The 272,160-nt window shown below is 40.4% G+C and overlaps 4 protein-coding genes and 1 pseudogene across 18 annotated transcripts in view; 1 reads left to right on the forward strand and 4 right to left on the reverse strand.

The window, feature by feature from the left end:
• The window catches only part of LOC149287249 (clathrin interactor 1-like), a 12,780-nt gene extending 9,918 nt beyond the window's left edge, over positions 1-2,862 (reverse strand). The window contains exons 1-2 of the mRNA XM_089493078.1: positions 2,765-2,862; positions 316-412 (exon numbers count right to left, since the gene is read on the reverse strand). Of these exons, the coding sequence (XP_089349204.1) occupies positions 316-412; positions 2,765-2,856 (189 nt within the window). The 5' untranslated portion in view covers positions 2,857-2,862. The remainder of the gene's footprint in view (positions 1-315; positions 413-2,764) is intronic.
• A 61,575-nt stretch (positions 2,863-64,437) lies between these two features.
• Positions 64,438-226,372, reverse strand: LOC149287250 (transcription factor COE1-like). 15 transcript variants are annotated; one of them, XM_089493107.1, is made up of 16 exons: positions 226,239-226,372; positions 223,836-223,992; positions 222,991-223,054; positions 221,451-221,506; positions 210,750-210,823; positions 206,456-206,524; positions 102,851-102,932; positions 98,900-99,014; positions 91,365-91,501; positions 88,865-88,991; positions 79,383-79,471; positions 69,408-69,473; positions 68,729-68,906; positions 68,331-68,510; positions 67,915-68,109; positions 64,438-64,469 (listed from the first exon to the last, which is right to left on the reverse strand). In XM_089493107.1, the coding sequence occupies exons 1-16, from the start codon at positions 226,370-226,372 to the stop codon at positions 64,438-64,440; spliced, it is 1,755 nt and encodes a 584-aa protein (XP_089349233.1). The 15 variants fall into 15 exon arrangements, with proteins under 15 accessions (XP_089349233.1, XP_089349238.1, XP_089349234.1 ...); XM_089493112.1 differs by having other exon boundaries at positions 67,915-68,004; positions 91,365-91,497; positions 98,899-99,014; XM_089493108.1 differs by having other exon boundaries at positions 91,365-91,497; positions 98,899-99,014.
• Positions 188,721-190,760, reverse strand: LOC149287251 (uncharacterized; annotated as a pseudogene).
• Positions 226,373-241,256: 14,884 nt separating the features above from the next.
• On the reverse strand, positions 241,257-250,808 carry LOC149287252 (RING finger protein 145-like). The gene is made up of 10 exons (XM_089492989.1): positions 250,625-250,808; positions 248,954-249,062; positions 248,237-248,328; positions 247,668-247,903; positions 247,326-247,501; positions 244,738-244,878; positions 243,609-243,791; positions 243,377-243,524; positions 242,397-242,753; positions 241,257-241,856 (listed from the first exon to the last, which is right to left on the reverse strand). The coding sequence occupies exons 1-10, from the start codon at positions 250,806-250,808 to the stop codon at positions 241,257-241,259; spliced, it is 2,226 nt and encodes a 741-aa protein (XP_089349115.1).
• Positions 250,809-258,116: 7,308 nt separating this feature from the next.
• On the forward strand, positions 258,117-266,686 carry LOC149287253 (ubiquitin-like domain-containing CTD phosphatase 1). The gene is made up of 10 exons (XM_089493076.1): positions 258,117-258,270; positions 262,167-262,258; positions 263,208-263,293; positions 264,210-264,325; positions 264,605-264,703; positions 265,004-265,041; positions 265,448-265,546; positions 265,766-265,882; positions 266,281-266,408; positions 266,659-266,686. The coding sequence occupies exons 1-10, from the start codon at positions 258,117-258,119 to the stop codon at positions 266,684-266,686; spliced, it is 957 nt and encodes a 318-aa protein (XP_089349202.1).
• The last annotated feature ends 5,474 nt before the right edge of the window (positions 266,687-272,160 follow it).

Raw genomic sequence — 272,160 nt, forward strand, 5'->3', positions numbered from 1 at the left:
GTGCCGTATAGACTGATGTACATTCAATGAAATAGATAGATGCCCCATAACTCACTCACCATTGGTGCAGGAGGACATGTAAAATGACATCATCGTTCCCATTTTACACGCCACACAATGCTGTACTGAGCGTTGGGCAGACGTGAACATGGCGAGGGGGGTTATTCACTTTGTAGGAGTTTAACCTCGACAACCTTGCTTTTATTCATGAAGAGCCAACCCAGGGAAGCCTCTTCTCCAATAGATTTGGAGACGCACACTGCCCGCTGGTCACATGATCGCGCACCGATACTTTATACACGTCTTCATTCTTACCTTATAAACCCGGCGCCAGTTCTTTTTGTTGTCTTTCAGCATCCTCTGCCACAGCATGTTCATGAGCTCCGGGAACTGCTCGTACATGAATGTCGCCCTGGAAGACACAGTGGTTACTTGGACAAGCTTCCGACATTCACAATTCAACCACTAGATGGCAGAAGAGGGCTGCGTTCGGAGCGTTGGGAATGAACCAATGAAATTTGAGATTGGCTCCAACCCAGTATGTTCGATACCAGATCACCCAACTTTACCAGGACCGGGACTATGTCATAAAGCGACGGTCCTGTAGCGTAAGAAGCTCACAGTGTCGCCGGACCCCCCCAAATAAGAATGACTTGACACAAAAATAAAAAAACATTGCCATTATAAAGAAAAAAAATAAATAAAAAGTAAAATTTGGATACTAAAATAATCAGTTCAAGGGGGAAGTTGCAAAGCAGAATAAAATTAATTCCATCAAGCTGCAAATAAACCTGACCAGATCGGTCATTTTATCGTTTCCATTCAAGATTGAATAAGACAAAAACCAACAACCATAAAAAGTTATTTTTTAGCTTGCAGGGCAACAACCTATCAGTGCTTGCTTTTGTGTCACATGACAATTAAATGTTCCCATTAAAAAAAAAAAAAAAAAATGCACGTGGCAAATTTTACTAGATCAGGGTTTGGACATTCAAAAGTACCAATAATGATGCGTCACATGCTGCATTTAATTATAAAAGGCGTTGAGATCTGCAGAAGAAGTGGAACGGCAGCTTTAACGGTCATCTGAGCGCCTGCTGAAGGGTCCGCATTAACGGAACGAAGCAAATATTACAAAATTAATCAATTCAAATGAAAGCGCTACTTCTCGGAGAGGAGGGTCAGGTAAAGTGTTTGTCTTTCAGCAACATAAAAATGAAGACGCTACAACACTTTGCTCCGGTGTCAGGCTTTCACGTGTCATTAGACAGAACAATCGTGAACCGCTTCTTTTTATGTTTAATTCATTCAATTAGTTTCTTCCCTGCCGCTGCTGCCGGTGCGTTCTGCGCTGAACGTTATACATACACCGGCAATTCCGTGCCTGGAGGAGTCTATTAAACGTTAACGCTCATTAACGGGGAGACGGTGACGCGACGATGAAATATCAGATAGGTGTCCAGCTTTGAATACCAGGGTGTAAACCCGGCTCCCCCAATTACGCGGACCCCGCGAGAAACCGGAACCTCCTTAAAGGAACAGCCATATATACTGTAGTAAGTTTGCGGGGGGGGGGGGGGGGGGCGCGTCTTTTAAGCAAGCTAATCGGATTGAGCAGGGGCACACCATGAAGCCCACCCATCAAAAATTCAAAACAGCTGATGGAAATACTTCTATATCCCAACCTTAAGCCGGTACCCAATGGAGACGATGCCGGAATTCAACGCAGAAATAGTGTCTGCTACATAAACGAGACCCAAAGTCACGCAACCCATTAGAAGACATCAAGGTGTAAACCCTACAAAAAGGTTTCTTTCCATGGAGAACAGCGGCATTAGTAAAAGAACGACAATTGGGTCTGGACCTTAAAGTTCGAAGACTTCTCCAAGTCATCACCGAATTACATCAGATAAAGACGTATCGCAAGGACCCCATTAGGGACCATAATTTGGGAAATGATAGTTCAGCTTTGCTTGGTCGCTTATTCTTGGTCAAGATGTTTCATTTAAATGCCAAAAGTATGTGAAAAATGCAGAAAAAAATTCAAATATGGAAAATAAATGAGCAGAAATTGAGTCACCGATTGGCTGATATACAGGAAGAGGAGGAGCAAGCAAGAGTTACCACTAAACATGGCTGTTGGCAAGAGGGCAACTCCAGTCCTTGAATCCAGATTGGATACCCCAGCTTGAGCACAGTCATCTTAATTACAAACACTAATTAAATTAATTGGACATGGATATATGGGATTCCTGGCCTGTTTGTAGCCCTCGACGTGTGTGTGTGTGTGTGTGTGTGTGTGTGTGTGTATGTATATGTGTATGTGTGTGTATATATATATATATATATATATATATATATATATATATATATATATATATATATATAAATCTTCCCCCATTTGGAATCGCTGAGCTCCAGGCCAAACCCATCCCGAGATACTTTTACTCCTAAAACTAGAAGTAGAGAAGGTTTACTGATGAAACCTCAAACCTTTAGAAATGTTTCCTTAGGGCGCCACGGGGGGAAAAATCAAATAAAGCGTATAAATTTAATCAAACAGAAATAGAGGAGCCTACAAGGATGTTCTTACATAGAGTTATTAAAAGAAATCCACTTTAATCAAATTAAAATCCTGGATACGCGCCGCTGCATGATGGACGGGGAGGAAGAACACAACTTTCTCCAGCTAGCCTCTCAGCACAGAAAGTTCCAGCTGGAAAAGCATCGTCTCCCTCCTCCCGGGAAATCAGCGATTACTTACTTGGCTATCTCTCCCATGAGCTGCCCGGAAGGTCCCCAGGGGTCATCGTTGGTCGCCTCCCGAACCTTAGACTCTATCTCTGAATAATTCATCACCACGTTGGTGCTGCAAAAGAGAGGAAAGAAAACACAGGTGATTAGCATTGGCCCCCGAGACGCACGTAGGGACTTCGTAATGACACCACCGGGCTCCTTAATGAGGTGCCTTCTACAGAGTGGGGACGGGCCATGCTTACTACACGGCGATACCCTAAGGACACCTTACAATGCATTAAAGTTATCACGGAGGAGGTATCTCTACTGCCTTAGGATCCGGAATACAAATGAGGTCAGGAGGAACATCACCCTTGGAATAAAACCAGCAACGTGGTCCAAATGAAGCAACGGTGCTCACCCGACGGACTTAACGCGGGGGCTGCATGAAACGCTGGCACAAAGTGGACGAGATCCCAGCAGGTACCGGCGTTACGCTCCTACGACACTCCGGGGATAGAAATTTAAAGGGGAACTGCGCTCTTTGCAACTTTTAGCATAACTTAGTTTTAGAATCCACCTATAAGCTTGCATGTTCTGAACAAGAGCAGCCAATGAATGACAAGAATCGTCAGACCACAGAGGAAGAGGGCAGCTGCCGTTTATTGGGCAAGTTTTTTTCCTTTTCCGTTCTGAAGAACTGAATTTTTCTTCTTTAGTACAGCTGTAGGAGACACTCTCCTTTTAGTGTATAGGATAGATAATTTCCTCCTCCTTTTGTCTGCCCACACACATTAAACTGCCCGCCAGTACTGGTACCAGGGGGCCTACTGTGAACCCCATACGCAATGGAAGCGCATTCGCAGCACTGATTGGCTGCTTCAGTGTAAAAACTAGATCATAGAGGGAGGTGGTGAGCTGCAGCTCTGCAGTTGCTCCTAGAGGTACTTTTTTTTTTTTTTTTTACAAAGAGGTTAAGAAATGCAAGCACCGTAACATGCATTCTTCATTGGTGGTGATACATGGGTGAACATATAGCCCCTTTAACAATAATCATACAGATCCTCTGAAAAGGGAGTTAACATGGCGTTTCCCGTGGTATATATTTTTTAGGGATGCACCAATGTATCGGTGGCCGAAATACATCGGGCGAAAAAGGGCATCATCGCCAAAATGCCGATCACAGCAATCACACTCCTATCATGCCCAGGCAACCAGTACATGATAGATCCTGGGCATGACAGGAGTGTGATTGCTGTTAAACAATCACACACACACACACATATATAATATTAATGTTATTGAATTTCTTTGTCCAATTTTGATGTGTTACTTTTAATAAAAGTCTGTGTTTTGGGGTTTATTTATTTATTCTTTGTGTGTGTGGGGGGGTTATTTTCGGTTTCGGCTAAGTGAATCCTACATTTTTCAGTTTCGGCCCAGAATTTTCATTTCGGTGCATCCCTATTTTTAGTATATGTATGAAGCCAATTATAAACTGTAAACATTATACACATAAATAGTGTTTCTAACACACAGCTTATGTTATGTAGAAACCATTACATGTGTAAATATACTTTTACATGTCTATCGCCTTGAAGCCAAGCAATAAATAAAGAAGATACACACAGGTCCTGTGTCTTCCTTTCCCATGTTGGGTTTAGGGCCCTTTCTGTGCCATACACAGGGCTATGACCTCAGCTCACGGAAGGAATTTCTGTCCAGATGTGTGGAGCTAGAGGAGGAGGAAGCTGAAGCCGGTTAGCATAAAAACCTCCTGTGATCGATATGGACTCCATATTGGAGGATACAGTTGTAAGCTTTGGGGATAGATGGGGTTAGTTGGGTCGCCCTGCAGGGAAGCTACATTGGGCTTTTGGTGGTGTTGGGGGGGGGCTGTGATGGCAGATCTTTGGCAGGTCTTCAATTCTCATGGAATTCAGTCTGTAGGACAGGAAATAAATCATAGTGTTTTAGCAGAACGCTGGGACCCCGAACATATGGATTCTGACCCCATTTTAGGAGCACGTTCTACCCCCTCGCTGTGAGACTCGTATAACAGCAGAGGGTCTGCAGTGTCTATGCAGTGATCCGGGGCAGAGAGATGCCTTGTGGGAATCCTCCGACTGTTAAGATGATAAATTATTTCCAGTACAATGGGCGTCATTACAACGGTCCTCATCCGTACAGCGCATTAAGTCTCCTACTAATCAGGACATAAACCACCGGCATCATCCCCAGCTTCCTGTCCAGTGATCTAAAACGATGCCTAATAAGAAACAAGTGTAAAGGAGTTACACGACGGCCATAAAATATACATTATATCCGCGTACATAATACTGAAATACGCCCAACAAAGGGAATAACCGTTTCTGTATCCAATGCATGCCTTCCATAGGCAGGTTAACGCAAAACTAGATTAAAAAGCGATGGACTGGGGATGTCAGGGCGGCCCTGGCACCATGAAAGAAATTCCCTGTCCCAAAGAGCTTACAGTCCGTGTTTATATGTGATTTTGGAAGTACCCTGTAAGCCATATCTAGCGCTTATATGCTCAGTAATTACCGATATTTATATTTTAGATAATATATTATAATTTTCGGGTTTTTTAAGTGACAACATGTCATTTTTTGCGGAGCTAGTACCTTTCACGAAGGAAAGTATTTGATATCCATGTCATGGGGCAGATAACTGGCATCTACGAAAGGATTACAGAGAAAAAAAAGAGGGGCATGAGCTGATTTTAACTAGAAGGGTTAAACGTTGAATCGAGTCCCAACATCTCCCATTCCAAAAAGCTCAAGGTGAATAACAGCACAAATTTGTGATTTGGGAGACGGTGAGGGATTAATCCACTGAGATGGAGCCCACGGGCTTCAAGAGTCTTCAGTATTCTATCCGTTGCCTTTTAAAATGCATCGCTGACTTATTTTGATGAGGTGCCATACAGCTAAAGGACACTAGGGGGCTCTACTGAGCTTAACATGTCTGCACAACATAATTATATAGTTTATATAGCGCCATCAGATTCCACAGCGCTGTACAAAGGGTAGACAGGACATAATTAGTATATCATAAAAAGACACCATCTCTACTCAAGGAGTTTACCATATAGAACGATTATAACGTATACAACAAGCGCAAATGTCGCAAAACCTGCAGTCAACTTACCAAAATACCAAAAACTCCTCAACGCGGTGCAGTAATTCTTCAAATAATAAATGTATTATTATCCGCAGGCTGTTTGTATATTGCTGGGTGCCAAACAATCACAAAAGCACAATTCAGACCCATTGTATCCTAAACTCCTCCTGATATAAGGCCTGCAAGTGCTGGGGTGAGGGTGGGGGTGTAGAAAAGGGTTAATTATGTCAGAATGTTTGAATTTACGGACTGTACGAAGCGCTGCATAAATTGCTGCGCTATATAAATAAAATTATATATATAAACCCTTTCTGTGCCTTTGGGGTGAGCAATACACTGCACAGCATGGGAAGGGTTAATGCACAAATGACTATTGGCAGTATTTTCCCAGATCTCTTTGTCTCCCCCTTCTGGTAGAATAGAATATAGCGTATTCTTCGTGGCACCATATTATTACTTATTTTATATAGCGCCATCACATTCTATAGCGCTGTACAATGGGAGTGGGAGGGGCAAATTCAACAGTGGGAGGGGCAAAAACACAAATGGGTGGGGTTTCAACAACCCCCTCCCCAGTGAACATTTAAAGTCTGCCTTACGAAGCTGGCCCTGTATGCACCCCAAATTTCTATGACGTATCCCCCTCCTAAACCATTAAAGCAATCGCTTACTGTCCTTACTAAAAAATAATGCATATTAAAGAACTCATTAAGCTGCATTAAGCCGATTAGACCCCCACCCACAGTGCTGGAGCCCCCTGCGTGGAAAAGAGCTAGGGCATGGGGGGGAGGGGCAAATGCATATTTGCATGGGATGCCATGAAAAATGTAACCCCTTTAAGGACAATGGGCGGTCCCTAAACCCATTGAAAACAGTGCATTTTGAGCCCGTGCATGTATGGGCTTTGTCATTAAGGGGTTAAAGGCACCAGGTAGCTATTGCATACATTAAAGTGCATACGACACCTGGAGTGGCCCTTTAATTTAGGTCTGCAGAGCTTACACACAGAACGGGACATTTGACGCCATTTATAACAGCGGCAAGCGTTTTTTTGTTTTTTTTTTTACGAAGAACGTCCAAATTCCAGCACATTTCCAAAATCAGATTAAACGTTTTATTGCTTTAAACGGAACAGTAAAAGGCGGCGCCCGCGTTTACATTCGCCGCACATAAAAACGGCGCTCTGGCCTGCCAAATGTGCCACTGAAATAATAATTGTGCATCGTTACTGTACACCCCGCGGTGTCGAGCGCTGGCCCATTATAAGCAACGCTAAGCACCGATAACGCCAGTAATACACAAATCCCTCCTGTGAACCAAAACCCAAGCGCTTGGCTTTATTAAAAAACAAATAAGCGCTCCATTAGCGAGCGACCTGCTATAATAAGCAGAGCAAACATCGGCCTCGAGTGCCAGATCTGCTTTGAATGGCAATTCAACAAAAAGAAAAATAATAATAGAGGAAAGAGAGAAAGAGCGGCCCGGCTTTCTTCCTTTTACGCGGTGACCCTGCATTGTTCTCAGATTAAACAGGACCGCAATTATATATTATATAGAGTCCCAATCTACTAGACAAGCACCCCGTCTCCTGTGGGGACAAATAGAATGCCTCAGTCTTAATCACTCCAGCTAATGAAAGTCTATGGAGGAACGGACTTCATTAGGCATTGCCATAAAGCATCAGCTCAGTGTGGTGTCTGAATCAGTAAATTTATTGATCTGTGGTATGATTTGATGCCACCGGAAGTTTGCCAGGGCTCACGTGAAGGCTGGCCGTGCATCATGGGAGTTGTAGTTGGACAGCTTGGTAGCCTGCAGGCTGTGATTTGTTTTTAGGTCAGATCTGGGGGGTTAAAGGAAGACTAACAGGAGAAACCAGCACAAATCGAGAAGCGTTTTTTTTTTTTTTATACGTCAGCAGGCGTGACGTGGAAAACCGGTTTGTCGGCTGCGTCGTGACCCATATCAAGTTTCGGATGTTCCTGCCCGCTTTTCTTTTCAGCAACTTTCACGTGAGTCGGCAAAAAAATGGCAGATCATTATCAACTAAACCGGATAAGATAAAATATACCGCACAAGAAAAAAAAAACCACGCCTTTTAAGCATCTTTTTTTTTTGCGTTTATTGTATCTAAGTGGGATATTATTATTATTATTTTTATTTTTCTATTAGCAGTACACATTGAAGTTCTGCTGCACAGAAAAGCCAAATTTCTAGCTTGGCTTAGAACAGGTTAACACCGCGATACCGATTCTTCTAAGGTCCTAGTAATGCATCATATCGCCCCAAATAGAATTGGCCCGTTATTTTCTCTTAACCCCTTCATGTACAAAGATGTACGGGCTCACAACGCGTTGTTTTTAATGGGTTTAAGGACAAGCCATTGTCCTTAAGGGGTTAAATCTGGATGCACTTGGAGATAAAAATGTGGCTGACGGCAAACTTGGTTCTGATTGGCTGCTGAAGAGCTTTAAGACGAATTAACGTTCTCAGAAAGGAAGAGTCATTGATCTTCCATTACAGAGAATACCCAGTTCGTATAATACAAACACAGACTCTGTCGGCAGATCAGACCCGTTCGGCCCGTCGAGTCGCCCGTTCTTCCTTATTGTAAAGACTCGGACCTTGTGCCATATGCCGATCCCTTCCTGTATTAGCCTCTACCACTTCTGCTGGAAGTACCAGCCAGAAGTCTGAGGGTTTGTTGGTCACACGCAACGATCCTCTGCAGACCTCCGTAAGCAGGTTCTTATAATAATTTGCACGCTTGCAGACTTCCTCGATACTTCTCCGGCTAGATTCTTCGTCGTCAAGGCTGGACAAACCCTTAGGGGCCGGGATGTTGTGTTTCGTATCATTTTCTTGGATATTTAAAGCTGGACTGTCAACTTTTTGGCCCTAGCGCGATCTGATGATCGAAGACACAAACTGCGGCTCTGGGACGAGATCCGTCAACGTCAGGTCGCGGTGACCCAACCATCTGATGTGCTTTCTGCTGGCTCCTGCAACCTACGATGACGCGTTCCTGGACGCAATGTCCCCCCCCCCCCCCAGGAATTCTTCACACATCGGTAAACCTGTCGGTCCTTAAAAACTTTTGCCACAATCTAGCGTCACTTAGAAAAACTAATAACCCCCTAACAAACTACGGGTGCTTTTGTGGCCGATCCCCTTTGGGGTAAAAAAAAAAAATTGCGTTCATCGCGCTTGATGATGACAGTTCATGGTAATATCAGTCACTCGCCGTTACATAAATCAGTCCGGCCCTTCATCCGCGGCATTTATTGCAGGCGCTCGTCACGATATCGTGAGATCTGGATAAACATTCACACAGAGGAGAACCTGGCCGTGAACTCGTTTAACTCCAAGGACTCCGTTAAGAAGAAACGCACGTGACGTGGGAGCCCACAGAGGGTGCGTCCGACCTGCGGAGGATAAAGTTCACGCCATCGAGTATAACGCAAGACGCGCTCGGCTTACAGGAAATCTGAAGCTATTTCATCACTTATCTGGTTTCTGCCTCAGACAATGGAGGAGAAAACAAAGAGAGAAAATGTTTTTTTTGGAATGACACCCGCATTAAAGGCGTCGCTTACACTAAAGCATGGATAACCAACATGTAGCTCCGGGGCGGCTACTGGACTACAACTCTCATGATCCTGGATAGGAATGCAGTCCCACAATCTTTGGGCTCCATTCACTAAGTGGATTGTCAGGAGAGCTTGCAAGAAAGCTGTAGTTTCACGCTTCTCTAACAAGAAGAGCTGAGCTCTGGAGAAGGCTCACAGATTTAACTATACAGCTTACAGGGCCAGCCAAGCTCTTCCTGCCCCAGGAGCTCACTTGGGTTGGACCTTCAGAACGCAAAGTGAAGTGAGAGAGTTGGAACCACAACTCTCCTGCAAGCTCTCCCTTTAACGAATAGACGCATTTGCCCTTCAAAAGGGCAGTTAGTTTGTGACCGTCACGGGGGAAGACCTTACCATATCCCAATCACCGACGATCACCCCAGTCCTTGGATGGGCTTCAAACCCAACTTGTTTCAGGGATGATACAAAATGCATTGCTCACCGATTAAAAACGTTCATTTTATTATTAAACAAAATTAATCGTAAATTAAAACATACCCTGTGTACCATTACCTTGTTATGTACGCTACCGAAACTTTTTTACTAAAAAAAATAAATAGAAATCATGCAAATCACCATAAACGATGGTAAAAGATCCCACTTTATCTTTGCTCTTTCCTCTAGAAGGGAAGGAGTGCGGGAAAACCTTTCCTGTTTAGTTTTTCAACAGATCACACGCAGGCAGAGGTCAAAACGTCCGGAAAAGTATTAACCTCCGTGAGACGGCTCGAGAAGGCAAAGAACACAATTGCAACAGACTGCGCTCTTTATAGATTTCGGGTAAGAGTTCGGTATACACCCCAGACCCCTTTGTTCTATTCACTCACTACCTATCCTCTTCTGGGTAAGAAAGCTTATTCTAACAGAATGGGCCGGAAGCCCATATATAAGCCGAATGGAGACTAATGAGCCCCGTCCCACGCTTACTTCCCACCCCACCAAACAGGAATACACAAAAGACCCAGTCACAGCGGACACATAGATTTCATTTCATGTTCTGAATACCAGTTTGGGTAAAAAGCTTGTATTTGGTCATTGTGGATTCACACGTCGGCACTGAAAAGTATACAGAACAGGCGATTCTGTGTTTATTTCATTCTCCGCGTACCGGGGGGACGTCGTCTCTTTTATGAATGTAGCAGTAAGCACCGGAATATCCAGCGGAGGGGGGGGGGTGGCATCTCGGACTAAGCGTAAAACGTTGAGACACTACTTTGTACTCTCTTACACAAGCAAGGAGTAACGGCGCTGGATGTTGTCTATGGTCAGGCTGCATTTAAAGGGAATCTGTCCCCGTACCTTCATTCTCCAAGGTATTCAGATTTCTAGTCTCCATCTCTGACATCGCGTCTGACCCCAACATAGACAGAGCTAGGTCAAGTTATGCAAATCTCGCTCGATTTCCCGTGATCCCTTGGTTGGAATCCTGCAACAGACTCTCTGGACTCACCCTGCATTGGGTCACTCCAACCATCAATGAACTTCAATAAATGTTTTTCTGAATCCATACATCCAGCACAGATGTGAAGAACAAAAAAAAAGGGAACAAGGTGCTCCGAGTGGTTTAGGGCCACAGGGAAACCAGGTCACCAATCTTCTTCCTTGACCAAAGTCAAAGGAGAGCAGGATCTTCTAGGGTCTCATCCAAAGAGGAGAACCACTGAAGTCTTGAAGGCGGGATGGTGGCCAAAAGACGTAACCCCCACCGAACCAAAAGCCGAGTCCTCAGGGAACCAACTTTGCTGAACTTTAATGCATATGATAGCTGAGAGGTCCCTTACGGGGGGGGGGGGGGGAAGAGACTCCGCAGAACCACCAACGGCATTCGTCCCTTTTGCCCGACTTTGTATTACTTAAAAGGGCCACTTCTGCTCTACGATGTACTTTAATGCATGTAATGACCTCAGGATCACCTCCTTATGCATTTGCCCTCTTCCCCTGCCCCCCGCACCTTGGCTCGATGGAGCGTTTGGCTCCCCTTTGAAAGCTCTTCCTAAGTACATAACATCTTGTTGAGATATTTTTGCAAGGCACACATTTATTGACACTTCCTCTGCAGTCATTTGAGATAAACGCCAGCACTTTGGCCGTTAATCTGCTTTGCCTCTGAAAGCCTGGACGTCTGGAAGGTTGCCTCTCACCAATAGACCTGTGCCTGATTTTTGCCTGCGCGTGGAGCTTACAATCTAAGTAGTAGTAGAGAACCGGCTGACATACAGATACAGGGTAGAAGTAAGATTCAACTGCTTTCTAATTCGCATCTAGAAGAAAATGAATGACGTATCAATCGTTTTTGTGAAAGTCCTTCCCTTATATGTGAATCCAGCTTCTTCGGATGAAATTGATCCTTCTGTGGCTAGTGGGCTCACATTCCGGGCTATTGTGGACTTGGCAGCCAATAGGAACTCTTGCTTTTGGAAAACGGGGAAGAATAATTATGCAGAGATGACTGCCCACATTGTATACACGTAAGGTGGGCTTAATGCCAATCCATAGACGCAGTGAGACGTTCCCTACGGCCGTTAATTGCAGAGGTAAGATCGCCACCGTTCTGTTGACGAACTCTTAAGAAAATGACCCTATTAACATTCTTGCACCCGCAGCATAAAGCCGATTATAGAAAACTTTTCCTAATTCTCTTATTATCCCAGAACCCAACAAAGTAAATGCTCCGCTGTGTTTATTGCAAACCTTACATGCATTTGGCAACCCAAAACCCTCGGCAAATATCATGCCTGCCGGTACCATCTATCACAATGGCTTTTAATTCAGTTTCGTAGCCTGTATACTATGTGTTTTGTTGTTGCTTGGCAACCAGTCGCTCTTGCAGCGTATGAATGTAAAAACAATTTTTTTTTTTTTTTTTTTAAAGCTTAAAGTTTAGCTCGCTCGTTACCTTTAACCTTTACGCCTCCGTCATGTGAATTAAAGATTAAGGAATAGGCAAATACTTCCAAGAACAAAAAAAAAAGCGAACACCTGACCTCTTCTTCCTGATTGGCTACATGTTAGAATCCCATCTTATAAAATTGATTAGTTCTGGGCACAGATGACAGTTCCTTGAAGGAAAACAGTCTCTTGCAAATTTTGTCCATTAAGAAAACGTGAAATGGGTCAGAAATCCAGCGCAGACGGGGTTAATGTTGTAAATGACTATTGTAGCTGGAAACACCTGATTTTTAATGAGATCTCTTCATAGGCGTACAGAGGCCCTTTATCACTCTTAAGCGTGAGAAGGATGGTGTTATAAGACAGCAGGAAGTGAAGAGAGCAACAGACAAATATTTCCCCCTATCCTGCAGGAAAACAGAAGTGCACATTTTAAGTTCCGCCCCATCTTTTTGCAAGAAGACAATAGAGACATTCTGAGCTCCTACAAAAGAGCGACATCAGGGGAGGAAAGAGGGGGCTTCTTCCTGAACAGGGCCAGTTGCCTAAAGAACAATTCTTCATTTGACATCAGATGATAACAGCGAAACAGCCCATGGTGTAAAGATCTCACCCATCAGCGAAATATTCCAAACGCTGATATAATAAAGGGACTAAGTGCTGACAGAAGGGACCACGTGGATGCAACAGAAAGCGACTTCTACAAAATAAAACCGATTAAAGTGCTCTTGGCCGAGGGCAAATAAGCCCTTCCAGTAATTCCAGCCAGGTTTTATTGGGGAAGGCGCATTAGCCGTTATCAGGTCGGCACGTCAGATGTCTCCGCGTGGTTGGCTCGTAAACAAGAAAGTAATTAGATAAAGTAAAATATGTGTCCACGTATGTTGAACATGAACATTTTCCCGAGGTGGGAACATTCATTCTAATCTCAGCATGTAAACAAAGCCATGGATTCCCTGTCCTGTAAAGTAAATCTGATGCAACAGCGTATAAAACAATGTATAGAAACCTCAAGATAGATATGTATGGTTTCATTGCTGCATCGTGAATTTAATCCTGTGGAATATTCCACCTGTCAATGGAACCGAGAACGGTGGCTTTAATGTTAGAAAATATAGGTTTGATCTGAACGTCAGATTTATTCTGTCTCGGTAATCCCATCCCACGCAGCGCGACTTAACGCCACCCAACAGCAAAAGCCTCCGTGGATCCTCCAAATCCTCTTGTTAGGTTAACCTCAAGTCAATGTTGCCATGCGGCCAAGATACCATACGGACTTTAATGCATACGGTAGCCCAATAAGTTGTAAGCTCACAAAAGTCTTCTCCGTCCGTCCCTGTACGGTTTAACACGTGTTAACATTTTGTTACACAATCGTTACACAATCTGTTGGCGCTACATATTAATCAATGTAAAGTAATGAGTGTCGCCTTCAAATTAACTCAGTCCACCAACTTGGCATGGAGGAGGTCCATTCAACCCAACACATCTCCTGCTTGCTAGTGTGCCCATGCTCTTTGCCGATCTCCAGCTGACGCTCGCACAAGAGTTCCCGTGGTCTGAGACCCCCGCACACATGAGCAAGAGGGGATCCCGTTGGTTTCAACGGACGAGCAAAAAAACACACAGCACATGGTGTGCATACAAAGTACTTTAGTATACATTCTTCGGTGGTGGGGCTGCATAGGGTCAGTGGAGGGTCTCATCAACTCAACCTGAAGAAGGGACACCAACGTCACCAAGTGAGCTCCAAATACCATCCTCTCAGCCATTACATGTATAATATTTCACTTTGCTTTCAAGCAGTCCTATTGCCTTTATATCCTCCTTATACAGTAAGCTTTGAGACATAATACCCGGGATTTTAGGAAAATTACAGTGAATCAGAATATTTTCAGGCCAAAGGCAATTCACGCACCTGAGAAAGCCGTAAGAGAATACAACACATAAAAGTAAGGATTGCGCCAAGCAACCCTACCCAGTAAACACACTCTATTTTACAGCAAGGTATTCAATAAAACCATAAAAGCACCAATATACAACAGAAAAAAAATAAAAGCGTAACCCAACAATTAAGACACAAAGGCAACAGATGCACATTCTGAAGAAAAAAAAAATAATATATATATTTACAGTAATAAAGAAGAGTTTGTCAGTCTAGATGCCTTACAACAATATTCTGTTTACACGCGTAAACAGACACGGATTATTCTAAGCGCCGAGTAAATTGTTAACACTATATAAAAGATAATAATATTGATTATTATCAATAATCAATATTATTAATAATAACAATAAATAATTTGGCACTTAGATTGCTTGGAAGCGACAGGTAAAAAGTTCCTTTGGCCAACAACTAAAAGTCCAAAGACAGTGCTGTAAACAAACGCGATGTTAACTTTTTGTCATACTTGACACCTTTTAACCCGAGAATACTTCATTTCTACACATCAATTACAAATATATATATTTTTTTCCATATTTTCTGAAGCAGTTCATAACGTGGGGAAGCCGACAATCACCGGCCCATCAATGCAAGCAGATTCTGCTGCCTTTATATAGTTTATGCAAGCAACTCAAATATTACATTAAAATTAAAAAAAATAAAAATTGGTTGGCAGGCAGAGGAAAGAGAAGGCAAATCTATTTTGTTAAGAAACAAGAGCCTGAAAATTTTAATTTAAAAGTTAAAGACCCTGTCACATTTTATTTATTATATATATATATATTTTTTTATATTTATTTATTTTTTTTACACAATATCGAGAAATTACACAAATAAAAGAATTACAACTTAATTTAGCAAGGAAAGTCTGGATTTAAATAGGCACTAATACATTTTATAATTTAATGGGGTTTTTTTTAATTATTTATAATTTCAGGGCCTAATGGGTTAAAGTAACCAGATATAGTGAGCTGGGCACATGGCAGTATATAGTGTATACTAAATGGTTTAACCCATTAATGGAAGCACCCATCAGCTTGGTTGGAAGTTAATGCCATGTTTATTGTGGCCTCGCAACAAGACAAAGGACCCCCCAAAAAAAACAAAATAGAATGGGATGGGAGCTTTAAATAAATAATAATAAAAACTGCTGGGAGTTGAAGGCAAGTAACACACCAAGCTGAGGATGATGGGAGTTGTATTCAAAGAGTTGGTTGGTCACAGTAACCCTGCCATGAAGCAGGAAGTAAATCACTGTTGGTCCTGAGGTGTAAGGTAGGTCTCTTGGCTAAGAGTGTCACCTGACAGGCCCAGCTGAGTGCCGGTACCCGTCATCACGGGGCCCTCGGAGCCCCTTTACCCCCCTCCATTAGACTCACGCTTTATCCACCAGCTCCCGGACTTTCCACATGTTGAGCATTTTCGCTCCCGATCCGTCACTGCAGCCCCGGGGACTCGCACACTCTCTCTTTTCTCTCACCGGAGACCTGCCGATGTCACACTGCGCAACCTCTGTACCCCGATCCAACGTCACTGCCGACTATGTCATTCCTGCGCATGCGCTGTGCGCCGCATCCTCCCGCTGAGCATCCGCACTGCGCGTGCGCCGACTGAATGCCAACCAAGCGACGCATGCGCTACCGCACAGACCACGGCTTCCAGCCACTTGGCGCATGCGTTGAGAGCTGCGATCGACACTCCACGCATGCACCAGTGCTCCGACTTTCGAATGACGTAACGCGCAGGTAACTAGAGAGTCGCGTCATGGTAACTGGGTGCGTCACTGATTATAGTCCCACTCCCACTTCCGGTATTAGCACATAGGTGCTCAGGAATGTTCCTCGTGTCTATTTTTGCCCTTGACTGGAGGGTAATTAACTGCTTTACAGACACGGACGTAAATAACTATATAAGTAATGTAATGCTACACCTTAAGATTTGTATGAACATTTTTTGTTTAATGCTTAATGTTGTCACGTGGTTTGGGATTAGTATGTTAAACCCATGATATATGCCATTAAATGGACCCAGGGAGGCCACAAGGAGCAGTGTTGCAATCTTCTAATGATTCTTCCTATAAAAAAACAATAAAAGTAATTATCTCCCAAACAGGAAACCATATCAGGGACAATAATATTATTGATTTATATAGCGCCATCATATTCTGCAGCGATGTACAGCAGGCAAGCAGCACATAACAATTTGGATTTGCAGAAACAAAAGGTGACAATGGAAAAGAATTACTTGATGGCCGTCATTTTATAAAGAAAAACAGGAAAATAACCCTAGAATAACTGTGATTGTAGCAGGAAAAATAGTAAACATAACATCTGAAGAACTTACCCCCCTATCCAAGCATTCTTGCCACTGATTGGCTGCTTGAAGTAGCTTAGTGGCAGGAAAGCGCTTCCATTGAAATCAATTGAAGCACTTTCCATGCATGTACATAGGGGGCTGAGCCGGTGCTGGAGGTGAGTATATCACATGTATAGAGATATGTTCGGCCCGAAAGCATCTCCTGCATGAAAGATAACTGGGGAAGGGACCTCTCGGCTTTTACATGCATTAAAGTACATGTGATGGCCGGAGTGACCCTTTCAAAGAAGCTCAGATTGTATTATCTGCACATCAGACGTGATCGTAGTGAACCATGGCATACGTTTACACATATTAGGGCACAAGCAAGTGCTCTTATTACCCGATCACATGCTTGCGGCATCTTTATAAACTGCCTCGTGATATTTGGAATATTTGTTACCTACCTAATCCAGCCCTTTTATATTCAAAAGATGCTCCATATGCAAATTCAGTAATCACCAGTTTTTCTTCCCCGACAGGTAATTTGCAAACAATGGTGAATTACCACACTTCCAAAAACGAATACGCAATGTAGACAACATCTTCCATTTTAATTCAGTTTTAACCCCGATACCAGATTAACATAAATGGTGGTTCACAGCCAGTCAAGAATAACGGCCCATTAACTGGGAGTCGGTCTCTACCCAAGGAAACATGAAACCTATTTACTGTCCCTCGCCAGGGTGCCGGGTGGAGTACAGCGGTAAGGAAAATGTACAATGTGCGTCAGAAATGTGTTATTATTATGTTGAAAACACACTCGGCTCTTCACTTTGTCTTCATCCAGAGGGAAGGTCATAACAGGGCACCTTCGAGGAGAAGGAGAGGGGCTTCAGAGGCACGGTGGGTCCAAAACCATCCATCTACCTTACCTGTCCAGCCACCTCATGATGTATTAAAGCAAAATGTCAACATATGATGTCATATCACAGAGCTCTGCTTCCAGGAGGTCATGCCGGAGCTGCGATTGGGTTTTCAGGCAGTAAATATTTTATGGAGACATTTCCGCGCTCATCAATCTGTACAGAAAATATTGTGGTTTTGCCGCTCCTGTTTTCTACCTTCTACTTATTAGAATGTAAATTGAATAACATTAAAACTTTCTTTTTTTCGTATCGTACAAGTGCCGCCTCATTTATTTCATAACTTTTCTAGTGAGGCTTGATCTCCTACCACCATCCCTCGGTTATTATCTGCCTCTCTTAATATTCCATTGTTCAAACATTTGTTCTGGGTATGATGGAATATATAGGATCAGCAAGAGCGAGGTGGTTGTGTATTGCCACATGCAAGATTAAAGGGACACTTAACCCTTGTGACATTTAAAGGACTCACAAGGCACCCGTTTCCATGGGAGACGAAAGAGGACAAAGAATTCCTACAGAGTCATCCATCATCGGAAAGAGAGCCCCCCAAACGCTGCAGCCTAACGGTCATTAATCTTCACAAGTTAAGAGATCACTATAGAAAAAAATCCTTGAAAACCTAATTTTACCAGTTTCCACATTAATTTACTACATTAAGAAGTTACCAGCCCCCTCTTACAGCTGCTTCCTTGACTTGGAAGAGGAAAAAATAAATGATTGCCCACCAATATCCATATTGTTGAAGGTATTCTTTGATTGCTGATTAGGATTTTCTCTCATTTAACTCCTCCCCAGCTGCCTCTGCTGAAAGCAGGGAGCATACCTCAGTATGCTTCTGGCACATGCTCAGTAGAACTCACATTCTAGTAGACTTGAGCATTCGTCTTCGGGCGAACATGAAAACGAGCACGAAGAGGCCGTTTTTTTGTTCGTTCCGAAGGAACGTAGAACAGAATACAGTGCCGGCAAACCGTAGGCGAAGACGAAGACTCACAATCACGAAGAATCGAAGATTCTTCGTGATCGTCTTCGTTTTTGCCGCGCAACCGCCAAAATTTCAAACAGGAGTGAGCTGATCCTCGTCTGTCCAATCAGCTCACTCTTGTGACGTAACGCTAAGGGTCTCGTCCAATGCCTGTGCTGCTGTTTTTTGAATTCTGAAGGCGCCTTTATAAGACCAGAGCTTGCCTGAGAGATCCATTCATTTTTCGCTGTGACTGCTTTGGCAACACTGCTGTGCTGCATCCGAGCGTTACAGAGAGAGATTGTTCTGTTCTGTGTGAGACTGGTAAGCCTTAGCCTGCCATTTCTCACTGTGTACTTCATCCTCACTTCAGTGCTACTTAATTAATATATTTAATAATAATAATTTGATTAATTTAATTTTTTTTAAATTAATTTGTCATCAACTTTAGTGTAAGTGCTGTTGAGTTGACAGTGCACCCAGTGCCTCAGTGGCACTGGGGTGCCCTTGCCCTGGGCTGGCACTAGTGCCTATTGCCTGTCCTGCTTAAATAAATTAAATAGAATTTATAAATTACAATTTAATAGAATCTATAATTTAATAGTTCATTATAATATTATATATATATATATATTTGTCAGTCATATATATATATATACTATAGTATACTAGTGTAGAGTGTACTGTAGACATTCATCTACTAGTGTCTAATTTAAAATCAGTAATATTAATTAATATAATTAATAATTGAATTCATTATAAAATTATATATATATTTGTCAGTTATAGTTAGTAATAGTATACTAGTGTAGAGTGTACTGTAGACATTCAGAACATCTACTAGTGTCTAATCTAAAATCAGTAATATCAATAATTCTCTAATTCTTTCTTATCTTAATAGTTAATTAAATTAGCTATAAATAAAAGTAATAATATTAATTAATTACTACTAGCGTATAGTTCAGCTAATCTTATTAGTACTGGTGCTGCAGCTCTATAGTTTGTGCTTTGTTTTAGCAACAGTAAGAGACCAAGTCAATTTTTCTTAATTAATCTTTCATTTTATTTCATTTGTTTTGCTCACCTCAGTCCATCAGTGAAGTGAACTTGTTGGGCTAGTGAGTGCAGCCGCATAAGTGCTGTGTTTTTTTTTGATCAGCAAGCAGTGACGTTAACTGTTTTGCAAAGATTTTCTCATTTATTTTACATTTTATTTCAATTTTATTAAAAGTACCCTTAGTGTTTTGCTCACCTCAGTCCATCAGTGAAGTGAACTTGTTGGGCTAGTGAGTGCAGCAAGCAGTGAAGATAACCGTTTTGCTGTGACATTTTATTTTATTTCTAATTCTTTTCAAGAAAAATTGACTGTGACGAGCTGTACTAAGCAAAGCTTCAAGCTACTAGCTGTAGTACTAAAATAATTCTAATCTTCTTTAATCTTAATCTATAATATATTATAAATAATAATATTCTAATTCATAATCTATAATATAAGTAATTCTAATTCTAAATTCTAATTCATAATCTATATTCTTCTATCTATAATACATAATATATAAGTAAATTAGTTCTAATCTATTAATATTATATAACTTAATATTAATTAATAAATCATATACTGAATCTGATTTAACCTCACTTTAGCTTAGTGGGTTTGAGAGCGTCTGCCTAGAGGTAGACTTATAGTAAGGAAATATAGCTTTAGGCTAGCATAGTGGTAGGCTAAGCTCTTAGGCCCGTGTAAATTCAAATTAAAAATAAAATACTGCTAGTTATTAAATAGTTAATCTTGAGTTAATAATTTCAATAACTTTAGGATTTTGGCAGATTGCACACAGCACAGTGCAGTAGTGCATAGTTTTACTTTTTAAGCAGTAGCACTGAAGAGAACTTCCTCTAATTTTTTTGTCTTTAATTCGTTTTTCCTTTTTTTTATTTTTATTTTTTTATTTTTTTTTTATAGTTTTTTAAACACTACACTACACTACACTACACTACACTACACACACAACACAAAATTTGAAATGGATCCTCCTTTTGGGACTAAGGAGGGACAAGCTCCATCTACCACCACCACCACCACCACCAGCACCACCACCAGCACCACCACCAGCACCACCACCAGCTCTAAGATGCAGCCTTTGCGTCAGTCTAGTCGGCCAAGTAGGCCAAGCTCTCGCTTATCATTTGGGGAAGCATTGCTTGAAGGATCATCAAGTAAAGGAAAGGCACCAAAAGCAGGCAGTAGTAGTGCGGCTAGGCCCACAAGCTCTATGGTTTTTTACGGAAAGCCTAAAGCACCAGAAGCACGTTCAAAGTTAAAGGGTAGCACAAGTAGTACCAGCCCAGTGACTAAAAAGAAGTGCCTTTTGCCCCAAGCAGCATCTTCCCCATCCACCAGCAGCATGCAAGGTACCAAGCAGAGCCAAATTAGCAGCAAGACTCAGAGGGGTCCCAAACCAAAGCGATCTCATTCCTTTGTAGGGAAAACCACCACCACCACCACCCCCGCCTCTACCACCACTAGTGCTGCGCCTACTGTTCCCACTGGTACCGCCACGCCATGTCCTCCTAGTACCTCTAGCAAGCCACCAAGTCCTTACAAAATTTTTGTAAAGACAGTTAGAGAGAGGGCTACACATAGTGGAACTCCACCTAGCGAGGTAGCAGAGGAGCCTGAGACTGAGAGGCCAAGTGCAGAGTCTATTCTTCCTGCTCGCACTACTACTAGTCACGAGTCTCACGACGATATCAGTCTTAGCTCCAGCCTAGCAGGAATTCCATTCGATCTGGCTAATGAAGAGCTAGACTATGAGCCAGAGGAAGTAGAGGAGATGAGTGGTCAGGAATCAGATTCCTCAGGGAGCAGTGTCCAAATGACTAGTGCACAATTTTCCCCTGAGCCTCCACCTTCTCCGCTACGATCATCACCATCACCACCACCAGCAGCAGCAGCAAAACCTAGCAAATCTAAAGCAATTAGCAGTCCCACTATGGCCAGTACTGTTACCACCAGTCCCACCACCACTAGTTCTGCCTCTGTTCATCCACCCCGAGCAGTAAGAGCAGCACCCAAGGCACACTCCAAGGCTATGCGCGCCCCAATTTGGGAGCACTTTGAAAATGTTGAAGAAGGGCGCTATGGAAAGTGCAAACATTGTGGGAAGCTAATAAGCAGAGGGAAAGTGTCTGGCCATTTTACCAGTGCTAGCATGAAGCATCACCTCAGCACTCAACACAACGCTGTGCTATTGGGGAAAGATGCAGAGGTAAAACTTAGTGCAGGCAGCATAGCTGGTGGCCGTGGAAAAACCCCAACAGCTTCTTCTTCTGAGCCAATAGCAGCAGCAGCAGCAGCAGCAGCAACTAGTGCTGGCAGCCAGAGACCAAGGCAGGTTGGAGCACTGCATGCCCAGCCCACCCTGGAAGAATTTGGGGCATTCCACTCCAAGAGAACGATGCCCAAACAGCAGGCCAATAAAGTAACGCGACTTATTGGTCAGTTCATTGCTGTTGGAGGGGCATCCTTCTCCATGATTGAAGGGGAGCCTTTCAAACAATTGATGGCGGCTGTGGCTCCACAATACACAGTTCCGTCACGTTCCACTTTCAGCAGGAACATTGTCCCCTCGCTGTATCGGTCCTGTGTTGCAGCAGTGAAAGAGGAGCTTTCCAAGGCTGCTGGTCAGTGTGTTCATTTCACTACAGATTTGTGGAGTGCACCTAGCGCCCAGCATGCCTTTCTTTCTTTGACAGCACACTGGTGGCAGCCCGGTGTGTCTAAGGAAGTTGCTGCAGCAGGCTACCGATCATTCCTTCTCCATGCAGAAGTGATGGATGAAAAGCACACTTCCCAAAATATTCTGCATGCGATTAGGAAAATGTTTAGCCTTTGGGTGGGAGCAGAGGCGGGCACCAATGTTGAAGTTGGTTTTGTGGTAACTGACGGAGGTGCCAATATGGTGAAAGCGCTGCGAGATGGTCATATTGTTGGTGTGCGCTGTGCAGCCCACATCATCCATCTTGTAGTGAAGGCAGCAATGTCAGAAGGAACTAATGTGGCAGCAGTAGTTCTGTCCCGCTGCAGAAAGATCGCTGGGCACTTTCACCATAGTGTTAAGGCTAGCCAACTTTTGAGGGAAGAGCAAGAGAGGTCAGGTCTTCCCGTACACTGCCTACGTCAGGATGTCAGTACACGGTGGAACTCCACGTTAGACATGCTAGAGAGGATTTTGGAGCAGCAGAGGGCAATCCATAATCTTGCCTCAGAGCACAATATTGGGATTACCTCTCCATTGAATAGGGAGGATTGGACAGTGATCGCCCAGCTAGTGGCAGTCCTTAAACCATTCAGGGATGCCACAGAAAATTTAAGCTCAAACACTGCCAGTCTGGCCCAGGTAATCCCAGTGTTCTCCCATCTAGGCAGCAAGATGGATGTGTTCCTTGGAAACCGTGAGGCTGTTCAAGGTGGCACTCTACATCCTGACGTAGCAGCCATAGTCAGGAAGCTGAAGGATCTGCTAAAAGTACACCTTCGCAAGCGAATGGAAGAGAGTCCCGAAATGATGCTAGCGTGCCTTTGTGATCCAAGAATTAAGGGAAAGCTAGCTTTGAAATTCAATGTTCTCAGTAGCTACCGGGAGCAATTGGTCAACAAGGTGCGTGACTGGCAGCGTAAAATGGGAATGCTGTCCGAGGAGGGTGAGGTGCAGGAGGAGGAAGAGATGATGTGGTCTGCTACCCCTAGCAGCAGCATCAGCAGCAGTGCCACAAGCAGCACAACACAGCTGAGTGGAGCAGCTGCGTTTTGGGAAGAGGCACTTGGCAGTATAGTTGGACCATCTGACAGAGCTAGCAGCAGAAAGGAGAGTAGTGCTGCTGAAATGGTCAAACTTTACCTCTGTGAAGTTCCTTCTGCTCCTAATGTTGATCCTCTTAGCTACTGGGATGAAAAGAAGAGTGTGTGGCCTGCACTCTCATGGGTTGCGCAGCAGCTTCTATCATGTCTGCCAACCACTGTTCAAAGTGAGCGCGTGTTTTCTATGACTGGAAACATACTGAGTCCACAGCGCTCACGCATGGCACCTCATCTGATGGAGCAGATTGCCTTTCTTAAATTCAATCTGCCCAAATTGGGTTACCCAGCTCTTAGCTTGGAAAGTTAAATTTTTTCTCTCTAATGTTTAAGGTAGTTTCTCCCCCTGGTTGCACTTGCTGCGGTGTGGCAATGCCTGCTACCTCCGCTGGTGTAGCCAATTTACGCTAGGGCCTAGTGTCTGAGCTCTGTAAGTCCGCTCCCAAACGCCTAGGACTGACAGTCTTTGGATGCTTTGCCCTGGGGTGAAACAGGTGAGTGGGTCGTCAATTGCCCACTCATTCACCTTTTTCCGTTTCCAACGCTGCTGCTGGTGGTGGTGCCAGTATCTTTTGCCAGTTCGCTTCCTGGCTGAAATCATGCCTCAGATGTCCCTAATGGAAAGGGTAGTTTCTCCCCCCTGGTTGCACTTGCTGCGGTGTGGCAACGCCTGCTACCTCCGCCGGTGTAGCTAGCTTATGCTAGGGCCTTGTGTCTGAGTTCTGTAGGTCTGCTCCCAAACGCCAAGGACTGACAGTGCTTGGATGCTTTGCCCTGGGGTGAAACAGGTGAGCGGGTCGTCAATTGCCCACTCATTCGCCTTTCCCAATTCTGCTGCTGCTGGTGGTGGTGCCAGTGTCTCTCTTCAATGCCAGTTCGCTTCCTGGCTAGTGTCATGCCTCGAATGTCCCTGATGGTAAGGGTAGTTTCTCCCCCCTGGTTGCACTTGCTGCGGTGTGGCAACGCCTGCTACCTCCGCCGGTGTAGCCAGCTTACGCTAGGGCCTTGTGTCTGAGTTCTGTAGGTCTGCTCCCAAACGCCAAGGACTGACAGTGCTTGGATGCTTTGCCCTGGGGTGAAACAGGTGAGCGGGTCGTCAATTGCCCACTCATTCGCCTTTTCCAATGCTGCTGCTGCTGGTGGTGGTGCCAGTGTCTCTTCTCTGCCAGTTCGCTTCCTGGCTAGTGTCATGCCTCAAATGTCCCTTATGGTAAGGGCAGTTTCTCCCCCCTGGTTGCACTTGCTGCGGTGTGGCAACGCCTGCTACCTCCGCCAATGTAGCCAGCTTACGCTAGGGCCTTGTGTCTGAGCTCTGGAAGTCCGCTCCCAAACGCCAAGGACTGACAGTGTTTGGATGATTTGCTCTGGGGTGAAACAGGTGAGTGGGTCGCCAATTGCCCACTCATTCGCCTTTCCCAATTCTGCTGCTGCTGCTGCTGGTGGTGGTGCCAGTGTCTCTTCGATGCCAGTTCGCTTCCTGGCTAGTGTCATGAATCAAATGTCCCTAATGGTAAGGGCAGTTTCTCCCCCCTGGCTGCCTCTGTCTGCGGTGTGGCAACGCCTGCTACCTCCACCGGAGTGGCCAGCTTACGCTAGGGCCTAGTGTCTGAGCTCTGGAAGTCTGCTGCCAAACGTCTAAGACTGACAGTGTTTGGGTGCTTTGCCCTGGGGTGAAACAGGTGAGTGGGTCGCCAATTGCCCACTCATTCGCCTTTCCCATTTTTCAATGCTGCTGCTGGTGGTGGTGGTGGTGCCAGCATCTCTTCTCTGCCAGTTCGCTTCCTGGCTAGAGTCATGCCCAAAATGTCCCTAGTGGTAAGGGCAGTTTCTCCCCTCTGGCTGCGTCTGTTTGCGGTGTGGCAACGCCTGCTACCTCCGCCGGAGTGGCCAGCTTACGCTAGGGCCTTGTGTCTGAGCTCTGGAAGTCTGCTGCCAAACGTCTAAGACTGACAGTGTTTGGGTGCTTTGCCCTGGGGTGAAACAGGTGAGTGGGTCGCCAATTGCCCACTCATTCGCCTTTTCAATGCTGCTGCTGGTGGTGGTGCCAGCATCTCTTCTCTGCCAGTTCGCTTCCTGGCTAGAGTCATGCCCAAAATGTCCCTAATGGTAAGGGCAGTTTCTCCCCCCTGGCTGCCTCTGTTTGCGGTGTGGCAACGCCTGCTACCTCCGCCGGAGTGGCCAGCTTACGCTAGGGCCTTGTGTCTGAGCTCTGGAAGTCTGCTGCCAAACGTCTAAGACTGACAGTGTTTGGGTGCTTTGCCCTGGGGTGAAACAGGTGAGTGGGTCGCCAATTGCCCACTCATTCGCCTTTTCAATGCTGCTGCTGGTGGTGGTGCCAGCATCTCTTCTCTGCCAGTTCGCTTCCTGGCTAGTGTCATGCCTCAAATGTCCCTAATTGTAAGGGCAGTTTCTCCCCCCTGGCTGCCTCTGTCTGCGGTGTGGCAACGCCTGCTACCTCCGCCGGAGTGGCCAGCTTACGCTAGGGCCTTGTGTCTGAGCTCTGGAAGTCTGCTGCCAAACGTCTAAGACTGACAGTGTTTGGGTGCTTTGCCCTGGGGTGAAACAGGTGAGCGGGTCGCCAATTGCCCTCTCATTCGCCTTTCCAATTTTTCAATGCTGCTGGTGGTGGTGGTGGTGGTGGTGGTGCCAGCATCTCTTCTCTGCCAGTTCGCTTCCTGGCTAGAGTCATGCCCAAAATGTCCCTAATTGTAAGGGCAGTTTCTCCCCCCTGGCTGCCTCTGTCTGCGGTGTGGCAACGCCTGCTACCTCCGCCGGAGTGGCCAGCTTACGCTAGGGCCTTGTGTCTGAGCTCTGGAAGTCTGCTGCCAAACGTCTAAGACTGACAGTGTTTGGGTGCTTTGCCCTGGGGTGAAACAGGTGAGTGGGTCGCCAATTGCCCACTCATTCGCCTTTTCAATGCTGCTGCTGGTGGTGGTGCCAGCATCTCTTCTCTGCCAGTTCGCTTCCTGGCTAGAGTCATGCCCAAAATGTCCCTAATGGTAAGGGCAGTTTCTCCCCCCTGGCTGCCTCTGTTTGCGGTGTGGCAACGCCTGCTACCTCCGCCGGAGTGGCCAGCTTACGCTAGGGCCTTGTGTCTGAGCTCTGGAAGTCTGCTGCCAAACGTCTAAGACTGACAGTGTTTGGGTGCTTTGCCCTGGGGTGAAACAGGTGAGCGGGTCGCCAATTGCCCACTCATTTGCCTTTCCCATTTCCTTTTCCATTTCATTATTTTCCTTCTGATACACAACCAACCAAACATAACACACACAATAACACATATAACACATATAACACACAGTGACATCACACATAACACACATACACACACACTTACAATGCACAAAACACAAGGACCTTTTCCTTGTTATTTGCCCTGGCCTTCACTCACTAATAGCATTACATTAACACTATAACTCACACTTCACCCTATAACATTTTTCCATCCACATACCTGCCAACAGACCCAACTTTTTCAGGGACAGTCCTGCTTTTTTCCAGTCCTGTCCCATCTAATTTAGCTAAACTAGGTATGCAAAATGCAAATACACATAGGTAGTTATAGCTCGGTAGGTAACGCTACTATAAACATTTAATAAATATAATCAAGTACTAAATAATAAATCTAACTTTAAAATACATTTAAATAAACCCCTATTTTTAAAAAAAAAAAAACATTAAAATTAAATTATTATTATTTAGACATAATCCATCTTTAACCAAACCAGTGCACTGCTACTAATCTTAAACATAACCGTACATTAACCCTAAGCTATTTTTTAGTTCTTGTCCAACATTTTTCCATCAGCATACCTGCCAACACACCCAAGATTTTGGTGGACAGTCCTGCTATTTTCCAGTCCTGTCCAATAAGTAAGTTGGGTTGTTGCAAAGTATGCCATTGTAAATAGGTAGCAAATGTTAGGCATGTAAAGTGGTCCAAAATCAATTTAAAAATGTAAAATATTCCCTATTCTTTTATTAAACATCTATGGACAGTACACCTCGGTATGTGTGTGCAACTCTATTGGTCGTTTCGGCAGGGGGCTCGCCTGCCATCAACGAATGAAGTGCATTCTGCAGTTCTGCAATTCACTCGTTGATGCCAGACCAGCCCCCTGCCGAAACGACCAATAGAGCTGCACACACGTACCTTCACGGCAGCTGCTGCTGCTGTGATGTGTTATTAACCCCGTATTAACCCCTGCTAGGCAACCAGGAGGAAAACGAAGATTAAACGAGCACGAAGAATGTCCGCGAATATTCGCCCGAAGAGAAGACAGGAACGGGCGAATATTCGCGGAATACGAAGATTTTTTTTTCCCCGAAGACGAGCACGAAGACGAACACGAAGAGCCCCCTGGTGCCCAAGTCTACATTCTAGCCAATTAAAATCAATGTGAGAAGCATAATTGAATCAAAACGGATGTTTTGTTGACATGGACGTGATTGGCTGCTGCTTCAATGACTTAAATAGGATTACCTCTGATCATACGCAAGATGCATACATACTAATGTTGTTTCAGTCGACGCAGCCAGGGGAGGACAAAAGTCTCAAAGTCTTCAACAACTAAACAGCATGTTCCAATTTGTATATCGCAAAAATAACTTGATTATTTTAGACTAGACTTTTTCCTTTACAGTTGTCATTTAACTATTTAACTATATATATATATTATATTATATATATATATATATATATATATATATATAAAATCTATTGTATATCATCCAATCTGGGATCATCATTGGTTGCTGTGCACAATGCGCCATCTACTGGTAGAATGATGAAAGCGCATTCAAGTCTAAGCATTAGAAACATACAGGAGCAATTACATCCACCCAAAGTCATCTCATTTACACAAATCATGTAATACACATCATATAATTAAAGTGAATTTATAAGGGTTAATTATCATGTGCAAAATTTCTTTAGAAGTCTATAGTAAATGTGTATTCCTTGCTGTGATCACTTGCATTCTGTTGTTACTAGGCATAGTAAGATGGGTTTTTGCCCTGTGCCGACCCATAGATGATGCCGAATCATCAGAAGGCGGTAGGTTTTGTTTGGCAATGTGAATGATACATATATATCCAGATATACATGATACAATTATACATACACATTGCCTACAATAAACACATGATCACGAATGTGGAGAGCTGGCAAGGGAGCAAGTTCCCTGCTTCACCTCGATTTTAAACATTATGGCCCCATGGGAGGTTTTTTTTCTCATTTCTTTTTTTCATGCCCCACTAGAGTATGCATCAATATTTAACTCGGCTTCCGGTAGCATTCCCACTATGACTGGATCCTTTCTGTGCTTCCGTGGAGAGGACAGGGAAGCGTAAACTGAGCCTGTTGGGGTTATCTGTGTGGTTCTTGCATTTAGTATTTTTTCACATTGGGGGGTTGTTTGCCTTACCCTGCCCCCCCAGCTGAAAGCTGCATGCTGGTACTTGCCAAAGTGGTGGCAAAGATGGCGGAGCTGGCTATATATATAATTGTGTAATAAATTGGGATTTTTTTATTTTTTTATAAAATACCAAACTAGCCTCGGTGTTTCCAGAATTCTGAAACTCCACTCTTAAAAAAACCACAGCATTATTCAGACCCGAAAACTATGGAAACGCCTAGAAAGTTAAACGGCAAGTAGGTCAGAGTCCCTATTTTCTCTTCCATTCCTTTTCTCGGGGTCAGCCGCTGAAGCAGGGAAACGTGACCCAGATTTTGACAATGCTTCCCACACCCGGTACTTATAATGGGAGTCAGAACACCTGAATTCATCTGACAGCAGGAGATCCACTCTTGTCTAAAAGCTTCTATATTGTGGGTTTGTCATGTAAAGGAAAGTATTGTCATAGACCTCTTCCGATCAGATGGTCCGGGGAAAATCTAATAGACGGCTTTTTCATCTAAACATGTCTAGTGCTGACACGAGGCTACCCTTAGCGAGGACGACGATCAGACAGCAGAGTTGAAAGAACGGCACATTTCTGATCAAATTCATTGTGACAAGGCACAGCACTTAAGTTGTCAAACATGCTTCCTACTCTCTTGGGACGAAAAGGTCAATTTAAAGGACAGAAAGGGGTACTAAGGTGCTGAGCTGGATGCATGTGATAAAAGCCATCTCCCAGAATCCTTCAGTTTTGAGTTTCTTACAGACATGATTACAGAGGAACAGATTTGTTAGAGTGGGAAAAGTTATCCGTCAAAGCCAAAGTTGGATGTGAAGATGTTCCTAGTCCTACTTAACTTTTGGGACATAATGGAGAGGATTTGAAATAAGCAGCTGAAGTAACTGTAAAAAAAAAAAAAGTACAATTAAGTAATTTTATAGGGAGAAGGCTAACCTGAAGCCAAGACCATGCCAAGAACCAAGTAAGGGGTTGAGGTTTTTACAGCAGGTAGAAGAAGATGCCAATTGAATGGGTCTTGCGCCATCACCATACCTGGTGGAGAACCTGGGGAAGAGTTGAGCTGGGCTAGCATAATGGTGAATGGGTTAAAAACGGTGGATGGAGAGTAGACGGGTAGTGGCTGTAATCTGCCCGGGAGAGGGCATGACCAAATGCCGGCCCCCTGACTGAACATTGAAGACCCTAACTCGCAGGTCCAGGGAAGGAGTGCTTCTGGAGATTCAAGGTCAAACGTGGAAGCTTCCCAGGCTGTTGGGTTTCATACATGGATGCCACGATCCCTAAACTTAATGCTACCCCTCTCCTGCGATGTGCTCTGTACCCTCAGTGCCCCCATACATAGCCTTGCATGTCGTCTTCCTTAATCTGAGCCTTCCGAGGCCTCTTCCCTCCTACAGAGGTTCATGGTGCTTCGTTTCTATCTCAAAGGGCTTCCTATGACGCTTCCCATCTTCACAATAATACAATTTTAAATCATTTAAAGGTTGAGTTGCATTAATCCTTCCTGTGATTTGAGGTTCATGTGATGCAATATTCATAAATAATTAAATATGATGTTAAATAATGACTTCATTCATATACAAATTACATAATATGTTGGTAACTTTGTCTTTCTCGGGGAGAAAAGTGCTTCTACTTATACTGCCTGGCGAATAATCTTGCCGTTGTTGGTCCATCATTTTCATAGTAGGCATATATTATTAAAAATATAATTATGTTTGGATTAAGTTTTGAGTATTATATTTGTATAATATATAACACAGAATAAATAAATCACAGTTACAGATGGTTTTGATTGGCAGGTTGTAAAAAGCCAATGGCAGTGGAATGTTAGCTATGCTCGTCTACCATCGGTTACACAAAGTTCTCATTTAGAAAGGTGACGTGCTGATGTAGACTCCGCTGTGGATCATAGGATCAGAATTGTAACTTCTTTCATTATTTTCATGCCGTTCTGTGCTGGAGATGAATAAGGAGTGGAAGAATTTCCAGAAACGCAAACCATTGAGACATATGAATATAATTTGGATTTTAGTGCTACGGGCAGGTCCTGTGACCTAATCGTAAGCGGTCGTTAAAAAATGAGGAACAGAACGAGGAAGAAGGAGAGGGAATATGAAACGAGATACGGCTACTTATATTACCACATTTCTGAATGTTAAAATAATAATATCCAGATGTTAAAAGCGGTCACTGTATGTCTTGGGTTGTTTCCTGAGATCATCAGACAATGTTGGATTTCTTGGGACAAATTTTATTATGAAGAGTATATTAGCCATCAAACTTTATCTTTGTAAATTATTAGTATTTGTATATCATTTTTTTGTTACAATTTCTACACAATTACCAAAGGACTACTAAAGACAGTGTTGTATTAATGAGGGCCGCTCAGGAAAGTGTCCCCTGGCCACCATCTTTAGACCTACTGACCTGAAGAGGACTACTTTCCTAGGTCTTCTTCTAGAGTCCAGTATATGACACCATAGCCTGACGCCCTACATTACGTCCCATAGAAGCAATACAGCGGAGGTCTGCACTGACCACAATGATAAAACAGGGCCGGTCTTAATGGAGATCTTTGATCTTCACAACTGGTCCATTGAGCCCTGTGGCACACTAGTGAGGACAATCAATAGGGCTATCTGCCTCTACTGAAGGGACCCAAGGGCTTCTGTCTCTCGAATCTGCCTAGTCAGCCCAGGTCAGAATACGCTACTGATTAGAAGACCCAGTTTGGTAGGCCCAATACCATATGTTTTCAAGACTCGCTCGCAAACTTGCATTACAGATTTTTTTTAAGGCATTTGATATGTTTATGTGAAATTGATACTGAGCAGAACATGAGGTTTAAATAGACAATCATGGTCAATCTCCCTTAAAATTTTCATAGCGAGGAACAAACAATACGATATTTTGTGTATATATTTTTTATACATTTTTTTATACATGCCAATATCTTATTGGCCTTCGCAGCCGCTTTGCCTAAATCCGCCTGCATCAAGGAACATCAAGGTTACAAGGTATTACCCTAGTTAATTTTGTATCATCACCAAACGCTCAACACAACGTGGGAGACCATTATTAAACAAATTAAAATTGTACATTAATACATTTACAGGCACCCGGGTTATCCTGAGCAGTTTTATAGTTACCGGAGAGCGTACTTACATTCCTTCACAGACAGGGGTCGCTATAATACATTGTATAGAGTCTGGCCTATTCCTCCTGCAAAGGTCCTTCACACAGATCCTACTGCCTGATATGGGACCATTGCACTACATTTTAATGAATATCTTCAATATTTTTTCTTTTTTTTTAGAAATCCATTAATGTTTATATTGCATAGTTTACCCCTCCAGCACCCAAAGCGTTGAGGAACCAAAATTTTGGAGAACTATAGCAGGATAGGATGTATATGTTTACAGGGCGGTGTATATGTTTACAGGGGCGATCATTAAAACTGTCTGGGGTCCCTACCACTGCTGCTGAAATAATCACCCTAAACATGCCACGGGGGAGCTATCTCAGGTGGTCTCAAACAAAACGTCCACGTGTGTCTTCTTGGTCACCAGTGACCTAGAGCCTTAGTCAAAGAACAAGCTGAAGAAGCATGAGTGGGGAGTAACCAGCAGATGAGTTTGTTAACCCACCCATAGGGACCCTCTAGCCGGCCAGACAGGCATCTGAGTGTTTAGATCAGGGTACATGGTTGCCATCAAGATTGATGGTCAACCTACATGGTCATCCTTATGGAACCAACCACAAAAAATATGGCTGGAAAATCTTTTTGAGACATGCAGCGGTTAACATGAGCCTGGTTAACTTGTATGTTTCATATTCCCAAGCCATGATAACTTGAACAGGACATATCATGTATAGATCATATAACCTAAGGCCAGCTCAACGGTTCTAATGAGATTAGGCCAAGGTACTGTGACCTCTCATTTGCTCGGTGGCCAGCATTGAGTCCGCGCACATAGCTGGATCAATGTTGTGTCAGAGAATATTGTATCGCTGACACACGTGTATTAACGAGGCAGTTAAACAAAAGGCCGCACCTCCGTTTTGATGACAGATTTTCCTCTCTGGGAAATAAGGACCTTGAACACATTCTTCACCGAGAGCCAAGAAAAACATCTTTAAAAAAAGAATTCCCCCCCCCCCCCCCAGCTTTGGGATCACCCCCTACCAAACAGAACAGGAGGAGGGCTATGAAAACAATTTAAAGCTGAATGAGTGGCTGTTTTGCAAAAATCCGCAGCAACATTCTATTATATTAACCATTCGCGCACTCAAATAAATCGTAGGTCTCTCCGTTGAACCTTGAATCCCCCCCTTGTTCCGCAGCGCTGACAGCAGTCACTTGTATAGTACGAGTTAAGAGTTATAAAACAGAACAGAAATAACTACTTGGCTAATGGCAATGTAATGAGAAACAAATGTTGGATAAAAAGAAATGAAAAAAAAAAAAAAAGAACAAAACTGTGACAGAAAGCAGAGAGTACGAGGAGGGAGAATGAGAGAGTGTGCAGAGGGTGCGTGAGAGAATGAACTGAGATACAGCACAGCCTGATCCTGAGTTTGGACACCCAAAGGTCTCCCTGACCCCATACAACTTTTTAAAAGCCCAAAACATATTTCAAAATCAGGGAATCGCTGGCAACTTCAATCTTCTTTTGGGGGGGGGTAGAGGGGTAGGTAAAATGCCCTTTCAAACTGATTCATAATCTCCTGCCCCAGGAACACATTTGGTTCACTGAAATCCCAGGGAGTGTGGCTCAGGCTTGTCCAACACGCACGGACACTCTATGCGGGGAAGGACATGGGGGGTTGATAAAAAAGTGACTCTGGGGCTGTATTCACCTTTGGGGCTGCCCTAGGCCTGACCCAGGGTAGTGCCCCATCTGCCCCCTTGGCGACTGCCATCATCACTACAGGGTGCTGGAATATGACGTCATACACCAGCGCTCTGTGTCTTAAAGGTGCAGTCTATGGCGCCGGCACATTGATCTGGATATTTGGGCCCTTCCAAAAATAATAGTACATTACTAAATGTATTAACTTGCATTTTTTTAATCCCTCTTATTGCCTAAATATTTGCATCAATTCCCCCCACCCCCGTTTCCTCATTCTCCCTCAACCCCCCCTGATAGATTGTAAGCTCTCAAGAACAGGGTCCTCTTTTCGCATGTCTTAGCGTGTGACAGTCTTATTGTCAATTGCATATGTTGTCATTTTTAATGTTATTGTTCATTTTCACTCTCCCGTATTGTAATAACGCTACTTAATCTGATGGCGCATTATAAATAAAATGTAATGAAATCAGCCGTTTTTGTTAAATGGAATCTTGTGTTATTTTCCCAGCATCTTTTATATGCTCATCAACCTGTAATATTTTTTTGTAAAATGATAAAAGAAGATGCCGTAAACCCGGGGAAATGTATATAGATTGTAAGTTAACAAGTTTAAAACTATCAATAATATTGTTATAAGTTAGATATTCTCCCAGAATAAACTGATTTTGCTACCCTTGAACCATCCAGGAAAAAGAAGGTCCAGTGAAAGCAACTAATTAAAAGGACACTATCATAAAAAAAGGATGTTTGGACCTGTCAGAAAGTCTGATGTGTGGAGACACTGAATTAATGGCTTTTGAGGACCTAGGTGGGGACCTCTTGTCTAGCCAGGTTAGTCCCGACAACCATTTATTGTGACTGGCACTCCGTTAGCATGTGCGGTGCCTGATCGGGCCACTAGGTATGGGAAAGGGGCAGAGACCGGGCCTGCCAATTACAGGAGCCTGAAGGTTCCCAGGTATGGTGACTTTGTCTACTACCATACCTGGGAACCTTCAGGCTCCTGTACTTGGCAGGCCCGGTTTGACTCAGAGTCTCCAGGTGAATCCCTTCTTCCACGGGTCAGTTTCTTCTGTCTTCGGGAAGGGGAATTTTTTTCCACTCATGCCCACTATCTACTTACTGTCTACCCATTAGCCTCCCACTCCCTCTACTAAAGGCTGGAGCTAGCCCTGCCTCTATATGCCACTAGCCAGACCGCTTCATGTAGCCACTTCACCAGTTGAAAAGATCTGGGTAGTCAACCCCTGGCAAGGTCCCATGTATGCAGAGCACAATGCTCTAAAGCAAGGTCAAACTGGGGATGACAAGATGGTCCTGGCACTTTAAGGCCAATGGCTGCCTAATGACGGTGGCTGGACTTGATGGTCTTATGCTCACATAGTGTGTGGCCATGCGCACTGGAGTGGCAGATCGGATGTGTATGGAGCAATGTCAGGCAGCAGCCCACCGGCCACGTAGCCAGCCTGACCTGCTTTAAAGGTCCCATCACCATGGTGGGTCTGGGGGAGCATCAGCGCATGAGGTCGCTTTGGTTCAGCAGATGCAAAAAGAGCAAATAAACCACTTGGCACAGGGGGACATCGGCAAAGTAGCATCTAAAGGACACTTTCGAATGTAGAAAATTAAGACGTAATATTAAAAAAAATATTGATTTGCAATTATTCTGAAAAATATGGATAGTAATCTTACAAAAATCCCACATATAATAAATCACGTGTATTGGCAACAGTAGCAGAGCTAAGTGCAAACACATTAACATCAATCATAAAAAAACACTAACAACGGTATGACAATAATAGCGGTGAGTATATAAAAAAGCCGATTTCGCAGAAAAGTAATAAAAGTGATATGCTCGATGCAGCCCATTGTGTTTAATTGGAGAGCTATTCAGTTTATCATTCATTGAAGGTATAATAACCATTCAATATATCTGGTGGGTGTTCTAGAATGGAGACATCACTTGATATATGCAACGGAGAATTAACGTGGACGGTGGAGTCCAATCATCAAGCTAAGTGCACGAGCTTTTGATGTAAGAAATTGAAACTTAGGAGCAATTTGACTTACATTCCAGGGTAATTGTTACTTTTCAGAATGGCGTGGAGACCCTGATGGGGTCTGCTAATAGAAACGTCCTTCAAATTTACTGGAGAACCTAAAATGTTAGACAATTCCTGGTGAAGCACAGGGCTTCTACCCATTTCCGTGGGTATACAACTAATTTAGGGGTCTGTCCACCAAAGGAAACGGTGGCTTTGATTCTTTGACTCCGTTATTCAGTATGAAGGGCCAACACTGGCAGGTTCCTCAAGCTAGAAGGACTGAGCTAGCCTTGTATAATGCATAATTTAATGGATGAGGAGACTTTGGAGAAATCTCACTGATTTGCCTATACATGATACAGGGCAAGCCAAACTCTTACTGCCTATGAAACGTACTGGGGTTGGACCTTCATGATGTATAGTGAAGTTCTCCTGTCAACGCTCCCTTTAGTGAATAGACCCCTAAACCAGTAATAAATGTATTTGATGGTGGTTTCCGTTAGCAGAACTCCATTGGGTAACAAAACAATTACCCTGGACTGTAAATCAAGTATAAATTACCTGCATTAAAATGACTAAAATAGTGAATAGACCCCTCTGTCTCCCGATTCCGCGTTTCAACCTCATGCCGGAAATCAGTGAGACTTTCCACACGAACGTCGGAAAGACAGCAGAAGTCAAACATCAAAATTAGCAAAATAATAACGATTTTAACAAAACGCTTTCCTGAATCACCACCGCTTTTTCTGCACAGCTTGACCTTTCTTTCTCTCTCCCTCTCTCTTGTTTTATTTTCCTGTCCCAATTAGAGCATTTTTGAGGTTTTTCTGTGTACTTGGCAGGCAGATCCTTCACATGAGCCACAAATTAATTTCTGGTACTGTAAGAAAATCTCTCAAAGACCCCCCCCCCCCCCCCACCACCAAAAAAAAACAAAAAACCCAACATGACTCACAAAAAATTCTTCCTTCTCTTATTGAGCGCTGGAACCCACTGTGGGAAAGCGACGTTACAGAAAAATGCATTTTTTTTAAGGACATTTTCCAAAATACTTTTGTATCTTCCAGTGACAAAACTTGGAACTTTTTTAGGTTTTTCTTTTTTTTTTTTCCGTATGGTATGGAAAAGTGTAATGATCCAGATGTTCCACATTTACCACGGTGACCACATCCAGTGTTACTCGATGGTATTCATGAATGGTTATACTGGGACCAGCCCAGTGGCTTTGCAAATAAATAAAATGCCATTAAATATTTAATGGAATTAAAAAAAAAAAAAAAAATACGAACCGGCATTACAAATATTTTATTTAATACAGTGTGATATTTAGTCCTAAAAATAAGGAAAAAAAAATATATATAGTATTTATTTTGGTTAAACCAGTCGCCCCAGTTATCCCAGTAACCATAACCATTAAAAAAAAAGTTAAATTTTTTTTTCTGTGTTAGGCGAATAGAAGGCATCGGCTTCAACTAAAGACTCCATAGACTGTGGTGAAAGTATGAGGTTATGTCGCCCAGCACCCCACCGGGCATTTGCCCCGTGTGCCAGATGACCGGTGTGGGTCTAGATACGCGGTGGGCTGGTGGCCAGTAGGGCTGATTACAAGCCGATGCTGGGTCCTGCCTGAATACATACGGCCACACTCTATAAAAACATAGCATGAGACCACACATATGCAGCCGACGACCCAAAAATATATGTTTTATGACCAAGGAATTGGGTCTTCGGAACCTCCAGGATCTTTACACATCACCGGTTGTCTGGCCTTCACCTGTATCTATAATAACCTCTCGCGGTGCAGCTGAGCCATGTGGCTTCATCCGAGTCCTGCTACTAAATGGCCTCATGGGCCCGACGCGTTTTTTTTTTTATTTCCTAAACTGGAGAAAATTGGCATGTTCCCAGCGGTATCGGACTTTTTTTTTGTGTCCCTGCAGGCATCTGGCAGGCATTTCAGATCTCCATTGCTTGTTTTTTTTGCATCAATCCCTCCTAGTCCTCCCCATGTATATATAGCAGTAAGGAAGGGAAGCGTGCGGGACGTGTTCTCATGAATTAATCAGGCCCCGCTCGGGGGATGCATTATTGAAGATATCTGGTTAGTTCTTCATGGAGTGATATGAGGAATATAGGGCACGATGCTTTATTTATCAGGCAGAATAATGATTTCTGTTTGTTGTTTCAATTCTTGCCCCGCGCCAGGAGGAGAAGAAGACGTGGAAGGGGGTTGTTTGGAGAATGAAATCAGTGCAGAGGGATGTAGGTACAATACAGATCTCCTGCTTTTTACACGTTCTTATCAGAGTTACGGGAAGCCGGTCTCGTTTTAACCTTTTCATGTCTGTAACCCAAAACTGCACACGGGATAAATATTTGATGATTATCCCGGGGACGTAGTTATTGGGTTATTACTGATCTAATATTCCAAGTTTTGATCTAAGCACTGAACTGAAGTATCGAGCCTTCAGGGAAAAACGTATGTATATACTTATTTATTTATGTGTTTTGAGAGCTTTGGGGCATATATTTGTGTGTGTGGGTGTGTGAGAGTCTGTGTGTGTGTATGAGTGTGTATATGTGTGAGTGCGTGTTGATGGAAACATTTCACTACAAGGTATTTAACAAAGTATAGGAGGGAAGTTTATTTCAAAGGAGAAGAAATGTTAGAACAAGAGGCCATAATCGAAAACTAGAGGGTCAGTGGACTTTACGGAGTTGATGGTAGTGAATAGACGGCCTCCCAGCAGAAGTGGTAGAGGGTAATACAGCGAGGGAATTTAAACATGGATGGGATAGGCATATGGCTCCTGAATCTAAGACGTGATCAACGGCTGATGTGAACTTCTCATTAACTATTCTCAGTTCTACAAATGAACTCAGCAGAACCCCAAGGCAGCCGGACGGCACTGAGGTATGAAGAAGCCGACCGAGCCTCACATGACTTCCTATCAAACCGATGAAAAACCTGAATCCCCTTTGAGATGAATGGGAAGTCCGAGTTGCACAGAATTTTAATTAGCTAACTCTGGAGATTGAGGTCTAATGAATGTACCCCTAGAAGATGGGTATAGCCTACAATGGAACACAATGCCCCCCAAAGGAAGCGAGAGGCACTGCACCGAGAAATGCTATCCAAGCAGAGAAAAGTTAATTAGAAAACAGATCCCCATTGTGTTACTTTCTATAAACCAGTTGTAGTTTAATGCAAAAGACTTTATATTATCTTAATGACAGACTTTATAGAAGACCGTTGCAATAGTTTAGAGTACAGCACCGACTAGATGATCAATTACTGCCCTATAAGTACCGATTCCGACATATATTGTAATGACTACCATTATTAATACACATGAAAAGCGCCCAGTTGTGAGTTACATTATCCAGCATTTGAAAAGTATTTAAAGCCCATCAGATATTACAATAGATTCCCATCTAAATTGCAAGTGGAAAACACAGCTGGAAAACATTACATGATTATTATTGCAGCCACATAGCATTTCACACGCTCTCCCGCTAGCAGCCGGGTAACAGATCTCATTCCTTGTTTGCATTCTTTAACATTTCAAATGGATTTCTTGCTATTACCGTAATGGATGCAGAAGGGAAGAGTGCGGTATAACTGACACAATGGTACACAGGGCATTCAAATACGTGTGGTGCATTCCTTAATCTGTATATTCTATTTGGCACTGTCTGTCTGTACATTCTATATGGCACTATCCATACATTCTATTTGGCACTGTCTGTCTGTACATTCTATATGGCACTATCCATACATTCCTTTTGGCATTGTCTATCTGTACATTCTATATGGCACTATCCATACATTCTATTTGGCACTGTCTGTCTGTACATTCTATATGGCACTATCCATACATTCTATTTGGCACTGTCTGTCTGTACATTCTATATGGCACTATCCATACATTCTATGTGGCACTGTCTGTCTGTACATTCTATATGGCACTATCTGTACATTCTATGTGGCACTGTCTATCTGTACATTCTATATGGCACTATCCATACATTCTATGTGGCACTGTCTGTACATTCTATGTGGCACTGTCTATCTGTACATTCTATATGGCACTATCCATACATTCTATTTGGCACTGTCTCTCTGTACATTCTATATGGCACTATCCATACATTCTATTTGGCACTGTCTGTCTGTACATTCTATATGGCACTATCCATACATTCCTTTTGGCATTGTCTATCTGTACATTCTATATGGCACTATCCATACATTCTATTTGGCACTGTCTGTCTGTACATTCTATATGGCACTATCCATACATTCTATTTGGCACTGTCTGTCTGTACATTCTGTTTGGCACTATCCATACATTCTATTTGGCACTGTCTGTCTGTACATTCTATATGACACTATCTGTACGTTCTATTTGACATTGTCTGTCTGTACATTCTGTTTGGCACACTGTCTGTCCCTACATTATGTTTGAAGCCCTGTCTGTCTGTACATTCTGCTTGGCGCACTTTCTATCTGTTCATTCTGTTTGGTGCACGTTCACTCTATATGTTCTGTTTGGCGCACTGTCTATCTGTACATTCTGTTTGGCACAATCGGTACATTCTGTTTTGAGCACTGTCATTTAGGTATAATCAATTAAGTTATTAAAACAGTTTGTGTCCTTGAAATATCCTTCAGTACTAGTATGAGTATATAGTATAGTATGAGTACTATACTCATGGGCTTCAACAAGACAATAGCAAAGCTTGCCTGGTGGCTAATTCAGGTTTAGAGGTTCTGTTTGACTTATCCATCAGTTCGAATGGCTACTCGAAGGCCAGATGTTTTCGTTTGGCTTTACTTTATTCCAACTATCCTGCAAGGCCATATAAAACCATGTTTTGCCCCTGAGTCTCAGGGTCTTACAAGGGCAGATTCACAGGGTCACATTGCCTGGTGGTGACTTCTTTATATTCTTCTCAGATGTAATGGTATCTGAGCAACCTAAATGATGCTTTTCCACTGGTATGTCACACCTGAAATCTCTGCTTGAATACAGGTGACTTCAGTCGGATTATCTTTACTTCCTGACAAGTCATAGTTTCCATAAGGATCCTTATTAGAACCGTTTGGTTGCCATGCTCAATGGACATTTCATCCCTCCTGACTGTCCTATTTTAAGCCACATAGTCCTAATTGTCAGGCGCTTTCCTTCCAAGATGCCCCGCTGTCTGTCTTTTGCGGGCAGTGAATTCAACCGAGGTCGACGCTTGAAGCTGAGCCCCGCTCTTGACGCTAGAAGCTGAGTCCCGCTATATGACATCATAAGGTAGCCGGACGGGTAAGATGCACCTACCTCTATCCGCACCCCCATCCTACATCAAGTTTCCATTATTGGGCACCTGAAATGTTGGACGGAATGACATCGTAGTCACTGATCTTCAGTCGACGACTAACGTGAGAGGTCAGAAGAAGGTTGAAAGGAAGCTAAAACAATTGCCAATCTCTGGCAGAGAAACAGTTACATCGAGTGTATCCTTCCGCGTTACAGACCCGCATCCTCAGAATATTGATTTTCATAAATTCTACACAAAGTACATTTTCATATCCCTCTTCATTTAAGTTTCTCCCTCTGCCCGTCAGTATTTATTTCCTCGCGCGGCGGCTTGGATACAAGCGCTCGAGCTTTAATTAGAGAGACGCAAACTGCAGCGAGCAGGAGGGAGCTTTAAGACAACGCAATCATGCCAACAATTTAATTATTTATCAGAGTAAATAAAATTAAATATTTTTCTAGCGGGATGTGAAGTAATTACACCGCCACGTTCATCAAAACCTTTTTCCCCATCAAAATAAAAGCCGTAATGTTACTTAATAATTTATATGACAAATATGCAGAATCAAGGAGGTATGCGTTGGAAAAGCTGAAGGTAGGAGACATGTATGACTTCAGTTCTCCTTTCTGCAAAACCCTGTCAGTAGCAATATACATTTTTAATATAAGCTGTTTTACATTACGTTTACAGCCTACGGGAGTTTTAACATCTGTATAAAAGTTTGGAGAAATTCCGCTCGGTGAGGATGGATAAAAAAAATGTGATGTTTTTCTATCACACAGTTTTGCTCCTTTTCTAGTAACTCTCGTGAGAACGTCGGCAGCGGAAAAGTAGTTCACAAAACGTAAATTTGAATATCTTGGCTGGGCCTGACTTAAGGGTGCCCCCCACCACTTACGGCCACTATCGTGGTCCTCTCTGCTGAGTGCTGGGATATGACGGTTTATCCCTGCGCCCTGCACTTTAAAGACATGCGGCACCGAGTAACATCATTATGGAGGCTGTGTTCGCATGGCAATAGACTTGTGCATTCGGATTCGTACCAATTGCAGTTTTAACAAATTTTTACAAATTTCTTATAAATCTAAGAAAACCTGGAGGCAGAACAAAAAAGGAAGCAAAGAGCTCAGAATTTTCCTTTGAATTTTATTGGTTGTTTCACTATCACTCCCACTCTCACACTCTCATTCATGTTCTCTCACACAGTCATTCACTCTCTTTCACACTCTCTCTGAATGTCTCCTTACCTACTACGCAGTGTCCCTGTGCCACGCAGCTCCAATTCTTATGTTGCATCTTCTTTTTCTTCTGTCATCTTTTTTTGTCCGCTGCTCCAAAACTTCTTCGTTCTTCGTCTCCGTGTCAACGGCACAAAATGACAGAGCTTCCATGCAAATTCTCTCCTCTGATTGGAGGCACAGGAAAAGGGTGTGCCTGGAGGCTCCGCCCCTTTACATAAGTTCACCAAAAGGTTACTTCAGCAAAAGTCTACTAGGTACTGTGCTCCATAATGTTATGTGGCATTTCCTCCACCTCAACTTGTATGGATACAAAGGGTGGCCCTGTCTACTGACACATACACCACACCCACTTTTTTACCACACCCACTTTTTTCCAAACCCGCTTTTACCACACCCACTTTCAATAATGTGGGGTTCTTCTGTAAAATCTACTTTCTTACACCACTGGGAGGCATAAGCAATCTTTGTATCTGGGGAGCATTAAATGGAACTTCCCGACCTTTATTTTTATTTAATTTTTGTTTAATTTTGATTGAAAATTGTATTGATGTTTTTAAAGATTTTTTTTAAGTTCAGTTCAATTAGAGGAGCAATTGAAGTGAAGTATGCATTTGAAAAATTTGCCCTACCACATCATTAGGGCAACACCGCACCCATACAATATTCACGTAAAGGACTTTAGTGACTACTTGTTTTGTTACTTGAAGCTCAAGCTGCGTGCTTCCCGTGGAAAAAGCGTGGGGCGAGGTCCTGTGCCAAACTCTTTGCGTAAGAGCCACAATTGGCCACTGGGCTCCCATTCTTCCCCTTCGGTACCTCCAACTCCAGGAGGGAGGTTCAACGCTATTCTTTGTCTCCTCGGCCAAGTAGCTGGACAGCAAGGCAACATCTTCCCACATTCTCCACATTATCCCCACCAAATAAAGCCAAGCCCTAGGCGATATCCTAAGCCACACAGGATAATGAAAATTTTGTGGAGAACATGTATGGGTTCCCATGCCTCGTTTGCAATCAGTAGACATTCACTTGTCCCCCTATCCTCCTGGATTGGGACCATCTTGTCCATGCAGCTAAATGGAGAATTTCCACCATTATTTCTCATGAACGCTATCTGCACATATTAACCGCCATGCATCATGAGTAACACTATACAAAGTAGTAATTTATTTGCTTCGCAAAAGCCAAGCCATAATCCAAGACATTCATTCCATTGGACTTTCGTCCCCTTCCCCCCCATTACAAACCCTCTTTTTAACAACCCAATTTGTCAAGAGCCAGCTGAAGTCATTAATGTTGTACCTGGTTTATACAAAGAGTGCCTAATGATGAATGGGCCTAGAAAGGGAGAAGGAAAGGTTGAATGATGCCATGCGGGGAACTACACATAGCCCCAGGAAATGTTAATCCTATTTACTATCCCGAACACCTGTTCAGCAGAAGGGTAAACTGGGATTTCCCTATTAGTATACTTTAACCCTTCGTTTCCAGTGCGTCATGAAACTTAATTACACGCTAGAACCCCCACCACAAGCCAGGATCCTTTTAAAGGGACAGTATATAATGGTCAGTGACGTATCTACCCCGGGCAGCTCCCTCAGACTGGCCAACTGACACAGTGGGCAAATGTTGCGTAGATCGCTGGCTAACAGGACTACAGACTCACCTGGTGTTGCCATATGCTGCCGCCTCTGGACATACCTGGCTGTACGTTGCATGTGTATAGAAGGGTATAACCAGCTGGTAGGGCCACTTATGTAATTTGGTGGTCACTGGCCTTAGCACCAGTCCATGCCCCAGACCCCATCCTCCATGTCCACCATCCATGACATCATTGCTCTGTGGCTTAAAGGAGAGAGATCTCTTTTGTAACTAGCGCATTGACCAGCGGCACACATATCCACTCTTTTTTGTGGCAGATGGGCAGCCACCCCCCTGGACCTGCCACCCTAGACCTTCTTGACCTAGTAATGATAATGGTACAAATAGATTCAGCAGTCAGTGGAACAGTGTCTTTAATCTGTCACTACTGTAAGTCGTATTATTATAACGAGCCAATTTTCAAAGCAGAAAAAAATGAAAAAAATTAAATTTCCCTTCAATGTTTCAATTGGCTCAGAAAGCTAATTTATACAACTAAGACTAAATTGTTAAACACAAGATGGTTTGAGAAGCATTTTAATATTCCTACGGCAGTACAACACTTTTACAAGATAGTTGAACAGGACGGCTCGGTCCTTTAAATGTAGAAATAATGGTTTTACACAACTCACTGCCTTATTAAGCTAATGTTACCTAACAAGGAGCAAGTGATCGTCGTTCTCCTGACTACTTAATCTTAATGATTTGTTTCACTGTTGCGAAAGAGGGATGGATTTTTTTTTTAATACAGAACGAACCAATTTATACGAGTCTCCAAAGATGAGTGGATTGTGTTGCAAGGCTTGTTAAATTGGTAAGATGGTAGGCAGAAGTATGAAGGAGAAACCCTTTACGCTAATTAGGTATTTTTTTTATCTCTTCAGACGCCCACCCTAGGTGGGTTCTGCATAAAGAAACCAAAGCTGGCACCCTTACAATTTAATTTGATTTCTTTGTGTCAATTATAAATGTGGGAATTATGGAATATTGTTGTACAACTTGTGGAGAACGCACTTCTTAAAACCCCAGCGTGGTGGACCCTTCTTGGCTTCACCTTCTTCCACGTCATCATTCGACCCACCGGTATATGCCACTATTATTCTTAATAAAATGTATGATGTCAATATTTAATGGTACGTTATAACAAAATTTTAGAATTACCAAGTAAGCTCAATTTACTAAAAACCCAAAGTCATTAGGGTATTATTTACCTTTGGCACTGGTCTAGGACCGACCCTGGGCAGCCTCACCAGCTTCCACCTCCGTGGCTGCCATCTTTGTTGTGGAGTGCCAGGATATGATGTCACATATTTGGCACAGACTCCATAGTGTAAATGAGCCAGTTGGGGAGGTCGTAGAGTAGCAGCACACTGGGGGGGCCTGATCATCCAATAGGGCGATCTGCCAGTGCGGCATGGGGACTGCGCCACCCCTGGACCTGCCACCCTAGGCAACCTAGACTATGATACATCACTTTTTATCGTATTTTGGGGCACCTGGTGTAAATTTGGTCCTCAACCAAAGTTAATTAGCCGATTTGGCCACTATATCGTCATCTGACGTACACGTTGATACCTTTTGCCGGTTGACTCCCTTAACCGGTAGTCGATACCGATACTTCTCTTAAAAGCCCAATAACAACAGATGTAATGTTGTCTCGTGAGGGATTTTTAAGTTGTCCTGACCCAAGTACTCACAAACCGAGAAGAGGGAATATGAGCGGCTTAAGAAGGGAGAGTGGAAAAATCTAATAAGAAGTATTGAGCGAGGGGCTAATTTTATTATCTGGGATTTGCTTGGGAATAAAAAAAATAAATAAATCTACAGGATCCGCATTAGCAAAGAAACTACAAGGTTAGCGAAGTCGTACGGATTACTGGGATTAAGGGAAATCCAGGCTGCACGATGAAGTTCTGCATTAACCCTTTGTGTATAAGTCTTTTGAATGACCTAGACCTGGCTAAATGGTTCTTATCTGGCCACTCAACATAATTTATTTTACAAAACACGTGAACGAGACCCAATTAATTTACTTTTTTTTTAGGTCAACCTATTTCCTTTCTTTAATATCAAATATAACCCAAGTTTATTCATTAAGAATTCCTTTTGTTCGGGTGGGGAGAGGGTAATTATTGTGTGTGTGTGTGGGGGGGGGGGGGTTGCAGTGATCATGTATTTATAATGTTCGGAGCTGTCCTTCCAACTCCGGATATTTAACCTTGAAATACATTTCATTGTGAAAACCACGGTTTTCTCATTAACCTGGGAAAAGTAATTTAAAAAAGTTTTAAGGATAGAATTCCATATTTTGTATAATAACTGCTGTTCTGTTTTAAAGAAGATATCGAATGCCTCATTTTCAGTATTCTCTCACTTTCAATTATGGTATCGTATTTTTTAAGGGTGACATCACACTCCTCAAATTTCCTTCATCATCGATACATGATATTATACGTGTACACATACAGCAAAGTGCACGGGCCAAGAGCGCTTCCCACAGCTTCATTAACCATACGACTAAAGAACCGCCAGAACATTGACGATCAGACAGTTACTTCCCAACGACACAGAGAACGAGGGCTTACTGGGGTGCCATCAGCCACCATCAGGGGGTACAGCCAATATGAGCATATGGGGCCCTTAGGGCCCTGCTTCAGGTCACAAGTCCACTCATCAGCCCCCGTAGTTTTCTTCCTGAGACTAGGCCCCCACAACCTGTTACACGGGACTGGACCCTAGAAGCCCAAAACCCCTCTCTGGGCCCTTGCAGGCTTTGGGGCCCAGTTGGCCCATTTCTGGACTATGGAGCCTAATAGAGTTGGATGAGGTCTTTAGATCTGTACTGGGTTTTTTTATTTTTTTATGACGCCCATGCTGTCAGGAACAGCCCTCCCTGACCTTAATCCAGGACATACTTCTCCACATCTACCCCCAGAGAATCGAGACGCAGAGGGCAGAGCTTGGGAGGTAGAGTGTCACTCAAATTGGCAGCTCTACTGTGCATGTGCACAATTCTGGGCATGCTCAGTATGCATTCTCCAATGGAATCGAGACCACGGGATTGCGGTACCAAATCCCGCTTTCCCACCAAGCTCTACCACTCTCCCGAAAAGCAGGACATAGGTAGAGCTTTGGTGGCAGCTGGCAAAATCGGGACAGATGGGAGGCATGCTCAAGATGCGCTGACCATAGGGAACTAATTTACCAAAGCTGAGACACAAAAACATGGAGGACATAAGAGGAGAAAATGGAAGAACACAAATATACATATATATATATATATATATATACATACATACACCCCTTTGTAACAATGTATCAGTCATGCCCCCATTTCCCATAGGCCATCGGGCAGGTGGATACCTTTATTGTTACGGTTTTTATATTCAGATTTTTTCCATGGAAGATTATTTCTTCACCTTAAATAAAAAGCTGCTAGTCCGCCCCCCCCTGAACTCAAATCACTCCATGTTAATCAAGGCTGATAGGAGTCTCTCTCACGCTCTCACACTGAAAGAACCCGCGAGAGGCAGGTCACCATTTTCCATTGTAATAACCCAATTAGCGGCAGCGCGTGTTTGTTTTACGAATCTCTAAGCTCCAATAAAGCCTTAGGTACCCGAGCTGACGGAGTAATGAGGGCGAGGTGTAGGAATTAAAGGCCCGTCTCACCGGCTCTTTAAACTTCAGTCCTTTAACATCTGAAACGCTCTGTTCTTGAGCTTCTGGGACGTAGCCCAATTAACATCTCAGCATTTTCGTAGAAACAACTTAATTGCATAGCGCCTGCTTCATTTTCAGAGACTCGTTTCAAGGCTCTGCTCCTTGCTTCTCCTTGGGGAACTTGCACACACGCTTCAGAGACGCGCGTACAGCAGCGAGCGTGTACGCTGATGCAGGGTGTCTCATGAAACATACAACACCCGCGGCCTAATTAGTCCGGAGAAGAGTAAACATAAACCGAGATCTGTTTATATTGTAAAAAAAGAAATCAAGTTTTCTGCAAGATTTTGAATTTATTGTACTTTTTTATATTTTAAATCCATGCATGGATATACTCTGACACGCATACATAAACATACCTGTACATTCCCCATCTTTACAAAATATAAAATTCCACCCCATTAAATTTTATTAAATTTCATAAAAATTCCGTTCTATAAAACTCCATTCCATTCTGTAAAATTCTATTTCATTAAAGTAAATAAAATGTCATTTTGTAAAATTCCATTAAATTCCATAAAAACTCCATTCCATTCCATTGCATCCCATAAATTCCATTCCATTAAAAATATGTCGAAGTAGAAAGTTGGGAAAGACGGCCAGCTTTACCCAGATCCATCAGTGTAAGGGTGACTCATTCTGGCACCCATTGCCCAAGCCTTGCACCACCATGTATGGATCAAAAACAGACAAACTATGTTCTACTGTTTGTTATTTTAGTTTGAAAATTTAGATTTTAGCCTCTTAAGTCTCCATTGAGGGCCATTGAGGGCCAGACAGGAGATGACTAAGTGGCCCAGTACCAGTATCTGTAATTATGCGACCCAACCAGCCTACTGGGCTCCAGGCCAATGTGCCGGAAGGCCAGTCCAGGTCCGGCTCCAACAAATCCAAACCCTACCCTAAAAGTCGCCCATACTGAAGCCCTTCTTCCTTCCAAAACTAAGATGTAAATTTTCCTTGATAAACAAGTACGTGTTAAAAAAAATAACACGGGTTGCCAATGTATCTCTTTGTAGGCGCCTGTGACATCATCTTGGAGAGATAATTAATCACGGCCAGTCATTACTGCCTGATTAATCCGGTGACTGCCCCTTTCCCAAACACAGCACCTGATTTAGTGACTGCATCCGTTTGATTTATGTCTTCCTCGTTTCCAATCAATATTTATGATTAATGGCTGACTTTTCCGTTCCTCTTGTTTTGCCGCTGTATTTTACATATATAGAAAAAAATTCTTTAATTAACTAATGAGGGGAAATGCTTTCTTTCTTTTGGGCAACCTGAGAGGAAGGCAAATCTAAAGCGTCTTAGCGGGTAGGGAAAGGCCTATCAAGGAACCCATAGGTGCAATTCATCAAAGCGTCTCATCTGCAAATCTGGGGCAAAAAGTCATCAACGAAATGCATATGTAATTAAGCTAATGAGACTTTTTTTCTTTGATATCTAGGGCAGCTTTTTTTTTTTTTGTTGCACTAGTTTCTCTGAGCTTGTATATCTAGTTTCCTTTAATAAACAACCTAAAAATGCACATTATATTACATAGAATATGGAAACATAGACTTAGAACTAATATATGTAGCTTTAAGGCAGTGTGCCGACGGATGTATCCAGCTGGCGGCAGCACCCAATCTGCCGCCGGAGCCTACAGCCTAAGAATTATCGTCTCAGGAATACACTGATGTCTTCTGCTTGAGCAATTTCTCAGCCTTTAGCTGGAGTCAATTAATTTACTAAAATTACAATCCATACTTTTTGGGTTTTTTCCGTCGGCAATATTTTGGAGATATTTTAAAATCCTAATCCAGGGAAGATGGAATAGGTGGCTAAATGTGGCACGACTAGAATAATCTAATCAGTGTCCTCTCCTAAAGTTCTCTCATTTCTCCTCCCCCGATCCTTTACAAAGGCTGCCCGAACCAATCAGCAGCAATCAGCAACTTAACAGGAGGGAGATACCCCGAGGAGGAGGGTACGTACGACAAGACCACTTTAATGTCATTGTATTGTCTTGATTGGCCAATAGACCTTATATCTCCCAGCATGCTTCGCTGTACCTCCTGTTATATAGGGCTTTTAACCCCATCCAGCTTGCTGAGTTCTTTTTGGGGACTAAAGTGTTATTTCACAGAATTATCGTCAGGCAGCTGTCAAAGCATCGGGAGCCCTGTCGCTAAATGAAGTTGGTTAATCAATATCAGCTTGTGAATTCACAGCTTGCAAGCTGTCTCTTTAAATCAATGTAATCAGACCAATTAATAGAAAGCAGGTAGAACGTTATGGTACACGGAATGAAACCACTCTCGGAATTAACACATTATCTGCCGTGAAAGACCGAAGAGCGGGAGAGCCTTAGGATTGGTCAAAATGACCGATTCAGATAATTGATTCCCGTGTATTTGCATGGAGATGTCTTACAGGTCTCCTCGTCCTAATTGCGCTTTGAGTATCCGTGGGTTAACGGATCAATGTGGCGCCGTTCTCACCGTTATCGGCTGTGCTGTTTGTGCAGGAGCCGGGCGGGCTATGCTGCAGTGCCGTGTGAAGATATGTGCCAAGGAGGTGAATAAGAAACAGGACCAAAACATGGCACTTAAAATACCCCCAGCGCTGTATACAGTAATATAACCCCCAGTGCTGTATACAGTAATATAACCCCCAGTGCTATATACAGTAATATAACCCCCAGCACTGTATACAGTAATATAACCCCCAGCGCTGTATACAGTAATATAACCCCCGGCGCTGTATACAGTAATATAACCCCCAGCGCTGTATACAGTAATATAACCCCCAGTGCTGTATATAGTAATATAACCCCCAGCACTGTATACAGTAATAACTAGACTTGTGCGTTTTCGTTGTTCAGCCTGAATACTAAACATACAAATATGGCGGCGGCAAAACGTATACGAAGATGAAGACACACAACACAAAGAATCTTCGTCTTCGTTTACTAATCTCCCTGGTCCCTTCCCCATCTACCTTATCTATGCAGCATCGCAGGGGTTAACGGGAGCGGGAATACGTAGGTTCACCGCAAGGAGTTAATGGGCCGTGCGAGCGACTCTATTGGTTGCCGGAAGGAGCCTCCTCTGGCATCAACCAATTGGATTGATCCCAGAAGAGGCCCCTGCAGGCGACCAATAGAGTCGCTCGCACGGCCCTTTCGCTCCTGATGGCGGAACTTGGCCTCCCTTGGCCCCCTTTGTGACATACCTGGTTTGCAGAAGTGCGTTTGATGCCATATCCGTCTTAATTATTTACGCAATTATGCATGAAAAATAGAATAAAGTTACAATTTATAAAAAAAATTACCAAATATTACATATATATTCTTTACACCCATAGGACGGTAACGAAAGCATATAAAATTATGGTGATAGTCTTAAAATTCAGGGTATGTAGCAGAATATGTTATCTATAATAACCCCGCGGCTCCCTGGCTGCTAATTTATTTTCATTTTTTTTTCTATAAAGACAGCAATCCTATTTTTTCTGGAGCTTTTTTTTTCCTACTACGAGCCTCTGTGGTCATTTCTAGCTCATTAGACATTAATTTGATAATATTACGGATGCTACTGCCTCATTATATATTCCTGATTACGTTTTCTTGGTTGGTTCCAGTGATTACATATTCATGTGAGGAATGTCTACCTCATTACACATGCCATTCTAACATTGCAACATTCGAGCTTGTACTTAAAGGCATACTCCAGCCAGGGCCGGACTGGCGATAACGAGGCGGCACTGTCACTTTAGGGCCAGCGGCCTCCTGATAGCCCCGCAAACTTTGCATCTTAATAGAAGAAAAAAGAAAAGGCCTGAATATAAGATGGTTCTATTTGAAAAAAAATTATTATCTTACACTCGCAATCCCTCTCTCATTCACTTACACTCTCAATATCTCCCTAGCTCCTCTGCCTCTTTTCCTCTTGCCTCTTCTTGTTTTCTTGCTTCTGTCTTCTTTCTTCACCTGCTTCTCGCCAAGTCTTCTATCTTTTTCCTCTTCTCCGTGAACCAGGGACACAAGTGGCCGACGGAGAAGGTAGGAAGACATTGAAAGAGTGAGTGAATGAGAGTGTGCGAGAGCATGATAAAGTGTGAGAAAGCGTGAATGACAAGCTCCTATCGTCAGTCGGCTGTCCGTCGGTGCTGCAGATCTGAGGTCTGAATAAAAGATGATTTTGATTAAAACGTCTTTATAATTTTCAATATAGTCATTATAATAATATCTTTTATAATCTTAAAATACATGTTGGATGAAAAACAGTTTTGATCCTTATAACAACTTTACTAAAGGTCGGCAACATGACTCCCAGGCTGCACGTGCAGAAAACAGACCACATCAAAGATTGGCTAAGCTTTTTAGGAGTTGTTGAGTAACATCTCTCCTCCAGGATGGAATAACTTGAATCTATTATCTGTTCTTATACTCTGTGTTTTTTCCCTCGTTGACTATGGCAGCAAATCAATGTGTCGCCTGATGTATGCCTAAAGGTGCCCATGAAGTCATCTTTCCATGTACTGGGAGTTTAAATCTATATTAAATAATATATTAAGAACCTTTTTTTATATCACCCTACACGTCACATATTTTTTTATATATATAATTTTGCCCGAAAAATTAAAATCTTAAACACTGTCAGACAACTGTGAGGTCAAGCTTGGCTCGGTAACTTTTTTTTTTAAATTATTTCTTTCAAACAAATGTGTTCCTCTACTTGAACTTGCTATGTCCTTCTAAAACAGATCGTCCTCATTAAATGTCCTATTTAAAACTGATTAAATACGTAATTATAAGACTTTGATTCTGCAATTATCATTTTTTCCCGTGCAGCTGTAGGAGGGCTCAGTTGTATCGCAATCATTTTTAATAATAACTCTGCCCTACGCAGATGATAGTAAAAAAGGGACACTATACAAACATAGAATTTTATGGCAGATAAACATAGGATTTGATCCTTTCCACCCATCTGGTCTGCCCATTTTTCCTGCCATAAAGAGCTTAATCGGTCGTTGGTCTCGTCTTAGCTTCAGGAGTCATACGCCTACCCCACGCATGCTTAAAATGTCTTACTGTAAAACATCTACCATTTCTGCTGGGAGGCCGTTCCATTTATCTACCACCCTCTCAGTAAATTAAAAGGGGTGACTTAGGTAAAAGACCATTGCCAACCACTTCCCATCAGTGATCAGTCTATAACAACGAAAACATAAGAAATAAATAAAAATAAAAGTAGGTAGGGCTCGTTAGAAAGTAGGTGGAGTCACCACGAAGCCCCTCCCCCTGGTTTTCCGCCATGTCGCTTAAAAATTTATTTTGCCCACTAATATTTCTTCAGATACACTGCCCTTATTAATTGGGCATAAAATCCTGCAAAAATGAATGCACGTTTTTGATAGGAGGTCACTATGGGGGTGGGGGGAACAATGTCTGCCCTGAAGAGCTAGCAATTAGTTTTCGGCACAGTGTGACATCATTCGCCTGTCTTCCCTGCATCTCTTAACCCCTTAATGACAAAGCCCGTACATGTATGGGCTCAAAATGCATTGTTTTCAATGGGTTTAGGGACCGCCCATTGTCCTTAAGGGTTTAATCTCACACAAAGCTAAAATAAAAAATTTTCAGAATTCTGAACTCTGACCCCCGAGTTCTGCCCCTAGGGCAGCTATTTAGAAAGTTTGCCCCAGCTTTAATCTCAGTTAGGGTGACCAGGAACCGTCCAACGGCAGGTCCAGTTCAATCAAGGCTGTAGTACAATAACTCCAGTTGTAATCCGCCATAGCCTATGGAATATTTTTTCTTGGACCCCCCCCCATAGAAATTCCCGACCTGCTAACATTATAATTATAAGCTTTAAGACAATAATTGGCATTCAACAGCTCAGACAGAAAATAATATTTTTTTTTCTGCTAGTAATTTATTTCTCCATAATATTAACTTTATTACCAGAGCTCGGAAATATATAGCAAGATAGAGAATGGGTATATAACCGCTTATTAATGGCACACCCATAATATAATATTGCTACACGGTTTCAATCAGTCTCCATTATCGGAGTAATTATGTTACTATAATTTCTGCATAAACCCAAGGAGTGTATTATGCGAACGTTACAATAATGTTACATTGGTGTAAAAACCGTATATAAGGGGGGGAAAAAAACATTAATTTCCCTTGTGTAGCAATTTACCGCAATAACAATTAAATACTATCATATTTATATATATATCATTCAACAGCACGAGTGTCTCAGCAATAAACTGCAAAAATATACTTTATGTGCAAAAATGTTGCTCGTTGCAGCTTTCGGCTTTAATGTTATACATTCGGCAATAAATACATATGCATTCATTTCTAATAAAAACAGATTATTTGTGAATATTTGCACTACACTTTTTTTTTATTATAGATTAGCCATTCATTTTTCATTTTTTTTTGTTTTTACTTGAGAATAAAAAAACTATATTTTTCTGTAAATTTGTTTTTATTATGAATCCATCTCAATACTAAAGATTAGCAAAAAGCTGAGAAATTTGACAATATTTCTGGGGTGATATAAGTGCAACCGACTTAATACTTGCAAATTGAGAATAAATAGTAGATATTTTTTGCGTAGAACTTAAATATTCTATGCATTTTGTTATTATCCACTTTCAATAGAATAGTATTGATTGACTAAAATGTTCAGAATATTAGGAAATATATATCATATTAGATTTATTTATCTCTCAAATCTCTCAAATCTGATTGACATCAGTTTTTTTTTTTCCTGAATGTATATGTTTTAATGAATGTCTTAAGATAATAAATTCAAGTATAGAAAATATAAAAATTACTAAAATTGTATCAGAGCACCAAGAGCCCAGTGTTGTGCTCAAGGTTGGCTCCAGCCGACCATGGCTCACCCAGCTGTACCAAGGAAAGACCAAGAGGGTCTTCAACCACAACCCTTGGCAGCTATCCTTCAAATGAACAGGGCTGCCAGCCTGGCTTGACTGGTTATCAGTCAAGCCAGGCTGACAGCCCTGCCTTGGAACAGGTAGAGACCTGCGCAGACCAAGGAAGGCGTTTTCCCATGGAAGGCGTTAGCCCACACAGTCCCCCACCTCCACTCAGGTACAGTTGGGCTAGAGAGGTTAGCCCACTGGGTCCTGACCATATCTGGGGGCTTTCAGGATTTGATCTTAAGTCACAAGGGTTTTTACCCCAATCTCAGGGTCTTGGGGTAAATTGGTACATTTTCAGGGTCACACAGTCATCGGCTGACTCCATATTCTGCTCTTGTTTAATAAAAACTGGCTGTCCCAATTGGTGCTCTTCTCATAACACATCTGAAATGCCTGCTTGATATCAGGTGGCTTCATTGAGACTACTTTTTCTTCCTGACAGGTTATGGTTTTTCATAACAATCATTCAAACTATCTTTTTGCCACCATTAGAGAGTCACAACAATACATATGATTATTATAGGGTTAATATTTAAAGAGTTGCATTGTGGGTTTAGCCAATTTGGTGGGGTTGGCTTTCTGCCATCTCTTGTTCCTTGTGGAAAAAATCCGTCCAGATCCAGTAGGGTCACGTGGTATGACTGCGTCTCTTCCCAGTGCCGCTTCATAACTTAATGGTTCCCGACATCTACTGAAGCAATGAGTAACTTGATTGGTCAGCGTGTATGGAACCCTTCCTGGTCCCTGTTGTGGGGCTTTAGCTGGTCTCCGCGTTGCTCCGTACATCTGCTAGCGTTGTCTGCCTCTGTCATCTGCTCATTAGTTTCGTATTTCCCGCTGTCTGTTTTCATATTTGGTCAGTTACAGAAATCAGCCAATTCCAGAAAAAATTTCAACCTCTCTCATGAAAAATATAAATTACATAGTTCCATGAAATTTTACATTATAAAGTCAAAACAACATTTATGAAGCGGCATTAAAGCAAATACATTAATATTACCTTTCCTTGCGCTTAGCATAACGGGTGTCCTTTTCTATTAGATGGCATTGCCTGCTTACTTGTTATTTATTCTTCAAATGTTATGTAATAAATAAGGAGGAAAAAACAGTTTATGGAAAGAGCACAGCTTTTTGGGGTATTGGGGAAGAGCATGCGATGTGGATGAATCGTAGTCATACCTGGGATCAATGTAGTAAAGATATTCTGTATCAAGTCACCTGTACTCAAGCAAGGATTAGCAGTGAGAAAATCAAAAGCCAATCAGAACGTTCAGATATCACTACATCAGAGTAGAATATGGTGTCAGCTCCATACTATGTGACCTTGAGAATCTGCTTATGAATACAATGACATCATATGTTTCATCTCCCTATAACGCACCTCCCAGTAATTTAAGAACTGATTGGGCTTGCTCTTGCTTTGTCTACTTATCCCCACACCCTACGTAGGCTACCGAACCTTTCTTTATGATTATCCCAAATTTTTATTTTCATTGCAAGTTTTATTCTCTCATGTCAAACTTTTTTTGGTACAGAAATTTCAAGGGGTGGGGTATGGAAGAATTATGGTGAAAAAAATCATTTGAGATTGGCGGAATGGTCTTAAATTAATGTGTCGTCATTTAAGATCAACTTAAACTCCCACTATCCACTGCCTGCATGGGATAATGGCTACAGTTGGGTCAAGAAAGGTCGCAGATCTCAGCAATAAGGCTTGATTGCGGAACTTGGAGGCTATTACAAGAATTTCGACTAAAGTACTTGGTTTCCCAATTTCAAATATACTCTGGCATTGTCAATTGTGGGATCCAGCGCAGACACATTTTTTCACATAGAAATGATTGAACAAGACCCATATGTTCGACTCTGCAGTTTAATGATGTGCATATGTGTCCTTATCTAAAGGAACGCAGGAAATGCCTTCTGCAGACCCCAATAGGCATTTCCCACCATCCATCAGCATGCAGGTTCAATGGATCTCATGGAACACCCACAGCTGGATTTAATACCCACAACAAGGTTGCGTTAAGGCCTAGGCTGGTCTTTTTATCGTGGGCCCCTACTGTCTTCTCCTATCTACACATTAGAGAATATTAAGTAAAAGTATAAACCAACTATAAAAAAACAGTTTTGGCAGTGGAGGGTGTCATGGACCATGGCTGGCCATGAGAAGATGACCAGTTATGGCCCCACCAGGGAACCTCTAGGTTCCTCCTCCCCGGATCCCTCTCTCTACGGGTAACCTAATGACCTAATGGTAGGGAGGGCCGACATCATCAATAGGCAAGGCTGATGACATGGCTTGTCAGTTGATATCAGTGGGAAGGAGTCTCCAGGTGGAACTTGGAGAGTTCCCAGGTATGGTTGTGGCTTATGAAATAAAGCTGTACTGAACTTCAATATTCCATGATAAACTGAGGGTCGCAGTTACTAAAACACTGGGTAGGGGTAGGACAGCAAAATAATACCCTTGTACTGTTCCCCCCTATGCATACCTCTCAACGGTCCTTCTTCAGTACCCAAATCCCTATGACCCTTTTTCCTCTCCATATGTCCCTCTTTTCTAGGAGCTCAGAATGTTTGCTGGGTATCGCAGGGTTCTACAGCCCTGAAAGCCACAATAATGTGTATAGAAACAGCAGGAAATGGGTTTATAAATTAAAACTGTGAAGTTTTCCGTTGAGAATTTGTGAACATAAAGCTTTTTGCTATCTTCTGACTATAGGGTCACCACTCACTCAAGATATTCCTTGGGTGTTTATACAGACTCATAAACATGTCTATAAGTTTCTAGAGAAGGATTGGAAGATAGACATTTTTATAACAAGCCTCTTATTTTCCCATCCGATCAAAATAGCTGGGAAAATAGTGAGAGATAATTCCTTGTGTCTTTCCGTTTAGAAATACGGTATAATGGTCATTCTCAGAAAGTCTGGTTTTAATTAAATGTCTATGTATTGGAGACTTTTGTGCAGTAGTTTTTTTCATCTTTATACATTTTTATGATTTTCCATATCCACAAAAAAATGCCTCTTCATATCAACAATAATAATGATAGTGAGAAAGAAGAGAGATGGTAGAAAGGGGAGAGATGGTGAGAAAAGGGAAAGATAATGATAAAACTGCATGTGTGTATATGGGCAGGCATTTGTAAGGGCAGTGTATATATGTGGATTTTGAAAATTTCCCGGTATCCTGGTACACCAGTCCGGCCCTGCTAACTTTAAATTTTCTTTTTGGGCTGGTTTCAAAATGTGTGTGTTTTAGCTTGGAAGAAATTTTGGTTAGCATGCGTTTGTAAATGTGTGTTAGTGAGTATACTGTAGGTGTAAATGTGTGTTAGTGTGTAGGTTTGTACAAATGTGAGTGTGTACATGTAAATGTGTGCCTAGTGCCTATATGAGTTCCCTGGGGGAAGGCAAGGGGCATTTGGGGCCACTTTGCTTTACCTGCCCCTCGGACCAGAAGGTGCCAGCCCTCCCTGCTTCAATCTCACCTAATAAAAAATGTACGTTGTTACTGAATGTAATTAAATAATGAAATCTACAAGTTTTGTTGTTTTGGTTGGCTCCTCTAGGCTTGCCATGAACAAGTTGTAATGAGTGGTCCACATATCCACCTCATGCACTGATTCTTTGGGGGTCCTAACAACTCTACCCATGATTAGATTTTCTGAAAGAGTGAAATAACTTAAGAACTATCTTCAAAGGGAGCCAAAGAGTTGTTTCCAATAATAGGAAAAAAACCCATATATTTTTGATGTGAAAATCAGCTCTGGTTTCCCATAGCTCCACGGCCCACCAGATGAAGACACCGGCAGATAAAAGGCCAACTCCTTTGACAACATCACACTCTCCATATCTCTAAATGATAAATTAATTATTCACAGGGTCAGGCTTGTGGAAGCTTAAAGCTGCTGTAGGGAAAAAGATTCAGTGAACTTCAGATATTAGTTCTCAAAGCCCTTTAAATCCACTTGTTTTCACAACTTACGCCTTTCTGGTTGTTTTTTTTTGGCATCTTAGAGGCCCCGGGAGATAAAAAGAAAATCCTGAGTTTTGATATAACGGTATCAGGATTTAATAAATGACGGGGGGATTTTTTCTTACTAACTGCTGCAGGTTCTGGCCATCTGTGTTATAAAGGAAATGGATTTCTATTATTCTGGAATATAAAGATATACCATTAAAACAATGCAACATTAATCATTTGTATATATATATATATATATAAAGTTTGTGAAGTATGATGTCATGGAGTCTAGCTCTAAAACCTTTTATTTATCAGCAGAACATACACGAAAACTGTGTGAATATATATATATATATATATATGTATATATTAAAAAATAGTAAACAACTAAAATATTGTTTGTCTTAAATCCAACCTAACCGCCATGGAACGCCGTGGACAACGTATCCCACCCCCTATTCCCACATTTACTGCCATTTTAACTAAAGCAATTGGATTAGAAGCACAGTATAGGATGTCAGGGTCATGTTAATACAAAATAAGTGTCCCCATTTGGGAAGGACAGTCCCTTTCTTAGAGCCTGATGTCCCTTTTTCTAGGAGCTCGGATTGTTTTCTGGGTGTGAGGGTACCGCAGGGTTCTACAGCCCTAAAAAGTCACCATAATGTGTATCGAGACAGCAGGGAACGATTTTTTCTAAACAATCAATTGCATAAATTGCTTCCAATAAGTCAAATAAAAAGTTGTGGTAAAGCTCCACCCCAGCCACGCTCCCCCCCTAAAACAAATGTTTATCTTCGGTTAAATTCTATTGGAGTTTCAATACATTGTGTTTATTTAGTGGTTATGGTACATATAGCCGTACCTGGGATCTCGGGGTGAAGATCTGCTTCCTTTGGTCTCCGGGTCAGTTTCCGCTTTCCCCAGGCAGAGGAACGTTGTTTGGCCACACCCACTTCCTGCCCACTTCCCCTCCTGCACCCCGCCCATTTAAGGCTGTCGGGCGAGTCCTGCCGGTCTCTGTGACCAGTGCTGCCTCACACTAAACCACTACCCCAGAGAAGGGAGAGCTCCGAGTAACGTACCCTGGGAAGTGTCTCACGTCTGTATATAGAGCTTGGTGAAGATGATAAGTGTGTGGTTCGGCTTTGACATAAAACCAAATTACTATTTCAGAAATTTATATAGGAAAATAAAGGAACGATACGAAAGGACACAGACAGGAAGTAACTTTAATTAAATATCGTGAAAGTCAAAAAGTTTTTTTACAGCTTGAAATCTTAGCAAAAAAATTAGAAGAAATCTCTATTAGTTCATCAGAACTGTACAATGCTCCCATTTCAAAGGGCGACATCCATACCTGGAATCAACTGCAAACATTGCGGTTTGTTGCTTTTATTTTCGACATACATGAAGAACGAGGACCCTGAACTCCTAACAATTCAAGTTCAGAGTCTTAGTCATTTTTTTGTTTGTTTTTTTTAGAAGCCCCAATAAAAAAAAACAAAAAAAAACTGCAGCAAGACTGGCCTGAAAACCCGCAATCTGAAAACAGTTGTACGATACGAATATTTGGAAGGATCAGCAATCAAATGTGTGAAAGCCGGCCAGGGTGTGAAACGCGTTGCTCACCAACCAACGCGTTTCTCTTGCTCCTGAGTTTTCTTTGTTATGCCATACAGCAGCCGATCTAACGGATTATTTCCAGTAAAGGAAACCTAAAAGGATTCTGTGTGTTCTTTGTGCCAGGCGGCTGTTCTGTCTATAGGTCTGCCCGCTGCTAGAACATGGCTCTGCCAAACTATTTCAAACATCTGCCGACAGACGAAGCGGGATTTAGATTACACAGTCCCATAGTTAAAAGTACACTGTGACTTCTGGTAACTCGGAAGCTGAAGCTTCCACTTAAGCCCACATTCGGGGTAATGTTCCCTCCTAGGTGAACAACCCTGGAAGGAGACAGCAAAGAGGCTTGTGAAAAATATATCGTGTATATTAATGTTTCGACAAAACCTAGAAAATGGGGAAAAAAAACATGGATGGCTGGAAGTCCTAATTACGGAAACGCTTTCCACTTGGACCAACAAGGTGAGCAAATTAAATTAAACTATGGACGACACTTAATTGCCTATTCTCACTTTATTTAGTTTAATAACCTTGGATACAGGTATTAAGCTCTGGGTACATTAATGATTCTCTGTTATCTATAGTAGTCACTGGCAACAAAGTAACTCAACCATGAGCTGGTACAGAGAGGTGTTTCATGTAGAATATATTTCTTTTTTTTAAAGAATAAAACCGGTGAAACTTGACGGTTCAATTAGCTTCTGGGAATTTGCCATCCAAAATATGGCTTTTAATGTGCCCACCATGCTGTTGACCAGTTGGTAGGAGGAAAGCTGTTTCAAAAAAGGTCAATTATCAGTAAACTACAACATTTTCCATGTGATTTAATGTTTTTTTTTTGTAGAGAGCCTTTAGATACGTTGTCTAGGTCAAATTAACGAGGCACGGGTGAAAATGATTCATGGTGATCGGTGGAGACAGCTATGTCTCCTCAAACATCTAGACTTAGATATCTTCGATTTGTCTCTCTAACACAAAATGATATCATGGCTTTAGATCTTGTGTGGAATGCAAGATTGTATTCTGCATCCAGGAAACAAAGCTGGGCAGTGATGCCATTTTCTGGGAGTGACATCACAGGAGAGTAGAAGTGAGGTCACTACTTCTGGACAAAATGATTAGAGCTTTCAACATGGATCACTTCCACTCAACCATTGTGCACCCTACACAAGTGAGGCAATATTTAAAGGCTATATACATCCTAACATATTTAAAAGTTACACAACTGGAGCATATTTCAACTTTTAGGTTTGCATTCTATATGCCATCCTTCCATACTGCCTGATGCATCAGTTCCCCCGTCATGTATCCAGAAACTACAAAAAAAAGTGTTACATTGTTTTTAAAATACAAAAAAACTGTTCTCTTGTGCTTTTTCAATTCTTTAGTTTTGTGTGATGTTGGCGAGGGTCAGAGGGTACGCTATACAAGTTAAATGGACATGGTTTGCATTGTTAAGGCATTCAATCTGCTGGTTTCTAGTCATGTATACGACACGGGTAATGTTCGAGCAGACTGCAGAACCAAAGTATCTTCACTGTTCTATAAAACCCCCCTATATTCTATGAACATGCAAATGAAGAGAAAACCCCCATTCAGCCCATTGGTTCAAATTACCTCATTAAGGTACATTCTGTTTTACATAGACGATCATTAATATCCTCATTATTTCCAATCACGTTATTGGCGCTGTTTTTCGGTAATTAGTCTAGACTACCGCAGAGAAGACATCTTTTTTTGGCCAAGGTGAGCTCATAAAAACTTATATTTATTGGTTATTGTGAAAAATGGCAGCTGTATCATAGTCTGACAAAGAATATTAGAATATCCAGTTAAAGTCAAGTTGCCCAATGTTAGAATGTCCAGAAATTAGGCTATCTATGACCTTACATGTCCACATTAGGTCATTAGGTGTGATATCGATTCATCGGTGAACCTCACATTTTAATCATATGATAGAAATATGTTTTTTATTCTTGGTCACCCAAGGTAGTTGATGTTAGTGTCTGGACACCATGACATCAGGAGCTTTCATATTTTGCCTGGACACCTCAAACTTCAACAGGGGTATTATCTTTCAAGCCAACTTTTTGGGGGACTGTACAGATGACAATCTATCGGCCACTCCGCTAACGAGACAGACTGCTTAAAAGGTCTACTTGGCATTGTCCTGATGATGGGACATTAGTAAATCCTCATATAACTTAAACAATGGACTGTCTGAAGGTAACTTCTTTGACAGTTGACACCTCTTGACAATTGCCCTACAATGTCCTAGGCCTGATGTGACTGAAATGCTCAGGTCCTGCACAAGTTATGAGGCAGAGGATTATCATACAAATCATCTAAACAGCCCATTGCTCAAAAATTGGGCAAAAAGATATTTTTTTGTGGCAAAAGAAGGATTGGAATGCACTCGGTGAAACATTATTATTCTTTTCTTAGTGTCTACATATGATAGGGACATTTGGTTACCGAGATGTTGTAAGGATTTTCTGATCTGTAAAACAGAATGCACCCAAAACTGCAACATTATCAGTACAAATAAATGCATTCACACATTCTTCCATCAATAGAAAGTCATAGGAAAACGAGAAATGGTTTAAATAATAAGATGGGGGGAAAAAAAGACAATTAATTCCGGATGGAGATAAAGAAATGGAAATTTTGTTTCAACGTAAAGCAAAGTCAAATAAAAAAAAAACATAACTTGTCAACATAAACTAAAGAAAATACAAAAAAAGAAAAAAAAAAGAAAAAAAGAAAAAATAAATCGGCACTTTTCACATTGTTAACATACACAATAACATTAATTGGGCAGAAGGCTGTACAAATTCCAGAGATAAATACATTATTTATATGGTTATTTTACAAAATTCCCATTTTTTTGTTTTTTTTTTGGTTTTTTTTTGTTAAAACAAGACATTAGCATTTACTTCCCTTTCTATCAGGTTGAGTGAGGCAGCATCTTATTTTTTTTTTACATTTGTTGTATATTGGCAGGAACAAAAAGACATGTTTTTTTTGTCTGTATAAATACAAATACAAAAACTTTGGCAAAAAAAAAAAAGAAAACTCTTAATAATCTACATTATTTATAACGAGGTACAAACCACAATAACAAAAAGGCAAGGATATCTGGAAAAATAAATCCCCCCCCCTTAACTCTTTTCTTTACTCAAGGGACACATCATGTTTAATATATCTCTAGAAGAGAAAAATAAATTAAACCATAGAAATAAAAAAAACCTATGTCTCTTTTCCATTGTCCAAATTTTAGAATTTGTGCTTTATTTACCAAAGCTCAGTAGCTGTGACTGCAATGGTCATTATTCCGGAAAAAAAATAAATGTCAGCTAATGTTCTTTAGTGAAATGCACGGGTGTTAAAAAGGAATAGGTAGCCGTGGAGATGATAAAACTGGTAACAATAGAAATGACGAGATGGTGAAGACAATGTAAGGGGCCAAAGCTATAAAACATAGGGAGATTGTGATATTTTTTAGTAAGGAAGTGTTGTGATAATATCCACTCTGCATTGTCAACCTTCAATAAACCTACTGAAGACCAATTGTGTTAACGGGCCTGACAACAGAAGATGAAAGTGGAAGGAGCGAAAGACAGTAGGAATCAGGAGGACATGTAGGCTATGAGCAAAGATCGAATGGCCTTATGGTGCCCAGCCTTTCCTCACGCATTTACGAGATGTCCTGATAAATATGTCACGACCGACCTTCTTCCATTCCCCCTTCATCTCAATCTTAAAACATTCTAAAGGAATAGTACAAAACACATTGCAAAAAAAGTGGACATGTCTTCATTTGTTGCCCGTCAAGGCTATAACAGACGTGCTGAGATCTTGTAATCCAAACGACGATGAAGAATCCAGTCAACAGACCATCCGGATGAATGGTCCAGGGAATTGCCTACAAAATCCCACTGCCTGGAGGCAAGCATTGGGTGATATTAATGTACATGTCCAAATACCTTCCTCCTCTAATCACACAACCAAGGGTTCCATCACAAGATGTTCTGGAGATCTTTTCCAATGGTCCATATGACAAACATTCTCTAAAAATCACAAAGTTTACTTTCTTTCTTCTGATTAGCTTCTGCTATTGTTCAGTTCTGTGGTTTCTCTATACAGAGGCCTGAGTAAAAATGGCTCCCGGGAAAGAGAAGGTCTTCCCTGACTCGAGAGGTGAACTTCTCCAGCGACGAACCTCCCAGATAAGATGCAAGGTCATTTTGTTTTTTTGTTCACATGGGAGGTACAATCATTCCGGAGATAGCTGGAAAAGAAGACATAAGCTTGAGAATTAAACCCTGTCACGTGCAATTTGCCCCTGCCGCTCTGATATTCACAGACACATATATTGTTTGATGCAACATAGAACAGAAATGGACTTAAAAAACAAAAACACATACACGGTCTTCGAATTATAGGATGCGGAGCTGTTAGGGAAATCAAACGTAACCATGACCTGTCCTTAAGGCATTGGAATGGCTACACTTGGCAGAGAGAGAGTGAATGTCTGATGGGGTGGTAGTTGATGGCACCATTTATGATGTCATCCAAATTAGAGGGACTTGACCTTGATGGCTAAACCCCCTTTTTATAACTCAACCCCTTTTTAATATGGATTGCTTTTCTTCTTAAAGGGACACTCCAGACATCATTTCCACTTCAAAGGATATGATAGCTGAGCCCTATGCGTATTCTCTGCCCTCCCTCGCCCTAGTTCCTTGGCTAGCAGAAGATGCATTCCTTCGGTGCAGTGTGCATGTGCGACCACCAACTGGCTCACGTGCTGGTTTCCGTGAGATTTACAGGTGACCCCCCATGTGCATGTCCATAAAGTAAGTGCTTCCGTTGAGTGCTTGCCTGCACAGACGGTTGAGCACCATGGTGGTAGCATCTTTCAGGGGTCTTTTTTAAGGCTGTATGAGGGCCGATTGCTCAGAAGAAACAGTAGTAGCTTATAAGTAGGCAGAAATCACAGGGTCAATATATAAAAAATGTACTTTATCTGTAAAAATCCACAGTATGCCAAACGAGCACACAGTCAATCAAAAAGCACCTGGCGCGTTTCATCCGTCTCTTAATGACTTAATCATAGGTCTGAAGTGTGAGACGGATAGCACTTTATGTCTCCCATTTCTCTTTATTTTGCTATATCGGCTCTTTCTCTCTTCTTTCTCTTTATCTCTCTCATGTGTCCCATCTCTCTTCCTTCTCATAATATCTCCCCCTCTCACCCCTTCTTCATTATCCCTTTTCTTTCTCATTATCTCTCCCCTTTTCTCCACTTCTCTTCTTTCTCATGCTCTCCCCTTGTCAATATCTCTTCCTTTTTTCTTCTTCATCTCTCCCCTATATCTTTCTCTTTATCCCTCCATTTGTTTTACTATCCCTCCTCTCCAGTTTTAGCTGCATGGGGCACTTTAACATTTAAAAAAGCCCCTGACATGAAGAGAAAACTATTTTCTTCCATTTTCTCTGATCAATCGGCAGAACAGTGTTATCTCTAGTATGTAGCAAGCTCAATAAAACAATAATATTAATATGCAGAAAAATGTAAAAATATATCTCAAACATGAGTTGATTACCCTCAAATGCTGCTAAAATATGATTTATGTTAAAAAAAAATCAGAATAAAATTAGTGAAACTTCCGGCTCATTTATTTAGTAAATGTGTTCCAAGGAAGGTATGGGTTAGGTGATATATACACAGGTGGACACAGAAATCACTTGGGTCTCTGTTTATACAAACTTTCTAAATCTGTCATAGCAAAAATAATGATCGGCTTGTTTTTAGCAACTCACTACGGCTTCCATTGCCATAATATTTTAGGAAAAAACAGCCTATGGGCTCCCAGTAACCCTGTTTTACTCATAAATATCAGATGATTAGAACAGAATGTGCCAGTGACATGCAGAAGTATTTCAAGAGGTTAATGTGGCTTCTTTTGGTGTCATTTTCCTTCAAGAAGTGAAGTTCTGCTCGTCTCCTCTAGGGGCGCTATTGTATTAATTCTGTAACACGATGCTTCATTTCCAAGTGATTTTTATTACGTTTAGTTGAAAACTTTTAAGGAAGGTTGTTTAGTAAAGAGATGTGTTGTAATTCTATACTGCGGTGAATTTTTAGTCCTCTTATCACTGCTTATATGGAGCCAAGTAAGACAGCAACACCAAAAACAGACAAGCTCTGGGACTCCAGCTGCCATAGAAGAAGGAGGTCCACGTCTGGTCTCATGGTTCCACTTATGGAGAACCATAAGACATCCCTCAAAGGGAGTAAACACATCCAAAAAGATATGAGACTCACGTCTGAAACCCAAGTGTGATAAAATGTGAGACTTTCTTGAACAGGGGGACACTGTAGACTGTGCTCAGTTAGGGCCCCCAGTTCCCTACACCCCTGTGGTCGGCACCAAAGCTCCTCAAAGCAGTGACTGTTAGTTTCAAAAAGGGACACATGGGAGATATAGGTGGGATCGCGAGGCTTTATGTGTTCCGATTGGCCAGGACAGCCAAATATTTTTTTATTGCTGTCCCAAATTCAAAGACACAGACCTGGTTGTGTGACAGAGGAACTGTTCTCAACCCATATCTCAGACCATAAGCTACATTTCCATAGTGCACTTCTGCTCATTTTAACCCCAAATGACTCAAATTATCAGTGGCACTGAGTTGCTGGCTTGCCGGGCAATGAGGGAGGTCTCTATCTACAGGTGCAAATATCTTATTTCAAAAAGAAAATAAAAGACAAGGACGGAACACAGAAACACGACAGGATCAGTAAAGTGGGTAGAACTGGTCACATACTTCAGGAGAAGGCCAAGCCCTGCAGAGAGCCTGCACTGAGGAACTTGCCAGTATCCACAAAAGATTGGTCTGATGAGGGAAGACAAAAGGGCAGATTAGTCACCTGGAAAATGGCATTTTTAATTTATTTTTGTTACAAACCCTTCAGTGCCTGAGGAAACGCAAAGTGCTACACGGCCCCTCCAAGCTCTGAAAAAGGTTAACATAGCATTATCGTGTTTGGGCTTCTAGAGTGTGGCACAGAAAGCTGTCCACTCTAAAAATGGCTGCACCAATCACGTGTCCCTTATGTCAACTTGCCTGAGATGTCAGTGCCTTGCCGGGACAAGCTGGTAAAGCCGTCGGCTCTGGATCAGTCCTACCTGATGGTAGCAGGTATTTACTATTGTATAGTGTACCTGAAACCTTTGCACAAAGCAATTCACCATACAATGGACCTTTGACCGCTATTTTGTTAATGTGTGGCATGTGACATTAAAGATTCCCTTTCCCCTTTGAGATCCTTGAGTGTAGGGACTGAAGGAAAAAGATCCCAGGCAAGCTGGTACTCATGGATGGGTTAGAACAAAGAAATAATCGGGAGTGGTTGATGCTTATGAATGGGTTAGTATCGAGTAAGAATGAGTGTTTTTCGTTATGGTGGGGGGAAGGGTTTGTGTTAAAAGCGCCAGCAGGCAAAAAGTTTAAACCAAAGCAAGACAATATCCCTAGATCAACCAGGACGCCCTCATTCTTAATCTGGATTTATTTATTTTAATAATTAAACAATTTATCACCCTGATTTTGTCAATCTAAATCTCATTTTTAAGGAGTAACGCAATAACATTATAATAACAAATATTGTAGTTTTACTGTAGTATGATATGATTCCAGTTTAAAAGCGTCCTCCCAGGATGTGTTCTCACCTTGAAGGCTGGTACCATTGGCGCTTGTACAGGTTGGAGGTGGAGACGCCTGGGGTCTGACCACCGGGGCAAAGGCGCTCTTCTGTTTCACAGCCGACACCATGTTGGCTGGGGAGAAGGAGAAGATGCCAGAGGAACTGCTGCAGTTGGACTGAAGGCTGGTGGATGAAGCCATTGTGGGACTTGATGGGACAACTGTAAGATATAATAAAATGGATAGACCTCAACAGGGAGACTTTTCCTGACATCATGTATAACTATATAACAATCAGCTTTTATAGGAAAACATTAAAATGTATTGACATTCTAAGGTTAAAACACATCTACATTTAACAATGTACTTTTTGATATGTTTACAACTTTTTTCCTAAAGTAGACTTTTTGGCTTTCCCCAGTTTTTCTATATATAAACTTACTGGCATAAGGAGAGTTGGCGGCTGAGCCGTTGAGAAAGCTGGGTGAACCGGTGAGGTTGGTCATTGCGCTGTTGCCATAGCCATTCATGGTGGTGGTGACTGAGCTGTAGTTGGTCTGCTGGGGAGTGGTGCTTGGGGCATAGCTATGGGGGGACACGCTGCTTGTGTTGCGAGAGAAACCTGAATAGAAGAAACCAAAGAAAACCATAAGATTATTAACATATTAGTAATTTTTATAAAAACACTAGAATAGCCTAGGTTCTATCTGATGAGATAGATCTTGTCTGTGACCTCATCTGAGAGATGAGCTCATCTATTAAACATATCATATTAATGACTGCTGCTGCATTAGATAAATTAATATATAGAATGAAATATTAAATAAATATATAACTTACCCTGGTTGGTCACTTGTGACGGCTCAGACACATTTACGGCTAGTTGTCCACTGAAGGAGTTCACCCCCATCATTCCTGGATGCACAGAAGAGTTGGTAAGGGCCGGAAGTTGACTATGATTTCTCGGAACGCTGTAAAGAGCTTCAGCGATATCGGCCGCTCTCTTAAGTATGATTTCCTGAAATATTACGAACATTGTCAGGTTAGATAAACGGAACAAACAGCTTGCAATAACTGATCGTTTGCATTTTGTTAAGAAGGATATCGTTGGGGTTGTCTCTGCCCCGAATTCCTATTTATACACAACCTGGACATTTTTAAAGAATTTTTACTAAAACTATATATAAAATTACTAGAAATAAAAAAAAAATGACAATAAAAATTAAATAATAAATCATCTGTTAATTAATTTCATACACAATAAATATTAACGGTATAATCAAAACAAAATATGAAGAAATACATAAAATAATATTTAAAAAATATTATATATAAGGTGATATTTATAAAAGAAGCAACCCTGAAATGAAATACTAAACGTAAAAAAATATATAAAATTATTTTTATTTAAAATTAGTCATAAAATGATAAAATTTGAAACTATTTCTATATACATTTTCACAAGATCATTTTTTTTCTTTCAGAAATACATATATATATATATTTTTTTAAGTTTTACCTGATTATTATGGGGCATCCCATACAGGGCTTCAACAAGATCTGCCGCTCTTTTCAAGATGACCTCCTATAGACAAAAAAAATAAATTATTACTTTTTGGAAGGAATCAGAATATATATATATATATATATATATATATATAGTCAAGCACTAGGTATTGTCTCAAAAGAAGCCTTCATGTTTAATCTGATCTGGGTAGGTTACTGCTGTGTAAGTCCAATTGTATTTAGAAGCATTTGGCGATGGATTCTTATATGAACAACCCGTGCGGGAAACAAATCTAATTTCCTTCCCGCTGACATATCTGACTATTTTCCTAGTATCTGTGCACTTAAGTGACTGCACCATTACAGTGGAACATCACTGATTTGGAAAAAAAAGTGTTTTTTGGGGTTTTTATTTTTTTTTACTCATTCGAACAAAAAAATATGATCTAAATAGACAGGTAAGAAAAAATTGTCTTCTAAGTCAGAGAAGGGCGCATGAGGATTTCTTTTTTTTTACATTTTTTTTAAACAAAGTAGTTGTTGACATCAAAGTTACAGAGTTTTACAAAAATTGAAGAGAAAGTCGCTGCCCTTCCCAAAAAGCAAATTGTTATTATTCACTCCCAAGTAGTTTCTCATCAGAAAATTGAGATCTAATTGCATTCATTTTGCTGTCACCATAAACCTCTTCCAAACTCTCAGATGACACGCTTTTAGATCCATATTTGCATTTCTTCAATTTAGAATTCTGCGCCGTATAAAGATGAATTGCATAGCAAGCAGGAGTAACCCGTTTGAAAGTACTGGGAGGAGCCCCCCCCGTGATGCTCTAATATTCAGCCCAAATCGTTCTGATACATCCATCCCTTGCCCTGCCATCCGCGCTTAACCCCTTCTTTGTATTCCAGGGGTTTTAGGGGGTCTGGAAAGAGTCAGAGAAGAGCTACCTATTTTTGTAATGTAACAAACGGGGGCCACGCTCTTGTTCCACGGAAGCGTGTGGCATCGATTTGTACAGTCGGCTTATTTTCCAATTAGCGACACATAATGGGAGCATCACAGAAATCAGAACACCGCGTGTTTGATCTTAATTTGCAAAGAATTATGCTGGGTGTTGATGCAGTCCCGGGAACATAATACTTTGATGAAGGGTCACTTGGTAAGAAACAAGATCAGGGATGATAGGCGGGACCATTTGCTCTATGTAACTGATCCAGAGTATAGATCAAGAGATCTTGATCTATACACTTGTTGGCAGCATATTGGCATTGAGAACCGTAGGGGCAAAGCGACCAAGATGATTATTCCAACACCTAGATGACCGAGGCTAAGTTAAGAATGAGAGATAATTTAATTATTGGCGTGCACCAGAGACGTAAAACACTTAATAAAAAAAACATTAACTTTTCTCCATATATTTACAAAACAACACATTTTTTTCCCCAGAATTATGGTCGTTTTTAGCTTTTTTTTAGACCTAAATATTTGTTCTTAAAGAAAAACAAAAGCGCATTTTTCTGAAACTGTTGGAACAACTCAAAAGCGATTAAAAAAAATATGTTTTCGTGATGTCTATAAATAATTGCTTGTAAATATAAAGCCAAATTAGACAGAGAGGAAAATGCGAATTTAAAATAAATAAATAAAATCTAGCGAATATCAAACAAAACAGATTAAGACGTGAAGCCGCTTTGTTAACGTTAACCGGTACGCCCCGGCTTGGTATCCTGAAGTATAGGGACCGGAAAATTACCGTCCCTCCGTGTCACTGTATTCCAGCGAGAGAAAGAGGCCCGAGGCGTTTGTGTTCAGAATCTAATATATTGCCTTTCAATCAGAGGAGAAAACCGCAGAACACACAGCCAAACATGCCGAGTGGGTCAGAAAAAGCAATAAAGATTTTACACAGCTGTCCAGGGTGCTAAATTCTCTCAATAATGGATTTGGCACTGCGGAGTTAACCTTTCATTTACTGCCGATGTGACGAGCTCAGCTTTAATGTCACTCCGCGTTTACCTTGGGATGTATATTTTATGATATTATGTAAGTGGATTGAAAGGGCAGTGCTTGTGGAGCAATTTCCAGGCTTGCGCATGTTTAAGAGGGAGTTGTAATATTTATTGGGTATTGTGTTCTGAGAGCAGATGATGGATTGAACTGTGTTCGCTGACCTTACAATTACCGAACGTGCTCTATTTATTCATTTCTGTGCTACAGGGGACATGTGGCCCATTAGTATGCATATGATTTCTTAAAGAAACATTAATGTTGGTTGAGGATATGCGTCGATCATATTTAATGCTGGAAAAGCGGGGTTGGGAGGGGGGCAGTCTTCCTGGTTCCCGAACTTGCATTGTAATGATTCCCTTTAGAATACGGGCTTATTGTTCCTTGATCTCCATGGAAAAGCCACTTCCACCACTGATTATATGTTTATGGAGCATTTTAAGGATGGGTTAGGGAACGTTCTAAAGCTGAGCAGAGGAAAAACTTGTTGGATTTGGCCCACCATAATACCGGTGAGAAGCACCGGCAAAACATCTACAACTCCCTCTTAGGAGAACTGTCTGCTGCAGCCATTGATAAAGAGAGCCTTGGCTCAGATGATAGCTCTGTCCCATCAACGTGAATTGGATCAGAACCTCCTGAACGCTCTACGCAAAGTACCAGTTTAAACCCCTGATGCCTGCAAGGTTGGACCAAGTTGACCATGCTGCCATGAGTATCTATGGGCCTGCATGGCTAGCTGTGGCCAACAGCAGTACTCGTCGACTTAAACTAGATGGCAATCCTTATAAGAAATAATAGCTTCACCTCCTCAAAAAGCCTACAACTAAAAGTGTGATCAGGAGATATGTAACAAGCTTTATTGTGAAGACATCACAATCCCCACTCATTCACACCACTATTTGTTTTACGTTAATGCTTTGACATCCAGACGTTAATGCCTTGACATCCAGACGTTAATGCCTTGACTTGTTAAGAGTTGGAGAATGCATTAACATTTCTACACAAAGCTGAGAACCCTAAAACCTCTCCGGGAACGGCATACGACCAAGACAATAAATACGATGCCATTTTTTTTTTTAGCCCATCAGCTCAAGAACACAAAAACTACTACAGCTGTCACGTCTTGCGCTGCTTAACATAGAGGCGACGTTCTAAAGCCCTATAGATGTGGACTCATTGTATTCTGGAGGCCTAGCGGCGTCTTGGGTTTGTCGTCCTGAATCAATAATGCATCGATACACGTTGCACAAAGATTCCATTGTGTTACCAGAGCTCATGGAACTTTACTACTCGATCCGATGGCTCTTTTTCCGTCTGATCAGTTATAAGAAAGCAGGTTCTGCCCGACCGCCTTCTCTTCTGAGATAGATCTGCCGTCAGATTACTCACCCCTGGCAAAACATGTTGTAAAAACCACAAAATGGCCATGTTGGATCATAAAAAAGCTAGAATCGCTGTGCTACGCTAGACAAAATGGCCTGTCTTAAGTGATGAGTGTTGACAGTCTAGTCCAAGAAGGTCCTACTGTGGTAATTATAGTCCAACGGGCCCTGATGCTGCTGGTTTGGGGTGGTCGGGCTCTTGGCATTTACATTTGCCTGAATTTGGTGAGTTCCTTGAAGCTTACAGGGAACCACAAAGCTGGCACTTGGGCATTTGTGGATCTGGAATTCAATGATCTTCAACTACAGGTCACCTCATGGACTGCTGTGTAAAAAAATAAATTAGCACCTACAGTCCGTTCCCGGATAAGAGAGCTTGCGGTTTCTCCCTCAGATGCTGTAGTGAAAAAAAATCACTCTCAGCCAGCCAAGGGAGGTACCTGCCTGTAATGATAGTGAGGTGACCCTGAAAACTGTCCCCGGTCCATAGCATTATGATGAACGAGCATCGTACCGAGGGTGGCTTTTATAAAGCCACGGCAGAAGACAAAAGGGGAGTTGTGTTGGGAAGCCCACCCATTTTCAGCATACCCCACCCATTTTGGGCATGCTCCATGCAAATTTTTTTATACTCAATTCCATCGAATAGCCTTTTATTTATTTGTAGACTGTAATGGGTGTAGTTTTTACGTCATGGGTCAGCTGTGATGCGAGTCCTGCCCTGGCCATGTATGTTTAGATCTCGCTATCTCCTGAAGGGGGCGCCACCGATCAATAAGGGACCCCAAAGAGCTTCTTAACTTTTTTTTTTACAGTTTCACCTATACTAAAGAGTTGTCCATACCTAACAACAATCTCAAATATTTTGAATCATTCTTCTGCATCTGAAATATGTCACTTCCTTTGAAGATGGGTAATTCTGCCGGGGGGCACCTTTCTGATGACTAAGAATCTGCTTTCCCACTTCACATCAGAGTATATATTCCGCCCGCCCTGTGTTTGCGGAGTGGGAGTATGCGTAGTTATGTGAGTACGTTTACAGTTATTACAACGAAATGTGTGAAATCTTGCACTTATAAACATTTTCTTGAGAAAAAAAAGGGAAAAATCATGTACGCTTCGTCAGAAAAGCACAATGCAAAAAAAGTAAATAGTACCATTTAACTCTTCTGCTGCCACGGGAGATAAAAATCAGTATTTTCTTACGAGACGGCCATAAGACACTCAAGATTGCGAGTAAACGTTAAAATATTTAAATATATCATTATTATTATTATTATCTTTTATTTATATAGCGCCAACAATCTACGCAGCGCTTAATACAATACATATATTCAAGGGGTATGACAAGACGAGATTTATAATTCTCCAAAAAAGTTCCAAAAAAATTATATATATATATATTTAATTAAAAAATATCTTAAAAATTGCAACGCTATCTTTTTATTATTTTTTTTTTTATTTTGGGACAGACAGCCAGTTTTTTTTTTTGTTTTTTTTTTTTGTTTCCAGTTCTCTTTATGGGCTCTGTCCCTGAGAACTTCCACGTTCTCATAAATAAGCTGAAATAAAAGCCCTAATAAGTCCAACTGGAACAAGCTTAGCGCGAAGAGATGAATGATTTGCTTGGCGATATTACCAAGTGGCGATTTGTGTCTGATTGCGGGAGCCGCTTCTTGCTTCCCCGTGCTGCTCAATTAATGTCCGGCGTGCAATAATAGACTTGTAGGAGCTGTTCCTTCGATCGGTCGGCCTCTGCACAGCTGCCTGGGACAGATGACTTTACAATGATGGATCACACGGTATAGCTCTGGTGCTGAGCTCTCTGCCCCAGGGAAAAAACACTAATGAACCAAAGCTCTGCTTGTATCCAAAAAAAAAAAAAAAGGATCAGCATCTAAACGGAGCCCCCAAGGTGTCTGTCTCATAAGAATTCTTTACCAATCGTGTGCAGGTGGAAGCAGGACTTTTCTCGATGAGCGATGTAACGTGGAGCTGCCTGATCAATAATCGGAGGGACTCGCAATGTCACAGAGAGAGGGCAATACTAATGAAGATGTGACGGAAGGTCTCGGGACTCTTTGGGTCCGGGGAGACTTCTTCTGGTCACTTGGAAAAAAAGCTTTATAATGATCTACATGGAGAAAAACCGCGGTGGGTCTTACGTTTCTTCCTGAGATGCGGAACAGGAACGGATGAAAGTATCTTAATTTTTAAAATTGTTCCTTCCCAATTCATAGATAGAAAAATACCTTACGGGGGCAGATATGAGCCTCTTGGAGCATCTACTCTACCCATTGTCCTATCAACCTAGAACTTCCCATCTCTCAGACTTTCTGAATTTCTCTCCCTTCTCCTTCAGAACACCAGCAATCGGCAACAAGGTAGAAATAACGTAACGAGGAGGAATAACCACACAGATCCTTAGAACGGGATGCTAAGACAGCTTTAATAAACATGTTGACTATAAAATGTAGGATTTGGGCAAAGCGATGGATCCACCATGCAAGGACCATGTTATATCACATTGTAATAATATAACCGATAATTCTTCATAGTATGGACGGTCCAAGTGTTTATCGCGACGCTACGTGAGTTTGCATCTGATCCAAAGACCGGCATCAGCCTTTTTTTTATTCTCTTGATCCAACCCAGCGTGCTTTTTTTTGTCCTGGCAAACCGGAACGATACACGCCAGCGACTAAATGGCTGATTTACGAAATGACTACGAGTTGAACCCTCGCTGTTGCCGCTGCCTCTCTCTCTCTCTCCTTCCGTGGTGTGTGTTTAAATTGTTCTGTGTTTAAGTATTCAGCGTGAAGCTAATGTGAACTGATGAACTGAGACTGCATACATACCCCTTCAATCGAGACCGAGAGACAGAGCCGTAGCAGATCATGAGGGCTGAGGAGGTGAAAATGATTTATTTTAAAGGATCTTGCTGACGACTCCTATTATTGGAAGGTTCTCTTAATTGGCTTGGTGCTTGAATGAGTAATTCAAGAGCGCGCGGGGAACATCCGCCGCTAGTAGCGGCTGCTTAAATGCCCTCCGATGGTTTAGAAGCTCTCCGCAGACCTCAGTAGACTTTTACTTTGATCTTCCTTGTTTTTTTCTATTTTTTATTTTTTTTGTCGCTTTTATGCTTTCGATCAGGATTTACTACCACGTGCCCAGCGCCACATTCTGGCCGAGGCCTGGGGCGGCAAGTATGGAGGGCAACAGGCCCTGGGACAATTTCTTAGAGGCAGATTGTGGTATGATGTGGTATGATGTGGTATGATGTCATATCCCAGCTCAAAAAAAAATAAAATATACATATGAAAATGAAAGAGGAGGACCCCCTCAGCATGGTGGGGCGGCCGGGGTAGGATTTTGGGTCAATGCCCATAAACGCACCACAATCCTGTGGGGCGAAGTCAGTTTATGACATCATTGGTCGGCATAATAGACGACTTATAACAACGAGGCCTGAGTGAGAATTGCAAACGTACGTTTCCTCGCTAATAAGGACAGAGTCTTGTGTTTTAGTTTGCAACACACAACCAAACAGCGTTGCTTCCGCAACGGGAAGGGTTAAAAGCGCAGATTGTGAGAAAATGCCAACGTATCCTTTTAATTGATGTTGTGTTGCCATAACAACAGGAAGATGGCAGATGACACAAACAGAGATGCTCAGCTGGCAGTTTTGCCGAGCAGAGTTCACGTCGCAAGCATCCATATGGACGCTGAGTGTATGGTAATGAGAGGACCATATGGCGGGGAAATAAATGCTGAACAATTGTTCTTTGACTGCACCAGTGAGCCGGCGGGACGGCGTCTCAGCAAGAAAGCCCCCCTGGTCCCCACCCGAGGTCTCCTCCCGTGTGGTTGTCATGTAATCGTACATGTATGCAAGCGCATGCCTGGGTAAACAGCCTAGACACTGGAACTAGAGCATACCGCAAGCTGCCATTAACATGTTCACTGCCGGGGGGGCATGCAGTGTGCAGGAAATATAGGGTCAATGTAATGTCACTTTAAAATAATAGTGAACGGGATACGTAAAATAAGAGCCACTGCTATGTCTGCTACCAGGGGGAAGGGTGATGGCGTGGACGGCTATGTGAACATACATATTATTATTATTTATTGTTTTATATAGCGCCATCAAATTCCGTAGCGCTGTACAATGGGTACTTTTAATTATGATACTCTGTATACACCCAGAATTCTTGGGTCCTACACCCATGCATATTAACCCCTTAATGACAAAGCCCGTACAATTACGGGCTCAAGATGCATCGTTTTCAATGGGTTTAGGGACCGCCCACTGTCTTTATGGGGTTAAAAGAGCAGCATAATAAATTGTTGGTTATTCTGGGGCGTTAGGTTGGGCAGTGGTTGCTAGTCATTTTTATAATAAATTCATTTAAAAAAACATAATTTCGCAGGCCTGCATGGTTATTCCCCCCTATTACGTTATCTCTGCCTTTTTTATTAAGTTGCTGACCGCTGCTGATTGGTTCAGGCAGGGTGAAGAAGGGAGAGAACTTCTCGAGACGGACATTAACATTAAACATCTCTAGATAAAAGGAATCCGGCTGTGGGAAAAGCTACATTTCCCCCCTTTAACGAGCTGCGGTGTTTGCAAACAGAGTGTCGGACGGCGCCATCTGTGCCCCCCCTGGATGATGCGCACACATTGCCCCTAATTGCCACGTTGTTTCTTAACATCCATCTCTTTATTGCTCACGCTGCCGGAACGTGCTATGTGTTTGGTACTTGTGTAAATCCCCTGCTGGATATTTATATATCGCCGCGGCAGGGTTGTTAATCGCAGCAAACTAAGTATACTGATAGGAGCACGTTGGAACGTCTGGCGGCGCGCGTGTCAGGCTGCCGAGCGGAGGAACGTAGCGAATGCGACCGGCCACAAATGTTTCGCGGCTAAGGATCGTGACTCCTGGTGATGCCGGGACTCGGGCTGTGAGCGTGCCGAAAAGACATTTTAAACCTGGCAAAAATACAGCATAGTCGAAAAGTGGCTTTAAAGGGTTAACGTGGTTATTACTGCGCTGCCCTCTGCGCCGCAGTGGTGTTGGTACCATAACAATAAAATCAAGGGCCACTGAATTTTATTGTTATGGTAATAAGTGGCCCCCCTAGGAAGCCTCCTATCCCCCCATTGTAGATATCTGTGTATATGTGTTCTGGGACATGTCCTCCTGCGTTGTGGCTTTCCTCGTTGCCCCCTGTCCACCTGTCTTCCGTGTCGGTAAAGTCCACCTGCACCCGGAGCCTTTGATCCTCCTATTGCATACCATGTATTGCAGGCCTCTGTCAAATGCCCCCCGCCCCCCCCCTTAGGATGTAATGGCATGTAATTGTATTATGATGTATAATTCATAAACCTCTTTCTAAAGACCTTAATGCTTTCAATCACTCGCGCACTCAGCCTGACCGAAGATTTGTTTTCAGAGCGTTAGAGTAGGAAGGGGGGGGGGGGGTAACTGGGCGCAGCACACGGAATATGGGGGGGGTAGGTTGGGGGAAGCGTTAGAGTAGGGGGGGGGTAACTGGGTGCAGCACACGAAATTCGGGGGGGTAGGTTGGAGGAAGCATTAGAGTAGGGGGGGTAACTGGGTGCAGAACACGGAATACGGGGGTAGTGTTAGAGTAAGAGGTGGGTAACTGGGCGTAGCACACGGGATACAGAGGGGGGGTTGGTTGGGGGGGGCAATTACACCGTGTGAGACGGTGGAGGGACTGCTCTGCGCATTGAGTTGTGAGGACTGGGAAACGGGAACGCAAAAGGACCTAAGAACTCTGCCTGCTTGAGAAGTGAGTGAATGAAACAGGGGAGAGGCATAGTATTCGCTCGGCGGTGTCGGGTAGCACGTGCATGCGCAGCGTTCTCATGGCATTAGACTCAGCTACAGGTTATTGCAAGGTAACCAGCTGCAGGGAACCCCCGGGCGCATGCACAGCTGTCAGGGGTTTCTCAGTCTCCAAATTCTCCGAAATATTATACCTTGGGGAACGTACTTAGCACTGGAACTTGTTAGCAGAGTCGGTGAACGACCAGACAGATCTTTTTGTCTGTACCCGTTCCTCTCTCGATGTACGTGGAGACATGTATACACCCGGACAATTATAACCAGGGGTTACAAAATACATTTTATTGGCTAACTGACTTGTATTAGATTGTAAGCTTTTGAGACTTCACAAAGAAGAGACCTGTGCAGTCTCAAAAGCTTGCAATCTATCTAGTGCAATTCATTCAGCCTGTAAAGGTATGATTTTTTGCTTACTTTCTTTCCATTGTTAACATAACCCATCTCAATACCTCTAACAACGTGACGTATAGAAGCCAAGAAAGAAAGGTTAGGAGCCACCACATAGGCCTAGGACATGTATGATTCATTTTAGTGGACTAAGGTTCACAGTGTAAGATGTAGAGCTTTCAAGACCACGGTGGTCTCTTCTTCACATGAAAAGCTTGTATTACCTTACATCTCGCTCTGTAAAGCTAGTCTGCAGCGAGGTATCTTTTCTTTAGATTAAAAAAACCCCCCAACACTTTAAAGATGCTGTGCTGCGGGAATAGAATGTACCTTGGGTAGCCTTTCTGGATCTCCCGGGTGCCTGGGGATCACTTTCTGCAGCCTCTGGAATCCATAATCAATGGTTGGCTCGTTTAAAGCTGAAAGATACATTGAAGCAAAACGAGAATATTGTGAGTTCTAAAGAGTCACAAAATATTTTTACCAAATAACGAAGAACAAACCAATTTTAGCAAACAGGGCAACAAGGAACCCAACAATAGTCCATGATAAAGATTCAGTTGCCCCACTTCCACTATACAATCAAAGGTGGCAAGATGACCCTAAGCCAAAGATCATGGGGGGTAATATATCATCAAAAGCAAGAAGACATCCCTTCCGGAAAAGAGTTACATAGTAATCTTTTATATACATGGTGCCGACAGATTCCGCAGCGGTGTACATTGTACAATGAGGTCATACATGTAAATTCTAGCGGCGTCGCGGCGCCGCTGGCCTCTGAAGCTTACAATCGAATGAGAAAAGCCTGGAAGGACGTTTCTCTGACGGAAAGGGCGTCTATCGGTTCGGAGCATTAAGATGTAAGGAATGAAATTAAAAAGTGAAACGCCGCTTGGTCCTTTGTCTTTCTCGGCTGGCGGAGCGGGCGCTCCACATATCTTTAGGCTAGCGAAACGTGTCTGGATTTCGCTTCCGTAGCAATGACGAGGACTATCTATCCCCGACAGCTGCGGGATATCATCTGTCTTCTGTCTTGATAATCACCATGCAGGGTATTAACACCCTCTCGATTGTGTCCATCTATTAAAAAAAACAAGTGCGAACGCCGCAATGAATTCATTTCTCCGGCACATAAAAAGGATTATTAGGGAAATTGTATGAAATCCTAATTGACCCTGTAGTAATGGAAGGCGTTGTTAATATCTCCTCCCAATTCCGCTGCCCCCTTTCCCGCAGACAGGTAGAGAATCCGACGGGTTCTAAAAGGACATTTAAATTGAAAGACTGAGTGCAGAAGCATAATTACACCAATAAAATCCTTTAACTTGTCAACTTGTAAATTTAAATGGCGATCAATCATTTCTGCGAAAAAGAAATAATCCTTAAAGTGTCCTGATTGACAGCACATAGTTTAATATGTAAAAGAAAAAAAAATAAAAGAAAAAAATAAAAAAAAATGAAGAAAGCGAGAGAGAGGGAGGAAAAAAAATAAAGCATTGGGGAAAGTGGCTACTGAATCCATTTACAGAATACAATACTTCGCATAGGTGAGTAAAAAGCCAATAATTACTTCTGTGAATGCACAGCCATCAAGATAAGTACCGTTAAACTCTGGAAACTTTTTTTTCCCCCAGTTTTTTTTTTCTTCTTTCAATATAAAACGATTTAAAAAAAAAACATGCTGCGTTGTCACTAAAATTAACAGCCCCCCCCCCGATTTTAATTAGTCGATGATTACTGTATTAATTTTGGTGCCTTCAACCAGGAATTAAAGGCATCCCTGTATCTGTAAATGATATACAAGTCATCTTCCATAATGATTTTATTATTATTATTATTTATTGTTTTATATAGTGCCATCCAATTACGTAGCGCTGTACAATGGGGTTAATTCAAAGTGTTTCAATGTTTCCAAGGATGTTTTATGAACATTGCTCTCCACTAAGGAGTTCTTGCTCATCAGAACACCTAGATTTTAGGGGGTGAACCTTTCATATTACTGACTTCGCTATATTTTGATGTAGGACCAACCTTGCTAGTCCTGTATCATTCATAGTTAAAGCTGTTAAAATGATTTTAGATGATTTTACTACTTTTACATTAACTAAGCCTTTTTGGAGGACCAGCTTGGCCCTTCAGGCAGGAGAAGCTCGGTAGGGTTGATCCTTCATAATCCAGAGTGAAGTAAAGAGAAGAAATCTTTCCACTTCCATTTAAAAACCATCTGTTTAGTGAATACACCCCTAAACATCTATAAAAAAAGTGATCAAAATATGTTAGGGGATCTTTAACCGTTTCTCAACTCTATCGTCCTCTTCAATGTCATTGGGCTCCTAGGCTAATGGTCCCCATGTTAGATGACATTTCTGAAGACCATCAACACATCGCTATACATACTCGTTACACATCATCAACAAATAATACATTTTTAACAATAACCACCATGAGAATAGAATGAATGATTTTGGATTATCCTAGTTGGCCAAAAAAAAAAACATTTTTGTTTTCCCTTTATTCTTTGTTGTCATCAAACAAATGTGAAATCAAATCTAAAATTCCACTTTTGTGCCCCCCCCCAAAAAAGTGAATCCAAAAATTCTGTCCAGCAGAAAATTATTTGCATAATAATTTCCCACATTCTGGGCAACGGAACGCAAAGTTTATGAATTACTGTTGACCAGAGTGGCCTCGGAACAGCTGGAAAGAATTAGCGATGATAGATAATGTGTAATAAATTTAGGAGTAAAATGGGTGATTTTGATCCAAGACATATTCCTTTTATTGCCCCGTAGCGCACCCAAAATATCATACGGGCCATTCGCTGGCTTGCAGATCAGATTCAAAAAATTCCATGATGTCATTTTTAAGATTCAAATTAATTCCTCTACTTTGTGGCACATTCAAATATTTAAATTGGCAAAAAAAATATATATATTTTTTTCTAGTTTCTACTTTTACGAGACATTATCTGTTTTTCCTTTTTTTAAATTGTATTTTTTTCCATTGATTATCAGCGCCGTCTGAATCACTTTAGGGAATCGGGAGAAAACAATCACATTTTAGAGACATTAATTCGTTTGAAAACTAAAGGGAGGAAGGAAGGGAGAAAAACACAAAACCCATCACGAGATGGATTTTGTTGGCGTTTAGTAACTGGAAAATGATTGAGGAAAAAGATTTATACTAAACCAATTTTATAGGAAAAAAAGACTAAAAGCGGAGTATCCCTCCCCTTCTCCTACATGAAGAAAGTTCTGCAGCTAAGTTTCTACTGAAAATAACACAAATATCAAATATACAAGAGATGTATAGAAAATCTTTGGAGGGATCGATGAGCCGTCATTTGGCATGTTAAATGGTCTAGTAATTTGTGAATAAGGCTTAGATCTATTTGTAAATGCACCAGATGAGCTGTGTATTGATAGCTAGGCTGGAACATTGCATTTTTTGTTTGATCCTGGTTTCCGACCCAGGCCAGCCATGGGCTAAGTGGCCCGTTGTAGGACCGGACTCGTGTTAATGAGGTGGCCGTCACTTTAAGGCCAGCGGCCGCCTGATGTCGTAAGCGTTTTCTAGATATATTTAGCCGCTCCCCCGCACACTGCAGCACCCGATCTGCCACTGGAATGGCACATGGGATAAGCGTGTGTCGTCGGCGGCCAGCGTGCCAGATGGCCAGTCGGAGGCCTGCTGCCAACGTGTATGACACTGATCAAAACTCTGGACAGGTACCACGCTCCACAGCAATAAACTATGGATCCATAACCAAGCAGCAGTAAATGCATTTTATAAAATGATGCGCATAATCCAGACATCAATTATTTCAATATCTCTACATTTCCCTATCAATCAGATCAGCCCATCTATTTATCCTGCCAGCATGTTTAATACAGATCAATATGTGTGAATCGATGAGTCTAAATGTCTCTGTCTGCTCATAATCTTTCAATATGGCCATGTCTGTCTACTGCTCTATCTATCTAGATCTGTCACTTTGTAGGCTGTTGAGATCTGTTATTAGCTATCTATATCTATACCTATCTAGAATTATCTAGATCTATCCATCTATCTATCTATCTATCTATCTATCTATCTATCTATCTATCTATCTATCTATTAACTATCTATCTATTAACTATCTATCTACATATCTATCTATCTATCTATCAATCTATTTATCTATCTATCTATCTATCTATTAACTATCTATCTATTAACTATCTATCTACATATCTATCTATCTATCTGTCTATCTATCTATCTATCTATCTATCTATCTATCTATCTATCTATCCATGAATGTGTCTGTCTGTCTAGCTGCACACATCCTGTTCTCCTTCTTATTATCTTCTCTCTGTGATGTCTTCTGTTCTCGTCTTGTTCTCCTGCAGTTGGCAGGCTGTGCCTTCACATTCCTCCCGACGCTCACAGCTCTCGATGTAATTGTTCATCACGATTCTTTCTGGGAGTTTTGACATCGCCGGTTATCAGGGACAAGACTGGGGACGCATGGAGTGCGTGTGATAAACAGGCTTTGCGTCTCTCATACCCCATTGCGCTCCCTGACACTACCTTTATCATCTCGTTTGTGCTCTGAATGAGCTCCAAGTAGCAATTGCCGGAAAACAGGCAGGCGATAAAGAACATTGATTTAACACATCTTGTTTTCAATCATGCTCGGATTTTCGTAACTTGCGTTTCTCCTGGTCTTCGTCTCGTCGCTTTTTATCTGACGGGCTCAGCCCTTCTCGCTACGAATGAAAAGGTCGCCCAATAAGACATGGTTTGCTGAAACCGGAACGCGCGGCGGGGAAAGTATTTTAGATAAACACTGTCAGACACAGAATTACAACGGCACAATTTCCGAGCGACAATACGTATTATTGTGCCGCGAGCTCGTAACAAGCCTGTGATGGTTTGCCGGCTCACGGCGAGTCGCTGAAAGATTATCTAGAAACGAATAGATTTCTAAACTGTGATTCCCAGATGCCGTGATTAGTCCATGACGTTAAACTAGAGGTCCCAGAGGTCACAGAGTCAAGGGGGCTTCAGCTCCTTAGGGTTAGCCCTATACTTCTGTCATATGGTCCAGTGTTCTGGAAATTACAACAAGGCATAGGAGAAACATTCTTGGAAAAACATCAAAATTTTGACCAAATTTCTTTTTTTTGAAAATCTGAGAAAATGCATTTTTACAAATCATTTTCGGGTTGGTTTGTGGTGGGATTTTAGTATAAAGGAGCGGCCCTCCTTGTTTCAAGAGCCCACCAGTTGAAACGGACAAAAAGTAATGCTGGAATTTTTAAAGAAAAAGGTCATTTGCTGCTAAAAATGTGAAGATGCTCATCGTGTCCTAGGTCCAGGTGTTAAATTCACTTTTCTTTTACTTTTTTTGGAATTAGAGTTCCAAAATTCAAGAACACGAAGTCATTTTTGTTTACCCCATTCTATAAAGCGATCATTTTCTACTTTTGTCTCCAATTTTGGTCAAAATATGAAACTGCTCTACACAGGCAAAAAAAAAAATCTTAAAATCCATAAAAATCTCTCCTAATTTCTGAAGTCATGGAACTTTAACACAAATAAGTCCATAGATAGTTCCTAAGCTTGTGCTTTCTGATGGTAACTTTTGTAACGGTTTGGGAGCCAACCTCATTGTCCTGTTCTAAAGTTCTCTATATTCTCCTCCTATCACCTTTACAAAGGCTGCATGGACCAATCAACAACAATCAGCAACTTCATAGGTGAGAGATTACTTGGGGCGGAAGAAATATGCAGATGCTGAATTCAGGACGTTGACATCGCTGCTCCTATCTAAGGTGGATTTCCAGCATTGGCTTATTTGATAATCTGATTATTTGACCGAAGCGTAAAATATAGGATTTATCAAAAAAAAAATCTCAATGTATCTTAATGTATCTTCAGGGTATACTGCCCAACATCCACCCCATCCATCCACTGTGCCTCGCCACCCCCTCCATCCCTTGTGAAATATATTGCTGATCTTGGAGTCTTTGTAACACTAGGAAGCATCATCCAGTTTCCTGATTCTATTAACATTGATTTCTGATTCCTGGATCTCATCTCCCCCCCCCCCCCCCGAACGGAGCGCAGAACAGACACTTAAAAGCAAAATAATCAGGAGTAATGTTTCCGAGGCTTAAAGTGGGAGTCTGACAGAATATACCAAGGCTTTGAAAGCCGCTTCGTGCTGGTGAGAATACGCAGTGGTGTGTATTAGTGAGACACGTGTAACAGGGGGGTAATAATTCCATGTCGGAACACCTTGTTTAACCCCTGCGCTCTGGCACCACACTGGATAACAAGGGGAGTCGGTAAGTCTGTCAGTGGCTAAGCTTCTTAACGCCTCAAAGAGAAAGATATTCATTATTTCTCATGCAATTGACATGTCCCCTGTTAAGCCAGCATAATTAGAGGTTATTCCTGCATGCGCAGATCAGGAACCATTAACCCACCTCTGAGCTCGGAGCTCATTCCTTCTGAAATCCTTGGAAGCCTTTTAAATTCAAGTCCACTTAAAAAAAACCGTGAGGTTCTAAAAGTTATTCCAACCCTTCTCACCACCCTAGGTCAGTATCAAGGGTTCCTTGAGAAGAACCCACATTTTAATTCACTATAAAAACCCATTCTAATCTCTGATGCACGTTCTACCACCAGCAGCAGAAGGCTCCCCCATTCTGGGTATGGGCAAGCACCCTGGCTCTTCTCATGTACCTACTTTCCCGCCCCGACTGTGTGCTAACATGTTCTAGTACCAAAGCACACGTGAATGCTCGAAATACCCGCAGCCCAATAAGTTCCACGGCAAGCAGACTGAATTCCATTAAAAATATGTTGTACGCTTTGGATTCTGGTAAAAAATTTGGGGGGGGGGCGACCGGGGGGACAATTAGTTACATTAAGAAAATCTATCCACAAATTTAGAGCAGGGCATCTATAGGAGCCCATATGTCTCGGCGTGAATAGTAAATAGATCCACGTGGTACAGGAGAGGTAGGCGCTTTGGACAGTAAGCTGTTTAATATCAACATTATTTAGGCTGAAAGCGGGAGTGAGAAGTGGTAAAACCTTAATAAACTCAGGGCAGCCACATTCTGCGAGGAAGGGGCAGCTGAGTGTGAAGAGACAGGGACCAAACGCCAGATTGTAACCGTTTTATTACTTTCTCTCCTCATAAATTTCCCATTTTAGAAGTTAAGTGTAAATTGAGGTTTGTGGCTCGCTCAGAAGAGGAACCCAATTTTTTTTTTTTTGGAGCCGAGGCTTCCAACGCAACAGCTGCCGGGTCTGCCACATGCAGGGCAAGTTCTGATTTGTAACGTAATTTCGGCCCCCCGATCTACGTTAGAATCAGGCTCCAAGCGCCTGCTGAGGAAACAGCTGCGGGTATTCGAGGGGTTTTTTTCCGGGGCTGTGAAAACCGAAGACAGAATAATAACTCGAAGGAAAGGAAGCTGGTAACGAGCGACGTTGAAAGATTGAATAAAGAATGTGGAGAAGACAGAAGCTACCGAGATACAACAGAATCCCGAGAGAACTAAATCTACAGCTCGGAGAAATTAAACCCATTATTTTTGGGTTGCCTGATGTATTCTTATGGTAGCCATACCAGTGACATCTGATCATAGACTTGGACCAACCACTGCTGGCATCTTGGGCGAGGGACATTATTCCGCGAGATGCATTTCTGCCTTATATCTTGTCTTTAACACTCTTATTACGGACCGCTAAACAAAAACAATGACCAAACATTGCATCTCTATATTATATACTATACATTATATTTCATGTGCTTATAACCCGATGAAAAGTGTGAGGACCGCCTGTAAATATCTATGTATATGTGTTTTTATTTATATATAGCGCTAACGGATGTACTTTACAGCTTATGGTAATCTTATACTCAGGAGGTAGCACATGGCCGGCTTCATCTATTCAGCGTTATTGCGTTTTTGGTTCCAAAGACCACATCTGGAATTAAGTGGAACAGGACGGAAAAAAAAAAAAAGAGAAGAGAAAGGACGTGAAGGATAGGGAAGAAGAGGAACCCCCGGGTTATCAGGCCGGATGCTGGAGATAGAAAGAGATGGAGATGCAGGCAGAGGGAAGGAGGTGGAAGAAAGCGTGTAACGCGGGAGTAAAGCGGGAGCCGTGTTCCAGGTGTCTCATTCCCCGAGGAGTCAGCTTTTGAATTTCAGTGATACAATTACCACATGTCAAGTCAGAAGGGATTTCACAAAAAGCCCTCCTGTCACAGCAGGAAGGTGACAGTGAGTTTGACCATAGCAGATCCGGATCTGTTTTCTATTGCTTGGTCAGACTCTGCGCCTCCAACCGCCCCCCCCCCCACCACCGCATCCTTCAGAGCTCTGCAGTGTCCATGTAGCAAGACCATGGAGCCCGAGAGCTAATGAGAAGAAGTGCATGCGCACCTGTCCTCTGGATCAATACACACACAGCAGCAACACGCTCCAGACACCCCCGTCTCGCGGCTTCATTTCTCTTCTTCCCACAGACGAGTCGTGTTATTATTTCGTTTGCTGGGTCGATATCTTACAACCTTTTTTTCTTATTATTTTATCTGCTGCTCCATAAATTTTCTGATTACTTTAAATAGGGGGTTTCAGTTTAAGGCTGTAATTCATATAAAAAGTGAGACTCCCTACCCCCGCTCAACGGAAAAAAAAACAAAAAAAACCAAAACAGTATTATTACAATATTTTACGTTTTTTTCCCCGGATAAATTTACCTTTCCCATCAAAATGCTGTTAACCCATTTAATGTCGTCTAGCACCGGCCCCCTTGGGCTATATTTACATATTTCAATGGAAACAGGTAGTGGATCAGCCGTCAATGGGGTGCCATGAGTATAGACCATGGTGTATTAATGAATTAAGGAGTAGTCAGTGTCACGGATGAGTATGTCATCACGCAGACAGTGAACTCATTCCTGGAGTCCGTCTATGGTCCCTGAGAGTCAGGAAGTGTGACGCTCTCCCCTCCCTGGCCGTCTCGAGCTCAGATGATGATGATGAATGGAGATGCCGCGTTCGGCTGTTATTGGCTTTGCTTTTGTCAATATGTTTGTGTTAGCATCAGCTTCTCGATGATTGATGTTTAATTCCTGGCTGATCAGTTAATAAGAGAGGACAGAGAGCGGGGCAGGTATTGCACGGTATTGCCCTGTGAGTTCTGTTGAATTGAAACATTTCATCTCACCACTAGACAATGGTTTATGAGGCTTGTATTAGATATAGTTAAATCTGTGATACTATCACTGCTCTTCTTGCAGGAGAAACACTTTGGTTGTGTCCTTCATAATGCATAATCGTATCAATCCCACGTTCATCTCATGCTTTTGTGTATTAACCCATAGAAGTCATTGCATTATGAAGAGCTTCTTGTTTCTCCTGCAAGAAGAGCAAAGTCTTCAAAGTCTGCTGATTTCAAGGGGTTAGAAGTTAATTGTCCTCCAAAAGAAAAGCTTCAACAAAAGAGTTTTAGGTTGGGGAAACTCATGAAGGCCCATGGATCTCAATCAACTATCTTAAGTATCTCAAGAAACTTTCCTACAACTCAATGGTTAGTAAATACATTTTTCTCCCAAGATAACCGAAAATAACCAGATTTCGATATAGCTTTTTACATCTTCTGTCTCTGTTTCAGTGTATATCTTCTTATCGCACAGGGATCTGTTGGTACCATGTATATACAATCTCATCAAAGAATAATTAAAATGGCAGAAACCAATGGGTGGTGTTCACATGGACCTTTTCATCAAGTCTACCTACCTGTGTAGATGAACCTCCCGGGGGTTCCTTTGCAAAACTGCTTTGATTTGTAGGATAATGTGACTTCTACAACTCCAGGTATGTGTCTTGGAGGAGTCTGTACTCGAATGGCGTGAGGTGTTATTAACTAAAGATAGAAACAGAAGAGAAAAGGATTACAATGAGCTAAGGAAAGGGATACTTGCGTTCTACTAATCCTCGTAACATCTTCTTGTCACACATTCATAAACAGAGCCCGTAACAGATGTAATTAACTTGTCAATGCTTTATTGCGAGGTGCGGAAGACAATGACAATCGGATCTTTTTAGTGTAAGTGCTGCGGGTGTAACAATTGTATCAAGAACTGCGGAACGACGGAGTGCTATTAGCACAAAGTGCAAAAACGGCCGGGTCAATACATACGTACGAGGCAGAGTGCTGGGTATTGATCGGGGGCAAATGATCATTTTAATTGGTCGAGTGGGTTTTGTGCAAGTATTTTTCCAGAAATGGATTTTATTAGGTGCATTAAAATTTATGTTTAAGTTGCTGTTTCCAACCCAATAATTCACAGCAACATTATCAGCTATTAGTGTACAACATAAGAGTTTATAGGTGGGTAAAAACCAGAATATTGTTAATATTGCTTGAACCTGGAGTTCCTATAGATTTGACTAAGCTGAACTAAGCCGTTTGGGGGTCCAGGCAAGTTATGGTTTCATTTCTGGGTTTGACTCAGAGCCTCCGGGTGAAGCACTGCTTTCTGGGGTCTCCGGGTCACTTCTGGTCTGGACAGGGCAGTGGTGTTTAGCCACACCCACTTCCACCTTCTCTCCTTTCCAAGACTGTCTAAGGCTAGCCCACCCTTATGCTTAGCTAGCCCACCCCCCCTCAAAAAGCCACTCCCCAGAACCAGAAGAGCGCTAGGTAGCCCTTCAGAAGACAAAAAATAAATTTCTCCACCATTACATTTTTCTAGTACTGTATTTATGCAAATGTTTCCAGTATGAAATGTTCTCTGTGGGGAAATACATTTCCTGGACACTCTTCACTTCCTGCTGAAGGTTCCTGTTCAGGAAGTGCTCAAGAGCGCAACAGTGTATTACTTCCCCATGCATTGAAAAAAAACCACAGGCAGTTTCCAATATTCATACTATTTGTCAAGGTATAGAAACCTTTATGCGTTGCATATCAGTGCATGTTAGAAAATGATTTGTCATGTCAAAGAATATTTTCTTTCCTGGTGCACAAAAAAATGACAAGAAATTTGGAAAAAAAATGAAAGAAATCAAGAAAACGTGGGGAAGGCTAAGAGATGAAGCTCAAGTTTTACTGCAATGTATAAATTGGCTACGAGGATTGCAAACACATGTGAGTCAGGATAGGCAGGGGGTAGACACAGCTAGAAGAAGCCTAAACGTATCAATTAGCCCAGATCTCCAGCACAGTTGGCCCTAAAACGTCAGAATTCCAACGTTCTGTTTCTCATTACCTCCCGTCTTTGTGTAATAAATGCATTTGTGCTACGACCCCAACATGTGTAATATGTTGGATAACAATGCAGCTCTCCACTGTTCCCAATTCCCTGCAATTGTTAGGGGTTTTCTTGTTAGCGAGCTTTTTTTATGCTCCAAAGCTCTCTCTCATATAAGATTTGTGCACTTTGCCTCCTGGTTCCGTCAGAGCTGCTCCCTCGCTGTCTTCACTTGTCTCGTAGAGCGCTAAGCATTGTCCTACATGTGGTTATATTTCTGAGGAGAAATCTGACAAAAAACGCTCACACTGACTCCATACACAAAGGAGGCCTCCGCTTCTTCTTCAGGAAGATAAGCGCGATTATCTGTGCGATTCACTCTTACAAACACGCACTCAGACTATTCATTTTCTAACCTCTTCCTTTATTATATTTTTTTTTATTAGGATAATACTGAAACTATACACAGGATAGTGCCTAAGAATTTCAAGGAAAATTGACTTTATAGAAGGGGTTGTAACTGCACAGAATATGTGTGCAACCAGAGGTGGTTGAAGGAACATTCAAACGGGTGAGTTCACAAAGGTCTATGAAGGACCTAGCACTCCCCGAGACAAGGAAATTGAAGAAGACTAAACCCTAAGAGGTCTGACCAATTGTGTCTTGACTACAATTAATGTTTCCAGGATTCTAGAATAATTATTTTGTTAAGTAGAATCAGCTAAAAGACCACTTTTTGGCAAAATTCTTAAAATGTTCCTGTATTTTTTTTCATTTTTTTTTTGTCATTTTCTTAAATGACAACATTTATAGGGGCACTATTTGTTAAATCAAGCACCTTCCTCCAGCGTGTCGTGATTGTCAGAAAGGGGGGGAATCTTTGAATTCGGAGCTGAGTTGAAACTTCTACTGAGCTCCAGAAAAAGTGTCAGAGAAGATGAAAAGAAATTCCTCGCGGCCCACGGTGGTGCTGAAAGGGTTATGCCAGCAAGAAGGAGAAAAAAACCGCAGGGTTGAAAACCACACCGTGGTAGAAATCCACCTACCTCACTCCATACCAGCATGGTCCCGAATATGACCTGTAGACCATCAAAGAAATTGTCTCCTATAATGATAACCGTGGCACCTCCTGTGGTCCATCCTTCGCTCGGACTGATTGCTTTGATACACGGCGTAGCTGCTTTTCAGGAGACATGAAACAAGAGAGGGGTTCTCTTATTAGAGACCAAATGAAATCAGCACAGATCAAAGTGTTTCTGAGAAATGTTTTTAAAAAAAAATAATTTTATTAATGGATCTTAAAGACAGGTCTAAAAACAGGACATGTAACAAGAGTTCGGAGGTTTGGGGAATAAGCGTAACAAGGCTGGACTGATTGGATCCAAACACCTGTATGGACCTTAAAACGTAAATTTACCAAAGAACATGTCTTTATCCCAAAAAACAATGGGCGATGTACCACAGCACGTTGACATACCCTCCACGTGTCTCTGTTTAGGAGGGACAGTCCCTCTTTGGGAACAAACCCACCGTTCCTACTTTTCTCCCCAGACAAGGACTGTTCCTCGTAAACCAGGACAGTTCGGAAGTATGTCCTGCAGACTGCGACAGCACAATATACCAATCATGTAAGCATTTCTAATATTTCACCGTAATAATGAGGGGGTCAACGATTTATAATATATCGGGGGAATGGTGTAGCACGACGGAGAGCAAGTCGATCTACATCTATATGTAAATGATGGCATTTTACATTATGAGCCAACATTGTTGTGTATCGCAAGGGCTGATGCGTTTACATGGATGTTCTGAGTATTATATAGGGTGTATATGAGATGACAGCAGATGACTTGGAAAGGCTAATGTGATAATTATGTGAATATGAATGGTGATCTAGTTGCTGAATCATCACTATATCAAGTGGGTTTAGTGGGATTTCTCATACTGTGTCCCTATTGTCACTATTGTGTAGCATATTTTAAATTTAAAGGAGCATTTCGGAGTACAGAATGATCTTCTACTTTTGGAGTGTTCTAAATATAAATTATTGGGGTTTGTTTATTAAAAGTCCAATTCCAATCCTGAAATGTTACGCGTAAGGACATTTGTTATTATTTATTATTATTATTATTATTATTATTATTATTATTATTTATTGTCTTATATAGCGCCATCATATTCTGTTTTGGTCTGGCCCAGCTCATTGTATGCGTAGAACTGCAGGGACCATCTGAATCTGGTAAGAGGTTTCTGCTGCCAAGTTCCTTCTACAGTTCGACTATGAACTGTAGTCCTTGGTAAAGTCAGTAGGCCAACAGTAGGAGGCCATTACATGATGACCATTACATGATGAGCATTACATGATGACCATTACATGATGACCATTACATGATGACCATTACATGAAGACCATTACATGAAGACACGTTCCTTGTCGTACAATGTTTCCAGGACAGAGCTACAATGGCCTGCATATCTGAGTGACCCTATAAAGATGAAACTGGAGTTGAGATGTATGGGTGGAGACTGGAGAGTGTATGGTGTGTGTTGGCGTGGCTGAGTGTGTTGTACATATCTGGTGTGTTGGTGGTTTGTGAATAAGTTGTGTACATGGTAATAAGTTGTGCGTTAATCAGCTGAAGCAATGGCCACAAGCTCCAGATCATGATCCATGCATCGACCACCTGACTCTAGGTGGCCTGGGCAGGGGGCACTTGCTGCATACCTTATTTTATATGGGGGGGCCAGTCCCACTTTGTGACACAAGCCCCTCATTACGCCTCTGATGCCCCTCTTTTCTTTGAGCTGCAGAATGTTTGCTGGGTATGAGGGTATCGCAGGATTCTACAGCCCCCAAAAAGCCCCAATAATGTATGCAACAAACAGCAGAAAATGGGTTTGTAAATTAAATTACGGTATATTTCTATTAAGCTCATTAATGGGGTAGATACCATATAAACCCTACAGTCCGAAAAATACAACGTGGCTTACAATCCAATTGCCTGATGGCCCTAGCCGACTCTTATCTGCCTAAAGCCTTTTGTTACCGTATCAGAAAGAAAAAAACGATCTCCTCCTTCCGCCCGTGACAATAAAATCATTACAGCCCCAATTTGGCATAATGGCACTGGATGGCTTATAGCGTACTGGAGAGCGAAAGTGGAAATTATTAAGTAGCACTCTTTGTTGAAATAATGATCACTTCACAAATAAAAGCTTCCATCCCAAAGGTACCGCGAGCGTCAGAAAATGCAAATTGGGCGGAAGATGCGAGAGCCGTTTATTAAATATTACCTTGCCCTGCCTGTTTAAGGATTTCTGTCACTCGCCCGCTTTACGAGGGCCATGTAAATGTCATTTCGTTTCGCCGGCTGGCGCGTATTGCATGTTAGTGTACGTACAAGATTTCACCAAAGGCCACGCGCCTGGGGATTTGCTAAGAAAATACTACCGTCAAGTGCGGAAAATCTAGCAGATTAAGTGGTTTAAATGCCTCTTAGGGGCGATGTTTTTTTGCGGAGGAACCGGCAATATTTATAGCGGCTCGATAGCGGAGTCAACAGCGGAGGCATGGATGGCGAAATAGTGAAAGGAGCTTAAAAGGGACAGAAAAATAACGCTGTGGACAAAAAAAGGGACCCTGGCATAAAAACATAGAAGTTTGACGGCAGATCAACCCCATTTGGCCCTTCTAGTCTGCCCATCTACGACGAGACCTTAATCAGTCCTTGGTCTCGTCTTAGATTCAGGAGCCGTATGTCTATCCCATGCGTGTTTAAATCCCCTCACTGTATTAGCCTCTACCATGTCTGCTGGGAGGCTGTTCCACTTATTTATCACCCTCTAAGGTTCTATACTATGAGAGCAGCCATCTTACTGCCTAATGATCTTTAGGATAAAATGTATCCCTAATTCCTATTTCAAACTATTTAAATAAATAATAATAATTAAAAAAAATTAAAAAAAAATTATATAATTAAATATATTATTATTAAAAACAGATATGGTGTATTTTATAAATATTGTTAAAAATGTATCTATTTTTCTTCATTAAATGTATTTTCTTTAAACGATTCTCCCGAGCTGTGCCGTTTAGATAAAAGGAAAATACTGAGTTAACGGGATTTGAGATCGGGGCGTACAGTTCAATATCATGGATTATTTCCGTGTCTCCTCCCGCAAAACAAATGTATTGGGTTACAAACTTCTGACTACTACAGCAAACCCTTGATTTCTGCATTTGGTGTCAGTTTCCTAATTGCACAGCGCCGCGCTTTTTAATTTTTTTATACATTACATCTTTTAATGGTATTTTCCGCTGCTATGGCAATTATTTTAAAAAAAACAGTAAAGCATCACAATATACTGGCACGCCCCGGCATTAGAAAAGAGACCCTTTTTTTCATGGCTCATAGGGGTATAAAGTGTTTTTATTTGAGTAATTATTTTATAATAGTTCAGTGTTACACTAAACATATTTTTGGGGAATAAAATCAAACAGGCTTTTAAAAAGCAAAAATTTTGGTTAAAAATAGGCTGTTTTTGCAATGAAATATGCATGGGATTCTCTTAGTCCTCACGCCAGGACCGGCCCCCTGGCACACTGGGCAAGTCTGACGGCGCCATGCACTGCTTGTCATATTCATAAAAATATTTCCCAAAAATTCAGCTTTTTATTCCGGAGGAGGGGGTAACGTAAAACAATGTCGTGGCGAGCTTCCTGCCATGTTAACAAGATACATAATTATTTTTGGACAAAAAAACATACTTTTTATATTTATTTGTTTTTTTTTAACTTTGTATCCATTTGTTTGCGACGTTCACGCACCTGCTAAGGGAACGGTCACCCTTCCAACGAGCGGAAGATTTAAAACTAAAGCTAAACGGCTGGGGGGTTAATTTTAGCTCCAGGAAGGCAATGTCTGTTTCCTTATTTTTTAAGTCTCCTTTTGGATTTATTCTACTGTTCAACTAACAATCCCCTGCAAGGTTTATTTTTAAATAGCAATTTATATTTTAAATATATATATATATATATTTACAACATTCTGAGCATCTTGGGGTGTTCATTGTATTGTTTTCAATGCACTGAAAGTCAATGTAGTTAGTGAAATTGTAAGCTATTTAGGGATAATTGGCTGGTTGTTTTGTTATAAAAACCTTTTCTTTGCCATTTTATGGTCATACCATCACGATGAGCTCACCGCCATTGCATGGCATCATCTCTCGCGCTTTCAGCTGTTATCGGCCTCTGCAAATCAGAAGAACGCAATGTATGGAGAACAGGGATCCATCGGAGAAGAGTCCTCCCTAAAGAGGGCTTCGCCGAGAAAACACGAACAACTGTCCCGGAAAATCCTTTTTTAGCGTTAAGCCCGGCCCAAGTCGTATTTTTGACAGGCATTGATTTTGCGCACCGGATTATCCAGATGGTCAAAAAAAGAATGTCGCTGATAGGATTAACCCCTGCTCCCGTCCATCTGGTACCATTGTAAAGGGCAGCGGGAGGCCCATTCCCTGACAAGGCTCTATTTCCTAAACCCATAGGGCTTCATCTACTAAACTGTGCAAAGACATAACCATAGCTATGCCTTGCCTAATCAAATCATATATATGACTGTAGAATATTAGCCTTAACCCTCGCTAGTAGAAATGAAGCCAAGACAATCAGAATAAAAATGTAAGGGTTGTGTAGACACAACGGCCCCTAATATACCCAAAAAGCAGAGTAACAGTTTATGGAGAAATAGCTTCATCTCAGTGCCTGGGTGGATCTGGGTTGTGATTACAACTTTTTTTTTTTTGCGATATTTTTTTCCATTATCCCTTTTTCCAGTGGTATTTTGCAGTCCAGCAACCACAGCCAAAGCTTGGAATCTGGACTATTGTGAGATGTTTCTAGGGCGGATGGTTTGTATACCATCACCATGCTCGTTTACTGCAGCCCAGGCCTGGACCGGCCATCTGGCACACTGGGCAAATGCTTGGGGTGCCGCTGGCAGACAGCGCCCCCATACTCGCCCAGACGCATATTCCGTGAGCAGAAAAATGTAATATGTGGATGCGCATCCAGTGCCAGGACGACCTTGTCATCCCCAGCCGTGCTGCTGAAAAAAAGCCAATCAGTTGACCGAGCCAGTCTGTGGGCTTTGTATTTACCCAAAAAGTGAGAAAAAATCCTATATCAATTTACAATAGCTGTACCAGTTGGTAGAAAAAAAAATACTAAGTTCCAGCAAAATTTGGGTACAGATGTCAAGCGCGGGGATCTAATTCACTAATTAATTCAAGAATTCTAAAGTTGAGCCCAGCAAGGTCTAGACTCATATTAGTGTATGTGATAAAAAGAGATCTTGGGTTTAGACATTTTTGGATGGACTACCTTCCAAAACTCAGCAACATCTTGGGCAATGTTGAGTTCAGGCTCTGAGTTTAGACCTCGTTTAGTCGAGTTGTATCGGGATGATTATCGAGCTGTCTTCCAAGAATGGTCACATCTGAGGTCCACTTTGACCAATGCACACTCAACTGTAACGTCCTACCGCACGACTTCCACCAAGCTGATACATGCTACGGAACACCTCGTCCACCACAATTAACTGAATCAGAAGACGATACTTCACCCAATCTGACTGAATTTCTACAGACACAACTGTGTAATATAACATGGGGTATAAAACCATTTATTTGAGGGACATTTGAGAGGGACATCTTGTGATAGTTGTTTCGATACATGTCTGATATAGAGAATTTGATGAAGCTGTGAAGGACAGACGATGGTTCTATCAGAGTCGAGGAAGTAATGAATCCCGAATCCCTGTAAGCATTCCATTCTACTGTAAAAAAAAACTACCAAAGTGGATCTGTCAGAGAACATATATTATCATAATCGCATCTATACCAGATGTGGGAAACATATGTACAGACTTCCTTATGTTTGGTTCAACATGTATTAATAAAAAGAAATGGCTTCCCCAGAGCTTAGTTTTGAGTCAATAGGGTCCATTGTATGCGTTTCGCTGCTAAACTCACGTAGAGAAATTTATTAAAGAACCTTCTAATAACCATCATTTATCTAAAGAACAAAAGGCCTGATAACGTTTATCCCGGGACTGGGTCATTTTCTCTAAGGTATCCCTTTAGCTGTAGGTGGCTACAACTCCACGAATCCTCAACGGATCACAGGGATTACAGTCAAAAACGATAGCAATCTCTATGATATAGTGTTTCTAAAGCTAATATATAATATGGGGTTTTTGAAGAAAATACCCCAATCCTTTAAGAAATCTAACTCTTCTTTTAATTTTTTTTAAAATAATTTTTTTTTAATGAATTTTTCAACGTGTTAAAAATAAATATATAACAGGCGCTGAAACAAGAAAGGGAGGGGGGGCCTGCGTAGTCGAGAACATGAAGAAAGGGAGCCACAATTGGAATTTTGTATGCATGACAAAAAAAAAGTACATTTGGCATGTTATAATTTGAATTCACGGAATGGATGTCTCTAGGGACGGTTATATGGAACTGATTATATGTGTGTTGTGCTACGGAGGAACTTGTTAGTACAGACACTTTCTATTAACTCTGAAAAAGAATGGTGATGAACGGAATTAAAGCTCCACTTGGCCCCCGGGGCCCATATATGTAAGTGCTAAGCTCTGGCTTATGGTAGGACTCCACAGGGACACTATGAAGTTTAAGGGTTAACCTCCATGGTTGTCTTCGGTGTCCCACTATTGAGAGGTCATGAAGCATCCATGTCAACATTACGTGGGCAGTCTCAACAAGCCTTATCGTGTCATCAAGGAACATTTTGATGTCATCTGATGTTCCACCCACAATAATGCCCCAGGTTTGCCCATTTCACACGTGTTCGGTGCCCAATTTGGGCATCAAGCATGCGCAGTGGCCAACGGCCCATTAAATATCAAGAACTGGTAAGGTGGTGCTATGAGGACTATTGTGACTGAATCGGGGCTATACCCTCTGTGTATGAGCACGTGGCGCAGCTAAATAAATTAAACTGGTCGTTTAAGGAAAAAGCCATGGTTTCAGTATCCCTTTAGCTGTCAGCACCTCTCGGAGCGCATTCTCTCTCATTTACATAAACACTGGGATAGAGTTCAGCGCGACCACCGGCGCTAATGGCACGCGCTGTAATTTAGTCACTTCTCTACGGAGCGCGTCCAGGGTGACAAGCTCTCCCGCTTTGCCTTCTAGTAGGTTAAATCACTCAATAATAATAAGTTGCGCCGAACGTCTCCGAGGGGGTCCTGCGCTGTCCCTGTTTGAGGTTAAAATGTCGGTCTGCCAAGGATTTTCAAAAATTAGACGAGAAAGTGATGCTTGACATGCTTTAACCCTCTAAGGGTTGCGCAGAACACTAAATGCCCATTAAATCCACAGACGGATCGCGTGCATTAAAAAGCCAAAGCCGCGGACTCTGAAGAGATAGCAAAACCAGCAGAAGAACAGCATCCTTACTGAAACCAGAGATAACTTAAAGGGAGACAATTATTTTTTACTATTAATATATCCACAGAAGAAATGTTACCATGTTCCAGATATGAGGGGGTTCCGTCCGATGGATCCAGCCGCCGTGCGCGTCTTCCGTGTTTGGAGTTGTTGTGAACGAACATATTATCTGATACAGCCAGCACATGACCGTCAACGTTAATTGTGGTGGACACGACGACCTGCGGAAAAACAATGTATGTTGGTAGGGTGGGGAAGAACATCTAGATGCACATACAAATCTGGTCCTTTATGACTTGATTCTAGCATGGAACCCTCAGCTTATTTAGGGCCAGCGGGGGTTCTGGGGAGCTAATCGTGTAGCTACTGACATAGATTTCCACTTGTTCCCGTTGTTCTAGGCGGCTCATCGATCTTATTAATCACATGGTGGGTGGGAACGGTACTGGAGAGGACACCTGTTAAGTCTACGTGCTGCCGGGCTGTCCTGTCAGAGACTGTCTTATAAAAAGGGTTTAAATGGCTGCCGATATGGAAACTACCACTAGAACAACATGAAACAAGAGCCATTTTTATGTGTCAGTGATATTACTATAGGCTTTATCACTGTCCTTTTAAAGGTTAAATGACATACTCATCCGTTGGTGACCTCCGCTCCTCCTTCAAGTAAAAAAATTAACAGCAAAAAAAAAAACAACCAAGAGAGATGCATTTATTCATCCTGCACCCAACTGTTATAATTGTCTGGTAATTGCCACCTAGTCTGACACATCGTACTAACACACGCAATCTCGCAGTCTTGCTCTGTTCCTCTTTAATCCACCTATTATGTCGACTAATTAACTTTTCTAGACGGTTTATTTCTTTCACCATTATCAGCTCCTGTCAGCCGCTGGGCTCCAGGCCACAGAGGTGGGGAGATCCCCGTTCTTTTGATTGATCACCAATAGATTGACAGGTAGAACCATTCATTAGAATCATCTCACTTGAGATAGGAGAGTCCATCAAGCTAGGACTAATGGATCGCTTCCCCGATGTTTCCGCGAACGCCACTGCAGGCTTTAATTAATAATAATAATACCCCAAAAAACTACTTTGTCTCTTCCTGGCGTGCTTCTCAGTTCTTTGTAAATCCTTCTCTAATTGTGTTGTGCTTTCAGTGCCACGTGAAAAAGTAACATTCCTAAGGTTGACATCAGATGGAGCTACAGACGACGGATCCCTATAATGCCAGAAAAAATAATGATTTTGATCCACTAATGCCTTATCGATAAGGAAATAATCCATTTACCATTATGAACCCATCATCAAGGGCAATCCAGATACCATGTATCACAAAAAGCTTGACTATATTTGTTCCGGGTTCTCTGGACATCATCGGTGAAGTTGAGCAAATTCCCCCTGGACACAATGGAGCAATAAGAAGAAACATGTCCGTTTCTCTTCACGATACTAGATTATTATCCCTAAATGTCTAAATTATTCCACCAAAGGTGTGGATTTAACGCACAAAAGCCGTAAAAAAAAGATGACCCTTCTCCATTTGCAATAAGGACGGATCTCTGAGGTTCTGAAAGCCTATGGACCTATGTATCTCGCTGGTCCACTAAAATGAATCACCGGCTCCTTTTGTAGGGCCACGCAGCAATACCCATTTTTTGTATCAGCCGGGTACCGGCATGTGTCACATGGGAAATCCGTCATTGAGCATAGATATAGTATTGACTGTTCTAAAATCCCACCGCTGACACCATCTCATAATCTTAATTTAACCGTATAATACGAAGACCTGCGCCAAAAAACTTCTATCAAGGGCTGAGCAACTGCAGCTCTCTAGCTGCTTATTATGATCATGAATTGACCAAAATCTGTAAACATAACCCTTCTTGATTTTCCCACAATGCATTTAGGGAACGCGGCACTCCAGAGAGGGAACATTTAATTTACTATTTAATTTAAGAAAAATTAAATTCAACAAACCAAGAGATTTTGTTTTGTGAAAAATATATTTTTTTCTTTATTTAATTTTAATATACACTCACGATCCAAATTACTACAGGAACTGCCATATTTTGAAGTAATCATAAGAATTTTCTAGTTTTTTATATATATATATATATTTATTTTATTTTTTTTTGTTCCCTTGGGAACAGAAGGCAGGGTCAAATTTTGACACACGCAATAACACTCTACCAGAATTGTTAAAATTCAAGAGCAGTGTGGCATGGAAAAACAGATGGTTATATTTACACTAAGAGAAAACATATTGTCGTTTTCCGTGTTTATAATTATTTTGCTCTCAGTGCCAGCCTGATAAAACACGTTTTTCATTTAGGAATACTTCCAGAATTCTAAACATAACCAAAAAAAAATAAAAAAAATTATTATTATATGTTCCTTAAATAGTGGTTATTTTTTTCTTTATTGACCAGAATCACTTTTTTTTTTTAATAAGTAGCCAAATAATAGCCATTGCCCTAAGCCGTCATAATAAGTAAAAATATTACTAGCGATGAAAGTGTTATTTACGAAAAGGGATATAGGGTAAAATTGATGATTTTTGTTTAAAAAAGGGTAAAAGTGGGGAGGGCCGCTGTTTATATTTGTTCTAACCTTCTAAATCATTTATTATGGGATTTTCTAGGGCTGCTGACTTAATGGCGTCGCCTACGAGACTCTACACCGCTTCCTGAGCGTGGAGGAACGTGATTAATTCCATGGAAATGCAAAAGGTCACTCTAATTGACATGACCTGAGTAATTATTAAGCAATCTCTGTTTACACGTTGCGAGGAGCCACCACTGTGAAGATGGCACTCTCGACAGGATGTCATTACAAGTCCAGAGATCATTGTCCTCCCGCATGTTCCCACCAGTCACCTACGCAGATCTCTGCCCGCAGAGCACACACACGGGCCGCCTATCATCAGAAACACAGCTCATGGCTGGAACATGCAGCGGGTGACACGGATCTAATGAGTTACAATAAGTAATTTACTTGTAATGAGACAGGTTTGCCCAGGCTGCGTCTGTAATCCCCATCAAAGGCCACAGCAGAGCTCTACAAAGGCATGACATTAACCATGGTTTGATCCAGAGACGCCATCTTTCCTTATTTCTTCTTGTCCGACTCATGTCGCAAAATACACGACGACTGTTCGTGCTTCGGATGCTTCTACCAACGTAAGGAAAGGTGTAACATTTTTGCCCCGTGAGTATTATGTTATCCCCTGAGCACATGCCTAGGTCCCAAAATGGCAGTCGAGTTTTATCAGGCTGGCCCTGGTGGGGATGACCTAGCAAATAATCGACCATTTATGTGTCAGCGGCTGCACACTGCAGGACCCGACCTCCATATAATATATATATTTATTTTTTTTTGGTTATGTTTAGAATTCTGGAAGTACCGTATTCCTTAATGAAAAAAATAAAATAAAATAAATTTTAAAAAATAAAAAAAATGATAAAACACGGTTTTAAGGAACATATAATAATTATTGACCAGAATTACTTTTTTTTCTAAATAATAATAAGTACATCGGCCACCCGAGCCGACTAACAAGTTGAAGAGACGATTTATGGCAACTCACAGTTCAGTGAATAAATCCCATGGAATCCATAAATTGTAATTATGCATCATTTTTTTTAATTACACAAATATTTCTTGCTGAATTTCTGTTATTCTCTAAAAGTAAAATTCAGCCTCGCTTCTTTTTCGTCGTGGTGACGGCAAACAGTGACTTAAGATACAAAGGGTGTATCCCACCGTATCGAATCAATACACAATCCAGAGGAGTTTGGGCAGAGCACAGCAAACTAGATTTATCTAAATCCAGATTCTAAACTTAAAAGGACACTACGGTCTCCACTATGCATTCTATTTAATGAGAGTTATAAAAGGGGACCTCCCCTGCCTGTATCTATTGAAACAGGAAGTGTACTTAAGTATGCTTCCTACACAAAAGTGTACCCCTTCTGGATAATTCCACTATGCCAAGACCAGAACTAACATGATACTTTAACATTAACAAATGAGTCAACTTTCACCAGAATCTCACCTGGAATCTGCGCATGTCACGGGGGTTTCCAGCATTCTTCAGGCAATTTTGGTTACATTTTAGGAAGAACTTAAGGAAAAACCTATAAAGAAAGAGAGAGAGAGAGAAACAAAAAATTGTTAAACTAACTGGAAAAATTTTGCCATTTCAACAACCGAATTTGAGTTCAATTTGGATCTCAGCAATAAATAAAGACAAATATAATAAAGTTCCCACATTTCCCACGTAGCTCAATGAAATGATGATTAAAACGAAAGAGCACACGGCTAGGCGACAATCACAGGGTTGAGGCAGGACAAGTGTCTGTAACCCAGCCAAGGATTTAGGAAAACAAGACTCCTTGGCAACCCACCCCGGCCAAATAAACCAAAGTGTGAAGACTGAGGGATGTGACACTCGAGGGGCGGTTGAGTTGGCTCTCATTTACAGCCCAACGTGTAAAGGGCGCAGACACTGGATACTCTCATTATCCCCGAGCGCGGTGATGTGTATTGGCACCATGCGCAGGGCTGGCAGCCTAACCGAGAAGCTGCGTATCGAGGAACGGCGCTGGCCGCATTCCCATGCTCTTGAACTACAATTCCCATGAGCCTTCAGTGGGCTTCTGGGACTTGTAGTTTAACAACAGCTGGAAATAGGGTATAATAAATATATTTTTTGGAGCCGGACAGACCATTTTAGAAGGGAATCTGATTTTTATTTTTTTTAGAAGAAGAAGAAAGGAATTGATCTGTTAAAATTTGTTTAAAAAGAAAAACTTTCCCACATTGTAAGACAGAGGGGTTGACATAGCACAATTCTTCAGCCTGGCAGAAAAGCTTAAGACCTAGCATAAAAACTAACTAAATAAATAAATAAATATATCTACGCAGTTTCTTTTTAATAGGTGCAGGCAATAAAAAAAAAAATATATATATATATGGGGAAAATAAATAAGAAATAAAGACTACCAAAAATATGATACTCAGCCAATAGTTAATAAAGCCTTCAGTAAATGTATTTATAACATCCTCCATAGTAAAGACACTGCCTGCAGCTGTGCTAGCTGAGCATTCTGGGAGCTGCAGTCCACAGGCACCGGAGTACCCATGGCTGCCTGCTCCTGACGGCTGCTTTTGATATACATTGGCCTTTTCACACCCTGTCATTTCCCAAGTATCTCCGTTAACTCTAATTCTCAGCTCTTAGTGCATTTGTATCCTCATCGCTGCTCACGCAGAATGAAGGGTCACTGCCTCGCCAGATATGTGACAAGCCTAGTGCTTTATTATTACATTAGCACAGGGGAAAAAAGCCACATAATTAACAGAACTTATCTTCATTTACTTGCTGAAAGCCGTAATATTTAATCATGCCCCGCTGCCTAATTGCTTTGTCTGCCTAAAGCCGAAGTTATGGGAGACTGGACAAAGCCGAGTTAGCTGAGCAATTTACCGTGTCTTAAGACGGGGCTGTCATCGATGCACCCTAATATATGCCGACTGGGTGATTTGGGGTACTTGACCCTCCACTTAAGCCAAAAGGATTTTTCTATGAGTCAAAATGTTAAGATATATAACAAAACAACAAAATGGTTCAACAAAATAAACTTGTTTAGACCTTAGTGTAACAGCACAGGTAAGCTTAAGACAATTCCAAGGTACCAGATCTTCCATAATTTGACTCCAGAAGCCAAGCTTTTGGTAATTTTTTAGGCTGATCTCTACGGAAATACACAGGCCTGACCCTGTTGTTGGTAGCCCATGAGCCAAACGCTCTCTCCTGCACACATCTGCTTAACAACATAGACGAGAACCTGACGGAGGTGCTACCTACCAGCCCAATGATCTAGATGACCACCTAGGTATGGACAGCCTTGGAATCCCCCTATCGCTGGCTTCTGAAATTTACCAACATCTTTATCATATAGTGAACCCTGAACTATGTTTTCCTACATAATACTTGAACTTTCTCTCTGCTGTTCTTGATATCCCAGTACTGCTCCAACTTCAATACACAGATGGCAACACTATCTTCTGTTCACACCCTGGCCTACAGCTGCTACGCCGTGTCAAAAGCAGGCTGAGCGTGTGCGCCCGGTCAAGGATTAACCTCTGCTTATGTTTACGTCTAACATTATCCTCCATAAATCCTCTCAAAAAAAACTAGAGCCTCCAATCTGAAACCCGAGCTATAAACCCAAGGAGCGGACCTTGTGAAAACTCTCCAGTTCTTAATCCGCTTGCTCGGTTTGTATCACCTAATATTTACATAGTAACCAGTTTGATTCTTTTTTGTCCCTTAACTATCTCCCTCACGTGAATACAGAAGGTTCTTCCCTTTCCAAGCCGACAAAAGTATTAACGTGAAAAGGCCAGCAGGAGTCATGGAAAGCAGAGGGAGAAGAGTGTAGTGATTCTGATCTTTTTCATAAAATTTTTAGCTAATTTGGGAGTTGTGAGGTTCAAAAACTGCTGTTTCCAAAATATTCCATTATAGTTGGTTTGTTTGAACAATGGCATGTGGAACTTCCAAAGTCTCCTGAGATGGCACCATACCCTGGCCCAACATTTCAGTTCTACCCAACCACTTGACCTTTAATGACCGATTGACCGTTGACCCTTCCGTGATGGAGTGATGTGAACCATGACAAAGTTCTTCATGATAAACCTAAAAATGTAAACCCTCAAAAAGACCTCTAAAAGAATTAAATCTCGCTTATCCGCCATAACTTATTAATAATGAATTCCTAAAATATGGGAATTAATATAAATGCTTGTAATAAATCAAGCTAAGCTCTCGCCACACTCTTCCCAATGAGGGTGTCTCGTTCTCAGCTCGGAGTGTCAGACAATGTCTGACTCCGTGTCTCTTTACTGTATTAATGGTTCCTTGGCAGCCATGTCACATTCTCCTGCCGCTGGGAGCCTGACAGAGCTGATCAGGTGCTGTCCAAACATTTATTAAAACATTTCAAATGATGAATCTATCCAATTACGGCTATTAATGCGGCTAATGCTGAGTAACGAGGGGAGAGACGGCGGCGTGCGTTCCCCGTCATTCATTAACCTCCACTTGTCAACAGCTCACATACCCAAACCTAATCACCCGCTCTGGCCCTGTTCACGCACGCGTCACTTTTAATAAGTTGCTATACCTCCAATAAATTAACGGCAAACCGTCTACACCGTTGCCAGTTCTGCTGGATCGCAAATGGCCAGGAGAGAAGAAGCCAGGGAGACTGCGTGGACGTGTTGAAGACCCATGAAGTGTAGAGGGAATGCCGGGGAATCAGGTTTTCCCTTATTAAGGCCATAAACACATCTGGAACAGTCTACTGCATAGACTGTAAGAGCACAATAACAATTATAATACTTTATAAGAAATATAAATATATAGAATAATGGTAAATTCAGACAAAAGTAAACTTTTATTCATTTTTATTAGTAAAATTCCGTGTTTTTTTCTTTTCTCATTGGTGTTAGCGATGGGATACTCTTCTATCATTCTGCACTTTTCAGTTCTGGATAACGGATACATTTTTATATAATGGTAATGACGTATCTGTATTATATGTCCATGTTACTGGTTAATATCCTAAACCTTTATTGGAATTGTATTTATTTACTGTATATGAAAAAAATGTACAATCAATAGGATAACAAAAGAAATCAATGATCATCAAATACTTTGTTTACTCTTACTTACTTACTCGTATTGCATTTAAGGATCTCTTATGCCTGGAGCAATCAGCGGAAATCTGATAATATGTTTTTTTTTCTTACTACTTTTAGATAATTATATTTTACCTTTTAATAGCAGGAAAGACATTTGACACGTAAATGGCTAATTCAAACCTTAGCAGCCCAAATTCGAAATAAATCTTCATAAATAAGTTAATAAATAAACACGTTTAAACCCTACAAATACAAAAAGCCTGTAAATATCCCAATAATTCGAGATATTAGTCTGACTAATTCTAACTACTCTTACAAAACGAATACCTAGCGGACCCTTAGCCAGAAAATAAGAAATCAAACCGGCGAAAATGTTTTTTTGTTTTTTTTTCTTAAATTCCACCCTGATTTTTCTTTTCTTTAAAGAACATTAATTCCGGGATCAACAGCTAAATCATTTCAGCCACATCTTGATTCTTGTAAATCCTGACAGGAGATACACAGCTTAACATCATCCCAGCAATTAGCATATTATAAATACAAAAAAAAAAAATCATAAAGAGAGTCGGAAAATAAAAGGGTCCTCAGCTCGCTACCTCCTGTAATATAATTCCACTACTTAATGCAAAATAAGAGGCATTATAGGCTCACAATCCTCTTCGTTGCCGTTATCTGCTCTATCAGTAAATGAGACTCAGAGAATGGTAGAAACCATAAATAATTCAAGACTTGAGATAGCAATTATAGAAGCATGCACAACCAACATGAATATTTTATGAAGGCTAAAACAGCCCTCAGAATGAATCACAGATAGATGAACACACAGTACACACACACACACTAAAAGGTACACAGAATACAAACACACAATACACAAGGACAATGTACTAATACACACCGACTCACAATAGGCGGACAGTATACACCCTTTAAGTACAAAAGAAACAAACAAAAAATTATATATATATATATATATATATATATATATATAATATAGACCCTTTAAGTATAAAAGAAACAAACAAAAAATGATATATATATATATATACACAATATAGACCCTTTAAGTGCAAAAGAAAGAAACAAAAAATTATATATATATATATATATATATATATATATATAATATAGACCCTTTAAGTACAAAAAAAACAAACAAAAAATAATATATAATTTTTTTTTTATATATTTTTTTCACATTAAACACAAAATATAGCACTGATGACCATGCCAGAGATACCGCTAAACTGTATTAAATGTACCACTGCTGAAATAACAATGGTTTTAAACAGAAGGAGCTAGGACGATATTTTTTTTAACAGTAGGCCTTAGTTTTTCTAAAGCAAATCCAAATAAATCTATAGTTGTGCATTGAGAGGACACACACTTATGCTTATCCCATATGGATAATGGACGTCGAAACGCAAGAGAGAAATTGTTTCAGTTGGAAATTTTGTAGGATTTATAATATTAAAAATATTAAACTATAAATAATATGGACCCTTTCATATTTTACTCTGATTTAATGATACCCGAGCATCTTGGTTTTTCTCACAGCTGAAATCCCTGCTTGAACACAGGATATTTTACAGCCCCAAATTACTAGACAAACACCCCGACTCCATCTCATACTGCGTATGGTAGAGAGCATAATTGCTCAGTCTTATTCACTCTCAGTAAAGAAAGTCTATGGAGGAACGGACTTCATTATTGTCGCCGTAAAGCATCAGTTCAGTGTGGTGTTTGAGCCGGGAAAGTCACCCAAAATATCACATGACCAACAACAATGGCGGCCTCCAGGTCCGCAGATAGAGGAACTGATTACCATCAAGATTTAGGTAATGCAAAATCTGGTTTTGGGGCACAAATCAGAGGCTTCTCCTGATTTAACACGGAATTGTCCATCAAGAATTCATTATATCTACCTCTGAAGCCGTTGTAGAACGTATCGGTGGAGCTGTCAATCACATTCTCCTGTCTTGGAGTGACTGACATCCTAAGACGATCTGCGGCATGCGCGGTTATGCACATTTTTTGGAAAAAAAACTAAGCAAAAAGCTGCCAGTATGCTCCATCCATTCTTAGGAAAACTCGGGGTGTGTAAGTTAAGCGGCTCATTTACAAGGCTGCATTTTCCCACGTCTTCGGCTTATTATCTGACACCGCGGCTAATGCCTGCTCAAATTACTCAAAAAAACGCAGCTGGGTTAATCGGTTATTTCTTGTATTTTGACATTTCTGTTTACCTTTTGGAAATGCCATCAGCGGCACGGAGTGGCTTTTGAAATCTTAACAGCTAACACATGCCGCTCTCGCGCTCGCCAGAGAACCGTCTCTCTCTTATTTTTTGTATTTTTTGTATTTTTTTTTTTTACAAGTGCTGATGCCAAGATCAACAGCGTAGGATTGATTTCACTTCTCGTGAACTGACAGCTTATTTATCTCGGGCTGAGAATGTTTTAAACCCTTCAAGGCTTCCATAGGGCTAACGGCACAGATCCGCCGACATACAAAAGCACAGGGACGCCTCTGTACGGGCCCGGAGAAAAATGCCAGATTGACAGCATGGGGCCAACGTAATCATCGCCATGAATCCTAACCATGGTACCCATAATGCACCGCAAGAAGCTTCCATATCTAAGCCATTTAGTATACTGCTTCCCATTGGCTAGTTCCATATCCTCGCATAGAACGCTACAACGTCCTGCCATATACGTCAATGCTGGCTTATCAGCGATATTCCCAGGCCGCCTATCTTGATCATGAAGCCCTACAAAAGGCGTAATTATTACCCACATCTGTATCTAATGAGGGTTTTCCCACAGACCACCCAACTTCTGTTTATTCATCATCATCATCATCATACAAAACGTTCTTAAGATATGCTTTATGATGACTTATCGTCCCTTGGCTCTAGTGCTTAGAACATATTCCACCATACACACCCGATTTCCCATTATCGATGGACTCCTTCTTCGTATCATTTTAACGTAAAAAAAAATACTTAGAAAATAACATAGAATGGAGGGGGGCGCTTAAAACCCCTGTAAGTAGGTAAAAAACGATTAAGAACACTATATTTTAACACATACAGAAAAAAATGCTTGACCATACACTTGTGGTGAGAGCTTTACAATGAGGTCATACGCCATCGGAACTCAAAAGCGTTTAGCGCTCCGAAAAGAGAAAACTAAAACAACAATGGCAACATATTCTGGTACAATAGAAAAAATATAAAAAAAATGATTAAATGAAGTGGCGTGAGAAATGAGAACCGATCATATTTCACATGTTAAAGCACGTGCTTACACACAGTTAACCTCTATGAAAAAACGCTTCAGGAGCTTTACCATAAATTGAGATCATTTTGTGTCTTCTGGGGGTTAAATCACCAAAGCAGAGAAAAAATAAAGCCGAGAAAAAAATCCGCAAACACGCATCTGTCCCTTTAAGGTAAATAAAAGGCATGAATATTTTCAAACTTCCGTTGCATGAAACCAATATATTTTCGGTTTAAAATGCTTAAATATACAAGATCCGCGTGAATAAGCACAGAATACACCGGCTACTAAAAAATCTTCACTTTGTGGTTAAAAAGCAAAACCTGCGGAAGAAAAGAAGGATTCGGGGCCGATTCACAATAAACAGATGTTTCCTACCTCGTTATTGTACGTTATTGTATTTTAACATTAATGTCTTAAGTTGAACCCAAATACTTAGCGCATGTTCTATTTGTTATGGCTGCAACAATATGATTTTATGTCTCTATACTTTTTGAACCTTGCTGTCTCCTTCAGCAATTTAGTTTGGCTATCCGATTTCACTTAAAAAATAAAAGTATATGGGACGTAAGACCATTGGGAAATAATTCTACCTAAATCAATGGTGAATTACGGTCTGGAATATAAATGTTATATATTTAATATAGGTTAAAATGGCAGGCGAAACGCGTCAGGCGCTCCCTGGTGTCTGCTGTGGGTACTGTATGGCTGTCGGCCATCAGCCCATTGGGTGTTTGCCTGGTGTGCCAGATGGGCCGGTCCGGGGCCATGTACGTAAACATAAGGCAAGATCAAGGACCAAACTGACCCTTTCTGCTCTCAAATTCTATGTTTCCATATTAAATGTTATGACTGGGGTATAGTTGCGCCATCTTGCATTTTAGTGAAAAGACCTCGACCCCTCATTGCGAAGGTGTGTTCACCAACCATCATCCCTAACCAGCCAGTCATGATGGGATATGGTGGCACCGCAAGCCATCAAGCCCTTAACGGCACAGGAACAGGGTCCATAGGACATCCATAGGGGATATTAACTCTTATCATAAGGGTACGCGATCCCTTAATATAATACTTAATAAAGGCCACATTCTGGGCGTCTTGTCTCGTAGGGATTAGGATTAAATGCGGTATAATCTCCAGGCATGCCGTCCCATGCACCACTGTCTGTAATTTCGATTAGCGAACGTGTTTGCGCTTTGGTAAGCCATCTTAATTCCGCACAAAGCCAAAATGTTATAGCATGACCCAGCGCTGGAAAATAAGGAGCAATCTTAGGAGCCTTGTAAACAGTTTAGCCTTTAGCGCTTTTTAAATCCCAAAGCACCAGTCAAATCCTTCCCAAGGCTTATAATGTGTAGTTCCATTTATTATGGAAAGAACCTGGTTTGGTTAATCCCCCCCCCCCCTGAAGGTCAGGCTCCTTCTCTTGTATAATGAATGGAAATCAGATCAGGAGACATTGAATGAGGACATATACATTAGTAGATCTGTTATTCTACCCTCCCCAAATGTTTAATTACATTAAAAACTACTTTTAAGAAGCTTTTTGAAGTATCCATGGCCACAACCAATCAATGCTTTTCTTTGTGTCACATGACAATTAAAAGCTCCTGGCAAAAATGATGACGTGCAATTTTGCACGATTGAAGAATTATATGTGATAAAGAATTTGACGTTGAGCGGGACCAAAGTAATGCTTTTAATGCTGCTTTTAGCTACAAAAAGTGTTAAATTCTAAAAAAAAAAAAAAAGCCAAAAGTCACCAATACGTGAGTGATGCTCCTTCGTCAGCGCGGAGCTGACAAATGCTTCCTCGGTGATGAAATATAAATGTCTTGTAGGCAAAATAGTAATTATTATGAGCATAAACCTTCCAAATTGTTACAAGAGCTTCCAAACAGCTAATGTGGTATCGGGGGACCCGTAACTCTCTGCACGCGTGTTCGGGTGGGCTTATTTCTTCCTGATACCTTTTGTGATGACATCCACATATTATGCTAATAGCAAGATGTATATCTCTGGAATATGAGTCAGCATTAAGGAGGTGGCAGAGAGAACGAGTCTGTTTCGTGACAAGGTACGGACATGGCGGGGTTGGAATACGTAGAGCGCAGGGGGCTCAGGGGTCTCCTGCGAGGCTCAGGGGTCACCTGCTTAAACTTAATAAAATGATTCATTCAACTTAATTAATGATACATATCTTCCCGGGTGTTTATACGCTTATAGAAGTTGGTCTAGGAAGTCCTTCTTCCTAGATGGATGGATGTAACATGGGCAGAGCTGCTCTGTCCATCTTACCCCTCGTGCTCAGTAGATGGCAGAAGATGGACATCCTCCATCAAGTCCCCTCTCCAGGCACCAGCTGGTTCCTGGTGGTCGATGCTTTTAGGCTTTCGTCACAGATGGATCACATCGTGTGCAGTGATCGCTTGTGTGGGTATCGGTCGAAGACGACAGAAGCAATAAACTCCACCGACAGAAACGCCAGCTGCTGCTAGCCCCTGGGCTACTGTCCGATACATAATGCCTAGTGAAAGTCTGAACCTTCCAGCCGTATCTCAGTTTGACAAAGTGAAGCTGCTCTGGAAATGCTATTGTCCTGCAGAGGTAGCATGTGCACTAACAAGGAACGTGACATCTGTAAGAAAGAAGATTAAACGCAACCATAAAGCAGCAGGGGACATAGTTGTGGAACCACGAGCCTTCTGATGTCTGGATCATTGCGCGCAAATCCATTATGGAGTCAAACCGTAGACACGTCGTTTTCGGGTTAATGTACGGCATATGGACCAGTGATATCCGCTGTTATTTGTATGATTGTATGTAAGATCCTAAAATTAGCCGGATGGTGGTCTTTGGAGAACCAAGGTATTTGACATATGATCCATGACATGGTTTTTCTACGTGGATCCCACCTTCTCTACATCATCCAGAGCCGTCGAGCAGTCCATGCGAACGCCCCATTCAGGATCAAACCTCGTTCCAGGTTTCTTACCGAATTAAAAATAAATAAGGCAGCCAGCGCCTGTTTTTTTTATCAGGTATGAAACAAGGGAAGCAGTAAAGAGAATACGATATAACTCTCTCTCTCTCTCTATCCATATATTTTTTTTTTCTTTTGAGATCTGAGCTTCGAAAACCAGCTCAGTTATGGTCCCAGGGGGACATGGCAGTGATTCAGTGACCCGGAGCGCAGCTACAGAATCTCCCCAGTAGTCACGTCTGCATTAATACATACGGAGGAGTGAAAATATTAGCAAAATAAAACACTGGTTCGTCCCCATCACCTCCTCCTCCGACACAACCTTTTGTGTTACAATCAGTTATGGGCACGGTTACACAGTCACCTGGTTTAATCGCGACCAATTTACTGATCTGAGACACGTCTTCTGCAAGAGTTCACCCTCCTGCAAATAACCCCACGGGGGGGGGGGATTTTCATGGTAATCAAACTCCCCAGCTGCCAATATACCCTTCCGGCGAATCTTCTATCTATACGTGGATTTATGTTATCCGGCACAGTGAGTTCTTTGTCAGACGAAGCAGAGGGAGCTGTTGTAACAGGTTAAGGTGTTACATTACTGTATCAACACGAGACGCGAGACATTTAAATATAGACATCTTCTGTAATAATGCATTATAACATAATAAAAGGCAAGGTAGCTCCCCAAAACAAGTTACAATTTTAGTGTTTTAATAATGGAAGTCGCTGGAAATGCCTAAGAAACGTTAACGAGACAGAATCGTGGACAGAAGGGTTTGTAATGATCATTTTGCTGCTGGTCACCTCCTCGCAGCTCCTCACCGCTCCTCGGGGGAAGGATACTTGTTCCTGTATGCCTGGGTAAGGGCTCAAATACTACCACAGGCCCTAAGCCATAGTCTAGGTTACGCTATGAATGCTTGTTGTCATAAAAATTAAGTGGACTAATACCATAAGTTTCGCTTTGGCATTATAGGTGTGTTCCCAGAATCCTTTGTGCCTATATTGCGTTGAATTATGACAACATCTGCTTTAGTTGTAACTACATTTGTTTACATTAATGGCCTGTCAGCACATTTAACGCTTACGTTCACAGATGGCAGATTTTCTATATTATTTTTTTTAATTATTCCTAAAATTTGTCCATTTTCTTTTCAGACGTTTCAGATGTATCCGACTGCCGTAGCCTCCATGGACTCCGTCGACAGGAAATGGCCCAAATACTACCATGCCACTTCCTGTCCGACGTTGACCCAGGACAACCTGATTTAAAAATACCTACAAAAGCAAAGATTTCCCCCAACTGGACCAACTGGAATATTGTTGCTTCCGCCCCAGCTTTTTGGAACTATTTATCTGTACCCCACACATAAACATTCTATTGATTCCCTGTGATTGTCGAAACCCTAAAGAGGGTTTTGTAAATGGAGTACAATTTCCCCCCGTTCGGCTTTAAGGAGGATGACAACCCGCTATAAATGGGTATCGAGAGATTAAGCCATTGCTCAGCTATGCTTGGCAGAGTCCCTTATTATTTACAATATTTACTTCGGGGAACTCTTGGCGTATGTCATATTTATCTTGCTGAGAAATGACCGGTTGGAGCAGCTCAGCTTCCTAACACAGCCCAGCCTTGTGCTGCTGATTGAGCCGGTGAACTGTGTAATTCAAGCGTCTCAACACAGGGGCAACATTTGTCTCCTGGTTTATTAAACAGCCATAAAACCATTTCTCTGGCTCATTATTGAGGCTTGTGTGGAAGCCGCTGCCGATCTGTAGAGCCCCGAGATTAATCCTACGTCTTGCCTGCCAAGAGCTTTAAAAAAAAAACAAAAAAACAAAACAAACAAAAAAAGCCCTGACATCGAGGTAGAGGTCTGAAGAACGTTCTGACCCTCCCGGGGCTGGATTATACGTTCCTTCAATAATTATGGTAATTAGTTATTTTTATGGCGGTCTGTCAGTTGTACACAATGTATGACTGCATGAAACACAGGGGCCACGCACTATAAATATATTAAAAGTGCACGCTGTAAAATAGCCTTTTTTTCAGCTGGCTAACAAATTGAATCCCTGTTGGCTTTTATAGTTAACCATGCTTAGGGCCCATCATTGGTAAGGGCCCCCTACAGAGAACGTGGGAGAGTGAGGCTTTGGCTCCTCTTACATTGATATCACTATAATATATATTGTTCATTATCAAACTTATGATCATAAGTATTATCTTCCTTTGTTTATCCATTTGCATCGGTTTTACCAAGTATGGCCCCCCCCTATTTATTTTTTATTTTTTGCATAGGGCCCCTAAAATTCTAGAGCTGCCCCTTAAAATATGAGATACCATTAGAAACACTATGAATGCTCAGAAATGATTCCTTGATGAGGTCACTTTTAATGTAACCCTGTAATCATGTGACCCAAGACGAGAACCCGAATAGGTTGAACGGCTTTGTTGTTTTCTCTCTGGCTCTTTTCTCTTTACAGAGGGCCAGTCACCCTTGCATTGACCTCCTATGGTGGCTGTTGATCGGGTCAAGAGACAGCCGCTATGGGCAGAGCCAGATCCTGCGCATGGCAAGCTAGGTGCCAGATGGTCACCAACTCCAACCCAACCTGGGAACTGGGAAACTTTGAGTCTGGGGTAATGCACATCAGGGATAAATCACCCCATATGTAAAGTGGATAGAAAAGGAGCTCTTATTAGCACCTTAATTAGTGCTCCATTGAGTGTTCATCCAACTCAGGCCATGGGCCCATAAGATGAGCCTGGGCACAGGGCAGCTGCCCCCTTTGCCCCACATTAAAACACACACAAGTCTAAAACTACCCGACCTTGCCCGTGATATGTAGCCAAGTCATCAACTCACCTTTATTATCCCTGCAGCTGATTTTCTCGCACTTCTCCTTAGTTTAAATGAGCTAGCAGAGCCTCCTAACGAAGCTCTCCCGGGAATCGCTACATGCGAGTTTGTATTACGCAAATACCTTGTTACATTGTAATATTTCTGCGTAAAAAGACCAGCAATCAGTATTCTATTTTAACCGTTCCGGATTCCAAATGAGATAACTAATTCTACACTGCATTTCATTCTTTAGTAATTGACACTACTGCAAATTCGTTGGGTTGTCCTCAACACCTGGATGAAATAATTGGAGACCAGCCTTTACCAGCCTCTTTTTTTTTTTTTTTTTTTTTTTTTAAATATCATCATCTCAGAAAATATGTAAATGTGGTCATTAATCTCCGACTTGGAAAAGTAAAAGGGGTTAAACTGTTAATCCTAACCCCCACCCGGCCAAATGTTAACGAGATCTCTCCCCACACCAAGCCACAGCTGGAGATGCTGGTGTATTGAAACCCAAAGCAACTTGGGGCGGAGGAGGGGGGGGGGGTGAAAGAGGTAAATGGAATTACAGAATCAGCTGGAAAGAAGAAAAAAAAAATACATGTAGGTAAAGAATTGGTGTTTAAAATGATTTGCCGGAGTAGATATTACTTATCACAGCGAGGGGTCCGCGTGAACAGTCATTTAACTCCAACACATATAATTTCTGAACAGGGATTGTTGTTGGGGAGGAGGAGAACGTGTGACTCCTGGGCTTTGCAAACACTGCATTCAGAATGACGCTGTGAGCCTGTGTTTTAACCATGTCGAAGACTGCTCAGGGACCACAGTCTGACTTATTTCTAGCATGTGTCACATGGAACTGGCCGTGGGAATTTTGTAGAACCTTAAACTTAAGCACCTACATAAATCATGCAATAAATAGTTTCTAGTATTGCCAAATCATCTTATTTTATATCTATATGATGTCCCCATCACCTCCTGTGCAGGGCCATAATTTCCGCAGGGCAAGAGGGGCCGCTGGTCCATGTGTCCCAAGGTAAGGAGAGGTGGCAATGACCTCAGTGGTGGGTGCAACCTCAGACCCTGCCCCAGGGGTCAAGATGCCTAGTTATGCTCTGCTCGGTGGTATATCCAGTGGCTTTACCACTGCTAGAGTAGACTTGCCAACCTCTAGAGACCTATGAATTCTACTTACTTCAGGAACGTCTTTATTAAGATTTTACTTTATGACTTATCTTAGACAACTGCATGAGACGGGTGAGAGGCCCGGTGGAACCCATCATATCAGAAATACTTGTGCAAAATACTTAAGGGGAAGAGGCAGTTTAGCTGGATTGGCTCTGCCTCCTCTTGATGAACGGGTCCAAGGGAGTCTACATTGGGTCCTCTAGCTATTAAGGTTTATTCATTAATAGAGATTGTTATGCGAGAGGTCCACCTTAACAACACAAAACATCTGAGAACCTGCTATGTGGCTTCATCCTCCACATTTTTGTACATCCTATGATATTTATCCCAGCTTTTATCAAAGATCACAGTTGATAAAACATTTCTAGGGCCTTCAATACCCCTTGGATGGAATATACAACACGACAAGAACTTCCCTCTTTGTACTATATAATCATGTTTTTGAGAAACTTTTGGATCACTGAAGTACTGGAAAAAACCCGAATGAGTCTTTACTATGCTTAATCTTTTAGGAATAGCTGATTTCCCTCTTAAACCTTATATTTATTATTGCTGCATCTTTGGCTCCATGAATAATTGATTGCAAGCTCACTGGCTAATCTCTGCTGTACCTGAACATTTTGTCAGCTTGAAACATTTCCTAGAACAATATTGGATTTTATCACAGGACATGCTGAGGAGGTATAATGTAAAGCTCAACCTGCGGAATACCTTTGCAAGAGGAGCTGTCCGTCATACAATCAACATAATCGAAAGTTCTGATTCTAAAGAACCTTCCATGGCAGACTCCTCTTCTGGGAAAGCGGCATTGCGCATGGGGGCTGTTCTTGCCGTACATTGGGCAGGGATGGCCCCAAAAAGCCTTTAAATGGATGGAACTGGTTGGGAAGCAGGGTAGAAAGTAGGTGGGGAGTGGGCATGGTCAAACCCAGAGATAGAAAATACTGACCCGGAGACTCCGAAGCAGGACTTCACTTGGAGACTCTGGGTCAGTCTTGGTCTATCTGTTACTTGATTACTGGGACACACAGTTGAAATGGCGACTACCTGCCCAATGGCGCCAGCCGTTCCCTGATGAGCCAAATCTTCATGAGTCATTCCATAAAATTAATTAAAAAAATCTATGGAAAGTAAAATCTGTCCCAAGTTCATCTCACCCCTTAGCTTTAAAATAAACCAAAAAAAAAACCGATGCAAGAGAAAAATATAGAAAAAAAAAAAAAAGTTAAAAGACGAAGCAGTGGAGGTTTCCTTTCCAAGATTCAGGTCATATCTTAAAATAAAGTGCAATTAATCACCGGGATTTAAACGTCACCATTCCCAGCGGGTGAGATAGCGGCTGGTTTAACGGTGCTGAGCCTCACAGCGACGACGAGCAGAAGGAAAGGCTACAAAAAAAGCATGGGTTTAACACAAGCAGGACATGTATTCTGTATTCACAAAGGACCAGCTGTTTAGTTAACCTCTTAAGTACCAGAACGGTATTGGCTGACGAATACAAACTGTAACTAATCACCTTAATGAGTTGTATAAGCATTGTTTCACTTAACTTAAATACTGCTCTTGTGTTGACGATGTACTTCAACTCCCATAAATCTCAACAAACATCCTTCTGTTTTTAATGGCTAGAGAGAGAATTAAAAAAAATATAGTCAACTTATTATTGGATGATCATACTTGTCTTTCCCTAGACATTTATGAGCTAACGGAGTAAAAGAAAGGGATATTCAGAGACATACTAGATGCTGTACATTTCAACTCCCAATACGCTCAGCCAGCAACTATGCATAAATGTTTTTTTGCATTCCTGCCTCTCAGATGGGAACATTTTCACATAAAAACTCACGGGCATTATGATGTAATGATTAACCTTTTGTTACTGGAAGACACCAGAACACAGTGTACTTAATAGCCCAACAGAGAGGTTAAATGATGTCTTCCCTCTTTTCCTCCCCATTGGCAGCGTCCAAATTATCCCTTTTATTTCTGTCCTCGGGAATATTCCCTGGGAATCCGCCAAAAACGCAACCGCCCTTTGCAACTAAAAAAACTTATATCAGGCCTTGTTGATCAAGATCCGACTATAAATATCCCCTCGCATAGCGCCCCCAGTCTCTAGGTACATTTATATTTATATATTTACTTATTTCTGCCGCTCAGCAATCGAGGGTCTTGTTGCCGTGAGTAACGGCGGTGCCCCGGCCCGTGCATACTTTGTACTGGTGCGCCAGACAGGCCCATTTGTCACTGAAAAGGGGAAAGGTTCACTCCGCACGAGGGGGGTAACCAGCCGATGTTACAAGGCTAACGATTAGCCCCCTTACTGTTCCACATGACACCGTGAAGGACTCCAACCGGCAAACCTTAATACTCGCTTCAATGTCTCCGAGAAATTAATGCGCCGGCAATGCATTTCAATCAACCTCAGCCAGCTGTGCCGGCAAAGAAAAAAAAAATGGATTCTCCCCCCCCCCATCATGGGACAGGTTGATCGAAATTTCCTCGGAGAGCTAAAAGCCTCTGTAGGGTATCAAGCGTACGGTTATGGCGCCAAATAAGAGACAGGTTGCGGCCTCTCTTTCTGGCGAGCAAATTAAGCACGCTCGTGGGGGTTTTGTTTTTTTTTTCACCTGCTGAAGACGCGGAACTACATATGGCCCAGGAGTTAAAAATACGGAAATATGCATATATTACCATACTTAATGGACGAGCCCCTCCATTTAATATGCAAATTTCTTGAAATATTACTGAATGCCGTCTGTTCTAAATGAATAAATTTGAATGGCAATTAGAATAATCCTTTATAATTAATGAAAACTGTCAATTTTGGTTCATAAGTAATTTGATTAGCCGGATGATATGACACCCTTGTAGTTCAGTGTCCCTGGGTAGAAGAGTTGAGGACACATCTGAAGCCATCGGAGAACAGTTCTAAATTAATAGTTAACAAGTATTTCTGAAGAGGCTCGTGTTGTGTTTATAGATCTCTTTATGATTATTTTACACAGACCCCTTTTTTTTAGAGACCTGGCTGACGTCTCTATTGCGCAACCGGTGCAGGACTCAAAGCATGGACTCTCGTTGCCACCAGCGTAATGAGGTTTATGGTCAACAACAAATATTTTCTGGTCAACAAATTAAAAAAAAAAAAACACATCATTTTTTAGATCGTAAAAAACGATATTTGCGGAAAGAAAGGTCGAGGAGTGAACTGAATTGGTCTGGAAGTAAAATGAAACGTCCTCCTTATTCCGTCGTAAAATCGTCTTTCAGGAGCCGGTACGCGGCGTCCTTTTTTCTATTTTAAGTCCTTTATGTTTCTATTAATGGAGGTGACTTCTAAACCTCTAAATAAAAACAGGTAGAATATATATGTTTTGAGATGTTCAGCCTTTACCGGGATTTGACTTTGAGCGCGGTTCCTGCGGAGAGAGAGACATCAGACTCCCCCAGCCCTCATTTGGCCTTCATTCCCGCAAACAGCTGACACTGGAAATAATGAATAACCTTTAGGACTTGCATCTGTTCCTCTGGTTTCGTGTCAAGGTTTTTAATTGGGCTATTTTGGCACCGGGAGACAATTGCTAGGTGAAATCACCTTCTCTTAATATTTCAGAGGTCAGGACACGGGCCTTCCACGTACAGTTTAATAAATTACTTATGATGTAATAATCCGAGCCACGACACCCCCACGAAAACAAGAGGAAATTGTTGCGGAAGCTGAGGGCGAAGATCGCCCTAACTTTGCCCTCTTTTTTTTTTTTTTTCCTTGTCTGCATTTTCTTTGCATTTATATAGAAAACATTGAAAAGTAACCCTGTGGTTCCAATCAGAGGAACAGGCAAGCTAGAGATCCTCCTGGACCTTCTCTGGTTCCAAAGCGATTGCCCAGGGGCCCCCATGGTAGGAAAGAGACCTATGCCCATTCCATGGCAAATTATCGGAATGTTACATTCCTATACTGTAAAAAAATATATATAAAACTGAACAAATGTATAGAATTTCCTGGCGCGTATGAATAAATCCCTGGCTGGAGACAAGACATCTTTTCATTTAATTAGGGTCCCTAAGGGCCCCGTCTCTGATGTTAAGTTGTTGGTGTTCGTTATACAATTGTCCAACAATGAATTTCAAAGGTTCTAGAATGATAAATTATGAAATATATCCATGTAAATAATAAATGAAATATGAAAACTAAGGGATGAGAAGCCTGCAGGGACCACCTGGTTCTTCTCTAAGTCACAATCAATGATGAGGACAAGGACTTTACACTTGGAGTAAGCAATGAGCTTCTTCAGGACATCCAACAGCTACACAAAAGTGGTTTTGCACCAAAACACTTAAGGTCATTGGTTACGTCTGGGGGTTTGGTACATTCACATCTTGTGGACCCGCGTCTCATCAGAACAAGCTGGACATAAAAAATGTGCCCCTTGGATGTCTTCTGAACTGAAGCCAGGTTGTAAACCCTGACAGTCTACGCCATCTGTGCCAACGACGAGCATTCAATCCTATCATTTCTCCATCTGCTTGTGGATCAATGGTTTCCATAATCTCCTAGCAGGTCTACCCATCATCCGCCTTCCTCAGACTTCTTCTTCTACAAGGTATCCAGAGTTTGCGGACGTACAAGGGTTAAATAATGGTTCTTTTGGCTGAAAATTGCCACCAGCAAACAAATAAACACGTTATCTGTAGTGAACAAAACTAGAACACAGCAAAAAAGAACTTGGGGTATTCCTACATGATTTCTAGAGAAAGAGTGTTGAACCTCCAGTCCTTAAAGTAGTTTTTTGTATGCCCTACATGAGCACAGGTTGATCAAGGAAAACAAATATAAACTGGGATATACCGATGCTCAGACTTGGTTATATTTCAGTTTGGTTAACTAATGGAGAGACTACTGTGACCTCCCTCCCCCAAAAGATTTTTGGCCTCTGTCTGAGGTTCACACATCACTAAGTGACGACTGACAGGGCCACGAAATGCCTACGCCGCTCGCAACAGATGCCTCGAAGCTGTAATGTCTCCTTCTTCATTCTACGGGGAGATTTACCGTCCTTCCAGTAAGAACCTCTACAGAAAGATTTAAGTTAAGTGACTCTCGAGAAGTCCTTAAACTCATTTATTATTGAATTAAGTTTTCATTTCTCAGAGGAGGTGGAGGGAGAAATTAAAAAGAGAAAGAGAGAGAGACAAGGAGATTTACAAGGACTTGGGAGAAATGCAGGGACAGAGGTGCCACCATTAGGTTTCACGTGCACAATGGCAGAATCCTATGTTATTAGTGTGGTATGTAAGGGCCGGCTTTGTTTTAATAAGCTGAATTATACGTGGGCTCGGCAGTCTCAGGGGTGTTTTGGACAGCACCCCCATCAACATACCTGGGAACTCTCTGGGATTGATCTGGAGTCTCCGAGTGACGCACCGCTTCCCTGGATCTCCTGGTCAATTTTCCTCTTTCAACTGGTCAACGCCAATGGGAATAACTTGCTGGCTGTGGCTGCTGGAAGTCATCCTATTGTTTTCCAGGGAATGTGCTAGATAAGTGAAAGGGACTCCCAGCAGAGGTGGTAGAGGATAAAACAGATAGGGGATTTTAAAACGCATGGGGCCAAATGGATCTGATCTGCTGGCAATTTCTATGTTTCTAAGAACAGCAGAAGAGTCACCTATAATATCAAATTGGGCAGAAACATTGATTTAACCCTCTCATCCCCTGACAACTCTCAGAGGTGCACCCCGACACACTTCAGCTAATTACACCCGGGTTTATAGACGCATTAGAGTCCTCTGTACTTAGGTAAAGATGCTGTTCCACTTACACAAAACACAAATGCCATTTTATTCTTTCCTTTGAAGATTTGATCAATTTAAAAAAAATAACACATATATTTTTCAGTTTCCGTGGCAATATGTGGCAACACACACAGATTTACCAGGAAAATAAAATACGAATGAGCAAAATGTGAAAGAACTATTTCTGGAAAGGCTTTGGGCGTCTAGCAGCGCTAGGAATGATGTTCCGAACACAATGTGTTAAATTCAGCAACGTAGATGAAAGAGCCCCTTCTAAAGCAATGTCCGTGTAGCACGACGAACAGTCCTGTAACATATAGTTATTCCGTTATACATTCTCTGGGCACGAAACGACTTTTATTCTGCTGAACCACAATTTCTCTGTGCCGTATAGAACTCAAATTGTGTTGTACGGGACCTAAATTGCATTAAGTTCCACGGAGGCCACCTCCGACGAAATCAAAATGATTCTCTGTTGTTCTGATATTATGTTACATTCCACACAACTAATGTTAACGCTCAAAAGATCTGAAGCTTTGTATAGCTATTCAGAACGAAAATAATATGACACTGTCGAGAGCAGAAATTATGTTCCATATAAAAAACCCAAATATGATGTCATAACCTGGCCTTCCATAGTGAAGACAGTGAGCAAAAAAGGGTACAGCATGGGGGGGTCCTGCCTACTATTCCGTACCATCCAAGAAATAATTCTTTAATCATGTCGCATTTTGCCGAGTTTATCATTTCTCTGGGAATGCTTAATCGTCACGTGACATAAAAACAGCCAATGATAGGCTGCTGCTATAGAAACCAAAAAAAATAATCTTAATAGTTTTTTTTTTCCCCCTGAGATTATACCAAATTATAAAATCGCAGATCCGCTAAAGTTTATTCGTCCAAGTGGAACAGCTACAGAAAAGCACGGTATAATATTATAGAATCAAAAGCAAATGACGTCTTAATAATTATGACATCAGAAATATGTCAGAATTTCCCGGATCACGTGAAGTCTACCCGCGAAATGGTTTTCCACCGATGTCACGAGCGTCAAGTATTCAATGTATAACATTCTGTCTATTAGAAGTGAAATGTATGCAATTTGGCTTCTGCTTATATTATTTTTGGTGGTCTGACACTTCCAATATCACTATAAAGGTCCGTGGGACCCCCCGGGGGGGGGTTATAGACCCCCGGGAGAAGGATGACATTTCTATATATTTGTATGTGTTAGGAGATCAAAATGCCAAAGAGGCTGCTTATATTGTATTAGGACAAAGTGACTCTCCTGCACGCAATAGCGAGACCTCAGCTGTTCCGCGTATTCCCCTAGGTGCGCCGCGCAATCTCGCAGAGGTAACCCTCCCTCGGGCGATAATTTACTGCTTCTAGACTAACAAACAGTTAGCTATTTGTATATGTAAATTTTTTTCCCGAGCTGCTGGAAACGGTGCCATCAGCACTCCTGCCACAAGTTCAGCGCCTTTCATAATTAGATAGCTACACCCAGGCCTGACGAACGCCTAATTATCAAATTACATTGAGAATAGACTTGTGCTAATTAATGCTTATTATGGTGCTTTCTCGAGCCCAGGATTTCATTATTTAAATGCTTTAGGGGGTTGATATAAAAGGAGACAAAAAAAAATAAAAAAATAATAATAATAATAAAGAATTATATATTTTTTTTAAAAATACAAAAAAAATGATCAATGCATGTTAGAGATCAAAAGGAAAAAAAATTGTACATTAGTTTTTTGTAGGATTAAAAAAATTAAAATGTAGTTTTTTTATGTTGACTAGAGTGCGTTTGCAGGTAAGAAGGTCCATAATTGGTATTCATTAGCAGCCTGCGATATTTACCCGCTGAGATTTGCCCTCCCTTTTTTGAATTTCTTCAATTTCTTCACTTTTTTTTTCTTTCTTTTTTTTTTGGTTTGTTAATTTGCTTCGTTCTTTTTTTTTTTTTCTTCATGTGCCAGCATCAACATCAAAGTCAAGAGCAAGAAGTTTTAATTAAGTGACACTAATGAGGTCGTCTAAAATGATACTTCAGCAATTCAACACACTGTTAAATGTGTTTATTCTATAAAGTCATCAGAGGTGAATGTTTTCTCTTTGCTACGCCTATGGTTCATTAAAGGAAAGAATTAACCCCTTTTTGGACCGCCCTGTAGATCAGAATGGGTTAAGGAAGGATTATATCTGGGCCTTTCTAGGTTACATATAAGGGCTAATTCTGGGGCAGAATTCTAAAAGTGGTGAAATCATCATGGAAATCAGCAAAACCCTCCAAAATGTGTCTTATCTTTTTTGTTTACCAGTTATTATTATTATTTAATGATTTATATAGCGCAATCATATTATGCTGCAATATACAACGGGTAGACAATCAGGAAAAGCCGGACAAAAGTATGTTATTAAAATATTTTCTTTCTCATGTTACTTAAAGGTTCTTGTAGGTAACAAGTCCCCCCTATTTGGGGAAATTACTATTAATTACCTATAATCATGATAATAATGCCATATAAAGCTTATCATACCTCTTAATTGTCCTTTTTTCATGGAAGAGTCCCTCCCCTGGACTCCAACCACTTTTCCACCCCTAATGCCCCATGTTTCGAAGCGCTCAGAATGTTTGCTGGGCATGAGGGTAACACAGGGTCCTACAGACCCATTTGGTTTTGGGATGAGTTTCAAGCCCTTATAATTATTAAAACTATTAAATAAAGGGGTTTATTCTTCCAAATAAAGTATATCACTAGGACACCCCATCCTCATTCTCTCCCAACCCCAAGCAACCTCGTTGTCTTATAAATGAACGGATTAGTTGGGCCAAATGGCCCTTATCTGTCGTCGATGTCTATGTTTCTATTCAAATGGAAATAGGGCTTCCTCTGAGAGGCTAGAAATCCCCCTTCGCCCCCTTCGCCATCACACACAAACACACAGGACCCAGACGCAAATCATTAGCCGCCATCCACACAGCGCACCAGACGGATCCAACCAAAGAAAACAAAATAGTCCAGGAAAAGTAAGATAATATTTCCCCCACTTCTGTACAATCGATGTGAATGGAGTATATTGGACTTTTTACCGCTGGAGTTTCCCGAGGGATGATACGACCCAGAATTCTTTAGCCGGGTCGTATGGGTGGAGGGGATGAGTATAATACTTGATACCTGCCGCCTATTCAGCAGATTCAGGATTGTATTGTGGCTCTTGAAAGCAGCAAATACATGCGCCTTTTACCCCGTCAAACAAGTCTCTTTTCTCTCCCTCTATTCAAGGCTAATCTATCCTGAACGGCCCCTGCTTTGATTGACAGCTGACATTCTGCCTCCTCTATGGATGCCGTGAAGTTCCCGATGGTTATCGGCATTGAAATGTTACGTCTGTTGTTGATTCAATTGTCCATTAGCCTTTTTTGTGTGTGTTGGTGAATTCTTTTTTTATTCCCAAATTTATATGGCACATATAGCTGTATTTGTAATGCCGGAGCTAGCTTCGGTGAAAACTATCCATTTTACAGGTCTATTAAAAACCCTTTTAACCATAATTTAACAAATTTTCTGGTATATAAAAAAAAACAGCACACAACTTCTCCCAGTTTTTTGACACATTTCTGTTTCTTCTTCCTGATCAGCAACTTATTTTGTGTATTTGAAGGGGATTAGATGTGTTTCACAGGCAGGCCTAGACTTGCCATCTAGAACACAGGGCAAATCCTCCTGTGGGCTACTGGCATACATTGGAACATGCTGGCAAGGGCTACACGGAGCCCTCCCTTTTTGGCATTCTGACCACAGTTTCTCCATGGTGACCTGGAGTCTCCTATACCATGAAACCTAGAGAGCTCCATGGAGTCTCCTATACCATGAAACCTAGAGAGCTCCATGGAGTCTCCTATACCATGAAACCTAGAGAGCTCCATGGAGTCTCCTATACCATGAAACCTAGAGAGCTCCATGGAGTCTCCTATACCATGAAACCTAGAGAGCTCCATGGTATGGCCATTGGCCACCGACACCACACACTCCAGCGGCAAATTGGGTGTTGCAGTGGCCGTGCATAGCCAGCCATTGACTGGACTTATGTCATCAGGACGCCACTGGCCTTAAAGTGCAAGGGCCACCTCTTCGTCACCAGTCCCTGTTCACAGATATCTCTAGATATCACAAAAGCAGGGCCCTGTTCTCCTGCTTTACCAGTAGTAATAGTTCTCAACATATATCAGTGTTATTGTCATTTTTTATGTTGTCATTCATAATGTGATTGTTCATTTTCACCGTCCTCTAATGTAACAGAGCCACGGAATCTGCCAGGACTCTATAAATAAATATAAAGGAATAAAATAATGGAAATCTACAATAGATTGATCAGAACATTCAATTCTCACCTTGCAGGACATTTTCTAAATATTATAGGAAAATATAGGCTTTTAATATTTTTTTATATTTAATATTTATATTATATTATAGTTATATTATAAATGCTTTCTAGACTTTAGAGTGAAATAGAATTTTAAAAGAAATAATCAAACATATTTTTTTTTTATATTTTTTATATTCTTCCTCAAAAAAAGGACATAATTAGCCAGTATTTTAAGTATTATTATTGCCATCTTGCCAATTATTAAGTGAAGATAAAACCTTTATATCACAGGAGAAAGGCTTCATCACATGGTAAATATAAATAAAAATAATAATAATGATAATATTATTATTAGTATTGTTGTTATTGTTATTATTATTATTATTATTATATGATATTATTCTTTATTATTTTATAATCAACTTCTATTTTAGATTTTATTTTTGTATGTAATAAAGTTACACAACCGATTTCAACGTTAAAGGAATTGTATGGTCACCCTCACGCTTGTTAGGCCACAGAAGGCCAATTCTCTAATCTCTAAAAATAATTTAACTTAATTTTACGCCTTCTTCACATCTGGAACTCAGTTTAAAGGAGCCTCTACCTGCTCCGTACAATATAATTTATAGGCTGTCAAAAAATTGATCTTAACCCAACTTCTCCCCCTAGAGTTTTACGTTTTCCCTTGAGCACAGGTGGTCCTTTCATTAGCACAGGTGGCGCTGTCAAAATGGCTAAGTCATTAATTCAACCACCTGAGCTCATGCACGGAGATCCTTAAAATGTGTTCTCTCGGTAGGGGGGATTTATGCTGCGATAAAACGCATATTTCTAGCATTTTTTTTTTAATTATTATTCAATGCATCAAAGCAGTCATGATTTTTTTTCCCCAATCTATACCCTAAATTCTTAGATTCAGCAGCCTTGTGCAATTAGCAAGTTATTAATGAATAATTAATTACAGATACTGTAGCCTGGAGAGGGTTTTTTTTCTTCTTCTGCAACCAAATTATTTAAATAGTAAATATTACAAAGGAATATTACAAAGGAATCTACAGTCGTGGTGACTTATTACTGCACCTTTAGAAGTTTAAAAAAAACCCAGTTTTTGCATGAAAAATATATGGGGTACGTTCGTTCACATATAGAATGTTATCTCCCTTTAAATTAAAGGGATTGTTAAATATGCATGTTACAGGGTTGAATAGCCTGTAGCGTGTATGATTCATAAATAAAGAATAAAAATATAGGAAATCGAAATTGTCCAACTATGTATAAAAAGCATATGATTTTTACAAATCTGTGTTTTAAATATGATTATATATATATATATATATATATATATGAGAAAATATATTCTATATTATATATGTAATAATTATTAATATATGTAATATTTAAATATGTAATTGTAAAACCCATTTTAAAATCAACAAAATAAAAAATAAACAAATGGTTTCTTGCAAAAAAAAATAAAAAATGTTTCAATATATTATATGTGAACAAAGTTGAAACTTCATGAAAAAAAAAACAATTTTATATTAACCATTTTATGCAAACATAAATTAGTAAAAAAAAAAAAATACTATTAAAACCACAAAAAAAACATGTTTCTTGTAAATTTAATAATAATTTAATAAATTATATTTTATCTGAGTTTATTAAGTTACATTAAATCTTCATGAAAAAAAGAACAATTTAATTTTAACCATAATCACCTAAGAGATGTGATTTCCCTAAAGGAATAACTAGCTGTTTTTATCTCGCTAGCTCGGGACCTGATCTTCCTTATATATATAATCATATATATATATACTTAACGGTATTATTAAATAAATCCCACAAACACTGCACGTCAAAAAACATGTATTAATAGCTTTTTGTGACTACTTGTGCCCACCTCCTGCGCCCGCAAGTATTTTCAATAAAAAAATCTTTCCACCTTATTGATTTCTTTATTAGAGTTAAGAAGGGGTCAGAGGGCATTCCGAAGGATCAGCGAGCCAGTCGCTTACTAATGTCATACTTCATTACAGTCAATATAAGAGTGTAATTGCTGCCACGAGCAAAGTTTCGTCACTCCCTCAGCAATGGATGGGGGATTGTGGGTTCCGCACCGGACTGCAGAGGGTGATGGGAGTTCTATTCCACCGTTAACTGGGGGGGGGGGCCTGAAGGAGGCAGCAGCACACATAGCCCAATAAGCTATATTTGGTTTAACTGTTTAATGCCAGGTCAGACTGTGGCAACGTCGTCAGCGTGAGGATAGCTAAGGATTATAGGAATTGCAATCCAAAAGTAAGCCAGAAGCTGCAGTTGCCCAAACTTGGGAAGGGTTAATAAGGGGAAAAATAGGCAATACTAATATGGTATAATATATCCATTTTGGAAGCCCCAGCCCAGGGCTTGGAGTCAAAGCTTTGTGTTGTTGGTCATAGGGACCCATCTGCTTGCATTGGGTTTAATGATTTCCGGTTAATTCATCATTAAACCCTAGCCTTTGGTGTAATTAATCTGGACGGCGTGATTCAAGCTCTGATCCAGCCTTGGTTACCAGTAGAATGTTTAATTCTGCTTTTTTTATATCTTATGTCGTAGTGTTCTCTCATTCCGCCGCTCAACAGGGGACTGCTGTCAGAGCAAAGGTGCAGGATGCCTAAACGTGGAGGGGGCTTTCAGTTAGCGTGTGTGCGTGTGTGCAGCCATGTATGAACTGTTAAACAACAAGTTAAGTTGAGATAAGTGGCACATCTGGGCATCCCTATAGCCAGTCCATCTGGTAAGCATGCCGTCTGTGAAGCGTGCAGACATTCATCACAAAGCCTACGAATCACCGCAGAAAACCTCACGTTTCCTAAGCATCGTATCAGGATGTCTGCGTTCAATTTTGCATCAAGTTTTAATCAAACTTTGGCTTGGCCCTGTCACGTCGGATGAGTTCTCAGTGAACGTCAAATGTTTCGGGGGAAATTCACTTTAATGTTGACTTCGCTGTGTATGTGGGATGCTTGGAGGAAGCCTTCAGGCACAGAAGACCAACCCCTAACGCCGCACAAAAGGTCTGCGGTCCCCTTCTTAATGCCTCTGCGCATCTTCTAAGATTCAGACATGCAAAAATAATATGATTCAGAGTTTGACTAAACCACATTATCAAACATTTCTTCTTCTAGAGGAAAGTCCCAAAGCCTCATCACTTGGAACCCTAATCAAGGATGCATCGCTACAGACATAAGAAAGGCTAGCCCTAATAGATTGTGAGCTCATAAGAGCAGGGCCCTCTTCTCCTTCTCTTACAGCACTTCTTAACGATGTAGTTGTCCAAGCGTTGATTAATAAATGTATCTCTGGAAACAGAGATCATACAACAATTGACACCTCTGTGCGGACAACTAGACCAAAACCGGTCGATGTCTACTACTAGACTACAACTCCAATGACACAGAGTCAGCCAGACGTATCACGTATTTGGAAGAACTTTTGTAATGTTGACCACACGTCTAGAGCTAGCTTATGGTCATTATGGTCCAGCAATAAGATGCCTACGTGAATCATATGTGAAACGAGTGTCATTGAACGAGCGATAAAATTCCATAAAAAAATCTATATAAATCTATATTTTGTATTTTTCAGAACGGTTGCCGAGGAAAAAGGGGTTAAACAAAGCCACAAAACTCTCCATGCGCCCGCAGCCTCTGCTATATATCTTCTAATAGGGGAAGTGAAAGTTGACTTCTCTGTTGTCCGGATGCAAATTGCGTATTTTCCACATGATTACACATTATTTTCTCTGGGCCTGTTAAACGCTCAGCAGTGCCTGGCTAATTCCGCGCAGCCGCTTTTCTGTGCCGCGATACCCATCATGTTTATCTGAGCCGAGAAGAAGTGTTTAGTATAATCCCTTTCCGTGGTGTTAAATCTATCCACTCGCTCGGGGAATAATGGTCTTAAAGTTTCACATGTCAAAGAGCGACCATGATGTTGGTGGATAAAGCCATCTGCCTTCCATACATTACAGAGGCTCTCTGACATATAAAACTTTGAGAAGACCATTACGAGGGGCAACATCAGTAAGCATTTCCTGCGTAAAGGTCCAAATTCAGATTTAATTATGCAGTACCCGGGCCCAACTTGGTCTTCCAAGCCAAAAAGACGCTCATCAGAATTGATCCTTCGTGGTCCTATTTTGGACCCTGAGAATCTTCAAACATTAGCAGAAGATTGCAAAGGTTCTAGAGGCAATAGGTCTTATGAAAACCATGACATGTCAGGAGGTCAAGACAGGTGAAGGAAGTCACCTGTATTCAAGCAGGGGTTTCAGCTGTGATACAACAGTGAGAAAAGTGTCAAATGGGATTCATTGATGGTATTAAATCAGAATAGCATATGACAGAGTCAGCTCTAGATTGTGTGACCTTGAGACTCTGCCCAGGTGTGTTCATAATCCATCATTAAATCAGCGAGATGAAAGGTTTCAGCTCCAAGGACACAGATTAAATTGAATGGTGGAAGAGGATCCATTCCCAACAGTCTTTTATTGATCCTCTAGAATCATTCACAAGTCGGACTGTTCTTCGGGTACCCGAAGTTGGCATGAAAAAACTTTTGTATAGGAGCACCTTGCCCATAAAGCTTACAGTCTAATGTAATGCCTGTAGGAACTTTCATTCTAACTAATTTGTGTAGTATGTGTGTTCCGTACAGGTTATTTATCGTTTAAGGCCCTACTGGAAATATATGCAGCTAATTTGCTTCCCGGCTGCTTCTCCTCCTCTCAAATCTCTCCACAAGCAAAAGAAGAATGAACAACAGCCGTAGAAGAGGTTTGTTTGTTTATGTCACACATCTGTGCCAACGCTCAGACCTGTTAACCATCCTATCAAGCACGCCCACCGAGTGCCAGTTGTGACAGATTTGAAGCCATTCTGATGGCTCCCTGGGACTTGGTAGAAATAATTGGATAAAGTCTGTAGCAGCTTGAGGGGAGGAGAAAGTGGAGGTGAAATAAACAACGCTGTCAGCTGAATGGCCCGTCAGCTCACACAACAACATTCCGTCGACTCACACAACAAACACAACCACACTCCGTCAGCACACACACCAACATTTCGTTAACTCACACAACCACACTTGGTCAACTCACACAACAAACGCGACCACATTCTGTCAACTCACGCAACAAATGCGACCACACTCCATCAACTCACACAACAAACGCAACCATACTCCGTCAACTCACACACCAGAGGCATAACTCTTTGTGTCTGAGACAGGCTCAGAGGTCCCGCACCGGACTAATGTCATATCCTCTTCTGGAAGCGAAAGGTCACACGGGGCAGAAGCGCACGCCTCACCTTGCAGCTCTTGGTATACTTAGCTCCCTTGTCCCATGGTAGTCAAGGCCCTAGTACACAAAATGCGCAACCACACTCCCTCAACGACGCTCTGCAAACCCATACACGAAACCGCACACGCACAACACATGCAACCACACTCCTTTACATCAACACAACTGTAACACATCCCCACAAGCTCTCAGTAAAGCCCTACCTCCTAGCCATGCCTCTAACCCCATCCCCTACAACACCCCCACTTTGGCCATTGTTAGTGTTAACTGTTGAGCTAAAAGGGGGCTTAACCTGTTCTACATATCTGTGTAGAATGAAGCATCAACCTTTTTTACTGACAGTACGGGGGGTCAGCAATGATGGTGCACTCTGGTGTAGCAAGGGTTAATATTACAGGTCCTGGCTCCATTTCTAACACACACCAAAAAAAGGCCTAATTGAATATTTGTGATTTACCCCCCCACCACCACCACCACAGAAGAAATCAGATCCTCATCTACGCGGACAAAGATTATCCCCCACAGCCTTGTCTCGCGTTCCTTCAATGGGCCGCCAAGCGCTCCCGTAAATAAGCAAAGCTAACAACCAGAGAACAGAATATGATTCAAACCATTATACACCTCGCAACAAACAAGGACATCAATTTCCCGGAATAGCGAATCCGATGTCAGTTTGTTGCATTTCGGATTGAAACACATCTCTGTTAGCTGTGCTAACAAGCAAATGGCAGTTTGTACTATTATTCACGACGATGTCAGATAGCTGTAATGGATCAGAGCATATGTCAAGAGAGTCCGTTTACCCGTTGAGTAAATGTATAGGGAGCAAATTGGCAGAAAAAATGTCCCTTATCCATAGTCTTTGGCCATTTATTTACCTCGTTAAAAGACATGTACAGTTTGGGAATGAATCAATCCCTCGGCGGTGTTCATTCCTTCAGCTAATGCCTCAATTGTCTTTATTCATTCACCTAATGCAGCTCATTATTCATTCATCCTTTTCTGCCGCTATCCTGTCATTAAATACATGTCTTTTCATTCACTGCTTTGTGAGATCATTCGCTCACTTATTGAACCACTTATTCTAATGCCATTGTGAGAGAGTTCTACATGACAACCTGTATTTCATTATACAAGATGTATTCATCTCTGACGATTAAATATATTCAACAGTTATTAAAGATAAAGTGTAAAAATGCTAGATAGAATGTTAAGCAAAATTGAGTAAATTAGTATTTATGCTTCACACTTATATCATCAAGCAGCGGCTAGAGTTAAAAAGCCGGGGTCGCTTGGTCAACCTCAGTCCAGCCCTGTACTGGGATTGATCATAGACTGATTCTATTATACATTATATATATATATATATATATTATAGACAAAAATATGGGGTAACGCAAACTGCACTAACCCTTGGCAGTAGCAAGAATCTTTCCCTACGTTTTGTTAATAACCCAGTAAAGCACTTGTTCTTCTGTTATAACCTCTTGTTCCTGATCAGGCCCATATGTAAATCTCACAAGGTAGCATTTAGTGGCATAATTAATCCCTACTTTACGCCATGAGAAATACTTCATATTCCCGACCCTGCGACGTCCTTTCAGAAGATCCATGTTCTAATTAGACTAGCCCATCGGCGTCTTTTAATGAGCAGATTAATCATCGCGATGGGTACCATGGTGTCATCACGGGTTTTAAATATGATAATCTCCATCCTAATGGCTTCTGCAAAGCCCGGCTTTAGAGCAAGAGGGAAAGTGGGAAATAGCCACGGTTCCTCGCCTGTTCTTCCCCCTCCGGTGACAAAGTGATAAGGCATACGCTCCAAGGAGGTCATTTTTAGCCACTGCAGACTGTAACGGCATCATAACTCAACTCTGATTATTACACTGTTGGACAGACAAATCCCTGGATCCCCTAAGAGAATCCTAATGCCCCCCCCCCGCACCCTCCCTATTACAAGAGAATTTAAGAGTGATTCCTGTCCTAACCGAGACAATTAAAACACACAGAACGTTGTATATCTTGGTATTATTATTCTTTTAGGGGAATAAAAAACTGATGAATTGATGGTTGGATGAATTTTCTCATCAAAATTTGAAGAACTAGCTGCTGTTTACTAAATAATAATCTAGGTTCTGCGAAAAGCGATTCAAAGGAAACTAGGCAGGGGTGATTTACTGAAACAAAAAGTACCTTCCCTCAGAGATGAGTAATCTTTGCCCCCCCCCACCCATCTGATGCATGAAGAGCATCTCATGTCAACCTCTAGATAGGTTCCTCTGAAAGACGGAGAAAGCCTTCAACTGCAACCATATTCAGGTTGTTCTTAATGGAACCAGGCTGCCGATCTGGTGTGACCCTTCTGAACTGATCAGCGAAGGCTATATTTTGATTGGCCACGTACAAAATATATATAAAAAGAATGCCAGAATTTGCCACCTTGAAGGCATTTGTGATCTCTATGAAAACAACGGGGAAGTTTAAGTTTCACAAAAGAACCTTTATAGAACGTTCCAACGTTCTAACATCTAAATCAGCGCAGTCCAACCATACCAAGGACTTGTGCAGACTGTGTGTCTGGATTATATATATATATATGTAGACCAGGCACAGCTGCCCCAGCCACCTACCCCTTACCCCTGTGGCCGCCATACACCACGCAGAGCGGTCATATGACGTCTAGATCTTCAAGAAGGCCATCTAGGTGTCGTGGAACTACAAAACTCCAACTACACTCAAGCTATGAGAATCTGTATTTTTAAAACAATACCGCCTGTCTTGCGATTCATTTTGATCCGCTCACGACGGACGCAAATCGTGACTAGAGGAACCGCAATGTGTATTTATGAGCCTGCGGCCACTTTGCGAGTTCACGGTGTAATTTGCCAGCAGTGGCAGCTCTCCGCTGACGCAATAAAACAAAGTAACGTTAAAGTGTCAGGAGGAAGGAAAATAAAATTAGAAGGGGGGTTTGATGCATTATCAGACAGGCTGAAATCCTGAAAAACACCATTAACCCCATCAGTGCCGGAGTAGTTATTAGGGGGCGACTGCTAGGATCATTTTAGACAATTTCAGTCCCTGCCTAAATAATTAGGTAAGAAGAAAGGTTCCAAAAGCTTGTGTACTTTCTATGTTGGGCCAATAAAAGGTATCAACGTCAACTAAAGACTTCATTTTCTCCCAGGCTAATACTGTATAACTCCTAGATTGACACAGCAGACTCTGGCGACTGTAGGGTTGTCAAATTGGTCAAGTTTTACAGGAGACACATATATATTTTACACGTTGCCGAGTGCTGACCAGTACATGTAACGGGATATATAACTTGGAAGATGATTCCCTTCTGTGAGATGCGTCCTACACACTGCAGGGGGCAGCACTTTACATGGGCTGGTCAGCAACATGTCAAACGCATAGGGATCTGGGATAAAATGACTGGTATGGTAACCCTAGCTGGTCATATATCTTTACATTGATTCCATAATTCAAATCCTGAGAACCTAATTCAGCGGTCTTTGGAATGATTTGCAGGCACTGCATTGCACACCTCTCAACAGACCCTGTTTTCGTTGGACAGTCCTTGATAGTAGGGCACTGTCTTATTGTCCTGAGCAACTGCTCCGCTGTGCCATTTTTGTGAGGGATCGTGAGCCAGGCCGAGAGATCCTAAGATCTCCATAATTGGCCTAGTGAGCTATAAAAGCAATGGAAATCAGCGCTTTTGCTGCATGGACCTCCATTGCTGCTCCAACGGTGGTCCAACAGTGCCGCGAGGTGGCTGTTCCAGTAAGTAAGGCGGGAGGCCACTCCCCTGGCCCTGCCCACATCCGGCACTGTCTCCACCCCTCGTGATACCCCCACCACAGATTGCCAATTTGGACACCTGAAATGTGGGGTTGTAGGGCGTTACGATAATCTGAATATTGCACTATTTATGTTTTTTATGAAACTCCAGCACATTCACTAGCATTAAAATCATACCATAAACATGAGATCAGAAGACGATAGCTTAACGTACTATTTGATCTATACTGCTTGCAAACTGGCCATGTATAGGTGCAACATTTGCTCTTTCAATTGCCCTCGTATTAACTCTGCCTGGCAGGTGAATCTTAAATCTAACGACTGTGAACGTAGATACACACTGAATTATTATGTAACATAAAAAACGCACATTAAATCAGCGATACGGCCTAAATTGCTATACAGTGTCATTGCTTTCCGTGGAACTTAATGGGAATCTCCAAGTCATTATTAACCCACTAATGAACCTTTTGCGCCCCCCTCCCTCCCGGGATCCCAGTCGTCATCCTCGCTGGGACGGCGATACAAACTGCGCAGGGTCTTCCAGCCGCGCGAAAGCGTTGCAATTTCCACTCTTTATTCCTCCCATAAACCACTGGGTTTCGTTGCGAGTCGTTAGCATCACCTGTGTTAATTACACCAGCAAACCAATCAACGGCTCTGCGCTAATTAGGTTTTCTTTATTAAAGTCGGAAATTGCCAAGGAGACTATAGTCACCTAGGGAAATTATGTGAAATGACTGTTTATGCTAAAAAAGCTACGCTACTTCAAAATATGTGTATAAATGTGCTCAGGGAGAGCGAAGCTTTGCTGTTGTAACTACGGGATAAGTATATCTTTGCGTACGGCAAACTTGGTTTAGCATCTAGATGCCACTCTTCAATAAGCTAATTATGATTGAATAACCGTATCTAAAAATACAATCGTGCTCCTTACTCAAATTGGTTTTATTAAGTCTGGACAGAGTTTTGGTCTACGTGGAGTTCTATATCTAGGAATAAAATAAAAAAGATTGGATCAACTAGATAGATGATCGAGAATGACGTGAAGGCCCAGAATTGGGTTATCTGGTAGATTTTTGTTTTAGATAATCAATAAATAATAAATGATCAGAATTAACAGGAATAGGTGGAATCCAAAAGAGCGTAACCTTGAACTTTACCATGTTGATGCTCTCACTGGTTTCATCTGTCTTGTCTGTCTTAGTCAACCCTACCCAAGCCTAAAAAAACATTTAGGATACCTGCCCTTTGTAATATTTTACCCCACCAAGGGGTTAATTGGTCACAGTGAAAGGGGGCGATTAGAAAGACATTTGTAATCTCAGTGTAGTATCATAGGAAGGTCTGGCTGAAATGCCTTGGACTTGGTATTTTAATGACCAACCCAATTATACAGTTTACAAATCGTTTCATTTTAAAAAGAAATGGGTGTGAAAATAGAGAGCCAAAATTTCAGAATTTTAGAAAATAAAGAATTTAAAGATTTATTTAACATTGTTTACAATAAAAAAATAAATATATAAATAAAAATTTACAATAAAAACAAATAAAATATCTAAAAAAATTAAATAAGTAAAAAAAAATGTTTTTATTACAAAGTTCATTTTTCCATGAAGAACATTTGCAATGCACGTAATTGGAAGCTCTCTGGACCAGATCATGCTATACTTAGCTGGAGTACAGCTCTACGGTTTGGTCAGTATAGTGATATATTATTGCTCCTATTAGCCTGAGGCATCACACCTCCTCTCCTGCTGTATCTCTCTACTTTGTAACAGGAGCTTAAGGAATAAGTCCAGGCAGACAGGCTGCAGTTGTAACGACTCAGTTCCTGTGTCAGAATGGACATTTCCTGGCTCCTAATGGCCATTTGGAGAAGTCAGAGGTCCCTTTAATCCCTGAGGTGATCCCTAATAGACACCAAATGCTGTGTCCAGACACATCGGAGGCGAGAGTTTTGGTACTTCTAAGGCATTACTCTGGAAAGTATAGGCAGAACTCACAAAAGTAAACACCTCTTCTCCCTTATCTAAGATCTCAACACTTTGAGACTCAAAACAAATAAAAACAAAGAAATGCTTGATTTCACAGAATTCCCACCCTGTCTTAAACAACAAATATTTCAATTCAAAACAGCCCCTAAATCATTCTTGAGTTCTAAGCAGTAGAACGTTCCACAATCTGCAACATGCTCTCCTCCTATCTTGAAGTCTACGCTTTACTGATTTGGCAAAATACAATAAATACACAGATTTAGACTAAAAATAAGCGGTTTATTGGCTCATTGGATCCAGACGTGTCTCATCTGTATATGTGTATGCCACCTTTATACACAAAGAGATATCTTCAACTGTGTGTTGGGCTCAACCGCCATCTTGGACATCTGATGTTTTATTCCGTACAAAGAAGAAGATAAATCTGCTTTGATTTTTCTACTGATAGCGTCTTGGTGTTGGGCGGGAAATCCAATTATTTGGTAAGATATGGATTTATATATCCAAATTTTAGAAATTGGAAAACATTCAGTATTTGTCTTCAGATCCAGAAGTGAATCAAGCCAAATTTGGTATTCTTGTACAATGATCTAAAAGTAGATTTTTTTTAGAAGAAAAATGTCTCAAAAATTAAAAAAAAAATGCCATAACCAAATGCCATGGCAACTACAAGAGAAAACTTTGGTTTATTAATGGAGATTTGAAGAAGAGTATATAATGTGCCACCCAATGTCCCCAAATGACACTCTAGGAGCACATAAGGTAACCTATGAGCTGAGAGTCTACTTTTAGTTAAAAAGACCCATTCATATACTGGGAAGTATGACAACGGATCACGCCGGCGAAGACAAACGGGGTACTAATATCCTAAAAAAACAAAAGAAAAGAGGTCGACACTACAATCCACTGTTACAGAAACACGCTTTCTCTTACAAAGGAATAAAAAAAAAACAACTTTAACCCTGTGTTTGCCAGGAAAGAGCAACAAGGCTAAGTAAGGCAATCGGTCCCACAGCCCCTTAGCAGTTAAAGAGTCAGAGCAGATAAGCCCTACCAGAAATCCACGGGCATTTACACTACAGCTGACTCACTTTTTTTTCCGGAGCTGATGGAAGAATTTACAGTAATGTATGTGCCGAGGATTACCGGCCGGGTGTTTGGAAAACAAGCGGCACTCTATATCTGGATTGTGGACGTATACATTTCTACGTTAACTTAAAGACTCTAGTCCAGTCTCCTTACTTCCAGTGATATAATGAAGCAATTAGGACTCCTGAGAAAGGAGGTCAGAAGCCACGTTCTCTGACAATGTACAGGTCTCCGTCTAATGGTAAGGGGGTCAACTGTCTACGCAGCTCACAAAATTCCCCATAAATACCTCTGAACCTGATAAAAATAAGAGGACTTCTGTGCGGCTTCACAGCCCAGACTTTGCCCAGAAAACAGATGGTGTCTAATAATATATATATAAAAGGATTGGTGGAAGTAGGGTTAAAAATTTTTTTTTTTAAATTTAATATTTTGTTTCAATGGATTCCAATAAATTCTAACCTTCTTCGGGAAAACAGCACACTCTGTGTTATTGTAGACCGGGTAAACCTACAACTAGGTTACTAATAAAATATATGATAGGCATTCTTGTTGCGTAATGTATTCTGTTTTATATGTGTTTTATATCCATCATTATATGGCGCAGAGAAGGGCAAGGACTGACAGCCTTTTGCCTTGCTTAGCACCATGAGAGCTGTAGACTATTGCATTTGGAGTGGCAATGGTTCCCTGTTCTAAAGAGGAGGAAAGAAAGAAGACAGGAGAAAGAAGGATGGAGTATAGACTGGGATGTTAGATACATGGTAGACAGTAATGAAGAATAGATGAGATGTAAGGGGAGAGGATGATATTGGGAGCGGAGGAAGGTGGGGTGCAGTTAAAGCCAGCTAGAAGACACGGACAGTTAGAGGTAGGTATGAAACAGATAAAGGAAACACAGGAGAGAGGGAATTAATAAGCAAGTAAAGAGAGAACGAGAAAATGAAGAAGATCATGAAAGAGTAGGAGAAGGGATCTCAAAACCCAGAAGGTCTCCTTTCTGTATTCACCAGTTGGCAGACGGGACTAGATGGTACGCTAGGGTTTTCACACGAATGTGGACTTTAGCATGTTTTTGATAGAGTCCAAAGCAGCCCCAAGACCGCCCAGTTTAGAGTTCGATTTGGGGCAGGACCTGTGGTGTTTATGGCAGTTTATGAAAGCCAATGTTTTTGGGACAGCAACATAGGTTACTATTTAGGGCTGTTCTCGTCTCCTCCCTCTCCTCCACCAGGGTCAGTACTGAGGCCAGACTGGCAATCACGAGCCGGCCCCATCAGGGGCCTGACGACGTAGGTGCCTGACGATGCTCCGTATAAGTGTGGGCTATCAGTGGGCCTGCTCGGTGAGACTGGCTGACGGTAGCATGCAAGGACCAAGATAGCTTGTCTCAGGAATGAAGTGAAAACCCTTGACTTTGTCAAAAAATAAAAAAAATCCGCAGATAGCACCGTCCTCTGCTCCCCTACCTTCCCATGGGTTAACTGGCATATCTAATACTTTTCACCTAGTCTGATTTGACAGGTGCCTAACCTTAGCTCCTGAGTGGAGACAGCATGATGGGCCTTTTCTATACAGGGGGAACATTTGTGATGCTTCCCACTTATGACATGATTGATTTTCTTTCAACGGTCCTTCACTTTTGGATGCGTGGAGAGAGGGAGAGGGAGGGAGGGGGGTCTGCTTTCTACAGTCAAGCCCCCCCTCTTTCTTTGCCTGCCCGCCGTGACCTCAGCATATGGACACTGGGAGGCTGAAGACGATGATGACGGCAGGAACCTAAAAAATCAATAGGCCCTGTCAATCAGACACAGAACTGGAGCATCTTTTAAAACCCCAATCACGGATGTTTCTGGATGCACACAGAGAATCCTCGCTACATAACACAGCTTCCAATTTAAGTTGTCGTCCTTAACATCGCTGTGTTTCTTCTTAAACATATCATCTCCTCCTTAGGACCAATTCATCTATGCTAACCACAAGGGCACTATGACTTTAATTATAAGAATAAAATTCTGCGATGATGATCGTCATCATCATCCATATATTTGTACTTGCTTATGTCTCATATCTCAGACCTGTTAACATCCCCGGGAAAATAATTATGTTAAATAACGCCATTATCACATATCCAGTCTTTCTTTATTCTTGTATCTTTTTGTTAATACAATTTTTCTGAAGTTCTTGGTTATTTTTAACAATGTTCTTACTTGTTCCCCATCTGTTTATTCAAATGTTCTAATAATGGCGCAGCTATACAGGCTCATGCCTCCTGACATGGTGTTGACAATGGGATCCAAACATCCAACCTTTGTTTCTGCCTCGTGAAGCTTATGTTATAGCGATGCACCTATAGATATATACTGTACATTTTTCACCCAACATACTATTAAGCTTCCAATAGACCATTCTATCTATTCCTCCAAAAACACCTCTCCTCCTCCCTTTACCCTACCTTTGTACCACTCTTAACTTTAAAGATCACTACAAAACCCACCTTTTCAGAGAAGCTTACAATCAATTCTCTTTACACCCACAACCTACACTCTGAAAGGATCCATTAGTTCTCCATGACATTGACTTTTCAACATGACCAAGCCATCTCCACCCAAGCCTCCTTCCATCTTATCCCCCCAACAGCCTACTAACAGAGCGTAAGCTCACAAGGGCAGGGCTCTTTTCTCCTTCTGTACCAAAATCATAACATGCATTAATGCTCTTGTTAGTTTTTTATATTGGCATTTTTAATGTTTTTGTTAATTTTCACTCTCCCCTATTTTCTCAGCACCATGGAATCTGCTAGCGCATTATAAATAAAATGTTTGTGCCTCTAATGAGTCCTCCGCCCTTTGCTCCTCTGTGTTCTCCATTCTCTCATTCCCTTTAAAAACCCTCTCTCACTTTCTCTCCTTCCTATTCTTCTTTCGTCCCTCTTTCTGTGCTATTTAATATATATTGTATATTTGTATCTGCCTCTCGCTTATACACCGTCTCTCTCTCTCCTCTCTCTCTCTCTCTCTCTCTCTCTCTCTCTCTCTCACTATCTTTCCCTTTTTCTTGCTTTTTCTATTTTTTTTCTCTCTGCTCATTTTCCTCTTTTACATTTGGAGAAACATTTCCTGGAAACTATTACGGGGAGGTTCTAAGTGAAAAATAATAATAATAAAACACATAAAAAAAAACCTCTTGTGTTGCCAACATAAATATTGTCATTTTTTTTCCGTTTACTGCATTTTTCTGGAAAGAGTTTAAAAAAACCCCAGCAAATGAAGCCTTGTGCGCATGCTTGTGAACCTTACTGACTTTTTTGTTTTAACGCTATTTTGTTGAGTGGTTTTCAACTTTGCATTTTAACCCGTTCACAAACTGTGTTTGCAGATTAGAAACTATATACAACATAACTATATGCCAACAAATGGTATACAGCAGATCCAGCCATGGCATCAATGCTTATGATGGAATGTTTCTTACCTATGGCGCCCCCCGTGGCTGTATATGGAACTGCAATTCTTCAGGTCAATAGAGGGGCCCATTGCGACCCAAGCCAGTTCAACTAGCTATTACTATACAGCTTAAATGCTAATAAAATGCTTTAAGGGATTATTATTGTGCAGTTTATAAAATCACTTTATTAACCTGTTAGTGGCCCAGCTATACAGAGACACTGGGCACTATCCTAGGCCTGACCCAGGGTACCACTTACCCCCATGGCTGCCGTTTACCATGCTGAATGCCGGAATATGATGTCATATCCAGATGCGTGTGTGGCGTGGAGGGAAGTCACCATGAACTGTGACCTCCCCAACCAGTCCCAAGGATAAGTGGCACGACAAGGATCACCCCATTAGGGCAATGAGGTACCGGTTATGCAACCTGCTGCCCAAGGCCTAGTCGAGAATATATCAGTGCTTACGAACAATAACCTACTATATACTAAATACCGGTTACTGAAAAATAGAAGGAAATACAGTTTCTCCTAAAAAAAAATAATATTTTATGTTACTTTGGAACAAAAGAAACACAATAACAATACTGAAGAGAACAAGATGACAAAGAAGGGGTGGAAACAAGTTTTTTTGTCACCGCTTAGAACAACTTAAAGGGATATTCTACACAAAAATAGTTTAGCAAATTAATGTTTTGCAAAATGTCTCCAGTATTATGACATCAAATGTTACGTTTTCAGTTATACGTGAATGCAATTGTCAAAATCAAATTACCGGGGGCAGCCATTTTGAATTTCTACTAGACGGTAGCCGAGATATCTCTCTCTCTCTCTATATATATATATATAGTATTTACTACATTTAAGTAACAAGGACGCCAAGAATATGTAATAACTATTAACCCTTTAAGAGAAACTTAGTAACGAGGCACGCCCACCGCGTTATTGAGGTCCGTTGAACATGGCTGATGATTTATCCTTTCAGCGTTTTCCAGATACCAAGTTGTGCTGAGGGTTCAGGCACCATTTAATGTAATATTAATGAGCCTGGATGCAGGGTCATAAAAAGTGATAGGTTTTTGCGATGGTAAATTATAAATCGATATTGATTTTTCCCGGCACTAATGCAGTCGGCTTATTGTAAGATACCACAGGCAAAAAGCACTTTATCAGATTAGGCAGGAGCCTGGTATCAAATATACATGAGCTCACGGTACCCAGACTCTCTTGTTAAAAACACACACACAACATACTGAGAGGCAGAGGCAGAAATAAGGATTGTAGAGACAGATTGCAGAATTCTAAGGTTTTCTTTGTAATCTCTTGCTAGTTCCAGACGTCGGAGCAAAAGTAATTCACTATTCCATATGTCTCTTTTTTTCTTTAAAAAAAAAATCATGGTTTTCTGGTGGTTTTCCATTGTGTGCATCTCTGCTGCCTAAAACGCACAATGAAGAATTGTGTTCTTCTTCCAAGGAAAGGACCTGCAGCTCAAAGGAATTTTATATACAAAAACCTGATCAATTCCACTTTAAACAAAGAAATTTAGAATTACCGTTTGAGAAGAAATGGTTGCCTAAATGTTTACGGCCCTTCAAATTTTTTATATCGATTCCACTGGCCAAATAACATGATATTACATCAATTATTTTAAAACAAATTTATACGAATCACCAGAGCATAAGAATACATAAATATTTACTATTTTTAATCTGGTTCCGCTAATTTTGAAAATATTTTAATTTTTTCTACTTAATATATTTTAACTTTTCTGCTTATAGCATAATTTCTGCCAGCATGCAACCCGATTTCCTTTTCTTTTTATTGGCCGCGCGCTTTGACATGAGCAGAGTGACCTGATGCGTGCCCAAAATGCCCACGACAAGGCCACACATATCCGGAAAAAATATTTGTAAACTACGTTTACTGGACACGGTGGTTTACGCGTTCTGCTAGTTATTACTTATCCGTTTAGAGAGTGTGCACGCGCAGAGAAAAGCACAATGTTAGACCATAGAGTTAAGCTCAGTTCTTGATAACAGAGCGGAATTGGTTTATAAATACGAGATATTACTGCCTCTTCAGTGCTTAGCGGCTCATTAACCACTTCAGGAAAGCTACAAGGACTCCCGGATAAAAAAAACAAAAAAATACACAGCTTAAAGATAGTGGATGCAATTATCCATTCCAAATGGAGTCATTATGGGTGTCTCTCCAGGCAATTCTGCACATGCACATACAATACACACACTCCACTCCACAGGTCTTTGTATCACAAAGAAAAGAGGAGATACACCCGCTTCTCAGCGGGTCTCCGAGCGACTTTCTTCCCTTGTCAATGCAATCCTTCTCTTTTGTTGCAGAATTTTTAACAACCATGTTTTCGAGTAGTTTACAAGTGTCTGCTAATGAGTATTAGCGCTCTCTCCTGTAAACAGGCTATTTATTTAAGTGTCCGAGGGGTGGGAGAGGCAAGACCCCCCCCCCCCCCGACTCCCATCTCATGACCTTCTGAGAGCTTCTCAACCATGTAAGTTATATGATATATAAAAAAAGAGAGAGAGAGAGAGAAATCTGGCACATTCCTCTTTTTCCCTGTTTTCCCATGTGTTTATTGACAGTTCATTAAAAAACATCAAACTGCCACAAGCTGTTTACCAAAGAGCGCAGCGAATTGAAAAGTGTTAACGTAAATAACCAAGAACCTAGGAATGCGTGCCAGCAAAGCGCAACATTGTAAGAAATACAAGCAAAAAGGCACCCCCCCCCCCTACAGACGCAGCCATCTAATGGACAGAGACAATGGCCGGGGAGTATATTAATTTCTATCGATTTTTACTGTCTGGAAATACGGATTAAACTAAGAGCCATATACCATGTTCCTGTATCTTGTACACCCGGCCGGGATAATGTTTTCACACTTTTAGGAGCTTCCACACAATAATCATTACTATAATTTCCATGTCTCACTCACGTCTGCACCTAGAGCTGTGCGATTTTTGCATGCCATATAATGTGCATAATACTCGAAGGTGTAACTTTGCGTATTTGCAGGGGTCTATTAAGCTAAAGTATGATTTTTTAAAAACCTTATTTTATTATGTTTTTATTTTCTTAAAAGAATATAAAAAAATATTTAGAATATTGTTTAATAACAGTATTTTTTTTGTGTATATATATATATATATATATATATATATATATTTCTTTTTTTTAAATTATATATATTTTTATATATTTACTTTGACATCATCAAGGATTATGATAAGACTTTAACCCATTCCTTGTGTGAGATACAGTGCCGTTACAATGTTTATATTTAAATTTTATAAAAGTATCGTATTTTTACAATTTTTATTTTATTTTGTTGATGTTTTCTTTAAAATGTATTATTATTATTATTATTATTATTATTATTATTTTTGTTAATATTATTGAGAATCATCCCGTTACTGCTTTTTAACAGTTTTTTTTTTAATGGTGAACAAGCAAATGGCAGAATGATTAGGAGAATTATGATAAATGATGGGAAAATAATTTTGATTAATGTAAAAATATTTAGTAAATCTAATAATTTCATTTGTGACAATTAATTTAAATTGCTGTCCTTTATATATATACTTGGGTCAACACAGAAAACATCTTTCGGGGGATCAGAAGTCTCTTTTGTCTTTTTATCAAAAATTACATTATGTAAAAATCGGAAAAAAAAGGAGGGACATTATTTAAAATAAACCAAATTCTTGATATCGTTCTGATCGCCATACTCGCAGTCTGCGTGGAACGGAGACAGTTACAGAGGAAGTGTATAGTGAAGACCAGTATGATGCCATGTAGCTAATAAATTATTTAACATTCGGTTCTATCATCAAAGTTTTTCCCATTTCTGATCGTTCTAACACAGGTTTCTCAGGCAGGGAAGGTTAATCCATCTGGGAGCTTTCAGCATAAATTATTTTTGAGTCACGAAAAGTTCATAAAGGAAAATCAGAGACATTTCTACAGTGCAAACCCACAAAATAAAGCAATTTATGTTGTTTGCTTGGGCCAACAACATCAATGTGTACACGATGACATGGGTGTCTTGTGTGATCCGTAAACTACATCTTATAGCGACCTTAATAGAAATGCCAGATTCGTGTATATAAATCATATTGTACCGCTTACATGAAAATAAGTAATGTTACATATTAAACTGGGATGTCTAAATTTGAGAGATCTCACTTTTCTACTTTCTATGACACTGGAAATGCAATGCAATAAAACTCTCAAGATTGGCCCCATTTTCTGGACTCACGGCTGGGCCCCATGGCAACCCTTCCCCAGTAGGCTTTAACTTTGTCCACCCGCCACCCTTTTCTACCTACTCCACGCCTGGTTTGTGATATGTTCTCCATCCCCGTCCACAGCCAGCCCTACTGAACCAACCTGGATACAACCTCCATCTTGAATCCCACATGAGTGGAGGCGATCCAGCTTATCCAGTGTTGAAGGCATCTGGGTAAGTCGGACACGTTACATTGTGTACTATACAAGAGCTGGCTGAAGCCATAACCTACTTTTTTAGGAGGTGTGCAACAACTTTCATGGAACCCACACTGGAAGACTTGTCCACTTCAAAGGAGTATGAGTGCATTATTGTTCTTGGAGTCGATTCAGCTGTACCTCATTTCACGTCAAGAACACAAACATTGTATGTCGCAAATGGATATGCAAAGAGGACCCCGAATAGGAAGGCCAAAGTTGGCTAGGGTAAATAAGTCCAACAACTCAGTACCAAAAGGATCAGACAGCGGTTGGTCAATGAACAGAACCAAGGTCGGAGCGAGCGGCTAACAGACGAGGTCAGACAGGAAGTAAGGTCGAGAACCAGAGAAGAATACCAAAAATATACGGCAAGTCTTCTGTGAGAACCGAAACATCTGGGTCTACTAGAGCTGGGTTTGAATAGTAAAACCCTTAGCACCAAAAGCAGCATGATGACGTGGGCGCGCCAGAGACAATTGTGCCACTATTCTGCTAATCGCAGCGACGGTGACTCTGTTTCTTTTGTCTCCATGCCTTGTTGTCAATGTTAAGGACACTATCCCGACATTAACTCATTGAAATCAACAGCTTAATTTATATGGCACCAAAAAATGCCAAATAATTCTTCCATCTTCATGTTTTTTTTTTCCCCAGCAAGTTGGCCTGACACAATTTAGAATTTCTCTTACTGTTCTAGAAACTCTGAAAGTGACATATTCCTTGGGCTGGTGGATCCAACATTCGCCGGTTATTGTAGCCGGCTGTACAGAGAAAGGGGGGGGGAAAAATCGGCTGCCCTGTTAGCTTGTCAAGAAAATATCCGAAAGTATGTCTTACAGAAAAATGTTACGGATGATAACATCTGGCAGCTGTATAGATTTTGTCATTTTGCAAAAATTCCGGCAAGAGCAGAAAAAGGAACTATCCAACGTTTTATTTTGCTTTCTGGATATGGCAACGAGATTGTTGCAAACACTGGGTGTGGACTCGGAGTCAGATTATGGAGCGGTCCAAGAAACACGATTTTGCTGTAATCTTTTGTAATGAAATAAAAACCTTCGCTCTTAAACATTTCGGTGGAAGTAATATCTCTGTTTTCATTACTGCATTGTAATGCAGACAGAGCCAAAAACAACATTTACAAGTGAACATATTTTTTTGGTTTAATTGAAAACATTTACTAACACAGCACTGAAACTGAGCTTTGCCGGATCCTGCCTAATAGTGTTACTATGGTATGGTTTCTACAGCGAGAGAAGACCCCAATTTTTAAGTAGTACATTCCTCCCAAGGGTCTCGGTTTTAACAAGACAGTCATGAGTTTCGGGAACTGTGGCCTGGTCCTGGGTAGCTGCTCTACTGACCCATTTGTGGGATCAGGGGCATACCTGGGAACTTCTCGGCTCCGACTACCCGGAGCCTTCTCTTGTGGAACGCGGCCAGGACTGAACACTGATGTCAGCGGGCGGTCCCGCTAACGTCGGTGGGGTGCCGCTGACATTGGGGGAGTTCCCGCTGACGTTGGCAGGAAACACCCCCATTAAGGGAAAAAATGGGCGGGGGGCGGGGCGTGTCAAGACCCCGCTCCCGCGACCTGGAGAACCGGAGGAGCAGTGCTCACCTGGCAATCTCCTGGTCAAACCTGGAGAGTTCCCAGGTATGATCATGGGCCAAGTTGGGGAGATCTTCTGATCTTCCATGACTGGCCCAGGGGGCTATAAAATCAATGGAGGTCTGGACTGTTGCCGCATTGATGCTTCCACAAGGCCATGTCCCGACACTCCATAGTTCAGTGCCGAGAAGTGGTTGTTCGGGAAAGTGGAGAGGTTGGTCCCACCCAAAAATAAATCCCTACACGCTCCAGATATCCGTACTTATTTATTAATTACATTGTATCAAATTACATGCCGAAAAGAGATGTCGGGGGGGTAACCAAGGATAGTGCGATTTTGGGTTACAAAGAGGGACTGTCCCTCTTAAACAAAGACAACTGGTATTAATAACCAAAGAACGTCTAGCAAGCTTCTCTCCTAACTACTCACCAAAGTATATGCACTCAATCATCATTTGAAGTCGGTGTGGAAATGTAATATGGAATACTCGCTACAGGGGGTTAAGTGAAACGAATAAACTCATTCTTCTACAAACTCAAAAATGTGTTATTATGTTGGTTTTTTTTTAAGTATTATTATTTTTATTTTGAATTCAGTTCATGATCTGAGGTCTGTGTAATGGAAACCACATGTCTGCCCAGAACGATATAATTACACAACACGAATCATAGACATTGCCAGGAAAACGGGTATTGTCAGAGTAATTATATTTTATTTATGGCCTTCCCATTCCTGGATCACAATGTTCCTGTTTTTATTCTGATGCTTAGAGAGAGAAAAAGAAAAATAACAGTCAAAAAGTATTTTAGGGGGGGGGCGGTCCCCTCAATGACATATAAACGATTATTTTTAATACTCGTATTTTTTTAGGGATAGTTTACGATGGAGGGAATGTAAGGAATTTACTTTTTTATATTGTGACACCCACATGATTTAATTGTAATTATGTGATTTGTAGTACCATTCCTTCTCAGATACCATTTGGTGGCTGCTTTTTGGTGCTGGTTTTAGCAGATATATGTATGTATTTATTAAAAATATATGTACTAAAAACCCACTTTTTATAGGAGCCATGAACGTAATTTCTTGTTCTTAGGTTCTGCATGGAATTTTCCACCTATTAAGTTCTTAACTTTTGTTAAGTTACAGCTTCCCTTTGGTGGAGAACTCTGACGGCTTTTGTAAGGGTTGGGTAAGGAAAAAGGACATGATTTCAAACAGGAATCAACAACTTTGCCACAAAATGCATGCTATAGGTAGTTGTAATAAATGTAGTTGCTAAAAGCTATAAAGGTGAATGTTCCCATGGAAAAAAATATAAATTCTACTTAAGCATCAACCCCAGCAGTGTATACAGTAGTGTTGGTCAACATCTCATTTTGTTCCAATGAACTCCCTTTATCTGCACACCTGGAGGCCGCCATTGTTGTCAGTCATGTGATATTTCGGGTGACTTCCCCTGCTCAAACACCACACTGAGCTGATGCTTTATGGCAATGCTAATGAAGTCTGTTCCTCCATAGACTTTCATTTCACCTGCTGGGGTGATTAAGACTGAGCCATTCTATTGTTTGCCATCAGCAGTATGATAAAGATCATACCTTGTGTTTGCCTTTTAGATAACAGAGCAAGAACTCTTACAAATGGCTAATATAAAATATTATATCATGCAAAAACTAGAATTGTTTTAAAAAAGAAAACCGCACAATATTTTTGAAAACGTATTTCTAATCTAATACTAGTGATTAAAAAAAATGACGGGAGTTACCCTTTAAGAATATTCGAATTCCTTCGGCCGTACGGCTAAATTATGCCACGCGTGCCCTCGTCTCCCGTAACGTGTCCTGGTTACGGAACAAACACCACGATTAAAAAGGTGTTTAAATACAAAGGGCCAGTGAGAACGGGTCGGTCCTTTACCCCAATCGCATCTCTCTATTTTCGACTCACTTATTAGTGTTTTGCCAACTTACTGCGCTATAAACAGACTCTCCCCATTTAAAAAAAAAAAAAAAATTCAATCTGCCATCCGCTTGACATATACCTCTCTTTTCCGCTCATTGTCAGGCCCTTGATTGATGGTGTTGTTCATTAATATGGGCCGATTGTCAGCTTTTCCTGAATAAATATAAAAAGAAACAAAGAGAGTCTCCACCCTTTGAAGCCTCCGTGTATTATTTCCTACCCCCCCCCCACCACCACCACCTCTGGCTCGGAGCAGCTGCGACGGGAGAAAATTCTCCTCAAGCAGAAAATCGTGTCCTTTGGTTCTTAAAGGCAGGGAATTAGATTCCCTAAATACGCGGGGAATATGTAAAGGGAGCAGGTGGAGGCTACAATGAACCTGCTCTGTCGTGTCCCGCGCCTTCAGCACAATGAGATTATTTCGTAGAGCGTGGTGACTCCGTGAAACCTCCGAGGCGCGCTCTCATTAATTGTCCAAACAGACGAATTAAAACAAGCCCAAGATCGGCGATCTATCTATCTTTCCATCTATCTATTCATCCATCCGCTACATATCTACCCGTCCTAAACATATACTGGAAGTTCTAACAATTCTACATTATATGAGATTATTACAATAAATCATTTATGAAAAGATCAGACAATTTCCCCATATCGTAGAAACATAGACAGCAAAGAAAAAACACTTTTTGACTTTGTTTTGAGACGTTGGTCTCACCTGGCCTTCAGGAGCCGTATGCCTTACCCATCCATGCTTAAATTCCCTCACTGTTTTAGCCCCTACCACTTCTGCTTGGAGGCTGCTCCATTTATCTACCACCCTCTCAGTAAACTAAAACGTCCTCACATGACATCTAAGCCTCTGAACCCTCCGGCCTCTTGTTCTCCTCTTATGACATGGACTTCCCTTTTGTTGAGTTCCCTATGTATTTAAATGTTCCTATTGTAAAAGAATACATCAGGGCATCCATAGTGATGTCATATGCTAACTTTTTAATAACCAAAATGGATTTAACTATATTTTTAATCTGCTGTAATTTAATTTGCTTTGAAATATTACATAATTTTGGACGATAATGCGTAAAACTTGCGTAATATGAAAATGATCACCAAAAATGCATAGGGAAGTTGTTATATATAACATAAAAATATAATATTTTAGAGTAACTGCTGGAATTCTATTAATGAAGTTTGTGACGTAAGGAATGTTTTTAATTTATCCTGTCGACGAGAGCTTTGTTTCAGAGTACGGGGACCACTGTGACACCGAGAAGGAATTACTTTCTTTGAAAGAGACTTTGGGGCGGCAAGAATTGTTTCTTACCAGGAAAATGAATTACTTCCTCACGGAGAAAGATGGCCGGAGCATACGAGAAAGAACAGGAGAAAGAGAGGAGAAGAAAAAAAAAGACAGATTTATAGATAGAAGATAAATAGAAGGATCAGGAGATGAATACATTAACCCCTTAATGACAAAGCCCGTACATGTACGGGCTCAAAATGCATTGTTTTCAATGGGTTTAGGGACCGCCCATAGTCCTTAAGGGGTTAATATCACCGCTAGGTACACACGGAGACAAACAGTAATAGAAGAAAGGAGGAATTACTGTGATTGAAATGTCTATGTTATCATATACACTTGGATGAAGAATTGATTAAAATTATGCTCCAAAAGAAGAGTCCGGAATGACAATGGTTTGGGGCCCATATTTTGCTATAAATCTCCAAAAGCTCCCAACAGATGGGTTGATTGCGAGCGCGGGTGTCTAATTATTAATTAATTCCTGTTTTGGAAACATAAGTAACATCGCTGCCTTTCTGTCTCTTTGGAAAGCTTGATTGTCTCTTTGATTGTAAAGAAAAGGATTTGAAAAGTTTTAACCCCTTCCTCCGGATTGAGCTCACTCGGCTGTCAAGTGGACACTTGTCTACGTGAAAGTGGTTTTATTGAATTTTTGTACTAAAGACGTCAATGTAGCCAAGCACTCCGGTGCGAGAGATGGGCATGTCAATCATCGATATGAATTTTCTTAGAAATAAGGTACCCTGGCCTAGGCCTAGGGCGGCAGGAGCGGCAGTCCCTCGGCGGCAAAACCAGCAGCAGATTGTCCTCTTGGGTGATCAGTGTCCCGCTGCTCAATGGACCGGTTACAGCCTTTAAGACATGGAGCGCCAGGATATGACATCATATCTCGACACTTTATGACTTAAAAAGGCACTGCGCGCCATCTAATGCAGCAATGATTCTGGCTGCGGAGGGGGTGGCTGGGGGGCACGAAAGGTAAATCTAAAAGCAAAGTGGTTCTGCGGCATCTTAATATGGTACAAACGGAAACAGGTTTTCATTATTTTCAGCTCTTTTATGTACTGTGAGAATTGCGTATATTTGTCCCCTTCTGTCTTGAGGGGTAATAGTGTTAAGGCCCACTGTCATTAGCCATGGGTTAATTAATTGCCCACAGTGCTAACAGCAAATGCTAGCCGCCCACTATTGCCGGCTGTCAGTATTTGTACGCACGCACGTTGGATTTCAACCACTTATTCTGTGGAATCTGGGTTTAGTCAAAGCTAACAATGTGTTATCTCACACTACATTAATTTCCAGCTAGGATGCAGATCATATATCAGCTCCGTGGGTTTAAATAACTTAAACTAGATCCCTGACACAAAGCCGTATGGCTTATTCCGGCTAAGCTCCCTAGAACATGTCCGCGGATGGATAGAGGGCCCAAAAAAAGGCCCCTATTTGTGATACCATTTTATTGACTCTGAAATGTTTTGAATACCAGCGCGCAGTGTAGGAAGCGGAGAACGGCAGCGAGAGCTGGCTCTGCGCCACAGGTTGAAGATTCAATCTGCCTGTAATAGGAGGTGATTATTGAGGACTAGCTGGAACTTGATGGATGTTTTCCTGTTAAAATGACAGCTCGGGACTAGAGTTAGCGGCTAGCCAGGAATGCTGCGAGTCTGCAAGCCTCGGTCTTCCCACCTCTCGCTGAATCGACTTACTGTGGAGAGAGGAGCAAATGTCCTGCAACGTTCGAGTTTGATGGTCACGTTCTGATTGACCTTGGACAAGACTGCTTAGTTCTTCCGTAAAGACCTCCACTTAGGGTTGCCACCCAGCCGGTATTACACCGGCACAGTAATCAACCCTTTGGAGATGTTGCCGGTATAAGTGAAATACCACCAATTGGTGGAACAGGGGGCGGGCTGTCCATGTGGGGTGCGGAAGTGCTTCGGAAGGCCTGGTCAACACAGCTGATGCCAGGGAGAAGCGGATGAAGAAAGAAGGCAGAAGAAGAAGAGGCAGGAGAAGAAGCAGAGATGCGGGAAAGGAGACACGGAAGCGAGAGTGAGCATAAGAGTGTGAGTGAGAGTTTGATAAAACGTGAGTATTAACTATACTAATACCTAGAATAACAATGTATTCCTCCTGGTTTTCCCATATAATTTTTCACATGGAGGGTTACCACCAATGTCTTTTTCATAATGCCGAAGGGGTAGCCTGGGGGCCCAAAGCTGCAACTTGGCCCTCCCGCGCTCGCTCACAAGGAAATGCAATGGGGCTGACGGAAAGACTAAAGTGCCTTAATGTATCCAAAAAGCTTTGTTTTAAATCTCTGGCCTACAGGGTACACTTCAACACCGATGTGCACCAACGGCAGCCCTGCGAGATACAGGAACATATATGATCGAAAAAGAAAGATTTTTCAAATGTCTACGATATGTGAGAAAAACACAACCCGCCCAGAAACGCAGGTGCGAATGATAAAGTGTTCGTGGTCATACAGGCGTTCTTCCAACGCCGTTACTATAATTAAACACATACTCAACGTATTAAACGCATCGTCTCGGATTCAAACAATGCTGTGTTGGCATCTCTGTGCGTTGTGTGCTGCACCGTGGGGTTTTTTTTCCCCCACACCTAGTGCTGACGAGATGCTTTCTAATACAACCCGGGAGTGGGGAAAGTGTTGACTTGAACATGTAAGTGAAAATATTTTTTTTTCCAGGCTTTCATACCATTAGACTAAAGTGTAAGACTGCTGGAACTCTACCTAACGTATATTACGTTGAACTGGCTTTAGCGGCATAATCGCCGAGAAAGAAAAATAAATAGTATACATCCTTGCGCACCGTGACGGCCAAGGGCCTGTACAGCACTGAAGGGGTTAACCCTCCTACTACTGGACTCCAACCAAGTAAATCAAGAAAAAAGCTGTTTTTGTTCAATGTCCTGATCCCCCCCCCATTAATTCATAGTCACATGACTGGCAACCTATGTCTGGCAACAAAAGGGTTAAAGGTTGGCTATATAGTCTACCATTTCCTTGAATTATATATCAGGAATCCTGGGGCATTTCAAAATTCATGGTTACTTTTGTGGCTCCTGATCTCAAGTTACAACATGGCAGACTCGGACTTACATCGCTATGATTTTTGTTATTATAGACATACTCTTCTAGATTTGACCTTTATATAAAAAAACATGATAATTGTATTCACTGTGAATTGTACTATTCTGTAAAACAGCGTAACCTCTATATTGTTGAAATTTAATTAAAAACTAAAAATTAAATTTATGGAAACAACACTGGGTATGAGATCTTAGGTCAGGAGGACAAACTCTTTTACACCATTTATTTCTAGGTAAAAATCAGACTCGACTTGCATCATTTCACGTTACATCATCGTTTCCTAGAACCTTCCCCGATGTAAGCGTGAGGACGTCCTCTAACAATTCTACAAACTGACCTGTTGCATGCCATGGGATTCTAGTGACTTAATTTGTAAGAAACCTACATGAAAACCAACAGAGGTGTTACATCACAACTAATTAGAAAGCAGACTATCGCTGATCACCAAACAGAAGAATACAATGTGACAGGTTCAATCAGGCGCGCTGAACTGGATCCATACGGCGATGCGGGAAGCGTTCTGACTGATTAATAAATACATATTTCCCCCAATACACACATCATTCAAATGGATTGGAGAGTAATTTGTGCATGTCGACAACATTCTATAATCTATATTACAGTAATAGTAAGTGAAGTCTGATTGCTGTGTATTTGAGTCCGTAGCGGTTTAATCAAAATTGTTATACAAAATATATCAGCAAATTATTAGCTGACGGTAATTAATGTATTTCAACTTTGTATACATCATGGATTAAATCTTGGAACCAACTGGGATCCGGTGATATCATTAGGTCAGAATAGAATATGAAGAAGTCAATTCCAGAGAATCTGCTCATTTACCCCTAGATCCTGTGATTGACCCTAGACTTTCCTGGTACAATAGTATAGAACAGGAAGTTAATTTATAAATAAAGTGGGGTAGAATAAAAATTAAGTTTTAAACACAGGATTCCACAATTCTCAGATGTAGCTTTGCGCTGTGACATCATTTGTTCGCTTCCTGTTCACTATAAATTTGGAAGAAGGCTGGGTAACCATTTGGATCGACCCACTTACTTATAACAAGAAATCCTGAAAAGTACCACGTGCGACTGTACCCGTCTCCCAGATGGCAACTCCAACCAGCCCCAACCCCACTGGGTCTGGAGGAGGTTGCCGGGTGTTGTAAGACAACGATCCTTTCAGGGTTACTGGTTACCTAGTTCTGATCAATATCGCCTCTCAGCTAAGTAGGTTATATCCTTAGACTTGTATCCGCTGTCAGCGTCTAATGTTCATTTTACTTAAATACCAACCTCTCAGCCTCCTCTACCACTTGATCCATTACAAGGTTTAACATAAAAGCCTCCAAAGACAATTAAATTAGCAAGGAAGCTCCCAGAGAGTCGGATTTGCATCTATCCCACTTAAAAGAGAAGATTAGGTGACCCTTGTGAGAGGCAGATGAGGGGGCCGAGGGCAGGTTCTCCGTCAAACACAGACAAAACCGCGTTATAGAGACAATCAAAAGGGGAAGGTTAACGGCATCCAAAAGATTAATTTAATTGAAGGAAAGCAACATGGTTACTTCCCAAGAAATGGCAGCGAAGAGCTGAAGCTTCCTCACAATAACCCTTTTTTTAAAGCCTCCTTTCTCTTTTGTTGACTTGGGCTAATAGGATCATATTACTTTTTCTCAATCAGCCACATTGGCCAAAGGTTCCCCCCCAAGAAGAATGGATCCCTGACCCCTTCCTGATTAACCCTTTAAGGAGCACAATGGGGTAAAACACCTGTAGGACAAAGCAGCACCAATCACACTGGTGCTTAGAAAGTTAATCTCTTTATTTTGTAAATTTGTCATTTACGTGGGGGGGGGGCTCTTAATAAACCAAAAATGACCTTTGTTATTATTCTGGACAGAACCTTGTATTTATTTGGGAGATTAACCAAAGTGGCTGAATTTAGGAAAGATAAAAGACTGGAGATACTTTCAGATGGCGGAGGCATTCTGTGGGACCTCAGTTATAACCTAATGACATAAAGTAGGGACATTGAAATCAAACCCTGAGTAGACTTCAGCACTCACAAAAAGAAGCTCAGAAGCGACTCACCTGATGAAGTGAACTTTAACTACATAAATAAATCAAAACATTTTTAAACAACTTCAGCAGTTTTCAAGACATTTTTTTACTAACAGTGTTGAACATCTCCTAAGTGTCCATTGTTGTGCAGAACCGTCCTGAAGGATCAGAGGTCCACCTGGCCACATCATGATGACATCATACGCTGGCATTCTATATATCACACTCTTCTAACAAAACACACTCCTCTAACTACATCCCCCCTAAAGATGTCCTACTTTGGGCATCTGAAATTTTGGGTCGGTATGGTGTTGCAGTATAGCTGTATCCTGATTAGAGAACATTTCCCATCATGTAGCTGACCCCTCTTTCCCATCGGCCTAATTTATTTTGCATGTTTGTAAAACTTGTTTTATAACTGGTCGAGAAACCAAGATGGGAAATGATTTCCACAACAACTAGATTTTAATAAATTATTACAAAACAATTGTTATGATGTAATGATTAACGTAACATTCTAATTTTGCGACAATTCCTCTCTACGTACTCTACGGCGCTTTGCGTGGTTTAGGTGACAAAGTTTGATGAGCGCTCTCTGGCATCACAAGAGTTACAGCATGTCTGTGTTTCAGAGGTTCGAGGTATGGAGACTCTCACGTCCCCGGAGCTCCTTTGAGCGATGCAGCAGATGTAGGGGGTGATGCCATGGAACGGAAGCCATGGGATGGGAATCACCGCTGTGACAGGCTCCCTCTCACTGGGCCGCATCCTCTCTCAGTATATTTTTCTTAGCTGCCTGCCCGGAAATTCTCGGGGGCTCGATTAGCGCCGTTAAACTGGGAAGACTTTTTTTCCTGGGCCTAATGACAGCACAGGCTTTCTATTTGTTGGGGTTTTATTTTTTTTTGAAGTGGGGGGAAGGGAGACTTAATAGTACCTAGTCTTTTTCCTTGAAAAGAGGGTATTGTTCTTAATATAATATACAAGGACTCTTTTGCTGAAACTGATACCTTTATTTGGATCACCCTAAAAAATAAAAAGGATGTAAAGTTCCATAAGCCTTTGAGATCTCTGAGTTCTCTTCTTTATAATGTAAGAGCGCTCACGGAAAAAAATCACCAAATGTTCACTTATGTTGATAGGGTTAACGTTCACAAAAAAAGAGAGAAAAGTCCAAGAACTATATCTGTGCATATTAGTAAACTGAAACATTTAACCGTTTACATGTCATGGGGTCGGAGTTGAGCAATGCTGTTTTGCAAGCTTATCCACTCAAGGTTTCATGACGCCATTCCATCATCCATAATCTGGGAGAAGAATGGCTTCAAAACGCTGCCCACTCACAGACGTTGTTCTCTTGTGTTTCTCGGTGTTGGGAACCATGATGACCTTGAACCTTAAGTACTGAGAAGGACCCAAGTGATAAAACCCAACACGTAGCTCACTGACTGCTATAAAATTGTATCACTATGATCCTTGACCAGCCCAACATTGCGTTCATGGTCTCTTAGCGCTACAAGGAGTGCAGTTTCACAACAACCTGGGGTGGTATCTGGTAGTTACCCCAGATATATATCGGGAACAATATCAAAAGTAAGATGTAGAAAGGGACAAGGGTTTGAGAGAGGACAGGATTGCTGGAGAACGAGAGAACGTGTGATGCAAACAACTTAGGTAAGAGTAGGGGTTTGTAGATAAGGATGAGAACAAATTCTCTGGATATATATATATATATAAATATATTTATGAAATGTAGCATCTGACTTATTTTATAAACACAGGGGGCTTCGGGGTGGGAGAATTTTCAGGGAAAGAGGGTTTATAGACAGGTGGCCAAATATTTGGGTTATTTAGTCACCCTAAAAAAACACACAGGTAGACAACCTGTAGCCATCAACTTTTTGAACTACAATTCTATTCATCCTGTGCCAGCTGTGGCTATGGGTGCGACAGGAGCCGGACCCCTAGCCTTCTGGACATGCAGAAGGTCCAAAAAACAAAGGGAAGGAGGTATTTTCTAATATATCTAGAGACGAACAGGAATATAACAAAAATCTCACTTTCCTAACCAAAAGATCACTCCGTAGACGCACAAATTATTTGGAAATGTGTTTTTTTAAATCACTATTTCCCCCTCATTTACCATCCACCTTGTTGACCTTAGCAGGAACACGAGAATTCAGAAGCTACCGCAATTATCCCAGTGCTGTTAATTAGTTGTAATCCTTGGGAACGAACTCTTTGATCGTTTGTCGACTACAAGGCTGCCGTTTTATGAATAATACAGCAAAAGTACTCGGAGCTAAAACCCACCACGTACTTTGAAGGCTCGACGGGCACAAATAAAGAGGCGCGAGCGTTAAGGAGCCGCTGTAAAAACGTTATCTGGGATAATTTATTTAAAAGATTACATGGCGATGCTAACATGGTTATTAGACTGTTTACTATTATTATGGGACTGTTTATATTAGCTGTAGACAGCAGCAAACTGAGAGCGCCTCAGCTGGAGTTTGCAATTTATCTACTTAGTGTGAGATCCCGAGTATATCAGGCTGATTCACACCGAACACTCTCAGGCGCTGAAATTCTCTCTCCTGTTTAAAGTGGATTTGCCAGTTTTTCCCCCAAATTGTACGTTTTTACTGTTCTATACACTCAATAACTATATGGAATGGTCCTTAGACATTAAAATAATCAACAAATACGTATTAGGTTCTGCATGATTATTCCTCCCCTTTAGGTTATCTCTCTCCTACTGTTAAGTTGTTGATTGCTGTTGATTGGCTAAGGCAGTCTTACTAAAGGTAGGGAGAGGGAAAAAAAAGAGAGGACAGCTAAACAGGTCATCAAACATGTATAACCCCAAAAACACTGGTCACGGACCAGGTTTATGACTTATTTTCCAAATTATGTCTCAAACAAACCAACCCCTTACATTCAACACGGTAAACTGGTACAGATTGGGGAGGAGTAAGTGTAATGGGGTGCTCAAAATATTTAGCCAGAAAACCACACAGTTATGCAATGTATTGTGCTGAATTCCTTGAAAATAGCCTATTTTGGTTTTGTTTTTTTAAAAAGTCTAATTCCACAATCATTGATTCATTAAATATTTCCATTTTTAGAATTAAAAAAAAATAAAAAAATCTGTTAACGCAATTAAAGCATTTTGGTTTTTTTTAATTGGGTCAAGTTAAATATTTCAAAATTGTCACATAATTTAGGAGCTGTGGAATGGGACCAGAGATAAAACTGGGAGCTCTGCCCCATTTTTTCGACCTTAAATATTGTTGTAGGCACAAGTGGGGTTTCCATAAGACCTGCTCATTAATTAATATCTCCGGCTCGCTCAGTAAGGGCCGGGGTAAGGGTACTGTAAATAAAAATGAAAAATAAGTAATAATTCATGAAAACGCGATTTGCATTTACAAATCTAGAACGTGTAAAACCCAGTTAATTAGCACAAGTCGGAGCTAACTGGTTTCTATGGCAACCATAAAATTTGCTAAATTATCTTTTAATATATTATATATATAGAATAATACATTCTCTTCTGTAATGGCTTTGTATTTTAGATGTTAACAAAATATTGTTAGCAAAATGAGAGCGATGATGTGGCGACATCCCAGTGGCTCATGAAAACTTTTCTAAACAGGACGTTAAATGCAAAGTACCCCCGTCGGGACTACGCCTGCTAAATCGGGGCTGCAGGCAACTATCATTTAAAAATATATCTGTTAGAAAAACATTACGACTTTTAGGCATGTAAAATGTTTTTTAAACACTATCATATTTTATATGTACAGTATTTTCTCCTTCTGTAAAGACTCAAATCTTAATCAGTCGTTGGTCTCGTCTTATATGCCTATCCCATGCCTTTTTAAATGGCCTTGCTGTCATTTAGCCTCATACTTCCTCTTGTGATGATGTCATAGTTCTATTAACCCCTTAATGGCAAAGCCATGACATGTCCGGGCTCAAAATGCATTGTTTTCAATGGGTTTAGGGACCGCCCATTGTCCTTAAGGGGTTAAAATACACAGTCAAATAGACATTTAACCCCTTAAGGACAATGGGCAGCCCCTAAACCCATTGAAAACAATGCATTTTTGAGCCCTTACATGTATAGGCATTGTCATTAAGGGGTTAATAGGAATTCAAACACTTGAGAATTCCTTTAACAAAATACCAAATCTCTTTGACACTGAAACGAGTATAACTTTCCCGATAATCAAAGCCGGAGCCTCATTTTAATGCGTGTTACCGTCCTACGAACGTTAGTTATGATAGACTTTGTGTCTGATTCATTATGAAAGGTCACAAGCTCGTTGGTTTACATTTTAATTATGGTGTCAGCCGGGCATCATGAACGTTATAGGACACGGGATGAGAGGATTTTTTTTTTCTCTCCTCGATGTCTCGGGCTTTGAGTGACCGGCTGGTGTCACATTTTTGACACCAGACGTATGGTGAAAAAAAATGAGGCCTGCGGGTGCGTTACTTGGGCAGGCTCCAGTGAGCAATCAAATCAAAAGAAGCTGCCTTCTGTATCTAAGACTTCATGCTATATACACAGCACTTGTCTGACACATGCAACCGCCACTCACGCTCGTGATCCAGAAAGCAGACCGGGCCCCACTAACAAAAAAAAAAATCCATTGTCCGACATGGGTGGGCAAACATTTCAGCTCTAAAAACTATTTCACAGGCTGTTTTCTGAGGTTACCTCTCAGTCCACCTAGAAACTATATTTTTTCCCCTTTTATTAGGTGCCTTTTTATGAGATTAAACTACATTATTTTCATCATATGCTTTATTATGTTTTTTGTAATGAAGTTAAGTGATGTTTTATCATTTTTATCACAAATACATTTTCAAAAATATTGTGCTGTAATATAATGTTTTCAGGCTGCTGGGTGTTAAGTCGTTTGTATGAGTTCTCGCTGTGCTATCTGAGCCCATTCTACTAGACAAACTATAGAATGGCTTAGTCTTAATCACTCAGCCAGGAACTCTGACTAATGAAAATCTGTGGAGGAACGGACTTCATTAGCATTGTCATAAAGCATCAGCTCAGTGTGGTGTTTGATCAGGGGAAAATATCACATGACTGACAACCATGGCCGCCTCCAGGTCTGCAGAAAAAGGGACTTTATTAGAACAAAATTAGAAAAAAACTGTTTTTTTGCCAATGCCGACGTACATTACTGAATGCAGCGCTGGGTGTTTATGCTTAAGAAGAAGAAAACATTTTTTTCGTGTTGAATTCTGAAATGATTTGAACATTCCGTTTCAAGTTAACATAACATTTTTTTTATTAGCATGCAAGTACCTAGTCCTGATGTTGCTGGATCCTGAGTCCCACAAGGGAGCTGTCGGCAAAATCTGTGTAAATAGGGTGGTTTAATTTATTTCTTGAACTGGTACTTTTTATTGCCTACTTCTTCTTAACCTTATTAGCCCGAGCAGGTTCCTGTCAAGTTAACATTCTCCATTACTCAGCTGGGATTATCAAGAGAACTGACATGGAACTAATAGCTGGCCTTTTAAACACCACCAGGAGGGTCACACTCAACTGCCCCTCATTCTCTCTAGATACTTAGAAGCCAGGCTCTCATTCTCTTGCTTGTTCTGTTGATATTTAGATTAATATAACCAACTATACTTTGTTGTTGAGTGCCTTTGGCGTACTAAGGTACAAGTTTCATAAAAGACCTTCCTCCCATATGTGACTTATAAATATCTGTCTTCCAAGAAAAAAAATAAAAAAAAATAAAATAAAATAAAAAAAATAATAATAATTTTTTTAAAAATAAAAATAAATGTAGGACCCTAACCTGCTGTAATGTTGGAAATTACAAAAATATACCTTAAAAATTATACAAAATATACAAAATAAACACTCAAAGATGGCTTTGTCCACGGTCTCCAATAGTATGACCCAAGTTTCATCTCATCTTTTCCATACATTGGCGCTTTCTGCGGGTTTTTCAAGCCATAAGGGTTGTTCTTATGAAAAATATATTAATATAAAGCATTAAAAAAAGTCCTTTCTAGATAAAATACCACAAAATTCTATTGTGGATTTTGTTGATGAAACAGAGCTCTCGGCGGAGCGATTCATGAATGATCTCCTCCAAGAACGCTATCCAAAGTAGGTGATTCATTATTGGAGGCAAATAATACCTTGAAATCCTGGGTCTGAAATTAGTTTTAACAATAGTAATAAAAATACTTTGCTGCCTAATATGGCATTTTGATGGCAAAACGCAATGTGCCGTAAGCAATCTGACAAACGATTATTTCTTACGGAAATAAAACTGAATTAGATCCGACGGTGGACATTAGTTGGTATTGGAAACTCAACACAAATTATTTAGAGGTAATAAATACTGTCCCTTGTAAACTGTTTAAAATGTTAAAGTGCTGCTACTTCCTTTTCTTCTCCAAGTTTTTCTTTCTAATCACCTCTTACACTATAACTGGCCATTGGGCTCCTTATAAATTGTTACAGATTACAACAGTAAACATTACTCTGTACAAGTTTTCCTCCTACAGGCATCCTCGAAGTGACACTAATCCCTTTCGACTCTTTATAAAAACGATTACACAAACCTTATTTCTATTAAAAGTAACGTTTACACAGTCGTTCTCTTCAGTGTCTGTTAAGAGAGCATAAGACGGAGCTTTATGGACAAAGCTGGCTCCTGTACAGTCGGCGACCGACTTCTTCATAGAAGAGCACAGAGTAGAACAGACAGAAGGGCCATTACAAAACTTTGGCAGGTCCGTCATTTTTTTCATTTTTTCTCTGAGACGCTCATAAAAAAATAGAATCTACCAGCAGATCAGACCCATTCGGCCCATCTAGTCAGCTCTTTTTCCTGCTGTAAAGGCTCAAAACTTCTCCCTTCTTTCCTTCTCCCCTGCTCTCCGACTGCGCTGTTCCTTCCTCTCTCACCACCACTGGAACGCAAATACTCAATAACCGCAGCCCAGCAGTGTTCTCTTCTCGTGCTGGCCATCTAAAAATTTTCCCACACAAAGCCTAGTTCTAGTTCTAACCCCTGTGTGAAACCTTTGAATCTGTAAAAAATAGAACCGCTGGAATAATAAATATTCTGCATTTCAACATGGAAAATTAAAAAAAAATCTTTATATGTGTTATAATAATGCAAAGAATTTGTGTTCTAGATCACGTGTTACCAGTTCCAAACACCAGAAATAAACACATTAAAATGTCGTTTTCTAACATTAATACTGATAATCAGGACTAGTAAATCCTCTCTAATTATGTATTGTTGAATAATAAATACATATTTCTATGTATTTATATTTATAACCGTATATTTTCTAAAGACTGCCTTAAGTTTAGGGACTAAAAATAATCTTGGCTTGATGAAAACCTGAAGAAGACCTCCGAGGTATCAACTTCGGCTTAAGACTACATTTAATAATACTGTATCCTTTTCTTAGGTTGATGGATGGAACAGCCTTCCGGCAGAAGATAGAGTTTAATACAGTTAGGGAATTGTTGAATGCCAAGTAATGTTTGGTATTTTATAGAAGAAGAATGGCAGATAAGATCAAACGCTTCTTATCTACCATCACATCACGCTGAATTGGGTCACTACCTAGGCAGTCACCTTGGTCTTCTACTTTTGCAATAGGTGTGAAATCCAAAATAAATCCATTTCTAACAACGCCTTGTGATTGATTCCTTCTAAGCATCTAGAAGAGACCTCAGTTTCATTACTTGAAAACAACAAGTTACTTTGTTATCTGAAATCTCCCAGCAAAAGAGTCGTGAGCATGTACCCGCTGAAGTCACAACATCTCCTCGACAGAGATTAGTGAAGACAAGATCCATATGTTCATCTGGCCATGGTGGAATATTATCGCGGTCCAATGTTTATTGAAACGCTACATTATATACAACATCTTATATTCGCAGAGGGAAAGAGACTTCTTTCGTGTGGCTGGAGTATGTGATGTGGGAAATAACCACAAATACAATCAAGTGCAACTTCTCTCTGGTGAGTTTGGTCAAACCAAAAAAAAACCCCAAAACATGTATTATTTTAGTATTCAGGAATTTGTGGGAAAAGGACTATATTTTTTTTTATGTAAGTAGAAATATATAATATGGGTACAAAACTCTATTTCAAACATAATCATATATTTTAAACTTTAATTTGAAAATGCTTGTCAAAAATACTAAAAAGTTAAATAAACTCTATTTTTTGTAAAAGCTGCTGCTTTTTTTTAATACATTTTCATATAACTATTGAGTTGTTTATTATGCGACGGGCATTTTTGGGCACACTCCCAGACCTCCACCCTTTAGTTTTAATTTATTTTGCAATTATACTAAGAATTACAAAGATAAAAAAAATTATTAGACTATTAGTTGAGAAATATTTTGTAACAAACATAAAAGATTAGTAATGAACACGAAAATGTAAATGTGCTAGTAAAATTACCCAAAACTGACAACCCTTTTAAAAAAAAAAAACAACAATATATATACAATGCATACGCCTTTTAATGCTCTATTCACTGAAATAAGTGTCAGGTCCACCAAATTCAGATTTTAAGATTATTAGAGCATAAATATTTGTGCAAACCTAAATTATTTTTTTTGTCTCCAATATAATTCATTAAGCAACATTTTCAACTGCCATTTGTATCATTTTGTTTTTACATTCCGAACAATTTTCACAAAAAATGCTAAAACTACCATAAAGTAAAGACATTGAGAGTTGATCTATAAATGTTTCCGCACACAAAAACTGTAACGCTTTGAGGAATGCAAGATTAGAGGATATGGGATTTTTACGAGTTAAAAAAATATCACACGAAACCCAATTTCCGTACACTGTACCAAAGCCAGTTCTTCAAAAGCGACTCATTTTTTTTTTCTCTCGACAAGACAGGACCTTTCTCCTTGTCCAAACTTAAAAGCGCCTCTCGAAACATATTTACAGTTTTTGACATATTTTTTCCCCTTCCATTCAACAATAAAGGAAATGGAGGCTGTTCAAACACATAGCAGCAGACCACTGGCTTTTGCCATCTCAAGACCACCTCTAACCCCAGATCCTGGATACCGCTAGTTCAGTTGTCCACAAACACAAAGCAACGCTGAGATCATGGATTGCTTCCTCCTACCTCAGCGGTACTCAACATGTGTCCTCCTATTCTTCAAAAAGTGCTATTTCCATCATACTTAACAAAAAAAAACAAAAAAAAAATAAAGAAAAAAAAAATAACAATGTGGTAAGATTTTGGGAGGATGCAGCCAGGGAAGCCAGGAAAAAGTCTATACAAAGTTAGGAAGCCTCTTTTTTTTTTTGTTTGGCCGGGAGTATAGGAGGGAAGTGTAAAAATTAGAGATTGTGCAATGATTGGCGTCCAACAAAAAGGAAATACAATGATTGTATCATTAAAAATACGTTACTTAGTATGTTATGAAGCATTAAATATTATTATTTTTATTATTATTATCCTTTATTTATATAGCGCCAACAGTTTACGCAGCGCTTAATGCAATACATAAATTCAAGGGATATGACAAGACAAGAATTGACAGACTAAGACAAACCGATACATTTGGTGGAGAGAGCCCTGCTCGCAAGCTTACAATCTAAAACTATGTTGATCCCCAGTAGGAATTGAGCGAGCACTTCGTTATAATGATAACGTTGTACTAGGCTGATAACTTATTGTCCATTTAATTCTTGGTAGAAGCTGAGATCTTGAAAATTCTCGAGTGGACAGGGTTAAACTGTGTTTAATATATATTTTTTACAATCATAACAAGACATATAGCCTCTAGAACATCTCCAGCTACCTGTTTTAACCCACCTTGGTTATTGGCAGTAGGTGAGCCAACGGTGGTGTGGAAAGAGCCATCAAAGTGCCTCATCAAAGTGCCTCATAAAGCGCCCGCACAACCAGAGACAGACTCACCTTATACTAGTAACCCTCCAAGAAGACTTCTGGACATCTGCGGATACCCAAAGTCAGACATTTTGAGTATACTGACGGGACCAGACCACCTTTTGACTTATTGAGCTCTTTTGTTTAAGTTTGGGGAAACTTTCAGGTTTATAAGACCCATTTCCAATTAAAAATCACAAATACCACCAAACTGTGCAATTTTTTTTACCGGGGTCATCACTGAGATGCCACCAATAACGAACTATGACTGGTCCTTTCACTCTGCCATCTTCTCTATTCGGTTCTTTGATGTTCTTATAACTTGATCCTTTCATATGATTTGCTTAATTTTGCCCAAGTAACATTTCTTTCTTTATCATTAATGAGCCACAAACGACCTTGCAAGCCAATGGCAGAATCTGTCATACCTCTTGAATATATGTATTGTATTAAGCGCTGTGTAAATTGTTGGCGCTATAAAAATAAAATATAATAATTATAATAATAATACAAATAATAACTAAGTTTTACCATTAGCCTTGTAGCTAATGTCCCAAGTTGGTGCTGGGGGGACAGTAGACAAAGTGAAAAGCAACTGTTCTAGATCTGTAAAAGTATATTAATGTATCAGGGGAAAATACATATCAACATTAAAATTCATTAAAAATGCTCAATAAAAAAACCATAGGGTTCCTTAAAAAAAAAACCATGAAAACACGACGACACAAGGTCTTGGAACAGATATGCCTCTTGTTGTGCTGACACGCAAACAAAAAAGTCATGTAAAAACCTCTACTAAATAATAAATATTTAATCACATTTAGCGTTTACAACTTCCACACAAAAATCCCTGTTCCTGCGATCCAGCGAGGAATTCTTGGAGTATTTGTAGTTTCAGTGAATATCTGACAGGTTTTTTAAGTTACCGCTTTCATGTTTCAGTGGCGGCAATGTGAAAAATTATATATATATATATATTTTGTATTAGCATTGCTGGTTTTGTTAAATATGACAGCTACATCTTCAGGAGTGCGTCAGAATAAAGAGAAGGGAAAAAAAATGGGGAAAAAAATATACAGTTTGGGAAAGAGATGGAAGTGACAATGGTTTGAGAGCCGCTGTAAAAACTTTATGTATAGATACTACTTATGAAGAAGACCATCTTTGGTCTATAACAGAACACGATTCTTGTACATCGGGGGAACATAAAAAACATAAAAAAACACGACCAAGCTATGATATCACAGAGAACGAGTCTGTTTATTTTAGGAACCTCAGCTAGTTTATCTATAAATCTTTTCCTTTTGGGTTTTTTGGTTTATTTTGGATGCAGCCTTTGGACGCTAATAAATAAATAATTACATCTGTCCTGTCCCAAAGCTGTTAATCCTACCGTGTAGTAATAAAGCCAGGGTTGGATTAATGAATTATATATTTTTACGTGTCACGTCAGTGCATTTTTTAACCTTTGGGGGTCAGCTAATAAATACTAAGTGAATTATTTAGTCCAATAGCTGATCGATACGGTCCAGTAATATATATTTTTTTTGTGCGTTTCATGAAAGGTTGGAGTCGAAAAGGCAGTGAGCAATTATGGAAATTGGACCCGAAGCAATGCTCGCTTCTCCTCCTTGCGTCCCAGGCACCACCTTGACAGCTAGTCGATAAAGGTTCCTCTGCTTGAGCTCGATGACCCTTGGCCTTTCCAGTTCTGTCTGACAGCCCAGAGACTGGTTTTTATTTATTTTATTGCATTTACTCTGCCTTGGCCTGAATAGTGCATCACGCTGAGAGAAACAGAGAAGCTTGGTGAGAAGGAGGAACGCGGGCAAAAGGTTGAGACAATCACCCCTATTGTCCACAGGCAACCTCCTTTGTTATCCTTGCAAGACAGCACCCCCCCCCATGTTTTTTTTGTTTTGTTTTTGTTACTGAAGAACGTGCCCAAGTGGTCCTATAATTCATTATTTTGCCAATGTTTCTGTATTGGCTTCTCATTTTTGGGGTCAGAGATTCTGAAAATACTCACTAGCCAAAATAGAATTTTTTTTCCGTTGAAACCACAAAGTAATAAAGAAGGGTATCTTATTCATACATCATATATAAGATATATATAATAATGCCCTATGTGTTGGGTTCTTGCAAATTGATAATTCATGAGACAGATCATGTGGGAAAATATGTATATCAGTAATTATTATTTTTGTTTTTTTATTGTTTTATATAGTGCCATCATATTCCGTAGTGCTGTACAATGGTAATTATCTGCCTGAATCAGATTTTTGTAAGCGGTTTTGGGGCAGAACCAGCATTCTTTAGTCAATTCTCTGTCCTTAAGTTCTTTCCCGTCTCCTTCCACCACCCTTAGAAAGACGCCTGAGCCAATCAACAACAATCAGCAACTTGAAACATACTGGGGAGGATTAAACCTGAAGATCCTGAGAACAGGAAGTTAAGATGGCTGCTCCCGTGATATAAACACCATGACAAGGATGAGCTATACAATGTAGGGGGAAGTTCATAGAGCCCACTTCCCTGACAACGCCCATGGATTAGGTCAGGGCCGGCCTTAGGGGTGTGCGACCTGTGCACAGGGCGCCATGGTAGCAGGGGCGCCTGCCCGGGACTTAACTTAAAACATCGGGGGTTTTTTTAAACTTTATTTAACATCATTCATGTTAAATAAAGTTTAAAAAAAACAAAAAACAAAAAAAAACGATGCTTTAATCTAAGTCCCGGGCGGGGGCGCCGAGCGGTTGCTCGTGAAGTTCTCAGCAACCGCTCGGCGCCCCTTACTCTCCGTGACTCCGCCGCGGTGCCGGCATCTCATCGGACTATTCCGGCGCTCAACATGAAATGCCAGCACCGCGGCAGAGCGAGAAGACGGACGCCTCCCGCTCTCACCGCAGGACTCAGGCAACAAGGTAAGTGAGGGGGGCTGTAGTTTGAAGGGGCAGAGGGGGGGGGCTGTAGTTTGAAGGGGCAGAGGGGGGGGGCTGTAGTTTGAAGGGGCAGAGGGGGGGCTGTAGTTTGAAGGGGCAGGGGGGGATAGTTTGAAGGGGCAGAGGGGAGGGGTAGTTTGAAGGGGCAGAGGGGGGGTAGTTTGAAGGGGCAGAGGGGGGGTAGTGAGGGGGGGCACCAGAGGAGTAGTCCGCACAGGGCGCCACAACGCCTAAGGCCGGCTCTGCATTAGGTACACCCTGATAGTCAAAAGGCCTGACCTGTACGTGTTACCATGGAAACGTGGTACCCGTATCGCCCAGGAATACTAAAGACAGACAGGCTGCAACACGACTCCATCGTTGCCAGTAAATCATTGCGTAGTAGGCCTTTCTGGCACCGAATGGTTTAAAATGAATTTTGTCCTTGTGTACATAACATTTCTGTAGAAAATGATTTTAACATTGCTTAAGTGTATTTATTTCCTGGATCACTTTACAATTTTTGTTACTTGAACCACAGATAAAAGCCATAAATCTCGTTGCCAAGGTAATTTAGCAATAAACTGCTTTCATATAAGAATCCGCAATTCTGAAGAGCGATAAAAAAGATGTCTATAATCGTTATGTAACAAAGATATATTCCTCTGAGGCTGGGCTGCATTTGTCTCCCTCAAGCAACAAACTATTAATGTTAATTTTGTTTCATTTTTTTTTTTTTAAATTGGATGCAATTCTTAGTCTTTTTTTCTGGTAAAATGTGATATAATATATATACATTTTAAACGTCATCATACTCCTTAACCAGCGCTGAAGTATTTTCCTTTGGTACTGCCTGTGCTTAAGACAGGGCAGCCCCACTGGCCGCCCCTTTTTGCCCCACCGTCCTTACTGCTAAGCGGCGGGTTATGATGTCATATGCCAGGGCTCTGCCTTCCATAGCGTTAAAAAACTTGTAATCCCCATTTTAACCAGTCCAATGAACAGTAACAGCCCCTCTGTTATACGGTAGAGTGGGTGCCTCCTCCCACTCCCGGGGCCTAGGCTAGTTGGCCTAGGCCACAATATGCCACTGCTGACCCCAGCACAAGAGTGCTTTATGGCTGCTGCAAAATGTGAGCCCTGTATACAACAGCCTAAAACCAGCAACAGTAACAGGAAAAACTATTTACTATAAATAATAACAGAAGGGAAATTTTAAAAAAATATTCCTTATTGAAATTGTTCTATTTAAAAAAACATGTAAAAAAAATATCAGCTAATCAGAAGAAGGTGGTGGATTTAAAAAAACAGTCTGGTTTAACCCTATGAACCACATAAGGCTTACTTACATTGATTTAAGAGGTACTTAAAGTGTTAAAGGAAGCCACTCAATTAAAGTAGGAGGCACGGTGCCTTTGTGTGACTCCTGTTTAATAAAATGTTCGGGGGGGTTCATGTAATGTGCTATGTTAATAAAATAAAGGAATACATTAATTAAATTACATTATGGAAACACTGCCTAGAAGCTCGGAGCCTAGAGATAGACAGGGCTTTATATCACTACAGAGAGAACATTTGTAAAATTATTAGAAAGAAAAAGAAAAAGAAAAAGCTGGGAGCATAATATATGGAAACTGACATATGGATATCACCATGTTTTATTTATTTATACACCATGTGCCGTAAGCACGTCCTGATACAATTAATAGGAAAATCCCTCAATCCGCGTTACAGATATGAATACGGTTTCAACAGGATTATTATAGGGTTTGACTTGTAACGGGATCTCTGGCGGAGAATATCTGGAAATATATTTAATTAGAATGTTATTCGTACTCTCTTTGAAAGAGACGGGTGAAAAAAAAATGTCTTTTTCTACGTTTTTTTTTTTTAGAGAAATTACAGAAGCCGTAACGTGTAAGTCATAAATCTTAGGGATTTAAAATTTTAAACACTTATTCATAATAACATTTAAATGTCATTATTTTCAGTGGCTGTGATTTATTTTGAAGTGGTGCCAGCGGAAACGTTTCTCATGTGAGGAACTGTCAGGAGGCTTTAGGCTGATGGATACATGGGACACAAATATTAATTTGGAAGCTACAGTAACATGGCAAATGCCACAAACAGACAATCGGCCCCCCCAAAAATCACTTTTTTGTTATTTAGAATGAGTGATTTTGGTGCTTAAGTGGACTTATAAGAGCCAATGGAATGGATTGACTTTCTGTGCTGGTCTCCTTGGCGACTCTATCTCCCTCGGAGGAGGAAGTGGTGGGATGGGGTTGGGGAGGCGTGACCTGTCATGTGTGGGGGAGGAGCTTGTCCGCCGTAGATATAAGACAAGCAGGACCTGGGAATCGGAGAGGAATTGTGTGTAGAACCATGAAATTAAATGCTACCCCAGTGGGAGACCAATTTAAAACCCACACTAGAATTACCCCTTCCATCAAAAGTTATAAATGAAAAACCTGTCTATTTATCTATCTATCCATCCATTATCTATCAGATTATTAATTTATCTATCCATTTAGCTGTCTTTCATCTACCTCTGGCTACGCATCCATTTAACACTGCGTTATGAACGGCTGCCATCTGTCTATCAGTCTCGCCACCTGACTGCCTATCTCATTGATCTGTTAATCTATCTATCCATCTGTCTGCCTATTGATTTATCAGCCTATTGATTGTAGATGTCTGGATATTCATACAGAAAGAAATATTCTATTTATCTCGCTATGTCTATTATGCTTTACTTTGCATATACTGTATAAAAGATCAGCCTTCCTCCTGAACCCCAGGGTTATAATACGTGACATGATATTCGTGTCGTGTTGTCTTCCACCTATGATGACATTTCCTTTCTTCTGCTGACATAAAATTCAGGACAGAAATTGTATCTACATTGTAACGAGAATAGGTTATCAACCCCAGGGAAGCTGTACATTGTTTCAGGATGTTATAGAATAGGGGACAAGCAAAAAGTAGCACTTTATGTCAACTAAAATTTGGCGATAGCCATGACAGCTACTGCTTAATCACATTTGGAATTAAATATCGCCTTAAGACCATATCTAGAGGTGTTGATTCAGGATGCAAATGTGAAAAAAAGGGGGTAGGAGCGAGTAACACAGAAAAAAAAACAGGAAAAGGGATTTCCAAAGGAAATCTTTTAAGTCTTCATTTATGGAAATCTCCCTTATCTGCAGGACAAACAGAGCAATGAGAATGAGAATGACTCGAATTCCGGGAATCAAAGACTTTTGTTAACTCTGGAGTGCCAGCTGGCTTTGTAGGCAGAATCTAAACCACTTTGGGGGTCTTATAGAGGGTTGGCAGCTGGAGGCCTATTTGAATTTCAGACCCAAAGAGTTTGATACCAGCCAGTCTCAGGACCACTTATCGAATGTAGAGAACTCACTACGTACGCTATATCATTATTTCTCGCCGTATCACGAAGTGCTGCTTGGGTAACATCCCAAACGCAGGTGCTTATTAAGAGAAAAGATCTAAAAGCTTGCAATCCATCCACTATAGATCAGTTAGCCAATAACGGTATAATCTCTACCAAATTTGCTCTTTTTCCTTTTAAGGCTAGAGCACGAGAGGAGAGAGGTTTCAAGAGATGAATGGCATTAATTAATGGTTGATCAGTTATCGGTTAATAAGTATACATTCCAGGAGAGGCTTTCGAAACAATTATTTGCCAGAGAAGTATAGATCAATAATAAAAAAAAAAATAATGATTTCCTTGAAAGTGCTAAAATAATTGAAAAAAAAAACAAATAACACAGCTCTTTAAAGGGGCAATAAGAGAGTCTCTTACCTCTATCTAGCTAACATTTGTCTTGGTCCTTAAGAACCAGTATCTCAGACCATTAATCTGTTTGCACTAACTAGCAATCTATGCTGCGGTGTCACCTAAATAAATCCACTGTCCACAAAACAGATACAATACTGTCACAAAGATGTCACCGTGACAGCTGCCTAATTTCTGTTGTTCTGACAGCAATGCGTAGGAATGCAGGTAATGAACGGACACATTATTTATCGACTGCCAGGAATGGATTCAAGGCTTCCAAGGTTTGCTATACCGTGAAACCAACTGTTACAAATAATGGCCATTTTAGAACACAGAGGAAGATGCTCTGCCCTGAGGAGCTTACAATCTGCAGCGTCAGGCTTGCTGACACACCGAAGGCAGGAGATTTATCTGGTGTGTAGACATGCAGAATTTAGGGAGACGATCCAATAATTAGTATTGGTTTTCGTTAAAGCCATAACCATTGAAATGCCAAAGTGGCGAGAAAGGAGACTATGTGTTTTGCACACAAAGAGTTAATCATGGTTCCGTAAAATACCCGTTTGCCCATTAAGGGCTAAAATTATTGAGAAATTCCTCTAATCCTGCTGGTCCAAGCAGTGTTTGTACAGTATGATAGAAGGCACATAGTGCTTAGAGCGGCACATTGCACCCCGTCTCTTGCATGCAAAGGGTTAATCATTAAAGTGCCTAGAATTATATGGTTCCCTCCTGCCTTCAACAGGTTAATCCCCGGTGTTGTTGGAGAGGCTGATGATTCCTTTCGAACATAACATTTTATAGGCCCCTCTGGCATCAAAGGGGAAAAAAAAGAATAATCTTCTAATAACTGCGGATTTTATGTATTGGGCTTTAGAGCTCCTACACACACAATATTCCACTGTCAGGAGGAAGACAATACATTCATCAAACCAGGTTGTTGCGGCAGGAATTACAAGGGAATCCTCTGTTGAAAACCCATTAATACGAAGAAAGAATCACTTTTGGAATTAGTTTCAAAGGAAAATGTGTCACCGAACAAACACTTTATTAAATAAAAACTGAAAAACTCTTAGGGCGCGCTGGTCCTCCCCAACGGATACACCTTATTTTCTGTGTTATGTTTTAATATCTAAGAGGTAGAATGCTCCTGCGCTGGCCTAGCATATCACGATTTAATAAAACAAAAGATACATTCTTAGCTTAATGCGCATGATAGCAGAGTGTCAATGTATACACAACGTATTCTAGGGGGCTTAATGGGACCCCCATGCGCAGAAAGTGCTCCCATTGATTTCAATGGGGACATTGGCTATGAATCTTGGAGACATGAGGAGGTGGTATACTTGCATACCTCCCAACAGTCCCGGTTCTCACGGTACAGTCTGAAGCTATCTCAGGTATCTGCCCCACTGACCCTATTTTGTCGGCAGTTGGGAGCCCAGTTGGGGAGATCCACTGATCCCATCTGAGCTGAAAAATCAATGGAGGTCTGTGCAGATAGAATACAGATCATCTCTTGAAACTGATTCTAGGGCTAAGATTAACAAGTGGTCTTATCGCCATAGCAACTGATGGAACGCTACCGCAGACTGGACCCTTCCACTTCTTGCTGTGATGATAAGACCCCCCTTTAAAAGGCATCACAATTGCCCTTATAGATAAACCATGATTGTTTTATTGACTAACTTCATTTTTAGGTGACAAAGCCCACTTTAAATTGCCTTTTTGGATTATATTATTCAAAAGTATCAAGAGTCTGCAATATCTGTGCTAAATCTTAAATAGAAGTATTAATTTAAGTGGAAGGGTTTCCATCACCTTTTACCCACCATAACTTATGTAATGGTATTTCTAAATCTTAAATGACGGCATTACGTCCTGATAGAAACCATTCCACCACTTTACTGGCGATGAGGCCATATAGAAATTGCTTATATTGGACACATGAATTCCTCTATTGATTGTGTGGTTTTACATTTGAAGTTTTCCCAACATTAAAACCCATTCCGAGTGTTTTGTTACATTACTTATACATGACATATGACTTTTCCTATGATTATACAAGTACAGATATATTAGTTCAGGGTAGGGTGAGCTGCAATTACTCCAGCTACAATAACCTTCTCGATTAGGTTAATGGTATGCTAAGGGTTAAGGGAAATCCTCTTTAAAGGAATTTATTTTTTTCTTACCCTCTTTTGAAATGCGGGGGGGGGGGGGGGGGGATTCCATGTCTGCCAACCCAGTCCCTTAATTTGATGCAGGCACTTTATTACCCCCAAAAAGGGCCATTTGTGTCTTAAAGCAGAACACACAAAGCCATCCATTAAGCACGACAAGATCATTAATAATTGCATGATGTATGAGTCTCACTCCTGCAAACTCCTTCTTTGCACGCATCATCTATTATATGCTTAAGAAAACATTTAAATATGGTATCATTGATTACAGAGTTATGTAAGCACTGCCTTTGTTAAAAAAACAGTACATTTAAGGAAATACTATTTTCTGTTTGTTGTAGAAAACTGTATTTAGGTGCTGAGATTCTGGTGGTGACGGCATCATGACACACACATATATATATATATATATATATATATATATATATATATATATATATATATATATATATATATATATATAGTTTTATATCTGCCCGGCCAGCTCTACACACACATTATGTGCAAATTATAGGCATAGTTGGGAACTTGCTGGGTTGGACCCAGGGTCTCCGGTTGAGGTGCTACTTCTTTGGAACTCTGGGTTGGAGTCCTGAACCTCTGGGGAGGGATGTGGTGTTTGGCCACACCCACTGCCCACTCTGGCTACGCCCCCAACTCCCCACCTTCTCACTGTCCACTTTCCACTACTTCTGACTGGGGCAAGCTGCATCCCAATATGTGACTAGCCCTGATCACTGGAAAATGGTGGTCTGGGGAACAACCCAGCAAAATGGATCCAATGCAAAGACCAATCCAATTTTAATGGCATCAAACTAGTTAGCACCACTAGCTATTGGCTTAGTTTATGTAATCAGGTACGCTACTGAAAACAAGTCTAGAGAACCCACCACATTGGAAAGAGCTCAATACTTAAGGCCAAGTAGATATAGGGCCTACAAATCTTACTAGTGGATCCTACATCCATCCATACATGTCCCCTGGCTTGCATGAAGACCAGACTCGCTACTCGAAAGATGCTGGCCGGTGATAGGATGATCATCAAAAATCTATATTGAAAATTTACAGACATTTTTGTGCAATCCAAAATCTACTATTGCTATTAAAAAAAACCTGCCAGTAACAAAAAGATATTGGAGGCTTGGATATTGTTATTTTTACCTTTTTTTTTTACTTGTGATTTAGCTGTATGTTCTGTTCCCCAGACAGGCCATCATATTGAAAAATTATTTATATTCTCTTTAAAAATAACACAGATACATATTTCAGAGAGAGAGAGAGCGGCTGAGATGTTCACATCCAGGCCCCCAGGGGTAAGACCCACTAGAAACAAAACCAGCTAGGGCCATTGATAGAGGAGGGGCAGACCTAGAAGACTAATAATTTAACCTAAAACCTGAAAAAATATATATATATATTTAGTTTTTTTAATAACATGTGGCAAGAATCTGTTTATCTAAGGCTGCAGAATTCTTTATAGAACCGTACTGTACATTTTTAGGAGCCAGTATATTTTTTTAGATTAGTCTCCTGAATCTTTGGGCGGGATAGCAGTGTTTGTTCACGCCCACTCCCCACCCAGGTTCTGCCCACTACTTGCTACTCCCACCCTTCAGACCATAAATGGAGCCAGCTCCACCCTTACAGAGGGCCATCCCCATCGATTGATCGCAGCTACACTCCAGTAGAGTAGGTACTCCAAGGGCTGGACGAATCCTAAAAGCCAGGTTGCCATCCTTTCTTGTTTCCGAAAATATACCCTAAATTCTATACATGAAGCCCTTTAATATATATATATATATATCCCGATATAAGCCCTTTATTTCCTTTATTTACCAAAACAATGGGAAATCGCTCTTTCCCTTGTTCCTTTGACTTATGTTACTTTGTATTCAACAAATAATAGTGTTCTCAAACCCCCTCACTCTTGTGCTTTGTTCTAGTTGTAAAAGCCATAATTGAATCTGGGAAAATGCCGCTTAAAAATAGAAATGTGTGTACACTCATCAGCAATCATAAGACAATTCTAATTCTGCAGCCGAATGTATTTACATAATAATGTCTAATGACAGAATGGGAAATATGTTTTAATAAAATCACTAATTAAATGCATTTACACATCAACAGTTTAATTCGCAAGAGGGAATACACAGCTTGGTCTACAAATGTTGTGATCCTATTTACAGTTAAACACAGCTTACATAATAATGTATCGTATATCAAATTGTCAATTCTTTATGTATATCTTCTATTTTTCCCCCCCTTACTACCTAATCATCTTGAACAAGACAGTATATTAGGTACTATAAATAATAGTATGTCAGAAAATCCCTAAGTAGCCCAAATTCTCCCTTCTTCTCATCTACTCTTACCAAGGCTGCCTGAACCAACCAACAACAATCAGTAACTTCATAGGGAGTGATAACTTAATGAAGAGGAATATCTGGCAGATATATATATATATATATATATATATATATATATATATTTATATATATATATTATATACAGTATATATATATATATATATAATTAATAATTACAATTATTTTTTTATTTAGCTTTTAAACTTCATTTTCTATTTTAATTCACTTAAAAATAAAATAATGTTTACTAATTTTTTTTTCAAACTTATTTCATGTTTTTCTTTTCTCCCTTAATTATTTAATTCTTGAGTTGAATCTGATATATTTTATTAGGGCAACACAGAAAAAAATATGCTAATGGGACTTCAGTAACTTTATTTCTTTTTTCTATTCTGCCACAATAAAAAGGTACGAACTTCGACTAAAGACTCCGTTTTCTCTTGAACTAATACGGCAATCTCCATTTGTCCAATTCACTAAGAATCTAAACCACAAAAGAGATAAACATTCTAGTTCCGACTGTAAATTTATGGGCTTTTTTTTTTTTTTTAATTCCCCAGTTATCCCTATTTAAATCTCGTTATTTAAAGAAAAAAAACTTGGTTTGCTGTCTTTTTATTTCCTTTCACAAGACGTCTTGGTAAAATCATCTCTTGCTCTTCCGTTCCCACAATAAAATTCTTGCAGCTTGTCTAAATTATTATTTTTAATCAGAAAAGGCCCTGATGTTAGTGCTTGTGACATATAATTGCTAGTCAATTTTCTTAAGTGGAGAGTCCAATTTTCGCCTGGTGAAATGAAACTTTACCCTAGTGATTTTTTTTTAAGCCCAAAGGCCTTTCAGCGTGGCTTGGTAGCAATTATATTAATGTGGAGATGGCGAATGGGGGGGTGTTAAACCACTACCCTCCCCACCCCATCTTATACTTTAATATCTAAATAAATTTGCCACTTAGAGTACTTGAGTATTGTTAACAGCTATTTTTTTTCTCAAAATAAAGTTATTTTCTGGAATACTATCCTAATTGATAAACTAATTTCCTGAATTCCTGCTCTCTCTCCAATAATTTGATTTTTTTCAGAAGAAAGATTACATTAAAAACATTTCAGAAAAGCTAATGACACTAAGAGTCTCCCACCAAACCCATTAATTTCTACACTTTGTGTTGCCATTTGCTAAAATTATTCTCAACATCTAACTGACATCTGATGTCTCGAGTGTCTTTAGTGTGCCAGCCCCAATTCCCTGATTAATTCATAGAAAAACGGGTTTCTTTATTCATTTTATATAGGTTTTGATTGGAATCTCTGCTAAACCATATTTTATTCACAGAATATTTTTTATTTTATTCACAGAATATTTTTTATTTTATTCACGGAATAAAATGGATATGAAAAAGAAAGCTAGATTAAATATATCTCGTTATTAATTTATAATGCTCAAAAAAAGAAGATTTTGTGTTTTACTGAAAGGAGGGGGAAGCTCTTTCTCGTTGCACGTTCCGAGGTGTTACAGAGAAAGTGTTACGGAAAATTCCTTCCTCCTCTTGTGTTTTCATTTCATTGTGTTTTCATTTCAGCTGTTTCATTTGTCGCCTTTGCATTTTAGGATGCGCAAAGTCTTTGTCCAACGCGAAAACCCCCAAAATGCATTGCAAATCACACAGTGACCACGTAACGGCTCCAAACCTAACTTTATTTATTTGATCAATTTTGTTCTTTTTTTGGACTTGACAAATGAACTACAAAATAAACACAAAACGACAAAATAAACTGAATCAATACAGAATATGGTTACTATTCCGATGTATATGTAAAATTCAATGTCTCATTTTAATTTTAGATCTTGAGTGTTATATATATATATATATATAAGTTTTTTTTTCCCTCGTCGCCCCAATTTAGAGTGCACTATTATAAGTCATCGGGAAGAGACCTCACTCTGTTCCATCCTGGTGTCATTCTAGTCTTAGCTCTCTCTCAGATTCACAAGTCTGGTGAATAGACCCCCTTTAGATAAGGCAAGCGAAGCTGCCACCCACCCCCTCTCTCTCTCTCCCTCTCTCACACCACATGTGCGACTCATGTTTCTGCTTTCGGTGGCGACAATGTGGAGCCAGAGTCTTTCCGTTCAGCATTGCTCAGCTTTGAGTAGCTAGAAACAACACAAACAGAGACTGCCCCTCTCTCTTCTACCTCTGCGCTGTCGTCGTTTCACCCACAGTGCACGTATGTGTATGAACGGGCCTGTGCTGCGATTTATAGCAAAAAAACGAAAATTCTGTACATCCAAAAGGCCGATTCATACCTACCTACAATGCCACTACTGAGCTAGAAAGCTGTACGGATCCGTGTTCCACCAAACAGCGCCGTCCCTTCTAACCTGTGATTTACTGCTCGCTACAATAACCGCCTCTGCACACTTCATTAAATTCACAACACATACAGTTTTCCTCAATTAAATTCTGCCATAAATCAAAACAAAAATAAACCACTTCCTTGTCTTATGTCATGTTTTCTCGATTTGCCGTATCTGACTTCTTTACACGTTTTTTTTGAAGACGGACCTTTTTTTTTTTTTTCTTTTCCTTTTTTTTTCCCTGAGCATCTGTTGCAAAAATAAACAAATTGCGGATAATTATCCAGCTAAGAAATGTTAAAATGATCCCAGATGTAAATAGTTAACCAGTCAAGTGCCGGAGGGGTCTTGCGGGTACGTTAATGACACAGAAGGAGTTTCGCAGCAAATTGTCATCTGTTCGCTCCTCCGATAGCATCAATGCAAAGGCTAATTGCTCCCAATTTACTGCTCATAAACTATAGTCCTACCTCTAGTTTAGCTGTGATCCTGAGGGACTGCCCTGTAAAAGTGGAGAAAAAAGTGACAGCCAGGAATCACTTCATTAAATAACATAAAAAATTGCTATTAACAGGAGTATTCGCTTTTCCTTGTGATTAAAAATAATAACATTTTCAAACTAGCTTGGTATATCGTGGCCTTCACAATGGGGACCACCGTCTACTTCCACATGTGTGATTAGGCCAGCTTAATGTTAAGCGATATAACATTATTATTTTAATTGTTCTGCCTTGAAGTTGCTTTATTATGATTTCGCTAGCAGGCCCGATTAAATTAGCAACTGCCCCAATTAAGCCAAGGTATGGTGAGAACTGATGAAATGAGTAAAAAGGGCGCTGACTGCACATGGATGGGATGCTACTCTTTGAGGCAATTGATATACTTTATGTTTTATAAATGTTAATTTTAAAGAGTTTTCCACCTATTAACAAATTGCGTATCACAAAACTACAATACAAATCACACCCATACCCTGGAAATGTCTGGGTTTGACCCAAAGTCTCTGGCTGAAGCACTCCGGGTCAGTTTCCACCTTCTCCAGACAGGAGACCACATGCTTCTCCTCCTACTTCCTGTCCTCTTAAAGCATTTGGGGACAAGCCCTGCCCCATGTGCAACTAGCCCCACCTAAATATGTGGCTAGCCCTGCCCCCAACAGACTTATAGCCCTGTCCCCTTGCAGAGTCACTTTCTCATAATGAGGAGAAGCTCCGGGTGACCAAGCCTGGGAAGTTCCCAGATACAATCACAGTTATGGCTTAATAAAAACTGTTATTAAAACCATTGTCTTCCCATCATTAATTTCACTTCAATAAAATACTTGGATGGGCCATTAAGTGTCGTTAGAAACACTAAGCCCTTGGTCTTCTAATGCCCCAGGACCTCAGCCTGCCTAAAAAAAAACATAAGCCCTATATTTGAATGTTTTTTCTAAATAAACTTGAATAAGGATACAGTCTGGTTATTCGGCCTTCCTGCAACCTCAAGTTGTGAAGTGGATAGCTTAAGAAACATAGAATTTGACAGCAGATAAGGACCATTCGGCCCATCTAGTCGGCCATTTTTCCTTTTGTAAAGACTTGGTCCTTGGTCTCGTCGTAGATGCATGAGCCGTATGCCTATCCCATACATGTTTAAATTCCCTCACTGTATTAGCCTTTACTACTTATGCTGGGAGTCTGTTCCACTTATCTACCCCCTCCCGCCCAAACTGCATGTGTAACACCTTCATCCCAATCCTGAAATGTTGTATACTGACTTTGTATACTGTTACAAAGAAGGCAAGCTATACGTGCCCTGACTCCCAGAGAGTTCCAGACCGAGATTTCTAATAGTATTGATCAGGAGCTGTTTCTGATTTAATCAGCCGCAGCTTTGTGGGGGGAGGGGTGCCTTTTCCCACAGGTTTCCTGAATAAAACACCAAAATTGTCAATCACAAGGCCCGAGTGTTATCCGTATGCTGTGCCGTTCACGCGCCGACCTGCGTTTTCAACTGCTTTCGCTCTTTGTCGTTGTGGGGCGAAAAACAAATATTTTTAACCCTGTTGATTGCTACGTCACTTGCTTCGTGAAGGGTTAAAGTGAGCAGCCAATCAGAAAAAAGGAATTTGGTTACATAAAATTCCAAAAAAACAGTAGGAAGTCCTTGTAAAAATCTTTTTGAGCAGAAAACCAAAAAAACGCCAGTATTCATAATATAAGCAGTTGTCAGTATTGAGATCTTTGAGAAAATAAATGATAATATTGCCTTTTTTTTATTATTTGAATTTGATATAAATGTGCTTTATGCAAAACTATTTAATCCTAACCCCAAAATTCTGCTTTCCTGCGGCTTGGCAAATAAAAGATAGTGAACTATAAAGCAATGTCAAATACCGCGACAAGTATTTCTAAGTGAGAGGTGCAGACCGGTGCTCAAAGGGCTGTATTTAAAGTGATCTCAATGGCCGTATACATCACTCTCTGCATACTTAATCTTCACTGACTTTGCCAAACCTCAGATTATATTTACATGGTCAGTGGCCGTGATAGTCAATTTCTGGCACGTCATTTGTGTATAGGCTACAATTCTCATTATCCTCTAACCCACAACAGCAGAAGGCTGCCAACCTACGGTTAACGAAAGGCCTTGTCTCTTTGTGGTCATTGAAGGTTTCTAAGGGTCACACTAAAGGCTTTTCATACCTATATGCAGGAAAGTCTTAGAATCCTCCAGAAAAGCCTACATGACAACCCAAGAGCCGCATGAGGACCATACACAGAGTCTGGAATTCTTCAGTTGGAACATATTTTTTGTGTTGTCATAATAAACTGCGACATACAAGATATTATAAAGGATACTAATTATTTCAGACTTCTTCAGATAGAAATGTTCTTTCTATAATAGAATGTTTATGTATATTTGTTTGGGTAGCTGTTAGGAGCTGTTGCATCAGGACCTCAAGACCATGGACCTCCTAAACAGATGATCTAATAGATGAGAAGACATTTCAACTATGTCACGGGTCTCTCTTCCCTTCTCTTTCACTGATTCCTAATTTTGCTGGGAATTAGGGGTGTGAAGTTATGACATTGAACCCTCACTTCAGGGTGGAAGACAGATCTGTCTCCTCTACTAAAACTAGAGGTCCAGGAGGCCACGAAGGGATGTGGGAGAAGCAGGATGGAACTGAAGTTCCTCGGCAGACCAAACAGGGATACATCTACTAAAGAGGTGAAAAGTTAAAGAATGAAACCACTTGTGTTATTCCACGGGTCCACGGAACCATACCTTCCACCGAAACGACACATTAGAACTTAGAATATAAAAGAATATAAAAAAAGAGAAGTGAGAAACCATAGTACAAACTTAAGTACACTGACGCACATTAGAGCCATTCGACTGAATCCTTCAGCATCGTTACGTTAATTAAAAAGATTTCGAGAGGCTGATGAGCGCGGGCCGTACCGGTGAGAAGAGATTGGACGATTCTACTGGGTTCATTAAAAAAGGTAGAGAGTATAACCCTTAGCGGCTCCTGCTATAAAGAGATGGGCCATTGATTTGGTGTACGTTTCAGCAGATGAAGTAGACCTCATCGTTCCTTGTCACTATGGAGACACAAATAGAGATACCAGCCTTTGCAACATGGGCAAAGCTAACATTTAACTCTTTCACTGCACAGTGGAATAGTTGTTTAAGAATCCATGAAACGTTCAGTGGTCACATGCCCGGTGTCCCAGTGACTGAAGTAGACCGTAGTCACCCATATGTGGTTTGCCACTCGCTTAAAGAGCCAAGAACGATTTAATTCCCCAGTCTGGTATAGATTTTAGTTACCTTACTCCATTGGCGAGCTGAAACCACCAAATAGTCTAAAGAGCAAAAAAAACGACACTTCGCAGCGTCATCAGGAGTACTCCGCAGAGCTGAAAGTGATCATGAAACAGTTGAGGAACTCAATAGTTCTTTGTTAACATTCGAGAAACCTAAAGGTTCCTACTTTTAGGGGGAAAAAAGAGAGAAGAACTCAAAATTTGTAACAAATCTGTCCCCTCGATCTACCCTGGTATTCTAAACTATATGGTCGCGGGGGGGGGGGGGCAAGAAATATGAGAAAGCTAAAAATGACACAGACATATTATTTCATTATGACCTGTGGCATAGGTCAGGTCTGCTCGAGTCTCTGGGTTTGTACTGGAAAGAGCTGTTGATGTTATTTAAAGAGCCAGGCCATCTTTCCTTGATTAAAACAAATAAACATGTTTAGAAATGTAACCTTTAACCCCTTCTTCACAATGCAATGTAAAAATCAGTCTTCAAGAGGGTGGGTATTGCATTGCACAACTTTTTTCAAGTATTTCCTTTTTAGCACATATCCTATTTTAACCCCTTAAAGAGCGAAGCATTCATATGTTTAAACAGTAGAGGGTTCTTTGATTTAGGGACATGAAATACGTCTAAGTAAATACTTAAATTGAAAAATGAATGGAATTTTAATGATCTTGGCTACAAAAAGAACGTTTTTTTCCACTGTGATGAATGGAGGTCCTTAAAAATCAACCATTTTGTCCCTAAACTGTCAAAACACACATTTTTACGCATGTAAAAAATGATTGTTAAAGCCACAAAACCATTTTTAATACTGCGGATGTAGATAATAAAATATCTCGTTATGCCTGTACTAGAAGAATTACAAGTAAATGTACAAATCAAGTGAAAAATTACTTTTAATTTGGTTTGAAACGGACGCTATTTGTGGCATCATCAAATAACACCATATGCAAATGAACTATTAAAATGGAGAGTAACTCACAGCCCCGGCGCAATATATCACACGTTATAGCGCATGTTCCAGACCTAATTCTTCACTTACATCATCTAACAAGATAAATACATTTCTTTGGCAATATCTACCATTGATGATAATAATTTTGATTAATAGTCTGTTACGACATATAGTTAGAGAGACAAGAATCAGGATAAAAAATCCAGAAATCAAAGAAACTATTAACTATTGTGCGGCAATATATCCCATTATGGCTATTATTCTTTATAAACATCAGTGATTCGTTATTCGAGTTACTTGTCCACTAAGATCATTAAAAACTGGATAAAAAATATAGTATTTTTTAAGACTAATAAGGAGAAGAGGAAAGATATATCAGAAATTATAATTAAATTTGAATTTTGAAATTGAAATTTTTCAAAAATATATTTTAAAAAGAATCACATGAAGTTTAACCATCGATGTTTCGAAAACTACAATCCTTGATGTATGCGTAAATAGTGTTGAATTCATATTACTGGATAATTTGGAAAACTCTTGCGCACGCAGCCTCAAACTAATTATCTGCAATTTTTATTTAACCATTTGAAGCATTAATCAGATCCGAGCTAATTACAGGAATTAAGAAACTAAACGGTGGAATCTTCTAAAACATAGCGCAAAAGGCAGTTTATACAATTACTGTGTGTAGATGTTCGTTCTAAAGAGCAAAAACATTTCTAGACTAATGAAAAGGGTCTCGGAAAATTAAATTAACAAGGGGGAGCAGACTGATATGAAACTAAATTAGCATCAAATGCAAATTACAGGGTACTTAATGGTAGAACAGGTGCAGAAAAGGACCCTAAATGAGATGAATGAATAAAACATCCCTTTGCACAAATGTGGAAGCTGACACAAAGTCAATCATATGAATTATGCAACAGCCTTCACGCGGCTGGCAGGGTCATCTTTTCTTGACCTTTGAAACAGGAAGTGAAATTTGGTCCAAATTTAGGTGCGTTGAAAAAAAAATCACCACTATTTGATAAAAATCATCACATAGTCCAATTGTATAGAATTTTGTTGTTTAAAATGAGACTCAGTTCTTAGAAATCCAATACCATATAAATCAAGAGAAAAATCTAATTCTTCTTTTTTCCCCCCTCTTCTTATCATATTTATTCAGCAAATCTCTTCTAATTAACGCTTGGTGAATCAGCGTGCAAATGACAAACGAGTGACCGGATCTAATACCCTGGCCTTGTGTGATATTGGGTGTAAAAACACAACTTTTCCAAAAGACTACTCTTTTGATTATTAATACTTTCAGACAGATCGTTTTAAATCTGGAAATTTAGACTTTAAAAATTCTATTAAAGTGTAATAAATATAAATCAACCTTATTTTTAGTTCTCTTAATGTCTTAAATTCTAAAAAAACCCATCACCAGGCGTTAAAAAAACCCACTGTAAATAAGAAAAATAAATTCTGACATTTTTCAGCTTACAAATAATGTATAAATATTATAAAATACATATAATAAAATATGTTATATAATGATAATTAGAAATCCTGAGTTACGGGGAAACTGTCACGTTACAGATTATTCACAATCATTACACTTTAATATAAAATATTTATCATGTTTTTTTATTTTTAATAAAAGAAAACAAAAAATGTAGAGAACTTCCATCTTGCTGCCTGGGGGAACCTCCCAGTGTACCCTCCCCAGAGCTCTCCCTCTTTTAGGGGCGTGGCTTTATGAAGGGGTGGGGCTAGCTGCACATAGGAACAGAGCTTTTAGTGGGTGGGGAGTAAAGTAGCCCAGAGAAACAGCGCTTCACCCGAAGACACCGGGTCAAACCCAGAAAGTTCTCATGTATGGGCATGACATTTAAAATTGAGGTTCCACCCAAGGAAACCATTAAAATATTAGCAAATTCTGGTGTTTGAGGCTAATGCCTCAGATTCCAGTATAATTTTTATTGCGGGATCATGGGAAAAAATTTAAAAAAATGCATGAAGTACCCTGGCTATTCCATTTAAAAAAAATAATTACAAGTTATTGACAGTTTCCAGAGATAGATTCACCGATGGTCTAATAAATTGGATGTGATAGGTCCCCATCTTTTAGCTTTGAAAAGGTTATCAGCTTAACATACATCTGTGGCGTTAAAGAGTTAAAGGGCACATTTGTCTACCTTCTATAGAATAAATAAACCAAATTTTTGTCGTATGTACACATATATGCTAATAACCAAAAGCTCTATTGATTATAATAAGTCATACAGAAATGTCCCCAGGCCACACACATATAGCATAATCTGAGCAGGCGTCCTCATGCAATAATAATGTTAGTGGCAGGGGAGGTAGATGTACATTTTAGCCCTGCAGAGATTAACATATCTCAAGACAGAGAAGCATGTTTTTGGGTTAAACGAGGTAACGTTAAACGACCTGAGATCTCTCGAGATGTAATTACTTATTTGGTGACCAGACCTCCCTTTTAATACAAGATGCCTATGAAAATGTTCGTTCCGCGGGGCTATGCAGGGACCGGTGAACGTCGGAATAAAATACGTTCTTATTTATAGCCACAGGATATTAAACGAGTAGTTTGTTCACCTTAAATTACCCCCCACCGCATTTCTCTAAGATTATCATTTTTAAGAAGGGGGTTACACAAAAATAGAAAATAAATATATTTAGAGGTCTGGGTTTTAAAAGGGGAGCTAAAGCTAAATATTTTGGATTAGGCAACCAGAAGACCCCTTTAGCTAGGGCCAATTATATATATATATATATATATATATATATATATATAAATACATGCAACTATTTTAATGTGGCTCTATGGGTAAAATTTTTTACATTACATTTTATTTATAGAGTGCCAGCGGATTCCGTGCCGCTAACTACCCTTGGAAAAAAAATGTAGATTTTTTTTTTTTTTTTTTTTTTACAAACAAAGTACATTTAGAAAATATTTTGAGTGACTGAGTGGTTTTATTTCGTTAATAGGCCTGGAAGAATAGCAGTAAGTTTGTACCAAAAAGGAAAATAAAAGTTATTAATCACGAAACAAAAATGCATTAATTACGGGAATTGTATTACTTGTCACAGATGAGCGGAATTTAATACATAGCTAGGCAATAGACAGATGGGTAGATGCATAAATAGATAGATAGATAGATAGATAGATAGATAGACAGATAGATAGATAGATAGATGGCTAGATAGATAGATAGATAGATAGATAGATGATAGATAGATAGATAGATAGATAGATAGATAGATAGATAGATTGATAGATAGATGGGTAGATGGACAGATAGATAGATAGATAGATAGATAGATAGATAGATGGCTAGATAGATAGATAGATAGATAGATAGATAGATAGATAGATAGATGATAGATGGGTAGCTGGACAGATAGATAGATAGATAGATAGATAGATAGATAGATAGATATATGGGTGGGTAGATAGATAGATAGATAGATAGATAGATGGGTAGATAGATAGATAGATAGATAGATAGATAGATAGATAGATAGATGGGTGGATAGATAGATAGATAGATAGATAGATAGATAGATGATAGATAGATAGATAGATAGATAGATAGATAGATGGGTAGATGGACAGATAGATAGATGGGTAGATAGATAGATAGATAGATAGATGGGTAGATAGATATATGGGTGGGTAGATAGATGGGTAGATAGATATATGGGTGGGTAGATAGATGGGTAGATAGACAGATGGATAGATGGGTAGATAGATAGATAGATAGATAGATAGATAGATGGGTAGATAGATATATGGGTGGGTAGATAGATGGGTAGATAGATAGATAGATAGATAGATAGATAGAATGCATCTATGTAATATTTGTGATATACTTTTAGATAGACATAAAAGCCATCAAAAACCCATCACTAAATTCCATTTTTTACCAGGTTAATTCTTCTATTGGCTGATTTGCCTTTTAGAAAATATTCAACTACCTGATAATTACAAATTGATTTTGTAAAATTCAATCAGCAGTGTATTAAACGTAGAGATTTTCTGGCCGACGTGACAGTGACAGTTACTAATTGCAGTAATCTACGGTGATCCTTTAAATTATTAAAAAAAATAATAACAGACAGATAGATGATAGATAATTAATGAAGCTTCAATATATCCCTTAAGTCGCGCGACTTAATATGAAACCGTTCGTATATACATATGACATTCCGCTCAAAGTAACAAATGAACTTATAAACCATAATTCACTTCATTTAAACAATGTCTAATGTATAGAGCTTTCAATCATTCTTGGTCAACATGACACTGTTGTCTCTCCTTCGATGACGGCCATTTTTCTACCCTTGAATAATGTATTCCAACACCCTATATTCCAACCAGGGCCGGCCCAAGGCAAAATGCCGCCTGGGTGCGAATTTTAAAATGCTGCCCCCCCCCTTATCTACCCTTCCTCTCCCTCCGTCCTTGCCGCCCCCCCCTTATCTACCCTTCCTCTCCCTCCGTCCCTGCCGCCCCCCCCTTATCTACCCTTCCTCTCCCTCCGTCCCTGCCGCCCCCCCCCCTTCTTGTACTTACCTTTCGGCAGTCCTGCGGCGAGTCTCCCTGTTCGGTCTCGGGGCCGGCTTGTAATGCTGAGCGCCGGAAATCTTCCGGCACTCAGCATTACAAGCCAGCACCGAGACCGAACAGGGAGACTCGCCGCAGAGGAGAGAGCGAGGGGCGCCGAGCGGGTACTGACAGCGGCGCCCCTTTCTCTCTCTTTCGCTTTAAAAAAAAAAAAAAGGGGCTTGGGGCGGCGAAGTGCCGCCCCTTCAAGAGTGCCGCCTGGAGCGGTTGCCCCACTCAGCTCCATTGTCGGGCCGGCCCTGATTCCAACACAGTATTAACTTCTACCATGTCTACTGGAAGGCTGTTCCACTTGTTCACCGCCCTCTCAGAGAAGAAGCCCTTTAAGCCTTATCTATAAAAGTAGAGTCGGAATGATGAAACGGCCTGAAATATTTCTCTCCACCTGCCCGTCGGTTACTTCTCGGCCAAATACAGGAGCACGCTTACGACAAGAAGGACAAAGAGCCTTTTGTACATAGCGCAGTCCCCACAATTTGTAGGTATAACTCATCTGGCATTCCTGACGATGCATCTCAGGACAGTGGAAGGGATTCTGTGATCAGGCCACCCACAGCCAGAAAAACTGCTCTACAGAGACACATTGTGTCCATTTGGTCACGTAGGATCCGTGCTGCAGCTCGGACTATGTATGAGGCTGGCGTGATAATGTCATCGCATGAAACCAGAATACCAAGGGATCCTGGGGCACTCATGAATCTGGTTGCTTCCATAAATACGGAGTATTATGAAAAGGGCATTAATAAAGGTGCTTGTGGTATTGCAGTCTATTGCAAGAAGGTGTCTAAATGGTCTTGGTTGGCCAATTCCCTGGGCTTGTCCGAAGCCGTGAAGTCAAATGGGGCATACCACAAAATTCAGCCCCGTGGTTCCTCGAATACTAATGGGAAACATGGACTCCTGTTACAAGGTGCTTTTATTTATTGTCCTGGCATCTCAGGAAGGATCGAAGGGCTTATTTACTAAAGCGAGCGTTGGCAGGATTGTTGGAGTTTCAACTCACCAACGTCACTATGCATAGAAACATAGAACTCGACAAGATGTCTGCCCTGTTGTCCTGCTGTAAAGATGCAAGCCTCAGTCGTTGGTCTCATCTGACATTCAGGAGCCATATGCCTACACCACACATGCTTACTGTATTAGCCCCCTACCATTTCTGCTGGGAGACTGTTCTATTGATCTACCACCATCTCAGTAAAATAAATCTTCTTTATATTACATCTAAGCCTCGAACCTCTGGTTTTAGTTTGGGAGAAATAAATCCAGCGTCTTCTTCAGTTGTCCGTATCGTGTTTTGCCCAAGAGATATCGTATGGACACAGCTCGAGCTCGCCTCGGAGGATCGGAAGCTAACAGGTCACCCCGTTGCGCGGAGGTGTCTGACCCAGAATAAACCGATTCGGTTCTCACAGTCGGCTGTATAACTTGGCCAGCGCCTGTTTGGGAAATCTGCTTCTCTGTTAAATGACAGCTCTCGGCAGACAGCTGCTTCTCATTTTAAAAGGACCGCTTTCGCTATCCCCGCAAGTGCTAAAGAAAATAATCTCAATGGTCCCAGGGTAAAAAAAAAAAAAATAAAGCTTTCACAGGGATCCACGGCACTAAATAATAAAAAAAAAAAGTCTATGGAGATAATTGAATTCATTCCTCCATATTCTGGGGCTAAATGGAAACCATCAAAATAAATAAATATGTCTCCCTTCAATATTACTTAAATAACAAAACTGGCCGGATACGGAGACGGGGGCTCGAAAAGAAAATTGTGGTGCGAGGGTATTCTGGATGGAGGTTTAAAGAACGTCAGAGCATTACAATAAAAAGTTAACCCCTCTCTGCCTGGATCCTTCGACAGTACATGGAGTTGGCTTTTTTATGTTATCGACCTTACTCGGACCCTGACTGGAGGATTAAGATACTTCTTTAAACGCGAAGGCAGGTTTTATATAGGTTATTACAGAAGGCAAGTTTACATTGTAATTTTTTACCCCAGTTTCCATAATACACTTTTTTCACATACGTATAGCGTTGGGGTTTTTTTTTCCCCTCTTACTTCAAAGGTTGCCTTAACTTGACATTTTATATGATGGGGGTTATGTATAAAAAGCAATTCTGGTGCAAACTTTAAAAGGCGGTGTAAACACCAACCATGGCAGCCAAAGGAATGTTTCTTCTGATCGAAGGGATCCATCAGTGGCGCTAGTGATAGGACCATTGCATTAGAATCATTTTATATCATTTTTACAGTATACTGAACAGTAACCAGGCTCATTGTATAGAATGCCATTGTATAGAATGCCTGGGTACGTATACAAATATAGCAGCTCCATTCGCATGTTGACAAAGGGCTAACAAGGTGTTAATTGTTATATATGAGCTATCTCACCCTTCCGTGGAGGTGGAAGGGATTGCTTTTTTGGGTGGCCTCTCCATTAAACTGATCGGTGCTCACGGGAAGTGACTTATTGGAGAATAAGGACAAAGCAGCCTTCCTTGTAGAGACGGAGAACACCGAGAAAGTCCCCGTCTGACAGTTACAATCAGATACGCTGCCACATGGACGGATGTCGTCGGAAATATATTCAGCTATGAACCTGACAGTGTACATTTGGCTGTGCGGGGCAGAACACAAAGACATGTCTTGAATAATTTGCAAATCCTGGTGTTTGTATAAGAACCACAGAGAAGGAGAAGAAGGTCCGTGTCAGTGTCACGTATTTAGCAGGATAGACCTAACGGCTTCTGTCACTTTTCCCAAATCCTACATTTTACGTTACAGAACACTAAATAAATCTGTGTAAAGGAGCTCAAAAAGTTATCCCTCTCCTCTGCTGATTGGTTGAGGCAGCTTTTATAACAGCATGGTGGAGGGGGGGGCAGGAAAGGACCTCAGGACAGGAAATCGACTAAATAATAAAATATATTGGTAAAATAGTTTTCTATTTTTAAGACACTTATCGCAAACAATTACAATTACGAGGCGGCCATTGGGGGGGGGGGCTTTGAAAAGTAATAATACTTTCCCGGATTTTTTTTTCTGCAGGTAAAAAAAAAAAAAAATAAGATCTGTATTTTTCTGGCAAAAGAATGAAAACAACTTATTTCCATTATGCGTTTTCAGAGTTTGATTGCACGAGAACAGAAAAACAACAAAAAAAAAAAAGAAAGAAAGAAATTCTGCCGAATGCTAATCAGATTAGTATCATCTAGCAGGTGAAATTGCAGAGAGCAAAATAACAAAAGTTTGGTAAATTTAGACTGAGATGTTTTCAAGGAGTTGGAATTGAGAAAATTAGTGTTTTCATTTTTTTTTTAATGTGTCGCATTTTCACCCCAGTCATTTGCTAATGCGGCGCATGAATGTTTACTGGGATAATGATATGGGAAGCCTATAATGTAACATATCTTCTGTAAATAAGAGGCACTTAAGACACAAGCAAATCTTGTTTGCTCCCTCCTGTGCTGTCTGAATACATCTTATGAAGATGAGAACATTATTTACAGGAATACCTGGTAAAATCTGGGGGGGGGTCTTCATATCCATACCACTTAGAGCTCAAAGAGTTATTGTTACATGTGCGGAGCCATCAACATTCTTAAGTAAGTGGAGTTATTTGAGGGCACAAACAAGAATACTCTTAGATGGAAAACTTTTCAGTTTGTGTTGAAAGTGTTCGTGAAACGCGTTGTGTCACCGAAAAAAACTTTGACTCAGATGATCAGAATCGAGCGGAGATGGTCCTCTCTAGAGGAGATATGACACAAAACGGATCCATGTAGACAAAGAAGACACGAAGAATGGAGATATAGGCGTTAGTTTAGTAAATGATGAATGAGGGATGAGAAGGAGGATCTCAGTTCATACCAATTCTGTAGGACAAGCTCAAACGTTCTTACTTGGAAGACACCTTCACGTAACAGAAGATCCCCCCCAGTAACTCATGCGGGGGGGACCAATAATTAAGAAATCCCCCCCAGGGCCGTAGGAATCCCCCCCCCTGCTACTTACCTGCGGGAGGGTCTTCTGTACTGCACAGAGGAAGCGGAACCCAGCAGAGTTCACGTGACATCACATCCTGCTTCCTCTGTGCAGTACCAGAGAACGCAGAGGGAGGCCGTGCCCCCTGCTGAAGTCTGTGAGCGGCATCGAGGAGCTGCAGTGCAGGTAAGTGGGTGGGGAGGGTGTTTGAATCAGTATGCGTGATTGAGGGAATGAATCTGTGAATGAATGAGTATATGAATGAATGAGTGTGTGTGATAGCATGGATGTGTAAGTGCTGGAACCTAGGCATGATGGGACTGTGATTGCTGTTAGCAATCACATTCCTATCATGCCAATTCAGCCAGTACATGCTGAAACCTAGCTAGCTGCCCCCTTGTCTATTGATGCTGCCAGCAATATGGGGTCTGCACATCACTTACAGCCACCCTGTACCAGCATGTACTGGCTGACTTGGCATGATAGGAGTGTGATTGCTAACAGCAATCACAGTCCCATCATGCCTAGGTTCCAGCATTTACTGGTTGGATGTGTAAGTGCTGGAACATAGGCATGATGGGACTGTGATTGCTGTTAGCAATCACACTCCTATCATGCCAAGTCAGCCAGTACATGCGGAAACCTAGCTAGCTGCCCCCCTTGTGTATTGATGCTGCCAGCAATATGGGGTCTGCACATCACTTACAGCCACCCTATAGCAGCATGTACTGGCTGCCTGGGTATGATAGGAGTGTGATTGCTGTTAGCAATCACACTCCTATCATGCCAAGTCATATTGCTATTTTTTTTGTCCAATTGTGGTGTGTTACCTACTTTTATTAAAAATTTGAGTTTTTATTATTATTTTTAAAGGTGGGGGGTCATTTTCGGTTTTGGCTAAGTGAACCGTGAATGTTTTGGTCCAGAATTTTCATTTTGGTGCATCCCTAGAATAAATAGAACTATTTCATGTTTAATTATCTTGAGTCCTGAATTTGTAGTCACACAACTTTCTAGGCCCAGAAATCAGTGAGAGCAAAAGTAAAGGTTTTGTGTCATTTACTTTATTTTAATCTGCATATTTTATTAAAGGGCATATTTTCTCACAGCGAAAAATGAGTGCTATAGGGAGAGGGTAGCTAGTGAGAAGGGAGAGTAGGGAGAGGGTAGCTAGTGAGAAGGGGGTAGGGAGAGTGTAGATAGTGTGAGAAGGGAGGGTCGGGAGGGGGTAGATAGTATGAGAAGGGAGGGTAGGGAGGGGGTAGATAGTAAGAAAGGGGGAGAGGGGGTAGATAGTGTGAGAGTGGGGAGAGGGGGTAGATAGTGTGAGAGATGGGGAGAAAGTGGGGATCTGATGGGGGAAAATGCTGTCCCCCCCAGATTTTTAGGGGTTCCTACGCCCATGGTTGCATGCCAGTAAGGTCTCTAGAAGAAGGGTGAGATCTTTCCTCGAAGACTGAAAACAAGTTCAATTTACATGAAAAGTAAAAGATATTGGGCAGAGGGCTGATCTACCATTAAGGTTAACTAGGTGAGTTGTGGTTTTGTGGGTTCGGTGGATTTCTAACAGTTTGACTACAAATTGCCTAAGTACTGAACCCACATAGCCACAACTCACCTAGTTAACCTGAATGGTAGGGTTGGCCCTCTGCCCAATATCTTTTACTTTTCATGTTAATTGAACTTGTTTTCAGTCTTCGTGGAAAGATCTCACCCTTCTTCTAGAGACCTTACTGGAATGCAACCCCAAAACGTGAAGGTGTCTTCAATCCCACGCAGAATAACAGGTTCCTCTACTTATTAAATGAGGACTAGCAAAGACTCAGTGGGTTCACTTAAGAGCAATGAAGGTTACAAGTCAAAAAAACGAAATAATAACCCGTTATCGAACCTATAACTTGACAGCAACACACAAAAAAAGTGTGGTTTGAAAACCCAAGCGAGCTCTTGTCATGAAGATAGAAGATCAATAAACAGCACATACAGAAGAAGGATTAGGAACGAATGCATCACAGAAGCTTAACTTCAAATGCATCCTCAATCTTTGTTTCCTCTTCATCTTTTGAAAGGCAAGATCTCAGTTGGATTTGGATCTCGAAGCATTTCTTGTCTGTGAAGTTCTAGACAAACAAATTGTTTTCAAAGTCCCACTTAGCGAGGTACTTTGGAACGTTAATTATGTAAATGCACTTTTCCTAACCAAAATATTTCCTTTTTTTTTTTAATGAATTCTTACCAAAAAGGTTAACTAGAGATTTTAAGAAAGTTGTACAATCTACCAGTTTATATTCATACATAACAGAGAGCAAAAGAAACACGAAGACCTCCACTAAGTCCTCTTAACGTGACCTTCATGCTTAGAAAGGGGTTCGGGTGTCGGTGGTAGGTCAGAAATGTCAGTATTGTGTAAATATAATAAAATGCCGGTAAATACGATACTGTTAAATTGAGAGGTGCGTTTTGGTATCGATGGCATAGATGAACTGATCAGAAAAATGTAATATAATCTATAGATTAGAATCCAGAAAAGCAGCTTTGATCAGATCACAAGGCAAGTTTGACTTCATGGGATACATTTAACCTCTAAAATACCATGAGAGGAGGTGGGGATGGGGACGGGGGGTAGGTATTTTTGAGCTATGCTGCTTGTAAAAATATTAAACGGGAAGTTTATGTAGTGACGTGATTTACGGCAAACAATACAATGATTAGCCTGGCACGATTGTGGTAGATATCACAAATTGTTAATACGTATGTCCATATGCAGGCAGCAGATCGGAACCTGAATGTACAGCGGCCAAATACAAATAGTTGGGTTACTCTTAATACCCTGTGTCCTTCTAGTCCTGACGAGCACGCATTGCAAAATGGGCATTGAGAGGAGTTGCCTGGGGCATTAAGTGGCCAGAACTTCTGTACCGATGGAGAAGCAGAAGATGTTAGCAAATATTCGAAATTAGCCTAGTAAGAAATGTCCTACTTTATGCTTGAGCAGAAACGCAGAGATATTTTTAAACAATTTACTACATTTAACAATTTACATATTGACCTGTTTAGATTTCTAGATATTTTCCCCAGAAAATGAAGGATCTATACAGATTTACGTTGCTGTCCCATGCAGCATACGAAAGACTGACTTGGACCAAGGACGCGAGAATGACTCCCTACACTCAGGTCAATTAGGTTGGCGGAGTTCGCCAACAAGGCCACCCATCCTCCAAATGTCCATGCAGCTGCTTCGGACCCTCGCGAAAAGCAGGGCTGTCAATCACCTTTTTGTTGTCTAGCTAGCAGACACGAAAAAGAAGCGGAATATTCGGGTTGAGGGTCACCATCCTCAAATTTGGTCCTAAGGTTGACCAATACTTGTAGAATTCATTAACTGGGCAAATGTATTTAGTGGACAACTTGATCTGTAGGGTCCTTATAGATATAATAAAACGTCAGTGCCAGGAATAACGTCTGAGTTTTTGTCAAGCCCCGCATTAGCCTTTAGAGCCATTTGCCAGTCACTTCTATGTCTTCAAATAAGGGAATTTTAAAGCAACAATAGCACAATGAGAGACAAGACAGATACTTTTGTCAAGCGAACAAGAAATCTAACAGGGGAAAAAAAAAGCTTTAAATGGACTCTTTATACTTGACGTTTTTTCTCTTTTTCAAAGAAACGAAGGCAGTTGATTTATTTTTTTCCCCCTCTTTCGGCAGCGAACCGGTTAAAGGAAACAATAAAAAAAAGGACGAGGGTGGGGGCGTCACAGCGAGTTGGATTTACTCCCGTTTACTTTTAATCTAAGGTGCTTTGCTCTGTAGCTTATGGGCCTGATGTCGGCCCATTCATCCTGAGCAAATCAACCCCCCCCCTCCCTCCCCATGCGGGACTGGACCCCGAGTGTCTGTCAGCTTTTTGTCAGGGGAGGAAAAAAAAAAAAGAGAGAGAGAAAAAAGGAAAACGGAACAAGAGGGAAGGCAAAGCTAAGAGGAATCTATTAGATGTCGCTGGGCTTTTGTATCCATGTCAATGATTCAGGATTAGAGTGTTTGATATAATCTTATTGATAGAAATCAAAGGAGTCAAGCTCTGGAGGCATATGGCATCAGCTTGGACAATATCTTATTAGGGATGGATCTACTAATGCCTCGCTTTTTTATTGAATTATAAAGGCATTCATCTTCCGACCGACAGGTGTTACTGACTCAGGGTGTCTCAAGAAGAAACCTTTAAAAAAGAAGGTCTTGTCTGGAATTACAACACCCCACATGTTACTCCAAGGGGTTCACTTAATACAGAGCTCTGGCTGGTACAAAAGAGCTCTATATTGTCCAACATTGTAACTGTTTTTAATAGACTATGTTTTTAAATTATGTAGAAACAGATAATTTGTTGCCATTTGGTTCATCTAGCCTGCCCGCTTATTGTAGCCGAGGCAAAACCTCAAACTTTATGTGGGCCGTGGACTTGGTCTTTTGGTTAAAATGCCCTCACCAGGTCTCACAATTTATCTGTAGGCATAGAGATAGATAGATAGATAGATAGATAGATAGATAGATGGATAGATGGATGGATAGATAGATAGATAGATAGATAGATAGATAGATAGATAGATGATGGATGGATGGATAGATAGGTAGATAGATAGATAGATAGATAGATAGATAGATGGTGGGCATCGGTATATAAGGACTAAGCAACATTTGGCCAACCAGCTCTTTTTGAACTATAGCTGCCATGATGTTTTGATCGCCGTAGGCATGTTGCCTGATACTGGTTGTGTAGCTGGGAATCTCTACCTCTCCTCCTGCTCACGAGATCCACTGAAAAGGAAAAGCTCCAGTTTCTGCAGTAACCTCTTGAGAGGCACAGCTGTCAATCATTGCTCGCCTTCTTCGAGCTGACTCCAGACTCCATGGAGGAGAACTGTGATTGACAGATGTGCATCACATGAGGTCCTTTGGAGTTTTTTCGAGGCACATCATTGTAAAAACAAGCGCCAGGGTCTAAATCGTTACCTCATTAATGAAAACTAGAGAAAAGGGTCATATTCTCCATGATGACAGAAATACTTGTTTAGGCTGCCACATTAGGAAGCTGGCCAAAGTTTAATACCCCATAAGTTTAATACCCCATAAACCAACCATTTGCTGCCCCCCTGCCCACTTCCAGATGTCCCATCATTAACCATGTACCTTTATCTCCTTAATTGGTAAAGTATTTGGCAGCCATTTTTACTCACCCGCGGAAAAGTGGGTTTAGCCTCAATGTTAATTATGACCGGAATTCTAGAACCGGCGTGGTTTTGTAAGAAATCTGGTATCTTACATTAGAATTTGAACTCTTAAAAGCACAAGAATGGGTTTGGGCATATTGGAGACATGCCTGACAAGGCAGATTGATGGTTTGGGGACTTTATATCTAAACAAGCATCTGATGACAGCTTAGAACGGCAAAAACAGCTCACGGGGAACTTGCAGTCGACTCCCTGATCTACTTTCGGCAATGGCGGCTTTATTTTTTTGATACTTCTTCTGCAAACCTAATTAGGCAGCTCACTCATTAGTCTTCTGGAAAAATTAGCACAGCTTATGCTAATTACTCCTGTAAAATTTAATAAACTCTTTGAAATAGGAATAGACTAATGAGGTTTTATTTATTGAACTAAAATAACTGTAAGGAAAAAAGGTTAGGACATGGGTATATACATCGAGGTAATAAAACCACAATTTATTCCATTCCGGCTCTGAAATTTTATGGCAGAGCTTTTAAATTCAAATATGAGTTACAATTTGGATGTTAAATCAATCCTGAACTTAATTTAAAAGAAAAAAAAAAATTCTCCTCCCTCTCTCTTCGGATATGATTTGCTGCTCGGAATACCTTCTCACTTTTAATGGGTGTAGAGAATGTATGTCACGGAAATGGCTCCTTTCGGATTACATCATGGCTTCGTTAGACGGCACTTTCGACCAGCGAGATCGGAAGTATCGGGAATTAGTGGACGGATCCATTCTTAATGCCACAGCGAGCCAGAGCTCACACGGCTTGAGTTGAATTGACTGAGCCTAGAGTTGAGTATGAAATAAACTCAGGTTTAACTCTCGACGACTTGTAAGTGCCGGGGTGGGAGCGCTCTGTAAAATCATTTGCGGTGCCATTGTTGGCTTTGGTCATAGGCCCCCCAAACCCTTTTGATACTTTTTGTTTTAAAGATTCTCTTAGCCAACTCTGTCTCCGTGAACATATCCTACAGTTTTGGTTTTTTTTTTGAAAAACCAAGGAATTTAGCACTGGTTTTGGCCAGTACGAAATGTAGCCCAGATTAGCAAATGTAAGCGAAAAACGGACTCTGTCCACAAACAAGGCCCTTTGCCAGATGGGTGAGCAGAGCCACGTTTGGGGCATCTAAAAAATCACTGTTTAGGAAAGAGGGGATTTCTAACAACCTGGCAAAAAACAAAAAAATCCCTTTTCCCGTGATTAGGACACTTTCAGATCTGGCTGCTTATCTGGTAAGGACACCGATCTCCTAAAAGGACACTCCAGCCATCACATAGATGTTCCCTAAATTTTCATGTGGCCACCATTTGTAAACTAATGGGGCAATTCAGCGAACCCCCCCATATGAATTTGCCCCTTTCCCCACTCCAGAATTCCGGGGAAAGTTTTACCTGTCATGTTTTGAACTAATAAGAGACCTTCCTTCCATCTGAAGAAGATACCTCTGAGGTCCAAAAGCTCGTGGAGCTTTACATCTTTTTCCATTGGCCCAGTGAAAGGCATCAACTCCAACTGGAGACCACATTTTCTCTTGGGGGTATATTAACTCTCGTTGGGTATTACGACGTAGCTGTCAGGGCTGTCCCTTGTTCGCACACCTAACACCGTCAAGTATCTGTTCCTTGTTTCACACCGCAATAAAAATAGCTGTTTCAAGTATACACCCAGAATTTTTATCTACGACATCCTGTTCGACCAAGTACTGAGTCACTTCTGCCAAAATCAATAAACAAAGAATGCGAGGCCGGCACCGTTTCTGACTATTTTTGTTACTGTCAAAACGAAAACGTCGAGAGAACAGAGAGGTTTTCCAGCGACATGTGCGTGGAGTAGCGTGCTGCTCCAATGCAGAGATACAAAGTGATTAATTATGGTCACAAGGCTGGCTGGGGGTTTTATACAATGTAACTTAAGTGGCACCCCCATCTACTCAGTTCTTTAAGGGTTAATGTAGGAGTGATCTGAAAGAAAAAGTCTGTGATCATTGGTGGGAAATTTAAAGGGACTATTTACTGTACGTTAATATGTAGTCTTCAAAAATAAAAAAATATATATATAAAAATTACTTTCCTGAGGAAGAAGCTGCAGCTCTGAAGCTTCAGCCACCCTATTCTGTTATGGCCCAACAATTCTTGCCATTGATTGGACGCAGGAAAGGATTCCCATTGAAATGTCCAATGAAGGTGAGCATAATACATGCAAAGAGATGTTTTCGGCTGAACATGACTCCTGCACGGAGAATAAATGGGGCTGGGGATCGGAACGAATGCATATGGGGGGGGGGATTCTGCATATGGTGCTGGAGTATCCCTTTAAGTGATTACTTTTAAATTTAAATGTCCAAAGAGCGAATAATATTAATATTAGAAGCATTTTAATTTAATATGCTATGTGGCAATTATTATAAAGTTTTGTAGACATTGTTCACAATGAAACCAATGATGTCCTAATTATAATAAAACCTCCAATATAATAAGTCTTCCAGGAAAAACAAAAAAAGATGTCTTCCCTTGGAGATGAAAAAAAGTGCAATGCTTGCATTAAAAAAAAATGGTAGAAAATAAGTTTGTTAATTAAAGCGCCCACAATAACTTCCTCTAATTCACTTCAGTACAGGAGGAAAGGGGTTAATGCAAATAGCTAATGAGAAACGGATAGCTTGGTGAGGCATCCAATTAGCAAAATCTTAGTGAGAAATCCAGGGAAAAGGCTAATACAGGAACTATTAACTGCAAGACAAAAAACATAACAAAATAGACCAAAAGAATTCTAAAAACGGAAATGAAGGGTGGAAAATATTTCACAGAGTAAAAAAAAACCCAAAACAATTGTTAAAAAAATGTAAAAAAAATGGAGCAGAGAGGCAAGGAAATAAAACATTGTAAAATCATGTTTATAATAAAAAGTATATATATATATATATATATATATATATATATACATCAAGATCTGCAAGATCTGTGCAGAAAAAAAATTTAGAATACGGATTTTTTATTATTTTTTTAATATTGTTAATTTTTTTTTAATTCTTTTTATTATTTAATATATTTTTATTTAATATATATATTATATTTTTTTTACTTATTTTTTATATGTACATTTTATATATATTTTATATTATTTTTTACTTATTTTTTATATATATTTTCTATATTATATATATATATATATATATATATATATATGAAGCAGTTACAAATTCATTTGGGGGTGCTATATAGTATCTAATAGTTAAGTTTCACACAATAACTTTGTTTTTGTTTGTTTTCCTGTTTTGTCATTAGTGTCTGTTTTCCGTAACTCTACAAGTGCTTATTCTTGGCCCAAATACTTTAAACCCCCCCCCAACCCTCTCCCCTTAAAAAAAGTTTTTTTAAGTGCTCCGCTGGGACTGAAACAAAGCAGCAACAATAGAATGTGTACTAATGCAATCCAGGTAACTCAATCCTGTTTCCAAACTCCAGCGCGGGGCTAATGACAGAGCTGCTGAGTCAAGTTTCTGCCACTGGCAGGTCACAGTCACCCCACTCCGTAGCTGCCATTTACCATTTACACCAAGAAACGCACTCAAACCGTTAACCCTATCTGCAATATGTTATATAGTTTTTTTGCCCAACCATTGGAGTGCATTGCTTACCCTCTGCTGGTCAAAAAGTGTGTCCAGGTACATACATCCGAACCTGGGAAAGAAATAACGATTTCCAGCCAGCGGGAAAAAAATGTGCTGGTTAAAATGCATGTGTTACTAGTTCATCGAATAACAGGCGAATGAACTCTAAAATCTGACTTTTCTAATTGGTTTCTGGTTTTCCACAAGCCAGCTGGCTAACTTTGGAGCTATTTTATAAAGATCCCTATGGAGCTACCAGGTTCTGGCTCTGAAAAATAAGCAAATAACTAAAATCAAAATTTTACTTGAAAATTGAATTGTTTTTTGTTTTTTGTTTTTTTTTCATTTCCAAATTTATCGTGCATGTTGTTGGTACTTATATAAATATTTTTTAAAAAAATTATAATCATAAAAAATAATATATATGTAATTTTGAAAATATTTTTGAAAGTATTATATGCATAATTATGCATAATTATTTTAGGTTTTTCTTACTTATTATTACATTTTTTCACAAGTATATGCATAATTATTTTATGTTTTTCTTACTATTTATATTCACATTAAAATTAGAGGATGTTTTTGTAATAATTATATTTGTTTTTAAAAGTTAAATATTTTTTTAATTTTAAATCAGGATTTCAGTTTATGAATTTAACTCTTTAGATTGTATTTACAAACATCTTAAAAAAGTAAAAGCGAATGGGCGATCTTATTAGTCTTTTGGGTTGAATGTAAAGGAAACTGGGTCGTCCCCCCCCCTTTATTTTTTTTTTATTTCTAAACAGAGGTAGACTGGTTGTGCTTTGAGAAGTCTGAAACCGTTCCTCCCCAAGGGAGGTTTTCACAGATTAATGCCTTGAATTGACCATTGGAACCTGATGACAGATATATTCCATAAACTGACTGGCAGCCACATCTACCAATTTGACTTATAATATATTCAATGCTCAAAGCATGCGTATACGACTTCACAAGCTCATTTACTTTGTATTTATTAGGCAAGGGAATTGTTGGTGTCAATGGGTTGCTAATTAATTGCCAGCATCTCATTCAAAGTGGCCACTAGAAGAATGGAAATGGCTCTGCAAGGTGCCTCTTCTCCCTTTAATAACAAAAACATTCTTCCCCGCAGCTACCTTGCATGGCGTGAAATAAGCAAAAGACGGTAATTCAGTTTTCAGTTCTCATGGACTCCAGAAATAATGGTGTAGAGAACACGACCACTGGTTACAAGGTTAAAAAAAGTTAAAAAAGTAAAGAAAAAAGTTGCTTTGTCCATGAATTCCCCTTAATCATTCTTTAAATATTTCACATAAAATAACAATAGTTTAGAATCTCATAAAACCAAATATAAACTTCAATGTGGAACCCAATGGATTGATGCCACCACAAAGGATCATGGGCGTCGTAGTTTTTAAAGGGCTGTAGATTCACAATTCACGTCCGATGCTCTAAAATAAGCAAAAATAATGCTTTCGGGGGATTTTGGTCACAAAAACATGGACCAGCGGTATGCAATGCTCTCTCCCAGCTCAAACAATCAACTAATATATGTTTAGTACATACAGTAAAGCTGATATTAAATCCAACTTAAATAAGAACACATAGGAAGTACATATATGTGTGTATGCTTTAATATTATAGTGTAAGGGGCCAGACCGGACCCCTCAAGCAGGTTTTGTGTAAAAGTGATCAGCTAATGGCGAGGGCCCGTTAAATTAAAACCATGGCCCATAGAGTCCAATTTCTTATGCTGAGTTTAGTTTAACTCACTTTAGGCAACTTTGATAAAGTAGAAATTAATTTGTGGCCGAGAATTGCTGCTGTAAAGAGGGTTTAGTTCCACTGTAATGCGTGGATTTCACTTAATTGGAGATCAGCAAATAAAACACAGATCGCGTGCTATCCAAACAGCGGTATTTATATAAAAATATATTAAATAACTGGGGCTGGTCTATATAGAAGCCTCAGCAGTTAAAGTTATAATTAGCCTCAAGAGATCCATGTGTTCCCTTCATAACACCATGTGCCGGTCCACAAAATGTGAATTCTTCACCAAATACAAATGCTTTACTATGTCTTAAGGAAACCCCTGACCTTTCAGCTTTAAAATATCAAATATCAACCACATGTCCCGTCTACTTACATTCATATAACATTAGGGAAAATCACAAAACTCTTCCATAGAAATCTAAAAGTATCTAAAAATACAAGGTATCACTATGATCGAGAAGATACTTCATGTCCCCTTCGTTACAAAATAGAACTTTGTAAAACATAAAAAGAATATATATATATGGACTAGTACAGAAAACCATGTGTCCTTTTTGTAAGAGGATGGGGGATGCAATTTTCCTTCGCAACATTAATTTCCTGTTGCTCAGATTGTGAACAGGAAGTGCTCTTAAAGGGATAGTACCATCTTAAAAAAAAAAGGAAGGGTCTACCTTATATCACTGAAACTGATCCTAAACATGTGGCAAAGCCTAACTGCTCTTTGAATTCTTACAGTTTAGATATTTTCTCAATTCTTTGTTTGTATGAATGAAATCCAAATTTTTAATTTCATAGGTGCCTTAGAAATTATGAACCCCTCAAAAACTTTATGTCGGCCTGAGTTTCCCAACACTTCCAGTCTCTCATTTCACTAACCCACTGAGGATACAAGAGTAAGGAACCAACAACAAAATCAGGATTAAAATAATTAAAATCATCAATACGAACATACACACGAATAATAGTATAAAAAAGAAAAGGTTTTTTTTAGCTTTAGTTCTGTTAAAATAAAATGGTTTTTTTTGTATCCAACTTCACAAATCAGTCAGACCCCTTACAGCAAATACTCTTGTCTATTTCCATAATGAAAGCAGCAGTGCCGGATTTATTTTAATATTTTTATTTTTATTTTTTAAAAAAAGAAAAAATCCTACCAGTCACGTAGGCTACTAAAAAAAATTTTTAAGCCATTTTTTTTTTGTAAAATTTGATGTATGGAGGGGCAGTTTAAAAAAAATGGCAATTAATTCCATGAAGGCAGGCTCCAGCTGCGTTGATCCTAGGTCCGCTGCTATTTTTTTAAAAACTATTTTATCCTGCACTGTTAGCCGCGTCATGATAAACTGGTTCAAGAATGGGCAAAAATTAATTAGCCGACGTCCCCAAGGGCAGGGTAGGTGTTGAGTGGCTGAGTGCTTTCACAGCTATTACTGCTTTGGCTACTGCTGCTTTCATATACATAATACCTGCTCCCGGAATGGCGCAAGGCAGGTGTTTTATTATAATGAGCCTTTTTTTTTTTTTTTTAAAAGACAGAAAAGAAATAAAAAAAAATAAAAAAATTCCGACCTGTCAATGATCACCGGGTCCGAGGGGGTCTCATTTCTGTTCCCACAGCTTTTCTTATCACAGCAGCGACTGTGGAGCAAAAAAGAAAAAAAGTGAAATACAATAGATTTTAATATGATGTTTACACTGCAGAGTCAGCTTTATTGAGACGGCGGGTTCATATTGCAGGGAAGCAATAAGACTGCGGTGGGAGAGAGCGAATGCTGTGTCGGAAAAAAGCCCATTACGGCCGCACAGGGGCTAATTACTATCAGTGGATTCTCTCAGCACAGCTGTCAGTTAATTAGCCGTACGCAGGTAAACCATAAACAATCCTCTCAAAATCCCGGAATTTTTTTTTCTGCTATTTTTCTTTTAAAAAAAATAAAAAATCCAGCAAATTTTGAACTTTTTTTTTTAAATACAAACCACTTATCATAATCCTAATCTTCTTTTAAAATGTTTTTAAAATAGCCCTTGATACATTCTAAAAAAAATATATATGTTCTTTTCTAACTTTTTTGTATTACTCTTATATTGATATCTATGAATTAATTCCCTCTGGGCTACAAAAAAAATCAAGCTGGCTACTAAATTAAAAAAAAAATGCCAAAAAAAAGTGAAACGTGAAAAACTTAAATCGTGAACTGGAATTAAATGGTTTTGGTCTGTAAATCATTTTTTGCCTTAAAAAAATAGTTAAAAAAGGGCTACGGGTCATACAGTCAGTATATTCCATAATTTTTCATGGTGATTGCTCTACATTTAGAATTTAGCATTGGTTTATTAATTGAATTTATTTTTACATTTATTAATTTTTAATTTATTAATTATTACCCTTAATTATTTGTCCACTAAAAGGCACCACTATATAAAATCAATCTACAGAATAAAAAAATAAATGGATGGTTTATTAGAATTTTTCAGTAAACACGACACTACTGGAATAGTTAAAGAATTCCTAATTTGGGTAAAATGTAAGTGCTGGGATAAAAAAAACTATAGTTCTTTATTACAGTGAGTTTATATGAAATAAATCTCTGCTCACAGCATTCTTCGATAAAAAAAAGTAATTTAGGAAAGTCATTAGTCTCGGGGGCTCGTAAGGGTGAAAGGGTTTGACGTATGATAAATATTATTATAAACTAGAGCAGCATTGGTTACAGCCAACAACATTTTTTGCATTAACAATACTTGTGAAGCTATGAATCTTACTCATATCTAAGCAGACTTAGAGCAAGCTGGAACCAAGGCTGAATCTTTATCACTCAACCTATGTTGAGGGTGCCCTTCCAAAAGTGGGTAGAAGGAGACAAGAGGTGTCCTTTTTACCATTTTTCTTATGTTATGACCCCATTCATCTTTGCATTCTCCACAAAAAAAAATCTTCTTTTAATTTATTGTAGTTTAGGTGACCTGAGTGTGTCCAGGGTTATCTGAGATGTAACTCTAGCACTAGCAAAAGAGACATTGAATTGTCCCTCAAGGACCGCAACCACATTAGATCTAATCCAGACATGAGTGGCCCTTAAAAGTGAGTCTAGAGGGATAAGCAATTATTCCAATTATGGTGTATTGTGCTTGGTCGCTTTGCACTCAACCGATTTTCCACTAGACACCTTCACCCTACTGAACAACCCAGCCTAACACCAACTCTCGCTCTATCACAAAAGGTTCCACAATGTTCTACCACATCTACTGTTGTACTTGATTACCAAGTGTCTCATCTCAGCACATTGAAACTGCAAAGTGGTTGGATTCTAACATATTATCTTGTTGAAGAGCAATTTGTTTTGTTTTTGTATTACTACAATAACTTGTGAGATGGAATGGACCTCACCATTGTAGCTGATCATGTGATACATTGACGACACCGCCTTCTTCCAAACCAGACTGTGCTGACTGCTTTATGGCAGAGTTTGTGTGGTCCTTGCCAAGTCCATCCTTTACACTTAATAAAGTGGACTTCACCGATTAATATGCGTTATTAATAATATATAATATTGAAGGAAAAGAAATGCAGGGAATTTGTGAAAACTAGACCATTTTGTTCTTAGGCGCAATAGTTGCGCGAGGCATGAGAAATCCCACCTATTAACTTAGTAAATCAAAACAGGGGTTCTCCCAGGAACTATGCCAACTGATCAATACTCTTATTTTCAGGTACGTATACAACCTACAGGAGGGCAAAACTTTCCATGTACTAAGGAATTCATATTGAGCTGGTGAACATGCCCAGATGAGATTATTCTATAAATCCTTGTGACATTTTTTAGTATTTTCATAAAACCTAATCAATGAAGGGCCAAAAGTCTTGAGGACCTATTAGATGCATTTGGAATTATTACCGTTGAGATGCATACATTTGAGTTTGGATAAATTTAAAGGAGTGAAAAGTGCTGATAGTCTTAACATATTTTGGTCTTCTTCAATGTTAGTTCATTGTTAAGGTGCTCCCTAGAAGAGGGTTCCTCCGTTATGCAGTTGAGGAACCCTTATTGCATCTGGATCCAAAGATCCATCCCATGAACACAGGTGGCAGGATTCTGATGGATCCACCTGTGTTCCTCACATTGTCCTGTGACCACGTGAGAAGATCCTGAAAACTGCTACCTAAAACATACGGCAGAGAAGCAGCACACTTGTAAAGGCATATAATACATCAAAATAAACAATGTCTAATTAATTCGCTTCTGGGAGGGAGGATTTTCACAAACGACCTCATGTGAGGTCTTACAGTCAAGCAAAATGTCTCTCTTGTTTTAAAAAAAAATCTAATTTTCTGTTTCTATTTTTTGCTAAACTATATCAGGAGAATGCAAAAATGAAAATAAAAATGGCCGTTGAATATCATTTATTTTGGAGCTAGAATTCATAAAATTATTATATATTTTTTTTTTTTAAATGCAACGCTGAGTGCCTTATCTACATTATCATTTCCAGAAATATTGATTTACTGATAAGTGAAAACATTCCGAATTAGAATGTGCCAATCGTTCCTGAGATACACTTCACCTGGCATTTTCTGGCTAGCCAATGAAATCACTCATAACACCGACCCCCCCATACCCCCCCCTCGGATCTGCATCTAAATTCATGGTGCTACCTATGGGTTAGCTTTAGTGCCCCATAAATTTGGCTCCTTTGTCACATAAATGCAAAGCTTTATTACCCTGTTAGTCTTGACAGAGAGCCCTGCAGAAAGTTGTTTAGGGATTAAATCTCCTAAAACATTTCCATTTCAAAACAGAGGGCTTTCACTATTTCATGTCTTCGACGGAGGAATTTCATCGTCGCAGGAACGCAAGCTGTCTCTCATACCATATGGCAAATGGCCGTAAATAGCAATTAGGTAGCCTGATTAATGGTGAGCGAGCTTTAATTTTATGCTTATAACCAAGGAGGCGTTTGAACTTCTCGTGCAAAATCAGCATATTCCGAGCATATTCCACCACCATGCCAGACAGAGGGGATCTTGGCCTTTCTTTGACTTACCATAAGGATAAAATAAAATATCTTGGGATGCGTTATCAATAAAAGATCAATTAAATCAAAATATGGCAGGTTTGAGTGCCTTCAAAGGATCAACGATGCTCTTCAATGAGTTCCTCCGCCGGTCTCCCTACGGCAATCGAGGGGTAAGGCAGCTAGAGAGAATCGGGCATTACCGGCAGCGAGTAGGTTAAAGTCATAGCGTCTTCGCTAGGTTGGAGATGACAGGTTTGTGAAAAAGGCCTTGCCCTCTTCTACATGAACAGTATCTTTTAGCGATCTGTAGGCAGCGAAGAAAAAATGGTAATCTCCGGCATTAGCCGCGTGACATTTTAAATATGGCTTTCCTGTCTCGAGTACGCTGTACAAATAACATAATTTGCCGTCAACGTTCTCGAGACTCTCCTGCTGCGTGCGTTTTTTTGTTTTTTTTTAATAAGAGGAGAAAACCTATTCCACCGGTGAAAGAGATGCCGTAGGAATGAGAAACAATACCTGAAGGCGGTAGATAAAACGAGACATGGATCTGACTGGGTGAGAATTTGGAGCTGTTTCACCCGGCGTTCTTCCAGGTTTTAGCCACAGAACCCATTGACACCGAAGTCCACGAGGACTTGGATTCACCACCAACGCCAACGATGGATATGCCATGTGCTCGCTGCTGTGTTCGACACAAGCTAAATGTGGAACCTCGAAGCTCGGTTGCTTTGATAGAACCCCCAAATGTTGAACCATTATTATGAACACGTTGCCACTTTACGGAGCCAGACAACAAAGACATGGTAGAACTTCCACCACCACCTCCCCCGAAACCAAATCTTACCTGCACATAATCTCATGCGTGAGAAGAACTCTGCACATTTCCGGGTTTTTATCCTGACCTTCATATACGATGGCCTGCAAGGAAATGTTGAGAACTTAAAGAGAAGCCGTAATAATGTACATAATTGGAGGAGAGAAAAGAGATAGAGGATATGATAGAAACATTTCTATGCATAAAGGGATATAACAAAGGATGGACGTTTATTTCAAAGGAGGAGAAATGTTAGAACAAGAAGTCATAATCTAAAACGAAAGGACCAAAAGCTTAAGTGTAATGTAAGGAAGGTTTCATTTACTATGGTAGTACATAGGTTCAACAGCCTCTCAGCAGAACAGGTGGTGGTTGATAATATGAGGGACCTTAAACATATACGTCTATCCTGAATCTAAGACCACCAAGACTGGTTAAAGTGTGAGTTTTAACGCATCCTAGGTAAGCCAAATGGTCCCTATCTACCAGATTCTATGTTTCTAACGATCTTATTAACAAGGTTGGTGAGAACATTGAGCATATGGGGGCCCTTTATTTCTTTGGCATACTGGAGTCAAGTATCCAAGGATCATGAACCTCTGTCTAAAACAGTTATTGACGCCCCACGGTGGTCTGAAGCCACCTAAAGATAACACACTTAGTCTCTCATCCCATCATTATCTGATAGATCATACTGCAAATTCACATTCTTACTGCACTGCAGCAGTAAAGGAGACGGTGAGGTTGGTGAAACTTCCCGGAAGACCATTATAACGATGAAGACGCGGAATTCCGATATCGCATGATAACCAACAATGCAGAAATCCCAATCAGCCGATATCACTAAAATACACGCTTTTCTTCAAAACATACAAAACGCCCTTGTATCTAAATATATACAAAAATATTAACCAATAGGAAGGAAATAACCAAGAGTTTGATTGTCATGTTCTTATAACCCAGTGTATATTTCTAGGAGACCTTCCATATCACCAGATTTGGTGGGGTTTTTTTGACGCCAAGCCAAATTTTCTTTACATTTATCAGCTTATTTTTCTTTACTTTAATAATCTTTTCTTTTTCCAAAACAGCATTCAATGATGAATACCGTATGTTTTTTTTCTTAAAGGTTCGTTGTAAGAGAGCGATGTCTCTGTAGCAGGCAGAGTGAAAGCTCTGACATTTCTTTCATGGGGTTGCTTTGCCGGCGCACTCATCTACTCTTCTCAGAGGCAACTAGGCCTGTCGACGGCAATTTTCCTTTCAGCTGAGACATCAGAGCATGGTAAAAACATGAACCTGTTGCACGTCTAGGGTCCCAACCGCTATAACGTGACATGTGTGTCTGTCTCCGTGTTTGTTACTCGTTGGCAAATCGTGGAATTACAATGTCAGACAAGTTCACAGAGAATCCACAAGTCAACTTGGTTGTTAAAGGGAAGTCTAAACATTAGGCAGAAGACATCTCTTCTTCTTGCATCTAGACTAGTTTTCGTTCAGAGGAATGCTAGGTGTTTGCAGATCCTTCCTAGAAACGCGTCGTCTTCCTAATGTTGCCTGTTTCATGTAATCGCAACCTTTTAGAATGTCAGACACGGCAGCCTGGTGGAACGTTACTGCTACGTGATCATACCTGCCTGCACTTCAGGCTAACATCTTTAGGAAGAAATAATTATTAGTTGGTTAGACCAGGTGATGAAGGCATTTATCTGAGGCATTGAGCCGGACCATCCACTGGTATAAAAAACAAGTTATTTGTAATGAAATCAAAAATCCAAGGTATTGAACGCCGGTTGTAGGTACTTCTGACGCGTTTCATCCAAAGTGCTAGACTTTCATAGGTACGCGTCCATCAACATAGATGATAGTTATATAGTGATATGTAAATGGAGGGGGGTGTAACCTCAACAACCCCCAATTATTGTTTTTACCCAGTGTAATCTGTTTAGGTTACATGCCCACTCTCATTTACATATTTAAATTCTGGGCTATATCTATATATTAGAGGGGCGCCTTCTTGATGCAGTTCCTTCAGGGCCCTGCCAGATTTTAGACGCCCCCCCCCCCCGGGGGTGAGACACTCAAGGGTTACATAGTAACATAGTTATATAGGCTGAATAAAGACATGCGTCCATCAAGTTCAGCCTTTCCTTTATCTGTTAATTTGTTGCTGTTGATCCAAAAGAAGGCAAAAAACCCCAGTTTGGCTCTGTCCAATTTTGCACTAACCAGGGAAAAAAATCCTTTTTGACCCCAAAATGGTGAAGCGCGGAAGGTTGGGGGCCTACCGACAGCATCATCCCGGCACAGCTGAGATGGAACGTTATACGCTGTTGGAATTCCAGAGTACTTGGAGTTCGATCAAACTGGCATCGAGATTCTATAAGAGGCGCCCAGACTGCTCTCCTTCTAAATTCTCTTTCAGTGAAGACAATTAGTGGCTTAATAAATGAATATTGATGTGTTTGCTTATATTTGCATTCGTGATAGATAGGTGTGTACAGAATGCACCTTCACAGAAAGAAGTGGTTCTATAAATCCATTTATCTCGATCCTCGTTAACATCGTCATTGCCGGAGCATACAGAATACTGTATAGAACTGAAGACACACTCTATTAATCCATGGGCAGGTAAATGTTCATTATATTAATACATTATTAATATTACAGAGGTGGAGGGAGCTAGATGAGCAAATGGCTCGTGGACAGGCAACGATGGTAGTCAAGCTTTACTGGACTCTAGCTCCCATAATGCTAAGCCTTATGTTACAGCCCCGGACAGCCTGCTGAATATGGATTTCGAACAAATTTAGTAAAGATGATACCTTTATTGCCATTTATCTGAATTGCATTAGATTGCAAGCCTTTGAGATCACTTAGGTCTCTTCTTCGGGCATATTGATTATAATCACAAAACGTCACCGTAGAGAGACGTGCGTCTGAATACTCTTCACATGTATCGTTTATAAACACAATGTATATATCATATACGGCAATATTTGTTATCGGGCCAGTTGTTTTTGTGGCGAGGCAACGAGAAAGTGTTTAAATATTTCCAGGGCAGTAAAAATGTTCGAAGCCGGTTAATCTTTTATGAAATACATTCGGTTATTTTTGTATAATTGCGTCTCTATTGATCGGAAAACTATTTTGTAGCATATTAGGTCGCCTATAAAATTAAAGAAGGTATTAAAACCATTGATAGCGGCCTTTAATTAGCCAATATCTCTTAAGAAGTTCTCCCTGACCCAGTAGACCGATAATTACCCCATAATTTACACTTAATATTCTTAGGAAGCCAATTGGGGTCGCTGCACTACTGTTCCTTTAAAGTGAATCTATCACATTTATATTTTAGGGTTCTATATGCTAAATAAGGTTACATAATAGTCTTTATAAGTTGAAATAATAGATATATATACATTAAAACCCACCTTATATGTGTATACCATAGGAGCAGCCATCATAACTGCATTTTCTATGGACCTGCATAATTAAGTTATCTCTCCCCTATTGTGAAGATGCTGATTGTTGTTGATTGGTTCAGGCAGCCTTTGTAGGGGCGGAGCGAGGAGACGAGAGACAGGCCAGGAAACTGATTAGATAATGCTAGCCGTGCCACATTTAGCCCCATATCTCAACTTCAACAAGGAAAATTAATGAAATCCTTTAAATACTTTAAATATTTCCAAAAAAAAAAAAATAGACTGATTGACAAACTAAAAAAGACAAGCTACAGGGAGCGGTAATAATAGGTCTAGTTACCCTTAATGCTTTTGACAAAAAGGGTTAAATCGAAATAATTCCAGCTAATCTGCACTGGATAAGCATTGTTGCTGCTGCAGAGCATCTTGGGTGGGAAAGGCAGTAAAAGATATTAATGTTCAAATAGCAGGATGCAGCTAACTGCCCTCCGTGCCAAGGGAACTATGCCGTATCTGCCCTCTTTCAAGGATAACATGGGCTGGTGGGCCTTACGCCTCCAGTGCCGGCTCATACCTCCGTGGCAGAAATAGAAAAGATAATTACCCTCTGTCTCCCAGGTCAACCAGCCTCCGGTGTCAGTAATTACCTTAAACAAGGCCTTGTGCGTGCGCAACCTCTGAACCAAACCCTTGTGCAGATACAGCTTAATCCTACTGTGTTACAGCTAATAAATGAATGTGTTTTTTTCCCTTCGTAGAACATTAATCTGCTTCTTTTCTCCTGAAAAAAACCATACATTCCTGCTACATTGGACGCTTTCCACAATAAATTACATAATGAAATTATGAATTCTGTACTTTTCCAGGAACGCAGAAACATCGTACAGCCAAATATTTAGTAAAACCCCTCACTATGAAATGTAAAATTCCTTACTGGTCAATTGTTCATTGTTCTGCAGGTACCTGAGGTGAGCATGGGCACAGGCAGGCTGTCTTTAGGGGCAAAGATGGCACAGGCAGGCTGTTTGGGGGTAAAGATGGAAACTGATAAGCTGTTTGATGGAAGAGAAGGCACAGGAAAGCAGTTTGGGGGCAGTGACAAGCTGCTTGGTGACAAAGATGGCACAGACAAGATGTTTGGGGGCACTGACAACCTGCGGGACTGGAATCACCACCAAATTTAGTAGACAACATCATTATCCCAAAAAACAATGCATTGAACCTCTAGAAATCCAGCACGCTAATCTAGACCACGATTAGTGGAATCTAGAAAGATGGCTGCTATGAATAACTCTCGTCTAGAAAGGTCGAAGAGTTCCATCACAGTCAAGTCAACTTAGCAGAGCTATGAGGACGTCACCGAAATGGTATTTTTTTCCAGGTTCTTTCGGGGTGATTCACAGTTATTGCCAGCTCTAGTTACAAAACTCAACTGCCGAGACCTGAGATACTAAAAATATCGCCTTGGCGAAAGTGGGAGTCATCATCACCCTCACGTGATACGGGGGGGAAAAAAGGGTAAATAAATCAGGATAGCTAAAATTCTCGCCCAATATCTAAAAAAAAAAAATCTGGAATCTGAAAAACTATATTTTTTTCCTTAAATTTCTTTTCAAAATATATATCTGAGATTTCAATTGCATCATTCTTTTCAGAAAGAGTACTTTCCTTTCGGAGGAAGTTAAAAGGCGTTTCATCATCAGAAGTCATCTGACTTGCAGATAAATGACTACAAAATGTCAAAGCTCCCAAGTGTCCCTGTTTTGGAGGAACAGTCCCTCTTGGGGGTCCATAGGATGCCCCTTAGGAGCTTGGAATGTTTGCTGGTTATGAGTGTATTGCAGGGTTCTACAGCACAATAATATGTATAGAAACAGCAGGAATTGGGTTGTTAAATTTGTAAATTTAATCAATTATTCTATTTCTTACTCAATTGAATAAATTGTTGTCAATCGGTCACAATGTTAACAACCCTCGGTGAAGTCACAGCGCCGGCTCTAATCACAGCTCCGAAAAGGGTCTCCCTCTTTGACCTTTTGAAATGTTTTAAGTCATGCTAAAACCTCACGTGCGAAAATACATACGTATTTAACGTGACGACTAGTTATGATGACTAGTGATGCCGTTAGTCTATTCCTAATTAAAAACAGGCCGATTTCCCAAAGGAGTTCACGCAAAGTGAATGGACCCATGGTTCCGTCCCGCAATGGTTTTAATTAGGGACACATTAAACAATGATGATTATTTTGATAGCACTCAGCTCACAGTTTTTGCAAGCAATTCTCCCCGAGGGCCATTTGCAAAAAGGCTCGATAGGGTGATCTCATACTTAGTACAGACCTCGATGACATCATCCACACACATACACAGCTAGCAGCTCAAGAGAAATAAAGCACTAAACTAATATCATACAGCGTTCCCAATCTAGAACACACAAAGGCTCAAATTACCAGCTGGAAAACAGAGATTCAGTGAAAGTGTGAAAAACAGGGCCCCTGGAAATAAAAAAAAGTGGCTGCAGTAAAATGCATGTGTTTCTGCTCACAGCTCTGAATTCGATGTGTATGCTTCAATTCAGCATTATTGCAGATGTTTGAAGGAATGCCTGGGATGACCCCGATTGAAGGTCAAAGATGAAGGTCAGAGGTGGGTTCAATATGTTGATTTCCATGAACCCGATGATGCTAAAAACGACAAGTTTATTTGCATATTGGTTTGATTGACCTGAAAGGGGTCACACCTTAAAAAAAAAAAACCCCACATAAAAACCCAAATAATATAGAAAAAAGCTGAGCTTTGAATAAGCCGGGGAAGTGTGTTCTCAAATAAAGCACCTCTACAAAATTGCTTGAGTGTTAGAATTACTGAAGCCAGGTCTTACAAAGAGAGAGTAGATATGTGCGTGTGCGCGTGAATGAGACCTTATATGCATGCATATCTCCTACTGTCTCACTTCCTCCTCAATCGCCAAATAGATTGTAAGCTCACCAGAGCAGGGCATTCTTCTCCTTATGTACCAGTATGTTTAAATGTGTGTTAATATCATTTATAATTAAATATTATGTGCATATGAATACCGTTTAACTTCCTATTATAAACCTTCCGATATATTATTTTTTACCCCTAATATTTATCCATATATGTGATACTTTGTATCGTATGATTTAAAAGTCACATTATGTTTGTAATTTCGTGGTCCGCAGAATATAATACAATTAATAGCTGGAAATATTCTATTCTATATTCCGATTCCATATATCTGTTTTGGGGTTTTTTGGGGGCTGGGTAAAAATCAGAATATCATCACGGGATTAAAAAAAACCAAATCTTTGCTAATATGTTCAATTTTTTTATTTTTTTTTTAAGGTAGTTCAAACAGCTCTGGCGTAAATATTCCAGAACAAATGGCAGTAGGCAATACAAGAGGGAGCAGTTGGGCTGCCAGACTGGGAATGCATTGGACCATCTGGCTCAGGCAGACTCTCCAAAATCCGCAGCTTTGTTTTCACCCCAGAATCCAAACAACACATTTTCCACTATGATGAGTTTACATTTTTTTTTTACCCTTCCTCCCAAAACATGGTTCTTGATCATGCATGCAAATTCCAAAGTTCGTCGATTCGTTATAATTATATTAATATAAATTCTTATTCGCACACACACACGCACACCAAAAAAAAAATCTGCTTTTTCCAAAAGATAATAAAAAAAAGGAAAGATAAAGTCTTGGGTGAAAATATCTGAATATTACAATTCTGGTTTTATAATGTAATCTCCGATAATCCACAATAACAGAGCACGCTCCTTATGTTTTGACAAGTATTGCACGGTCATCACAATGTCTTTTTGGTACAATCAGAAACATCCCCAAAGGGGACATTAACTCTTTGTGTCCATAATAGGTCTTCTTTACAGAAAAGGGTTAAAATAAAGTAAGAATATATATATATATATATATATATATATATATATAAATAAATATATGTTTGCTGGAATCATTAACATTTGAGTTATGTGTCATTCGGTCAAAAATGCATTTTAGTGTCTTAAGCGTTAATTCTAAACCGCATGGCTATTTTAAGATAGAAATTTGAAAGCATATCCATTATAAAGGAAAGGTATATCAAGAAATGTTTAACTATATCCCTAGAATTTGTATTCATTTTTCTTTTTTCCTCCCTTCATTGACGCTGAGCCTAACCATAAAAAAAAGCCCTTGTTTTCCCCCAAAACGAGCAACCAAATATCTTTCCAGCACTAACAGCAGCAGCCGTAGACCTACATTTCTTTTTAATCTATATTTTGTGATTTTATAGCATGCCCCCCTACTGACTGGTGGAGGCTATTAAAAACATTGTTACCTTAATGGCCTAACACAAGTTTTACAAGACATTCTGGCAAATTAAATAAAGTTCAGATTATTCTGACGTACGCGTGTGTGTGTGTGTGTGTGTGTGTGTACGTGTGTGTGTGTACGAGTATGTACTTACACACACACACACACATATATAAGTAATAACTTAAAGCAATGCTCTCTGTAGACCCTGAAACAAAAGTTGACAGGCCCTAGAGCTTATAATTGCATTTCATGTCTGTCTGTTATCTATTAAAATATCACCACCACCATGAATTCTAAAATCACATTTGGATACGTTTATGTATCACACAACCTCTATCCTCTACAACAAATACCCTATTAAGAGGATCAGAATACATATTTCTTTTTTTTTAATTATTATTATTATTATTATTATTATTATTATTATATCCTTTTTTGTATATATATTTTATTTATTTTTTTTATTTTTTTTTTTAATTTATTTATTTTTCTGTCTCTTGGTGGAAATGGGGCCAGTAATTACTCCTAGCACAGTGTAGCTCTTTTCTCTGCTCTGTTCTTCTGCACAGATAACTTTCCAGGTTACAATCTCATGTAATATGCATCCAGAGTTGCAGCTTCTCGCTGCATTCTGCTGTTGCCACATCTGTCAAGTCTCTCTGTGGCACTGATTTCAGGAAGAAAAGAAAAAAAAAAAAAAACACAAAAAAAAAGTCTTCTGCTCCATTTAAAATTTTAGCATTTGGTTCAGCAACCATAATTGCATATGTTCCTATCACTGCGCCTAAACATAAGGAATTTTTTATTATTTACTTTAATAGCGTTTTCTACTATTTTTCAAAAGTACTGTATTTGGCTTTTTTATTCGCACAAAGAAGCTCACTGAGTGTTGGATAATGTTCCCAGATCAAGGGGTCAAACATTGCCTTAGGATAGTTTGCTATAAAAAAAAAGTTGTAAAAAAAAAAAAAAAAAAAAAAAGGGGGTTTTGTTATTCACTGAATAAATTAAAAGGGGTTATTTTGTATTATTTTAACACAGGAGATGATTAGTCGAATTACAAGAAAAATATCTGAAAATTGTAGCAGCTTTTTAAAACTTACAATAAAGAATAAAACTCTCTTAAAATCCCATTAAGTCAAAACTACAGTACAGCGTTAGTAAATTAATTTCTATATAATATACTAAAAAATAAACTAAAAAATAAAATGTTATATGGCATTTCAGTAGAATTAAATAGACCTTAGCTATATATCATATATTTCTAATAATGAATTTTATTTTGTATATAAAATATATAGTATAAAGTTATTGGTTGTACAGTTTTATTATTTTTTTAAGTATTTATTTTTTTCTTACAGTTTTTCATTGCCTATTTTTAAAGTGCAGCTATGAGAACATAATTAAAAAGGAAGCAGTCTAAGATTATATGAAGTAATTTCCCAAAAAAAATTATACTTATGTATTAATTGCTAAACAAGCTGTTCGGTTATGCTGGATAACCATAAACAAATATGTTTAAAACATTACGAGAGATTTAAAAGAAAAAAAAGAAAAAAAAAAAAAAAAAAAAAAAAGGAAATGCCTTAGTTGAGTGTCTGCTGCAACTTAGATCCAAAAATACAATATAAGTGCACAACATTGGCAGGAAGGAAGGAGTTACTATGACAGAGAGGTGCTGTATGAAAATATTTTTCGGGAGGAAAAAAAAAAATAACAAAAAAAAAAATTATATATATACGTTAGGTAAATGCCAATACAATAAAAATAATAGATTATGTTCCCACATATGGAGAACTTGTAGGTGAGCCATTAGAATTGTGCCCTGGTATATATCTTTAAACACTATAGAGATAGGGGAGATCTTGAACAGGCTCTGGTATGTTGGTAGCGATCATTCTCTGGGGCCTGTTAGTCTGACATGTATCCATTAGCTGTATATGAGCACTTGTGGGTAATAATAACCCCCCCTGTGCTTCCGTGCAGAATGTCATCCTTGATTGTAAACGCAATATGGGCACAGATTATTGAGAAACACCAAAATATACAGGCTCGTTAGAAACTATGAGATTTACCCAGGCCGTATGATGGGATATATTTTGCCAATGATTGAAAATATCTGATAGTACGTCTATGGCAGCCGAATGCATATGGGTCCATGGCATGCTGATTGCCAAGGGGTTAAGAGGGAGTCTGACCCTAGACATCTGTTCAACCTGATGCCTACATGGACCATGTGGGAGTGAGCAGCAGGGGATATATAGCTCAGAGCACAATGCATTCACCAGTCTCTCTGTGACACTCTATGTGTACAAGGTTCACACAGGGGCCTTATTACCCATGCCAAACACATTAGCACCGAACTGTTCATCATGGCTTATTAAGGAATAGCGACATAGCTACAAACTCAAGGCCAAGCCAACCAGTCTTGGAAGCTTACAACAGCTGATTGCTACTGGTCATGCCGGGCATGCCTTGATCTCTCTATACCACCAAAGCTGACACCCAGCTCATAAGCATGGTAAAGAAGCTAATATTATTACCATGGGGGCATTTAGGCCAACAGAACATCCTCCGAACAAAACTGTCTATTACCATTGTTTGGTGTCACTGGTCGCAGATAAACAGTCAGTCCAAAGCAGATTCACATCCAACAGAATCACCATGTCTTCATCAGTGTTATATTACAAGGATATCCTCAAATAATTGCACACACGTGCACTATTTAGCCATATTTCTCCCCGTATACACAAAAATCATGATATTCAGCAGCATACAGCCTTTTCACAAACAGTGTTTGCTGGGGTAAGCGTGAGCTGGTATCACATTGTCCACAAAACCACCTTAATATTGCACCAATCTTAATCCTAATGACCACAAACAATACTTTATTAAGAAAAAGTGCATTTACAATTTTATGGGCAAAGTTTGTTCACAATTGGGGAAAAAAAGGTTTGAAAACCATACCTGTTTTGTCATTGAGTCTATTAAACGAACATAAAAATCCTGTTCTGTTCTTATACCTGAAAAATAGAAGGGTTGTGATGAAATCAAAGTAAAAAAAAAAAAAAGAGAAGTGCGAATATTATAAGCAGTTGGGTCTTGGGTCAATTATCCATACAAGCAAAGTGACTATATATATATATATATATATATATATATATATATATATATATATATATATATATATATATATATATGTCTCTAGCTCATTCATATATTATGATTTAACAAACAATTATTTTGTTCTATGTATTGATAAAGAATCCTTCAGTATGTAATGGGTATTATAGGCAGCTCTTATAACCTATTACCTGTTTCATATATATATATATATATATATATATATGTGTGTGTGTGTGTAAAAATGTATAATTTGGAAACATTTTATAAGGGTATGGACCAAAGAACAGTGTGGCTGCTTGGCTTAACCCTTTACATGGCAAGTAGACTTTGCAATGCCTTGCTTTTTCCATTAAGGCATTAAAGACTTACAGTGGTGAAAAAGATCCCCAGCAAGGAAAAGGTTAATGATATAGTTCAAGAGGGGAATTTGTCCAGCACAAAGGGGCAAGTGATTGTACTCTCATCTCATAATCTGACATGTCACTGGTGGATTTACATGTCATTAAAAAAATGAATGTAGTTCCTTTCAAAGCTATTATCACCCCCTCCACTGACTCTATAATATTTCATCATTATATATTTTAATGACTATATTGAGTAGGGAGCATTCGGTAACCTGGTAATCAAGAGTTAATTAATACAACAGGTCTACATTAAACAACGTTTATTTAAATTTTTTTTTAAAAACATTAAAAATGGTTTCCGTTTTAACCCTTTAAGTTCCAGAAGGAGGCTAAAGCTTTGCAGAAGAAAAACAAAACAGCCAATTTTATTTCTTTAAAAAAAAAAAAAACGTTGTAATAATATTTTTAGGACTGTAAAATAAAGCTCCTCGCATCCCCAGAGCCATTTCAGTGAATTATGACATTTTATTTTACTGATGTGAAAGCCAGTAATTCTTCATATCATTATCAGGCCAGCCAAGAATAATATCAGCGTGCCCTGCCTTATAATTCTTCATGTTATGTCTAAAATAAGGAAACTTTAAGTAAAACAACTTTTTATCACCCCCCCCCCCCAAAAGCCATTCGGTCCCGAAACTGTTAATTCGGACCAGAAACACATTAGGGCTTCCTCTCTTGATACATTGTAGCATTTACCTCTTCAGTGCCACAGTGCTGATAAATATTGGCACTTTTATGGTTAAAGAGAGATTCAGGACTTCATCAATATTAGAAAAGAACCTTTTAATTGTGATATATACATAGAATAAGATTGTATCGTTATTATTATTATTATTATTATTATTATTAACAACACATATACATGAGGATATTCAATAATAAAAAATGTTTTCAGTATTTTTTGTCAGTAGCTTTTTTTTATCAGTATATTTATCATTTTATTAATTATATGTAAAGTTATAAGATGAGATACTCACCATTACTATATAGAAGCTGCAGGCGGTAATGTATTCCATTATTAGTTTTTTCACTGCTGGTTTCCTGGTTTCCAGAAGAAAAAACAAATTGAAGCTAATTATTTGAGATAGGAGAACAATAAAATATATATAGTGGGCATTCTATGAGTTGATTAAATAAACCATATTAAAGTTATTTCTAGATCTTAAAGAAGGTACTTTGGGGGATACACAGGGTTAATGATAGCAGTCTATATTTTCTGGGGGTTAATTTTATTTTGTTTTTGTTTTTAATAAACAAATTAAAATAAAAAATATAACACATTTCATATTTATGTATAAAGATTACATTTGAAGGGTTGTGGCATGTGTTAAAATAAAAGCCATCATGTCTGATAAATATTTAATCAGAACATTTGGGATTTTAACTGGAGTGGAAAACATATATTTTTATGATGTCATCAAAAATTCAAGCTTGTTTAGAATTCAGAAGAATGCGTTGATTTCCGGTACGTTTTTACGGTGAAACAAGCCGAAGGGGTAACATTGTAACATAGAAATGTAACGCGTCTTAATTGTACGCATTGTATGGATCAAGGGGAAGTTTGGTGGGCCGAATGGATTACAACAAAAGTTGATTATTTTTAGGATCGATGAAGATTAATCTTACTTTTAACCCTAGATGGTATAATAATAGCGTTTCTATTTTATCTGGAAGCGCTATTTCCCAGCTGGTGTTTTTGGGGTTTAGAGAGGGTCTGATCATTTCACGTTTTGGGGAACAATGAATGGTTAAGTCCCCTTTGGTGGCCCTCAAGCCAAGCAGACTGTTTTAAGGTGATCTGGTGGCTGTTGTCCCCCCTCACCTTCTCCTTCTCCACGAAGCCCACGAATGCTGTCCTTTCTATTTCCACGGGCTGCCCCTGTCGGTCGTACAAAGCCAGGACAAAGTGGAAAAAGTTGGACTTTCTCAGGTTGGATGGTGGTTGCTTTTCAAAATGTGCCCTGGCCAGACCCACACCACTGCAGCCAAAAAAAGTAGGGTTAGATTTGGAGAAGGCAACCTACCCCACAGACACATGAATAACCATTTGGTAGCCCCAACTCCATGAATCCCACATAGTAATAGTCATATATAATATATGCTGCTAGGTATATAGATGTGCTACTGGGACCTACAACATGTCCAGGTGAAGATCAAGCCTCTAACATATCACCTTTCATTCATTACTCCATCAATGAAAGTCCTAATGGCCTTCAACACAATCCTTAGATTTCCCTTATTCTGCTGCATTAATATTTTTCTTGTAATATTCATATTTTAGAGATCTCTTCATCCACAGAATATCCCACTAGTCCAATTTTGTACTTCTACTCTGTATTTACAACAAAAGTCACCCCCTACAGGCTTTAGTACCCCCTAATGGGCTGACACCAGTTCCCCTCCAACCCTGTCTACATTTTCAATTCCCTAGCCCAAAGTGACCCAAAACACATTTAATTTATATCACCCACCTCACACAATCCCAAAGTCATATAACATTTCTTCCATGATTGTCCTTTCCTATGATTTAATACCTTCCATAAAATTTCTTCCCTGCATCCTATATCACCATGTAAAGCATGTACTTGTTCTCCTCCACATAAAATATTAACCCTTGGACTTTATCTTGCATTTATCTTTTTTTTAGTTTGGGTTCCATTCATGTCATAAATTTTCAGTACAAATAATTTAAGTAATGATCACAAACTATCAGGTTTTTGCAAACTATGCCTGTTAGAAAAAAATGCTGCCATATTTGACAATTTCCACATTCTCATGAAACTAATTCTAATTGAATTCATTTTCTTTCCCTGATCATAAAAGTTTGTTTATTTGCGGATTGTGGTTACAGAACTTATTGGAAACACATTTTTGTATTTTCACAAAGCTTACAGTATATAAACTCCACAATTTGAAAATTAAACCATATCTTATTAATTAGGATCCTTAGCTAATTTTTAACTGGAAAAAGTGTTAAATCTAGATAAGAAAAGGGAACCTTAAACTTTTGGTTCTGTTATGTATCTCTGTATAGATTCACTTATTCTATGTATAAAAAATAAATATTACATTATCATCAGAGGTTAAAACGATTTAATTGTTCAAAGTTTATAAGGAATATTTGAAAATGTAATATATATATATATATATATATATATATATATTTATAATATTTATATATATTGAGAATTATGTACCTAAATATGTGAAATGTTTTGACAAGCATTGTTAAAATCTGTTTGCAAATAGGGATACAATTAAACTAAATTTATGGCAACTATGTAATCATATTACATTCTCCTACCTGTCATCTATCTATCTGATCCATACGTATATACATATATGTACACACACACATACATATATATATATAGGCATATATATTTTTTTATGTATTTTATGATTAATTTTACATTATGTAAAACCTTTATCAGACCCAGGAACTGAAGAGATCTCACCTACTGTGACCTACATTCGCCGACTTTTATTTCTTCTTATAATATATAATTAGTCATTATTTGTATTAAATCAGTTAAAAAGGCGAATATTGGGTTTTTTTTAATTATCGGCCCTGCTAATAGACAATAATAAATAATAATAATAATATTAAAAAGTTTCTAAAAGTCCGGATTTAAGCAGAACTATTTAAATTGGAAGTTTGAAGAAAGGTAATGAGATAGATATAGATAGATATATTGGTAGACAGATGATAGATGATAGATAGATAGATAGATAGATAGATAGATAGATAGATAGATAGATAGATAGATAGATAGATAGAACTTTGTTTTTAAAATTATAAATGAAAGTTTATCAAAATATATATAAAAAGTCCTGGGTTACTAGATGCATGGCTGGGATGGATAGATAGGTAGATAGACAGATAAATGGATAGACAGTTTTATTGATAGATAGATAGATAGATAGATAGATACATAGATATCGTATACAATGATGGAGTTGGATCCAGAGTTAGCTGTTGATGGTATTTATATATATATATATATATATATATATATATATATATATATATATATATATATATATATATACAGCAGATTCCGTAGCGCTGTTACTATAGTATAAAATCATTTAAATGGTACTCGGTATAAGTTTCTTTAAATTGACCTAGAATTGTATGGTTAGGAGGGAGCCAGACCCCTCAGGTCAGCACCATGGATACCCAGGGGTAGTCCCTGCACACTCTTAGCCCGGTCTGTCCTACCTCTGGGCGGCTGTGTTTGCATCCAGCACCCCGGCTCCTTGCATCCAGGTCCGGACAGCGTTCATCCCGCTGCTTAGGGGCTCCTCCTTCATGCTGCTGCCACTTCTCTGGATGCTTTCCTGAATCCCAAACATGAAAACTGGCTTCTTTCCCCCCCACCTCTCTCTTGATTCCCCCCAAAAAATGTCCCCCACACACCCCCTTACCCCAGTCCCTCTCCCTTCTTCAAGGGAGAAAAATAATAATATTAATAATAATAGTGCCAAAAAGAAGAATAAGTAGCCCTGGGGATCCAAACACCAGCAAAGGAGGTCTCTGTGGCTGGCTTGCAAATCCAAGGCAGGAGGAGCCGCAGGGAGATGCTAGGGTTTGCAGGGAAGGAGGTCCAGGTCCTCCAGAATGGGAGCAAACAGATGATGGGCAACAATCACAACAGCAGAATCACAACCACCACCAGCAGAATACGAAGAGGACTTCCTGGTGGGAGTTTAGGAAACAATAGGATGAACTTGAGACGCCACCAAAAAATCAAATGTCATCTTCTCATCAGGACAACCAAGTGCTTCATCCAAGAACAGTTGCGGGGACCTCTTCTTGTCTCCTTTGTAAGTAGAGAAACAATGTATCAACGATCAGGATGCAGGCATTCTAGTAGGATTCCTGACTCGGTGGTCCTCTTGCAATCGGTGGGCAGGGGTGATGGTACTTTGCAGTTCTCTTGCTTTACTAAAGAGACCTTGGAGCGTGAAGTCAGGGAGGAGGGGAGATGGTTGTCTGCCTGTGGACTGGAGAGACCCTAATAACCCTGGTTTGGGGTAATGGAGTGAAGGATGCTTGCAGGAACCCCCTGCCTGACCTGGCTCTGTATCTCCTTCCCAGTGGAATCCACAGTAACTATCCCCAAACCTACACACGAGCCCACTATCTCCCTTAGGGAGAGGGCGTTAGATGCTCTGCTAGCCGTGCCCAGTTATTTGCATACACCCTTTCTTCCTCCTCACAACCAGCCAATAGCAGGCTGATCCTTAGTACAGACCCAGCCTCAACCACACCTCTTCTCCTTTCTTCCATTGCAAGCTGAGAAAGTTGCTTGTTCTTGAGAGTGTGTAAGGGAGCAGCTCACTAATACCTATTGTTACAGGCCAAGGATCTCACCACACTCCATCAATTAGTTTGGAAACAGGGGTTTTGACATATGCAGTGTGGCTTCATGTGCTGTCTTTTTTTTTCCCTTCTCTCTTTTTTTTTTTTTTGCAGAGAAAGCCCCTAAGGGAGGTCTGTTTGGTCATGGAGGCATTTACATGGAAGAGATTATTGGTATTGCAAGCTGTGATTGAGAGCAATTAGCAGACACAAGGACAGGATGGTGCAGAAGACAAGATGCTAACAGGCATTGTGTCAAGGGTTCCCCTGGCAGAGGAGTCAAATCAACCTAAAGGGCATGGCAATAAAATAATACAAAATGCACTGCTATTGTTTAAAGAACTTTAAATATAATACAGGATGACACTGAAAAAATAACACATGCTTTAGACTACACCGAGGAGACCTCTTTACAGGGCAATTGCTCCAGAATTCTATATAATTGTTCGGGAATGTAGACATTTTATGGGGTAAATGACTCATATAGCTCACTTGTACCTCCTACCTTAATCTTTTGCACTTTTTAATGTATATGTTGGCAAACATTCAATTGTCCATGCTATTTCCATTATGGCAGGGACATCACAGAGCAGGGGTAGGAAAAGTATCACTGGTGTCCATGACAAAGCTTACGGGGCATTTAATCAAAGGTCCTTCACGAAGAATGTTACTTCCTTCACATATACAGATGCAGCAAAAATGCAATAGACTTTAAAGAAAAGGTAGTATGGATTTGTAGACCATGAGAACATTTTTCTTATGCTAAGGAATGGTCCATCAAAAGGTCTCCAAGTCTTACATTATATTATACATTAAGAAAACATGATTTATATTGGGGCCACCTAGACCTTTGGGCATCCGGTCAAAAGTCTACGGCAAGAATTTCATGATTACTTGAAATGCAGTACAGCGCTGCGGAATAGGATAGAGCTTTATAAAACAAGTGTAGTTATACGATGGGCCATCAATCAAAAATTGCCGGATTTTAAGATCAGATGCATCTTCTGTGGCTTTCATGGAGAGGAACGTGTATTTGGAATGTAAAGTAAGGCTTCGAGCATTGTAAGAGAGATGTTAATGTTAAGAATTGTGTTGGGGTTCTCAAGAGACCAACTATTGTAGTCGTTCAGAAAACCATGGAGGAACCATTGGCTTGCAAGCATGGCTTTTCCTAATTACAGGTCTTGGAGGTATGGGTCAATGCCTCCAATAACTCAAGCTTATTTGTCTGTGACATTGCATTACCAAGGGCATTATAATTCCTTCCCCTACTTATATTTCCAGAGATATGAGGAAAACATGCCATGTGATGTAATGGTGAAGTCAAACGACTCAGGTATGGTCATTACCCACCGATAATTGGGCAGAACAGCCATAAAATGGTCTTTTTCACGCATATGGTCCTATAACAACAACCCACGGGATCTATACATCAAGAGAACCCTATTAATACCATGTGGTGTATGAGTTATTTTCCAACTCAGTATGGTGTCAGAGATGTCATCCTTCAAGGACACAAATCAGTATGCTACGAGGATTCCAGCCCTAATACAATATGGCACTTTAATGGAAAAGAACCGGGGGCCATGCCGGGGACTTATACTTTATATAAGCAAGACAATGAGGGGCACACGTCAGCATGTTGTTGAAATGCGCCAACTGGCCATTTTTAGGTCTTTTTTCTTTTTTTTTTTTTAAACCGTTTTATGATGTAATTTCACCCAGACGTAGAGTGCTGTAAAAGACATTTCTGATTTCATGAATTAAAGGAACATCTACCCTCCTCACGACATTGGAGTTCATTTTGCTTCGACCCCCAACGCATTTCGCAGCATGCAAACCCGAGCATATGTTCCTGGTTCACAAGATAATGAGGATTTCGCCTAATACTTTGCTAGGGCACAAGAAGTCCCGGGGGCCGACACTGAAATATTTTTTTCACACAAATCATTATTTAAAAATATTTTGACAAAAATTCTTTGTAAACGAAAATGTTGCTAAAACGTTTCCATCGTTTTGCTAAATGAATACGTTTTGCTAAAATGTAAACATAGGAAATTCAAATTCCGGTAAATTTGTGACCTTTCATACGGCAAACTAGATTTATTTTGCATTGGATAGATATGACGAAAACAACTAATTAAAAAAACATATAATGTGATGGCAGATCAGACCCTTTTGGCCCGTTTACTGCTGCAGACCTTAATCAGTTGTCGGTTTTGTCTTAAATTCAAGAGCCGTATGCATCTACCACTTCTGCTGGAAGGCTGCTCCACTTATCTACCACCCTTTTCGAAAAAAATATTTTCATTTATTTATACGTTATTTGAAGTAGCATCTCAGTATTTTAGTTGAAATTAATGTATATATATATATATATATATATATATATATATATATATATATATATTGCTTCCCCTCTATAACTTTATCTGCAGTCATGGTTTTTCAGGGCAAATCACTGAATAAATAAAGATTTAGGAGGAATTAGCTACTGGAATCTTATACTTATGTACAGATAATATCCAAGAATATGCAGTAAAGGGAAATAGTTAATACATGCGATCCAGTATTTTCTGTTGATTTTGTAAAAAAAAAAAAAAAACATGCACAATTCATGGCAACAAAGAGGTTAATGTGGCATTTGCAGAGCCGTCCCATATGGAAGGGCAATAAAATAAAAGCACTCATCCATGTAACATCCTTCCCAGACATTTTAGCATTAAATCCTTAGTTTAACATATGTTTTACGGTGTTTTTATAGGAGAGGGAAAGGGAGTAGATGAATGTGTGTGCTTTAACCCCTTAAATGCCAGGCAGGGAGCAACTTGCAAGGCTGTTTTATAGTCCACATAGGAACTTAGTTTAATATTTTTTAACTACTTTGTATTTTGTATTGTTTCGGCGGAAAAAAAAAGGAATGCAAAAGATCAGAGAGTTTCACGATTTCCTGTATGGTAACTAATTTTGCCTTAGGTTCCATTTCTGTATATATTTTTTTTTATTTATTTATTTTTTTGTTAATGTATTTATTGTTTTGAAGCATGACTGTTTTAATTTGTGATTTTCTACATGCTGAGCTCCAAAATCCATGTAGAGCAACTTGTGATGTAGGGCACACATTGTCTTATTAGCAATGGTGTAGGTTTTCTGCAAAATGCCCCTGGTGCCCCTTCAGGCGAAATGTGGAATTGCAACTTGAATTTAAAGATCCACTAATTCAGCAATTATCCCATCTTTGTCTTTCACCGCTATTCAAAGGGGTTCGATGTTACCCTTACTGTGTGAATTGACATACCAACGCATCATGTCTAGTTTAGGAGCCAACATCTTCCACATTTAATAAATATTATTTATTGATTTATATAGCGTCATCATATTCTAATGTACTCACTTCTTTTGATCGTCTAAATTGATTTTTTTGAGTACCAGGTACCCTCTAAATAGGAGATCTTAAATTCGCTTTTTAAACAACTAAAAATAAGATTTTTAAAAAATATTATGTTGCTTTCTTTTTTTAAAATTTTACAGAATATAATGTTTTCAGGCAGTTGCATATCAGCCGTTTGTATGAGTTCTCGCTCTGTTATCTGAGCCCCGATCTACTAGACAAACACCCCAGACTCCTTATCATACAGCCTATGGTAAACAATAGAATGCCTCAGTCTTAATAACCCAGCCAGACACTCTGACTAATGAAAGCCTATGGAGCTAGTTGACTGGTCACTTATCTAAGCCCTTATGTCAGTTTACCCTGAAAACCAGGGGTAGCAAATAGGTAGCCATACAGTTATCAAACTACAATGCCCAAAGGCTAGCTGAGGGTTAAGGGAGTTGTTGGTAAAAAAAACCTCTGATTTCCGCTCTGATTTCAGACCCCTCTTTCATTGACCCCATTGCATTGTATAGCGGTGCGTAACCTGTTGGCTTTTTATAAATAATCGTAATAAATGATCCTTTACGTAATATTTCGGTATCGTTTGTCAGAAGGTTAACTTCTCTTTATCTCAAGATTCAGTGACTGCAAAATCAGAGTTGAATAGTCATCAGATTTCTGTGTCGTACAGTCAAAGCAAAACAGATTACGAACATTACAGATTTTTTTTTTTTTTTCCCTCTCTCTTTGCGGAAAATTCCTGCTTATGCTATCCATTAGGAAGCTGAAGTTTATTGTCTCATAACAGAGCAGATTATGTCTTGCTGAATATATGTTTATGGTTCATAAAGAGGGATATATAAAGATTAGTATGCAGGACGGTTTTACTCTATTGTAACGGTATTCATAATTTTTAACTCCGCAAACACAAAATCAGCACATTTACATCCATTAATCCTAAAAAAAATAACGGTTTAAAAAAACACATTAATAATAACATTTCACTTTTTTCTTGTGAAAAGGAGTCATGTTTGGCAGAACATCAGGAACGCGGTAGGTTTTCAAAACTAGAACGGTCGTGGTAATTTCTATTCGTACTGTAGTCTACTACAACTCCTATCATGTTCAGCCATCCGATTGCTATGGACCACAACCACCATAAGGCTCAGCTATCTTCAAAAGACTTTAAGAGATTTAAGCTCCCTGGCCTAGTATTTTTAAAAGTCATGGTCCCTTGGCTCCATTCCATGGCAGGAGCTCTTGGAACCTGTCCCTTGTTCTTTATATATTGGAGTCTGTTCAGAAAGGATCAAATGGGTGCGAACTGACAGATTTGCTTGAGCTAGACCAAAATGCTTAACTTGCGTATCGAGAAACGTTGACTCCAATGGCAACTTCATAAGAAGGCGCTCAACGTGACTCAACTGAGCTTCAAGTCGAGTTGTGACGGAAACAGTAAAGTGGTCAACTTGACTCTCAAACTGCAACAAGCCACTTATGGAGAAGGCAAGTTGGTCCAGATCTCAAATAAACTCAACAGGACTGACAGCAAACTTGGCCATGTTGACCATCAACTCAACCAGCAACTCAAGTGGGAGAGTTGTATGACTTCAGTTGGCGAAACTCATGATTGAAAGACTCAAGAACCAACTCCATGGCATTCAGACTGAACTCAACATCCACCCAACAGAAGACTGCAACATCCAATTAGAGTCATTTTGACTTTGTATGTATGGGTTTGTTGGTGAGTTGGCTTGGCTGTGTGCTGTAGAGTGGTATAGAGTTAAGTTAACGTTCTGTTATAACTCAATCATTGCCACAAACATTCGAGATCAGATACCACAGTATAATCTCCAAGTATAGTAAGGACTTGCATTTAAAACAGTATTGATATGTTCCAAGTTGTTTTCAGGTGACACCACTAACTAGGTCTATAGCGCAGTGTAGCACAAGGAATCATGGGTTTTCCTGCTATAGAAGGAACATTCTTCACTGCATCCTCAATAACCGGGGCCTCTCCTATGGATTTGTAATATATCTTCAGGACCTGAATCTGACACTGTGCTGTTGCAAACACATCTTAACTCCTGAAGCACATAATTTGAGTCCGGTAAAAGCGTAAAAAAATCTCATAAATTAAAGCGGGGAAAAAAAGCCCCTGTAAATCTCTTGTAGATGACGATAGATTTTTTTATTCAGCTGGAGTGTATCTATAAATTAAACGCTCCAGATCACACAGCAGTCATAAAACGAGGAAAACGCACACGTCAAAATGTAAAAACTATGTTTCCAGCAGAGGAACGGGTGAAACGGTGAACATGCAAAGACAAACACTGCAGTGATTCCGATACAGCAGCGACCAAGGATCTTCTGTATGTTAGCGATGAAGGAGTCACAGAGACGGTTTGGAATGACTCTCTGCTTCATAATCTGATTTTGTTACAATGTGTTTTCTCCAACTATTTAAGCAATAATTATTATAGTAAATAATCAAATATTATATTTTTTCCAGCAAAAGTGTATTTTAAAGCTCCTGTACCAAAGCATTAATTCTTGCATGCTAAGCAAATAAACCTTACAGATCTGTTATTTATTTATTCATTCATTCATTCATTCGTTCATTCATTCATTCTATGGAGGTTTAATCTCATAGAATCAACATGGAAAACTTTTTAGGAGCTTTTTTTTTTTCTTTGGTGACAGCCAATTAGCGCTTGCTTTTGTGACACATGACCATTAAATTAAATCATTAAATGAGGCAACATTTTACTTGATTAGATTTTTTTATGGTAAATGGTTTTGGGCATTCAAGGGTGCTGGGAATGATGTTTTCAGTACCCCCTTTGAGTTCAGAAGGGTAGATTTTCTTTAACTGATGACTCAAGTTCCATTGCGGATTATCCTCTAAGATCAGACGGCTCTTTTTGTTGCGAGATGTTAATGCGCCGATTTCTTTATGGGAAACATTTTTCATTTAAGTGTCTGAGGGCAACACACGTGCTCTGTGTGGGCAGGCCAGGGTACCAGGGGCTTTACTACCCGATTATGTTGATGAGTTAATGGTATTAGTGGTTAGTGGCAGATCCATTGCTGCTGTCTGGTAGATACACGCAGCCGCAGAATACATATAAAAACATAATATATGGCCATGAGTATCCAGCCAGCAGCCGCAGGTACATGGTGGTCACCGGCAGTCTTCTCCAGTCCAGTCTATATTTTTTGTTGGTGAAATATTGCCCTTTTTGAAGATATTTCGGCAGTAGAACGCCCCTTCTGGAGTGTAAGCTCTTTCTAGATGTTTACCCAGAAGCTCTTTGTAATCATTGTCTTTTTTCTTTCTGTGGTCCCCTGCTGTGCAAACACTGCAGAAGGTTAATACATAAAAGAGAATACATATTCATGTAATGCGTTATGGGGTCTTGACCTGTATTCTGTGTCGCCGTAGGTTACAGATGCTGATTTTGGTGTATAAAACCCGTAATACTGGGGGTCCTGGGCCAGTAATAGCCCGGACTGTATTCAGATGGCTTACCGGGGGTAGTACAGGCTCAGGGCCAATTTACAATCTTTCTGACAAGCCTTCCCTGGGGATGTCATGTTGGATTTTGCCTCTATATCCCTAAGCTGCTGCCAGGCCCCCATTAGGAATGATGTATCGGCAGAGGGGGACCTCGGAAAAAGGGGATTTACACACAATTTAACTGGATGATTTCATCCACAAAGCAGGAATGCTCAATTTCATAGCTAGACCTCAAAATCAATACACTTTAATAACAAACCCCTGGCTTTCTGGCAGAACCTGGTCTTTTAACGGCTTGTTAGAAAAGAAATGTTAATCCGATCGGCGGAAAGGGTTAATACGGGCGCCCTTGGTAATGAACAGATTGCACCGTGTAGACGGAATTAGCTCAGGATCCAAAACAAATACAAGGCAACCAACTATCCACCCAATTAAAAGGCGGATTACTGGACTTACAGTAGGAAAAGCAGTTTCGGTAACAATGTAACAATTCTTAACAAGAAATTAGATCTATACACGAGGCCCAAGGAAGAAATTCGCACGTGAAATGATTGATACACAACTTCCTGCCTCGGTGATTAGGGCATCTTTGGTGTAAAGCCACAGACGTGCTATTGATTCATTTCGCAGGAGTAGCTAAGATTTTAAAATTTACAAATTAACATTTTATTTGAATTCTGAATTTTCTTTACCTAAATAGTGGACTCCATGCCCAAGAGGACTTTTGTATGAAGGTTTTGATGGCTTATGATTAGTGTTTGTCTGTAATGCACCAAAATAAATGTAATTAGGTAAAAGAAAAAACAAACAAACTTTTGTATAGTGTTATAATCACTAATAATTAGCGCTCGTCTCTAATGTAGCAAACCTGTTGTTTCTGTCAAATTGTTATGTTACATACTACTTGTTGTGTCCTGTCCATCCATTGCACAGCGCTACGGAATTTGATGGCGCTATATAAAACAATAAATAACAATATTAATAAAATAATTTTACCAGGGTCAAATAAAAATAATAAAATAAATAAAAATATTGTGGGTTGGGTAAAAAAAAAAACAGATTTATTGTGTCAGAGCCAACATCACTATCAATGCAATGACACGACCACACAGGCCAAAAGTTTCATATTTATATTGAAAGTAAATAAGAAAATTTAAATATAATTCACAGACGTTGAACATAATGGTACAGAAGGAGACCATCACCAAAATTACCAATGGACCTGGTGGTAAGTAGTGATATCTGGATGACTTTCTACAGGTTAAGGCTGTTTAACTCAGTAGCCAAGAGTTTAATCCCCCCCCCCCCCGGCCATTTAACAACAAAAGTCCTCTTCGGTATTTTCTTTCCGCACCCAAAAAGTTCAACGCCAACGAACGCAAAACTTGTCTAATTATTGTAAAGGGAGGAAATGAGGGGTCAGTACAGGTCAGAAAAACAAATACAGTTAAAAATCTGAATTTCCATATTAGGCAAGAACCAAAAAAAAACAATAACGTAATGGGACGGCCACGGTCACAGATGTTTAACAGCCCTGTTGTTTAATACGTATCAAACTTCCTTAAGGGTCTTAGTCCATAATAAGAGGACACGGTTCTGTCATAATGAAGATATTTAAATATCTGAACTGGATTTCCCTGGAATTAATTTATATTCTAAATACTATATTACAATTATAATATATACCAAACCTGCTACTCTATAATAATGAAATAAAACATATTTTCAATTTTTTTTTTTGTTTCTTAAATTGATATTTGAAAACATGAAAATGTTTGATAAATGTCTAAAGAACAAATAAAATAAAAGTTTGTAACATTGTATCATTTATATATCATTTAGCTTTCCTCACAACACCAATAAGGCCATTGATGCAATGGTAGAAAATGATGGGGTAAAACAAATCTATGATGTCACACTTCTGTAACATAGTTTACACTGAAATAGAATACATTATATTTTCCTTTTATTTTATTTTTTTTAAAGCAGCCTTCACAAAGTTATGTTTTTGGTGCTAATCATTCATTTTTTTTAATCTTTTTAGCTCATTGGCTTTCTTCCCATTTAACCTGTTTTCATAAACAAAAAGATTGATGTTTGGGAATGAGAGGATTTTGAATTTCTTGACATACCCCCCCAACATTTCAGGTGTCCAAACTGGTGCAACATTTGTTTCCTGGGCTGACTTTATCTTCGGACAAGGTGCAATCTCATCTATGGCCACAAGGGGCATTCATCATACTGAGCAGATCATATATCCCAGTGGGCTTTCTGTCTATATAAGATGGACAGCATGGACAGTACTGTCCGGTACGCAGCACATTTATTATGGGTTGGGGTAAAATTTGCATCTTACCCTTCTAGAGCCCCAGAAAAAAAAATACATTTTTAAAGCGTTCTGGGCAGGATTTTTTTACATATTGTTGGTCTCTTGTTCCCTTTGGGAAGGGGTTTTACCCAAAAACTTAGCCATCGATGAAATGTATTCTTTTGGACGGAGGAGAAACTTATAAGTGTTCTCAAGCTGAACAGTAACCATGTTGTCTGCACCAAAATGTATTCTTCTAGTTTGTTATTCTTGTGACCAGTTTCTTGATTTTGTGCCATGTCACCCAACTACCAGCGATCTTTGCTTTGAAGTTGTCCTGATATTTTTTTATTATCCTTTTAGAGTTTTGTTAACACTCTGTAACTGTCAAAGTGTCAAAATCTCTACAAGAAATTCCACCAAATAGGATAAATGGAGCCATATGGGTCTCTTCCCATAGGCAATTTCTACGAGGAGATACGGCCTGCTGGGTCTTCCTCGCCGCAGATGACACCAATTAGGATCTGTTTGCACGTATGTTATTCACACAGGTAATTTAAGGATAATTTGGGTCAGTGGTACATCCAGGTTGGACCACCCTACGAGGAAGGCTTAAGTGTCGAAGGGGAAAGGTCTTTATGGACCAGAGTTTGCCAACATAACTCTCCAGATGTTGCTAAATCACAGCCAGTCTCAATAAATTAAAACTTCATTCCATGACATCTACGCTTCTAGTTTCATATTATGAAACTTGTTCTAACATTTTTCCTCCAAGTCATATATACTTTTTATTCTTTAAAACATTTACCATTTTAGTAGCCCTCCTCTAAACTCTCTTTCACATTAAAAGTCTCCCTTGTGTGGACTAACATTGGATCTATACGATGTGCAATCCTAGCTCTAGCAGTTGTATGCACTAAAAGAGGGGTAATTAGGCATATACACTATATGGACCATTACATCAACAGGTGTTGGAAGCATAACATTGTCCAAAATGTTTTGGTATGACCCCTTCAGCATACAGAGACATGTTTTGGACAATGCTCTGCTTCCAGCTTTGTGGGGACATTTTGGGGAAGAACCTTTTCTATTCCGGCATGACTGGGCCCCAGCGCACAAAGTAAGGCCATAAAGTGGTTGGAAGCGTTTGATGAAGAACTTGACCGGCCGCACAGAGCCCTGACCAAAACCCCATCTAACACTTTTGGGATGAAATAAAACGGAGATCGCAAGCCAGACCTCCTCATTCAACATCAGTGCCTGACCTCGCAAACGCTCCACTGGATGAATGGGTGAAAATTCCCACAGAAACTCCCCCCAAAACCTTCTGGAAAGCCTTCCCAGAAGAGTGGAAGCGGTTATTGCTGCAAAGAAAGCACCAACTACATATTAATGGCTATGTATTTAGAATGTGATGTCATCAAAGTCCCTGTTGGTGTAATTGGTCAGGTGTCCCAATACTTTAGTCCATGTAGTGTACATTCCCATATGATCAGCACTCTTGTTAGGTATACGGACAACGGATTGATTTTTAGGTAGATCATTTAAATTTAAATGAAATTATATCATAAAAAAAAATTGTTGGTCACCTTATATTTCTATCCATTCTCAGGTAACGTGGTAAGAAACGTGGCAAAAGTCGAGATGAATGAGGGTGTCCACGTAAAACATGTAAGGTTCTGTTGCAAATGTTACGGATGAATAAGGGTTACCTAGACACTCGAGATGTATGAGGATCTGATCTTAAATCGATAAGATTTATCTATGTGAATTGCATAAGGTTTCCTTACAATGTAATTCTCATGCTGCCAGTTACATTGTGTTTTGAATAAAAAAAAAATTATGTTTTAAATAATACGTTTTCTTACCCTATAGTATGGCCATACCTCCCAAGTGTCCTTGTTTAAGGGACAGTCCCTTTTTGTCTAGGAGCTCAGAATGTGTCCTGGGTGTGAGTTAATCAGTGTTCTACAGCCCTAAAAGTCACAACAATGGGTATAGAAACAGAAGAAAATGTGCTTATAAATTAAATTGTGTAAATAAATATACAATTATTAATCAAAATCAGTATATCACAAAATCACATAAAAAATATTGGTAAAGCCTCAGTCCTAAATGTACCTCCTAACACAAAATTTCAAGTTTTAGCAACTTGAAATGTTGGAAGGTAGGTGCAGCTCTGTGTCTTATTTTTGCCTCTGCATTTATTAGTAGGTTTAGAGATGTCTCCGAGGGCATCATAATAATTTTGTCAACAATAGTAAGCATACTCTGACCAGAAGAATATCTTTAATTGATAGTAATATCCCCTCAAATAAGGTTTTCATATGATTATAGATGAAATAATTATTGATGGGCTCATAGGTTCCTATACTGTTATGTTCTAAGCACTTGTGAAATACAAGAGCAACATCTAGTGGCAGAATATGGGTACTGCAGTTCGTATTTGTGTTTTTGACATAAAATGTGTACTGACACAATATAGCCCCCCCGCACTCTTTCGGCAGAACAAAACCTATGGGGGAATTATTACATAAACAGGCTAACAGAACCACAACACAACTCATCAGTTTGTAAACTACTTCTATTGAGGAATGGTAACAAATACAAAAATGCCTACAAACCGTTTTAAGAGACTATTTGCACAGAACACAGATTGGGTGAGGAGATCCTGAAAGCTTCTGGAGTTCTGGGTTGGACAGGTCCTATGGGAAGATTTTTTTGCCCTCCTGTTCTCAGAATGCACATGATTATCCACATTATATTACGTTTATTTATAAAGCGCCGGCAGATTCAGCAGCCCTGTTACAGGTCAGTAGAACAATTTCACATACAGCCTGTTACATTTCAGGCTCTATAGGCCCCAGTTAGTTCATGACAGTACAATTAGAAAAAGATAGAACAAGTATGATTTGTTTGGAAGTGTTGCCAGGAGAAAGCCTCTTCTCGCTAAAAGAACAAGGCAGCACAGCTTGTTTGCAAAGAACAAACTAGACTTCTGGAACAACGTCCTTTGGACAGAGGAGACGTTTGGCCACAATGCACAAAACCACAGGTGTACATAGTTTTTAATACCTGGCTTCTGCATTTTGGCTTTATTTTTGTTGAACAAATCACAGCATGGTGTAATGTTATTATTTGTTGTTGTTGTTGTTCGTCTGAGGTGGTATTAATCTAATTTTTAGACCTGCTAAGGAAAAGATAATTATGTCCTGATATGTAAAACCATAGAATTCAAAGACGGTGTACTCTCTTTTTTACATGAATGTAGCTATAACTAGCTTTTTTAAATCTGGGGGGGGGGGGGGGGGGATCTACTTTTTAGGTAACAAACGGATTCATAAAGCAATAGATATGGTTGAAACATAAGTGTAAAAAGAACAGGTAATTTAATCCATTTAATATTGTACATTTTCTAAACCAAAATAGTGTTCACAACATTTGATAAATATCAGCAAAGCCAGTGCCAGGTTCAAATATAATTTATTAAGACATTCAACAATGTCTGTCAGTCTACATCCAAATATACCACTAAAAAAAGAGCAAATGAGTTATCTAAAATAAAAAGGACACATCGTACTTTAGGAAGATTGGAAATGTCCACCATATCCCTTTACAGCCAATGTGCACTAGTATAAATTAATGGCTCTCTTTCATATCAAAACACATTAAAAAAACGATTTTTTTCTGCCTAAGCCATGGTCAATGTAAAAACGTGAACACAATATTCTGCTTAGGGCAAAAAAAAATCCCAAATATCAAAAACATCATATATATATATATATATCAATATAGATATATGTATACATAGATCCACATTTATATATATGATGATTAAATGTATGCTGCTACTACTAACAGCCTTGAAATGGCATTTGCGTAGTTTGATCATACACAATAATATGTACTCATTTCCAAAAAGTGCAAATACTGCCATCATATAATACTGTATTATAACACTGCAGTTGCTTAGCTCTTACACCCTTTCTGTGCAATGAAGTTCATCCCACTTTGCAAGAAGTGGTCACCTGAACTTCAGTTTTACTTCATACGGGTTCAGAGCGGAGCTGCAATGCAACGCTGGCAAAAGTGAGGAAAACGTGAGATAACCCCCATCCCAAGGCTGCAGCTTTTATCCTGTGATACCCCCCCAACCGACCCAGTATAAGCCCTCTCCCCCATTTGTGTATACTCAAGTGTGCAAGCAAGTTTTCATGCAAGCGTGCAGCATCCTCTGTTATGGAATCACGCCAGCAGGAGCCAAGTTTCTCCTCCATGCTTCAATATGGACAAGAAGGGAAAAAAAAAAAAAAAAAAAAAAGTCTGTAGCCGTGGACTACCAGGCATTCTGGAATCTTCAAGACTCATCTGTCAGTCTGCATTTCCCTTTAAATTTATAAAAATAAAAAGCAAAATAAAGACCCTTTTCTTTCACAAAATTTCCCCAAGAAAAATAAGCAGTGATCTGTGTCCGTTGGCAGTTAGAAAGCACTGGTTTGTTTTAATCCTCGTCATCAAAAACATGAGAAAAAAAAATCCACATAGGAAAAATTTTGCATACACTTTCATCAGCATAAGTGGTTTAAATGCTTCTTCAGAGCAGAAGAACGCTGGGTGTTAGGAGGGGGTTTGGCTTTGTAAGGTATCGCCTCAGTAGGCAAAAAAAGCATATCAGATCGTAGCAAAAACTTTACTTGCTGTAGAAGAAATATTTTCACTTAAGTTCAGAGGTTGCTCATTGTCTCTAGTGCTTAGCCCCCTGAACACTTCTTTGCTATTCTGCCCGCCACTAGCGTCGTGCAAGCCTCCGCCACTAGCGTCGTGCAAGCCTCCGCCACTAGCGTCGTGCAAGCCTCCGCCACTAGCGTCGTGCAAGCCTCCGCCACTAGCGTCGTGCAAGCCTCCGCCACTAGCGTCGTGCAAGCCTCCGCCACTAGCGTCGTGCAAGCCTCCGCCACTAGCGTCGTGCAAGCCCTCCTCCTGGAGCTCAGCGATGCTGTCCGGTGAGCCGGCAGGCAGAGTCTCTGGTTCCTGGGCTGCGTGCTGTGGTGCATTTTCTGGGGTCGCGGCCCTGGGATGGGCCGCCGGTTGGGAATTGGGCATGTTCTGCACTTCTTCATTGGTGGTGTTGGTTTCCGTCCCAGGCTGAGGAGATAAGGACTTCAACTGGCAATGACACAACGGGCAGGTTTCTTGAACATATAGCCATTTTTTAAGGCATCCAGCATGGAAAAAATGATTACAGGGGGTGATAACAGCAGAATCCATGTCCTAAAAAGGCAGGGAAAAAATCATATTAAAAAAAAAAGCAAATCACTTTTGTGTATCATTCTGCATAAAATGTTCTAGTGTTTATTATTATTATAAATATCTTATCAATATAGTTTTAAAACATAGCCCCCATAAGGTGCTCCTTAATTTGTCTGCTTGGGAGATCTTACCCTCCATAATACAATTACCCCGCTATATATCTTTGAGGGTAATAGCAAATGGACATTAACATTTTCTGAGGAGGGCTAGAAATCAGGGGATTGTGGGGTGAAAATTCTTCATAAATGACTGTGGCAGGGAGTCAACGGCTGATTATCAGGATGCCTGTACGCCAATCTTGTTCACATTTTATTCACACAATTGGTAATAAGACCTGTCAGAATCATGAATAAAATGAAAATGTAAAACAGTAGTTTTTCTCATGTTTGTCACGGGGGCAGAACGATGGACCAAATTCCAACATATAGATCATCGATAAAATGTAGCTTTTTCTATGGGTTGGTGGGTTTAGGCCCTTTAAAAGGCAGCAGCGTGACTTACCTGATAACAGATGGAACAGATGTCATTGTGTTGCTCCAGTTGCTCTTTGGTTGCAATCGGTAACGATTTGATTTTATTCACGGCGTCCCTGCGCAAAAGGAAACTTTTCCAGCCAAGCTGTGCCCGCAGCCAGACGTTATAGTACGAGTGGACGAAGATTATCATGGACCCCATTACAGTCCACTCTCCAAACACGGTTTCAGAGACTCCATAGGCCACAACGCACAGCGCCACAAGGAACTCCAACAGGCGGTATGTGCCGTTCACGTAGTAAATTACATCATCCATGTTTTCGACGGGTTCTTTTCGGAACTCCTCAATCATGAATAAGACGTAGATGAACAGGGTTCCAAGGACCTGTGAATAACGCAACAGAGAGGTATTAATACATTCGTATACATTTTAAGATAACCAATGTTCCTGCTGATGCTAATCTCAAAGACCAATTGATTTGGGTTTTCTCTGAACACGCAACAACGGTGCATTTTTTTGCCAATTTCCCGGCAAACCCCGCGCTGAACCCCTGCAAAGTCAGGAGGGCCGCACGTGGGACCTGGCTTAACTTAGTCGGGGCTGCAAACAGACCAGGAATTCTGTGAATCCTTGTCTCGTTTTGGAGCTATATAAATAACCCCACAGAACCCGAGATCTCTCTCTCAATGTTTTTTTAATATAGCTACTGTTATCTATTAAATTTCCTTTCCTAATGTTTTCTGATCCCCAAAGGCTGTCTGGATCAATCAGTAATTTATCAAGCGGCAGATAAATTAACGCGGAGGTATAATGCAGATCCGGATAACATGACGATGGACACTCCCATAGTAAAAGTATGAGATGGGTTTGCAGTACATATATATTGCTTAGATTTGTATACATCATTACATTGTGGGTTTATTTTGTGTAACGAAATATAAAAATGTAGTGTTTAGTAAAAGTGACAGAACAGTTTAAAATAGTCTTAAGGTCTGTTAGATCCCCACCTGTAGAGATGTTAGGATACTGCTCGAAATTATAATAAGAAGCCAGAAGTCCATATGGAAAAACTGACAGATCATGTATGCCATGTACGACGGGAAAATCAGGAGAAACAAGCAGAGACTGACAGCACGGAAATGTTTCCAAAGGCTCCTATTAAACAAAAAGATATATGTGCTTAAAAGTTTAATATTAAAAAGATAAATGCTACAAAGATAAGCCTTCTAAGATGCTTACTTGTCACGTGAAGCCCCTAAAGCAAGGACAATGGGGTCGGCAATCTCCAGCATGGACTGCAGAATGGATGCCACCACGATGAACAGGATGATGCTGAGGAGGAAGGCCCGGTGGACTACCTGAAGCTCAATAAGCCCCGTCTGCACAGCCAGAATCAGAAGAGTCACCCCTTCCGTCATCCCCCTACATACAAGAGGCAATTAGGTACAAAAAGAGCAGGAAAAGGAATGAGCGTTATATAATGACTCCAGCAATATGACTTTCATAAGCAAATACATAAACCCCTTTAAGAAAAAGTTTATAATGAAGTAAAATTGATTAGTTTCTCAGGGGGACAAAAAATAGTCATGTGACAGGAAAAGCAGACACTGATAGGTCGATCATAATAAGGGGAATGGGAGGACTACAGTACCCAGAAAGATCAGGATTAGGGTTATTTAGTTTGGGGAAAAAAAGACGGCTTAGGGGGGATTTAATAACTATGTATAAATATATAAGGGGGCAGTACAGAGATCACTCCCAGGACCTATTTATACCCAGGACTGTATCTATAACAAGGGGACATCCTCTACGGCTGGAGGAAAGAAGGTTTCTACACCAGCACAGACGGGGGTTCTTTACAGTAAGAGCGGTGAGATTATGGAACTCTCTGCCAGAGGAAGTGGTAATGTAAACTCAATAAAAGAGTTCAAAAGGAGCCTGGACGTGTTTCTTGAAAGCAATAATATTACAAGTTATGGATATTAGATTAATAGGGACAGAACGTTGATCCAGGGATTTATTCTGATTTGGAGTCGGGGTGGAATATTCCCCCTGGTATGGGGCAATTGGCATCTGCTTCATAAGGGTTTTTTGCCTTCTTCTGGATCAACACAGTTGAACTTGATGGACTTTGGTCTTTTTTTCAACCTTATGAATTATGTTACTATGATGCCGTAGAAACAGAAAATACTTTTTGAAAGCGTATGTGTTTGATGTGATGACCTTTCAGAGGAAAGGATCAAAATGTGTTTATCATGCTAGAGCAGTAAAAGTTTTGTGTTGGCATCTTTTAAACTACATTATACTTCATAAAACAAGGTAATACGTGGTGAATAAAATAAATAAATTGTGCCACAAGGACACTTACCTGTTCATGGCAGGATCATTCATAAAAGCTCGATACCCCTGAAGGTAAAACTTGCACAGAGTCAAGACGCCAAGAGCAACAAATGACACTGTGAAGACCAGACCCAGGAGAGAGTATGGCGTGCTACAGCACTCGGCAATACTAGGGAGACAAACATCACACATCACTATTTATTATGTCTTACAAGATCAGATTTATTACAAAGCCCGATAACACAAGAAAGGAACTATAATCCTCTTTCTCCCATTTATCTTGAGGTCTACGAGGCACTGACGCACCATGTGACTTCTCCACATCGAGTTTGGGGTATCTTTAAGCAAAGAGGTTAAATGTTTGTGAACTGCAGTAACTTGTTTATTGGCATGAGGCCACTAGCATGCAGCTTTGGGTCTCAAAAATATTAAGGAGGTTATCACAAAATCTTATCATAAGACTATGAGATAAGGTTCTGAGAAGGGTGGGAATGTCAAATTAGGAGAGATATGGAAAAAAAAATTATTGGAGGAGAAAAATCACAGTTTCCATCAAAGTCCAGTACTGGAAGCTCAAAGCACAGCTTTTACAAAAATAAGCATTACTACAAGCCTTCTAGTCAACTCCTGTGCCAAGAAACACCTGAATTAACTTTGTTTACCAAGTTGGTTCTTGCACAATCCACTGAAAAGATTTTCCCTAAAAATTAAGATATAACCCTAAAAGATCTTGTGAGGAAAGATGAAAAAAATACATAAATACATGCCTTACAGTAAACAGTAGAATGACTCGGTCTTATTCACAGACACTGACTAAAATGTGTGGATGAATGGACTTCATTAGCATTGCCATAAAGCATCAGCTCAGTGTGGTGTTTGAAGAGGGAAAGTCAACCAAAGTATCACATGACTGACAACAATGGCTGACAGGTCTGCAGATAAAGGATGATCTCCGACAAAACTAATCGCAAAGGTAAATTGGGAGGGTAGATATCAATAACTGATAGCGGTGGTCTCAGTGATGGTTATGGCTGTGATTGATGGGTCCAACAACCTGTGGGAGTTTTTCCTTACTTTTTTCACTCTGGCCAATCAGAGAAGGGACAAGCAGTAGAAATAAAGTATACGGACGCTGTTTTAACTTGTCAGTAGCAGCAGTTACAGACTGATGAGCGTTGGAGAGTGAAACTGTGACAGCTTAGCTTGTATTGATGCTCATCACTTATACAATACTGCAGGTTAATTGTTTATTTTTTAGTGCAGAAAATGTCCTGTTGTGGGGTGGATTGCAAAAGCTGTAGTGATTTTTTTATTATCTTTCGATCATATCATCTATTATTCTTAATTGATAACTATTGCCGACAAAACCAGGCATTATAATATATATAGTATTGGGAAAAAATCCAGTCCTGCTCTACGGGGCTGCATGTTCCTATGATGTGCAGTGTCTGCCTGTCCAGGACCCCCGCACCAATACTACCGCTGCACTTGACAGTCCTAACTCTGGGGGATTTTTATTTTTTATTTGTATAGTGAAAGTGGAGTCCAGAAACGAAAATGTAGTCCGAAGCGACTTTGCTCGCTGTGCACATGTCTATTAGGCATCACATTCTGCAACTGTGGAACTGGCAAACGTAACCTGTCAACGTATCGGTAGCCAAAAGGTTAACCGAACTCACACAATTCCTCAGTCTGCAGAGAAAAACACCCCATAGTATCTTAATCTCCAGGCTATCTGAGGAATGCAAAATCTTTCCAAGCCACTTGTTATTAAATTTAACGTCAACTAAATAAACATTCCAAGTCGGTAATTGAGTTCTGCCCCAGAGATCGGTCTCTTATCTGCTCTGTATCACCGGCTCCTTAGCAACCAATATACAAGTGCGCAACCATCACCACACCAGTTATGGATGTTATACAGAGGAAAGCAATGGCATCCTGGACCTGCTTGTTATTTACATTGGGTGATATGGAGAAAACAGGTGTGGGGGCATGCATTTATCTGGATACGATACGACACACACACACACACACGTTAACCCCTAAGGACATAGCTTTTTTTGTACCCTTTGCGACAATGGCTGTTTTAACATTTTTGTGGTATTGCCTTGTAGCTGCTGCTCTCTTCTCTCTCATGCAGTGTACCAACATAAGTTGTACTGTATTTTGTCAGAATTTGTGGTAGTGGTGTGTGTTTTGCCCCCCACACACGCACTGTGCTTCAGAATTCAGAGTTAAAGATATGTGTCACTGCCAAACGGGTTCAGCAACATCACTGACATCTGATCAGTCTGCACCCATGTCCTATTTGGGACATAACACATGGCCCCTGCAGAAGTTTTCTGTGTTGCTGAATAGCTTGATAGAAGCGTTACAGCAACATAATTTGGGAAAAGTGTGATCTTTGATAGCTTTTTAAGCCTGGTTAACCCATTGACATGCCAGGCACGTCAGTTGTCTTTAAGTCGATGCACTTGCCTGACACGTTAATTGCCGTCAAGGGGATAAAAACATTAAAAGTACTAATGTGTATTTATGACCGCGTATTTTATTGTTACTGTAGATTAAACATGAACATTTTGTCTCTGTAACATAAGAAAAAAATATATCACATACCTTGTTAGAAAGAGGAAAAGCAGTCGCTCGCGGGAAGTGGGCTGGTCGCGTGTGCTAAAATAAGTGTAAATCTGAAGTGCAAACAGGACTAGCCAGAACACCATGAACAGAACAGGGACCACCAGCTGGTTCCAGAGAGACATCCCCAGTGCGAGAAGCCCGTAGACCTCAACAACCTGAAGGGAAGGTGATCCGATTATAGAACGATGCATAATTTTTGCAATAATTCATGTAGCCACCTAATGTAATTTTCATGTGAAACTATTGATCTTCACTGCATGCAGTTGCATTTTCTGGCAAACACCAGTAATTACATTACAGGGGCCTCACAGGCTATCTCACCTGGGCCACTTCTCGATATGCAGTCTTGGCGAGATTAATGGGAACAAAGAGGTTAGAAGCCAGGAAGTACAGCACCTCAAGCCCAGTGAAAATCATGGCAAATTTGTTAATGAAGACAATAGTTTCAATTGGGACAAGACAAAGGCGGGCCAGCAGGGGGAGCATGTGAGCTGAGAAGAGCCATATCTGCTTCGTCTTCATCACACAGGAGCACAGGGTGCACACTACCAGCTGGCCTGTAACACAAGCATGTGCATCATTAAACAAAATACATTGCAAAATAACCACTGTGCCATTTATCCTTAAACAATGCAACATCTCCTTCAAAAAAAGGGCAGTCTTATTATTATTTATTGTTTTACGTAGCTCCATCAAATTCCGTAGGGCTGTACAATGCGTAGACAGGACATAACGCAGTTTATAATTTAACTTAAACAGGTGATGAGGGCCCTGCTCAAATGGGCTTACAATCTAGATAAACTCCTAAAACCTGTTCTGTACATTCAATGGCCGATTTTACATTGATGCGCATGTATCAGGCCCAAAACAATAGTAGATTTGTAACTTACCAACGAGTGCCGTGATAAACCGGTTCATAGATAGGGGCTCCAGGTGCATTGGCCCTTCATAACCAGACTCCAGCTCACTTCGAACATAGTCCCTGAGAAACAAAGAAAAAACCTTATTGAACAGGAACAGAAAAGGTGCAACGTGGAGAAATTACCCCAAATAATCTACAATCTGTATAAGGCAGTATATTTTCACTTATTCAGATGTACTTGGGGCTTAGAGTATACTTTAAAGGAGAGGTATGGTAAGAAAAGTTGTGTAAGTAGTACAGTAGTCACACAGACTTTGATTGGGATACAATAGGTATAAAGATATTAGGAAAGGGGTCTCAGTCCTGAAGAGTTCACAGCCTATGTAAGACGTACGGCAGAGCCGGTCGGTGATACCGCAACTTTCCTAACCTAGTAAGGATACACTGCTCCAGTGGAGTAGTACTAGTCAGCTATTGAACATTTCCATGTGTCTGTATTTAGTTTAAGCAGATGCACACAGCTTATATTATACACCAAGGAGAAGTGAAATCCAGAGCTTGCCCTGTTACCCACCTATAAAGCTATTCTATCTGCCTGCAGTATGGGTGGATGGCAGAGCGTTAGGGATCCAGTCCTATTACAGCTAGACTTTGTCAGTGCACAATGACCATCTTATGATTCAATTTTCTTTTTAAATCTGTTCCATGAACCAGAAAAGGCAGAGCCTTAAAGCACGTCTCCCACCTGGAGATCTGGTGTCCCGTATACAGCAGTAAAGCAGTCACAAAGTACAGGTACAGCTTAGCCAGATGCTGTCGAGGTAATGTAAGAAGCACAACGCTCACGATGTAGCCTGCGAGAGAGTGAAAACACAAAGTGTCATAGGCCAGGTATGACAAGAAATATATAAAGAGGAGAAAGAGTATTTAAATAGAGTAAACAATTTACTGTATTGTCAAAGGGATGTTCATACTCCAAGCAGCCAATCAGTGGCAAGAATAATAGGACCATAGAGGAAAAGGGCAGCTGCTACTGCAGGGCTACCACTTCTGCGTTCACTAAGTGCATATCGAAGTACTCACATAAGGTGAGGATCACTCACAGAACACTTTACTATGCACTCTTCTAAAGTTGGGATGTCAAGGACATTAAAACGCTCACTTTAACCGAACTACCTAGTACGCCAAGAGGAAAAAAACCAAAAAAAAACAAAAAAACTTTAGTGATCTGTCAATCATTCCTGGTTTGCCAAAATGCAGGTTCTATAGGGAAAGTTGGTACAGTTTGCAAACATGCAGCCGTTACGGGAGCAAAACAGAAATCAAGAGAACTCCACAATTTATAGTTGAGAGGCTACTCACACCTCCCAGGAGTCGGTACAAACATCCCCAGGGAAGGTGCAACCCCACGGGTTGAACCCCGGATTTAGTGATCCAAGCAGTATGAAATATCCATACAGTATCCAGTAGTATTCCTTCTACACCTTTATTTTCTTTTTTTAAAACATAAGGGAGCGTCATTTGTCTTTAACGAGTCTGCAATATAAATCTGACCATGAACGCAATCAGAAAAATAAGTGTCTTGGGGGGTAATTAAGTATGACTGAAAGGTAAGTAAATGGGACTAAATACATAAACAGCAACAAGGGGTGAAATCGTGGAAAGGTTTGGGTCAAGCAGGCGCCTATTGCCATTAAGGTTTATGGGCAGATCCTGCCGGCAAAACGAAATCTTTGTCTTTCTCACATTCTTCCAAAAGCAGCAACCTCCCCCCCCCAAAAAAAACACTTATCTGTCCTTGCTGCAAAATCTTCTTTCCTCCTGCATATTCTGATATTTCTTGCCACTGATTGGCTGCTTAAGCTGTCAATAAAGGGCAGTAAAGTACTTCCAGTGACGTAAGCAGGAGTACATTCTGACAGCGTAAGCGTTGAAATCTTTACACATACGTGTAAAAAGTCTTAAGAAGACTTGCATGTGGCGTTCTCCAGAGACATCGCTGACCAGAGGGGAGTACATCATGCGGATGGAGATGCATTCAACCAAATGCATCTCCTGCGGGGTATTTAGCTGGGAGGTGGGCAAAGGGGCAAATTTATTTCGGAGGATTCTGCAGAATTGGTACAAAGGAAAACTTAAAGGGACCAAGCACTATGACCGAGATTAGCATTTACTCCAATAACCTGTCAATTCCCCAAAACCTACATTTAACAGTTCAGTTTAGCTAATAAGATTATAAAATAAGGTATTTTAGCTATAATAGTTAAAACATATACTAGTTAGTATCCATATTAAATATAATGCATGATCCTTTTGCTCCATTGAACTTTTTGTAGTGCTAAAGAAAAACAAAAAAAAGGTAAAATTTGCTAAACCCGTAATCTACTGGCTCTGGGGGGTGGATTGGGCTACTTACCAACATAATGCATGTTGAGGGCCAGGTACTTGTACTGAAAGAGGGGGTTACTATTCAGATTACTTCTTTGGATTTGCTGGAAGAAGGAGCTGACATCCCATCGATACAAAACATCAAGCAGCATGATGCTCGGGACACGCAGGGCCACGTTCAGCATGGCCTCCAGTTTCTCTTTTCCTCCCATTGTGTCTTGCTTTGGAGTAAAGTCAATCTGGAAAAAGAAGTGAAAAAGGTCATAAATGGCAACCAAGAACCTGTGCATTAATAAAGGAAAAAGGGGTATGTGGCAGATATCGGGATTATGCATAAAAAGTAATTATGGTGCAATGCGTAGCAATTTATGGAATAGGTCAGCTGATTCTAGCTGCTGCCTTGGTTGATGACATCACTTTTCATCATAATTATCAACACATCACCTCAATCAAGAGATATTTCACTACAAATGCATTAATCCCGAATACCTTAGGTGGAGAACTACACACAATGAACTTGGAGTGGAGGGCTGGATTTTATTAAATGAATGAAACACCACAATGTAGCCTTTAGGGTCATATCCAGGCTACGGGCCACCAGCAACAACTTCAATCAACTTATACAGTTAGATTAGTTTATAAGAGCCAACCTTGAAGGAATTGTTGTCTAAAGTGTAAGTGTTAAAAAAAATTTATAGGATTAAAAAAATTCCTAGTTCCGGGAAGAGTTTGGCCATTTGTTGGTACCGGGAATACGGCATTTAATTATAAGTGTTTATATATTTATATATATATATATATAATTATAGTGTTTCATTAAGGTAAGCATGTGGAATACGAGGATATACGGTGTATTTACTGTTCAACCTTTAGAGTCTCAGCAAAAATCTTTCAACCTAATCGCAGGCAGATCAAAGTCGCGACCAGAAAAGTCTACAAAAAAATAAAAAAATAAAAAAAAAAAGCCCAATGATTTAAGTTACGCTTTGTGGATACAGACGCAGATCTGCTAGAAGAACAAAAAACAAACAAGAAAAAGTGTCATGTCCCTTAATGTTACGTTCACGTTATGACGCAGACAAGTGTCAAGGGACCTTGAACTAGAGCCCTGCACGGGACTGTTTTTTTAATCCCGCTCCTGCTGATTTTTTGACCAATCCCGCCCCCTCCCGCAATGTGGGTGTTCCACTCCCGCCCCATTTGTGGCCAATTAAGCCCACCTCCTTACCTGAACTGCAGATATCCCGCGCAGTCCCGTAAGGCTGCCCTTGAGTTGCTCCCTCACAGCGTCTCTTCTCTTGCTCCGCCCAGGAGCAAGGCGGAGTCACAGGAAGTGACGTCACATCACGTGACTCCGTTTTGTTCCTGGGCGGAGCAAGAGAGTTGACACTAAGGGAGCAGCGAGAAGGCAGCCAGGGACTGCGCGGGATTGCTGGGACCCGCAGGTACAGCGCCTGACCGCCAGCTCCCGCCCGCAACATTCTTGGCGGGTCCAGCGGTACCCGCCTCCCAATGCAGTCCACTCTGGTCTCAGACTTTTAAAATCGGTACATAGTATCACTTTATGCATTGATTAAAATGGTATAGCTGCATGGAATAGCTCAATATTTTTAACATAATTATAGCCTATGGAAGGACTTTCGTCCCAAGTTCAAGTCAAGGCACCAAAGGACACAAGTTACCTACAGAGCCTTTCCCCTATTCATAAAAAAAAAAAAAGGGAAATAAATCACGTAGGCAGCGCATAACGAAAGACGTACAGTACGTCCATCAAACCCCCTCCCTACATATAGCACCGTGTACAGAGACACATCCCAAAGTCCATTCTTCTCTTCTATAGTTTTATGATTTACCAGACGAGCGTGAGGGAAAAAAAAAAAAAAAAAAAAAAAAAAAAAAGAGACCTCGTACAGATAAGCAGGAGGCAGAAATCACCTGGTAGGCAGAAAGCCCTTCTGATGTAATGTGTCAATAAACACCTCGAAACTGCCCCCCCTATGCTTGATTGAATGGCTACCAAAAGGGGGATGGAATGTTTGTCATTTGTAACTCTCAACGGCTACTAAGTTTTCAGTCCCTTCCTATAGCATTTTTTTTCCAGCCAAGAAGAAAAAAAAAAAAAATTCTTTAGATATATATATATATATATATATTACAAAAAATAATCTATAGTAGAAAAAAAAAACAAAAAAAAAAACACCAACTAGCTGTCATGTGTGGAAACATGAATACATTTATAAATATGAATTGCATGGTCTACACGTTTTTTTCCAACCTGGGGCAACTTTATTATGTAAACTGACCCCCTGGACCATACCACGTGCACATCGTACTTGAGAGATTGACTACCTCTAGGAGCCTGTTGTACACGCGCACCAACAGAGTTCTTTGTTCCAGGTTTCCAAAATAAATCAACCTTAAGAGATAATCTTGAACAGAAGACCTCTCGACCCATTCTCTCCACACACAAGCCATTTGTCATCTTAGGTCTTTCATGACATCATGCAAAATGCGCCATTCTTTTTTGTAAATGACGCTGGCTCCCCTTTCCATGGAACACTAGACTTCTGTTTATTATTATTCCATTTTATATTAACGAACTACTCAGATGATACTCACACCAGGAGATGTTCCAGCTACGTCATTTAACTACTTAGCGGAATAGAGGAAGCATCTCTTCTACCTCTGTTACACATCATGGAGAGCATCTCCTCTCCACCTATCATTAGACATGAGGGATGGTTGGGGGGGGGGGGGAATATTACTACAATGTTACACCAAAAGGAAGCTCTCAGTTACAAGTAACAACGGGGTTCCTTATCTAATCGTATCCAATTCAGGGAATGAGGGACAGGGAGTTCCCCTCATTAGCTTATAGTCTGGCTGGGGGCCAATCTACACAGACAAGAGTTTGACAGCAGATTAGAACCATTCAGCCCAACTAGTCTGGACGTTTTTCCCTCGAGTCAGTCTATCCCATGTACGCTTAAATGTCATCACTGTATCGATAACATCTGCTGGAAGGATGTCCCACTTATCTAATATGCTCTCAACGAAGGAAAACTTCCTTACATTCTCTCTATCCCTCTAGTTTGTTAGATATCCTCACGCATTGAAATGCTTCTTTCATTTCACCTTCTCTCTGTTCTCTCTCGCACATCATATATATTGCGATCCTTTTGGTGTTTATCATCATTTTTATCCTGTGAACCATTTTGGCCGCCTCTCTGAACTCTTCTTCACTAGCCCTACGGTATAAAATTAATGTGGACATCTCTTCTTTGCTTCTCATACAGTTTAATATGAAGGCCTCACCTCTTCTCTATCACCTCGCAACCTAAACTGCCCTTCCTTCCATTATAATTTGGAGATGTCTACACTCCTCGCCTCCCCACAGTATACCATGGAGGTCTCTCCTCGCCTCCCCACAGTATAACATGGAGGTCTCTCCTCGCCTCCCCACAGTATAACATGGAGGTCTCTCCTCGCCTCCCCACAGTATATCATGGAGGTCTCTTCACGCCTCCCCACAGTATAACATGGAGGTCTCTTCACGCCTCCCCACAGTATAACATGGAGGTCTCTTCACGCCTCCCCACAGTATAACATGGAGGTCTCTTCACGCCTCCCCACAGTATAACATGGAGGTCTCTTCACGCCTCCCCACAGTATAACATGGAGGTCTCTTCACGCCTCCCCACAGTATAACATGGAGGTCTCTTCACGCCTCCCCACAGTATAACATGGAGGTCTCTTCACGCCTCCCCACAGTATAACATGGAGGTCTCTTCACGCCTCCCCACAGTATAACATGGAGGTCTCTTCACGCCTCCCCACAGTATAACATGGATGTCTCTTCACGCCTCCCCACGGTATAACATGGAGGTCTCTCCTCGCCTCCCCACGGTATAACATGGAGGTCTCTTCACGCCTCCCCACAGTATAACATGGATGTCTCTTCACGCCTCCCCACAGTATAACATGGAGGTCTCTTCACGCCTCCCCACAGTATAACATGGAGGTCTCTCCTCGCCTCCCCACAGTATATCATGGAGGTCCCTCCTCGCCTTCCCAGCCCTGTATATTACTCTCCGTATCCCAATGCACGGAGGATGTAGGAGGATGCATGTAACCCGAGTAAGACCTCCCACACAGATCATAATATTGACCCTACAGCTCAGCCACATGAAGCCAGACAGCCTCGGGCCGCTACCCCGCAGCAGTCTCTACCTGTCTTATAGCTCCTCAGAGCCTCGGCTTTTCCATTTTGGGACCTGTGGCCGCTCTCCCTTTCCGTGACGGGATTACTGCCTCGGTGGTGCCCCTAAGCAATACGGGCACCTCAGTCGTAACGGGTCTCCGGGAGTACCGCTTCACCAGGCCGCTGCTGTTAATTTCCGGCCCACTCCAGCCCACAGGCCGTCCGCGCACTATACACATAAAATAGCCCACGATCCGCCCACAATAACAAACAGCGACAGCAGTGCACAAGCGCACAAGAACAGAACTGCTGACCACGCCTACTTTCTGGCAGCTCTGAGGCGCCAAACGCGCAAGCGCGGAATGGTCGGACCTGCGAGCGTTCAACGTGAGATATTAACTAAGAATTCAGTGCACTGAATGCGCATGCGTTCTTACACATGGTCCCGCACCAGTTCCGGAGCATGCGTTCTTAGGGTTTTTTTGCTGGCTTACCAGCCTGATCCCTGCTGTGGTCAGTTAAGCAATTGTTAAGGGTGATGGGAGTTTTTTTTTTTCTCAGAAAACAGGGATAGATACCTGTTGGTGCCAGAGGGTGGCAGGTTTTCAACCAACTAATCTCCTAGTATAAAAACCCAACACCAATGTGGCTAAAGGACTATCGGGGATTGCACAAAAATCCCACGAATGAAACAGAAAGAATACGGTCATGGTGTAAATGTCGGCTATATGCCACACCAAAAAGAATGTACATTAAAGTACTTAAATTAGCATTATTTAAAAAATAAAACTAGGCACGTACCTTCGAAAGAAGACGCAGAGCTCCTCCACTGTAGTCTGCGTATTCTTGACGCTGATTGGCTGCTTGATTGCTAAGCATCACCAGGAACTAAGGATCCAACATGTTTTTTCAACAGATGCTTAGATCTCTTAGAATGGATACAAGCTAGCTGGTTAAAGGTAAATCCTGATAAAAACAGAAGTCCTGTTGATCAGAGGACAAAGGATAAATGCGCCAATCCTAGGAAATACTAACCAAACTGGCATCGAATTCGGGGGTTCAGAGCTACTCAGGTCAAGTGAAGTGCGAAAACTCGGAGTACTCCCTGACAGTGGTTTGTCACTTAAATGTCAGATCTCCGTTGCAACAAATTCTGGAATATAGCCAGGATAAAGCACCTAATCCCACCAGAGGTTACTGCCACCCTAATCCATGCATTTATGACATCTCGTCTGGATTATTGCAATGATCTGTATGTAGGCCTCCCAGAAAAAGAACTTCACAAACTGCAGTTGGCTCAGAATGATGTAGCCAGACTATTAACAAATCAACCCCGCTTACACCATATTATGCCTATTTTACGGTCTCTCCATTGGCTTCCTATCAAATGGAGAATTCACTTTAAGATAGGTGTGTTGTCATTTGAAGCCCTAAAGGACCAGGGACCCTGTTACCTGAGAGCGCTATTAACACCCTACATCCCTGCTCGCCCCCTCCGATCCACACATATGTCTCAATACCCAAAGTGCGCACAAAATCCGGCTCCAATGCATTCAGTCATGCTGCTCCCACATTCTGGAACTCTCTACCACTGTCAATCAGAGAGGCCCCATCTTTAGAGACTTTTAAAAAAATACTTAAAACCCATCTTTTTTCCCAATCCTTCAGATAATTCACTCCTTTTCTCTTGTATGCATATACCTGTAAAGTGCTTTGAGTCCCAAAGGGAGATAAGCGCTATATAAATACTTGTTGTTGGCCTATAGATTGTAAGATCGTTGAGCAGGGCCTTCCTCACCTGTTGTCTCTGTTAGTCATTTTGTTATATTACATGCTACTTGTTATGTCCTGTCTACCCATTGTACAGCGCTATGGAATTTGATGGCGCTATATAAAACAAAAAATAATAATAATAACCCCTGTCATCTGCGCATACACAGTGTCCAAAGAGACAGAGCTGGGGGTTTTCATCAATAGACATCCTTATGCCCCTATACATCATAGACGTGTGTTTCCATGATGTCGTAATGCCACAAAATTAGAGTTATATTATAATTATCATACCTGGGAACCATCTGTGTTGCCCAAATTATTATTTATTGTTTTATATAGCGCCATCAAATTCCGTAGCGCTGTACAATGGGTAGACAGGACATAAAATGTAGTGTATAGCATAACAATTTGATTTACAGAAACAAATGGCTTTAATTCCGGTTCTCATGGAAACCTTAACTTCTTATTACAGATACACTTAATTGAGTCGCCTGCATTCAAGCAGGGATATCAACCAAAACATATAGGAATGTGTGAAAGTTTTAGAAAAACATTTAAAAAGATTGCGAACCAGACTTGTTAATCTTCACACCAGATTACTCTTCAACCCGCAGACTGACTTCAAGGGCAATCACCCTGCGTTTAGGATACAAGACAAGAAAACATTTCTAAAAGGAGGCAGATATTTCTAGGCGTTCTAACGAGGGTTATAATTTATTTTTTTTTTTTGTATATTTTTTTTTATTCCATGTTTGTGGAAAGACTTTACCTGCTTGTTTGTCATCATATACATTAAGGAAGCGGGTCTGAGATCAGAGGTAATTTAAAGCAATCTGGGCAGCATAAGGCACCTCGCCAAAAAAATGATTATAATGTTTTTTTTTTAACATATCACAATAACAGACACAGTATATATAGACATTTTTGTAATGTATCACACCACATACAATTTAATATATATATTTTATATATATAAAAATATATATTTACATATATCATATATTTACATAAATGATATATATATATACATACATACAAAATTTAATATATATTTACATACATGACTATATATATAATATGTCCATATATACATATATATTTATAAATATTTAAATATATATATTTAATATATATATTTAATCTGTTATTTGATACATACATATATATATATATATATATATATACACACAAACACGCATAGTGGGCTTTAAATCCAACACTTCTAATTAATTTGTATAGATCAAGTCCAAATTATTTGCTTACTGCCATAGACTCAAATACTAAATAAATGGAGCATGTCCAGGTACCGCTATGACACATGGACGTGATGTCAGTGTCAGGAAGCGTTGCCATGCAAACGCTGTGAGGACAGCGCGCGTGACGCGCTGGGGACGTTGCTCGCGCGTCACTTCCGGCCGGTATTGTTGTGCTCTTCTGTTTTGAAGCGCAGGTGCCGGTTCGCCTCATGGAAGTGGTTTCTTGGGCGTTATTGTCTTAACCGGAGGTGCTGTTGCCTCTCATGGCAGAAGAAGCTCCCGCCAAGGGCATGACGCTGTCTCTGATCATTAAATGGAGCGGCCAGGAGTTTCCTCTGTCAGCCCTGACCGAGGAGGACACAGTAATGGACCTCAAGCACTCACTGAAGACCCTGACTGGGGTCCTCCCCGAGCGCCAGAAACTGCTGGGCCTCAAATATAAGGGTGAGTGGGGGCATCGTGCTGTGACACCCCAAGGGCGCCCTACCCCAACTCCTGTCCTAATGCCTCTTTCCAGCAGTGAACGTGTTAACCTTGAGGGCTGTTACATCGGCTAATGCATTTTTCCCATGGTTGACTGATCTGTAATAAACTAACAGCCCTGATTACACAACACAGAGAAATCACCCCTAATTACCCCAAATACTAAAGACAAAATGAATGGACAGAACCAATAATTAAAGGGACAGCCATGATATGCCATTGAATGCATGGTAGCTGTGTGTTCCCTTTACATTTTTGGGGCTTCTCCCAATGCATGGGGGGTGAATTCTGCAGAGTCCCCCACATATGGTGTATTGGACCAGCTCTCTGGGTGGGGTGTATTCAGACCCCTGTGTGCATATGAAGTGAGCGCTCCTGTCAGTGGGAGTGCTTCCCTTCCACTGATTGGCTGCATGAAGCAGCCAATCTGTGGCAATAATTGTCGAACCACAGAGGTGAAGGGTAGCTGCAGTAGCACCGCTGCAGCTTCTTGCTCAGGTAAGTGCTTTGTTTTTTTTTCTTCTGTAGGAGGGACGTTAAACTGTCCCTTTAAGATGCTGTAGTATATAGTGGTAAAAAAACAAGCTTAGCTCGCTGTCCTAGACATACGTGTCATTGGCATACAGGACAAATGGTAGGAAACGACTAATGACAACGGCACCCCGTGAAAGAAAAAGATGTAGGGGTGCAAAAAAGGGCTGCAGCAACTAATCGATAAAATCGATAATGAGAATAGTTGTCAACAATTTTTATTGACTAGGTGCGATGCGCGCAGACGTTCTCCGCTGCTACCCGCCACTTCCGTCGGGGCATCTATGATGGAGCGACGGCGTGACGAAGGTGCTCCACCATAGAAGCCCGGCAGATGTGGCGGGCAGCAGCGGAGGTTGTCTACACACATTGAACAGACGTCCACCGGCTACCTCCGTGAGACACAAGGGATTCTGGAGGGTGGGGGGGGGTATAAGGCATATATTTATTACTCATTCATTTAGTAAAATCTGGGATCCGTTTAGGACTGGATGAAGCAATGTTGTGTTTAGGAGCCAGAGAAAATCCTTTTAGATCTTAAAAAATAAAAAAATAAAAAAAAAATGTGGGCATTAGCAGTAAAATTTTGGGAGCTTTTATTGCATAGATTCCTTCAGTACCAAATTTGCCAGCACAGTCCTAATAACTACGCTTACAGTTTCCTTTGGTTTTTTGGGGACCTCGGAGTGATGACACTGCCCGGTATGAAATCACACGTTCTCTAGCGTCCTGCAGGGTTTATTGGGCTTTCTTCACTTCGGCCAGCCGTCCCAACAAGATGCAAGCAACTTGCTGCTCTTCCGATGGCTTTACACTAAAAGCCAGCCGTTGGCCTTAATTGTTTTGGTTCCTAGATGTGTCAGCACTTACTAGCAGATCCAACAGTGCCTGGTAAATGTACCTTTCCTCCAGGAGAGCGAAATAACTTATGGCCAGCTTTAGATCTTCGTGAGGTTCTTTGCCATCAACATAGCAAAGAAAATGCAAATGGTTCCCGGAAAGGCTTATCATAGAGCAAGCAGTGATTGACAGCTTGTCTTAACCCCTTCAAGACCGGGATGTACCTGGTACTTCCTGGTCAAAGGTCACCGACAGACCAGGACGTACCAGGTACGTCATCGATGATGGGCGATCCAGCGTCGCTTTGAAGCGAATCACGAGCACGGAATTTAAAGATTTACAAAAAAGGGAAGACGCAGTTTGCTAACGTCGAGGGGTTAAATCCTCATTCATACAGGCCAAACAAGTTTTTGTTGGTTGTACCATCCTCCATCAGTATATATATCGCCAACGAGGGCACTAGAGATCCATCAAGCCCAGGTGCGCGTTTTGGCTTTAGCAAGCCTCATCAGCAACATCTGGATGTCTGTAAGCACAGTGAGAGAGGAGGATATTGGCATACGATACATGCCCTAAATCAAATAATACTGTTTATTGTCTAATATTGTGTGGCATGGTTCACTCTGTGCTTGTGGCTTTAAGGACTTGCGGCTAGGGGACAGTCTGGCTTTGCATTAGGCTCTTAAACTGAATGGAGAGTCCCAGGTCACCTAGGTTTTGGTACTAAAATAAGTTTTGATTGTGACTTTGAAACATAATTTCAGTTGCGTTGAACCTGCAAGAACCTACTCGCTCTTTGAAGCCGAATGGTTTGCAAATCAGATGCCACCTCTTACCAATACCGCAGAAAAACCACCGTCTTGTTGAGTGAATGAAGCCTTAAAGATGGCCTCCTTGACCAAGGAGAACCATTGTTTATAGCATAGCTGGTTGCGGAGCACGAACATAGGAAATCCCACCTGTAACAATTTGCCCTGTAGCCTGCGCCCTACTATTTGAGATCGGGGATAACGAGGCAGCCCTGGCATTTTAAGTCCGGCGACCGCCTAATGGTATGGGATCTGGAGAGGACAGAGATGAAAGAGTTGGAAGAGAACCCAAAAAGATCTGTACTCTTCAGAACACAAGGCTGCGTCAAATAATTGTATTACTAAAACAGCTGCTTGGTTCTAAGGTGCTCATTGGAACAGCGAATGAAGAACATGGAGCCTTGTTTATGTGGGTCCATTATCTCCACCTCCATAGTCTCACAATAGAGACTTTACGCTCCATCACCAGCTCGCCCTGGCATGTAGTACTGGAGATAGGTTTTCCAATTTCCCATCTTGTTTCTGAGATTGGACACAATGATTCTAAATGTAGAAAATCTCACATAATTAGTCTTTCTTCTTGAAGGAAGACCATATGATGCTTCATATCCTACCAACGATGAAGAACAGGACTTTTCTATGACTTTTCTATGACGTTTCACCGGCGTCGAAAACATCCAAACTCCAGAAATAACTTATGAATGATGGGAAAATATTACATCATTCATATTTTTCCTGGGAACAGTAAATTGTCGTCATGTGACACAAAACCAGACTTAATTAAGAGCCAACCCTGGCTAGCTTCTCTTGAAGTGAGTGAGTAGTGGTTGGCGCTCCATAATAGGGTTTATTCACTAAAGGTATTGTTGCCAGGAGAGATCTGCTTTTAACTTTTACTTAACAATCCCTAGAAAGTTTCTCCCAACATATAAGGGCCGAGCTGGCCCCTTATAATGCAAAACCCACCACGTGAGAAGACTTTGTAGAAACTTCAGTGATTTAAACTATACATTATTTAGTGTCGTTCCCAGGGCTGTTCCTGCAGCAGGTGTCCGTTGGCGATGGCCCTTCATAATGTATAGCAAAGTCAAGGAGCTGAATCCTGTTAACCCTTTAGCGAATAGATCCCATTGCCTTTACTATGTGTTATTTGTAAGCAAGGTAAATTAATTTGTCTCCACTCACCCGCAAACTCACAGTTTAGTGAATAAGACCCACAAACTAGTATCGCTTTCCATTGTTTGTGCATAAAAAAAACAAACCACCTGATTTCTCGAAAGGCAGCTGCTTCACAGGCTTTTTCTTGGGTGCTATTTAATCTCTGTTGTTGACGTTAAATCTCCTCTAGTAATATACATTCACACTCGTACCAAGCAATTTTTCACGGGGGAGGATAACTGATGTCAACACAGAGATGGACTATCTCTGCAGCCTCGACACGCATATTTCAAGCTGACTTGATGAGGATACTTTACCGATAAGCGCTTGTAGCCTGCTATGTAAATAACGCTTTGCTCGAATGCATAGATCCTCGCCTTCCCATACATTTTTCACCGACGTGAACTTTTAGGAGCATCCGGCAAATACGGATAGTATGCGTTTTTCGCAAAAACACCACAATCTGTTGTGTTATTAGATAATCCTCTGCGATAATTCTTTTCTGTATGTTTTTAACAGGTAAACCAGCCGACAACAACATGAAGCTGGGAGTTCTGAAACTCAAGCCGAATACCAAAATCATGATGATGGGCACACGAGAAGAGAGTTTGGTAAAACTTTCAGTTTTCTGTCTCCATACTGCAAAAACGTCTTATTTCGACAAAATGTCTTGCCATAGTAGCTGGAATCTCTCTGGGTTTAGTCTGGGACGCTGGGAGTCAGAGCTGACTTCAGGGCATTTGATCTCTGGGGCGGGCGAGTGGTTTCCTGACCTGGGTCCTCCCGTTCACTGCGCCCGTCTGAGCACGTTGGTCCTAGACTCTTCCCGGTGTCTTCCCGGCCCCTCGGCAGCATTCATTTTGATACCCTTTAGGGCAGGGGTGTTCAACCTGCGGCCCTCCAGCTGCTGCAGGACTACATCTCCCATACTCCTCAGCCAGCCACTTAGCTGAAAGAGCGTTATGGGAAATGTAGTCCTGCAGCAGCTGGAGGACCGCAGCTTTAGGGGCTCTCCTGACATTATATACACTTTAATTCACTTGATGCCTGTGACGTCTTTAAATTACTATTTTCTCCCCTTGTCCCCTGGCACCTAGGCTTGCCGGGGGCTTCTTTGCCCGAACACATCTCCTATTTGACAGTGTGTGTGGGCTATACACTCTCTGCTACCCAGCTCCAGTCTCTTGATGCCCTTGTAATCAACCTTGAAATTAAATGAAATCAGTTTTTTACGAAGTATGTATTAGCAGGAATCTCGCCAAAGAACCTCTCTAGGTTCTAATCCTGTTTCATTTCATCCCCGAACGGGTTGGCGTGTTACATCCACTTCTCCAGAACCCATTACATTCCAGATAAACGAGCTGTCTTTCTTGAGAATTTTTTTACGAGGGTGTTTCCCAACTTTAGCTTAGCGGGTTTGATCATGTAGAATGAGATCATTCTAATTAGCATTTACTTTTTTCTGTTATATTCTAAAAGCTACGATGACAAAAACACAGTAAAGCTTTTTTGTACATTGATGGCTTCTCCAGTTAGCTTCCTTCTGTTCTCCTCCAATAGGAAGATGTGCTGGGACCTCCGCCTGATAATGATGACGTTGTGAATGACTTCGATATCGAAGACGAAGTTGTAGAGGTGGAAAACCGGTAACGTTTGTAGCCTCTAATAACCAAGCCTGTGAGATCCTAATCTGATCCTAAACCATTGCAATCGGAATGACACCGACGCGTTTCGCACTTTCCAAGGCCGCCTACCCCATTCTCTAATCAATTCCCCAACACAAGACTTAGTGCGCCATTTTATTCTTTCTTTATACTTTAAAGCTGCTGATCTTTTTCCTTTCCCCCCCCCCCCCCTCTTGTTATCAGTTAAGGCGTATTATACACTATCCTTACAGCCGGTTTGTATAATATTTAATGGTTTATAGCTACTAATATTTACATTCAAAATACTCTTGACTCGTCTTAAACGTGGTTTATAGCAGTGTTTTTTCTTATTTTTTTTCAAGCACTTATCTTTTTTTTTGTGTGTGTGTGTTATATTTCACTTTTCCCTGGCCTGTGTTTTAAGGATTGAAAAGCACCTGGCACGGCAAACAGATTAAAGATCCTGCGTCTGGTGCTGAGATAAACTTTGCTCACCGGAATCCAATGCCATTTTGGAAATAACGGTGAAGCCGAAGTCTTTGCGTCTTCTTCTTTAATGGAGCATTTTGAAGCAGCTATTGCTAACAATGCATTTTGAACTTTGTCCTTTTACCACGAGTAGAACTTCAGCATCTGTGGCCCTTCTAGGGTTATAGGACAACTGATCCCTAGCAGGATGGTTCCAAGGGGTATTGTCCAGGTGCTTTTCATTCATGTCTGTGTGGGTTATACAAATGTCCAATTGCCCAACGTTGAGGCCCTTAGCTTAAAACTTAGTTATCTGCAGGAGCCCTTTGTAGCCTGTGGCCCTGATTCGCTTGACCTGTTTTAAGTTGGCCCATAAGCCATAAAAACTAGTTGGTTTTTTTTTTTATTCCGGATTTTCATTTATTTTTTTTCTTTGTTTTTTTTCCAGGGAAGAAAATTTGGCCAAAATATCCCGGCGCGTGAAGGACTACAAGGTGGAAGTTTTAAATGCCCCAAGGGAAGGGAAGAAGCTTCTGGTTCTGGATGTGGATTATACACTCTTTGGTGAGTGCAGCCCCCGGTGGTACCAGTCCCCACCAGTTACTTCATTATTTTTCCTGTACGTAGTTGATGCATCCATTATGCTCAAAAATAGGCCCTGGCAGTAAAACTGGGGTGCAGTGGCTTCTGGAAGTTGTCCAGCGCATGTTATTTGAAGGCAGGTCGCAGGATCTTTATGATGTAGGTTTGTCAAAAAAATGTAAATGTGTAAACCAACAAAAAGACTTAAAGCATTCCCTCTGAGCCTGGTCTATATATCAAAACTCTCCATGTTTATTTCAGACCACCGGTCCTGTGCTGAGAGTGGGTTAGAGTTAATGAGGCCATATCTCCACGAATTCCTTACCTCTGCGTATGAAGACTATGATATTGTAATATGGTGTAAGTCATGTTATCAATCTGAAACATATTGATCGCTGTTCAAGAACCCTTTTATAGATATTCTCGTCGTCCATGTTTACAAGAATGTTTCTTTTTGCTGTCTGCATTAATCGTTGACGCTCTAAGTAGGGCACCAACCGGAGCAATTGTCTTCCTTTAGAAAGGCTTTAGTGAATATGCCCAGTGTGGGTGGCCAATGACCATTTGAAGTTGTTCTTTTGCCAATGTGGAATCATGATGTTTTATTTATAATTTTTATTTTATGATAACGACTTTTTAATTGTTGTCGTTGACTTTTAGCGGCTACCAGTATGAAATGGATTGAAGCCAAGATGAAAGTAAGTTACAATATTGCGGCGTGCGGTTCAGCAGTAATTGAACAGTAATTCTAATAGGCCTAAAAGAAAAAAAATACATAATTATAAATATATATTTTATATTTATCAGTGTTGGGATTTGGTCACACGCACCTATTATGGCATAGGCTGCACAGAGCTTCTACTATTCCTAAACTGGTACAGATACATGAGAATTCCAGTACAGATGAACAAGATCATTCTAAACATATACAATTTTAAATAAAAGCGTGAAAAGTTTGTTTTATAAAGTCTTATCAAATTATATCTGACATCATTAAACTGGTTTACATTAATTTAAAGATGCTGTTTCACTTACCATTATGTACATATTTTTTAAATTAGTGTTTTTAGCATGAAATGTGGTTTTTTTTTTTTCTTTCTCTAGGAGTTGGGCGTCAGCACGAATGCCAATTACAAGATAACTTTTATGTTGGATAGTGCAGCCATGATTACTGTCCACACACCTAGAAGAGGCCTAATCGATGTAAGAGAATGTTTCCTTTTCTTATTTCCTATTTTTTTTATTTGTAAAGTTACTTCATTACTATTACTCCAGAGACACACAATCTTAGTCCCGAATTGGGTTAAGAAACGTGACTTCCTGCCAATGTGACCCGTCTACTTTCTCTCTTCTAAAAGCCTCAGCTTGAAGTCAATATGGTCTGCAGATTCCAATCCCTTTATCATTATTACTTTATTACAGGTAAAGCCCCTCGGAGTGATATGGGGAAAATATTCTGAGTTTTACAGCAAAAAAAATACCATAATGTTTGATGATATTGGCCGAAACTTCTTAATGAATCCTCAAAATGGTCTTAAGGTAAGAGGAAGCAAATTATTACCGTCAATTTCCTTATACAGATGGAGTCTAAAGCAGTGAAACTGACATCCTATTTATAATATATTGCTATTTATTGAAATATATTGGGGAAATCCCCAGATAAATATAAATTTTTGCTGTTCCCTAGCAACATTATATATATATATATATATATATATATATGAGAGAGAGCGCGCATGGAAATGGTCCAAACATTCTTGTGTCTTAATCTCTCTTTTTTCTTTAACAACGGCAAAGTTTACTTTTAAGTTTCTACCTAACCCTGTGTTACCGCATGCAACGAGACACCAGAAGTCTCTTCTAGTGATCTGAACAGCTAACCATACCTTAAATTCTCAGAGACATCTGTTTTCCGTTTATTTCCCATGTGTGACCAGATTAGACCCTTCATGAAAGCTCATCTCAACCGGGACAAAGATAAAGAACTCTTAAAACTATCTCAGTACCTTAAAGAAATCGCAAAATTAGAGGACCTCTCAGAGCTGAATCATAAACATTGGGAAAGGTAAGAAACAGAAGCCGGAGGCTTTAAAACCATCTTAGTATTAACCCAGGATGGGTGAATACTTCATTGTTAAACGTAGTCATCGTTTTTTGTAAGCTGTTTCTGAAAGAAGGCAAAATCCTGATTTTCAGGATGCCTGTAAGGACCAAACTTGTCTGGATTGGCTTCTTACATGTCTTGATATCAACTTAATCCTTCAATAAGTTCTCCTTGCATTATCTCAGCTAAAATTGTTTCTTTTCTTGTACAGATATCTTGCAAAGAAGCAAGGTCAATGATGAAGCGGTTGTCTCGGTAAATGGACAAGCTTTGTTTTATGTCGTTTCTTTCTTTTTTTGGACCCTACAAGGAAGCTTTTGGAACAGGATCAATTTTTGGAACATGATGAAATGTTGAGTTTCCTTCCAAAGTGTTTGGGCTGCTTTGCACACCTTCACCAACAACAGAAATACTGGCTTTAAAGTATCATGCGCCAAAAAAAAAAATGTATGACCAAATCTCAACGCTGGTAATGATAAATATATATTTTTTATTTATGTTTTTTTCTTTTTGTGCATACTGAGAACTTGGTAAGATTACATTGCGTGCCTAGCCAACCTCTCCCAGATGTTTTTCTTTTCCTATGAGACTTTAGCTATGCAAGTTTTCTTTAATGTAGTTTACCAGAAACAAAGTGTCAATAAACTGAAAGTCATGGCCTTAAATTGTTATTATGGTGAATATTTGGCTTCTGTCGTAAATATGCACTCTGCGTGGGGAACAGAAGATCAACCAACGCTGGGGGGACAACGGGGCCAAAGACCTGACTCTGGGGGACGAGGGGTTCCTCTCATGTGAAACTGAGCTTTCAGTGGAACTGCCTCTCGAATCCCAGGATGCAAGCTGGACTGTAATTTATAATACATCTGTCATTTTTACCAAATCCTACAGTAAGCCTAAACAATGCTTTTTTCTGCCAATGATTAGTTGCTTGAAGCAGCCAATCAGTGCAGGGAATCCTAAGACCATGAATGTAAAGAGGAGCTGCAGCTTTTCCCTAAAGTAAGTAAAAATGCATATTGAAATACTCATAAAGCACTTTAAAATGCATTATTTTTTTGGTGATGCTCGGTGACATACAGTCATATCGCATGCTGTTGAAGTCTGCATGTGGAATCTGGACACCCAACATTTCTTCATTCTAGGAAAAAATGAGCCGGAGGGACACACGCATTGCTTGCTTTCCAAATCTTTTTTTGCGCTGATATATACCGTATTTGCTCGATTATAAGACAAGGCTTTTTTCAGAGCAAATGCTCTGAAAAATACCCCTCGTCTTCTAATCAGGGTCGTCTTCTAATCAGACCTCAAATAGAGGTCTGATTATGAGAATAAGATCCAGATCCCCCGCACCGCTGCAGGGGACCTGGATCCTCCTGTCTCCCCCCCCACACACACACTTACCGGTGCTTCCTGCTGTATTGCCGGGGCAGCGGGTTGACGTCTATGCGATCCGCGTAGACAACGTCCGCTGCAGCCGGAAGGAGGTGGAGTTGCCAGCGGGGGTTTGTCTGCGTCCGTCGCGCATACCTTCCCCGACTGTCAGAGATCAGTGCAGCACCGGTGCGGGGAACTCTGATCTCTGACAGCCGGGGAAGGTATCCGCGACGGACGCAGACAAACCCCCGCTGCCAACTCCACCTCCTTCCGGCTGCAGCGGAGGCAGACGTCAACCCGCTGCCCCGGCAATACAGCAGGAAATTGGAAGCACCGGTAAGTGTGTGTGCGTGTGTGTGTGTTAAATGGGGGCATAGGGCATTTCTGGAATGCCTTATACCCCTATATGCCACTCTGGCACTTAGGGGGTTAAAAGGCATATCATGGGCCACAGTGCCATATTGGTGTGGCAAGCCTGGAGGCAGATGTGTGTAACTGGGGGACAGGTTGGAAAATACAAGGAAATAAAAACAAAAAAAATATTTTTCTCAATCATAGCTTTTATTTAAAAAAATAGTTTACATGAATTAACATTTACTGGTAAAACTTTTTTCCTTTAGGGTCGTCTTATATTCAGGCTTTTTCTTTTTTTTTTCTAAGTTAATATTCAGATTTTGGGGGGTCGTCTTATAATCGAGCAAATACGGTAGTTACGGAGCTGAAAAATACTGGCGGATTTAGCACTTTAAGCAAGGTCATAAACACGCAAAGGGTGCTGTCTGTTCAGTGTTAAAATGACATGTTTATGTTACACGTGGGTGGCTGCTCTTTAACTCCTTTTACTGCTTAGAGTAGATGTTTCTTACTGCTCCAGGACTATCCATAACGTTAAATATTAGCATTGATGCACTGCAGCAGCAGTATTCATCTACCGAGAGCGGCTTCTTCGCACAGAGAATGCGTCTTTCTGCAGCTCAAAAAGCATAATATGTATGCCTTGCGAACGAACACGCTCGCTGGTCTGAGTGTGAGTGAGATAAACTGTGTTTGGCTCACTCATAGATGTATTACGGTCTCTTTAAAGAGGAATCACAAGGGGAGGACATTATCCTTGAGCATAACTCCCAGAGCTGTATATATTGTAACCCACATTGTGATATACAGTAATATAACCCCCAGAGCTCTGTGCAGTAAAATAACCCCCCAGAGCTGTGTACAGTAATATAATCCCCCCAGTGCTGTGTACAGTAATATAATCCCCCCAGTGCTGTGTACAGTAATATCCCCCCAGTGCTGTGTACAGTAATATAATCCCTCCCAGCGTACAGTAAAATACCCCCCCCTGCGCTGTGTACTATAATGTAGGTTGGTATTGACAAAATCTGGTTTATTCTAATTTTTCTTCAATAAACTTCCTTTCTTTGCAGACCTGGAGGCGGCCATTGTTTTTCAGTCATGTGATATTTTGGGTCGCTTTCCCGACTTAAGCACCACACTGAGCTGTTGCTTTATGGTGATACTAATGAAGTCTGACTAATGAGGGTCTATCGACGAACAAAGTGTCTGTCATGTTAAAACTTATTTTTAATCTGTTACTAGCAATTAAACAAATTGGCCCATGAGGCCAGCATCATTGGGACAGTCATCTTTGTAAGGGGTTCTAAAAGCACAACTTTCCATACATGTCATATAAGATAAAACAAGTACATTGTTTGGTTCCAGGTAAGGAAATAAAATGCATTTTGTGGGCGTGTGATTAATGTATAGTTTCCAACAAATATAATTAAAAGAAATGTTTCATGCAGTGAAGTTCTCCCTTTGGGTCACAGAAAGCATGTTTAATGTAGAACAGACATACCGGATCGAATGTGAAGCTTCATACGCTATATGGACAAAAGTATTGGGAAACCTGACTGTTAGACCTACAGGGACTTTTGTGACCTTGTGTTCTAAATACATAGACATTAATATTTAGTTGGTCCGCCTTTGGAGCTACAACAGCTTCTACTCTTCTGGGAAGGTTTTCCACAAGATTTTGGGGAGTTTCTGCGGGATTTTTTGCCCATTCATCCAGTAAAGCGTTTGTGAGGTCAGGTGCTGATGCTGGTCCGACGAGACGTCTGGATCACAATCTCCGTTCCAGTTCATCCAATAAGGTGTTCAATGGGGTTGAGGTCAGGGCTCTGTGCGGCCGGTCAAGTTCTTCCACATGAAACTCATCCAACCATGTCTTTATGCACCTTGCTTTGATCACCACTATACCGACAAAAGTAAAAACTGGTGTTTCTTAAAGTATCGTCTCAAGAAAAAAGCTCCCCCTCATCGATCAAATGTTCACTGCTATGGCATAGTCTATTTTCTAGAATCAGGCCGCCATTCCTCTAACGTTTCTAATGGCCAACGAGGGACACTGTAGGGGTTGTCGCTAAAGCTGTAGCACTTTGTGACACGGCATAGCTATGAGAATCTTTTTTCTTTATGTAATTTAGTAACCCACGTCTACTGTTTCTTTACACAAATTTGTGCCTCTTTGGGCTGTAGAACCCTGTGATACCCTCATACTCCACAAACATTCTGAGGTCCTAGAAAATAGACAGGCTTCGCCGAACGGCACAGAAAATAGTCACAGGGGAAGGGGCAAATGCATATGGGGGGGGGTTTCTGCAGAATCTCCCCAAGGGACCACATAGCTATGAGATGCGCTAAGTTGCATATGATGGCTGGAGTGTCGTTTTAAGGAATCAGTTCAGCAAGTTGACCTCAATGGAAGCAGAACAATGTCAGTAATGTCAAACTTATATTCTCAATTTCAAAGTAAAAAAGTTTTAATGACAAATTCACGTGTATTTTTATATTATTTATTAAAATGGTTACATTTTTACAATATGTAAAACACTTTAAACACACCAGACGTCCGTAAGATGAGAACTGGTGATTGTCGTATATTTAACAAAAAAGGAAAAGTCTGTAAGTGAGAAAAGTAAATTATCAACATTTTATTGTTACGTCAAAAAGTCGGGCGGTTGTAGCTTAAAGGGTGTGAAATTAGCATATTCTATTGATTACTAGATATATAGCGTATGTTTTCATGATGTCCATTATGCATTAAATATGAGAAAACCTCAAAACATTACATTTTTGTATTTGTATTTCTGTACAAATATTGTCTTTCTAGGTCAACCTATAGCATTTTGAGGCCGAAAACTATAATTATTGAAAATAACCACGTAATTCCAATAATGTCACGGGTGTCCACGTCATTTAAAGTGTCACATCGCTCCGGCATGCTTTGAAAGGAATCCCTCCCTGAATAGAGGTGGATTCAACAGAAATAAAAAAAAAAACAAAAAACGGTCTACTTAACAATTTACCGTCGTCGTGATTTACGATGCTGTAACTAAAACATCTCAAAATGATCAGAAAATACACATAAAAAAACACAAATAAAGCAACGTACAGAGCCAATGTCAGCAGAACGCCGGTTTCTGGTGAAATGCGTTGGCTCTTCACGTCTTTGTCTTGAAATTTCAAATTACTATTTCATGTAGTAGTCAAAAAAATATTAGGGGAGAAAAAAAAAATGGGAGGACACTGTTTACTATCCCTGACATAAAAAAAAAATAAAGACTTCTAAACCATAAATACTTGTAAAATGGATAAATAAATAGATTTTTTTTCCTTTTCTAATCTTACTTTTTTCCCCTTACTTTTGTCTTAGCAGCATCAGATTGTCCCAGTGGTAGTCGGCTAAAGATGGTGGTTAGTGAAGACGATACGCCGTAGGGGGTTTTGCAGTTGTGTTTGTGGTTTAGGAAGACGACAGGAATGAAGGATAAAAGTGGATGTTTCTTCTTTTTTTTTTTTTTTTTTTATCTTATTTTTAGCCAGATACGTAATATTAACATGTAAACTGGGGCAGCTGTTCTAAAGGGGTTCTCAACAATAGCCAGTATCGCTTCCTCTGGAGCTTAGATGGAAGACCACTACCTAAAGCCTTCTAAAGATGGTATCTTTGTAGGCCTGGGCTGGCAATCTGGCACCCCAGGAAAATGCCCGGTGGGTCACAGGCTGACAGTGCTACGTGAGCATGAAAACGTAGCATGTGGCCTATTAAGAAAAACTGGGAGCCCCAGGTATGCACAGATTAGAGGATAGCTTAGTAATAATAATTATCAGTATATAAAAGGAAAAGAAGGTGGCTTCTAAAGGAAATGGGTGGCTTGGGATGGAAGATATGGAAATCCCATTTTACAGAAAATAATACCTAACATAGAAGTCACGTCCAGTAGAAATGGTATGATCCAAACAGAAATTAAAAAATGTATGACGACTGTCC

The sequence above is a fragment of the Sceloporus occidentalis genome, unplaced genomic scaffold (assembly GCF_023333645.1).
Source record: "Sceloporus occidentalis isolate IW3139 unplaced genomic scaffold, rSceOcc1.0.p SCAF_62, whole genome shotgun sequence".
NCBI classification, from domain to species: Eukaryota; Metazoa; Chordata; class Lepidosauria; order Squamata; family Phrynosomatidae; genus Sceloporus; species Sceloporus occidentalis.

What these genes read in the sequence shown, in the direction of transcription:
- LOC149287252 (XM_089492989.1), bottom strand. Translation starts at nt 250,808, where the DNA reads ATGGGAGGAAAAGAGAAACTGGAGGCCATGCTGAACGTGGCCCTGCGT. An exon ending in GTTTATCACGGCACTCGTTG is followed by an intron (nt 247,904 to 248,236) that starts GTAAGTTACAAA and finishes CTTGTGTTACAG; the next exon opens with GCCAGCTGGTAGTGTGCACC. An exon ending in CATATCGAGAAGTGGCCCAG is followed by an intron (nt 247,502 to 247,667) that starts GTGAGATAGCCT and finishes CCTTCCCTTCAG; the next exon opens with GTTGTTGAGGTCTACGGGCT.
- LOC149287250 (XM_089493099.1), bottom strand. Translation starts at nt 226,372, where the DNA reads ATGTTTGGGATTCAGGAAAGCATCCAGAGAAGTGGCAGCAGCATGAAG. An exon ending in GACCCGGTGATCATTGACAG is followed by an intron (nt 102,933 to 206,455) that starts GTCGGAATTTTT and finishes CTTTCTTTATAG; the next exon opens with GTTTTTCCTTAAGTTCTTCC. An exon ending in GTCACAAGTGACCAACCAGG is followed by an intron (nt 68,511 to 68,728) that starts GTAAGTTATATA and finishes TCTTCTATTCAG; the next exon opens with GTTTCTCTCGCAACACAAGC.
- LOC149287253 (XM_089493076.1), top strand. Translation starts at nt 258,117, where the DNA reads ATGACGCTGTCTCTGATCATTAAATGGAGCGGCCAGGAGTTTCCTCTG. An exon ending in TGTGGATTATACACTCTTTG is followed by an intron (nt 264,326 to 264,604) that starts GTGAGTGCAGCC and finishes TGTTTATTTCAG; the next exon opens with ACCACCGGTCCTGTGCTGAG. An exon ending in GGATTGAAGCCAAGATGAAA is followed by an intron (nt 265,042 to 265,447) that starts GTAAGTTACAAT and finishes TTCTTTCTCTAG; the next exon opens with GAGTTGGGCGTCAGCACGAA.